The 240,352-nt window shown below is 40.2% G+C and overlaps 4 protein-coding genes across 9 annotated transcripts; 3 read left to right on the top strand and 1 right to left on the bottom strand.

Moving 5' to 3' along the window:
- Positions 1-7,477: 7,477 nt before the first annotated feature.
- Positions 7,478-15,486, bottom strand: hspa8 (heat shock protein 8). The gene is given in 10 exon segments (XM_057820734.1): positions 7,478-7,797; positions 7,799-7,897; positions 7,965-8,197; positions 8,274-8,472; positions 10,563-10,765; positions 11,303-11,858; positions 11,943-12,095; positions 12,161-12,366; positions 14,293-14,508; positions 15,320-15,486. Coding segments are annotated over 9 exon segments (1,971 nt in total). The 5' UTR covers positions 14,498-14,508; positions 15,320-15,486; the 3' UTR covers positions 7,478-7,680.
- Positions 15,487-27,603: 12,117 nt separating this feature from the next.
- On the top strand, positions 27,604-95,768 carry LOC130906381 (HMG box transcription factor BBX). Of its 5 annotated transcripts, none has more exons than XM_057820666.1 (15): positions 27,604-27,744; positions 34,340-34,419; positions 37,207-37,385; positions 37,502-37,738; positions 45,386-45,587; positions 45,696-45,763; positions 47,932-48,003; positions 49,989-50,054; positions 55,112-55,886; positions 60,309-60,441; positions 68,078-68,223; positions 70,089-70,163; positions 72,805-72,900; positions 81,427-81,613; positions 83,416-95,767. In XM_057820666.1, the coding sequence occupies exons 3-15, from the start codon at positions 37,224-37,226 to the stop codon at positions 83,492-83,494; spliced, it is 2,298 nt and encodes a 765-aa protein (XP_057676649.1). In that variant the 5' UTR covers positions 27,604-27,744; positions 34,340-34,419; positions 37,207-37,223; the 3' UTR covers positions 83,495-95,767. The 5 variants fall into 5 exon arrangements, with proteins under 5 accessions (XP_057676649.1, XP_057676648.1, XP_057676644.1 ...); XM_057820665.1 differs by having other exon boundaries at positions 72,766-72,900; XM_057820661.1 differs by having other exon boundaries at positions 72,748-72,900.
- Positions 95,769-97,537: 1,769 nt separating this feature from the next.
- Positions 97,538-134,103, top strand: vps11 (VPS11 core subunit of CORVET and HOPS complexes). Its single transcript, XM_057821066.1, has 16 exons — positions 97,538-98,055; positions 100,707-100,851; positions 100,942-101,077; positions 103,354-103,517; positions 104,736-104,971; positions 108,239-108,440; positions 108,596-108,747; positions 117,305-117,491; positions 117,583-117,726; positions 121,169-121,369; positions 122,019-122,180; positions 127,534-127,667; positions 130,859-131,061; positions 131,157-131,328; positions 131,429-131,651; positions 133,057-134,103. Exons 1-16 carry the CDS (start codon positions 97,910-97,912, stop codon positions 133,216-133,218), a joined length of 2,769 nt encoding a protein of 922 aa, XP_057677049.1. The 5' UTR covers positions 97,538-97,909; the 3' UTR covers positions 133,219-134,103.
- A 2,371-nt stretch (positions 134,104-136,474) lies between these two features.
- Positions 136,475-203,937, top strand: hyou1 (hypoxia up-regulated 1). 2 transcript variants are annotated; one of them, XM_057820927.1, is made up of 24 exons: positions 136,475-136,676; positions 137,130-137,205; positions 137,321-137,414; positions 140,325-140,403; positions 140,526-140,680; positions 150,865-150,941; positions 151,026-151,207; positions 154,666-154,781; positions 157,722-157,908; positions 165,226-165,360; positions 165,500-165,582; positions 165,667-165,799; positions 172,599-172,783; positions 173,579-173,717; positions 174,265-174,322; positions 177,966-178,042; positions 185,606-185,758; positions 189,001-189,158; positions 189,241-189,328; positions 191,317-191,573; positions 191,661-191,745; positions 197,931-198,186; positions 198,257-198,352; positions 203,499-203,937. In XM_057820927.1, the coding sequence occupies exons 2-24, from the start codon at positions 137,136-137,138 to the stop codon at positions 203,543-203,545; spliced, it is 2,910 nt and encodes a 969-aa protein (XP_057676910.1). In that variant the 5' UTR covers positions 136,475-136,676; positions 137,130-137,135; the 3' UTR covers positions 203,546-203,937. The 2 variants fall into 2 exon arrangements, with proteins under 2 accessions (XP_057676910.1, XP_057676911.1); XM_057820928.1 differs by lacking the exon at positions 185,606-185,758 and having other exon boundaries at positions 136,479-136,676.
- Positions 203,938-240,352: the final 36,415 nt, after the last annotated feature.

The following is a 240,352-nucleotide window of genomic DNA, read 5'->3' as shown; positions in this document are numbered from 1 at the left end:
TGATAATGATCCTGATTATTTTCATTCAGGTGTGTTGGAGGAGGGAGACATGGAAAACACGACAGCAAAAGTGGCACCAAGGTCCGGATTTAGTAAACCCTCGTGTAGTCTCAATTCTCCAATGTATTGATTCAACTTGTGAACTGTTTCCAAAGGAATTCGAATACCCTCTAACTCTGAGACAATCGCGGTTGAAATCGACGTCTTAACTGAATCTCTAAAACTGACCGTATATGCTTAATAATGTTGAGGTCTGGGGATTGTGCCAGAACTTCATTAGAATGTTCCTCATGCCATTCTTGAACAATTGTTCAATGATTTGATGCCGAAATGTTAGGTAGGTGTTTCTATTATTTTCTCCAAACCCTGTACATGCACACAATGCCCCTTTATGGTTTTTTTTATTTTTGCATATTTATTAAAAATGAAGAACCAAGATTTATGGAACAACACCTTTTTTTTAATCCACCTTTGGCAGCAATACCACCCTCAAGTGTATTAAATGATGGTTAGAAAGTTACACCCATTCCTCTTGGCAGCACTTTTCAAAGCTTCATCAGGTTGGATAGGAGATGCCTGTGTAAAGCCACTTCCAGATCATAGAGAAGTTTAATTGAAGTCTGGATTCTGGCCACGCCACTCCAGGACAACACTCAGTTGAGATCTTGGCTGTATGCTTCTGATCGTTGTCTGCTGAAAAATGAGCCCTCTCTCTGACTTGAGGTCAAGAGCATTCTGGAGCAGGTTTTTATCCAGTAGGTCTCTTTACACTGCTGCATTCATCTTACCCTCTATCCTGACTTGTCTGCCAGTTTTTGCAGCTGAATAACATCCCCACAGAAGCTGCCACCACCATGCTTCACTGTAGGAATGTTATTGACCTACTGTTGGCAGGAAACAAGTCTTCAAAAATACTCATACACGAGCTACCCCTCAGTCCTTGACTAATATAATCATTAGCCACGTTTACATGCTGACTTTTATTCATACCGATTCAAATAATTCCGAATGGAAATTTCAGATCAGCTGTTTACATGTCACTTCATCTATTCCGATCCAGCGTTTACATGTCTGCCTTTATTCCAAAAGGACGTTTGACAACTGCCGTCTGACATACGCAGATTAATCAAAACAAAGCGTCACGTTGCAAAACATGGAGATCGATCGTCAGATCAGCTGCTGTTTTAACTTTTCGAGTGGAAACAAAACTTCAGAATGACACGCCGTTCATTTAAAAAGTTGTGTGGGCTGGTGGAGGGATTCATGGATATAAACTTTCCGCCGGACTCCAATTAGGTGCGCTGTGCGTGTGCTTGGAAGCCATGTTGCAAGTGACGTTACTTACGTCACCAAGTGACGTCAGTACGGATCATGTGCAGAAAGAACGCAACCAGACACCATTCCGCTTCCCTGTTTACATTATATAATTTTACTTCTAATCGGTTTGGGAAAAGGAATATTCCACCCCTGTGAAACGGAATGAAATTCCATTCGGTTTGGGCCTGTTCATTCCGAATGAGGTGTTTATATGGAACACATTTATTCGGTTTGAACATCTAAACCGATTGCAATTGGAATATTTGGCTCCATGTAAACGTGGCTATTGACTCATCTGACTTCCAACCACAGCGGCCACATAGTCATTTAGATTAAAAGTACAAGAAATGCGCTAACAAAGATTACTTGAACAGTTTCATGCAAAATGAATGTATAAGGAACATCAAATCAGAAAACTAAAGAAAGCATGAGTTAACATGATGTACAATTTTCATAACACCTAGTGATGAGCAATGCCTGCTTTCAAACAAGATGCCTGGAGTTTACTGTTAAATCTTTGGCTCATCAGACCACAGGATATTGTTTCTCATAGTGGTGGGTCCAGTGACACTAACGCGCCGGTGCGCGCGCCGAACTCAAGGCTCAAACACACCAGCAACGTGAACGTCGCGTCAACGATCTCGCCGCGATTACGCTTCAAAACGCGGCCGTTAAAGTCAATCAGCCAATGCACACCAGTCGCAGTGTGTCCGAGTGTTAGACGCGTCCCAGAAGCGCTAAACGCGACGCACGCGAAAAGAACAGCAGAGTTTGTTTTTTGACGCGAGACGCGGCCCCCCTGCGTCAATACTACTAGGTAGGATCGGGCAGGCCGGAAGTCACTCGTGAAAAAATACGGTGAATCCAGTCGATTTTCAAAATAATATGCAATCGTAACTTTTATATAAATAAAATACAGTGGTACCTCTACATACGATCGCTTCGACACACGAACTTTTCGACATCCGACGTAAAATTTGACTCGTCATTTGTTTCTACATCCGACGACATGCTCGAAATACGACGACAATGGCAGCACCGCAGACGAATGCACGGCGGATTTTCTTGTGTGACAAATCAACACTGGTTTCAGAAAAGGTTGGTACAGGTGGTGAAACAAGGAAAAAGTTGACGCTTACCTTCTAAATGAAGATGCAAATGACAGAAAAATATGAGCGTAGGGTGGGCATCCGTGAAATGGCTCAACAATACATCTCCACGGTCCTCCTCCGACCATCGTTCGCCAGTCTTTATTAGTTAAGCTGACAATTCTTATTGTGGTAACATCTCCAGAGAAATCGCCAACTTCGCCACGTTTTTATCATTTATTTCACAACTTATTCAAAACAAAAACACCTTCTGTCTGCCGCAATTGACGGTGTTCTCAAGAAAACATTCAAAGTGAAAGTGAAACTCAAGCTCACCGGTCTGTCTCTGGCACGTCAGCCCCGCGGTGCGTTCAGGGTCAGCAAAAAACGTCCGCCACATTAGAACCCGATTCGTTACATTAATACAGGAATTATTATTATTATTATTATTATTCCGATTTTGATTTATAATTTATTTGTTTTGCTATGTGTAATTGCCATTTGTAATAGTACCAGCAGTATTTTTTTAAGGATTTAGTGAAGGTTTTTGGACTGTGGAACGAATTAATGGAATTATAATGTATTCCTATAGGAAAATCCTGCTCGACATACAACCATTTCGACTTACAAACAAGGTCCTGGAACGGATTAACTTCGTATGTAGAGGTACCACTGTAAACTGAAATGAGCTAAAACACCTGCAATTAATACGAATAATACACAAATCCTGCTACACAATTAAATTAATTCCTGCGTGGTGCTTTAACTTGAGAAAAAACATCAATAAAGCTTAGAAAAATGTTCATAAGAAAAAAAATGTTAAAATCTTTGTCAATGGGATTGCTTTTTGCTTTAGCACATGACTTCTTTTTTCTTTCTTTCTTTCAAAAAGAAAGCTGGCCAATACGCGGGGTCTGAAAGGCAAAGTGTTGGTTGTTTTATTACCTTTAAATACCCGCTATTCTCGCGCGATCTTGCAATCCTCGCGTGAACCGATCGAGCCGCTCCACAGACGCACTGCTCGTGAAACGCGTCCTATGGAAATTGACGCCGAGCGTCACTGGTGCGTTATCGCGGTGGGATCGTTGACGCGACGTTGACGTTTCTAGTGTGTTTGAGCCTTCATGGAGCAACCCCTGCGTTAGTGTGCGTATCGCTACAAGAAAATCACGTGACCCATGCATGAACTCATTGAACTGTATCGAACTCATTGAACTGTATTGACACAGTCATGACGCGGCCTACAGGTTCAAAAGGAAGGGCGACTGTCAATGCGATGGAGCTGCTGAGACAATCCACATCTCACGGTTATTTCCTCGTTGTCTACGTGCTATGGAAATGGACGTAACACAGGGAAAACGCACTTGTCATCTTCCATTCAAAATACAATTAATTTTAAGGTAACTCTTAGTTTATTAGTGTGACGGGTACATGCGAGTACGTCGTTTGCGGTGCGTGGAAATCTCCCATTTGATGCCTATAGAACCTACTCACATGACGTCACAACCACGCCTCCGCGCCATGTTGTCCGTCTACTCGTCGTGTTGACACATTACCGCTACGTAAATTCCTCCTATTATGGCGTGTTTTTCTGCTCGTTAACATTAATAATCATAATGGTGAAGGCGTGTGTGGCGGTTGGTTGCAGTAACAGAGACGATAGACGGAGACTTGAAGTTTTACCGTTATCTGAAAGACCCGGAGAGGAGAGCGAGATGGACTGCTGCAATTCCACGAGAAAACTGGGCACCAAACGAGCACTACAGATTATGTAGTAGTCATTTTATATCTGGTAAGATGCATTTAATATATATTTAGAGGGTTTTGGGCTGACAACCACAATTAAGATCATTGCGAGGCTAATCGCCGACAACATACAGTTTCAAATTCAAGATGAAAGAAGTTAAACAGGTGTGTCCAAACCTTTTGCAAAGGGGGCCAGATTTGGTGTGGTAAAAATGCGGGGTGCTACCTTGGCTGATTTACATAGAGCAATATATTTAAACAAATTTTAGCAAGCCCTTCTGTGTGTCACATTTGCTTTATTTTTTTTAATTCATAATTTCAACAGTCTCGTCTTTGTGGCGTTCTCTTTCGACACTCGGGCTCTTGCGAAATACTGCTGCTGTGAAATTAAACTAGCTTCAAGTTGCTATAATTTCTCGCTGCGTATCTTCCCTGTAATGTCGTACATGTCAGCGTGTCTTGTTTGGTAAAATAGCGTCACATCGAACTCCTTGAAAACAGCGACTGTCTCTTTGCAAATGAGGCAGACAGTTGTTGCGTGTTTTATTGAAGAAATAGTCCAATATCCACCTATCCTTGAAGTGTCGGCCATCGCAGCCAACTTTTTTTTTTTTGTCGCCATTTTAGAAAATTGGAAGTAAAGGGTCACTCGAGGTAATGTTGCTTAGAGTGCTCGTTAAAGTTTTTCAAACTTTCGTGAGAATAGGCTGATTTTGTGTGGACAAGATAGTTGTAGATATCAGGGTAGCAGATGTCAGGCAGAGAAGGCGAAGACAGCGGGTCGAAAAATATCGATTTAGGCATCAAATATGGATCTGGCGAATGGATAGACTGAAGCTTTTCCACATAACGCCTTTTATGCAACGCATCCAAGGAGTTTACAGCGTCTGAAAGCACCGGGGCTTCCATGAATTGCACTATGAATTGCACGACAAATTGAAACCATTGAGAAGTCGGATAAACACAGACTGACAATATGGCGGCCGGATACAGCGACACGTCATCCTGTGACGTTGGTGAGTAGGGTCTGTAAGAGGTGAAGAGGTTATTTGACTTGCTGGTCAGAGCTCGAACCTTTAAGCCACGACACATTGTACGCACAGGTACGAGTCCTGGTCTAGACGTGCTGAACGACTTGCATCACGCTGAATCGGAGATTTTACTGCAGGTGAAATGTCGCATTTGTACTTTCAACCTGTCATATACAAACAGTAGCCACCTCCTCAATGCTGAAGCATTATTGAGCCGAGAATGAAGTTTCTGATACAAACAGTAGCCACCTCCACAATGCTGAAGCATTATTGGGCCGAGAATGAAGTTTCTGATAATCCCAAAATAAACACATAGAGCCATTCCTTTACTTACCCGGTAATTAAACTATAATTTATTGTCCACTTCAATTTTATTCTGATGGGCTATGGTACCACTTAGATGACGAAGTGGGGAGTCAAGGAGGCAATGCAACTGTAGATGAAATTGCACAAGTCCAACGCTGCATGGCTGAGCCGAACATGGCACACAATGCAATTTTTCTTTAATACTGGAGGAGCCAATGGACATCTTATCCAAACCTCTGCAAGACATTCTTGTGCATGCTGGCATCGTTGGTTCCATGCAAGTGTATGTTGTCCACAGCAGGTGAAATTGTTTAAAAAAAATAGAAAGGAACCAACTAAATTTTAAACATTAATAAACTGTTTTTGAATAAAATTTTATCAGAACAAAAAGTCCACAAGCATCCTCATTCACCCATTCATTACTATATTTTCACATTATAATACATGTTCAAATAATTTAAAGATATGGAATAATGCAATATGAATGCAGACTTGATTTTACTTGCTATGTCATCAACTCAGTGTCAGTCTGTCAAGTCGGTTGCATGTAGGTTTTATGTCCAGCAGGTGTCAGTATTCAATCACACAGTATCCACACTGTGTCAACAGTGTGTTACTGTGTCGACACGCTTCATGAGGTCTCACAGACCCATCACTAGTTTCTCATGGTCTGAGAATCCTTCAGATGCCTTTTGGCAAACTCCAAACAGTTGCTTTACCATTTAAAGCAGGGGTGCTCAAGTCCAGTCCTTGAGAGCCCCTATCCAGCTTGTTTTCCATGTCTCCCTCCTTGAACACACCTGAATCAAATGATCAGCTCATCAGCAAGCTCTGGAGGAGCCTTATCATGATCCTGATTATTTGAGTCTGGTGTGTTGGAGGGAGAAATTAAAAAACTGGCTAGGGGCTCTCAAGGACCGGACTTGGGCACCCCTGATTTAAAGTGATAACACCCCCTAGGGCCGTGACAGAGGTATCATTTAACTATGTGCAAGTATATCATAAAAGTTGGGAATGTTAAAAGTTTGATGTTATCAAAGTCAATGTGTCGAGTAACTTTCAGAAAATGAAAACAAGCCACAACTTTCACTGGCAACATACAACATGACTCCAAAAAACTGCCCTCCATTGCACGCAGCACACAGGCATTTAACAGCTCTCACTAAAAATTTACCCGCCAAGCTTTGCGGGTGGAACAGACCAATAAGTCACTACAAAGTCACAAATATAAAAATTGAACAACAGGCTATATATACATTAAATTGGCAACAATCAATCAGTATATGGTATTGGAAGATTTTAAAACATTTGTCCTAAAAATGTCAAAAATATAAAACACCGTGGTTGCAATGTTTTTGGGTGGGCAGTACTTTTGAGTCGTTGGCGTAGATCAGGGGTGCTTATTGTTTTTTGCTCCAAGATCTACTTTTCAGGGGAGACAACCTCCCACGAGCTACCTTAACAGCCGCAAGTTAACCAGATTAGCGGTCAACTGGTCAATCACAATCGATGTAATGGGCACCCCTGGCGTTGATTGCTCTCCCTTGTCAAATTCATCTGATGCCACTCAGTGCAGCAGTGGACATTTACACAGACACCATTGAATGTAACCAACTGAGGATTCCCCACACGTTTTGTTCATTTTCAGTTTCGATTTTCACTTTGATCTTAGTTACTGTTCATTATTTTTGTTTGGCAGTGGCTTGAACTCGAAAGGCTGAACACGAGCACATTGCTACGAACAATACCTAGCCTAGGCTATATGAATGATCATTATAATTCATAACCTGCTTTATTTGGGAAAGTAAATGCATGCCTGCTCTTCTGGTAACAAAATTCAAGTAAAATTGTTCCTCACTGTCCGAGTGCGACAGTGTAGAACATGCCATTTTATATGCGTTGTTCCTTTAATAATTTCATTTTAACCACCCCCACTGTTTGTACACACCTATGGAAACCCCTTTCTTTCAAGACAAAGACAAGTTCTGATGCAAAGAAAGGGTTACATGTTTTATTTTCAGGCAAAAGAAAACATTCTTAATACACATGAGCCTTCGGCAGAAATGTGCACCATTCAAACCATTCAATCCAGTTAACTTAAAACCTGAAACCCATTTTTTAACAATAGAATTACACTCTTAAGCATGGTGAAAGTGCTACAAGAGGGCTACCTTCTTAAATGTAGGAGTACACTAGGTTGTGATGGAATACTTAGTCAACTTCCTCGATGGTAGGGCCAGAGGATCCCCCACCAGGAGCGGCCCCACCAGCACCAGGGAATCCACCAGGCATACCTTCTGGCATCCCCCCTGGCATGCCTCCAGCACTTTGGTACAGCTTTGTGATGATTGGGTTGCATACCTTTTCCAGCTCCTTCTGCTGGTGTTCATATTCGTCTTTCTCGGCAGTCTAAGCATAAGTACAAGAAAAACATTCAGTGAACGAGTAATTAGGAATCAATTAACTTCTCACGTACCTGGTTCTTGTCAAGCCAGCTGATGACCTCATTGCATTTGTCCAAGATATTCTTTTTGTCTTCATCACTGATTTTGCCAGAAAGCTTTTCATCCTCCACTGTTGATTTCATGTTGAAAGCATAGGATTCCAAACCATTCTTAGCAGACACCTTGTCACGTTGGACATCGTCCTCTTCTTTGTACTTCTCAGCCTCCCGGACCATGCGTTCAATATCATCCTTGCTCAGGCGTCCTGAAATTATATTGTTAAAGAATTCAACACTTTGGTTTTGCTGTTCACATCAAGTAGTATGAAATCAAAGCTATACCCTTGTCATTGGTGATCGTGATCTTATTCTCCTTTCCAGTGCTCTTGTCAACTGCTGAGACATTCATGATGCCGTTTGCATCGATGTCAAATGTAACTTCAATCTGAGGAACTCCACGGGGTGCTGGAGGAATGCCTGTCAGCTCAAACTTGCCCAGCAAGTTATTGTCCTTGGTCATTGCACGCTCACCTTCATATACCTGTTGATGGGCAGTCATAGCATTCAATGTATTAAATTCATGTAGCTGCACACACTTGGCAGCAAGTGGAAAGTATTCTTAGATCAGGAAAACTAAATAGTCTGTACTCGCGCTGCAACGATTGACTTAAGTAGTTCGGTTAGAAAAAAGCCTCGAATCAATATGCTGCTTTAAGGATTTGTTTAGAGTGGCGTTGTAAAGGTTTGTTTTCAAAGTTTTTGCATTTAGTTGTAATAATTTGGCTGCTCTCTAGTGGCAACAGTGAATATGGCATAACTCATTTAACATGGCTGAATCCAGCATCTCCGTATTAAGCCCATCAGAAGGTTTTTCATTTGAGAATTTTTTTATGCATTCTAACAATTTAGCTTAGAGGTCTATTTAGCAGTTTTTCCCCAGGAATATGTGTGAACGATTTGTTAAGAGCATTTAAACGTCAGCATTTTATTGCATTTAAGATGGTGGCATTTTGCTTTGCAAGTTCTGCAATTGTTCATTTGCTGTACTTCGATCCTTATTTTTCCTTTATACCGTTTGTGGCTAAGCCAGGTATTGTAACGTTTTAAAATCAAAGTGCAATTCTGCAGGGTTTGCAGACTCATGAATCTTATTTTGAATTTGCATTTAACACTTTTCAAAGTGCATCTTAGCACACCTTTGTTTTACATCTACAATTTATTCTGCAACACAAATGTTCCTAATCAGATTATTAAAATTAGTTGAAAGATTAACCAATTACTAAAATAATCAATAGCTGCAGCCCTAGTCTGTACATTTACAGTTTGATTATGTATGTTATCTTTATGCAACTTTTGGATTTGCTCATACGGCTGCATATGCTCATTGAGTGCGTTGATATGTACACTGGTAGAAGTACAGTAGTACTCGACATACGATCGCTTCGACAGATTGTCTTTTCAACGTCCGACCTAAAATTTGACTTTTTTTTCCTAGATCCGACGACATGATCGAAATACTATTTATGACAGCGCCGCAGTTCCTTCGTCTTGCCGGAAGACAGATACATGGCTAGTTTTCTTGTGAGAGAAAACAGTGGTTCCAAGGTTAGTACAGGTGGTGAAAAGGGAGACTTCCCATTGAAATCAAAACAAACGATAGAAAAATATGAGCGTAGTGTGCTCATCCATGAAATGGCTCGACAATACGGCTGTAGAATGTCTACAATCGACGGTCCTCCTTAGACCTCTGTTCGCCAGTCTTTATAAGGTTGCAATTATCGTGCCAACATCGCAAACTTCGTCAGGTTTCCTAATCATTTACTCCATCAACTTATGCAACACAACACACCTACTGTCTGACTCCAGCAACAAAACATTAAGAGCAAAATCTACCGCACTCCATCTCACAGTGACGTCAGCCACGCGGTGCGTTCAGGTACAGCACGCAGAAAACGTCCACATTAGAACCAGTTTCATTGCATTATAGGAATTAATATTATAATATTCCTATTTGTAATAGTACCAGCAGTATTTAGTGTAGGTTTTTGGCTGTGGAACAAATTAATGGAAATATAATGTATTCTTATTGGAAAATCCTGCAGGACATATGACCATTTCAACTTACAAGGTCCTGGAATGAATTAACTTCGTATGTAGAGGAACCATTGTATGCATTTAAGGTTAACTTGGGGCACAGCTTGATTTCCAAGTAAATAAGGAAGTAATTGAGGAAGCCACATTCGGCAGAAGGCCACTGACAGCGTGCATTTTTCTTATATAGCGACAGGTCAGGAAGCAAGAGTTCTAGACAACACCCATCACCAAAACAGATTTGAACTCAGTTTCAGCATTTGATCGTTTTCCAGCACTAATCTTCCAACATTCCATCTATTTAGACACAAATCAAACCCTGATTGGACCTTTAATATGTTTGTTTTACATTACCTCTGTTAAGTTTAATGCAACAAATATTTAGTCAAATTCAATATGGACAGAAAAAAAGTTTTGTACATTTTTTTAATCAACGTGATATCGGCATCAGCTGAGTGCAGGGTATTAGAATCGGGTGGGTTATTTTTTTTTTTTTTTTTTAAATGCATCGGAACAACACTTTCAAAAATATTTACTGACCTGAATGAGCACTCCTGGCTGGTTATCAGAGTATGTGGTGAAGGTCTGGGTCTGCTTTGTAGGAATGGTTGTGTTTCGTTTGATCAAGACAGTCATGACACCACCTGCCGTTTCAATACCCAGCGATAAAGGAGTAACATCAAGAAGGAGCAGGTCCTGGACATTCTCAGACTTGTCACCAGACAGAATGGCGGCCTGGACAGCTGTGAACATTAAAGTAGAAATAAGATTACCGACTAATAGGTCTTAAAATACTGGCCAGGTTAACATGTGAATACAACGCACTAAGGATTTTCAATGCAAGATGATTGGTTTAGTTTGGGGGTGCCATTACTCTAATGTGGTATCATTTTTGCTGTAGACCTGATCAAAACAAACCCCTCTGAAATGGTGAACATTAAAAAAAAAAAAAAAATTTAAGACATGTCATTTTAAACAGAAAAATTTGGCACTCAAAAGGTGGCCATTTTTGCCAGTTATTCCACATTGAATACATTTCATCAGGGATTGCCCACTTTCAGCAATTCGAGTTTTGACATCACAATCAGAATTGATAATCATGTCTAGCTTGAATTGATTGCAACTGGACAAGTCCAGTTGTGATCCACTCCATTTATTATGTAGGAAGTTCTTGTATTAGAATGGCTGCCACCTTTTACGCAGCTATTATGTGGTAGTTATTTTAAATGATTAAAACTGGCCCATTATCTTTTGGGCTTCATGTGGATGAAGACACCTACCAGCACCATAGGCAACTGCTTCATCTGGATTGATGCTCTTGTTCAGCTCTTTGCCATTGAAGAAGTCCTGAAGCAGTTTTTGGATCTTGGGGATGCGAGTGGAGCCCCCAACCAAGACAATGTCATGAATCAGCCCTTTGTCCATCTTGGCATCACGCAGCGATTTCTCCACTGGGTCCAAGGTGCCGCGGAAGAGGTCTGCATTGAGCTCTTCGAAGCGAGCTCTCGTGATTGAGGTGTAGAAATCGACTCCCTCGTACAGGGAGTCGATTTCGATGCTTGCCTGAGTGCTGGAAGACAATGTGCGCTTTGCACGCTCGCATGCTGTGCGAAGACGCCGGACGGCTCTTTTGTTGTCGCTGATGTCTTTCTTGTACTTGCGCTTAAACTCTGCAATGAAGTGGTTGACCATGCGGTTGTCGAAATCTTCTCCACCCAGATGGGTGTCGCCAGCAGTGGACTTGACCTCAAAGATCCCGTCTTCGATGGTCAAAATGGACACATCAAAGGTACCGCCACCCAGATCAAATATAAGCACGTTCCTCTCTGCGCCAACCTGAAATATTTTTGCATTTTACAATATAATTTGTTACAACACCAAGACACTAAAGGTCAGGAGAGGGGGGGGGGGGGGACGTACTTTTTTGTCCAATCCATATGCTATAGCAGCTGCTGTTGGCTCATTGATAATCCGCAATACATTAAGACCAGAGATTGTTCCCGCATCCTTTGTGGCCTGGCGCTGGGAATCATTAAAGTACGCGGGCACCGTAATTACAGCATTGTTGACGGTCTGTAAACAAAGAAAATGAAAAATTCACAAAAAAGTTCCCTGTAAACCGATCATTTAAAACTTACTTTGCCAAGATAAGCCTCGGCGATCTCCTTCATCTTTGTCAGCACCATTGAGGAGATCTCCTCGGGGTAGAAGGACTTTGTCTCACCCTTGTATTCAACCTGAACCTTTGGGCGAGTGTTGTCATCAACTACAATAAATGGCCAGTGTTTCATGTCTGACTGTACAACGGAATCATCAAACCTCCGGCCAATCAATCGCTTGGCATCTGTAGAAACATGAATGGTTATCAGTATTAATTCATGTTCAAGATCCCCCTCCAAAGTAGAGAAATCTGCATCATTTCAGCAGCAACAGTGGATGTAGGGGGAGAGAGCAGGGAAAAAGACCAACATGCAGCAAGTACAGAGTAAATGTGACCACTGCATTTCTCAAGCACATTTACAAATAAATTACAGTGAAGAGGAATAAGCCGTGGCAAAGACAACAACTGGAGACTACTTCTTGACAGTCTAACTCTCTCAAATAGCCAGAAGATGATGACACACAATCCCGGAGCAATAAAGAAAATGATAAACATCTAAGCTTAACACATTAAGAAATGAACCATTAAAATGCAGTATCTTGATGCTTTCAAGAAGGTTCTGCCCCAGCCTCCCACAATCACACTTTTATTATGCAAATAGGCAAGCTGATGCCAGCCCACAAGTTAACCCCTTGGGGTACTCATGTGACTCACACCAAAGTGGAAATTCTGTGTATCAGGACCATAATTTATCAGGAATGATGCCTTGCTACAGGAAAATTCATGTCTTATAAATAAAAAGATGTTATAATAAGTCAAAAATAAGATTTAAACGTATTTTAAAACAGCACAATTCCCCTCTACAACGAGTCACTGTTAATTTTTTTTCTCTCCGGGTTTTAATATCAAAATATAGCTTGAGGTGTATGAGGAAATCTCATCTTCAATTGGAGGTGGTTATTTGGGCTCGTTTTTATTGAAATGGGAGAGTTTTGCAGTGTAACTGTGCTTGAACATTTTCTTTCTAATCTGGCAAGATTCTGGTCGAAGGTTACAGCCACCTAGTAAATATGCAAGCAATATGAAAATGAATGAACTAGGTGAAACGAATATATGTATGATATTAAGGGTGAATAAATGGAAATATACTTACAACTTGTTCGTAGTTCAGTAATATTGTTTTTGTCATTTTAAAAAGGTAACAATGTTGGCTGTTTCCAAAACTAAGAAACCCCAACAATAACTTTTTGTATTTTGTTCTTTGCAAAGTCATTACATAAGCTTTTAAAGGGCCTGTGTAATACAAGAAATATTAGCCCTTTTTTATAGTGTTGATTTAGCGTTTCAACAGAAAAAAATCCCTCCAAAAGATTTTTTATATTTGTACTAAGCTTTGTGTATTTTGGACAGTTCCGAATTTCACACATCCACTAAATGGCATTGAACCTACAGAAAGGGAGCCACTTTGCACCAACCATTAATATTGTCCTTTTGTCGTTTTTACGCAACATTGATAAAAACTACGTACTTCTCCCGCGCCCCACCCAACTTTTTTTTTTTAATGCCGCACTAGCGTTGCAATCTGGTAGTGATCGACGTAATGAGCACCTGTGGTCTTCAATGTTTTACCATGAGACTGGTGATCGAACACATTGATGTGTTTGCACGCCCCCCCCCCCAGGTAGAGCTAACCAACTTTGAGGCCGCACGGTGATTAAGTGATTAGCACATCCGCCTCACAGTTCTGAGATCAAGGGTTCAATCTTGGGCTTCGCCCTTCCTGCATGTTCTCCCTGTGCCTGCGAGAGTACTCCTTTATGCTCCAAGAATAGCTCACCAGTGATACACAATGGCAATTTAATACATTTTATATTCAGTTAATTTAACTGCACCAAGAAGAAAACATTTTTTAAAAATTAGATTTTTTTTTTTTTTTTTAAACTTTAATAACATGAACCACAAGTTTTATTCAACATACTGTGATAAACCTTTGTGACTTTTCACTGCTACACATAAAATTTCATCTTTCAACTATATCTGCTTCAAGCAAGAGTGCATTGCTGTGAAATTTATTTTTCAACCTTTAAGCAGTTTTGTCATCAACACCAATCAAACCACACACTTATTTTGATAAATGGTAAAGCGCAATTAAAGGTATACCTTACTCACCAAAAACAGTATTTGTAGGGTTCATTGCAACCTGATTCTTGGCTGCGTCACCTATCAGCCTCTCTGTGTCTGTAAAGGCCACATAGCTAGGTGTTGTCCTGTTGCCTTGGTCATTGGCAATAATTTCAACTTTCCCATGCTGGAAGACACCAACACAGGAATAGGTGGTCCCCAGATCAATACCAACTGCTGGTCCTTTAGACATGTTTGCTGTTCCTTTGGAGAACAAATGCAAGCACATTTAAGTATAGTCAAGATATTGAAATTTCACGAACAGATTGAGTGGCAGTCAAACAACGCGGTAAACAAGTTTTATTTGTCACATTACTCTCATGAGCAATGCGGGTCTTCACAATGGCAGTTCAATAAAAAGGAGGCAGGTATCCATTTTATCGAATCAGCGGTAGCGGTTCAAGTTTATTCTAAATACAGTACTGCACAATTTAGATTTGTAATTAATCCGACCCTAATCCACCACTAATCATTTACAGTGAGAACAATTAAATAGCTTCAAGCTTTGCTAGCACACGCACAATGAAAAGGATGGCACAAAATGGTGCTCGGTTGACGTACAAGTAATGCTTGCGGAAGACTGCTCGAATGTTGTCTCTTAAAAGAAATGCATTTAAATAACACACACGGTTGGATTGAAAACATTTCAAAATGTTGATTACATTGTACTATCGACGAGAATTAAAGGTTCCATCCTTCATCTTGACCCAACAGCCAAATTCTTAAGTAGACCGTTAGCTTAGGATAACGGATTCGAGAACGTTCCTCGGACCCCCGCCCCCACCCACATATCAAACAATTTACCGGTATTTACAAACGCTAATTCCGATTGAATTCTTTATGAATTCTAAAATTAAACATACTAAAACGCCATGTAACGTTAATATACAAGCGCCATTGAATCAAAATTACATAAAATATATATCCGATAATGTGAAGGTTGACTTTAATCAATAGTTCAAGCAAATATTTGGGGGGGGGAATAGAGAACAAATGAATCGAGTGTGAAACTAACCAAGTTACCGAAGCTTCTTAAAATGGTACAAGGCTGAAGGTCGCTGCGGAGGTCTGGAGATGACTTGCCCTTGGTGGGGAAGCAGGAAAGGAAATTATCAGCGAGCTGACCGTTTTTTATCACAGTCACTTCACCCAATCACACACAACGTTTTCTTCGCGTAATCAACGTACAGCCAATGACCAATCTTGTAACGTGACGACGACACTTGACCGTATGTGACGTATGCGTGTCGCAAATGAATGTGCACCGCGTGGCTTTAGACAATGGTCGTCAATTTCCAGAACATTCTTGCGCGAAGTATGCGACGAAACGATTAAAAAGTCATTATAAGCTTTTACGTTTTAATAAAGCCGACTGTATCATAGCAAGTGATTAGTGGGGTCAACCCGAACCCTTACTCGAGGCTTTCTTTCATTTAGTACAACAACAACAAAAAAATGATTCTAAGCTTCGGTGCTACATTGACAGAGGAAATGGTAACATCTGGTGGTACACTGCATTTACTGCAGATTAGAGCTGGGCGGTAAACCGAAAATTTACCGTCACCGAAATTCTTCACGATGACCGACGTAATTTTGACCATGTCGGTAAATTCGGTAAATTAATAAAACAAGAAAATAGTCTTTTCATCCCGCTTTGACTCTGTGTTGTTCGTCTATGCTCATTCCCCCTTAAGAAAGCAGTGAATGTACTTACGTAGGGAGTCACGTGATCATCAGGAAGCCAATCAAACAGAAGCCCGGTAAGCTAACGCTAGCAGCTAATGCTACAAGCAAAACGTGATGGAGTGTGGCTTAAGGGAGGTTCGCCAAACTTTCACCCGACATTTAATAGACTCTTGGTGGCATCCAGACGGGCTTTCACCAGCTGTCCTCCCTTGTTCTCACAATTTCCGGAGATGGTGCTTTCAGTGCTTTCTACCGGTAGCCAGGCCACAGGCTAACGCTAGCCGCTAACGCTAGCGGCCGCTAGCGGCTAACGCAACAAATGAACGTGATGGAACCGGATAGCGGCTCAAACCTTGTCGAAACGGCTGAATTTAATGAGTGGATTGGCATGGACTGCCTCTAGCAATTACTATGGCGCGTTATTTTGTAACTGACTGTGTGTGATTTCTCTGATAGCTTTTGTGATGGTAAAGCATTCAGCATAAAGCACAAATGGCCCCAGCTATTTTTCTGTATGTGTTTAATTCTGTGTCATTATTGCTATCATAAAATCTTAAGTGTTTCATTTGCAGAAGATCAATATAGCTTTAATGTGTGTCTGTCTGTCTGTTTGGGGGTTCATGTATGTGTGCATTTATTAAAAAATGCACTGGGGGGGGGACCCTGAAACCATAAAGTAAACACTTGTATTGAATAATTATGTCACAGCAGCCATTAACAATAAATTGTCTTTTTGAAGTGTACTGTTCGAGCTGCAAGTCATTTGTGTTACAATGACATGTTTGCACAGGCATATCGATTTTGACAATGTACATTGTTCAAGCCATACACTCTGTTATAAATGCTCATACTTGAATTCTTATTGTTTACAATTCATTTGTATAAACCTAATGTCTAGACTGCATGTACATTTGTTAAATATATCAAATTGAATGCTGGTAACTAAATCAACAAGAAACTGTTAATCTGTATTTCATGCATTGATTCAGATTTTCAAATTATATAACAGTCCGCTTGGACGACTTTATCGTCATTTATCGTTATCGAGATAAATCTGCTCCATTTATCGTGATACATGTTTAAGGCCATATCGCCCACCCCTACTGCAGATGCTTCATAATTTTGAAGCTCATTTGAAAATGCAATTATATAAATAGATTTGGATATACAGAAGAAACAGTGAGGTGACTTCTCTCTTTCTGGGTCAACCTGCGTGATGTTGCCCCTATCAAACGTAAATGTATCTAAAATGATGTCAATAGTTTGTGCTGCTATCGTTTTTAAGATATTTACAATTATTTTATATGTCAATTTGAGGTCAAAAAGCCCCCCATTTTGACTAAAAATGGTGTCTATCGTTTATGCTTCGTTTGTGCTGTAAAACGTTTTGTTTGTGCTGCTATCGTTTTTGAAATATTGAGATATCAATGTCGAGGGATGACGTCAAGAAGACCCCCCCCCCTCCAATTTATTGCATAATGGACCCGAAATGGAGCCATTCGTGAAATACTACAGTCTCAAATGAAGATAGTCTAGCACTGTTTTCATTATTTAAATCTTCCCCATCAGATGCCATATTTCAATCCTCCAGTGTTTCATTTATGGCAAAACGAAAGTAAAATCTTCATCTTGAACTTCTCTTTTGCCCAAATCCTACCACCAGTACTTTATTCAGCCGAGAGATGCCAATAACTAGAGGTGTGCATCGGCACTGCCCTCACGATTCGATTACAATTCGGAGGGCCATGATTCGATTTGATTCAGAGGGTCACGATTCGGTTCGATTCGGCAATGCAGCGTGATGCCTTAAAGCCTGGGATGCATTAAAATTCTAAAGCAAAGCATTGAGGCAACACAAGCGGTCAGACATTAAACAACTTTTTATTGGCTCTTGTGTCACTCCTGAAGTCAAATGAAAATACTTTCAGATATATATATTTAAAAAAAAAACAAAAAAAAAACAGATCACAGCATTTTATTGGTGCTTTGAATGAGACCAGGGCTTTCTCTTTTTTTTTTTACACACAGTAGCAGCCTTTCACACAGTGCAACATCTGAACTCCTGTGCAAAATCAGTAATAACAGTTACTGAATTTTAGTCACAACGACCCATCAATAAAAATATTCAAGTAAATATTAAAGAAAACAACAAAGAAAGTATTGTAGTGCAGCAGCATCTTTATCGCAATATCAATCCAGGGATCAGTTCAGTTGCAAACAAAACATCAACTAAATTGCAATGTAGAACAAAAGTAAAGTGTAGGCCTAGCCCACTGTATATGTGCAATCAACTTAGAAATGCAATCAGTAACTACCACATAACAATAAAAAATAATGAGTTAAAATGAAGTGCAGCAGCATTTTAGCAGCCATAACAATCTGTTTCAACATGAGGAAATATCAGTTTTTTGCAATCGAGAGAGCAGAGAAGATAGTAGAGGTTAGATCGGGCCTAAAAAATCCAGCCCGACCTGACACGGCCCGCTGGTATTGAAGCCCGACCCTGCTTGGAGTGATGCGAGAGAGAGAAAAAACGCAGCAGCAGCAATTTATTTTCATTTCTTCGAGTTGGCAGAAAAAAACGCAATAAAAAACGCATGATCATTATAAAAGCATTTACACAATGAAATAACGCTTGGAAAGTTTAATATAAAAAAACATGCAATTTTGCAGACACACAGAGGAGAAGATTCAAAAGGATCACATTTGTGTTGCCTTTGTGTGCATAAAAAAGTGTCTTTCGTAACGAATTCTCAGTTGGCAGAAAAAAACGCAAGTTTTCTTAATGTTTAAATAGTCTACATATTTTTATGATCATTATAAAAGCATTTACACAACAAATAACGCTGGGAAAGTTTAATATTATTAAAAAATGCGATTTTGCAGACGCACAGAGGAGAAGATTCAAAAGGATCACATTTGTGTTGCCTTTGTGTGCATAAATAAAAGTGTCTTTCGTAACAAATCGCAAGCGCACAGCGGAGGAGAAGAAGAAAAAGCGGGCGGCGCCACTGCGTGCATGTGCGTGCACAAGCAAATGCACAATACAGAGAGCCTGCTCTTGGTTTCATCCCTTTTTTTTTTTTTTTTTTTTTAAAATAATTTATTAGTCCGGCGCGGCGGTCCGACCCGACCTGAACGTGAATGCTTAACATTTTAGGCCCGACCCGTTCGGGTTCGGGCACAAGATCTAACCTCTAAGAGATAGGACATAACATAACAATGGCTGAAGCAGAGAAAGAGGGAGCGAGAAAGATTATTGATACACCTAAGACATTGAAAGCAGACATCTGGAGACATTTTGGCTTCTACGAGGTTGGTGGGAAACTTGACCAGAGTTATGCAGTGTGTAAAAATTGAAGCATGAGAATAATAATACAAATGGGGAAACCAAATCCGTTGCATCACCGGAATTGCGCAGGGAAGATTTTTGAACGTACGAATATATTTTAAAATGCGCTGAATCGATTGTTGCCCGCATCGAATCGACTCGTCCATGCCCTGCATCGGGATGCATCGCCACATCGATGCTTGTTGACACCACTACCAATAACCTGATAAAATGTCGAGATGTATACAATATACAGTACAGTAGTAGTAGGTCTGTCAACAGACTTGCAGTGGCCCGGAGACAAGAGACCATTATAGGGCCTCCCACCCCACCCCTGCCACCAGCCTGTCACGACAACATACGCAGTACTTTTAACGCTTTGCAAGCATTGACTGTAAATTTTCAAATTATTTAATTTGTGATGGACAGTTACATTTAACAGACTGCAATTTTATGTGACACAATATAAAAAAACAATTTCCATCTATTGTCCCATGTAGACTACATTACAATACAACTGAGAGTGCTATGCCTGCCTGCTACGCAACAAAACAGTATAACTAAACATCCTGTGCCTGCACCCTCCACATCCCTGGGGTTATCAAGCCCTCAAACAGTGATGTACCTAGACAGACTTGAATCAGGCTTTGGTCACGGTGATCGCGAATGTAAACGTTCAGTGTTAGCGGCTGTTGTTCATTTACCGACATCACCGTCCACAGCCAACTCTAGCCCTAATTCTCTGGCTTCTTGTCCCCCTTTTAAAACAGTTATACTCGTTCACCTCTATGATCTTCATCTCTTTCTTTTTTCTTTTCTTTTCTTTTGTGCGCACCCGAATCATGACGACTCGCCATGTTTAGAGTTTATAACGATGACAGATTTTAATTTCCCACTTCAGGGCACGTACGTAGTGTAGCCTTGAGTGTGCCAGAGCGGGGTCAAACCATTCTCTGCTAAGACAGAGGGGGGGGGGGCGTTTTGCAAAAAAAGGTAAAAATATATATTTGAAATATTTAATAATATTTAATATGTTAAAGTTATGTTAAAGTACAACATAATATTTAATCAGACAAGGATTTAAACCAAAAAAGAAATATGTGAAGGTAAAGTAAAATAAATTCAGGGTCATAATATTTAATCAGACAAGGATTTAAATAAAAAAGAAATATGTGAAGGTAAAGTAAAATAAATTCAGGGTCATAGCCAAAATTTGTACTCAATTAAGAGTAGTGTTACTTCAAAATAATATTACAAAAGTAAAAGTAGTCATCCAAAAATGTACTCAAGTACAAGTAAAAATGTATTTGGTGAAAAGAATACTCAAGTAATTAGTAACATTAGTAACTGTTTACAAATTAGATTTTTTCTTCTCAGCACATTTATCTATATGAACTGTTTTTACAATGATACTGTACCATAACCCATTACATAACCAAAAATAAGCCAAAGGGGGAAAAAAAATCATTGAATTCTGGCGAGAGAAAAAAAAATGACAGAAATGAAGCATTATTCGTCCAAAGAGCATGAGTCCCTTCTAGTGGAGAAAATAGTTCCTAGTTTGAATAGTGCCTTCATAGTTATTATTATGAATTAAAAGGATCATATGTCCGGTTTTCCGTGGTCAATCAGTGCCAAATAAAGACTGGTGCTGTAAAGACGCCACATGATTGAACAGCCTGACGTTATCATAGAACACCAAGCTTGGTCTGATTGGTGTAATGGAGTCATGTGATTATTGTTGCGAATTCTCATTGGTGACATTGGTAGAGCTACTCTTGGCATCGTGGCAAAAAAAAAAAAAAAATCTAATATGAAGAATAAAGAGGGAAAATGTAATGACTCTTGTGTAACCCAAAGTAGTGGAGTAAGAGTAGCGTTTTTTTCTTCACAAATCTACTCAAGTAAAAGTAAAAAGTATGGCTTAGTAAAACTACTCTTAGAAGTACATTTTTCTCAAAAAGTTACTCGAGTAAATGTAACGGAGTACATTTAACGAGTTACTACCCACCTCTGGTTCCCTCACTGCACTTCAATGGAAATCATAAAATAATACTTGTGAAGAAAAAAAATCGAAGTATTGAATCGACACCTGTATTCAAGCAATAATTGATAATACAGACCGACAACTACAGTGGGGCAAATAAGTATTTAGTCAACCACTAATTGTGCAAGTTCTCCCACTTGAAAATATTAGGCCTGTAATTGTCAATATGGGTAAACCTCAACCATGACAGACAGAATGTGGGGAAAAAAACCTGAAAATGACATTGTTTGATTTTTGAAGAATTTATTTGCAAATCATGGTGGAAAATAAGTATTAGGTTAACACCAAAAGTTCATCTCAATACTTTGTTATGTACCTTTTGTTGGCATTAATGGAGGCCAAATGTTTTCTGTAACTCTTCACAAGCTTTTCACACAGTGTTGCTGGTATTTTGGCCCATTCCTCCATGCAGATCTCCTCTAGAGCTGTGATGTTTTGGGGCTGTCATTGGGCAACACGGAAATAATCCGCAAAATCAACTGAATCCGCAGTCGTTCTGCATACTGTAGTATTGGCTGTATACTGAAGATGTTTATCCCACTGACGTCACATTTGCATTCTTCGTAAATCCAGGAAGTCACTCATTTTCATGGCGCAGGATTAAAAAAATTGAATAAATATATCAATCGCTTCCACACACATCTAAGCGGTCCAATTCATCCAGAGCATAAAATACCGCGTGAAATATTAAATAAACATGCTTTTTGCTGTCTTAGGCACTTTAAGTCGCCACTCAGCTAGTGGTGTGGTCGCTTCCTCCCAACTCTATGCCGAGCAAACTGGAGTGTATAAAAAAATGCATGGGGGAAAATTAAACCACGTGCCGTGTGGTATCCCAAGTCACTTTCGTGACTTTTTAGACTGATCAAATTGATCACAGACAGTCAAAATACATATCGGGTATAAAACCACCTCCCGTATGTGGTTTCAATCTAGCTCGCAAATATCAGATTTCTGTGCTTTGTGACTGTTCAAACGACAAAAGAGCCATCCATTTTCAATCTGGATGGGATTAGTGCTGCCAGTTTGAGCAATGCCTAAAACTGGTCTTGGGAAGATCAAAACCTTTCCTGCTAATTTGTCAACATTATAGTTGCACCTCAAACGTCCAGACCACCAAACCTAGAGGAAAAAAATGAGCAGTGTTGCTCAAGTTACTTTTAAAATGTAAATATTAAAGTTATAGTTACCTCTCTGAAAAAGTAACTACTATTCAATTACGAAAGCAACTAGTTTTTTACTTTCTTTTGAAAATGTATTTTTTTTTAAAAGTTATACAGTATATATAAACCAATAAAAAAATGTTTTTCATAATGTATTTTCACCCAGAAAACCTTCCACTCTCAGTATCATGCACACTAGACCAGATTCGCATCCCATCATACCGTCTTCCAGGTTTGCCAATAGGAGCATATCACTCTGTGAAACTCCATTGAGTTTATATAGAACACCAGGATTTACAAGGAAATAACATTCAATTTTGAAAATATTATTTACAACAAGGCCATTTCAATTATTAATTATCTTGCAAATGTATTGTGGTGAATGACATGGAGAAGAAAGAGACAGATTTTATATTTCAAATTGGCTGCTCTTGTGCCCCACTCTTTATTACACACAACATAATGGCAACCACCACTGCCAGTCATGGTTGCCACTATCCTACCTTTGCGAGTGGAACATAATACGTCACTACAGTAAACATTTGTCAAATTTAACTATAATGAACATTTCGAGATAAAGTGGGAATGGAAGCAAGTAATGCTAATAATGTTAACAACCTACCTGTATGTTAGCCTCACTTCATTACGTATTTCCTTTTAATATCAATGTATAATTGATCACCATGCATCTAATCTAATGTCAAATAAATAATGGGTCTTAGAATGAAAAAGTTTCAAATCCACCGACAAAAATTTATACAGCATGACATGCATTTAAGCTAAAATGATTACACAAGAAATCCTTTGTTACGGTTACTTTGGATGATTCTATCACTATTCTACTATTCCATCATTCTAGAATAATAACAACAACAAAATAGGACTGTGATACACACAGGCAGACAACAAAATCACTAGTATTGGTTTATATAATAAATTCTCAGGCAAATTTAAGATAATTTCCAAATAGTAAAGCATAAAAGACAGATAACATTATCAAGACAAACGGAATAAAAGTACTAACGTTAACTTGTACCATTCGAATTTAAATGACTTCTGTTGGATTGCACAAAATCACCATTGAAGAAATACCGATGATACATTCCTATCGCAAACACGGAAATCATCCGAAAGTTGAGTGACATCACTGTGAATAGGGCTTCTTGCCATTGCAGTGTGTGTGTTAGTGTTCGTTCAACCGGAGTTTTTGTGTATGTGTGTGCGTAAACTGGGTTTTTGTGTCTGTGTTTAGTACAGCGATACTAGTAAGGCTCGCCCTACTCTGTCAGACTGTGTCCTAGCACCAACACTCTTCAGCATGGTGTTCTCTGCCAAGCTACACAAATCATGCCAGATCAAAATCACTGGCATAAAGCTCATCTATCATTTTGATGAAGGTTTATTCAATCTGCGTTGCCTACAAGCCAAAACCAAAGTGGAGGAAGTCACAGTTTGTGAAATGCTGTTTATTGATGAGAAACTACAAGCCAGTATGGACTTTTTCTCATCACCATACAACAACTTTGCCCTAAACATCAGTACAAAGAAGATTGAAGTCCAATACCACCCTGCCCCTGGAAAACAGTACCCCGAGCCCTCATCCATGTGAAAACACAAAACCTCTAAGTAGTTGACAAGATTGCCTACCTTGGAAGTACTCTGTCTAGTGCTGTGCACGTATATGACAAAATTAACACCAGGATCTGTAAGGCCGGTGTGGCATTTGGCTTTCTATGTGACTCAGGGTGGTCAAGGACTGGCATCAGGCAGGAGACAGAAGTTAAGTCTATCAGGCTGTCGTACTACCAACTCTTTGTATCGGTGTGAAACCTTGACAGTATACCAGTGTCATGGAGAAAATTTAACCATCTCCATCTTGACTGTCGAAGAAAATTGTTGAGGATCAAATGGCAGGAGAGAGTTTCTAACACTGAAGTCCTTTAGCAAGGTCAATGTGCCCAGCCTCTACACCTTGCTTGCTGAGGCCCAACTGATATGGACTGGCCATGTGACCAGAATGCCCTGTACTAGATTGCCAAAACAAGTCTTCTTTGGCGAACTGAAAAGTTGCACACGAGTACAAGGTGGCCCCAAAAAGCGCCATAAGGACACTCTGAAATCCTCCTTGAAGAGCTTTAAGTTTGACTTGAACCACTGGGAACACTTGGCAAAGGACTGACCAGGTTGGAGAACAAAGATCCAGGAGGGTGCAGTACTCTATGAGAACAACAGAAGAAGTCATGTCATTCAGAAGAGACAGCAGCACAAGGCCAAGAGAGAAACTGTGGCCACTCCTCAGGGTTTTGCATCCGCTCTGACCTAAATTCTGTGCTCAGATTGTTCCCGAGTAGACACAAGCATGAGGTTGGGATGAGCAAAATTACTTATTTCCATTTAGACCGGGAAAAGAGCATGAGCCGACTGATGCCAGAGCCAAAGCAGAGGGCGAGTAGACCGCTGCAAGACGAAGGGGGATGTGAAGCTTTCCGCTTGGGCAGTCGAGCCGGCGTGAGGTGATGAGACTTGGTAAGGTAGCAGGCGTAGTAATCGACAAGAGGCGCGCAAAAGCAGGTCCAGGGGTGAGGGCAAAAAGGTCATGAACTAGTGATCAGAGAGCATCAACAAAGGTTTTATTTTAACTGGAAATGTCTATGGCATTAAGCGCTCCATGTTCATTAGTACACATCTTCTAATATAGTGTGTTCGGTTCTTCCAAATGAAGTCAAAGATTATTATCCTTGCACTTTCTAAAATCTACATGAAGAGAGTAGCCCGCATAAATAAGCCTGGATAATACTTCTGCTTTAGATAGAAAGATACAGCTTGTTATGTACTTACATTTATGTGTTCACTTGTACAGTAGTATGAAAAAGTATCTAAACCATTTGGAATTTCTCACATTGCTGCACAAAATCACCATCAAATGTGATCTGATCTTTGTCAAAATCACACAAATGTAAAAATAGTGTCTGCTTTAACTGAAACCACCCTAACATTTATAGGTTTTCATATTTTAATGAGGATAGTATGCAAACAATGATAGAAAGGGCGAAAATAAGTAGGTGAACCATCACATTTAATATTTCATGGGCCCCCCCTTTGGCAGCAATAACTTCAACCAGACGCTTCCTGTAGCTGCAGATCAGTCTGGCACATTGATCAGGACTAAACTTTGCCCATTCTTCTCTACAAAACTTCTATAGTTCAGTCAGATTCCTTGGATGTCTGGCATGAAACGCTGTCTTTAGGTCATGCCACAGCATCTCAATGGGGTTCAAGTCTGGACTTTCACTTGGCCACTCCAGAACGCGTATTTTGTTCTTCTGAAACCATTCTGAAGTTTATTTACTTCTGTGTTTTGGATCATTGTCTTGTCGCAGGATCCATCCTCTTTTTAGCTTCAACTGTCTGACGGATGGCCTCTGGTTTTCCTGCAAAACATCTTGATAAACTTTTGAATTCATTCTTCCATTAATGATTGCAAGTTGTCCAGGCCCTGATGTAGCAAAACAGTCCCAAATCATGATGCTCCCTCCACCATGCTTCACGGTGGGGATGAGGTGTTGATGTTGGTGAGCTGTTCCATTGTCCCTCCACGCATTACTTTGTGTGTTACTCCTAAACAATTCATCTTTGGTTTCATCAGTCCACAAAATATTTTGTCAAAACTTCTGTGGAGTGTCCAAGTGCCCTTTTACGAACATTAAACCAGCATTTTATTAGACAGCAGTGGCTTCCTCAGTGGAGTCCTCCAATGAACACCATTCTTGGCCATTGTTTTACATATAGTTGATGTGCAGAGAGATATTGGACTGTGCCAGTGATTTCTGTAAGTCTTTAGCAGACACTCTAGGGTTCTTTTTTACCTCTCTGAGTATTCTGAGCTGAACTCTTGGCGTCATCTTTGGTGGACGGCCACTCCTTGGGAGAGAAGCAATAGTGCCAAACTCTCTCCATATGTAGACAACTTCTCTGACTGTCGATTGATGAACATCACACTTTTAGAGATGGTTTTGTATGCTTTCCCAGCTTTATACATATCAACAATCCTTGATCGCAGGTCTCCAGACAGCTTTTTTGACCGAGCCATGATGCACATCAGACAATGCTTCTCATCAAGACAATTCTTACCCAGTGTGTGTGCTATAGTGGGCAGGGCAGTGTTAAACCACTCATCAGTGATTGGGCACACACCTGACTTAAAATGTTTAGTAAAAATTGGTTTCAATTGCTCTATGGTCTCCTTAGGCAGATGGTTAACTTACTTATGTTCCCCCTTCTGTCATTGTTTGCTATCCTCATTAAAATATTAAAACCTATAAGTGTTTGGGTGGTTTTAGTTAAAGCAGACACTGTATTTTCATCTGTGTGATTTTGACAAAGATCAGATCACATTTGATGTTGATTTTATGCAGAATTCTGGGAAATCCCAAAAGGTTCAGATACGTTTTCATACCACAGTATACAGTATGTAACTTTTTATTCTCAGTCAAATCAATCATGTATTCACATTCTAGTAAGTTTAACATATACCATTTGGTGTCATTGAAGTAAGCACAGTTATCTAAATCCTTTGATTAACACAAAGTCAAGTCTTTGATTTGATAATTAAATTAGGGGAAGTCACAGACATTCCCAGAAACGGAAGTCCCAGTCCGTCATCTAGTTGAGGTTAGCCTCCCATCATAGTGGCCACTAGCCCGTGAAAAATATTACTTCCAGTCTGCTTTATTTAAAAAACAAAAGACAAAAAAACAACAACATATATTTCAATGGTATTATGTAACCCATCGCTCATTATAGGTGTGTACTACCATCATGTCCATTTTGTCAAATTAGGTACGGAAATAATACAACTATAAATACTGCAAGCAAGTTTGATAATTTGCATGCGAGCCGTTTATGCCCATTACCTGTACATTAAACTTGATTCAAATAATATATTGTATCCAGAGAGACAACCATAAAGTGTTAAATAATTTAACTTTCACCCAGCAAGCCATCCATTGACTATTTTATTATTTGTTTTAATTTGGTAACAAATTACTTGACTTCCGGGTGTTAATCTTGATCAGTGGAACTTGCCGTTGTGTCCAGTACAGCTCGTGCTGAACTGTTATGATGTGTCAATGAGTTAAAAAGAAAAAGAAAAAAAAAAAAGGTGGACGACACATACAATGAGAGGCCCCCACGGTGCGTGAACAGGAAAAGCGGTAAGTTAAAGCATTAAAGAAATAATCACTGCCAGTAACGTGGGATTTTATTGTTTTTTCCGGGCAAACTCGACCTTAACTCATCCGCTTCAGCGTTTATCACCGCGAAAACTGTAACAGTCGATTCCTTTGGAGATGATGTCCAACTACTGACCTTGCGCATTGAAAATACCACTGGATTTGTGTTGTGATTTGTCATGCATTCGTTCATTTTGGGAAAAACTACGATGTCAAATAATTGCTGCGCTCACAACTGCAATCGGTGATGTGGTGTATCCCCCCACCCTCCGCCTATGGTCCCCGTTCGCATCATATATCTCGCTTAACCCGTGATGTATGTTTATCAACGAAGCGTCGTATTTCGATCACAGTCCGCCAATGAGTTTTGTTTCCTGCTTTTGAACAAGGTCGTACTGTTCTAAGCATTTGGTCTTGGAATAGTGACACATTCAGTTAGCAGAGTATAGCGTTAGCAAGCTAACTAGCTACTTTAATTCCTAGTTAGACGGCTGGAATATGGAGCTAATGTAGAGTAAAATGCTGCACATAAATGCAGGTGAATACACAAAATAACAACAGTTTAATTAATAATTACGTGTGTAATTGCTTAGTAGAATACATTTGTACAATACAATTATTCACTACTACTTCTACTACTGTATTTTAGTGTACATAAGACTTCGGATTTTCAGAGTAGGGTTGTGACAATATATCGAAATGGTGATATATCATGATACATTGTATCCCAAAAGGTTGATATGCTCCTGCCAAGAATTGATTTATTGTTTTAAAACATTTAACTGGAACCGACAGGTTGCTACCAAAATTTTCCACTACAAGAATGTCTGTTACATTCATTTTGACTGGGAGAGCGTGAATGGTGTGGGTCACTTCCTGTTCATTTTCGGAACATTGACGGGTCCCATTCTGTTCATTTTTAGTCTCTCCCAAGGGCTTTGTTTTGGCCTCAACCTTGGTAGGGACCGTCCCCGCATGTACAGTGTATCACAAAAGTGAGTACACCCCGCGCATTTCTGCAGATTTTCAAGTACAGGTATGTCTTTTCATGGGACAACACTGACAAATTTACATTTTGACACAATGAAAAGTAGTCTGTGTGCAGTTTATATAATTTTAGTTAATTTATTTTCCCCTCAAAATAACTCAAAATATAGCCATTAATATCTAAACCCCAAGCAACAAAAGTGAGTACACCCCTTAGAAACTACATTCCTAAATGTCCAAATTGAGTACTGCTTGTCATTTTCCCTCCAAAATGTCATGTGACTCATTAGTGTTACTAGGTCCAGGTGTTCATAGAGAGCAGGCGTGTTCAAATTTGTTATGCAGCTCTCACACTCTCTCATACTGGTCACTGAAAGTTTCAACATGGCACCACATGGCAAAGAACTCTCTGAGGATCTTAAAAGACGTATTTTTGCGCTACATGAAGATGGCCAAGGCTACAAGAAGATTCCCAACACCCTGAAACTGTGCTGCAACTCAGTGGCTAATGTCATCCAGCGTTTTAAAAGAGCAGGGTCCACCTAGAACAGGCCTAGGGTTGGTAGTCCAAAGAAGCTGAGCAAACATGCTGAGCGTCACATCCAAATGCTTTCTTTGAAAGATTGTCGTAGATGTGCTGTCTGCATTGCTGCAGAGATTCAAGAGGTGGGCGGTCAGCCTTTTAGTGCTCAGACCATACGCCAAACTCTACATCAAATTGGTGTGCATGGCTGTAGAGCATGATCCCCTCCCTCCAGAAACTGGGTCGCAGGGCGGTGTTCCAGCATGACAATAACCCCAAACCAGGGGTCGCGTTAACCGAATATTTTCCGTCGTTGACCGGTTTTTTAAAACGGTGACGGAAAAAACTGAAGTCCATCCGTCATTTTGACAGGTTGCAATTCACACCCCAGACCACAGGATGGCGAGTGAGCATATTAATAAGCTATTGTCTCTCTTGATGCATGACGTCGCTGGCCTTACTCGGAAAAATGTCCGAACTAGCATTCAGGTGTAGCAAACATGGAAACGTTAGGAAGCTAAAGAGAGCATTGTCTAAGGCTACGTTCATTCTACAGGTCTTAATGCACGAATCCAATTTTTTCGTGTTTTTCCGACTCGAGTCAGGCATTAACTTGACGGTCTGAACGGGACAAGTGGCATAGAAGTGGACCATTTCAAATCCGATCTGGGTCATTTTTTTATGTGGTTCAAATCCGATCTGGGCCACATTTTTCCAGACTGTTGCGGCGGTCTGTACCGTCCAGTGTCCCAAATCCGATTTCAGTTGTGCGTTATTAGCGCCTAGCTTGCAGTGAACACGGCTTTTGGGGAAGTGCCGGGCTTGACAACAGTCATAAAAAAATAAAAATGGGTTGAGGATAAGCATGTGAATGATCGGTTTTCTCTCTGCTCTATGTGAGCTATATTTCAACATTTCCTACACGGCCGAGAGTCGGGAGAGGGGTCTGGCTGCAGCCCGTCTTGGAGAGTCAGGGCAAACTGCCCGTATGTGTGTGTGACATGCACGGACAGCGCGTGCATGCTATCGATCCATATAAACTGTGAATATAAGCCTAAACGGGGATTATTTATGTCTGTTATTTGTGTCCTCCTTTTGAAAAGCAAAATATGATAGCCCTGGAATGACGGCTGATTTGTCATTTGTTTTGATGCTTCTGCGCACCGGCGCGTGTCGGACTGCGAATTAGAGCGCATGCGTAATACTTGAATGGTCTCAATGGACAAATGCAGTCTGAACGGGCACGCCAAAAAAACGGATATGACAAAAAAATCGGATTTGTGCATTAAGACTTGTAGTATGAACGTAGCCTAATTGAATGAGCAGGGACAAACAGCTTGGAGTCAGAAGTACGTGCGCTATTCTCAAACCTGAACGCACCCCGAATCTTGGATGACAAATCAACAGAGCAGAGAGTAGACACAACATGGCTGGTAGTTTCTTCAATTTATTCAGAGTTGAGTAAGTAACACACCACTTTTGACCAACACTGCTATTGAATATGTCATTATTATCATTTTAAAGATTTAAGTGACGGGTAAAAATAAATTATGACCGGATTATTATGACCCTGTCAGTCAAAGTGACAGACAACGAAAAAGTCTAGCGCAACCTCTGCCCCAAACACACCTCCAAGATGACCACTGCTTTACTGAAGAGGCTGAGGGTAAAGGCAATGGACTGGCCAAGCATGTCTCCAGACTTGAACCCAATAGAATATCTTTGGAGGATCCTCAAGCGGAAGGTGGTGGTGCGCAAAGTCTCAAATATCCGGCAGCTCCACAACGTCGTCATGGAGGAGTGGAAAAGCATTCTAGTTGCAACCTGTGAAGCTCTGGTCATCTCCATGCCCAGGAGAGTAAAGGCAGTTCTGGATAATAGTAGTGGCCACACAAAATGTTGACAGTTGACATGTTGTACGCATTTTAATAATGACAACTTTCACTAAGGGGTTTACTCACTTTTGTTGCCTGGGGTGTATATATAAATGGCTATTTTTTGAGTTATTTTGAAAATGAATTAACTTTATTATGAATAAACATGAATTAACTTTATTATATAAGCTGCACACAGACTACTTTTCATTGTGTCAAAGTGTCATTTTGTCAGTGTTGTCCCACAAAAAGATGTACTTAAATATCTGCAGAAATGCAAGGGGTGTACTCACTTTTGTGATACACTTTACACTTTTTGCTCGGGATGGGACATTAATAAGACTTTACAGATTGGGTGAACGGGGGTTTTGTGCATGTTGTGTTGTGTGAGCAACATATGGGATTATAACCAGTCCTTCTCTAAGCAGCTGCTTGCTGATGTTTTTCTGGTTCTACAGTGCCCAGCAGAGTTCACTACATTTCTCACAGTTTAATTAACAGTAGAAAACATAAACAGAAGGACAATTCTCTCTAAGCAGCTTCCTACTCGAGCAGGGCCGGCCCAGCCTTTACGCAGACTATGCAGCTGCTTAGGGCCCCTGACCACTAGGGGGCCCCCCAATCTGGCAATTGTTTAATTTATATATATTTTTTTGTTTACTACAGTTTGCTTTAGTTGACTTTTGTGAGTTTTGATACTTAATTTCAAGCTTAAAAAAAATAAAAGTTCTTCCTTAACTTTTTTCTTTTCCTCTTTTAGAAAAAGGTTTGGCACTATCTACTTTAAGTACTGACAATCATTTGGGGTCAGAAGTTTGAAGTATGCAGTGCAACAAAATCTGATTAATATACAAAATATGGACGTATGGGTTGGATTGCATGTATGGGTTTCACAGGACATTGTGACGAAATGGTCGGCCAAAAATATGGGCCCCTTGGCATTATTTTGCTTAGGGCCCACAAATGGCCTGGGCCAGCCCTGTACTCGAGTTTTGCTGGTTAGCAAATTCCCACAGTTTAATGTTATGCAGGTCGGACTTTCAGTAGCAAAATTTGTGGTGTGTTCCCCACCTCCACTACATTGACGTCTTTTTACATAAAGTGGCTGCTGCTGCTGCTGCTGCTGGCTGGCTGGAAAAAAACCCAACTCCTAATATCCCTCCTCTTCAAGGGGGGCGGAGGAGGCGGCATGTTGTCGACGTATTTCTGTCGGGGCTGTGTGAGCGTGCGTGTGTGTGTGGGTCAGGGGTGTCTCAAGTCATCAGCTAATCAAATGTGCGTTTGAGGGGGGAAAAATGAAACGGCGCATTCAACAAGTGAAAATGGGTAAATTTAACTTTGAATACAATTAAAATAATTCACTTAATAATGGTAGGGTCAATTCTATCCTTACAACATATGGGAAGACAATTTAAATTATCTGTATAGCTGAACTCATTATATAATGCATATAAGGTTGGTGGGGACAATTTGAGCATCCTGAAAAGTTGGTAGTGTTATGTCCCTACCGTCCCTATGCAAACCAAGCCCTTGGTCTCTCCCTATTCATTTTGGGACATTACTGCGGTACTTCTTGTTCAGTAAAACAGTAAAGTAGAAGAAAAAAAGTATTCGATAAAAAGAATACTGAAGTAATGAGAAGCATTGGGAGTAGATGCTTACATTGTTTGATTTTTTTTTTTTTTTTCCCCCAAATTTTAAACAATGGTATATTTTTATTTATAAACATCTTAGCGAACTGTTATTATACTGTACTATAACTATTACATGACCATATTAGACCAATTAAATACACAAAAATAATTAAATTCCGACTAGAAAAATAGGAACACAGCATCACTTGTCTTGCTTAAAGAGCAGGAGTGCCCTCTAGTGCAGTGTTTTTCAACCTTCTCTGATTCACGGCACGTTTTTACATTTGGAAAAATCTCGCAGCACACCACAAGCCAAAAATGTTCCAAAATGACTTTCTGTACAGTATAGTTAATTATAAATTCATCCCTCAGTATTTATACTTACTTAGTGTACAAAGCCGATATCCCAGCAGGAATCTTCTTCAACAGCTTTCAGTCTCTGTTTTTATTTTTGATAGCAGCTAGGCTTGAAAAGCTCAGAACTATCAGACAGGAGGACTTTAGCAATGTCTTTAACCACATTAGGGCCGAGCATCTCGCTGACAATGACTTTGCAGACAGGTGGTATTAATGTCCCTGCCATAGTGTGGGACTTTTTGGATTTAGCAACAAGTTCAGCAACAAGCTAACTGGCTTTGAGGGCTTTCTCATTTACCTTTGTAGTTCTTCTAAAAAAAGTTGCCTGTTTCACAAAGGCGAACAAAATAGTCCATAGTTTGACGCGACGGGTGTTTCGTTTGGAGATGATGTTTAAGCTTGCTTGGCACCATGGAGCTGTTGGCTCGTGTTGCGTTCAAGAACTGCTCGGATTTCAAGCCATCAGCCACCTTGCTGTCCTTGACACGGCTGGCATCGAATGAACGAATGCTCATTCGCTGCCAACCTCCCAGTTCAAATGAATTGGATGTCTCCGGCGGTCAATAGCAACCAATGTGCATTAGTTTTGAGGCATTTCAGGTCATTTACTGTTGATTTTCAGTCACTCCCTGTTGATTTTGTGACATTTCTGAGGCACTTCCTGTTGATTTTGGGGTACAGATCAAGATAAGCAGTGACTCAAACTCAACAGGAAGTGACCTGTAAATGCCCTAAAATGAACAGAAAGACACTGACACAGTTTTAATACGAGAGATGGGTTCTTGTTAGGAGCATTAGCAACATTTTAGATGTTTTGTCATATATTGTCTCATGGAGAAAATAATGTATCAACAAAAAAATTACACAGTGCAGGCATTTCGTGATGTCACTTATATACACATACATACTCACTGATAGACCTGAATGTAGGTGAATGGGAGTTTGGGTATTATTGAGATAACAAGGAAGTCCTGGAACTTTTGGATGGTCACATTTGATTGGCTAAAATAGTACCGGCATTGATAAATGATCTGCCCCCATGTCAGGTGGCCACATACAGGAAAACTGGCTTGTATGGGATCGACATGATAAAGGTCTTGTCTTTCCTTTAAATTTGAAACCATAGTGGAGCAAAAAAAATGTTGCACACTCGAGTCATTTATAACAGAGAACTGGTTTTTATTTCCTATTTTATCTTATAGGACATCATCATTGCAATCAAAAGTCTCTGGTAGATCCATCGTCATCACTCATAATTGTCCATTCTTCCATCATTTCCTCAGTAAGTATCCAATTTCCACTTAAAGCGTACCTCTGGTGGTCAGCTAAAAAGGTATACAGTACTGTATAGGGCTTCTGGGACAATATTGTACTGTTGACAAACCAGTGGTTGAATGTAACAAAGTAAAAGAGCTTTGTTACTGTACTGAAGTACATTTTTGTGTGTCTGTCCTTTACTTCAGTACAAATATGAGGTGGTACTTTTTACTTTCTACATTTTACAGCAGGTATCTGTACTTTTTACTCCACTACTTTCAAATTGTCGCCTGCGTTACACGTTACTTTTTTTTCTTTCTCATTGTGAATTGATATGATTTCGTTTTCCTGCCTCCGGCGCCATCGATGAGCTCCATGCAACTGTACTTTAATTTAGCACTCGAGGGAGCAACACGAGTACAAGCAAGATTGGCACTTGAGCAAGAAAAAACGCCACATTCTTGTACAGTAGGTGGCGGTATGCATCTGATTATTGCTTGCAGTCCGCCATTAAACTACGTTTTGGAGTTTTTGAGTTTGTTAAGCTTCTGTTTGCACTTTGCAGTGCAGTCAATTTCATTGCTTGTTTTTTCCATTATGCAGAGTTTTAAATCAAACTGAGCAGTCAATTAATTTTCCGGTTCTATTTTTTTTTTAATATTGACTCACATCTCTGTATGTATGTATAGATACACTGCTGGCCAAAAGTATTGGCACCCCTGCAATTCTGTCAGATAATGCTCAATTTCTACCAGAAAATGATTGCAATTACAAATGCTTTGGTAGTAATATCTTCATTTGTTTTGCTTGCAATGAAAAAACACAAAAGACAATGAAAACAAAAATTAAATCATTATCATTTTACACAAAACTCCAATTTTTTTACAGAAAACTCCAAAATTGGGCCGGACAAAAGTATTGGCACCCTCAGCCTAATACTTGGTAGCACAACCTTTAGACAAAATAGTTGCGAACAACCGCTTCCGGTATCCATCAATGAGTTTCTTACAATACTCTGCTGGAATTTTAGACCATTCTTCTTTGGCCAACTGCTTCAGCTCTCTGAGATTTGAAGGGTGCCTTATCCAAACTGCCATTTTCAGATCTCACCACAGGTGTTCTATGGGATTCAGGTCTGGACCCATTGCTGGCCACGTTAGAAGTCTCCAGTGCTTTCTCTCAAACAATTTTCTTGTGCTTTTTGAAGTATGTTGAAGTATTGTCCTGCTGGAAGACCCATGATCTCTGAGGGAGACCCAGCTTTCTCACACTGGGCCCTACATTTTGCAGCAAAATTTGTTGCTAGTCTTCAGACTTCATAATGCCATGCACACGGTCAAGCAGTCCAGTGCCAGAGATAGCAAAGCAACCCCAAAACATCAGGGAACCTCCACCATGTTTGAGTGTGGGGACCGTGTTCTTTTCTTTGAAGGCCTCGTTTCTTTTCCTGTAAACTATGTTGATGCCTTTTCCCAAAAAGCTCTACTTTTGCCTTATCTGACCAGAGAACATTGTTCCAAAACGTTTTTGGCTTTCTCAGGTAAGTTTTGGCAAACTACAGCCTGACTTTATGTCTCTGAGTCAGAAATGGGGTCTTCCTGGGTATCGTACCATAGACTCCCTTTTCATTCAGACGCCTACGAATAGTACGGGTTGCAACTGTTGTACCCTCGGACTGCAGGACAGCTTGAAGTTGTTTGGACGTTAGTCGAGGTTCTTTATCCACCATTCGCACTATCTTTCGTTGAAATCTCTCGTCAATTTTTTTTCCGTCCACATCTCGGGAGGTTAGCCACAGTGCCATTGGCTTTACACTTATTGATGACACTGCGCACGGTAGACACAGGAACATTCAGGTCTTTCGAGATAGACTTGTTGCCTTGAGATTGCCCATGCTTTCTCACAATTTTGCTTCTGAAGTCGTCAGACAGTTCTTTGGTCTTTCTTTTCTCCATGCTCAATGTGGTACACACAAGGACAGAGGTTGAGTCAACTTTAATCCATTTTAACTGGCTGCAAGTGTGATTTCGTTATTGCCATCACCTGTTATGTGCCACAGGTAAGTAACGGGTGCTGTTAATCAAACAAATTAGAGAAGCATCACATGACTTTTCAAAGGGTGCCAATACTTTTTTCTGCCCATTTTTGGAGTTTTGCGTAAAATGATAAGGATCTAAGATCGAAGATGGACATAAATTGAGTTGGTGACAAATTTAACATAAAAAAACAAATCTTATGATACCGCTGTCAAATAAAGTGTTACCTATTAACCCAAATAAATCAACAAATAAGCCGCACTGGATTATAAACCGCAGGATTCAGTAATAGTATTAATAGTAATAGTAGTAATAGTTAAAGTAAGTGGAATAATCTGACTCATTAATCTGTTAACTAGTCTTTAACACTCAAAACAAGATGGAGAAAATTATTTGACTAGATTTAAGAAAAATAATCTGATTAGGACGTTATAAATTTGCGGTGTGGTCTGTTTAATTTAGTCGCAATTAAAGTTTAATGGGTTGCATTGACTCGTGCAAAAAAAAGATCGGGTTTTCAGTCGTAAATCGAAGGGGGGAGTGAGTTGATGGCTAAAGGAGCTCTGGTATTGATTTCTCCGCTAACCCATTAAATAATAAGTAAGGATGGACAGACTCAAAAAAAAAAAAAAAAAATGTATTGATTCATTGACTTGTTTTTTTTTCTTATTCCAACACGACGATGTTATCGACTGACACTTCAATATCTACCAGTCTATGTATTTGGCAGCTCTGATGTAGCATGGAAAGTAACTTTACAAATCTTTTACCATTAGGTGTACTAAAACGTACCATGAAGGGTGAAGATGTGTGTAAAAAGCCAGATGATTTAGGAGATGCCCCGGGAAAACGGCCCAAACGTAAATGCCTGCAATGGCACCCACTGCTCTCTAAAAGGGCACCCGATCTTTCTGAAGAGGAGGAAGAACAAGATGATGAAGAGGAGCTGGCAAAGGTGATTTTATTTTCATTATTTATTATTATATTTTCACATTTGTACAGTAGGTGCCATCGGGAAAATCATCTTGGGATGCAGTAAATTATTTTCATCAACCCCTGCAATGTGACCAGGACCAAATATCCCAAGATCAGAGCGGCAGTACATCAGAGGAAGGTCAAGAGGAGGCAATTGAGAAGCGAGCCCGTCGGCCGATGAATGCCTTTCTTCTCTTTTGCAAGCGCCATCGTTCCTTGGTGCGACATGAACACCCTCGCTTGGATAACCGAGGAGCCACTAAAATCCTGGCTGACTGGTGGGCTGTATTGGAGCCTGCAGAAAAGCTCAAATACACTGACATGGCCAAGGAGGTGATAAATTATTTTTATTTTATAGGGACAGTGCACATTAATAAACATCTATTTAGACATATATAAAAGATGTAAATATGCTGGATTATAGTAAAAATGCTCTTTTATGTCCGCAATCCCTTGGCAGGTAATGGTGTTACACTTATATAGCGCTTTTCCACCTTTCAAGGCGCTCAAAGCGCTTTACACTATCTCACCATCCACCTACTGGTGACGCAGCACCAGGAGCAACGTGGGGTTCAGTATCTTGCTCAAGGACACTTAGGCGTGTTCATCAGGGCGGAGAATTGAACCCACAACCTCTGGGTTTGGGGGACAACTACTCTACCACTGAGCCACGCCACCCCGTAATGGTAATGGAACAGAAAGACATAACGACATAATTGGAAGAACAAGGGGTTACAATAAAACACAGAACAGTGCAGTAAATTATTAAAAAGTTAGTGATTACAGGACTAGTTTACTAAGTTTCAACTACTGATGCACCGATACCGTTACCAGGATGGGCCGGGCGGGGGGCTGATCCGGCCCGAAAAGGTGGTATTGGTATCGCGAGTACCAACAAACAGGGCGCCAATACCATTTACCGGTAAACACTGAACTCTGCTTTTTTTCTCCTGAAAGTCACTGCACTCTGTGTTGTGTGATGACACGTGATCACTTTGCATGCCAAGCAGCTATCGCTATTGGCCTGCTCCAGACCAATGAGAGCAGGCCTATCGCCGCTCTCAACCAATGGCAGGGCAGCTTTTGTACATGTGGGAAAAACAAACTACAACAGTAACATTTCGGCGGTCTGGACATATTTCAGTTTATAATCTTCATCGAGTACAATAACTTCATGCAAGATTTGCGGCCTGAGAGTTTCGAGAGGTGGAGTTAAATCGACCAGTTTCAATGCCTAGAACCTCATAAAACATTTGAAGACGAAACATGTGAACGAACACAAAGACTTTGAGCCTGCAACAGCAGGACTGCTATCAAGCGGAAGGGGCTGGACCAGAGCAACAATCTCTGGTCAGTTCACTACGTCTACTTTACTTTTATTGTCTTTTACTGAAAGAAATGCCACAGTAGTTTGAGACCTGTTTCCAAAGTAGGGTTGCCACCTTTCAGAAATAGAAATAAGTGTCCTCCTGCCCAAAGCCGTACAGGCGACGAAAAAAATGGACATCCTCAAACTCCTAAAATGCATAGAAATGTATGTATTTATATATATATATTCCGTATTGGTTCAATACGGAACACAAATTTTAATTCCCAATTCAGAACGATTCCTTATTTGGAACGACTGGTGGCAAGCCTATTCAAAAGTGCTGTAGAATAAAAGCTAAGCTAAGTGGCTAAGTGTATGTTACTGCTGGTGCACAGAGAGGGAGGCTAATAGAGAGGATGCTGTGGTCAATTATTATTACTTATAATTTCATGAAAGTTGCACTGTTTGGCCATTGAGAGCCAATACTCAGGGTTTAAAAAAGTTGATTTAGTTCATTCATTGTATTTTTACTTTCTCATTGTTGGGCTGTTATTATACATGCTTTAATTTCATGAATTTTACACTATTTTGGCGTTTGAGAGCCAAATGTTTATTTAACTGTTGTCACCCATACCAGGTATACAATGAAAAGCTTTATTGGATTCACTTTGTATATGGCGGAAAACACAGACAAGACTGAAAAAGCAGTTTTTGCTCTTGCACCCCTCTTTAAAATAAACTGCTCTATTTTAAACCAAAAGAACTGTTGTGTTTGATAGAACAATATGTCTATATGCTGCCATAGCAGATTCATGGCGCATTAAGCCCCCGAACAATTGTTAATTTGTCCGTCTTACCCTGAAAACCCAAGTTTACAGACGTTGCGCAACCGCTTTTGTTTCAACCCAGCCATAAAAACAAGGGAAGTAATTATATTTATTATTCAAATGACTGTCATTTTTAGCTTACAATCATTAATCAATGTCTAATATTTCGTTTAAAAAAAAAAAAGACTTTGAAAAATTATTCACTCGCATATTTTAAACTTTTAAACAAATTACGTCACAATGAAAAAAATTGGTGTCTGTAAAAAAGTCACGGATATCTACCTCATAACTATCGATTAATTGTATTTTTTTGTTACTGTCGCATTTTCCCCAGTATGTTAGATGATAAATAATCGATCCAAACAAAGAAAAATTGGAAAGAAAAAAAAAAGTTTAAACGAGTAGATATATGAAAAAACATCTCGACCACTCCTTGATGTCTGCGATTTCTGCATCACGACACTTGTTATATTACTATGTTTCACCCATAAAATCCCCCAAAAATCCGGCTGTGGCCATTCACATCTGTTTCTTGACACTCGATGATACATTCTACATGGAGTTTTTGGATCGAAACAAGGTATGTACGTGATAATATCTCGTCTATAATTCTGCTCTCGCGTGCTCTCGCCTCCAGTTAGGGTTTTTCTGTTTAATTTTTTTTTTGTAAATGCCCTCCTGTTCAAAATTTTTCTTCCCCCAGAAAACTGAGATTTTAAGCTTTCCAATGATGTATCACACATGCATATCGGCCAATTTTGAAAGTTTGCCAAATTGGGGGTCTCAGAGCAGAACTTCAAGTCACCTGAGTGTTGTCCGCCATATACATATTTATGTATATGGCGGATATTCCTGAGTGTTTTCCGCCATATACAGTGGGGCAAATAAGTATTTAGTCAACCACCAATTGTGCAAGTTCTCCTACTTGAAAAGATTACAGAAGCCTGTAATTGTCAAAATGGGTAAACCTCAACCATGAGAGACAGAATGTGGAAAAAAAAAAGAAAATCACATAGTTTGATTTTTAAAGAATTTATTTTCAAATTAGAGTGGAAAATAAGTATTTGGTCACCTACAAACAAACAAGATTTCTGGCTGTCAAATAGGTTCAACTTCTTCTAACGAGGTCTAACGAGGCTCCACTCATTACCTGTATTAATGGCACCTGTATTAACTCATTATCGGTATAAAAGACACCTGTTCACAACCTCAGTCAGTCACACTCCAAACTCCATCATGGCCAAGACCAAAGAGCTGACGAAGGACACCAGAGACAAAATTGTAGACATGCACCAGGCTGGGAAGACTGAATCTGCAATAGGTAAAACGCTTGGTGTAAAGAAATCAACTGGGAGCAATTACTAGAAAATGGAAGATAAACAAGACCACTGATAATCTCCCTCGATCTGGGGCTGCATGCAAGATCTCAACCTGTGCCGTCAAAATGATAACAAGAACGGTGAGCAAAAATCCCAGAACCACACAGGGGGACCTAGTGAATGACCTACAGAGAGCTGGGACCACAGTAACAAAGGCGACTATCACTAACACAATGCGCCGCCAGGGACTCAAATCCTGCACTGCCAGACGTATCCCCCTGCTGTAGAAAGTACACGAACAGGCCCGTCTGCGGTTCGCTAGAGAGCATTTGAATGATCCAGAAGAGGACTGGGAGAATGTGTTATGGTCAGATGAAACCAAAATAGAACTTTTTGTTAGAAACACAGGTTCTCGTGTTTGGAGGAGAAAGAATACTGAATTGCATCCGAAGAACACCATACCCACTGTGAAGCATGGGGGTGGAAACATCATGCTTTGGGGCTGTTTTTCTGCAAAGGGACCAGGACGACTGCTCTGTGTAAAGGAAAGAATAAATGGGGCCATGTATCGAGAGAATTTTTGAGTGAAAATCTCCTTCCATCAGCAAGGGCATTGAAGATGAGACGTGGCTGTGTCTTTCAGCATGACAATGATCCCAAACACACAGCCAGGGCAACAAAGGAGTGGCTCCGTAAGAAGCATTTCAAGGTCCTGGCGTGGCCTAGCCAGTCTCCAGATCTCAACCCCATAGAAAATCTGTGGAGGGAGTTGAAAGTCCGTGTTGCCCAACGACAGCCCCAAAACATCACTGCTCTAGAGGAGATCTGCATGGAGGAACCAAAATACCAGCAACAGTGTGTGAAAGCTAATGAAGAGTTACAGAAAACGTTTGGCCTCCGTTATTGCCAACAAAGAGTACATACCAAAGTATTGAGATGAACTTTTGGTATTGACCAAATACTTATTTTCCACCATGATTTGCAAATAAATTCTTTAAAAATCAAACAATGTGATTTTATGTTTTTTTTTTTCCACATTCTGTCTCTCATGGTTGAGGTTTACCCATGTTGACAATTACAGGCCTTTCTAATATTTTCAAGTGGGAGAACTTGCACAATTAGTGGTTGACTAAATACTTATTTGCCCCACTGTACATACAGTATACACTCACCGGCCACTTTATTAGGAACACCATGCTAGTTATGGGTTGGACAACCTCTTTTGCCTTCAGAACTGCCTCAATTATTCGTGGCATAGATTCAACAAGGTGCTGGAAGCATTCCTCAGAGAGTTTGGTCCACATTGACATGATGGCATCACACAGTTGGTGCAGATTTGTCGGCTGCACATCCATGATGTGAATCTTTCGTTCCACCACATCCCAAAGATGCTCTATTGGATTGAGATCTGGTGACTGTGGAGGCCATTTGAGTACAGTGACCTCATTGTCATGTTCAAGAAACCAGTCTGAGATGATTCGAGCTTTATGACTTGGCGCATTATCCTGCTAAAAGTAGCCATCAGAAGTTGGGTACATTGTGGTCATAAAGGGATGGACTTAGTCAGCAACAATACTCAGGTAGGCTGTGGCGTTCCAACAATGCTCAATTGGTACCAAGGGGCCCAAAGAGTGCCAAGAAAATATTCCCCACACCATTACACCACCACCAGCCTGAACCGTTGATACAAGGCAGGATGGATCCATGGTTTCATGTTTTTGACGCCAAATTCTGACCCTACCATCCAAATGTCGCAACAGAAATCGAGACTCATCAGACCAGGCAACGTTTTTCCAATCTTCTATTGTCCAATTTCGATGAGCTTGTGCAAATTGTAGCCTCAGTTTCCTGTTCTTAGCTGAAAGGAGTGGCACCCGGTGTGGTCTTCTGCTGCTGTAGCTCATCTGCCTCTAAGTTCAACGTACTGTGCGTTCAGAGATGCTCTTCTGCCTACCTTGGTTGTAACAAGTGGTTATTTGAGTCACTGTTGCCTTTCTATCAGCTCGAACCAGTCTGGCCATTCTCCTCTCACCTCTGGCATCAACAAGGCATTTCCGCCCACAGAACTGCCGCTCACTGGATATTTTTTCTTTTTCGGACCATTCTCTGTAAACCCTAGAGATGGTTGTGCGTGAAAATCCCGGTAGATCAGCAGTTTCTGAAATACTTAGACCACACCTTCTGGCACCAACAACCAAGCCACGTTCAAAGTCACTCAAATCACCTTTCTTCCCCATACTGATGCTCGGTTTGAATTGCAGGAGATTGTCTCCATGTCTACATGCCTAAATGCATTGAGTTGCCGCCATGTGATTGGCTGATTAGAAATTAAGTGTTAACGAGCAGTTGGACAGGTGTACCTAATAAAATGGCCGGTGAGTGTATATTAAGGCTGTAATGTTACATGTATTTGTATTGAACCATTTCGGTACGTGGTGTTCAGTTCGGAACGGAGGCGTACCGAATGAGTTTCTGACATAATGTAACCCTTACATTTCGAGGCTCCGAGTCGATCGGGTTACAATTTCTTGTGTAGATATTTACTCCGTCTTCTCTACTATAATGAGGACCAACACGGTAGGATAGTATTAACCCAGAAATGTCAACGGCGCAACAACGTGGCCGCCGCGAGAATGCAGTGAACACGGGCGTTAAAGTCAATCAGCCAATGCACACCAGTCGCAGTGCGGCTGCGTGTTAGACGCGTCCCAGAAGCGGCTCAACAAAATGCACGCGAAAACAACGGCAGAGTTTATTATTTGACGTGAGACGCAACCCTCCTGCGTCAATACTACTACCGGTAGCTTGGTTCGGGCAGACCGGAAGTCACTGGTGTAAAAATACGGTGGATCCGGTTGATTTTCAAACTAATATGCAATCGTTACCCACTTTTTGAGTCCATCAGATCTCTTGAGTGGTAGATCGGGGCACAGTTGACTTGTCCTTGTTGATTTACTGCTGTCTCTGCTATAATAATAACCAACACGGCCCCGTGTTCAATACAAAACCCTCCTACCACAACAAAACAAGTAGGAATTAATGTTCACTTAGGAACTAAAGTTATACAACATAAAATATACAATATAAATGAATACTACATCACATTTGTAAAATATAAACACATAATAAAATAATAGCCAATTTAAATAAAATAAATTGAAATTAGCTAAAACACCTGTAATTAAATAATAAGAATAAGACATCCTGCTTACACAATTAAATTGACTAATTTCTGTGTGGCGCTATAACTTGAGAAAATTCACCAATAAAGCTTTTTAAAACTGTTCATAAGAAAGAAAATGATTCATTGAGGCATTTCATTTGTAAAATACATGTTAAAATCTTTGTCATTGGGATTGCTTTTCTCTTTAGCACAGGACTTTTTTTTTCTTCTTTCTTTCAGAAAGAAAGCTGACCAATACGCGGGGTCTGAAAGGCAAATTGTAGTTGGATTATCTTTAAATACCCGCTACTTTTTGAGCAGAATTCTAGCTTTGTATAGGCTAATGTTCCTATTGTTGAAAGCACAAAGGTGTGTAATAAATAACTAGCACATTTATAGTTTGCATTTTGTTTTCTTACTGTACCGAAAATGAACTGAACCGTGACCTCAAAACCGAGGTACGTACCGAACCGAGACTTTTGTGTACCGTTACACCCCTAATATATATGTATATGGCGGAAAACACTCAGGTGATTTGAAGTTCCGCTCTGAGACCCCCAATTTGACCAAATTTCAAAATTGTCCGATATGCATGCATCATTGGGAAGCTTAAAATCTCAATTTTCTGGGAGAAGAAAAATTTGGAACAGGAGGGCGTTTAAAAAAATAAATAAATAAACAGCAAAACCCCATCTGCAGGTGAGAGCACGCAAGAGCAGAATTACAGACGCCATGACTTTTACGAGATATTATCGCGTACTTACCTTATTTCGATCCAAAAACTCCCTGTAGTATGTCCAGGGTAAAACGGACAACTCAAAAATGGTTCTGGGGCTTAATGCACCATGAATCTGCTATGGCAGCATATAGACATATTATTCTATCAAACACAACAGTTCTTTTAGCTTTAAATACAGCTGTTTATTTTAAAGAGGAGTGCAAGAGCAGAAACTGCCTTTTCAGCCTTGTCTGTTTTTTCAACCATATATATATATGTGTGTGTGTGTGAACACACACTTCCCATGATCACCCATAAATAATGACTTCAGGCATAATTTTAAGTCTCAATATGTGGAAAAAGAAATACAATGATAAAAACAATGTTATATGTGCACAAGCGGTTGCAAGATTGTACCACCAGCTGGCGAGATGCCAAAGTACTTGGACACACCTAGTGAAAGAGACGCTTTTCTGGTGCTTGCATAGTAAAAAATTGCTCGCATAATGAGACTCATTTTCTCTCATGACAATGATCGTATCATGAAAAACTCATAAGGTGTTATGCTCTAGTCATGAGGGTCCACTGTATGCTTGATGGTTCACAAAATGACTTTGGGTTTCTATTGGTTGTTGTCATTTCAGTATAAGGAAGCTTTTATGAAGGCAAACCCAGGCTATAAATGGTGTCCTACCACCAGCAAACCAGTAAAGAGACCTTCATGCCAGACCGTTTTTAGCCCTCGCAAAAAAGTGTGGTCCCTTGTTTCAAATGCATCCAAGGACTTGCCCACTGCCAAAAAATTGCCAAAAACTGATGTCCCACAACTGAACTTTGCCATGGCCGGTATGTATAAACAACATTCATCTTTATCGACCAAGGCACTGCTCTAAGTGTCTGTCATTTTCAGATCATGTTTATCGACCAAGGCACTGCTCTAACTGTCATTATCAGATCCAACAAAGATGGGTGGCCTCAGTATGCTGCTGTTAGCTGGAGAGCATGCCCTCGCAAGCCGAGAGGTATTGATAAAAATCTTGTGTGAGGCATCATTTTGGTCAACTCAACTTTTTTTAATGCTTCTAATGTGTTCCCTAAAATTCTTAAGTCATAATATTACAACTTTGATCTCATATTATTACGACTTTTCTCTCGTTATACAACCCCGAGCAAAAAGTATGGAATCACCAGTCTCGGACGAGCACTCACTCAGACATTTTATTATTTGTATTATTATTATTATTATTAATATTATTATTATTATGTAGAACAAACTCCGATAAAAAGCTTGTAAAAATAATTAATTAGTTCAAAAGTCCTCGGCATTCACAAACACTTTTATAGAGCAAGTGCAGGGAAATATAGAATCACTCCATTCTGTGGAAAAATATATGGAATCACTCCATTTTGAGTAGAAAATACAGACACACCCAATTTCCTTTCCTATTGGGCCCCTGCCTCAGATTAGATCTGCTCATTAGTCAGCAGTTAAAACAGTGCAGTTATCACACCTTGGAGGGCTGCTGGACCAAGTAGATTCACAAGAATCATGACTCCAACAAGAGAGGTGTCTATTGAGAACAAGGAGAGGATTATCAAACTTCTAGAAGAAGGCAACGCTACACATATAGTTGCCAAAGATATGTGCTGTTCAAAGTCAGCTGTATCAAAAATCTAGACCAAGTACAAAGAGCATGGAAAGGTTGTTAAAGTTAAGCGTACTGGTAGACATCCAAACGTCATGACAAACAACCAAAGGCCATTTGTCTTGAAAACAGAAAACAAATGGAAAAGAAATGGGAGGAAGCTGGAGTCAAGGTATGTGACAGAACTGTGCAAAATCGCCTAAAGTAAATGGGATTTTCATACAGGAAAGCTAAAAGGAAACCATCGAAGACTGCAATGGGCTAAGGAGAGGCAATCATGGGCTGTGAATGACTGGATGAAGGTTATTTTCAGTGATGAGTCAAGAATCTGCATTGGACAAGGTGATGATGCAGGAACTTTTGTTTGGTGCCGTTCCAGTGAGATTTACAAAGATGACTGCCTGAAGAAAACCTCAAATTCCTCACTCCTTGATCATATGGGGCTGCATGTTAGGCAAAGGTACTGGGGAGATGGCTGTGATTAAATCTTCAAAAAATGCAGTTTACATTTAAATTTTAGACAGCTTTCTTATCCCTTCAATTGAAAATATGTTTGTGGATAATAACATATTTTTCCAAGATGACAATGCATCATGCCACAAAACTAAAACTGTTAAAGCATTCTTTGGAGAAAGACTCATCCAGTCAATGTTATGGCCTGCAAATAGCCCAGATCTCAACCCTATTGAAAACCTGTGGTGGAAATTGAAAAAAATGGTCCAAAGTAAGGCTCCGATCTGCAAGGATGATTTGGCAACTGCAATCAAAGAGAGTTGGCACCAAATTGATAAAGAATACTGTTTGTCTCTCATCAAGTCCATGCCTTAGAGACTGCAAACTGTCACAAAAGCCAGAGGTGTTGCAACTAAATACTAGAGATGTGTTTGTTTGTTTCTCGTGATTCCATAACTTTTTCCTCAGAATGGAGTGATTCTATATTTATTTCCCTGCACTTGCTCTATAAAAGTAACATTTACTGACCACCACAATGTTTTTTATTCATTTATTTTAGTGTTTCTGAATGCTAAAGAGTTGCACTTTTAAACTAATTTCATTGTTTTTTCAAGCTTTTTATCTGAGCTTGTTCTACAAAATAAAATGTCTGAGTGAGTGTTCGTCCGAGACTGGTGATTCCATACTTTTTCGTTTTCTTTTTTTGGACTTTTGTTGACTGGATATTGAGGAAGACACCTGCAATTGAAGACACACGAATGAGAAAACATTCAATTGGCCGTTTCCTAGTCTCTGTTGAAATCTGTCGTGGAAAGACCAACCGAAATTCATTGCGCGACATTGCGAGGCGTGGCCTATCTGGTCAAACAGTCACAAGGTTGCCTGTCGCTTTTAATGCGAGATGACATTTACTCTAGTAAAAATCTCATTTACATCGCATAATCTACCACCAATAGTCCTTCCAGAGAATAGACAAAAACAGCAGCTCCACTGGCTAGTCACTATACGTTGATTATAAATGAAGAATGGTGAAATAGCTATTTGTTTTTTAAATAGCCGCTCCATTTTAACCCCAGTATCTTTATCTTCAGGGCTCTTTGACCACAAAACCAAGTTTACCTGATACAGCCGGGGAAGGGAGATCCTTTCCAGAAGAAAACCAGGTGTGTAGGGTTGAGTATTGATTAGGTTTTATTTGATTCCAGGTACAATTCTGTACTTTTTAATTGGTTTGGTTAAGGATGTCCCCAATCCAATCATGTGATCAGAAATTAGGATAGGATAGGATAGGATAGTTTTATTAGTCATTGCTACCAGCTCTCACAGATCACAACGAAATTTCGTTCGATGAGTGAGCATCGGGCCGCTGCAGACGTTCCACTCCGCCAACTTCTCTCTCTTCTTCGGAAGTTACAGAGCAAGTTACAAGCAAGATACAATGTACATAGCATATATCATACAACATAGCAGGGATATGAAACGACGCACATGTCTCTTGCAGGAATTTTTGTACGACAAAAAGGAAGACTATCCAGTCATGGGTAGGAAGGTGGGGGGGGGCAGAGATGGCAACAGTCGCGGTCTGTCTCAACAGTTCCGTCATTTGGCGCCAGATGACATCCACCTTTCTCCATCCTTACTCGGACTGAAACGTGTGTCCACGGAGCAAGTTCTCAATCCGAGCATCGACTCAATCTTGCAAAGCCTTGAGTTGCACCGCTTGATCCATGGTCAATTTGTCGTTTTCCTTGAAACCTGCCGTCTTGGAAACTTTCCAGTAGAGCAGGGCGCCTCCCAAGCCAAGCAGAAGAAACCCCACGATCGCCACGCCAAACAGCCAAATATCCTCGTTGTCTTCCACGGATAGGACAGTGAGACAGGTGGGCTTCCAGTGATCCCATGAATCTCTTACGTATCCCGCCGCAAAGGTCTCATCCGGGCAAGACGGCTCTCCTGGGACACCGTTACTTGTTGAGAAAATCTTGTCGACTGCGCTGACAAACCAACTAATCAAATCCATTTTCGTATGAGAGTCCAGCAAACAGTTAATCCACAGAGGAAAAAAAACACAAAAAAAGCAGACAGACAAGGACTGACGGAGATAGCAGATAGCAGCAGGAGCAGGGAGGAAACATGTCCGCCCCCGTCAAAGGCAGGAAGAGGATACGAAGAAATTGGTTGGAACGTGTCATTTTTCATAGGATTAAATCAGGTGAAAAATATCAGTTGGCAACAATTATTTATTTTTATTCAAATATTTCAAGGGATAGGAGGCAACAAAATTATCCAGAAAAACAATGGTACTGCCAAAAGAAACAAAAATATATGCGTTTTACAATACCCAACATAGCATTGGGAGAAAAAAGTTTTGGTCGCTAATGTGGGAAGCTCAATGAAAAATGACTTCTTCCTAGCGTGAAAGGTTAATCACACGACGGTGATCATGTCTATTACTTCTTCTTTCGCCTACTTGAATTAGGGCTGTTAGAGTTTGCCTAACAAGAAAATCCAGATTATTTTCTCCAACACATGATTTTCCAATATCAATTGATTTCTTGGCAAAATAAAAATAATGACTAATCATTGGAAATGTCTTCTATTTAAACGTATTTTTTCTATATCAGAACTGAAAGTGCCAGTGAATGTAACTCTGACAAAACGTATCTTGAAAAAATCAGATTGGAACATCCCCAGTTAATATTTCTGTTGAATGTATAATTTTATTTAATGGATTATAATCAAATATATTAGGAGTATATGTTATAAAAACTATTATATATTTAAGCATAAAATTATTATTTTTAAAATAATTATAAATGTGTTTAAATTTATTTGTGCTCCCACTGATGAAAAAAAAATCCTAGAAGAAACTCTGTACGCACACGCAGTCTCACAATTTTCAATAGTTGAGAACCCTGAAAGCTGGGGGGGGGATCTAGTGACTTATAATCCGAAAATGACAATATAAATAAACAAGTACGTTATACTGGGAAAATTTACATCCTCTCTTGAGGTTGTATCAAACTGAGGGTAATTCACAAATTTAAAAGTGCCTTTTATCTTCACCATAATACAAAATTTAGACAATTGCATCTACAAGACAATTGTCATAAGAGCGAAAGCTAAAACGTGTTCTTATTTTATGCAGTCATCCCCATCTGTAGCACCTGACAGAAAATCCTGCAGACGGTCTGCTCTCTTTCAGCTTGCAGAGGTAAGTGTTTTCATGCAATCTATAATGTTCAACATGTTGACAACAGTTTAAAATGGACAAAAGTCACAAAGCGCTTCAAATTAGGACTGTCCCAAACTGTGTGCTCCCCTCTTTCTCATCCTCGGTGTCTCCGGTGATGGAATTTTAACCAAAGTACATTCAAATCATTTGTGCTTACAAGTGAACATTAACCATGTCCACTAGGAAAAGGCTGACCAAAGACAGAGGTGAAAAAAAAATAGAATGCTTGGAATTGAAGTGCGTATGACACCAAAAAGCATGTTTATTTCATATTTCACGCAGTGTTTTGTACTCCTGAATGAAATAGACCGCTTGGATGTGTGTGGAAGCGATCGTTTATATGTTCAATTTTTAAATCCCGCGCCATGAAAATGAGAGACTTCCGGCTTCAGTCTCAGGTTTAGGACGGATGCAAATGTGACGTCACCCTGGTCAGCATCTCATAATACAGCATTCCTTTATAGCGTGCAGATGGACTGCGGATTCAGCTGATTATTTCGTTTATTTTTCGCATCAAGCCAGCCAAACGGATGCAAAAAATTGTTTCTGCACCAGGGAGAGTCGTGTGAGCCTTTTTGGGTTTCAAAAGGTTCCAATTCACCGCGTATTATGGTCAAAACAAGCCCTACTACTGTGGGACCATTGGACTTTCGAGGAAGTGAGTAAACATCGTATTTTGTATTATGTCAAATATTGGGATCATAGCACACGTTTTAATACGGAGATCGCTTGCATTTTGTAGTCCACCGAAAATGCCACTCGGCCGACAACCGCACCCCCTACCCCCGCCAGGAGAGCGCTATACTCTCCTTATTACTCTCATTGTGTGCCCGGTGTTCTGTCAAATTTTCAACCCCATCAGAAATTGCAACTTTGTGTTAAAAATGGCTGCAAATACAGCGATTACAATGTAAACACTACAAACTTTCTTTAAATAAAGGACTATTTACTGACGTTTGATCATGGACGAACACGTAAAAAAGTTCTCAGACACATCCTGCCATGTTAGCTGCACAACAACTGCAAGCCGGTCTCTGTTTACGTCTTCACCATGTAGTAAAGCATTATTTTATTCCATATTCGTGTTGACCATATGGCAGCTACGCGCTCCTCCGACGTCGGCCGGTTTGTCCGGCGGTACTCTCCAGCTGCTTCCCTGGCGAGCTCTCTTTTTTTGTGGCAGGGGAACAAGCTGTAACTTGCTCGCAGCCGGGCGTGTTGCCGATCGGCGAAGACAATTGACAAACCCGCCGCCATGTGACATGATCCGGGGTAGTTTTGTGTGATTTTTCGCTTTGAAAAGCGAAAATAAGACTTTGAGACGTCATTCGGTTCGGGTTAGCATGTCTGCTAGCTGTCACGCCTCCTGGTTTGTTTACATTCTCCGAAGCCGGGGCAGAAAAATGACAAAAGCCTGACTAACCACGGTGGCATAAAATATCATTCGGGTGGTGCGACAGTAAAGGTGAAGTGACAATTTTGACCATTATGGAATAATTTTGCCATGTCGTACTAAATAAATCCCTTTCTATTATTTTATATTCCATTTAGCACAAGACTGTTATTTGTCATGACCATACCATTAATTTAGCAATAGGGGGAAAATACTAAAAAAGTAAAAATAAAAATATTGGAGTAGAGAGACTGAAACAAATACATTGAGCGGCTCTCTTCGTCGCATTTTCCTCGTTCTGAATAATTCCCCCTCAATGGGTTAAATTGTAAATCAGATGAAACCATCACCCTGCCGACGTCATCCTCCTGTTGGGGACGCTAGAGCCCTATAATCGTAGGCACGGCTAAACAGCTGATTAAAAGACTAATTTCTTGTCATCTGTGCTTTGCCAAATTGTTGTATATATTTGAATCGTCTCAAAATATGGTTCTAATTCACATAATAATGCTATTTAAGAATTTTTCTTTATCCTGTTGTATGCACTTTAAAACAAAGCAAAAAATTATTAGAAAGCATGAAAAGTCTGTTGGTGATCTTAGTCAAGAGTACAATGATCTCTCGTGACTTTGTGGTTCACATTTCGTGGATTCAGTGCATCACAGGGTTTGAAAAGTATTGTTAAAAAAACAAAACAAAAAAAAAACGTTATTTCATTTTGAGACGCAGGACACATTATTTTGCGGCAAGATAGACATGACTCAGGGAGCTTTGTACATACCCACGGGCACTCATACAAGGCGTGTGATTGTGAGATTGACACTGGAGCACCAATGAGCAGCATTGCAGCCTCTCCAACTGATGAGACCATCATTAAGCGTCACTTCATCCCGTGAACTGAATAGCTTTGCACCCTCCCCAATTAAGATCGACGGACGAGTCTGCCAATAAAATGGCCTTATCCATCTTTGTAACGAATGGGGAAAGGGGGAAGTGACATATGCCGTAAAGATGTCAGCACATTTGTAGTTTTTTTGAGTGGCAGGGTTCATGCCACCTTCCTCAAAGTTAATCAATGCCGGTGAAAGCGATACAGACCCACTCAAGATATGAAAGAGGTGTCTTTCAACGTGTTGTCAGTCGACATATCATCACAAATGTTATGAAAATATTTCCTGAAGGTTGAAAAGTTACCTAGTGTTGCTTTAAATTCTTTAATAAAGTACAATTGAACTCAGTGAGCTCCCACTGCCTTTTTAAAAAAAGAAATACGCTAATGCGCATGCTAACGTGCATGTTGTGAAGTAGGAAAGTAGATAATAAACACAACATTACAACTATGAATATTATATGAAAAAAAGACCAAACAATCTTACCTTGTAACCATCTTTTGTCTTGCCACCTTTGTGGTACTTTATAGGTCAGAAAAAAAACTGATTATTTTTTTTTTTCAAATTTGTTTTTTATTGTTTTCCAGTCACATGTTACATTGAGCATTCATTTCTAAGCAGTGGAATCAAACTAGCAAACTATGTGACAATGTATAAGGAACAATACCCCCCCCCAAAACAGAAAATACAAATCAAACCATACTTGCTAACACAAAAAAAAAAACATACTTAAACACACAAACAGTACCTCGTCAGTCCTAAGATATACTGTATGTTAGAATTCTGTCTCCGCAGTTCAGCAGCAGCAATTAGTCCCACACAGTGCTCCCAAAAATCAGAATCCAATGCTATATACATGGGAATATATGAACCTTTGAAAAAAACTGATTATGACGGGACCATTAAGACAGTGCAACAGTAATGAAAGCTTGGAGACTACATATTTTACAATACAAAGTAACAAACTGTTAGTGCTTATTATAATCTGCTAAATTATATATTTATAACCCTTTAATGCCAGCAATATGAAGCAATTATCAAAGAATCCCAAAATTTGAAAAATAAAGTCCTAATGATTTGAAATTTTTTTCAAATTTGTGAAAAGAAAAGTCAAAATGAATATGTGTAATAACCGCGCAGATATTTATAACCCGTGCTAAATCCTGTGTGTTCTTCTCATGGAACCTGCAGATGCATGTGTTGACTGGCATCCATCATTTTTATTTCAAAAAGAAATGTCAAAATTCTGAATTAGTCTCAAAATCATGAAATTTTAGGTGTATCAAATGTGATACATTTGGCAATATAGGGTTAAACAAATTTACACATATATTATGAATATGCGTGGTTAACGAAATTGAGTATGATGCTGGATTGAGGTGAAAACCTCAAGCTTTTCATGGACACATTACAGCAGACATGTCCAATATCCGGCCCGGGGGCCAAATGCGGCTCGTGGTCAAATTTCATCCGGCCCCCAGCCTCTGTCATAAAATCAATAACGTCTGATCCGCACACAGACTTGATAAATTGGTCAGCAGTACTGCTACCAGCATATGAAGTAGCTTACACACTAAATGCTGCACCTCATTTACCCACTAAAAGGCAGCAGCAGCACTCTAAGTAACATTACCCTTTACTTCCAATTTTCTAAAATATGGACAATCAACAACAAAAAAAAGAATGTTGACTGCAACGGCCGACAATTCAAGGATAGGTGGAAATTGGACTATTTCTTCACTAAAATACGTAACAACTGTGTCTGCCTCATTTGCAACGAGACAGTCGCTGTTTTTAAAGAGTTCCATGTGAGGTTATATTACCAAACAAGACAGGCTGACATGTACGACAAGATTACAGGGAAGATACGCAGCGAGAAATTGAAGCAACTTGAAGCTAGTTTATTTTCACAGCAGCAGTATTTCGCAAGAGGCCGAGAGTCAAAAGAGAACGCCACAAAGGTTAGTTGCAAGATTGTTGTAATTATTAATTAAAAATAATAAAGCAAATGTGACACACAAAAAGGCTTGCTAAAATTTGCTTAAATATATCGATCTACGTAAAGGACGTCAGCCAAGGTTGGCTCCCCACATTTTTACCACACCAAATCTGGCCCCGTTTGCAAAACGTTTGGACACCCCTGCATTACAGTAATGAATTACAACTCTAAAACCAGTTTAAAAAACATACAAAATACTATTATTGTTAAAAAAAAAAAAAGTATGCAGTGATCCCTGGTTTTTCGCGGTTAGGGTTTCCGCGAAGTAGAGGTGTAGCTGATTTACATTTAAAAGAAAAAAATATATATATTTTTTTAGTGTGTTCAATGTGTGTTCAATTCAGCATTGGAAAAGATACATATAAGACATTTTCCCCCCCAAAGTATAATTCTTTATTAACTGCTTCATTTCGTGAGTCCTCCCAAATCAACTCATGCTGCTTAGAACAGAACACAACACAATGGCTAGCCATAGTACACTACAGGTAATGTTTAACAAGTTCAACAAGTCAGCGCCTTTGAAAGGTAGTATGTGGCAAGTTCAAAGTAGCTCCCTTGTCACTCATCGTTAACTTTAACAAGCTGCAGCTGCCTGGTGAGAAAGAAAAGCTTAAGGGGGGAGAGTGAGAGGCTGTACGTGATCGGATGGGACATCTCTCTAAAATCCTGCATTTTTTTTTTAAATTTAAAAAGAAAAACCGCAATGGAGTTTTGAACTGACTTTAAAAAAAAAAATGTCTTTGTTTCTGCTTAGATGTGCTTAGCATCTGAAGATGGGAAGGTTGACACAGACGTATCTCAGCAAGGAACCAGCTCATCTTCACCCCCTTTTCAAAAGTCTACAGCAAAAAGTCTTCAGGTTCAAGAGGAGAACTTGAAGAATCTTGGTTGCCCTCTCGACTCTAAAAAACCTTTACCTTCCTCCTCAGTCACCTTAACTCAGACATTTCCCCTGGAACCTGACATCCAAAATCGGTGTCTCAAAAAGGAAAACGATAAGAAAGAGGGATTTATTTTAAATGACAAAGATAAAACAAATTCTTCGAAGCAGTTCCTAAATAAATGTACAGGTACAGAATCAAATACTGAAATTGTATTTGGAATGGACACTCTGGCTGAAAGTGTCTGGAACAATTCAGCGAAGCCCAAGATGAACATTCAACATGTGTTAGGTGGTGATAATTCTGGTTACCCAAAAAAGAAGAGTAAGCCCAAAGTTAAGACTTCTGTTAAAGACAAAGAACTCAAGTATGAACAGCACAGTGCTTCTAAGGTAAAAATAAAAGAAGGGATGGGCTCTATGACAGAAACAGAACAGGACAGCATGGAGGGATGCCAAAAATTTCCCTACAGGTCTTCACTCATGATGTTCAAAGAATATGACAATAGACAGGAAAGGACAAGAGAAGTAGAGTCCAACATGGAAATCCATGGCTCAAGGAAATCGGAGAGGAGATGTAAAGGCGCCTTGTACAAAACCCTTGTTTCTGAAGGAATGCTGACCTCGCTGAGAGCCAATATTGACAGAGGTACTTGTTGTTTGACCAATACATATCCAATGTGTTCAGAATGTCAAGTAAACAATGTTATTACTAACATCCGTGAAGTTGGCCCCCCTACCAGACACAAATTTATAGAAAAAGTATTTCATTATTTTGTGTTCATTTGTGCTGACATTTTTTTAGTTTGTGCTGCTATAATTTTATTTATTTTAAAGGTCAATCTGAGGTAAACCAGTTCCCCATTTTGATTAAAAAACGGCTAAAAAATGTTTTTAATTATTTGTGCTGCTATCGTTTTTGAGATACCGAGATACAGGTAGCCCCCAGGTTTCTACGTACTCAACTCACATTATTTCGACTTTACGACGCAATAGTCTCATCCGTCCTTTTGTCTCCAGCCATTTTTTTTTTTTTTTAGTCGCATGAACATTACCTTCTTGTACCTCAACGTACCTAATTTTTTACTTTACTGTATTAATATGACGTATTCTGTCCCTACTAAATGCAAAGTTGTTCAGCTTTACAGACAGCAAGCAAGGCAATTGTGCTTTTTAAAGCTTTTTAGTTCCTTCCCTTTTGACAATTTGTAAAGCTGTAACACACATATGTACACTTATGTTCAAAACGACACACATTTTAAAGGGTACCACAGATAGAAAGATGTACTGCTTTGAAGATAAATGTTAGTATGAGTTAAAACAATTTTGATATTAAAAGCCCTCTTAATCTTTACATTTTAATAAAAATTGTCAAATTTAACTAGTAGGTCCCCATTGTTGGTGAAGACGCAATGCACTCTGGGCGGTGACGTCACCAGGCCACGCTGTCAGACTTCCACAGTGCCACTCTTTAACTACATAAACATGTCTTCGGTTCTGCCCTTCCAATTAGAACCCGAGCGGAACATTAATGAGTAGGACAGCCCTGTCGATATTTCGCAAAACAAGCATCAAAAGCAAAATGAACAGGGAAAGATGGGATGAAACGAGAGTAGCACAAAATCGGTAGTGTTCATGTGTCAAGTTCGCCAGTGACATCACTCTCCGGGTCTAGTGACGGAGCAGGAGAGTGATGTCAAATATAGTGTTTACAGATCTTCACGGTAAACATATTCCATCATTATTGTGGAGATAGTTAGCATCCAGAGCTGCCGTGTGCTTTATACGTATATGATTAGGGTAGCAGTTTGATTATTTTTGCAGATAGCCCGTGCATCACAGCACGGGAAAACTTTAATGCAATTTGAGTCTACCGAGAGAACGCTGCCCTACTTTATTTTTGTCAACGTAAAAGTGCTGTCCAGATTGATGATCATCCTGCCAGCGTTCTCAGATTTATCAGTCTCAACAGTTGTTGCTCCTGAAGCTTGCGTGGCGGTCAATAAGCGACACGGAAAACAAATGAATAAATGTATTAAACTTAGTTTGATTGCTGGCTATTCGTATCATTTTCCACTCAACAGATTATAATGACGCCTTGTTTTGCACATTGAGATATAAGAGGACTGTTGTGTACTTTATTTGTGCTTAAAGTATAGTTAACACGTTGTGAGCAAACGTGATTCTCCTTTTATTCCACTCCGCACTGGCGCTGCATTAAGGGAGCGTTCAAGAACATGCTAGAAAAGCTAGACATCGTTGTCCATCTCAGTATGGATTCAGAAAGAAAAATACTACATACAGTGGGGCAATTAAGTATTTAGTCAACCACTAATTGTGCAAGTTCTCCCACTTGAAAATATTAGAGAGGCCTGTAATTGTCAACATGGGTAAACCTCAACCATGAGAGACAGAATGTGGGAAAAAAAAAAAAAAAACAGAAAATCACATTGTTTGAATTTTAAAGAATTTATTTGCAAATCATGGTGGAAAATAAGTATTTAGTCAATACCAAAAGTTCATCTCAATACTTTGTTATGTACCCGTTGTTGGCAATAACGGAGGCCAAACGTTTTCTGTAACTCTTCATAAGCTTTTCACACACTGTTGCTGGTATTTTGGCCCATTCCTCCATGCAGATCTCCTCTAGAGCAGTGATGTTTTGGGGCTGTCGTTAGGCAACACTGACTTTCAACTCCCTCCACAGATTTTCTATGGGGTTGAGATCTGATGACTGGCTAGGCCACTTCAGGACCTTGAAATGCTCCTTACGAAGCCACTCCTTTTTTGCCCTCGCTGTGTGTTTGGGATCATTGTCATGCTGAAAGACCCATCCACGTCTCTACTTCAATGCTATTGCTGATGGAAGGAAATTTTCACTCAAAGTCTCTTGACACATGGCCCCATTCATTCTTTCCTTTACACAGATCAGTCGTCCTGGTCCTTTTACAGAAAAACAGCCCCAAAGCATGATGTTTCCACCCCCATGCTTCACAGTGGGTATGGTGCAATTCAGTATTCTTTTTCCTCTAAACACGAGAACCTGTGTTTCTACCAATAAGTTCTATTTTGGTTTTATCTGACCATAAGACATTCACCCAGTCCTCTTGTGGATCATCCAAATGCTCTCTAGCGAACCGCAGACAGGCCTGGACGTGTACTTTCTTCAGCAGGGAGACACATCTGGCAGTGCAGGATTTGAGTCTCTGGCGGCGCATTGTGTTACTGATAGTAGCCTTTGTTACTGTGGTCCCAGCTCTCTGTAGGTCATTCACTAGGTCCCCCCGAGTGGTTCTGGGATTTTTGCTCACTGTTCTTGTTATCATTTTGACGCCACGGGGTGAGGAGGGAATTGAAAGTCCGTATTGCCCAACGACAGCCCCAAAACATCACTGCTCTGGAGGAGATCGGCATAGAGGAAAGGGCCAAAATACCAGCAACAGTGTGTGAAAAGCTTATGAAGAGTTACAGAAAACGTTTGGCCTCCGTTATTGCCAACAAAGGGTACATAACAAAGTATTGAGATGAACTTTTGGTATTGACCAAATACTTATTTTCCACCATGATTTGCAAATAAATTCTTTAAAAATCAAACAATGCGATTTTCTGGGTTATTTTCCACATTCTGTCTCTCATGGCAGTGCAGGATTTGAGTCTCTGGTTTACCCATGTTGACAATTACGGGCCTCTCTAATATTTTCAAGTGGGAGACCTTGCACAGTTAGTGGTTGACTAAATACTTATTTGCCCCACTGTATATGGCAGTTCAGTACATTACTTCACGGACAAATCTATGATGCAATTGATGAAGGTGACTAAAGAGTTGGCTTTTTTTAACCTGTCCAAAGCATTTGACACCATTAAGACTGATATACTAATTTAAAAAAAAAAACTGCAGCATAATGGGATTAGAGGCCTAGCGCTAGACTGGTTCCTTAGCTATCTGGAAGAAATCAGTATGTCAACATTAATAATTCAGAGTCATCATACAAACTCATCAACCATGGAGTCCCCCAGGGCTCTATTTTAGGGCCGCTCCACTTCACATGTACATTAATGACTTTGTTAATTCCTCATCCGTTTTACATAAAGTAATATTTGCTGACGATACAAATGTATTCTTTTCCCATAAAAATCCAACTGCACGTGAGCAAATCATAAATAGTGAATTAGAGAATATAGACACATGTTTCAAATGTAATGAACTCTCTCTAAATATCAATAAAACAAATTACATTGTGTTTCACTCCCATAAAAAACAAGCCTTTCAACAAATCTGCCTAATAAATAAATAGAGAAAACATTGAAAGTTTAAAATTCCTGGTGGTCCATATTGATGAGTACCTTAATTTTAAAAAACATGAGCTCGTATAAACTGTCGAAATATGCTGCTCTATTCATTAAACTGCGACACTATATCCCACTCTCTGCACTTCTCATTCTGTATAAATCTTTATTTGAACCACATTTTCAATACTGTAATATCATATGATGCAACACATTTCCAACGTATCTAAAAAAGGTTGAAATACTACATAAATAAGTTATACGTGCCCTATCATTGTCTGAGTTTAATGCTCCAACTTCACCGCCACGACCTCCTGAGGCTAAAAGAACACCATTACTTTCAAAATGCTTTTGTAATGTACCAGATCATCCATAAACTCAACCATAAAATTAGATGATCTCATCCCAATCTGTACTCCTCAGCACACATTTACTACAAGAAGAAAAAATCAAAACACTGGGGGGAAAAAAGACTGCTAAATGGTACAAGCTTTGGCATTGTGTGCAGAGGACCACAGATCTGGAATGAAATTGACGAAATACTTAAAATGTCGCAGTCTATCTCCATTTTTAAGAAAAAAAACCCCCCTCAAAACTCATCTCTGAGCAATGTATGTTTAATATGCTGATTCTTTGAATAACATTACTAACCATAAAGCAATTGTTAATATCTCAAGAACGATAGCACAAATTATGTAATTTTTCTATAAATTTGTGTCTGATGGGGGGGGGGGGGCAACTTCACAGTGGTTTATTACGATGTTGATTTGATCTATATCTACAGGTAAAAGAGGCGTCTTTCGGGCTGCTGAACATGAAGTGAATTGTGGTGGAGATAGCTGGACACTTTCCCAAATGCCATGTAATAACCCTAAAAGGCTAAAAAGGTTCAAGTCCAAAGATGATTCTTCACAAGGGTGAGTCATACCCTGTTATACTTTTTGGGGCTGAAATGAATGCAAACATTAACCAAATTTGATACTAGTATTAGAAAACCAAGCAAATTCTATTCTATTCTGTTCTATTTTGGAGAAACAAACTGCTGTTTTCCAGCTTAACATTGACTAGTCCAGGGCTGGCCTTCAGCATAGGCGACCTTGGCGGTTGCCTTGGTGTGAAGGGTGTGCTAAATTGGTTTAGGGGAAAAAAATACTCTCGGGTGGGGGTTAGAGGAATACTCATGCTACGCTTCCTGACAAGTAGATTCCAATATTTTACATGTAAAAAATATATTGAGTATTACTGTTCTGAATTTGTGACCGTGAGTCAGATCATGACCTGGCACCCTGAACCTTTTATTGCTCTTGTTTTGTTCCTCTTTCGCTCTTATTGACAGTGAAAGTAGGGCTGCAACTAACGATTATTTTTATAATCGATTAATCGGACGATGAATTAAACGATTAATCGGATAAATATCTGTTCACATTTTATTTGATCTTTAAGACATGTTGTAAGAAACAATGAAGACACAATGGATGACTTTTTCCTTCAAAAAAAATGTTATTGTAGCTTCCTCACTTAGCTGTAAAACTGCACTGTAAAACTGTACTGTTTTGAGTACAAAAAAACTTATTAAAGTTTTTAATAAAGGAGTATAAAACATAAAAAAAAATCTCAGGCCACAAATCAGACAGACGTCCTGTTCATTCAAATAAAAACAAGTGCTGCTGATTGACATTTTTTGTTTCTTGTGGGTTTTGGGCATATGATATTTCTCAGTCAGTTGAGTAAATGAAACAAAATGTCCATCCTCAAACATGTCGGCAAATGATTTGATATCCTTATCATGCCATATCCAAACGTTATAATCAGAGGAAGATGGAATGAAAAGGTGGTTAGAGCCAATCTGAATCAATAGAGTTTGTAGTTTAGAATCTCCTAAACTGGACCCATATCGTAAGGGTATGACGTATGACTGAATTAAGTGAGTTTGGTATATGACAGTCGAGTGGTGCAGGAAGAGAGATGTTTTCACAGGAGTCCAGCTCCCAAGATGCCCAGCCTGGACCATCCATTTGAAGAAAAAAGTGAGTCCAGAACACGATAAAACTAATATTAGCAGCCCAGTAGTAATGACGAAAGTTCGGGAGCCCCAGACCTCCGTCCTTCTTTTCTGTAGTATGGCTTTACTGATCCGAGGCCTCTTGCTATATGAATGAGGAAACAATGGAATTTAAAGAAACGAAAAAGGCTTTTGAAATAAGTCGGCATACAGAGACACCCTATGCTCTGTACCCCCTCTCCCAATACCAGAAATATCCCGGTTATTCCGAAGTGCAATTGCGAGCAGTTCAATTCCCAACTCAAAAAGAATAGGGCTTAGTGGACAGCCCTGGCGGCTTCCGCCACCCAATGCAAAGGGCTGAGAACTTATACTATTTGTTTGAACTCTTGCAATGGGAGAAGGGTGTAGCAATTTTATCGATGCTACAAGCATTGGACGGAGTACAAACTTTTCCTGGACTTTTAACAGGTACTTTCACTCAACACGAATAAACGCCTTTTCGGCATCAAGTGAGACTATACATTCAGGCGTATTACTCGTAAGGGCGCTGCCAGGGTTTTTGGGCCCCATGAAAAGATATCACTTTGGGCCCCACCACCAGTGCCGGGACACACACACATTTAGAGTATCAACCACGTAATTTCCTGCATTGTGGTGAATCTTCACACACTAATTTGTGCATTTTCTGCATTAATTTAAGATGAAAATATATTTATGTAAACATACTGCATATTGAGAAATAATGAATAGACTGATATCATCTATAAGAAATGTACTGAAGGCCATCTTTTAAATATATCTAAATATATTTTTATTAGAAATATTCTCAAAACAAATACCATAATGAATGACTTAGAATAAATGTTTTGTTTTGACTATACAAAAGTATACATTAACCACAATAAAATAACATCATCTTTAGAATGATATAACAAACAAAGCGAGCAGCAGATTTTTTTACCTTGTATACATACTGTAGGTCGAGTAACCATTGGACGGACCTAAGGTTAACGACCCGCGCAAACGAACTGACGACGAGTATGGCATGTATCTGCGGCAAGCTGTGTAAAAACCAACGTGGCCTAAAGATCCATCAGGCCAGAATGAAATGTTTGGAGCGGGAGAGCGAGGTGCAACGCACAGGTCCTCGACCTGGTGAGACGCAGGAGGAGCCCGGACAGGAGACACTCCACAGATCCCAGTCCCTCCACGTACCAGAGTCTCCCAACCCCAGCAGAGTAGTTCCACAGCAGCGGATTAAGTGGCCCCCAGCAAGCAGACGGAGCGAGTGGCTGCAGTTTGATGAGGACGTATCCACCATCATCCAAGCCACAGCCAAAGGAGACGTCGACTGCAGACTCCAAGCAATGAGCACCATCATCGTCAGCTATGGCTCCGAAAGATTTGGACGGATGGAGAAGGGCAACACTGAGGCCACCCCCTACACCATGAACCGCAGGGCCACCAAGATCCACCAACTGCGCCAGGAGCTTCGAACCCTGAAGAAACAGTTCAAGATAGCTGCTGAGAAGGACAAGCCACCACTAGAAGAGCTGCGTAACATCCTGCGGAAGAAGCTGACAACCCTCCGCAGAGCAGAATGGCACAGGAGGCGCGGAAGAGAGAGGGCTAGGAAGCGAGCAGCCTTCATCGCCAACCCCTTCCGTTTTGCGAAACAGCTGCTCGGGGACAAGCGCAGTGGCCGGCTTGAGTGCACTAAAGAGGAAGTGAATCGTTTTCTCGAGAACACCATAAGCGATCCACTGAGGGGACAAGAGCTAGGCCCCAACAGAGCACTCATCAGCCCTGCCCCACCAACGGCAGAGTTCCAGTTGACAGAGCCGAGTCTGAAGGAGGTTGAAGAGGTCATCAAGGCAGCCCGCTCGGCATCTTCCCCGGGCCCCAGTGGTGTACCTTACCGTGTCTACAAGCGCTGTCCCAAGCTCCTTCGGCTGCTGTGGAGGGCCTTGAAGGTGATCTGGCGAAGGGGGAGAGTGGCTGACCAGTGGAGGTGTGCAGAGGGAGTTTGGATTCCCAAGGAGGAGGGCTCGAAAAACATCAACCAGTTTCGGGTCATCTCACTACTGAGTGTGGAAGGGAAGGTGTTTTTCAGCATCATCTCCCGAAGACTGACCGAGTTTCTCCTCAAGAACAACTACATCAACACTTCAGTGCAGAAGGGTGGGATCCCCGGAGTCCCTGGCTGTCTAGAGCACAACGGTGTAGTGACACAGCTCATCAGAGAAGCCCACGAGAACAGAGGCGACCTTTCTGTGCTATGGTTGGACCTGACCAACGCCTACGGGTCCATCCCACACAAGCTAGTTGAGCTGGCGCTGCACCTCCACCATGTTCCCAGCAAGATCAAGGACTTGATCCTGGATTATTACGGTAATTTCAGGATCAGGGTCACTTCTGGGTCAGTAACATCAGACTGGCATCGCCTTGAGAAAGGAATAATAACAGGATGTACCATCTCCGTTGTTCTTTTTGCACTGGCGATGAATATGGTGGTAAAGGCTGCTGAAGTGGAATGCAGAGGGCCTCTGTCCAGATCAGGTGTTCGACAGCCCCCCATAAGAGCCTACATGGACGATCTGACCATTACAACAACGTCAGTCCCAGGTAGCAGGTGGATCTTGCAGGGATTGGAGAGACTCATCGGATGGGCCAGGATGAGCTTCAAACCTGCAAAGTCAAGGTCCATGGTTCTGAAAAGGGGGAAGGTGGTCGATAAATTCCGGTTCTCAATCTCAGGAACCGTGATTCCATCGATAACGGAGCAACCAGTCAAGAGCCTGGGAAAGCTCTTTGACTCCAGCCTGAAGGACTCTGCTGCTATCCGGAGGTCTACTGAAGAGCTTGGTGGTTGGCTCGGCAAGGTGGACAAGTCTGGCCTGCCTGGCAGATTCAAAGCCTGGATCTACCAGCACTCCATCCTTCCCAGAATCCTGTGGCCTCTCCTCGTCTATGCAGTCCCAGTAACGACGGTGGAATCCTTTGAAAGGAAGATCAGCAGCTTTCTGCGGAAATGGCTGGGTCTTCCTCGCAGCCTCAACAGCGCTGCCCTGTACGGGACTAGCAACAACCTGCAGCTGCCCTTCAGTGGGCTCACTGAAGAATTCAAGGTGGCACGCACAAGAGAAGCCCTACAGTACAGAGAATCCAGGGACGGCAAGGTGTCATCAGCCGGCATTGAAGTGAGGACAGGAAGGAAGTGGAAGGCAGAAAAGGCAGTGGAGGTGGCTGAGTCACGCCTTAGGCAAAAGGCACTGGTTGGGACTGTGGCAACAGGGAGAGCTGGATTGGGCTACATCCCAAAGACCCAGGTTAGCCAGGCTCGGGGCAAGGAAAGACAACATCTACTCCAGGAGGAGGTCCGTGCAGGCCTGGAGGAAGAGCGAGTGGGCAGGGCATTGGGACTCCGGCAACAGGGAGCATGGACAAGATGGGAGGGCACTTTGCAGCGCAAAGTCACCTGGTCGAACATCATGCAGGCAGACCTCCACCGTGTCCGGTTCCTCGTAGCGGCAGTCTACGATTCCCTCCCCAGCCCAGCAAACCTCCATGTGTGGGGGAAGAGCGAGACACCCTCCTGCTCCCTTTGCTCCGGGAGAGGCTCCCTGGAACATCTCCTCAGCAGCTGCCCAAAGTCCCTGGCTGATGGTCGCTACCGCTGGCGCCACGACCAGGTACTGAAAGCAGTTGCCGAGAGTATAGCCACCGCCATCAGCTCTAGCAAACACCATCATGCTCCAAAGAAGGCCATCTCCTTCATAAAAGCTGGAGAGAGACCCCATGCACGTCCAAAGATAACAACAGGACTCCTCCACACAGCCCCTGACTGGAAGCTCCACGTTGACCTGGGAAAACAGCTGAGGTTCCCCCAGCAGATAGCAAAAACATCGCTTCGGCCAGACATGATCATCCTCTCAGAGGCTTCAAAACACCTGATCATGCTGGAACTTACCGTGCCCTGGGAGGAGCGGATTGAGGAGGCCAACGAGAGGAAACGGGCCAAGTATCAGGAACTAGTGGAGGAGTGCAGGGGAAGGGGCTGGAGGACTTTCTATGAGCCCATAGAAGTCGGCTGTCGAGGCTTCGCAGGACGCTCCCTCTGTAAAGTCCTTGACCGGCTGGGAATCACAGGGGTGGCCAAGAAAAGGGCCATTCAGTCTGCAAGTGAAGCTGCAGAGAAAGCCACAAGGTGGTTGTGGTTGAAGAGGGCAGATCCGTGGGTTGCTACTGGGACACAAGCCGGGACTTGATCCACCCCGGCTGGGTCACTAGGACGAGGGTGTCTGATGTTGCGAGACCCGAAACACTCAATGAATCCTAGATACATCACTGATGATGTGTCCCAGTGCATCCAGGAGATGTATCTTTCAAGTAGCAAGTGTATTGATCTAATGTAGCCATCCATTTAACAGCTGTCACTGCATGATCCATGATCCCTTGCTCAGCCTTACTCACCAAGAGCCCAGCGCCGAGCCTTCTTGCTAGCAAAGTCACTGATCAAATAATAAAAGTCTAGCTTCCTAGCCAACTGACTTTCAATGGACAGCATGTTAGGACTAGAAAGCCTGTCCTGACACATAGTGGACCTCAGCTCTTTATGAGTTTTAGCTTACTGAAAGCTCTCTTGCCACCTGCAACAGTTACAGGGAGTGTGCAAAATATACGTAAAGCAATGCACACTTCTCCAAAAATGCTTTGCAGCTGCATCTTACAAGTTGCATTCAGGAGACAAGGAGAGGACAAGTTAGGGGGGGGAAGTACTAGCATATACAGTGTTCAGTGTCTTACTTCATTTACAAACGGTGGTGTAAGACGCAGCAAGAGAAGTTGTGCCTGTTACAACAGGCAAGGGCAGAGACAACTGTTCTAGTATGAAGAGCTTGCTAAGGGTTTGCCTGCTGTACTGATTAAACGTAAGCTAAAAGTGGAGCAAACACTAGCTAGCAAACAATTACAGTATTTCATTATGGAGTAGGCTTAGCCCCATCTGGAAACTCGCGATCTCCACTATACGCTACAGCTCCGAAGCGAGGTCCCTGCTTAACAAACTAAATTCAATAAATTCTTGACAAACTGGATTCAAGCCGATTTTAAAAAAGAAAATTTCCACACCAACTTTCAACATCTGTAGCATACCAAGAAATGCTGTCATTATTTGGAATTCTTGTTTTTGAATAGGTTAATGTCGCTCATTGAGGCCAGGAAAATCCCGTATTTCTTACGGAGTGAGCTGGGACCTCTCGTTGGAGCTCTGTAATAGACATTGCGAGGTTCCAGATGGGGCTGGAGTGGGCTAAGATAACAGGTTAATTTTCAGCACTACAAAAGACACCAACCTTCATTTGTGAAGTACTTTGTCACATCCTGTTGGCCTTTTCTACCCCTTTCCTGTTTTGCTTTCTTTTCTTTCCTCTTTTGATAACCCGATTTGTGTCCTGAAAACATTTCTGCAGTACCGCGCACTCAGTCATTGACTGGTGTAAATGCGCACCGCTGCTCCCGGTCTGATCCAAGGAAGGCAATACATATGCTCTCTGGGTGTTTACTTTTTGCCAAAAACAAAACAAGAAAAAGAAACCCTTCATTTTATTCATTCATTCGCTTTCCATGCCGCTTTTTTCCTCACGAGGGTCGCGGAGGTGCTGGAGCCTATCCCACCTAACTACGGGCAGTAGGCAGGGGACACCCTGAACTGGTTGCCAGCGAATCGCAGGGCACAAGGAGACATACAACCATTCACGCCCACACTCATACCTACAGACAATTTAGAGTGTTCAATCAGCCTACCATGCATGTTTTTGGGATGTGGGAGGAAACCGGAGTTCCCGGAGGAAACCCACGCCGGCACGGGGAGAACATGCAAACTCCACACTGGAAGGCCGAAGCCCGGGATTGAACCCTTGATCTCAGAACTGTGAGGCGGATGTGCTAACCACTCAGCCACCGTGCTGCCCCCCTCCGTTTATTCCTATTCAAATTATAACGATTAATATTTAAATCTGCAAACGATTACCTGATGTTCTAATTTTCTTTGTCGGGCCCCATCTGGTATGGGCTCTTAGAATTAGTATTTTTCACCCCTACCCCCTAAATTGGTCTGTACGTAAACTAAGGTTTTTTAATTAAAAAATAATTATTTATTGCTCTTGTGAAAATAATGTGCAATTTGAAGGTGCAATCTGAGCGAGGCTTTGTTCTACTCTACATCTCCCAAAATTTATTTTGCAATGCATAAAATGTTCTTAATCTGATTACTTCATTATTCGAACTAACTAGTTGATGGATTAATCGATTGCTTAGATGATCGATTGCTGCAGCCCTACTTAATATTACTGAAATCACTATGTAGCTTGAGCATTTCTATATGATAGAAGCAGGGGGAAAAATGAATTTGTTTTATATTTTTAACTGTTGAAAATGCGCTTCAATGCGCAGCATGTGCAATCACTGTATAGAAAGTGTAAGTTGCCTTTTACTCTGTTTCCTTTTGGTTATAGTCATTCATGCTAACACTATTTTCCACTCATCAGAAAACTTGAAGAAGAATTTGAAAAGAAGTTTAACAGTCTGCCACAGTATAATCCAGTGACATTTGATAAGAAGGGGCCTTCTGTCATTAAGAAAAAGAAGACTGATTGGTCCTGTGGACATGAGGAGACTTCAAAAGCAGGAAAAGGTGAGGACAAAATGTAATAAATATGAATATTTTATCTTATGCAGTACATGTAGTTTCTAACCCTTTATTATTGGGAGCTCAGTGCCACCCAACATGTAATTCAGAATGATTAAGAAGAAAGTTTAGGGGATCACACTAATCGAGGGCGGTATTTATTGCCTTAAAATGTTATTGTAAACCTTGCTTTATTCATTTTTTTCCATTCATCTTCTGTACCGCTTACACTTGTGCGGGTAGAGCCTATCGCAGCTAACTATGGGCAGCAAATTGCAGGGCACATATACAGTAGACAGTGTTGTCACAGATTACTTGAAAAAGGAATTCAATGACTGATTAATGATTACGCCTCAAAAAGGTAATATACCGTATTGGCCCGAATGTAAGACGGTGTTTTTTGCATTGAAATAAGAATGAAAAAAAGGGGGTCGTCTTATATTCACGGTGTAGACATTATACCAATTGACGACGCTAGATGGCGCCAGATATCATTGAAGCGATGTTCTGTCATGACAGATCTCAGCGACTCTCCCCATTCACGACGCTAGATAGCGCCAGATATCATTGAAGCGATTTTCTGTGATGACAGATCTCAGCTACTCTCAAGTTTAACCAGTTTGCATTGTTTTATTGCAATGTTTTTCCTTATTCAGATTTGTTTCAAGACTAGTTACAGTTAGACTTTAGTTAGATGGTTAATGCAGTTATTGCAATTTTGTTGTTTTATCACAACAGATTGGTTTATTTACATTTCAAAAACCAGAAGCCATTCATTTACGAATGTGATTGCACGTTAATTTACATATTTAAATGTTCAGCTATTAGGATTTGAATGAGGCAAAATAACATGCTTTTTCTCTCAAATATATTGTTATAATCATTTGTTTCGGATATTCTGTCATTATTTTCTGTATAAAAATTAATTAGGTGTTCAAAATTCTTTTTTCAAACTTGAGTCTTGAAAAAGAGGGGTTCATCTTATAATCAGGGCCATCTTATATTCGGGCCAATATGGTAGTTACTTTACTGATTACTTTATTATCAAAGTAAGTAGTTACTTTAAAAGTAATTTATCAGTTACTTTTTACCAATTTTTCTCCCTTTGCTGCCTCAACATAGGAATGACAACAAAATATGTCATCCCATGTAATTGAATTTTTCACATAAGGTTTATTATTCGAGTTAATCTTCGGGGGTTTAATCAGTCGATGGAGTTGATTTCAACCACCATTGACTCGCGCTAGCTTAGCCACTCGGGAGCCCTGAAACCTACAAATAACCTGAAAACTGCACAGAATCTGTTGAAATCAACTGCAACGACCAATGGAACCCCTGCTAATTTGAAGATTAAACCTAATGTGAACAATTCTGAACTTTTCCTTTAAAATAAAGACCTAGCTGTTAAAATGTTGTCTTAAATGTTGTAAAGCAATACAACAAAAATGAATGAAATGAACAAGAATCCTTGAAAATATTTCATAATTGGTCCAAATTATTTTTGGGGTGGAGACAAGACACATTTTTTACAATTGAAATTAATTTGCCATTGGGAAATGTTGGCCTCAGTTTTTTAGTTGTTTTCAGACACATACTACGTCAAGTATTTTAAACTGTATTGCTTTTCGCGTAATCAGTTGATTTTAAGGTCTCAGAAAAAGCAGCACCTGTCTGCCTATGCAGGTCACTGGCGTACGTATGCTACAGTGTATGTTTTTGTAATTAATTTATTACTTTTTATAACACATTGACACTAACTATTGAGACACAAAGGTAAAGGAGTCAAAATCCCACGAAGCTTTTTTTTAAAATTGAGGGTTGTGAAATGTAGCATATCTATGCTCATTTTTGCTTCTACTTTTCTGTGTTAGGATCATTTTCATCAACGAAAAAGACTTCATTCCACAAGATTGTTAAGAAGCACAAACACTTAAAGGACAAACCAGGTGCAGTATAAAACTGTGATCTAGAATCTGTGTTATAGCATGGCAATAAACATGGAGTGGGGCTCAAATTTTTAAAAAATCTAATGAATGAAAGGCTTTGTGACAAATTCATTTTGATAAATCAGATTTAGTTGATGATTGAATTAAATAATTTTCACAGAGGTAAATATTCATAATAGTAGGGATGTCCCGATCGTGTAGTTTTGCTTCCGGGTCCCCTGATTTTGAGAATCTGCTGATATTAAACCCTTGACCTCAGAACTGTAGTTGGTTGCAAAAATAATTTGAAGATTACTGACAACAATCATATATATGAGCTATCTCATTAACAATATTAAAACACAGTGTGGCACATTGGATGAATGGTTAGCAGTGCTAGAGATGTCCCGATCCGATATTTGGATCGGATCGGACGCCGATATGGGCAAAAAAATGCGCATCAGTATCTGATCGGAACATGGGAAATGTTCCGATCCTGACTTCCAATCCAGTTTTTTTTTTTTTAAAAAAAGTCCGGTCCGGGTTTTCCAGCGCACCGATTTACATAATCCATTCCAGTTTTTGCTTCGGTTGTCCTAAAATCCGGTCCGCATTTTACGGCACACCTTCAACACACTACATTTACATTACCATCTCCCAATTTACCGAGAGACTTTTATCGGTAAAAATGTCAGCTGTGTGGGATTATTTCACCTTAAAGGACGACAAAGACGAAGAGGCAGAGAGCAACATATGCCACAATAAAGTCAAGCGTAGTGGTAAAGCTGTAAGAAGTTTTAATACAACCAACCTAATCAAGCATTTAGCGAAATACCACCACAAACAATATGAGGAGTATGTTAAGAAAACCAAAGACAAAAAGAAAGGTCCTATGCAACTAACACTGGCAGAAACTTTTGCTATGCGTGACAAACTGGCACTCGACAGTCCCAAAGCCCAGGGAATAACAAGAGTCATTGCCGAAGAATTCATTCCGGATGACGAGCCATTATCTCACGTGAGTAAAGACGCACCATCCAGCACGCGATTCGGCCGTGGAAGATTTGAGAACGATTCACAAACATCCAAATTCCGATTATTGAAATATGTCAAGTAAAGCGGAACTAATACACAGTGCGGTCTTCGGGACGCAATGAGAAACTGACCGCATTGCGTCCCGAAAGTAAACATAACTTGTCTTAGACCCGGGTAATGCCAATGCTCAACTCACGGCTTTAGCTCAACTCATGCCGCTGGATAAAAAACACAAGAATACCTGACTGCTGCTGACAGCCGCTACAAACTACGTCAACGTCGTTTTACTGGAGATAATAGATATTATATGTATATAGAACCAGATGCTACACGACAGACTCGACTGCGTTAGCAACATTGAAGTATTGAAAACCAGATGTGTTAGTAAACAGCCGCCATCTTAAAGCAGAAGACTTCCCTAGTAGGCTGTTGTGAACCTTCCAAGCGAACCTAATTAACTTTTTATCTAAAATACTCCTAAATCGGCAAAATCTTGACTTGAATCTATCTTCAAAACAGTTTTAAAACTTTCACATGTCGAAAGTAGACAGAAGGGAAATTATGGAATAACGGGAGCAATTTTAACAACTTTAACAGTTGATTCGCAAAATTAAATGAATTGAATGTAGTTTAAAGCTGCTGATACAGAATGGGGACTTGAGTATTTTATTTACTGTTTTAAAATGTTAACTAGATACTGAAATAGTCGTTTATTTAAACCTGAGAGGCTTTATATACAATTTTTGTAACTAATGCACGAAACATTAAAAGCATCTAATAGCTCGGGGGATTTGGAGGATTTTCCACTGAGGTTGTTGGTGTGTTTTGCTTTTTTAAGACAGTTTACAATATTATTTGCACGTTGTACTGACTGACTATGCTATGCTATGCAAAACACTTTGGTACCAATATTGGTACTGCCTACTTTGTTTGTATTGGTGTGTATTAACTAAAATACAGGGTGGGGCAGAGCAACTTGCTTATTTAAATATGCGGACCTGGCCCCCCAAAGTGCCTCACATGTATTTCCTGCACGATAGGTAATTTGTAGGGATGAAATTTCAATTCTTCATGGACAATTAGTCTCACAGAACGAGCAGACAACCCAAGAGCAGATGCGTGTTGCGGGCAGACCGTCAGGGAGATCTCAAAACAGATTGTCTCACCGCATCAATGTTTTGGGGTGTCCTTGCTGTTCGTGGGAGGCCAGGTTCCTTTTTCTTTGCAACCACCCGTTTCCCTGAAGTTGTTTACCCATGTAAAAATAGACTGCCAGCCAGGAACACGACCACGGGGGGCAATATAGAAATGTCTTGGGAATGCACATTGCGTTGCTACGATTCCTGAAAATCCTGAACCAAAATAAATAACGCACATTTAGAACCAAACATTAAGCCCCACTCTCTCAAATAAATTCGTCCCTACCATCCTCAGACCAACCATCGCTTCAGGGCGCGAAATTTAAATAAGCAAGTTGCTGTGCCCCACCCTGTAGTTTAATGTTCAGATGGCAACTTTTTCAACCGCAGTGGGACAGACTGATTCCACCAGGTTTCTTTTTGTATTAAAGGCAAATCATGTTCCACAGATGCCACAATATGCCCAGATGTGCAATGTGTCACTTCAGGGGATATACTCGTCGGTAGCCAGAAGAGGAAGGCTAGGAAGACAAAGATTACACACTTGGTACGCACAGCTGATGGCCGAACATCTCTGCATGAGGGTAAGTGTTTTGGTTGTTCCTCTAAGCAATAATGCACATCATTTTACTGTACTGTACTGACTTTATCATCTGCCATACAGAATGCTGTTTCATAATATCTAGCACATTTTTAACTGTAATTACGTAGGCTCTGTGCACACGTTCCATCCATCCATCCATCCATCCATCCATCCATCCATCCATCCATCCATCCATCCATCCATCCATCCATCCATCCATCCATCCATCCATCCATCCATCCATCCATCCATCCATCCATCCATCCATCCATCCATCCACCCACCCACCGTTTAACTGAAGTTGGGTCGTGGGGGCAACAGTTTCAGCAGGGGGCCCCAAACTTCCCTTTCCCCAGCCACATTAACTAGCTCTGACTAGGGGATCCCCAAGCGCTCCCAAGCCAGAGTTGAGATATCATCCATCCACCTAGTCCTAGGCCTGCACCGAGGTGTCCTCCGAGCTGGATGTGTCAGAAATACCTCCCTAGGGAGGCATCCTGGTGGCATCTGCATCAGATGCCCGAACCACCTCAACTGACTCTTTTCTACGCGTAAAAGCAGCGATTCGACTCTAAGCCTCTAATGAATAGCAGCGTTTCTCAACCTGTGTCTAAGGTAGAAGCCAGCTATCCGCCTGAGAAAACCCATTTCAGGCTGCTTGTACCCGCGATCTTGTTCTTTCGGTCATGACCCATCGCTCATGACCATCAGTGAGGGTAGGAACAAAGATCAAACAGTAGATGGAGAGCTTTGCCTCTCGGTACAGCTCCCTCTTTGTTGCAACAGTGCGACAAAGTGACTGCTGACCCGATTCTCCATCCAATCTCGTGCTCCATTGTTCCCTCACTCGTGAACAAGACCCCAAGATACCTTCACTTGAAGCAGGACCTCATTCCCTGCACAGAGAAGGCAATCTACTGGATCCCTGCAGAGAACCACGACCTCTTATTTGGAGGTGCTGATTCTCATCCCTGCCGCTTCACACTTGGCTGCAAACCAGTCCAGTCCGTGCTGCAGGTTACTGAAGGAATTCGGCCCCCCGGCCAAGCTGCGGAAACAGCAACAGCCGAACCAAACGGTGTTCCGCTGGCACCGCTCCCGCAAGTCTGCCGGGAGGTCCAATCCCGCGGGTTCACTCCGGTGTTAACACTTTGTACTGACTCCATTTTGAATGATTCAAAGAAGGCTCACCGAATACAGGATGACAATTTATTTGTCGACAACGGTCAAAAACAGGGCAAAAACAGACGACGGAGAGACAATGCTGAATCCAGGGTCGGCAAAACAACAGATACACCGGAATGTTCCCGATAAGCGACAGTTGTTATCTAAATGTTCAGTGTTTTGAAAACTCTCACGGGGGCGGGCCTTGGGCAGGAAGAAGGGTGTGAAGAAGGAAGAAAAAGGGTGTGTGTGTGGGATTATTGTCTTTTGTTTATTGGACAGGAGGATTTGGGAGTTACTGTTGTCCGGGCAACGAAGATGTGAATTCTGCCCCCTCAGCGTCAAAGGGGGCTCTTGGAGTCTTGTCAGTTGTGTTATCAGTTGGATATCGGGCGTTCTCCTATGCTACTTGTTTTAGGACAGTATGCCCTGCTGTTTGTACTGGAGTGCCTGGGAGAACTGATTGCGAGAGTTGGTGCGTCAATCTTGCTCATGACGCACATTGGGCTTCTGTGATAAGATGGCGTTGTGTATCTTTTGTGCCCTCTATTCTGTTCTTTTTATTAAACTATTGTATAAGTGCTATTTATATTATAGTAGGTGTGTTAGAGTAATACAAACAGTCCTACAGTAAATATGAGAAACGATAGTATTCCCTGATTGATTATATTAAGTGTGTTAGAGTAATGCAAACAGTTATATGGTGCATGCGAGAAAGGTAACTATTCCCTTCATTACGGACTGATGATGCAAACAGGACCACATCATATGCAGAAAGCAGCGATGCAATCCTCAGCCCACCTAACTGTAAACCCTCTCCGCCACGACTACGCCTCGATATTCTGTCCATGAAAATTACGAACAGAATTGGTGACAAGTGCAACCCACTTGGAACAAGTCTGACTTCCTGCTGAGGACACACAATTTTCACTTTGGGTTTACAGGGATTGGACTGCCCTAAGGCGTGCCTACTGTGGGAGGAACACGTAGCAGGGCTTTTAAAAAGTTAATAGCAGTATGGCCCGGCGTTGTCGGGCACACTATTTGTGCTGGGTTGCTAAGACCAAGGTTTGTTAATTGACACATAAGAAACCTCAAAATTAGGGCTTCCACATGATTTGATTTAAAAAAAAAAAAAAAAAAAAAAAAAAATTATAATGTATGCTGGATGGATTTATCGAGCAGTATGGCCTAGCGATGCTTGGGTGAAAAAGTGAAAATTGGCATTTTTTGTTTCTGATTAATTTTCCGCACTAAATGGAGGCCTTCAGAGATCAAATCCATCTAAGAAAACTCCCACACAGTACAAAGTACAACTGTGTAAAATTTCGTCAAAATCCGTCAAGCCGTTTCGGCGTCCATAAAACACGAATACACAGACAGCCGTACAGATTTAAGATATCCTGCTGAAATGATTCCCCTATAAATATCCGGAAAATTGTTATCATTTTGAAGTCCAGTGTCTTGTTGTGGAGTACACAAAGCCAACTACGACAAATCTACAGTGTTCCTCACTTAAAATCGAAGGTTTGGAAATCATTTGGGTTTTTCAAGAAGCATGGAAATCTAGACAAAAGTAGGGATGGCCAAATACAGCTTCACAGCCAATTGGTTCAGAGCTTCATGGGGGTTCATTTACTCAATGGTGCCATCAAGTGTTCCTGAAGCCAAATAGGTCAACAGTGTTGAGAATCCTATAGCACTTTGTTCAAGAAAATGAAATAATTGTGCTAGTGTTACTATATGAAAAAAATTCAAGTGCTATAAGAAAAAAAATGTCATTGTTATTGTTGTCATTTTTATTTGGAAATAATAGCTTTCCCAAACATTCTAGCGGTAAACGGTTTCTTTTTTTTTTTTTTTTTTGGGTAGGGGTAATATTTCGGTAGCTCTCGATAATACTTAAACAGCCCAAAATTCAAACAATGTAAAATGACTGGCGATAGCCATTGCATTTGAAGAAGTATTTTATGTTAAATAGTCTATATATATTTTTTTTTAAAGGGCTCCACAGATAGAAAGACATATAGTTCTTAAAATATAAATGTTAGAACGAGTTATACTAATTTGATATAAAACCCCTCTTAATGTTTTCGTTTTCATAAAATTTGTAAAATTATTTTAACTAGTAGGTCGCCATTGTTGTTGACGTCGCAGGGCGGTGACGTCACATGGACACGGTGCCGGACTTCCACAGTGTCACTCTTTAACTACATAAACATGTCGTCGGTTCTGCCCTTCCAATTTGAACCCGGGCGAAATATTTATGAGAAGGACAGCCCTGTCAATATTTCACAAAAAGAGCAGCAAAAGCTTAAATGAACACGAAAGACGGGATGAGAGGAGAAGCATACATGTTTCAAGTTCGCTAGTGACAGCTAGCACTCTCCTGCTCTATTGACGGAGTAAATGTTTGCAGATTGCCACGGTAAACTATTGTGTGATCCAACTTATTCCAATATTATTATGGAGACAGTTAACATCTAGAGCTGTCGTGTGCTTTACATATCATTCGGGTATACAGTGATACACAGCAGTTTGATTATTTTTTTGCATCACACGAAAACATTAGTTTGCCTCTACTGTGACGTCTAATGATGGCTTACCTTATTTTTGTCACGTAAAAGTGCTCGCCACGTCGATGATCATCCTGCCGGTGTTCATATTCATGAGAAATGTAGACCTGACCCCTGTACACCCAATCTGTTTGGTCTTTTTAATGTCCCGTCACCAGCAAAAGTGTACATGCAGGTTACGCGGTTATATCGTCCCTACCAATGTTGAGACCAAACCTACGCCCTAGATCACATGGGATTTCATGTTAAATTGTCACTTTGTATTGAACCAAATCTTGCTTTGAACTGAATCGGACAGTAAACTGTAAATCGAGATATGAATCGTTTTTGGAAGAAAAGATTCACACCCCTAATCAGCAGTGATATGGATTCTGTGTAGCTGTCTTACATTGTTAAAAGAAAAGGTCAGCTGAAAGATGAAGTTCTCAGTTTGCCAGTCTATCTACATTGCCACTTTCAGCTAAAAAAACTAAAAAAAATTAAATATAAATTAAATAAATAAAATTGTGGTTGTAAGTGGCCAAATTGAGTTCCACCACATGATGTTCAGGTACTCTCTCTCTAAGGGCGCTTTCACACTAGCACTGTTTGGTCCGTTTTTAACGGACTGGAGTCCTTAATCTCAGATAGTCCGCTAATGTGAAACGCACCCGAACTGTAGTTTGGACCAAACAACCGAACTATGTTCCGCTCAAAAATCGGGGTCTCTTTAAGTGTACCCTGCTTTGCTAGTCATTGTAACTGGAGCAGGGTGCACTTTTGCTACATTATGTGCAGCGTTACAGCGTGGAGCTGTGATGCTCAGGGCTGTGACGGTACACGCAGGGCATCCTTGGAAGCGGAAGTACAGCTCGCACGGTATTCAAAATCAACAATGCCAAGATGATACCAAGATGACCCATGGCCAAATCTTGTTGTGCTGCGCAAAGCAGTTGCATTTCATCTACAGAATCAGGTTCTAATGTGGTGGATGTCGTGTACATGCTGTTTCTGAACGAACGAATGTGAGAGTGACAGGAGCCAAGACATGCGCAGCCTCTCGGGGCGGCTGCATCTTGCTCTCGGTCTTCCTCAAGTGGCGACAGTTTGACAGTCCGAAAAATAACAAAAGTGAGAGCGAACGTGCCTGTGTGACTTTGGGTACTGCCGCGCAGTTCCCTTTTCCTTTTTTTAAAATTTTTAAAAATTTTTTTATTTTAAATAAACATGTCCTGTTCAGCTGTATGACAAGGAGAATGGAAGTCTAAGTGTCCGGTTGGTCTGAACAGTTTTAATGTTTCATATTGTGAGTATGACTTACTCCCATTGTGATCATTCAACATATCTCGTTTATTATGACAAAGCAGCGAATAGGAAGGGGCTATGGGGGGACAGAAGAAAAGAAACACAAGAAAAGAAAGAAAAAAAAATAGGGCTGTCAAACGATTAAAATTTAATTAATCGTAATTAATCCCAATTCAAACATCTATAAAATATGCCATATTTTTCTGTAAATTATTGTCAGAAGGGAAAGATAAGACAATACGGATGTATACATTCAACACACGGTACATAAGTACTGTATTTGTTTATTATAACAATACATCAACAAGATGGCATTAACACTATTAACATTCTCATAAAGCAATCCTTGGATAGAAAGACTTGTAATTCTTGAAAGATAAATGTTAGTACAAGTTATAGAAATTTTATATTAAAACCCCTCTTAATGTTTTCGTTTTATTAAAATTTATAAAATTTTCAATCAAAAAATAAACTAGTAGCTCGCCATTGTTGATGTCAATAATTACACAATGCTCTAGGGTTGTTCTGATCATGTTTTTTTGCTCCCGATCCGATCCCAATCGTTTTAGTTTGAGTATCTGCCTATCCCCATATTTCCCGATCCGATTGCTTTTTTTTTTTCTCCCGATTCAATTCCAATCATTCCCGATAATTTTTCCGGATCATATACATTTTGGCAATGCAGTAAGAAAAAAATGAATAAAACTCGGACGAATATATACATTCAACATACAGTACATAAGTACTGTATTTGTTTATTATGACAATAAATCCTCAAGATGGCGTTTACATTATTAACATTCTTTCTGTGAGAGGGATCCACGGATAGAAAGACTTGTGACTTTGTATATTGTGACTAAATATTGCCATCAAGTGTATTTGTTGAGCTTTCAGTAAATGATACTGCAGCCATGCCCCAATGCATGATGGGAAGTGGAACCATGATGGGAAGTGGAACCATGACTGTGCGTTGTGCTACCAGTGGATATATCTTCTCTGCTTTGGGAAATAACTTAAGGTGTTAAGACAAAGATCAATTGCCACCTTGATTCCCCACATTGCTTCCAATGATATTTCTAATCATAGGGAGCGGGATTGCAAGGCTTTAGCCAATTGAAGAAAGGCTCCAAAGGCTGCAAAAATTCACTCTACTCATTTAGCGCTGCCTTTTATCTCTCTATATAGGTAAGACGGCGTCATTACATATTGAGCGTGACAATGAGTGAGACGGTCGTGCAGCGCATACATTAATTGCGTTAATTATTTTAACGTGACACATTTTTTAATAAATTAATTGCCGCCGTTATCGGGATAATTATGATAACCCTACCTTAAGCCTAAACTAAAGACTCTGGATGAGTGTAACATATTATGTCTGTAACATTAAATACAATTAGAAAACGATTTAATTAAAATTTATATATATATATATATATATATATATATATATATTTTAATATAAATTTATGTAAATATATATATATATACATATATATATTTACATAAATTTATATTAAAATATATATATATTTTGTGACATCAGGCGGGGACAGGTAGTGGAGGGCCGTTACATTCCTTTTGCAGAGCTGAAGAATCAAGTCAAAATGGCCGCCAGCCCAAAGACTACACTTCCCAGCATGCCGCACAACGCATCCAGGTGTGGCTGCTTAAGCCACTTAATTGCAGCTAGCCTGGAGGACAAGATAAAAGACGACCAGAAGAAGCGAAGGGGAGGGTGGAAGGAGACTGACAGAGAGATTTGGAAGAAAGTATTTTGAGAACAGACCTAAGTTGCCATTTTAAAACATTTGAGAATTTTGATGAGAACAGACCTAAGTTGCCATTTTTGAGACATTTTAGTTGATTGTTTACTGTGTTACTGTTTGTGCCACATTTCGGCCTTTTTCTTTTGGGGAAAACCCGCTGTTTTTCTGATTAAAGAACTGTTTGGTTGGACACGTTGGCGTCTCAAGCTCCTTCCTGGCCAGGCCTACCTTGTGTGCGGTCACTATATATATATATATATATATATATATATATATATAATATTAGAAAAAGGCATGGCCGATATTTTTTTGCCGATTCCGATAGTTTGAAAATGACATGATCGGACCCGAGACATCTCTACCATGCTCCCATATGATACTAACCCCCAAAATCAGTTGGGCCCAAGCGCCAGCAGAGGGCGCCAAACACCACAAAACAAGTAACAAGCTGACATTACACTACTGTCATTTTATTCTGTTTGAGTGGGGCATGTGCGTTAATTGCGTCAAATATTTTAACGTGATTAATTTAAAAAATGTATTGCCGCCCGTTAACGTGATATTTTTGACAGCCTTAAAAAAACACAACAACAAGAAATACATTGAACGCCTACACTAACTATTAATATGTTAGTGCTATCGTCAGCTAGATGTATTTCCGGTTGACACCATGTGGGGGGCCTGTTGACCAGGGAAAGAAGGGGAGGGGGGTGGGGAAGTCTATAAGGTAAGTGATTGTGAGGGGTAGAGTGTACACAAATCAGCTCTGTGATCTAGAACCCAGTAATTGTGTGAATTCCTTGTGAGTGTAAGCCCGTTGGCAACCGACCCAACGCCGCCCCACCGTCAGTCCCGGCCCCGGGACACCCCACCCGAGCGCACCCAATCACATCCAGCCGCACGCGAGCCCCACCAAACACACAACAGCCACGCAGACGAGTGGAGACACCACTCAGGCGCCAACCCACGGCCACGGCCCCCACCCAGCCAGTCGGGGGAGCCAGCCCGCTCTCCAACAGGACCCTGGTCCTCTTGGTCTAGCCCAGTGGTTCTTAACCTTGCTAAAGGTACCGAACCCCAAAGTTTAACATGTTGATTCACCAAACCCTTCGGAATTACTGTAGATAATTTTCCAAATTCAAAACCGATATGTCTAAGCTAGCAAGCTAATAATTTAGCATATTCCCGTTCAAAATTCTTCTAATTTTGACAACATGTTCAAAATTTGACACCACACTGCCTATTGGTCTGTTGTATTCCCTCATACCAAGTGCGAGTCAACCTTCCACTGAGCAAACCACTTCCTCCTCCCATCAGACCGAGGAATAGCAGTAAAAAGAAATGGATTAAGCCTGTAAATTGGGAGCTAACCAGTCTGAGACCTGGTCTTAAAAAGCCACTTTGCCTAGATTTAATCAGCGTACAAAAATAGGGCTCTGCGTTTCTTTACCTTTGCCGAACCCCTTAGACTTACTCACCGAAATCCTGGGGTTCGATCGACCCTAGGTTAAGAACCACTGGTCTAGCGTGAAAGTGCCCTAAAAAGCTTGATGATATTTGCGGGGCTAAGAGCAGAACTTCTGCTCCTCCACATTGAGAGCAGGCAGATGAGGTGGCGCAGACATCTCTGGTTAAAAAAAAAAATACTACCATTACAACTAATATTAGCGTGTAGTAAATTATGAATATCGGAGATCTCTATGTATTGGTTTGGGGTTTTTTGTTTTTGTGTTGCAGAGGAAAAAATTGGGAATCTGACCCAGGTGCAGGAGATAACGCCATTACCCAAGCTCAATTTATGCAATGACAAAGTGTGCTACAGTACTTCCAGACCAGTGGAGGGGGACACTGGAACGCAGGAGCTACCTGGTTTCTTCAGTTTAGCTGCTCTTGCTGAAGTGGCGACCATGGAAAACATTCTCAGGTAGGGAGGATCAATGCAATTTCAGTCACCATGTTATTCATATACAATGAGGAGCAGATGTATTTGCACCCCTTGTGATTTTGCAAGTTCTCCCACTTAGAAAATATGTAGAGGTCTGAAATTTCAATATAAAACAATATCCGTAACTCACATTTTATGATTTTTCAATAATTTATTTGTAATTTACTGGGGTTCATAAGTATTTGTACCCCTGAGAAAACCAGTGCCAACATTTAGTGCAGACGAATTTGTTTACAATTACAGAGATCAGACGCTTTCTGTAGTTCTTCACCAGGATTTCACATTCGAAAACACGGATTTTGGCCCATTCTTCCACACAAATCTTCTCTAGATTTGTCAGGTTTCGTGGCTGCCGTTGAGAAACATGAAGTTTCAGCTCAATCCAAAGATTTTCGGGAAACGAATCAAGAAAACATCCTTCATACGTATGTCGTAATGTCCAGAGTCGTTTCTACAAGTTCCATAGCAGCAGTGTTTGATCGGCATGTTCTTTTTTGAAAGATTACTGGAGAAAACAAACAGAAATAACATGGATTGTCTAAAGTGTCTAAAATGACCCACTTCCGCGTTACGATGGCGACATCACGGTCTAAAAATAGCATTTGTGCGGTACGCTATTCCATAATCACATTCATAATCACTCTAGTATAGCCAACATTTTTTCGTGGGCGCTCCAGGGGGACACGGGCCTGCGGTAGAGCCCTGTGCCTGGGCGAAGCTTTTCTGTCTTCCCCCTACTGCCCTCTAGAAGTCTCTTCTGGCTCGTCAAAGTCAAAGAGATGGCAATTATGCTGAACAATTTTTGAGCTAGACCCTCATTACGACGATATTATTTTCTCCGTAGCCATGCGGATGAATTATCACTTTATGTTCACATTACAGGTTTCATACTTGTCAACTTTTCTGTACTTGGTTGTCTGCATATGTGGGCATTGATATGCACACCTCACAGTAAACCTCGTTTTTTTCCCTCATCGTAGCCAAGCCAATTGGAGAGTTCTCGCTACTGGGGCTAAAACTTTCTCTCCCTTTTTTTTTCGTGTTAGATTTCGCTTTCCATTAACTCCTCCAGTGACTTTCTCTTTCTTGAGTGTTTTTTTTCCTCCTAGTGCTTGGCCGGGTGCTGGAGGTTTTAGAAACATGTCGTCCTGTAGTATAACATTAGGTGGGTACTGAGATACTGACAGTCCATAGTAGTAATCAGATTACGTGCGTTCAGGTGTGTGTTTACGCCCCACGGAGAGCAACGGCTTTAGCATAGACTCAAAGGTTGACTTTGATCGAAATATCGTAACTAGAGGCGTGTGAAATTTCCGATTCTGAGATCAAAAATTTCAAATTCCGATTATCATCAATAATTGATTTATAATCGAATCGGAGCCTCTGAATCGTAATAGAATCGTTAGGTGCCAAAAGATTCCCACCTCTAATCGTAACACTTTCAAAACATGGAACCATTTGGAATCAGTGTAAAATAAGATTTTTTATTTTCTTTTTTAATCGACACATTATTTTTACTGGCCTCACCGGGCCAGTGGTTGAAGCATTCTGGTGGCTCTGACGGTTTTAATAGTACGTCTGGGCTACTTATATTGTCGACCCCTTTTACAGAAAAAAAACTAATTCCAGATTTGGATTCAGCATCCCAAAATTACAAGTATTTACATTTAAATTAACAAGTGTTTGCATCTAGCGTAAGCAGAAATAATGCTAAAGAAAATATATGATAGTATTTCAGTGTCTCTTTGTTTTGTTTATTCATTTAATCTTTTTCATTTCAGAGGCCAGAAAAGCTTGGCTGAAAGTTTAAAGAGAGAACTCGCCCAGACTCCAGTCCTCATCTCTTGTGCTGATCAGTAAAACTATTCTATTTCTTTTTTTTTTTTTTCCATCAAGCCCTGTTTTCGAAGGAAAACTCTCATTTTCCCTACTCTCCACTATTTTACTGAAATGTCTTTTCGAACATCTCCCCTTGAAAGACTCTGTCACTTATGTCTTTAAGAGGTTGTCAGGGTCTTATTGTATAGTGGCCTTTATGAGGGTCAAACCTTGCAATTTAAACAAAACACCACGTTAAATATGAACAAAAATGAAATCTAAACAGAGTTCATAGTTAACATTTTAACTCACACCACACCAATGAATAGCCTCTTTTTTGATCAAAAGGATGCTCTCCTCACTTCCACTTCTAGTAGCTTTAAGCTCACATCCTCGTAACCAGGATAAATGGTTACGAATGATGTTTTGCAAACTCCGCCTCCTTAACGGCCATCGACCAATCATACATCCTAGAGGCGGTTGTTAAGTGAGCATGATCCGGCAAACCCTCGGATGCCTCATTGTTTAATTGATTGATTTGGTGGTTTTGAGATCGCAAACTGCCATCAAACTTTATAGAAGAAGGCAAAAAGGCTCAACAAAATCTGGAGGTCCAAAATGGTGAAGCGATGCGCCGAAAGAATATCTAAATCAGACTCGAGGTACCCCAGGAGTATATCAGTATGAATGCAGTTACAATAGTACCTTGACATACGATCGCTTTGACAAACGATCCTTTCGACATTCGACGTAAAATTTGACTTGCCATTTGTTTCTTCATCCGACGACATGCTCTAAATACGACGATCAATGACAGCATTGTAGTTGCTTTGTTTTCTCGCAAAACGGACGCACGGCATATTTTCTTGTGAGAGAAATGAACATGCGATCCAACAATGTTAGTGCAGGTGGTGGAAAAAGGTGATGCTTACCATTGACGTGAAGATGGATATGATAGAAAAATATGAGCGTGGGGCGCGCATGCGTTATACGGCTCAACAATACGGCCATAGACGGTCTATGATCTCGGCGGTCCTCCTCCATTCGCCAGTCTTTATAAGTTGGTAACATCGCCAAAGAAATTGCCAGCTTTGTCAGATTTCTAATCATGCATTCCATCAACTTGTGCAACACAACACGCCTAGTGTCCCCCGCAGCAAGTAAACAAAGTGAAAGTAAAAAGGCTCACTCTGTCAAGTCAGCCACGCGATACGTTCAGGTACACCCCGCAAATACATTCGCCACATTAGAACCTGGTTTGTTACATTATTACAGGTATTATTATTATTATTGCAATTTTTAGTCATAATTTATTTGTTTTGCTCTGTGTATCTGCTATTTGCAATAATACCAGCAGTATTTATTAAAGATTTAGTATAGGTTTTCGGGCTGTGGAACGAATTAATGGAATTATAATGTATTCTTATGGGAAAATCCTGCTCGACATACGACCATTTCGACTTACAAACAAGGTCCTGGAACGAATGAATTTCGTATGTAGAGGTACCACTGTATTTCTTTTCAAATTCCGAAAAAACAACTGTATTCCAATGGATTAAACAGTCGAGACGTACAGCTAAATGTTTCCAAATAAACAAGCATACATATGTATGCGTGCGCTAACGTTAAAGCGATGCTTCCTCTGTTTAAGCAAACGTAGCGTCCTAATAAGCGCCTTGAATTTATTTTGTTTTTAATTTTCACGTAACATTTTTTGAACATTAGCATCCCACCTACCTTAGGTGTAAGTGGTAAACCCGCCTTGATAGCTTGGTACAATTTTTTTGTATTTTCAATATTACCTAAAGCTGCTTAGTGTAAAGCCTTTTACTTCAATCTGAAGGATGTTGCAGTGGTGCTGCTCGAAAATAAGGAGGACGGAGCTTTTGCAAAAGATCAATTGATTAAAATTCTTTAGTTTTGGCCTATCATATACTGTATGTCAATATATGCTCTGTATTAGGCATGACAAAATAAGTGTTTTAAATTTAAATTTTACGTTTGTCCGGGTATACTACACATACGAAGACGGTCTGTTGTCACTAGAAAGAGACTGAATGTTTCAAAGTGTAAAACTGCTCATACTCTCGCGCATTTGAACTAGAATTAACTACTAGTATAGTTGAATATGTTTTCCCCTCTTTGATCTATGCTTCATTGTTCCTGTCAGTGAGGCAGCAGGCCAGTATTAAAATGAACACAATATAGCCTAAAATCTCCTTTTCATACCTGATATGTCACTGCAAATTCATTTATCAATGGCCTGCTCAGTGCATTGCGTTAGGTCTTAGAATACTTGAATTATGCAATGTAAATGTACATGCAATATAATCAAGACTTAATAATATTATTACTCATCTCGTAGCTCCTCGAAAGACACTTGTCCTTTAATTATACTGAACAAAAATATAAATGCACCACTTTTTTTGCGAGCTGGACTTGGATCTTAAACTTCTACATACCTGTACATAAGCCAGTCTTCATATGCAATAAGTCAATTAATCGCACGGTAAATTAAAATGACTTGGGCAGTTTTACCGACCAACCAATAACCACCCGCTTCAATATCCGCTGCTTGACAACGCTGAAGTTAGCGACACCATCGCGCTCCCGTCTATTCAACTCGCAGTTCCACCTTCAAAGCTTGCATTTGGGCCAAATTGCTGGTCGGCGGCAATGTTTTGCATGTAAAAAGACATTGGCTGCGTTCACATCCCAGTACCTACTGATTAAAATAGGGTAATATAGTTTTATTAGTTCCTTTTTATCGCATTTACGGCCTGTTACACACTCTGTATTGTCTTTGTCTGTAAATCTTTATCGGCGATACGTGTAAAATTTTGGTTCAAGGCGTGCAACGTTGTCACTTCACGTGTTTAGATGACAATCACTTTTGACCAAAATCTGAGTTTAATGGCCTATAATTAGAAGGAAAAAAATCATATCCTGCACTTTGCTAGCGTTCAAATCACACCCACTATGAAAAATCGGGCAAAAAATGGAATAATATGGCTTTATAGTTGCTAACATATGCACTTTTCAGGTATTTTTTAGACGACAGTCACTTTGGACCAAAATCAACCATTTTGATTGGCTCTAATTCGCACAAAACAAAAATGGTGTGGAGGTTCTCACTAATTTCAGACTCTACACTAAGCTAGCCTAAAAGTGACACGCTAGGCGTAGTGATTATTAAAATGTTGATTCATTAATTTTATAAATGTAGTTTGTTTTATTTTTAGAAAAAAAACAATATGTTTGAATGGGTGTACTTGATATATTAAGACATATTGTCAAAATATTAGTGGTCAAATTGGTTCTTTTTTTTTTTTTTGACAAATCGCATATCACCAATCATTTATGAGACCATATATCTTGCAATTTGTTATTACGACCGACCTTACTTGTACATGCCGGGGTATTTCCCTCAAATGTTGTTGACAAATCTGTCAAAATCTGTGTTCATGAGCATTTCTCCTCTTTTGAGGTAATGTCCCGGGTAGGGCATATAAAAACGCTGATTAGACAGTAGGATTACTGCACAAGTGTGCCTTAGGCTGGCCATGATAAAAGGCCTCTCTGAAATATGCAGTTTTATGACACAGCACAATGCCACCATTTTTGAGGGAGCATGCAACTGGCGTGCTGACTGTAGGAATGTCAGTGTTCATTTGTCAACCATTAGCTGTCTCCAAAGAGGTTTCGGATAATTTGGCAGTACGTTGCGTTTCTATATTTTTGTTCAGTATAGAATAAGCAAACTTGTCAGCTTCTCATGTTAATCCCCAGTTTTCAGTCATTAATTGGGTCAATGACTTCATTAGCTGTCTTCATAAAAGTTAATTCTTTATATTATAGTCATTTGACAACGACACATGGAACAGTCAGATGAAAATTTAGAAAAACAAGAAATGCCATACTTGTATACTTCAACAAATCTAACTGAAAAATGTTTAATATGTCTGCAATATCTGTCTGGTTATAGACTTAAGTACCGTCATTTCAAGCTACTTTTTACCCCAGTTTTGAACCTAGTGTTTTATAGTCCAATACGGCTCATATAGGGTGACACACACATACACATAGCTTTTTTACAATCTGATAAAGCCAAGAAGGATGAAAGAAAAAAAAAGTGTCTTCATAGTTATTGAAACCTAAAAACATGCCATTTAAAGGAGCAATATGTAAGATTGGTGGCCAAAAATGGTACCGCACCCTTAATGAAAATATTGAGGCGCATAACATCACTTTCCCCTTTGAGCTGCCAGATAACTGCTTTGCAGTAGAGAATCAAGCTGCGTTGTCATACCAATGTTGTATTTTAATTGGAAACTAAAAAATGCAATTTCTGGAGAAACTGCATGGGAAGCTTTGCTATGTTGGTCAGTATAGCTGTAGTACAAGTACACGTACTTCTAGTGCAAGTACATGTAGTAAAAGACCACACAAGTAAACGTACTTGTAGTACAAGCCCGTGTATGTACACGTACTTTTAGTACAAGACCACACAAGTACAAGCACACATGCTTGTAGTACAGGTACATTCAAAAGCATGTACTTGCAGTACAAGTAACCAATAGTGTTGCACCGATATCAATTTTTTGACCTCGATACCAATACCTGGCTGTGCAGTATCGGCTGATACCGATACCACTCCGATTGAATGAAGAGCTACATGCTTGAGTGTGAAATCATTGCTATCATGGCTTTGTCCGGCTGCTGCTTACCTTTGTGAAACAGGAAAAAGATATATACAGTGTATATAGTGTATATGAAGAGCTACATGCTTGGATGTGAAATCATTGCTATCATGGCTTTGTCAGGTTGCTGCTTACCTTTGTGAAACAGGAAAAAGTCTAATACAAAGTGAATCCAGGAGAACTTTTTATTGCATACCTTGTATGTGTGACAATAAACCTTTGGCTCTCAAAGGCCAAAATAGTGCTAAATTTGTGAAATTAAAACACGTATTATACTAGTCCAGTGCTTCTCAATTATTTTCTGTTACGCCCCCCCAAGCAAGACGTAAATGTTTCGCGCCCCCCCAAACTCTCCGCCGCCACTGTAAATAGTATTATTCGTCTATAAAATTACTCTTATAAATACGCATCTGCCTAACATTGTGTCCTTTTTTTCTAATAAAGAAAACAAGGAACAGATCAACTTATAATAAAGTATAACTTTATTAACATTGTTTTGTTTGTAACAGAGAAGACTTGACGTGCATCAATTTGCCTGAATTAAAAAAAAAAAAAAAGTCACATTCAAACTGTAAAAAATACACTCAAGGTATTTTTGACCATTTGATACAGAAAAATAAAATGTAATAAAATACGTAAATAATAACAAATTCAAATTGATTAGAAACATTTACTCATGAGGACAATATGCCAAAAAATTTGACCGAAAAAACAAAAATGAATAAAGGAAAAAAAGAGTGTCCTTGGACAGAAGGACAGTTTTTATTTTTGCTGCTCACACTCAGTATTACCTCCTTTGCAATGGTGTGGAGTCATTATGCAATGAGCATGCTAACAATGCTCACTGGTTTACAGATATAACACTGACAAAACAGGACTATTGTTGGCAATATTCGGCACGTTTTCGCTGCAAAACAGTCAAGCGGCTTATCAATGAGATTGGGGTCGAATGTCTTTAAGTGGCGTCTTAATTGATTTGGCTTCTGGCAGTCCGCTATAATTATTTTCAGACACAGTAAACAGTAGTCTTTCCTCATCACCCCACTGTATTAAAAGTCAAAGCTAAAAGGCAAACGGCCCGAAAAAAGCGCATTCTCGGCGGCCGAGGTAGAACCGTAGGTGAGGGCGGTCGTCGTGACGATCCCAAGCCGAAAATGGCACTTCTCGGGCGGCAACGTGAGAACCGGACAAGACAGTGGGTCGCTGCGTGAGTCAGTCCGGTCGGAAAACGGCTTTCGAAAATGGCGGCGGCGCACTGCTCTTCATATCTGTTTTCTGTGTGCTGAGTGCTCTTCCTTAGTTCAAAAATACTGCACGCACTCTGAAAATGAGAGCGCCACTGCCACCCACTGAGTGGATGTGCAAGTACACTTTATTCCAGTCCGGCAAAAAAAAAAAAAAAAAAAAAAAAGAAAAAAGCATGTTCCCCGAGGACACATGCGCCCCCCCTGGCATCGCTCTGCCCCAGGGGGGCGCGCCCCACTATTTGAGAAGTACTGTACTAGTCCAACAGTAAGAAAGTAAAAATACATTAATAATAATAATAAACTCTGAATGAACCAAATATACTCTTTGAAACCCTGAGTTTTGGCTCTCAAAGGCCAAACAGTGCAGCTTTCATGAAATTATAAGTACCGGTAATAAAAATTGACCACAGAATCCTGTCTCTCTATCAGCTTCCCTCTCTGATACTGTTATCGGTATCGGGGCATTATTAGTAACCATAGATGAGTACAATTAAGTACACCTTCTAGGTAAATGTACTTGTAGCACGACAAATGCATATCCTTGTCTTATTTCTGCAACCTTAGTTTACAAAGGCTAAAAACTCTGGCAACCTGGAAGAAGAGAAAAAAACTTATCTTGTAATTGGCTGATTGGTGGAGGGTGGGACATCTGTTGCAAACACAGAATCAAAACTTATCTTGTAATTGACTGATTGGTGGAGGGCAGGACATCTGTTGCAAACACAGAACCAAAACAATAACATTTACAGACTGATTTTGAAATGGGGAAAATATCAGCTTAACCATCGAGAACCGTTAGAAGTATTTCCATAAATCAAGTTACTTTATTGTTAATTGAAATAGTAGGGCCATTGAATGAATAAGTGAAGTGCAAATCTTACATATTGCTCCTCTAAGAAACAATGATAGAATTTTCATTTTTTCAAAATGACATCCTTGAGATGGCAGCCTCCTGTGCAAATGCATTTTTGAGATTCGTCATTGACCACTGCAACATCTCAGCTCGGATACTGTGAATTTCATTCTGAATTCACCAAAATGGCAAAGCGTTTACTTGCTCAAGGCCACTCTTTAACAGTGGTGCCACTTGCTCATGTCTGCCAATATGCATTTAAAAGAAATTCCTTTTTTTTTTTTTTTTCACCCTTTTACAGGATATCCAGGCCCTTGTTCTTTTGTGCAAATATCCCACTATACAATGTGGACATCTAGGGCTTATAAATGATGAATGAAGTACCTTGAAGACAAAGTTGGATTTATATTCCTTATTGTTTTTTTTTTGACTTCTTGTTTTCTGTTTGTTCCATGATTTAACATTACATACTGTCCTTGCACACTGGCCATATTCATTACATCATCTATTACGGAGACAAATCAAGGAGAATAACTCAGAATTATTCAACTGTTGTCTAAGAGATTTGACTTGCTAACGTATGTCATTGCTTTCTTTGTTTAGAATAATATTTAATTTTTACCGTAAATTTCATTTCTAACAAAGACCCTGTAAAGCAACAAAAAAATACTGTATATTAATAGTAATACAAATTATGGCAGATTTAAGTGAATTTTTAAAAACGGAATTTATACCTAAAATTTACAGTTCATCATTTTAGTATCACACTTTTTGTGAAAATTTTAGTTTTTCAGGCTTGAACAAAAAGGCTTTTATGCACGAATGAATACTGCCAGCCCTCCCAAGTTCAAACGGATTGGACATCTATCTCCCTCAAAGGCAGCCAGTGAGTTAAGTAAATTTTTAGCACTTGTTTCCAGGCAGATTTAATGTAATTAAGGGGAAATAGTCTTTCAATTATTAAAAATCAATCTAAAATATTTTACAGGGTCTTTAAAAAGAATACAGTATAGTAGTTTTTTTTTTTTTTTTTTTTTTTTTTTTTTAAGGAACTTATTTTTTCCAAAGGTAATATACTAGCTTAGCATACAAAAGGTCAAGCTACAAAAATGTATTCTATTCTTCCTTGCTTTGTTGTTAGGCAGAATTCTTTTGGCCAATGTGTTTTGAGGAATAGAAAATGTCTCGACGACATGAAGATTTTTGGGGTTTTGACCCCTTTTCATTCAGGTATTCTTACATAGTAGTACATCACAGTGGTATCTCAAGATGCAAAATCTTCCCTACAGGTAAAATTCATTTTACGAAAAGGTTTTCGAAGCTTTTCCCCTTCATATTACGAAAAATGATTCCACATACAAAAGATAATGCGTACTGTAATAGATCATTCCCGCTCACAGAAATGGAATAATGTTTGACTATAAATGTAAACAAATGAATTACACACACCACAATGTGCTCATGTATATGAAACGAAAGAATAAAACTTACAAGCGATGCATCTTCAAGGCATTAAGAGCAAGATGAAACGGCAAAAACTACAATGATGTAGTGGCCACTGAATTTAGCTTGTCTTTTAGTGTTTGCTATTTGCTCAAGTAGCCATGTGATAACGTCTGTAGACTGAACTGGAACCGAACAAACTAGTCACACTTGAGCGCCACTAGGGGGCGACAAAGCATTACAAATAAAGACAGGCAATCAAAGGAGCCAACAGCGCCATAAGATCCTATTGGTTAGACTCTTAGTCATGCGCTCGTATTGGCCTATTGTTGGTATCACTTTCGCATTTTTGTATTCTTTCTTTGCATTACGTTCTATTATCCACGTCATTACAGTTTGGTGAGGTAGATATCTTGAATGATTCAGATGTGTTTGGCTCTTGTTCTGGTTTTAACCTGATGATTTAATGTAGCATTTAAGTAGCACTAGGAATTAAATTGGCGATTGTTCATGTAAAACGTGGTTCATTATACGAAAAAATCATGATACGAAAGACTCTCTGGACTGAATTAATTTTGTATCTTGAGGTACCACTATATTCAAGGGCGTAGGTTTGCATAGGGACGGTAGGGACATCACACTACCAACTTTTCAGGATGCTCAAATTGCATCAACTTTTAAGCAACCGTATTTGCATTATATAAGGAGTACAGTTATAGAGGTGATTTAGATTGTCTTCCCGTATGTTGTAAGGATAGAATAGACCCTACCATTATTAAGTGAATTATTTTCATTTTGTTCAGACTTACATTTATCCCTTTTCACTTGCTAAATGTGCCGGTCGATCCCCCCCAAACGCACGTTTGATCAGCTGATGACTTAACCCCAATGCCACACACCCCCGCCACACAGACACACACACACACTCCCGGCAGATTTATGTCGACAACATGCCACCTCCACCACCTCCTTCGAAGCGGAGGGATGTTAAGAATTTATTTTTTTTCGGCCAGCAGCAATCACTGTAAGTATTGTGATAATATGTGGTGGAGGTGGGGGAAACACCACTAATTTTGCTACTTAAAGTCCGACCTGCATCAGAGTAAGCATAACATTAAATTTTGTGAACATGCTAACCCGTAAAACTACTGTGGTCAGGCCAGCCTAGACGAGGAACAATGAAGTCAAGCTATAGCAGTCTCTCATTTGGATAATTGTTTGCATGATTTACATTCAATAATGCAACGCAGTAGCTTCAGAGTGCGAGTTCCTTTGTTTAAAAAAAAACAAAACAAAACGGGGGGCTATCCGAGAATGGGCCAGGGTGACACTGACATTAAAAAAAATCCTGTGAAATGAAATCACACATCAGAATTTCATGAAAGTACTTCGGGTTGAGTCTTGGGATAGTTTAGTATCCCTCGGTCCTTGGATATCTCAGATTTTTTTTCACAAATCACTTCTACATGACAATAGTTTAATTCCAGTGGGTTCCCCCAGAAGTGGACCCATTCTTAGATAGCTCCGTTTTTTTTTTAATAAAGGGACTTGCACTTCAAAATGTTTCTTTAGTAGTTTTTGAAAACAAAGGGTTGAATCGAATGTTGTATCACCTGAACCAATCCACATGAAAGTTTGTATAAGTCAATACCGATTTATTTTGCATTGATTATTTAGCCTGTTAATGAATTGGGTTCATATTTGTGGGAAATGTAGCCCTGACCCCCATTCAAAAATCTGTTTGTTCTTGTTAATGTCCTGTCCCCAACAAAAAGTCTACATGCAGGTTATGCTGTTATAGCTTTCCTGCCAATGTTGAGACCAAACCTACGCCCTTGACTATATTACTCCTATCAGCTCAGGGCATTCATGAGCAAGGACCATATTTGCAGTTAAAAACGTCTCACCTTGTAATCCTAAAAGGAGACTGGAGTCATCCTAATTTATCAGACATTGTTTGAACAATAAAGCCAATTGAGTTTGGTATATATTTCTATCGTTCATTTGCCTATTTCTCCTCGGTGAAGTTCTTTGCAAAAATAAACCAAACTTCTGCAAAAATAGACTATATTTACATAAAGCAAGTGCATTTACTGACAAATTGCCAAAGAAAAAGTAAGGGTATGTTCCATTTTTATTTTTTTTCCTTTAATAAGCCTGACTCTTACTACCACCACTACAAAAAAGGCACAGAGAAATGCTTCTTCTAATGAAATATTTGCACATAATGATAGTGTTCCAAACGAATCGTTATTTTTGTAGCAGATTGAATTTGCCTACTCGTGCAGGATAAATTGAGCTTCTTCCAGAAAATAGCCATAAACTGAACTTAACTACCTAAAACGGTTCTCTAAAGTCTGTTTTCCTTAATGAATGACGTGAATTCCCCTTTTGTGCTATTACTGTCCTTTTTGAATGTAATGATTTTATAACTGTATTTTTCTAATTCAGTATTGATTGTAAACTATGAAGGCGTAAAAGAAAAAAAAAAATGAAAGTCTACCAAAAGCATTGTATCATTTTAAATGAATACGTGCTTTTCCCATTTTGATGTGTTCCTTTGCAGTTCAGCTGAATTTGGTATGGCATGGACACACCTGCAATTAGATGAGTTTCAACATAGTTGTTTTTGTAAGGTTTAGGAAAGTAAAAACATTGGATAGGTGATGGAGTATGCATCACGATTTATGGTCTTATATTAGAGTAGAAACACTTTAATGGAATGTAGATTGTGGATTTGTTTCCTTTGCCTTTCTTTTTATGTGTAGGTTATATCAGAATTTGACCTCTTGGCTTAACATATGTAATCTGCTGTACTTTATTAACTCTCATTTTAAGATCAGTAGAAAAATGCAGTCTTGTTTTACGTCAAACTGCTTGCATCCTCTTTACATTGTGCGCCATCTTACAGCTGACGTCATAACACTGTTGATGAAATTGTCTTTTTTTCCGCTGAAAAATTATTTGCTTGAACACTTAATAAAATGGCATCTATTACAATTGTGTAAAAGTTTCATTGGCTTTTCTCAATATGAATCCATATACTGAATAGTACGGGTGTGACAATATATCGAAATGGTGATCTATATGCATTGTATACCAAAAGGTTATTGATATGCTCCTGCCAGTGTTAGCTCATTGGCAGCCATTGACGGCGCTAGATGTCCAATCAATTTTTTTGGGGAGGGAACCATTTGCCCTTCTCAGTCAAAAAAGACTGGACGTCTCGTGCTGTCAATGGCACTGAAACCAGAGCATTCACAGCCAGTCATCCTTGTCATCACCTTTTTTTCCCTTTTTTTTTTCTTTTTTTAAAAACTGTCCCGTTCAGCTGTTTGACACGGAGAATGGAAGTCTAAGTGTCCGGTTTGTCTGAACAGTTTTAATGTTTCACATTGACAGCATGACATACTCCCATTGTAATCATTCAACATACCTTGTTTATTATGGCAAAGCAGCGAACATGAAGGGGTTAGGGGGGAACAGAAGAAAAGAAACACAAGAAAAGAAACACAACAACAAGAAATACATTGAACGCCAACACGAACTATGAATATGTTGGTGCTATTGTCAGCTAGATGTATTCCCCGTTTACACCATGTGAGGGGCCTGTTGACCAGTGTAAGAAGGGGACGGGGGGTGAAGGAGTCTATAAGCTAAGTGATTGGGAGGGGTGGAGTGTACACAAATCAGCTCTGTGATCCAGAAACCAGTAATCGTGTGAATCCCTTGTGAGTGTAAGCCCGTCGGCAACCTACCCTATGGTGCCCCACCGCCAATCCAGGCCCCGGGCCCCCCCCCCTTCCAAGCACGACCAATCACATCCAGCTGCTTTTGAGCCCTACCAAACACCGCCACGCAGACGAGCGGGGGCGCCACACCAGGGCCCAGGACCTTCACCCAGCCAGCCCGGGGACGGAGGGCGGTCGGGGGGGTGGGCAGCGCTGCCCATCCCTCACCCTGCAGCCCAGCAAAGGGGTCATCGTCACCCCCCCGGGACCATCCGCGCCCACATCGACCAGCCTTCAGGCATGGAAAGATGGGACGCACCACCAACCCCACGTCCATCCCCACCCCTGTCCGCCCACCCGGCCCACGAACCGCAGCCGCAGCCCCCCCGCCCTACTGGCACAGCACGCCATGAAACCCCAACGGCCCACCAAGCCCAGGGCAGGGCAGGGTCCCCCCCCCAGGGGCAGGTGACACCCAGCTGATACACCGGCGTTCAGCCAGCGATCCGCAACGGAGCACAGGGGGGATACCCAGGCAGAGAGGAGAGGGGAAGGCGGAAGCAGGAGAACGCCGAGAAACCACCGCGGGAGTGGGGGTAGGCTGGGGCTCTGATCTCGTGTTCAGATTATTATGTTGCCTTCCACCCTGCAGATCTCTCGCACACCCCCCATACTGGATGTAACACCAGACCATGATTTTGCCACCACCAAACTTCACTGTTTTCTGAGTGACTCTTGGATCCATGCGGTCTCCTGCAATATTTTCGGCGTCTGTGGTGTAATTTAATGGAAGACTCGTCTGAAAAATCCACCTTTTGCCACTTTTCCAGCGTCCATCCTTTTGACAGGCTGTGGGCCTTGGCAAATTCCACACGTTTCTTTAATTGTTTGCACCCTAAGAGATCTGCAGGTTGAAAGGCAACATAAATAGTCTGAAATAGCAACAAATCTTAGCTGCCTCTTACATTCCTAATTTTCTAACCATAAAAAGGGACAAATTCTGCAGCGAGATGGTGCTCCATCGCATACTTCAATCTCTACCTCAAAGCTCCTCAAAGCAAAGAAGATCAAGTTCCTCCAGGACTGGCCAACCCAGTCACCAGACATGAACATCATTAAGCATGTCTGGGGTCGGATGAAAGAGGAAGCATGGAAGACAAAACCCAAGAATGTTGATGAACTCTGGGAGGCATGCAAGATTGCTTTCTTTGATGATTAAGTTGTCTTTCCTTGCCTAACAGCATTTTCCACCTGTAAACAAACGAACAGAAAAACTTGTAACACTTGCATTTATGCGTTGACATAATTGTGCCATCCTACACGTGCTGATTAGCAACAAGCTCACAGCAGATTGCATGTATTGTAGCCACAGAAGTGCAGTAGTTGTAGTAAATAATTTTAAACGTAATTACGATCATCATCATAATAACATTTCATTTCGTTTCATTTCATAACGTTTCATGCGCAAGATTTTAGAGCTAGTATTTTTGGAGCACCGGACACATGAAAATGCAGGGATAGGAGGAACATCCCTTCCATAACAAAGTGGCAACATGGCTTCATAAACACCCGTTCTTTGTGGTGTCACAGGTTTGGTTCCACATCTGACTTCATGAACATGTTGTCCACCCATGTTGTGATGATTGCAGATGGATGCGGTATTTCCAAATTGTCTTTTTTGAGGGATTTTGATGAGTGATGCCACTCCAGCTCCATTGTTGTTTTGGATGGAGAAAGTGTAAAACGGAAGTTGCGAACAGAAATGCGGAAGTAAAGCGGGTGTCCCTCGGAAACTTGTGTATAGTCTTCATAACATTATGTTTAATGTTCTCTTGTGATTTTTTTTATTCGGCCATTGGTCCACTGTAAAAGTATTGGCACCCCTGCAATCCTGTCAGATAATGCTCAATTTCTCCCAGAAAATGATTGCAATTACAAATGTTTTGGTAGTAATATCTTCATTTGTTTTGCTTGCAAAGAAAAAACACAAAGGAGAATGGAAAAAAATAATTAAATCATTATCATTAATGCTTGGCTGCACGAAGGCTGAGTGGTTAGCACATCTGCCTCACAGTTCTGAGATCAAGGGTTCAATCCCGGGCTTCGGCCTTCCTGTGTGGAGTCTGTATGTTCCCATTCCTTTTGATATTTGAATTTATTTTAAGTTGATGACTTTATTTGCCCTACAAAAAATATTTCATTACATAGTATACCCCTTGCCCTGGCATTTTTATTGCTACAGATTTAGAATTTACATTGCATTGTTATTGTGACCAGTGTTTGTTTTCAACTAAAGAGGAGGAAAACGAATAAAAGCTTACTGCTTTAAGATGGCCGCCGATCACAAACCCCGCCGACTTCAACTTTTTGCATCTTGCTATGTATATGACATCTTTGTCCAAGGATCAACACTTCCGGTTTACTGTCGGTGCATGAGCTGTCACATGATATTCTGAAAAACAGTGTCGTGAACGTCAAACACAATGGCAGCCTTCCTACAATGGAGGAAATTTGTATTTTTTGATAAGGAGACTGTAAAGGATCCTTCGGATAACGGAAAACCATTCAATCTTCCAAATGGAATATCGGCTTGCGACTCCGGACGAGGCTATATTGTTCTTGGAGATATCCTTCACTTGTTAGCCATAGCGGCTAAAGTTAAATTGTCTGGTTTAATCTTAAAACAGCAGCAAAAAAACAAAAACAAAAAAACAATCATATTGTGCCTCGTACGTTCCGCGGTGCATAAGTATCGTTACAACAAAGTAAAGCGATAAGCCACAGTATAATTTACCAACATAGTTCAATTACGTCAATCTGAATTTTTCAATCTAAAGGGTTTACACTTGTGTGTCAAAAATTATTACGTGCAACAATACTTTGGCTTTGCATTAGTTGTATTTAATGCTGTGACACAATTTGACTATCATTTGTAGGGGTGGGAACCTCTGGGTACCTCACGATACGATACACGATACAAGGCTTAATTTCGTAACGATTATCTCACGATGTGTCGATATAAGAATTATCAGTATATGGGTCAGGAAATCATTCTACAACATACAAGTGATAAACAGAAAAACAAGGTATTTTCATCGATCTTCTGTGAATTATGTTTATCACTTGTAGACGTCCATTTTATTTGACGTGGGGGGTGATGTGAGAGACAGCAGAATGCAATCCCTCCCACTTCAAACGGATTGGACGTCTATGATGTTCAATGGTAACCAACGAGTTTAATTTTGGGGCATTACAGGCCGTTCGCTGTTGATTTTCAGTCACTTCCTGTTGATTTTGAGTTACTGAACAGGAAGTGACCTGTGAAATCACCCCCAAATGAATCGGCAGTGGCTCAGACTGAACAGGAAGTAACCCAGAAGTGCCCTGCAATCAACAGGACTTGAGCTGTAAATGCGCTGAAAATCAGAAAGACTAGCTGCGAATCCTACGGTTTCAAATGAACAAGCGTTCATTCGCCCCTCCCAGTCTAAATGAATTTGACGTGTAGCACCGTCAATGGCAGTCAATAAGCTAACATACGTTATTATAGTTTTATTATAGAGTTTGGTAGCAAGTGCAACCTTCTGGTTGATTCTATTTTAAAAGGACACCTTTTTAAAACTTTTTTTCGATTCTTGCAGAAGCGTATCGATAACCTTTTCAGATAAAAACTATCACGATATACAGTATATCACCATTTCGATATTTTGTCAAACCTCTAATTACTTGGCAATACCGTGATTCTGTATGTTCCTGCATAGATTAGTGTTTGTTCTGCGTACTCCAGGGGTCCTCAAATACAAATCTTGGAAGGTCCACAATTATTTTTTTTTTCATTCAAGCATGGGTCCATTTATTAATGTCGTTCAAGTACCATGCAGGTCGACAAACCAAAAATGCAGCGCACATTGTGATTAACTAAAAATAAATTAACAAAACATTTTCTTGACTTAAAAATACACACACAAAAAACATGCAAGTACAATGTTTACACATGTACACTAAATAATTGACAAGATCTGTCATTAAGGTGCAAACAATAACTTGACAGTGCATTTTGTATCTAAAACACTGCTGGACAAAAAAAAAAAAAACGTGCAAATAGTAGCACAGTACATGTTAACATGTACAGAATAAAATGACAAGCTCTGTCATTAAGGTGCAAAAATAATATCAATTGACAGAAACTTTAACTGTAAAACACTGCTCAATGAGAGAAATGGCATTTGGGGGTCACAAAGTTGTTTACTCACATCATCCGCCAGTACTACAGTGCGTCTTGTGGTTGATGAATGAGAGTGAGTTTTGATTTTTGTTGTCATTTCCTCCTTTTTCATTCGAACATTGGTGCCATCACTTCAGTCATACACTCTTTTATTATTTCTCCATCAGAGAAGGGCTTATGTTTGGCCAACACTCACGGCACTCTGAGTGAGCACTCCATTGCAATTTGTTGTTGTGTCATAGATTTAACAATAACCTTCCCTGACTCTTGATATGACTGCTTCAACCTGTTAATTTCTTGCCTTCTCCATTCTGATATTGGAGGAAACTTATCTTCAAAAGAGCTGTGCTCTTTAACATAATGCCGTTTCACATTTTCACTTTTTATCACAGCAACTGTCTTCAAGCATATTAAGCACATAGGTTTGATACTTGCAGTTGGTAAAATGGACGCAGATTTGTCAGTCCATTCGTCATTGAAACGGCGATTTCCGTTTTCCACTTTTCTTCTGTTGGTCAATTTTGAGCATGACATTTTGTTTGATTCGGTCTTCCACTGGTGGCATGTAAACAAACAAGATTGCAAAGTGCCGGGTGCGACTCATGTTTAACACTGCTGCGGTCCATCAACTCCAGCTAGCAGCGTGCAGGCTCTCTCAGCCAATCAGCGCATCCGTGCACGCTCTCTCAGCCAATCAGTGCATCCTAGCAGGCTCTCTCAGCCAATCAGCGCACCGTTGCCTTAGAGATGACAACAGAAGTGGGAACATGGGAGAGATTTGACTAAAAATGAAACAGAATTTAGCGATAGAATAGTAGCGCATAGTGATGGAGCAGCGATTCATAGAAATAGTATATGTTTTAAAAAGTTTGTCTTATTTTTTTTAAAAGTGCCGTTTGCTCTGGGTCCGCAGAGAGGTGTGCCGTGGTCGGGTCGTGGACCGCGGTCTGCTAATTAAGGACCACGGGTGTATTCTGTCTTTCTATTGGCATTTCATTAACAACCTAACTTATTCGAATGGATGTTTATATATTTTCCTTAATTATATTACATATGAGTGGCAATATCTGGCTTTTGATGCGACTTTTGCAGCAAACAACCTTCCAGGCTTACAAATTACGAGTTACACATATTTACCAACTGAAACAACACAGCATTCTTGTAACGGTGGGGCAGGACGAACATGGAATAAACCCTCTCGTAAGTACTGCCAATGCCACCAATTGAGGTTTTTTTATGATAAGTATCAGAACCAGTGATGGACAACCACTAAATCAAATGGTTTCTCAGGTGAAGGTCTGGAATTTGGACAAAAGAGACAGTGGAAGTCCGCTTTGCACAAGAATTTTCCCTGCGATCCCAGGCAGCAAACCAACAGAAGTTTCTTGCCTCAGTGTACATGAGAACCTCAACTTCATGGCAATTGGTAAGGAGCTTAGAAATATTTTCTTTTTTGTGTTTCACTGTATGACTCTGAGTGGCTACCTTTCATGGACAAAATTTCCTTAAAGGGAACCACAGATAGAAAGAGTTTTAGTTCTTAAAATGTAAACCTTAGTATGAGTTTTAATAATTTTGATATTAATACCCCTCTTGATATTTTCGTTTTTATAAAATTTGTCAAATTAATTTAACTAGTAGGTCGCCATTGTTGTTGACGCCACAATGCACTGTGGGCGGTGATGAGATTCTGACAGTATGATAACCTTAAGCCAAAATATCTCGGTTTCACGGTATTGCAATTACAGCTCTAAAATGTGTGACTTTGAGATATCAGTGTTTGTAAAAAAAAAAAAAAAACAACAAAAAAAACTTACTTATATTGAATAGGATTTTTTTCCCCAAAAATGATAGCAAATTGGAACGCAAGTATAATGTTAAGTTTAAATATATATAGGCTATACCGTATAATTAAAATAAAATTAAAATGCAGTCCTTTAGGTGAGCCTAAACCTAAAGCCAGAGCTAAGCAGTATTACCATCAGAACAAAATAATTGAATTATTTTGTATAAAAAGCATGTGCGTATGACTCGTATCATGTCTACATTATACACATACTCTCTTTCTCAACACAGACAGTTGCCAGAGAGAAAAAAAACACCATGTTTTACAACCGCTAGACACACTAGACACTCATGAGTTGTCTCTCGTAGCTGGTCAGAAACATTCATGACAGCGTTTACTAAACTTTAATTTTGTATAGATGCAAAATCATATTAAAGGTATTGCCTCCTTGGCAGCCACCTTCTGCAAACATGTTTTACATGTCAGTTGGCCCTCCGCCTCTAAGCTGTGGCCGTCTAACTTTTTAGTAGCTGAAGTATTCCCATACTAGGTTGCACAAATGACTCAATGACACTGAGTAACAACCGGTGGGGAACCTTGCAGCTGCAAGCGAGATATTTCTCCCTGCATTTTTGGGACATAAAAAATAACCTTTACCGCAGGGACGGTATGACGGAAAATTTTTGCGGTTTTTAAACCGTGACATATTCATACCACGGTATACCTTGAAACAAGTAATCGGCTCATGTCTAGCGGTGATGTCAACTGGCAGCGCTGCTGGGCTCTCTAGCGACTAAGATATGATATCTGTTCAGCCCTTTCAATTTGAACCCGAGAGGAACATTAATGAGCAGGACAGCACTGTCGATATTTCACAAAACGACAAAACTGGTGTTCTCCCAAAATAAGCTACACCGGTGAAACGTCATAGAAGAGGCGAATTTGACACCCAAAGTACTACCATGCGCTTTCAGCTTGTTTTGTTTGGATGCATAAAGGCAGAATGCACTAAAATTGCCTTAAGAAAATAATTAAACGTAGAAATATCAAATAAGGGGGTTTAAATACCCTACGTGACTAATGTAGTCAACAGATCTGCTTTCAAGATACCACAAGAAAACACAATGCCTAAAAGTATGAGAGGGAAACACATGCAACAAGTATTTTGAGCTAATGAAAAGCTAATAAAAGACTCAATAATAACACAAATAGTAAGTACTCGCCACTTCTAACTGATGTGCGCATGTGTAGGACGTAGAAGGAATTGCAGCATACCGGTAGTGTTCATGTGCCAAGTTGGTCTGTGACAGTAACAACTCCTCACTGACGCTGCATGCAGATAGCGTTCAAGACCACACTGTTTAGTAACATTAACACCACAAGGACCATGTTATTTTTTTCTACATTGATAGTATGTGTATTGTTTATCAATTTATGAGCTGTAATCAGTAACAAGTCCTCAGATGAAAACCAACAAACGGTCCACGGAAGCAAGCAGACAACAATAACAGAGGGATTGCGTAAAAGAGTTTATTGAACATACAAAAAACATGCGATCGCAAAAAGGGAGACAACAAAAGGGTCCGTGACAGTAGGTCGGAATCAATTAAAAAATAAAATAAAAAAGGGGGAAAAAACACAGTGAGAGGCAGACTGGGATGCAAGGATGCAACCACAAACTGTTAAATGGCGAAAAGTCAATTTCTCGGCAACCCGCCTAGGATCGGTTTAAAGACACTGCTGATGAGTTGGATTTAGATGCAGGTACGACGTCGAGAACTCATCCCACAGCTCTGTGAGGCGTGTACATGAAGCATTTATATTTCGATCAGGTTTTGGATCCGAATGAAAGTGTCCATGTAAACGTAGCCGATGTTTCCTTGATGCAGGCTAAAACAAATGGAGTCTTTTCATAGGTTTCACAGATGGCAGCGTGGTTTTGACTAAAGGTGACATAACTCGTGATCGACACAGTAAAACTCTCACTCTGCACGAGGGAACCATCCCGGTCACAGGCCTCGCCTTCCGTCAAGTTGCTAAAGTCACGCATCTGTATGTTGCGACGCTTGAGAAAGTCCATGTAAGTTGGATAGCTATGAAATTAATGTGTTTGGTAGGGATGTCTCCGATTCGATCCCCTGCTCAAATATCAGGCACGATTCGACCATTTTCACTGGCTCGGAATCGTCTGCGAAAGATGGGGTTTAAAAAAGTATTTTTATTTTTAATTATTAATTCAATGGCTGCCATGATGGATCGCTGCCAGTCAAATTGGATTGGATGGTGATCACCGCCATTGGCAGTAAAACATGTTCATTCAATGTCAGTCTTCCATTTGGAATGTATTTGAATAAAAAAATATTGAATGTGATGGTTCACTTAATTATTTTTCTCCCTTCTGCCATTGTCTGCATACTATCCTCATTAAAATATGAAAACCTATAAACATTTGGGTGATTTTAGCTAAAGTAGACAGTTTTTTTCATCTCTGTGATTTTTACAAAGATCAGATCACATTTAATGGTGATTTTATGCAGAAATGTGAGAAATTCCAAAAGGTTCAGGTACTTTTTCATACTACTGTATATTGGAACAAATATATACATTTATACACGTTCATATTTACACTACTAAACAGACTTTGCAGAACAAAGCAAAAATATCCAGCAACAGCAAAAAAGGTTAATTGTGGTAGCAAGATAGCTAAGTTTATCACATTTGATGACCAACCCTATTTTTCATATGGGTTTAGTGCTGCAACAGTTAATTGACTAAATCGAGTAATTCGATTAGAAAAAAGCTTTGAATTAAATTTTGTTGCGTCGAGGATTCGTTCAATTAGAGTGACGTTATAATGTTTTTTAAAGTGTTTGTATTTAGTTTTATTGATTTGGATGGATACACTACCCTCTAGTGGGAACAGTGTTCCTAGTCCAATTATTTGAACTAACTAATGGATAGAATATTCGATTATTTAAATAATTAATAGCTGCAGCCGTATACTGTATAGGTTTATTTATGTAATACAAAATGTGCAGAATACTACTAACCCTTTTATATGGCTATAACTTTGGGATAGCTTTGCTCAAATTGGGGAAAAAGAAGATATTTGGATTTTTTTCCCCCCTTAATATATTTTCGAATCGGTATCAAAATCAGGCGGCTGGTGCTCTGACTCGCATGCAAAAATATATGAGATCGGGACATCCCTAGTGTTCAGTTGCGGTATCATCAACTTTAAAATGCTTTTAACTTCCTAGATTAATGTGACACCAATTTTCTTCTCTCCTTTGTTTAGTGCTACTGTCTTTCTGTCAAAGAGTATCCAAAGGTAGAGCTGGATACACATGGCTGTGCACTTCGCTGCTCATCCCTCACAGATCCTTCACAGGATTCTCAATTTATTGTGGCTGGTGACGAATGCGTGTATCTGTACCAGCCTGACGAACGAGGTCCCTGCTTCGCTTTCGACGGAACCAAGATTTTGGCTCGCTGGCATCGTGGATATCTTTTCTTAGTTATCCGGAATACAAAGTAAGAACACTAACCATGTATTCACAGTTACAAAAATTTAAGACAAATAGTGTAAATGAAGGACTAGTGCTGTGATTACAAAAACGCTTCCTTAAGAGGTTGGGTTTGGCCTCATATGGCTCTTTAAATGCTATTTGATATTCATTAAAAACTTCTATGTCAATATGTATTATCATTAGAGCTGGGAATCTTTGGGCACCTAACGATTCGATTACGATTACGATTCAGAGGCTCCGATTCGATTCTAAAACGATTATTGATGCACCCCCCTCCCTTTTTTTTTTTTTTTTAATGTTTTGTACATTAGTTCCAAAATTGTTCAAAAATACTCTCAGGCTAAACCAAACTACTATTTCAGTATCAAGTTAACATATAGCAGTAAACAAATATACAAAAATAACAGTAAATAAAAAAACTCCAGTCCCCATTCTGTATCAGCAGCTTTAAACTACATTCAATTAATTTAATGTTGTGAATCAACCGTTAAAGTTGTTAAAATTGCTCCCGTTAATCCATAATTTCCCTTTTGTCTACTTTCGACATGTGAAAGTTTTAAAACTATTTTAAAGATAGATTCAAGTCAATATTTTACCGATTTAGGAGTATTTTAGATAAAAAGTTAATTAGGTTTGCTTGGAAGGTTCACTACAACAGCCTTGCAGGGAAGTGTACTGCTTTAAAATGGCGGCCGTTTACTACGTCCGCATCTAGTTTTTTGTAGATGTGCTGCTAACGCTACCATAGTGCATCTAGTTCTATATAAATGATATCTACCGTAACATTTTGTGGATGACGTACTTTGTAGCAGCTTTTCAGCAGCACTCAGGTATGTTGTTGTGTTTTTTTATCTCGTGGCATGAGTTGAGCTAGCGCCGTGAGTTGAGCATTGGCATTACCCGAGGGGCCAGGTAATGAGAAGCATGATGTTTTTGCTACTCTCGCTCCGTTGCTCATTGACCGCGCGGCGCGCTGAGTGTGTTGTACTTCCGCTTTACTTGGCATATTTCAATAATCGGAATTTGGATGTTTGTGAATCGTTCTCGAATCTTCCACGGCCGAATCGCGAATAATCTAAGAATCGGAAATTTTGCACACCTCTAATTATCATGTGACTGTATTCTCGTTTTGTCAGAATTGCAGGTAGTCCCTGGACGAGTTACGAATGAGTTCCTTTCCTACGCTTGCGACGTAACTCCGAATTTCCACATGAATCGTAATTAACCCTTTAAGTACCCCCTAAATCTCAAAATAACTACTCAAAGACATGTTACATACATCATTGTACTAGGGGTGTGCCATCGAATGTGCCCCACGATTCGATTAGATTACTATTCAGTGTGCTACGATTCGATCATTGAACGATGATCGAGGTATTGACGATGATCACGATTATCAATGCATCATACATTATTAATTAATAAGTTAGCCATAGTCATAGCCAGTAGTATCCTATTGATTCAACAGGAACAATGGAAACATGCCCATACAACAAAAATCTGCCCTTAAGCTGCTTTTTTTTTTTTAATACAAGAAAGTAAAAAAAATTTACCCTTTCAAAGGCAGTACTTATTTCTTTCAACAATACAATAACATTTACACTGGTGAAATAAATTCTACATTTTCTGGAAACAAACAAAGTGCCCTTAGAAATAAGACTTCTTTCAACTAATATACTTTTGTTTTCACAGATTTTTGTACAATTTTGCATGTTTGTAGTGTTATCGCTGTACTTAATCCTGGTTTTACACGTTCTGCATCTAGAGCAATAGTTTCTAACCTTGTTGGTGCTACCGAACCCCACCAGTTTCATATGCGCATTCACCGAACCCTACTTTAGTGTTAAAAAACAATATGATTTTTTTTTTTCAAATTTAAGACAGATAGTTTTTCTTCTGGTGCACAAAATGAACAGTGCAGAGCAAAACCAACATAGCGCATAACTCGCAACAAATTACATACCTGCTTGCAATCAGGTACGCAACTTCATATGATGTTGTGAGGATCGGTTTGTTAATGGGTACAAATCAAAGAGCAGGCAGAGTGGCCTTATCTTCGAATTTGACTCTGTTCACCATGAATTCAGCAAACGTTGTGTTCTTATATTCCCCGTCGCCATGCAGTGTCCCTTTAGCTTTGCCGGTGCAAGGCTAGAGTTGCTCAACTTAGCATTGCAAATCATGCAGCTAGAATGCTGACTCCCATCCTGTTCAGTGTTACATGAGAATCCATATTGTATATATTCGTCCGACCATTTTCTTTTTGCTCGACATAGTTAGTATGGATTAAAATATGAAGAAAGTAATTATACAACGTACTATGATGACTTTCAGACGTTGTATCACACCAGAGTGCAATAAATTCTTTGCAGCACTGACTGGCCAAACAATGTCACATGATCATCTGCAGCCAGTGATGGCCAAGCGGGCATCCCATCGCGTATAGACAGGATGAGTCGGTGTGTCTTGGCAGAGGCTCCACCGAACCCCTGAGACCGACTCACCGAACCCCTAGGGTTCGATCGAACCCAGGTTAAGAACCAATGATCTAGAGTAACTTTTGTACACCACCAAACAATGCACAAATCGACACGTTACCATAGCGCTCGGCGCTAACTAGTAACATCTCAAAAACAACAACAATAAAGGCTAAACAGTACAAGAGGGTTTGTGTACTCACCTCTTATAGACGCATCCGGGTGTTAGCAACACACTAGGGACATTTTCTAATTAACATGACTTGAACCTACTGCATGACAACTGAAAGGCAAGGAGCAATGAACTATCTCTCTTCCCCTCTTGGAAGAAAAACTTTGCATGTCAATTTGGAGTGTGCGCCCCAAATCGTCTGCTTGCGCCCCTAAAATTTTAAGTTGGGGCCGCTGTGCTCCTAGTAAAAAATGTTAGTCTGGAGCCCTGCTTATAGTGCAAGACCATGCAAGTACACTTGCTTGCAGTGCAAATACATAACGTATACGCATATCCTTATTTCTTCAACCAGGACATCTGCTGACAAACGACTTATAAAATGGGAAAATCTTGGCTTAACCATTACAAACCGTGTTGGAAGAAGAAAAAAAAACGTTTTCTTTAAAGTTTAATTTTAGGGCTTTTTAATGAATTACATGAAGTGCAAATCATACATATTTCTCCTTTGAAGGCTGCCTTTCATTTTTGGCATAAATAAAATATTTTTTTCAGTTTTAATGAATAACACTTTTCTTACTTCCATGAAAGAATAACTCATCTAAGTGTGTTCATGCTTACACAGGACAAGGTTTGGTAGCAGGGAAAGCTGTCCGTCAGACAAGCAGTTACTGACCATCTATGACTTGGACAATAAGTTCATCGCCTATAGTGCCTTATTTGACGATGTCATTGATGTGGTAGCAGAGTGGGGCTCTTTCTTTGTACTCACCAGAGACGGAAAAATGTCTATTCTCCAAGAGAAGGACACACAGACCAAACTGGAAGTAAGTGACGGACACTCTAAACTCCTCACGGTACTTTAGACAAGCTTCTTCGTGATTATAACCATTCTAGAAGGGTACAGATTGTTTTGAATATGTGTGTCAGAATTCTTGTTTATTATTTGCTTCACTGCTGATTGTTCGCTCTTTTGTTAAAGATGCTGTTTAAGAAGAATTTATTTGTGATGGCCATCAACCTGGCGAAAAGCCAGCATCTAGATAGTGACGGATTATCAGAGATCTTCAGACAATATGGAGATCACCTCTACCTTAAGGGAGACCATGATGGTGCCATTCAGCAATATATTCGGTAATTAGATCATGTGTCACTTGGAGTGCTTGGGAAAAAAAAAAGGTTGACTCTTAAATAGGGTTGGGCATTGTTTGAAATTGAATGATTCCGATTCCGAGTTTCGATTCCAGTTCCGAACAATTGTCGATTCTGATTCTTTTAGGAGGCAGGATCAAAAAAAAAAAAAAAAAAAAAAAAAAAACAGGGCAGGGCAGGGTAAAAAAAATTGCATAGTTTAACTTCTCGATTATTTTTCCAATTATATGAACTTACTCACAGAGCTATTTTTAACTTGTATATAAATATCTGATTTTGAACTTGAATGTGATGAAGTTTCTTTCCACAGAAGTGCACTTTCACAAAAACATTTACTCATATTCTTTTGCCATACATGTACCTTAGCTGACGAAGCATTATAAATTCTTCTATTGATTATAATTTGGTGCTTTCTTTAATACTGTTGATTTTGACGGATGCGGCAACGCGCTACGTAAAATACGTAGCTGCTCTTTATATATATTGGCTATATACAGGCATGAAAATCTCTCACCTTTCGGCGAAATTCGCCGTTTTGAAGTCAAAAAGGATGACCTACGTGAATCGTGTAGATCCGAGGAGAAAAATTTTTAGGGGGGTGGGGGGGGTCGTTTGTAGGCATGTGCCAGTTACCTTCACGGATTACCATGCTATGAAAACGTCGCGGTTACAAAACCACTACAATTTTCCGTCATACAGTAGTACGTATTCGTTATTTTTCATGTGTCGAAAATGCAGCCAGAATTTTCTTGGCGCGGCAGCGCTTACCCCTTCCCCTGTTTGATGCTGCGTGTCAGTGACGCTATTCCAGCAAACCCAAAAACAAGCACTCCAAACGCAAGGCGTAAATTCTTCAATTTATTGATCTCTCAAATCGTGGTAACTGAAATATACCAAATGAATACATTTAAAACGTTGTACACTCGTATTTTTCCACATGTGAGTAGCTTCAACAGTTTAGCTTCATGAAAAAGTTCGTCAAAAACAAAACACATTTTCCTTTCAAATTCAATACACAAAGTTACTAAAAACTTACAAAGACGAATGATAGGCAAGGCTTAGCTAGGACAGCAACTTCAATGAGGTTAATCACAGCCGCTGAGAGAGAAACAAGTTTGTATGCGGGGAGGGGGGAAAAAAAAAAAAAAGAGCGTCAAAGATCGCTAATTGCGACAGATGATCTTGTACTAAGCACAAATTCACATTCGCTGGAGGAGGTAAAGTATCACTCCCAATTGTTTTTAGATGAATGCATTTGCCAGCATATTGAATTTAGTGAGTAATGGTTTTCGTTTTCATATTTTGTGGTATGACAAAGTTACTGCCGTTCGTTGCAGCTTGCGTTGAACACTGCCGGAGTGTCCGGTGAAAAAATAGCTCCCGTTAAGGTAGCGTCAAGCTTGTGTATTTAACGGTAATATAAAAGCAGTGTTGTCAACAACGCGGTATCGTAATGCGTAACTAATCTGATTACTTTCTTTCAGTAAAGAACAATCTAACGCGTTCATTTTTCTAAATCAGTAATCTGAGTAAAATTACTTTCCTTGATGCCTGTGCGTTACTATTTTGTTATTGCCCCATAATGTGTGTAGAATGAAGAATACTGTAGTCATGGGAGTGACATCACATGTCACATTTTTTAATCGGGGATGGAACAAAAAGGGTCACGTGTATTACCATGATGCGTGAGCGCTGGGAGTTTGCGGCCAAAACAACATAGCCTTGCTACCTCGCCAGGATGCAATGAAATAGGCAGGAGATATACTACAAACGGCTGCATTTGCACACTGGAAACACAGCCATTACTTCACATTTTTGTCCAGTAAAGATAACAAAAATATCTCCGTGCGCTGCAAACTTTGCGCTGGCTCAAAAAGACTGTCCACTGCTATAAGCATCCAATTCAAGCACCACTTGGAATTACAGCACAACAGGTAACACGACAGCCAGGACTTTTTGATACTGCTCGTGCTCAATCCTCGGTTCAAGCTCAGTTGTTGTTGAGGGTTTTGAAAGCTTAGGTTTAAAGAAATTCTAAATATCCATCTTGCCTCCTCAGCTGTAGTTTTGGCTAAGCAATGCAAACGGCTGTCTCTAAGGTTCTATAGTCACATGATCTGTTCGAAAAATAATTTGGACCCATTATGAAATACTTTGAATGATTCCTGTTCATTTTATTCATTTGTGTTGTTTGTTTTATTGCTCTAAAACTTTTATAGACAACATTTTAAGGGCCATATTCAATGGTCTTTATTTTACAGGGGAAGTTCAGAATTTTTTACATTAGGCTTAATCTTTGAGTTAGCCGGGGTCTAATTAGTCGTTGGAAATGATTTGAACAAATTCTGTGCAGTTTGACAGTTATTTGTTAGTTTCAGGGCTCCGGAGTGGCTAAGCTAGCGCGAGTCAATGGTGGTTGAAATCAACTCCTTCAACTAATTAAACCCCCGTTAACTCGAATATTAAGCCATATGTGAAAAATTAAAATGGTCAAATTCGCCACATGTAGGACGTTTTGCCGACGGCGGACATTTTGGCAGAACGCCGGAACATATTTCCTCCACACCTTTCTCACCTTTTTAACCCCTGACCCATTTTCATGCCTGTATATAGACTGAGAGGTCTACTGCTTTAAGATGGCGGCTATTTACTAACGCCGGCGCGCACTTCAAAAAATGCCGCTTCTAAAACAAGTAAAAAATTATTTGAAACGAGATAAGATTTGCTTATAACAAGTAAGAACATTTTGCCAATGGAACACGCAATTTTTGTCTTGCTAAGAATTCTTAAAATAAGACATTATTCAGGATGAACTAGTAAAATATAACTAGTTTTAAGATCTCGTTGAACTAGCAAAATATAACTAGTTTCAAGTAGGGCTGTCCCAAACGACTAATTTCCTCCCGATTAGTCAGCCGACTATTTTTACGATTAGTCGACTAATCTAATAATAAAAAAATATATATATTTTTTTTCTAATTTAATAATGACATTTTTGTTCAAGCTTATTAATTCACAAAAAACATTTTGGAACACCTAAATTCTTTATTAACGTATAAATAAATAACATAAATATCAATAATAAATCACAAACAATGAGGTCAAATGCTGCTGGCATTAACTGGTTCAAAAAAAATGTAAACGGAAACACTGTGACTTCACCTTTTTAACAGGAGTCAAAACAATTCTTACTCTTTTTGCGATGTCATTGTCTATATTGTTCTAAATGTTCAAATGAATTGCAATGTCCCGGACAATCATTTTCAGAATACTTTGTGTGAGTTCAGATGCTCTTTCCGGTGTGCATTCTGTATTTTTTGGGGAGAGGAAAAACTGTTCAACTTTTGTTTTCACCTGAAGATAACGCAGAGGGCACACTGAAATATTACCACAATTATTTTGAATGAAAGGCACACATACCCACAGTAACAAAAATTAAGTATAAAGTATTAATTTTATAGTATACTACTATATGTAAAACTTTATAATATTAAATAACTAACATTAGTGCAGTCATGGATTACAGTAAGCAGGCCAGTGGTGTTTCCATATATATTTTTTATATTATGTATATACAGGATATTATATATTTTCCCTAAATGGGAGCTTCCATGATTCTAATAAATTTAATAATAATTTTAAAAAATATATAATTATATTAATTATTTTATTAAATAAAAATGCTCGTTGATACGACGCACATAAAGGCAACTTCCATTTAAAAAAATCGTTAGAGAGTTGTATGGACTTACAATCCGCTAGCTTGTTGTTTCTGGTTGTCTTCGAAAATTATACTTGGGTGACGGCGCTTCAAGTGTTCGTGATACCGTGGTATGTGAGCTCAGCTTAGCAAAGAGTACACACAGTGGCACCCTCCATATTTTCCTTGAAATAATTCCATGCTCTGGTTATTCTGGTCCGCTTTTTTGGCTTTAAGCCGCTTTCACGTGTAACCATCTCTGCCCTTTATAGAAATTGGCGATGTTTTCAACTCCTCACCGGCGATTCACTTGGCTCGTTGTCGTCGGTTCGTCTGGGTTCGTCCGATTTCCTCCTCGGGAAGGCGGCGGCGTGCATAAAAACACCGAGAGGCGTCGGATGGCTCTTTAAGGATACTTTTATTGACCAAAACAAAAACTTGGGGGATGAAGTCACTCAACTCGGCACTACCCGCGCACTTTTCCAACTCGCCGATCTCGCGCCCTCTCTCTCGCTCGCTCGCCCACTTTCTTCCTCTTTGCTCAATCTGACAACGCCGGTCACATTGAAATAACAGCGGCCCCCTTGGGGGTGCCAGTAACAACCGCTTGTATCGCGAGCGCCTGCCATTCTAAACTTTATCCGCATGAAATTTTTTTTAACCCGTCATTACCCGTCGACGGTATGTTTTGCCCGTCGACGCATTTACGTCATCGATGACGTCGACAACGTCGACTAGTCGGGACAGCTCTAGTTTCAAGATCTCATTCATCCTGAATGGATGTCTTATTTTAAGAACTCTTACCAAGACAAAAATTGCTTGTTCAATTGGCAAAATGTTCTTGTTATTAGCAAATCTTATATCATTTCACGTAATTTTTTACCGGTACTCATTTTAGAAGTGGCATTTTTTCCCAGTGCGAGTCTGTCATTTCCCATCTAGTTTTATAAACGTTATATCTACCGTAGCCCGACGTAATAATATGACTTATTAGTTGTATTGAGTTCATTTTGCCTTTGACGAATATGACTTATTCTCGTACTATTCCATCCATCCGTCCCTCCCTCTCTCCTACCTACCGCTTAATCCGTGTTTGGTTTGCGGGGACAGCAGAAGACAGACGTAATTTATTGTTTTACTTACCTGGTTCTGACGGCGCAACGTGTCAAATACGCTGCACTCAGCTATGCACCTGGTACTCTGCACTAGTATTCCATGAAGCTGTAGGTGTTCAATCATATTGGTTGTGCAGCCACCTTTGCGTGATATAGTTGTGTTGCAAATGTTGAACTGAGCTGACTGGTCATTTTTTTGTAACGTTAAGCCAAACTTTTGAGCGCCGCCGCACCGTACCCATGGTTGTAACCAAGGTGCAATGCACAAACATAGGCTTTTTGTGGCTTCTTCTTCGTGCTTTTTGGCAGCAATTTTTTTTCTGCTCAGCGATCAGGGCTTCGAAACATGGAATCGAAATTTTAAAATTCATATAGTTCCGGGAGCATAGGACTGTTAGAACTGGATCCCATCGACGCGTGATGCTCAACCCTACTCTTAAAGTTTTCACAATAAATTAGGTGAAAATACCTCATTTGTACAATAACTTTATCTGTTTTTTTTTAAGAAATTATGGTGAAAATTTTGAATTTGCTCGCCTACAAACAAGCTAGATTTCACAGACCTGTAACTTCTCCTTTATCCCTCACTTGTTACCTGTATTAAAGACACCTGTTTGAACTCGTTATCAGTGTAAAACGCTGTGTAGTGAAAATGAAAAATGATTTGCTGCAAAAACAACCAGAGCCGAATTCCTCTACTGCAGGTATCGTTTTTTGTATTGGGCAGAGGAAGGTGCACATTTTGTACCATGACAAAAAAAACAAATGATGATAAGAATAATAAATAAAACCAGAAAGAGTCAATTGAAAAACTCAAGCCTGGGCATTACTGCCCCTACGCCCCTTATGAAGTAGAAAAAAAGAGAAAAGGCTTTCTTTTCGGGGGTGGTGGCCCAGAGAACTGATTGGCTCCGAAAATATATTGTCCTTATGCAAATGAGCAAGCTAACACCTGCCCCGGAGACATTGGCAGGAAACGGTGGAAAAATACTTGCTGGTGTCAGAGAAAACAACTCATTCCAATAATATCTTACGCCTGTTTTGAGGAGGAGACATCGACTTCATAATGTATTGACATGACACGGGAAACGGCCGATTCGTAAGGGGCCTATTTTCAAAAACTTCAAATTCAGATATTTTCAAAACCAAAGCTGCTACCGACCTAAAATCAAAACAAGCACCAGTCTTAGCCATATATGAGTCTCCATGAGTAGCAGCATCAAAAAATTCAAAGTCGTTCCCTTATGTAATTCCGATTAATTATTTTTTATATAAGTATGACACAACTTAAAATGGCTATAAAAGTCTCAGATTTTACACTAGCTGCACAAAAATCACCAAATGCAGAGATAATCACCTATATTTTCAGGATCAATAGCAATATTTAACATGTATAATTTTTTGACCAAAATAGTAACTAAATTTTGTAAGTTTTCAAGCTAATAAATCACTCAATTTAACATCAGAAACTTAATACTTGAGGAAAACATGCAGAAACAATTATAAATAATATGTAAATAGATTCTTAATAAATTCTATATACAATCACAACTTATTATAGAATAGAATAGCCCTTTATATTCATTAAACACTATACTGTATACTGTTAGCGAATGAGGCTAGTGGCCGCCTGGCGTAAACAGAGCTTTTCTGGCGAAAGTTCTAGTGAATAAATGCCTAAATCCCTATATCTTCATAGATGTGGACGTAAAACAGGCTCGATTCTTGGTTATAAGTAAACTATTAGGCTGGTCAGTTACTAAAATTAGCCGCCTCCATGTGTAAACAAAGAAGAAAATTCCTGCGAATAAATGCTTCAAACATGCATGTATGGTACAAAAAATATAATATTTACCTTTAATCCTCGAACAAATCACTCCTGAGACAAGCCTTCCTGTTTGTATACAGAACAGTTTTCGTAGTTCTTCAAAAATCCAAGCGTAAATCTGACATGAGTCAGAGTTTAGCGCAGCAGCTGTGCTTAGAGTAACTTCTAGAGGTCTCCAAACTTGGGCTATATCTACACTAGGAGGGATAACTTACTCCCGGTTATTTTGCAGACTCTTTTTATACCTGCCTGCGTTTAAGGCGACCCACTTCTGCAGGGTACGCCTGCATTTGCGCATTTACCTCTGAACCGAAAACTCATCACTTGTCGGGGGGAAATTTCGAAATTACTACTCTTTAGCCCACGAGTCGGGAACTCAGTTTTGTGAGCAGATTTTTTTTTCCGTGAACAGATTTGAACGCATCATGCGGGAGCGAGAGTGAAGGGGTTGAGAGCACGCTCGGCTTTTATGAGTAGTTGCCAAGTTGTGATTGAAATAAATCTTTAGAAAACAACAATGAAAGCCTGACATAGTTACTTGGGATGTTCCAATCGTTGCGCACTCACCACTTGGAAAATAACAAATAGAAACTTGGTGTAGCGCTGCGTACAACCAGGAGAGCGTGTGCATAACATTGGCCAAGAGAGGTGGCGCCTCTCAGAGTCTCCGTTTCGCAAGTCTGGCTCTCCTGGAAGTGGAGGCAATTTTGACAGGCGAAAAATTCATGAAAGTGAAACTGATTGCATGCCTCTGTGACTTGGGTTACCACGCAGTTCACTTTTTGTGGTTTAATTTTCACCTACACATTTTTATATACTCCAGTTGGGTCTGCATTGAGTTGAGAGGGACCAGCCCCGCTGCTGGCTGATCGGAGACTTAAGGCGCGAGACGAGCTCTCTAATAACGCTCATCTCCGTGTAATCCGCAATGGGAGGACCACGAATGGGCACTGAATTGAAGCATATTAGTGTGATGTACGTTTGAAGGCAGTCGAAGGCACAGCATTTGGTTTCAGGAGAGGATACCGATGAAAATGCGCGCTGCAAATACTCCAAAGCAGTACTTTTTCCACCGGTGTGTGTGTATGTCATATCCAGCAGAGTAACCACATTTTACAGTTCCTCGTTCTTCACAGGCAGGCGGTGGAAACTTTCCTTTGTCCATTTCTTCTAAAAGCACATTTCACCATGACGTCCTTCCGCGAACACTCTGCATAGCAGACCGAGGTGAAGACGAGTGGCCATAGCACTCCCCTCTATTGTGGTGCCATTACGCATATGAAAAAATAGTCCCACAGAATTAAATGAATTACGGCAGTTTGGTGAGACATTGTTTTGGCTGCAGGGTCTTTTTGAACTTTAAGCTGCGTTTTGAATTTATTTGACTATGTTAGATCTGTGAATGTCGGTTTTTATTAGCATGCTAATTGGCCATATCGACTTGCATTAGTATAATCACTGAAAATAATAAGACTAACAAACGATACGTAATTTTTTTTCAATCAACTCCACTGACGAATTATCCCCCCCACACTCGAAGATTAGGCCTGATGTCAGAAATTCTGAACTTACGCTTTAAGCGGCGGGTAATATTTCCAAGCTTTTAAGTTTATAAACTCACCTTAAATGTAGTGCGGACAGTCATAAAATATTGTCTGAAAAACAAGGCAAAAAAAATGATCCGTGCTAGTGTAGAAGTGGCATCGGAAATGTTCACTGGAAAATAAAAATGAAAAAAAACAAAACTATCCCATCAGATATTAAATAAAGACACAATGGGTGAATTTTTTAACAGATAAACTTAAAAAAGACTCAAATGACATTGCCATCATCTTGAATTTTCATTGTTTCCGTTTGTTGAAATATAATATATATTTTTCATTGTGTTCCCTCCAGCACCATTGGAAAACTTGAACCATCTTACGTCATAAGAAAATTTTTGGATGCACAGAGGATCCATAACCTGACGGCTTATCTACAAGCATTGCATAGGCAGTCACTAGCCAACGCAGACCATACCACACTGCTGCTCAACTGTTATACAAAGCTTAAAGACAGTGTGAAGCTGGAAGAGTTTATTAAGGTTACTTGAAGAGATGTGATAAGATTTGCATCATGAGACAACTTGTACTCTACATTTGTCTTGATTTTTCCATCTACTGTATTTTTAATAGAGCAGTGAAAGTGAGGTTCACTTTGATGTTGAGATCGCCATTAAGGTTCTTCGACAGGCCGGGTACCACAGCCATGCTGTTTTCTTGGCAGAGAAGCACATGCACCATGATTGGTATTTAAAGATTCAGCTGGAAGATCTCAAGGTAAACAAAAAAGCACTTCCAAACGGGGAATGGCCTGGCAGAGGGCGATTGTGTTATTTTGGAGGAATGTACAGGTAGTACCCAGGTTACGTACGAGTACCGTTCCTAGGTTGGCGACGTAACCCGAATTTCCGCATATGTCGGGATTAACCCTTTAAATACCCAAAAATACACCCGAATCTCAAAATAACTATCCAAAAATTATACGTCATTGTAGTACCATCCTCGCCATTTATGAATTGTAATCAAATCGTCACGTGTCGAATCTCGATGAATCTAATAATCAATTTTTTGGCACATCCTAACTACCTATGCTGCGTCGTGGCTGACTATCACTCTGACGAGCTCTCACTGTGCGTTAGTATTACTGATATCTCATGGCAAGCTTGTCGACGGGGTGGGGGGCAACCTGGTATGCCTCGCGACCATAGGAGCCCCTGAATGACCCTTAATTTATTTTACTTTACATCCACATATTTCTTTTTTTATTGAAATCATTGTCTGATTTAATATTATGCTCGATATATACTTAAAAACTTTTAACATATTAAATATTCGAAATATACAGTGGGGAGAACAAGTATTTGATACACTGCCGATTTTGCTGGTTTTCCCACTTGCAAGCCATGTAGAGGTCTGTAATTTGTATCATAAGTTGTCTTCAACTGTGAGGGACGGAATCTAATACAAAAATCCAGAAAATCACATTGTATAATTTTTTAATAATAAATTTGTATTTAACTGCATGAAATAATTATTTGATACATTACCAACTAGTAAATATTTCGGGTCTTAGTTCTTTTTTAAGAACCCCTCCTGTTCTCCACTCATTACCGGAAGTAACTGCACCTGTTTGAACTTGTTACCTGTATAAAAGACACCTGTTCACATGCTCAAACAAACAAACTCGAACCTCTCCACAATGGCCAAGACCAAAGAGCTGTGTAAGGACATCAGGGATAAAATAATAGACCTGCACAAGGCTGGGATGGGCTACAGGAAAATAAGCAAGCAGCTTGGTGAGAAGGTAACAACTGTTGGAGCGATTATTAGAAAATAGAAGAAGTTCAAGTTGACGGTCAATCTGCCTCGTTCTGGGGCTCCATGCAAGATCTCACCTCGTGGGGCATCACTGATCATGAGGAAGGTGAGGGATCAGCCCAGAACTACACGCCAGGACCTGGTCAATGACCTGAAGAGAGCTGGAACCACAGTCTCGAAGAAAGCCATCGGAAATGCATAACGCCGTCATGGATTAAAATCCTACAGCGCACGCAAGGTCCCGCCGTTGAAGCCAGTGCATGTCCAGACACGTCTGAAGTTTGCCACTGACCATCTGGATGATCCAGAGGAGCAATGGGAGAAGGTCATGTGGTCGGATGAGACCAAAATTGAACTTTTTGGTCTGAACTCGGCTCGTCATGTTTGGAGGAAAAAGAAGGATGAGTACAACCCCAAGAACACCATCCCAACCGTGAAACATGGAGGAGGAAACATCATTTTTTTGGGGCTGCTTCTCTGCCAAGGGTACAGGACGACTGCACCGTATTGAGGGGAGGATGGATGCGGCTATGTATCGCCAGATCTTGGCTGACAACCTCCTTCCTTCAGTGAGAGCCCTGAAGATGGGTCGTGGCTGGGTCTTCCAGCATGACAACGACCCAAAGCATACAGCCAAGGCAACTAAAGAGTGGCTCAGTAAAGAAGCATCTTAAGGTCCTGGAGTGGCCTAGCCAGTCACCAGATCTGAACCCGATAGAAAATCTATGGAGGGAGCTGAAAGTCCGTGTTGCCCAGCAGCAGCCCCGAAACCTGAAGGCTCTGGAGAAGATCTGCATGGAGGAGTGGGCCAAAAATCCCTGCTGCAGTATGTGCAAACCTTGTCAAGGACTATAGGAAACGTTTGGTATCTGTAATAGCAAACAAAGGTTTCTGTACCAAATATTAAGTTCGATTTTTGTGATGTATCAAATACTCATTTCATGCAATTAAATGCAAATTTATTATTTAAAAATCATACACCGTGATTTTCTGTTTTTTGTATTAGATTCCGTCCCTCACAGTTGAAGAGAACTTATGATACAAATTACAGACCTCTACATGCTTTGCAAGTGGGAAAACCAGCAAAATCGGCAGTGTATCAAATACTTGTTCTTCCCACTGTATATGTTGTCCTTTTTTTGCACAATGCCCCCACCCCCTCTGTTTTAGCAGAGAATGATTTGGCCCCGCTCTGGCGCACTCAAGGCGTGCCCTGAAGCGGGAAATTAAAATCAGTCATTATTATAAACTCTAAAAATGGCGAATCGTCATAAATCAGGTGTGCAGAAAAGAAAAGAAAAGAAAAGAAATAAAAACAGAAAAAGAGATGAAGATCATAAAAGTGAATGAGAAAAAATGATGGTTTTAAAAGGAGGACAACAAGCCAGAGAATTAGAGCTAGAGTTGGCTGTGGATGGTAATGTTGGTAAGTGAACAATAGCCGCTAACACTGAACGTTTACGTTCGCGATGACCGTGACCAAAGCCCGATTCGAGTCTGTCACCCACCGGCCGCTTGTAGCCTATTGAGCTGCGGTATGACATGACATGCTGCTCGCGTTGAGCCGAGGAGAGGGAAGGTGATGGGAGATCAGGGATATATGTTAGTCTGTGAGGAGCAGGTGCGCGAGGCTGAACAGACTCTTGTCCGGTGTCTGGATTTACAACCCACTGTGTTGTTGTACAGTTTTGTTGCCTAGCAGGAAGGCATAGCACTCTCAGTTGTATTGTATTGTAGCCTACATGGGACAATAGATAGAAATTCGTTCATTCATTCAATTGTTTGTTTATATTGTGTAACATCACATTACGGTTTGTTAAATTCAACTCTCCATCTAAAATTAAATATTTTATATTATTTTTTATTTATTTATTTTATATAAATTTACACTGTCATTGCATGCAAAGCGTTAAAAGTACTGCGTATGTTGTCGTGACAAGCCGGTAGCAGGTTTGGGGTTGGGGGGCCCTATAATGGTCACTTGTCCCCGGGCCCCTGCAAGTCTGTTGACAGCCCTGTCTCATGGCATTCTGTAAACATTTCTGTGTACTATTTTTTTTATCGTTATCGTCAGTCGTTAAATTGTAAACAATGATATGATCAACTCTAAAAGCCTATGCACTTTGGAAAAACTGTATAAATGACTGAACAATTTAAAGGCATATAGTTGAGGATGTTTCTGTCCAGTTGAACTGTAAAAACATTCTCCAGTGAGAAAAGATTCGTCAAAACCATCTTATTCATATGATTACATTTATTAAATATTGATATTTTGTACGTGTGTCACTAGACTACGCATCCTTATTGTGACCAAAACATTTAATGAGGTGATTATGATACATCCCATTTTTCAGTCTGTCCTTGCATTAATACTAAAACTACTTTTTCGTCCAAAACCCAGAACTATGAGGAAGGGTTACGCTACATTGGACGCCTACCTTTTGAACAAGCCGAAAGCAACATGAAGCGTTATGGCAAGACATTAATGCATCACATTCCTGAAGGTACAACACTGCTTTTGAAGGGATTATGCACCAACTATCACCCAAGTGGGGATACTTCTGGAACAGACAGCCACTTTGAGAAGAACCTGCTTAACAAGGTAGGTGGCCAGTCGCCAGCATCCATGTTCTTTAGAAAACTTTGTAATGAATGGCACAAAAAATAACGGCTTGATAAAAAATGCTTCATAGGGAAGATACACTATCATTAAATTGAACGCTACAAGTCAAATGGAACATTCTTTAATGATAGCAACGTGTGTATCTCTCTAACCTTATCAATATCCTGACTATATTTTCTATTCATTTTTCAACTCATTTGAGGAAATAGATGTATTGAGTTTTCATTGAAAACACAAAATTGTCTTGGTGACCCCAAACTTTTCAATGGTAGCGTTTGGCATAGAAAATTTAACCCTGCATCTTCTCATTCTGTTAAAAGTTTGTGTCTCTACATCAGGGGTTCCCAACCTATTCCACTAAGGCACACTGTGGGTGCAGGATTTCATTCTTACCAAACAAGATGACAACACTTTTTCCCCAATCTGGTGTTTTACAAGTGCAATCAGTTGATTGCAGTCAGGTGTGGCTTGTTTTAGCAGAAGCCTCATTGGTTCAACTGTCTCTGCTGGATCGGCTGGAACAAAAACCAGGACCCACAGTGTGCCTTGAGGACTGGGTTGAAAACCCCTGCTCTACATTATATTATCTGTTTTCATCCAAAACTGTCCGTACGTATTTTCGTTTTAGGCCAACTCTGAGGAGTTCATTCCAATCTTTGCCAACAATCCCCGGGAGCTCAAAGCCTATTTGGAGCACATGATTGAGGTGGATCCCAACTCTCCACAGGGTGTTTATGATACACTGCTGGAGCTCCGACTTCAAGACTGGGCACATGAACAGGACCCTGAGGTCTGAGCAAGATAAATGTTATGAACTGTTTTTTGATTTACAATAGAGGGACTACTCTGCTTACGATGTCTTCGAGCTATGACATTTCGACTTTGACGCCCGTGGCTGGTCCGCCATTTACTCCCCAGCATCATATCTTGTGCTTAGGTAGTGCTTGTCTGTGTTTTGGCAAAGGCGTTCATTGAAAAGCAATTACCATAGAAATGATGCATAACATCAGAAAAAGAACGGAGAAAAAGGAGAGGCAACGACGACCAAATTTCATCAATCCCTAGCGCAAAAACACCTTGCTCGTCGCCAAATGCAGTTTTGTGTTCACATAGATAGACCTGGCGTCTCCAACAGTCAAAGTCCACAAAAACAACTTCCCATTCACGTCACGTAAATATATGGACAGTAATACAGTGGTACCTCTACATACGAAGTTAATTCGTTCCAGGACTGTCTTTGTAAGTCGAAATGGTCGTATGTCGACCAGGATTTTCCCACAAGAATACATTATAATTCCATTAATTCGTTCCACAGCCCAAAAACCTACACTAAATCCTTAATAAATGCTGCTGTTACTATTGCAAATAGCAAGTACAAAGAGCAAAACAAATAAATTATGAATAAAAATCAGAATCATAATTATAGTAATAATAATTAGTGATGCACGATAATACATTTTTCAACCGATAGGGCTGTCAAAATTATCGCGTTAACGCGCGGTAATTAATTTTTTTAATTAATCACGTTAAAATATTTGACGCAATTAACGCACATGTCCCGCTCAGACAGTATTCTGCCTTTTGGTTTTACAGCAAGGCTTTTTGTGCTGTCTAACAGCGAACTCTTGTGGTCGCTTTGCGACATGGTTTATTGTTTTCTTGCCAGTTCAATATGGCTGCACGACGTCTCGGGCTGACGCCTACGTTGTAATGTTGTGCTTATATGATCCTTGGACAAGATTTGTCCGTAAGTATGGTTTGTTGTAAAGAATGTACATATTATGTTAGTAAGCGAAATGTTTTGTATGAGACGCTTTTTGTTTATGTTTAGTGAACCTGTATAGCGTGCTAATCTAACGTTGTTGCTAATGCATTGCTTGTGTACTTTTTTTTTGTAGTTTTACGACGGTCTAAAGAGGACAATGGTTTGAGGCCATTTTATTAATAAATCAGATGAAAAAGGAAGAAGTCTGATTATTAAGGCGTCGTTCACAAGCTGTCTAGCTTTGGAAAAAGTAGACGCTTCGGAGTGAGGACAGCATAGACAGATTTAAATGACAGTAGAGTGAAATGCCCACTACACTCCTTATTTACCGTATGTTGAATGTATATATCCATCTTGTGTCTTATCTTTCCATTCCAACAATTTATTTAACAGAATATATATATAATTTACAGAAAAATATGGCATATTTTATAGATGGTTGGAATTGCGATTAATTACAATTAATTAATTTTTAAGCTGTAATTAACTCGATTAAAAATTTTAATCGTTTGACAGCCCTATCAACCAATACTGATAACCGATAATTTCCTCCTCGTTCCAACCAATAACCGATAATGTCAAGCTGATAGTTCTATTAAAAGATTTATGTAAAATTTATACACAACAGAAAATATTGTTATGCAAAAATATAATTTATTGCTCTTTTTTTTTTCAACATCAAATGTGAACAAGTAGTAAATTCCAACATCTAAATCAGTGCTTCTCAATTATTTTCTGTTACGCCCCCCCAAGGAAGACGTAAATGTTTCGCGCCCCCCCAACTCTCTGCCGCCACTGTAAATAGTATCATTCGTCTATATTACTATTATAAGTACGCCTCGGCCTAACATTGTGTCCTTTTTTTTCTATTAAAGAAAAAAAGTAACATAGATCAACTTATAATAAAGTATAACTTTTTTAACATTGTGTTGCTTGTAACAGAAAAGACTTAACGCGCATCAATTTGCCTGAAGTTAAAAAAAATAAAAAATAAAAAAAAAGTCACATCCAAACTGTAAAAATACACTCAAAGTACATTTTTGACCATTTGATACTGAAAAATAAAATGTAATAAAATCAGTAAATAATAACAAATTCAAATTGATTAGAAACATTTACTCTTCAGGACAACATGCCAAAAAATTTGACCGAAAAAAAACAAAACTGAATAGAAGGGGGGAAAAAGGTCTTTGGACAGAAGGAAAGTTTTTATTTTCGCTGATTCACCACAGTGCTCACTGGTTTACTGATATAACACTGACAAAGCAGGACGATTGTGACAATTGGCAATATTCGGCACGTTTTCGCTGAAAAACAATCAAGCGGCTTATCAATGAGATTGAGGTCTAATGTCTTTAAGTGGCATCTTAACTGATTTGGCTTCTCCGCTATAATCATTTTTAGACTCAGTAAACAGTGGTCTTTCCTCATTTCCCACTATATTAAAAGTCAAAGGCAAACGGCCCGAAAAAAGCGCATTCTCGGCGGCCGAGGGAGAACCGTAGGTGAGGGCGGTGGTCGTGACGATCCTAAGCCGAAAACGGCACTTCTCGGCCGGACACGTGAGAACCGAAGAAGACAGCGGGTCGCTGCGTGAGTCCAGCTCTGCATGAGTCTCTTCCGTGTGCTCTTGCTTACTTCAAAAATACTGCACGCACTTTGAAAATGAGAGCGCCACTGCCACCCACGGAGTGGATGTGCAAGTACACTTTATTCTAGTACGGCAAAAAAAAAAAAAAAAAAAAGCATGTTCCCCGAGGTCACTCGCGCCCACCCTGGCATCGCTCTGCGCCCCCCTGGGGGGGCGCGCCCCACCATTTGAGAAGTACTGATCTAAATAAAGACAGATTGTCTGACATTGTGTAATGGTAATAAACTTTTGGCAACAATTACTTACAGAGTAAATACCTAAGTTGCATAAAAGTGCCTTTAAAAGTAAGCCATTCCTAACATATAACATTACTACACTGCAAAAACACACCTCCTTAAAACTGGTTAAATTCCCTTGTTTTCAGTATAAATCTATTGGAAATAAGTGAAATTACCAGCCACCGCTTCAAGTATATTTCACTCAGATTTCTTCAAGAAAAATAGCTAGCTGAAAATAAGATTAACAGCCTTATTTTAAGCAATGAATTATTATACTTAATCCTAAAAAAAACTTGTCAGAAATGTTCTTTATTCAAGAATAGGTATGGTTCAAAACATTATTTGAAAGCAATTTTTTCTTGATTTAGATGAAAAATGACCTTCTTATTTTTTTTAGATGTATGGGCTTAATAAGAACAAATGGCAATATTTACGTACTTCAAGTGGACAAATCTGATGCATTCATCTGTTAACTAGTGTTTAACACTCAAAACAAGATGGGGAAAATTATTTGACTAGATTTAAGAAGAATGATCTGATTAAGACGTCATAAAATTACAGCGTACTGAATGCATTACTGACTGGCTGACTTCTCTGTGAGTGTGGTTTGGTGCATGTTGAAATTATCATCTAACCACTGTGCCGTCATGATAAGCATGCTTACTTGACATCACTTGTCGAAATGTCCATGGTGAAACTGATGTGATCGGCATGTTTTTCACGTAGAAAAGTGGTCGTATGAACTGCATTATTTTTTTTATCGGGGCTTGGGCTCTCCGGTCACTTCGGTTAAAAAAAAGTCTCCCGTCCGGCATCCCCTCCCACCTGTGCCCTTCAGTCTGTCCGGCCGCCGTAGTGCTCGATGAGTTGAACCGGAGATGAGTGGCAGCGGGGGCAGCTACGTTCGTACCGGATATCCGCCCGCCCCAGCCGGTTCGCCGCGGCGTATTTGGGGCATGGCTTGACTCCGCCCGCCCCAGCCGGCTCGCCGCGGCGTATTTGGGGCATGGCTTGACTCCGGACGGAGGCGCGTGCCTCGAAACGGGGGTGTTCACCGGAGGTCCTGCCGCCTGGGAACCGGGCTCGGCCCGCCTGCCAGAGTGGGTTGCTCCGTCAGAAGACGACTACTTGTCGACAATCTGTCTTGTGCCGGTGTTTAGCCTTAGATGGAGTTTACCACCCGCTTTGGGCTGCATTCCCAAACAACCCAACTCCAGGAAGGCCGCAGCATCTCTCTATTGTCACAAGCCCCGTAATTTAGCTTAGTTTATGTGTGTTTAGCATTAGCATTCGCGCTAGCAACAGCCTCTTATTTGTTCCAAAAAATCTTTGTGATGCAGTTTTTAATGGCTGCTGGGTTAGTAGTGTTGAATGAGGACGCTTTCTTTCCGCTTCAAGGAACTTCTGCAGTGCATGTTTTGCAGATGGCGAGAGCGTCATTTGTTTCACTCACGGAAAAATCAACCCACGCTAGTGAGAGCTGCCATGGTATCGCCTCAACCCTGTTGTGTAACGCCGCCTCCTCTATGACGCCATACTCAACCCCTCCTCCTTCAGGGGCTTCAGAGAGAGGAAGGGGACATTTGGAGGCTAAATCAAGTATATAATGATTGGATTGCATTATTGGTTTAAATTTTTTTTATCTGCATTATCTGTGTGACGTCATAATTGCAATTATCGGCCGATAATCATCGGTAACCGATATTATCATGCATCTTTAATAATAATACAAGTAATAATGTAACGAATTGGGTTCCATTGTGGCAGACTTTTTTTTGCTGTACCTGAACGCACCGCGGGGCTGACGTGACGGTGAGCAAGTTTGCTTTCTGTTTTGATGCTGGTGTCAAAACATCATAAGTTGATGGAATAAATGATTAGAAACCTGACGAAGCTGGCGATTTCTCAGGCGATGTGACCACAATAACAATTGTCACCCTAACTTATAAAGACTGGCGAACGGAGGAGGACCGCCGGCCGAGATCGACATTTCATGGCCCTATTGTCGACCTAGTTCATGGATGCACACACCATGCTTATATTTTGCTATCATTTACATCTTCATTTCAATTGCAAGCGTCACCTTTCTTTCTCCACCTGAACTAACCTTTTTGTGTTGATTTCTCTCACAAGAAAATCAGCCGTGCGTCCGTCTTCCGGCAAAACAAAGAAACTGCGGCGCTGTCAAAAATAGTCGTATTTCGAGCATGTCGTCGGATGTAGAAACAAATGGCACGTCAAATTTTACGTCGGATGTCGAAAAGATCGTTTGTCGAAGCGATCGTATGTCGAGGTACCACTGTATAATGAACCGGGTTGCATTTATGCTTCAGGGCGCAATGTTGAGTATTGTGTTTTCTGGGCTGTCCCTAAACGTACCACGTGTTTGACTGGAGAGAGGGAGGTAGAGGTGCTTTCTTTTTTGTGTCTTTTTGATTGTTTTCTTGCATGTTGCAAGGAATAAAAAAAAATGCTGCTTGGAAATAAACATTTACATTTTGTTTTGCAGAGGAAAAAGATCCTCCAGGGTGAAGCGTTGTCGCTCCTTCGCAGTGACAATACTGTGTTTGATAAAGCCCTGGTCCTCTGTCAGATGCACAATTTTAAGGAGGGTGTCCTTTACCTGTATGAGAAGGGCAAATTGTAAGTAAAAGTCTGCACATACAATACATGCATGAGAGTGAAGGTTCACGTGACACTCCACCCATAAACAAAAGAAACACTTGAGTACCATTTTTGCATAGTAGAGCGAATGGTGAGAGCGCAATCGCACCTCTGCATTGTGACTATATATATTGACCAAAACAAAATTTTAGGCACAAGGCCATGATGATTTTGAGGGTCTTTTATTACCGCAATTCGCGGTATTTTGGTTCCTGTGACATTCGTAATGGAAGTTCCACCTGTTATTATTATGTACATCGTGTAATGTTACATAATATATTCAAATAGAGTGGACTGTCATGATACGAGCACAATGCGTTCCATGACCAAGCTTGTAACCTGAAAATGAGTTTCAGTTAATGTTTGCAACAAATCACATTTTACCCCTGAATAAAGCATCATTTTTAAGGCTAAATACCGTATTGGCCCGAATATAAGACGGCCCTGATTATAAGACGACCCCCTCTTTTTCAAGACTCAAGTTTGATAAAAGACTTTTTGAACACCAAATTAATTTTTATACAGAAAATAATGACAGTACATCCTAAACAAATAATTATAAAAATATCTTTGAGCGAAATAGCATGTTATTTTGCCTCATTCAAATCTTACTATCTGAACATTTAAATATGTAAACTAAAATGCAATCACATTCGTAAAGGAAAGTCTTCTGGTTTTTTAAATGTAAAAAAACAATCTATTGTGATAAAAAAAAAAAACAATATTGCAATAACTGCATTAACCATCAAAGTGAAGTCTAACTGTAACTGTAATCTTGAAACAAATCTGAATAAGGAAAAACATTGCAAAAAAATAATGCAAACTTGTTCCACTTGAGAGTAGCTGAGATCTGTCATGACAGAACATTGCTTCAGTGATATCTGGCGCCATCTAGTGTCGTGAATGGGTATAGCGTCTAGACCGCGAATATAAGACGACCCCCTCTCTTTCAGTCTAATTTCAATGCAAAAAACACCGTCTTATATTCGGGCCAATACGGTACTCTGAAAAGTATGAAAACGTTTATATACAAGCACTTAACACTGATTTACTGAAGTCTTCTAGCAACGTAACCATAGTCCAAGACAGCCAAAGAAACAATGGCATAATATGAACAAAGCAACATTATGGTTAATGTTCACTTGTAAGCACAAATGATTCAGATGTACTTGGATACAAAATTCTATCACTGGAGACAACAAGGATGAGCGGCAGGTGTTGATGATGATGGCGGGATGCCGCGACAGTTGGGCACGCCAAGCGGGAGAAAGACTTTTCTGGGTTTCGCCCGTCGCTCATATTCTGTAAATTTGCTCACGTAATGACACTCTTTTTCACTCGTGATAGTGTTTTTGGCAGCCCTTTCAATTTTCGTCTTACTTTTGGACGATAATACTTATTTGTCTTAGTCATATTTTTGTCATCTCAAAATGTCTTCGTCTAGTTTTTGTTGACGAAAACGCTAGTTTTAGTCGACATTGACTAAAAATGTTTTCGTCTGTAAAATTGGAAAAAAAAAAAAAAAATTTACTCCAAAAATAAATGAGTAAATAAAAGTTTCCAACTATTCAAAATGATCATTGACAGACAAGCACATGTCTACAAGGACAACACCGACTTGGTGATAACTCAGCAGGAAAACAGTACATTATTATCAATTATAGACAAGTTTCCTGAGCGAAACATGGGCGGCGCCATCTTTGACATTTTCTGCTACTGACTTGTGCGTTTGAAGTAAGCAGTGTGTAGACAATGTTAAAACTGCAAACTCAAACCAGACGAACACACAGAATCTCCAAAAATGGATTCAGCAAGACGTAGATGAAGCTCGGGGACTTTCTATGTTGTGCGTTTCTTCTTATCACTTCATTGATCGTTCGTGGACAAAATTCTCACAATCTGTGCAGCCTGTGTTAACATGAGGTGATTGATACGCTGGCCACTTGAGTGATCAAAATGAGGCAAAATTCGAAATAATATTACTGTTGCCAAATGCAGAAAGGCTGACAGCTAGAGAGCTAGCGAGCTTCACACTTCTTAAAGGGCCAGCATCGCAACAATTAAACTAAAGCACACACCCACAAACAGGTTTTCCTACAAGATTCTTGGTTACAGGTAAAAAAAAGCCCAGTTACCATTCATGTTACGTAAAAATTTCAAGTTATAACGCTAGCGAGAAATCTAATATGGCGGTCGTAGTAGCTAGTTTTTCCCTTTGTATTCACGTTTCAAAATGCATGCATGGTACAAAAACTATAATGATTACAATACCTTGAATCCTCGAACAAATCACTCCAGAGAAAAACCTTCCTGTTTGTATGCGGTACAGTTTCCGTACTTTTGCAAAAAATCCAAGTTTATATCCGGGCTGCAGCGTGTGCAGTCTTCAGCTGACTATTACAAAATGAAGCTCGGCCCCCTATGGTGAGGCGTGACGCAGAGAATGACAAAGTTTCAGGTCAATAGTTTTTAAGTCTATGCTTGTGGGTAAAGGTCACTCCTTAAACATGAAAACTCACTGATTTACAGCATTTGCAGACAATGCGGGGGGGGGGGGGGGGGGGGGGGGGGGTTTGGAACTAAGTGTAAAGCTTACAGTTAGCGACTTAACAAACATACTTTGGGTGAGTATTTCAAAATAAAAGCATGTCATATTCAACATATATATAAAGATTTCTGGAGTGAATATCACATACTTGAGATTCTAAACTAAGATTAGCTTTAAAGTGACACCCATTATGAAAAATCTGATTGGGAATGAATAATTTGCTAACATGCACACTTTGTAGGACAAGATGACAGTCATTTTGGATTAAATACACACTTTTGATGGGCTCTATAATTGGCAGAGAACAAAAATGGTGTTGGATTTCTCACCTATTTCATTTTCTGCACTTAGCTGGCTTTCAAATGACTCATGCATTTTGTGTGGGTTTTTTTCTCAAATAGTTAATATTTTTAATATAGTTTGTGTTTTATTTAAGAATAAAAATGTATTGCATTTGTACGGGTTATTTCTTGTGATGCATTGTCAATACATTAGTGGTTGAATTGATTAAAAACAATTGACAATCATATCGCATATCTTCAATAATTTATGAGACAATAATTCGCCTACTAAAATTTATTATCGCGACAGGTCTAACGATAACCCCCCCCCCCTTTTACAGGTACCAACAGATTATGCACTACCACATGCAGAATGAGGTGTATGACAAAGTGGTTGAAGCCTGTAAACGTTATGGTGACCAGGAAGGTTGCCTGTGGGAACAAGCTTTGGGGTACTTTGCCAGAAAAGAAGAAGACTGCAAGGCCTACATCAGTGAGGTTTTGGGTCACATTGACCAAAACAACTTGATGCCTCCTTTACTTGGTATTTTTTTTCCAATTGTAAAAAATAAAAGAACATCTTTTTTTTTTTTTAAACTTTTGAACAAAATGTAGAGCTATACATCTGTTTCTCTGCAGTGGTGCAGACACTGGCCCACAACTCAACAGCAACACTATCTGTTATTAAAGACTACCTGATCAACAAGTTACAAAGGGAGAGCCTACAGATAGAGGGCGATGAATGTAAGATACGACAATATCGCGAAGAAACTGCTCACCTCCGCTCGGAGATCCAAGAGCTTAAAACAAGGTGGGTTAACAGGAGTTTCAGTTTGAAGTTTCCCTGCAATTTTTAAACTGCCCAATACTTATTTGCCCCACTGTAACTCAAAATCAATCTGTTCCCAAAGTGCCAAAATATTCCAGAAGACCAAGTGCAATATGTGCAACAGTCCCCTGGAACTTCCATCAGTTCATTTCCTGTGCAGCCACTCTTTCCACCAACACTGCTTCGAAAGTTATGCCGACAACGAGGCCGAATGTCCAACGTGTGCTCCGGAAAACCGCAAAGTCATTGACATGCTCCGGGCCCAGGACCAGAAACGTGACCTGCATGACCATTTCAACAGACAGGTATAGTACAACCTCTTGCAAAAAGTATGGAATCACCAGTCTCACTCAGACATTTTATCACATACAACAAACTCAAGATAAAAAGCTTGAAAAAATAATGAATTAGTTCAAGAGTGCAACTCTTTAGCATTCAGAAACACTGAAGGAAAAAAAACATTTGGTGGTCAGTAAATGTTAACTTTATAGAGCAAGTGCAGGGAAATATATATGGAATCACTCCGTTCTGAGGAAAAAAATAGGGAATCCTGAGAAACAAACAAAGAAATAACAATCAAAACACTTCTGTAGTATTTAGTAGCATCACCTCTGGCTTTTATACAGCTTGCAGTCTCTAAGGCATGGACTTGATGAGTATCCTTCATCAATTTTTTGCCAACTCTCTTTGATTGCAGTTGCCAGATCATCCTTGCAAGTCGGAGCCTTGCTGTGGACCATTTTTTTCAATTTCCACCATAGGTTATCAATAGGGTTGAGATCTGGGCTATTTGCAGGCCATGACATTGACTGAATGAATGTTTCTCCAAGGAACATGATGCATTGTCATCTTGGAAAATGACAAAAATATTTTCAATCGAAGGGATAAGAAAGCTGTCTAAAATTTCAATGTAAACTTGTGCATTTATTGAAGATTTAATCACAGCCATCTCCCCAGTGCCTTTGCCTGACATGCAGCCCCATATTATCAAGGACTGGGGGATTTTGATGTTTTCTTCAGGCAGTCTTCTTTGTAAATCTCACTGGAACAGCACCAAACAAAAGTTCCAGCATCATCACCTTGTCAAGAGTCAATAATCTGCATTGGACAAGGTGATGATGCTGGAACTTTGTTAACTTTTGCATTTATTGAAGATTTAACCACAGACGTCTCCCCAGTGCCTTTGCCTGACATGCAGCCCTATATCATCAAAGACTGAGGGAATTTTGATGTTTTCATCAGGCAGTCATCTTTGTAAATCTCACTGGAAGAGCACCAAACAAACGTTCCAGCATCATTACCTTGTCAAGAGTCAAGAATCTGCATTGGACAAGGTGATGATGCTGGAACTTTTGTAAACGTGTGCATTTATTGAAGATTTAACCACAGCTGTCTCCCCAGTGCCTTTACCTGACATGCAGCCCCATGTCATCAAGGACCGAGGGAATTTTGATGTTTTCTTCAGGCAGTCATCTATGTAAATCTCACTGGAACAGCACCAAACTAAAGTTCCAGCATCATCACCTTGTCTAATGCAGATTCTTGACTCTTACTCCTGTATTTTTTCCTGGTTATAATACAAAAATATACATAGAATTGTAAAAGGTGAAACATCTTGAACAGGAGGTTGTTATTTGGGCGGGGTTTTATTGATTTTATGGTATGATTTCCCATCCGGTAACCCTGAATTCAGCTGTTTTTGTATTTCAGCTGCAGAGCTCCCATGATGGATTCTCTGTTGTGGCTGACTACTTTGGCAGAGGTGTTTTTAACAAACTCACTCTTCTTACGGACCCGCCTGGTAGCAAACCCGTCGGGAACGTCGAAGTGAATTTGCAGAGAGACCTCATCCGCACCAAAAGGAACTGCTAAAAGAAAATATCATTGTCATTTGAAGCTGTCTGTAGTTACCTGTAATTATACCGAGGTCACATCTTTTGCATTTTGCATCTATGCTTCTATGTGTTTCCATACATTAAAGGCACTTTTATCTTGCCCGGTATGTGATTCGATAAAAACATTATTAAAGGCACTTTTATCTTGCCTGGTATGTGATTCATTCTAAAACCTATATATAGTCCTTCAGAATTGTAGTTGTGTACTTGTGTACTGATGCCGAAATGAAATGGACTCCTTTCCATACTCATAACACCTGGAACAAAGATCTCATCAGTGGAATAAAAGAAGACTTGTTAGCACCAGCCTAAGCATGGTAACCAGAGGCCCTCAGATTTAGAATGAGCTCGACGAAAATCCAAACGTGTTGAAATCCATCTCCACCTTTAAAACGATGCTAAAAAGCACTATGATCAGTAAATATAACAATACCAACATACCTAGGTTATAAATTCTCTTCTTGGGAAGTTTTTTGGTGTGTGTGTATTCAGTTTTATTGTTTGTTGGTATGTTATTGTATGAGGATACTATAATATGCTATAACTCACCCTTTCTGCTCTTCTGTAATTTTTCTTATGACTGTCTTGATGTACGCAGGATCCTGACTAAAAGCTTTTAGTAGCTTCTTAGGGAGACCTGACTCACACATAATCTTGGCTCGGCGCTATGATATGATGTACACTTTGTAAATATGAATGTGTGAATAAATTGAATTGAAAGAGTACACGATTGTTGATAATGTGGAGGCTTTATTTGTGCAGAAATATCACGTCTCCTAATATACCGGAGGTGGGTTGGGTAGCCAAAAATTTTAGTCATGCGTAGCGTTACTTCAAAATGTAAAAAGTAGTAATCCAAAAAATGACCAAGTCCAAGTAAAAAAAAAAAAAAAAAGAGTAACTGCTTGCGATATCTGTTTTTGTTTTTGTTGTTGTTGTTTTTTACATGGTCATTTAAATGAACTGTTCTTAATGTACTTTAAACTATTACATGACCATTTAAAGCAAAAATCGATTTTTTTGTGTGTGTGAAAAACACTGTACTTGTGTATATCGATACATTCAAAAGACAAAAGCCATAGACACTACCGTTCAAACGTTTGGGGTCACCCAGACAATTTTGTGTTTTCCTTCAAAAGTCCCACTTTTATTTTTCAAATGAGTTGCAAAATGAATAGAAAATATAATCAAGACATTGGCATGGTTAGAAAAAAGTATTTTTATTTAAAATAATCATTTTCTCCTTCAAACTTTTTTTCAAAGAATGCTCATTTTGCAATAATTACAGCTTTGCAGACCTATGGTGTCCTCGCTGTTAATTTGTTGAGAAGAAGAAAACTTCACTCCACGCTTCCAGAGACACCTCCCACAAGTTGGATTGGCTTGATGGGCACTTCTTGCGTACCATACAGTCAAGCTACTCCAACAACAGCTCAATGGGTTTGAAATCTGTTAACCGTGTTGGCTACTCCATTACAGATAGAATACCAGCTGCATGCTTCTTTCCTAACTAGTTCTTGCATAATTTGGAGGTGTGCTTCGGGTTATTGTCATGTTGTAGGATGAAATTGAATCCAATCGAGCGTTGTCCACAGGGTATGACATGGCGTTGCAAAATGGAGTGATAGCCTTCCTTGTTTAAAGTCCTGTTGACCTTGTACAAATCTCCCACTTTAGCAGCACTAAAGCAACCCCAGACCATCACATTACCTTCACCATTGTTGACAGATGACATCAGGCACAGTTCCGGCATCTTTTCAGTTGCTCTGCATCCCACAAATTTTCTCTTTGATCCAAAGTCCAAACACCTCTAACTATGATTTGTCTGTCCATGACATTTTTTTCCAATTTTCCTCTGTCCAATGTCTGTGTTCTTTTGTGCATATTAATAATTTCCTTTTATTAGTCAACATTGACACTGGCGTTTTACGAGTACTATTTAATGAAGCTGCTAGATGAGGACCTGTGAGGCATCTATTTCTCAAACTAGAGACCCTTTTATGTACTTGTCTTCTTGCTCGGTTGTGCAGCGGAGCCTCCCGCTTCTCTTTCTACTCTGGTTAGATCTTGTTTGTGCTGCTCTCTGAAGGGAGTGGTACACAGCGTTATAGGAAATCTTCAATTTCTTGGCAATTTCTCTTATGGAATAGCCTTCATTTCTAAAAACAGATTGTCGAGTTTCACGTAAAAGTTGTCTTTTTCTGGCCATTTCGAGAGTTTAATCAAACCATCAAAGGAGATGCTCCAGATACCCAACTATCTCAAAGGAAGATCAGTTTTATTGCTTCTCTAACCACCTAAACTGTTTTGAGCTGTGCCAACATAATTTCACAAGGTTTTCAAATCATCTATTATACTTCTAAGGCAACGAGCAAGCACAATGTAACATTATAACTAGAGTGATGTTTGCTGCAAATGGGCCTCTTTACATAACTACGTAGATATTGCATTAAAACCGGACTTTTCCAGCTAGAATTGTCATTTACCACATTAATAATGTTTACAGTGGTTTTTCTGATTAGTTTAATGTTATTTCTATTGAAAAAAAAAGTGCTTTTCTTTCAAAAAGGAGGAAATTTCTAAGTGCCCCCAAACTTTTAAACGGTAGTGTAAGAAAACAAATAATTTGAGAAAAATATGCCAGAGGTTTAAAAATTTAAAGTTAAATAAACAGCTTAAATCTGGGGCATGAACACAATGTTTTTAAAGCCTTTGGATTTCTTGACCTTCTATATAGATTTAATAAATGGAGCCATTTCTTTTTTTAAAGGCAAGAAAATATTTTGGAAGGTTGCAATGAAATGATTTGAGATGAATCTAATATCTACCCTCGGTTACCGCCTTAGTTCTGGACGTGGACCAACTGCCGGTGTTTACGTTATTGGTCACAGCACGTGGACCAATCACCGGATTGTGCGTGGAGCTTGAAGGGGAGGGTCTTAAATGCAGGAGCGTTGCGCACGCGTCATTTGTGTCAAACTGCTTGCCCAATGCAAGGAAATATTTTTCAAAGTAAAAGCTCAAAATATATTCCTCTTTTTATTATTAAATATTGTGTGAATTTATAATTTACTATGAATAGTTTCAATTCGCTAATCAAACGTATTTTGAGGCTACAATCCAGCAGTTTGTTTACTTTATAGTTTGTATCTTTTACTCGTGCAGAATATTATTTGTATTGCGTAACCGGATGTAGTACCAACCAAATTTTGTTTACTTACTGTTTCCGACAAGCAGCGGTTTCAGTGGATCCAATGAGGTGACGCCGCGTTCAGGGCCCGGTTGATGAAGACAAGCCGGTGATAAGCTATCATCAAACTATCCGCTGGTTAAACATAGCTGCTTTATATACTGTATAAAGTCAGCAGCCGCCGTCTAATATCAGGAGAAACACGAAGGAACCATTCTGTTAGCATTTGTATAAACTGAAGATAGGTAAGTTCATGTCTGTCATGCGGTTTTGTCCATGCACTCCTGCTAGCTAAAAATTTCATGTTCATTTCTTACACTAGATGCGTGCAGTACTAGTTTACCTGATTACATGATGTTCAAAATGTCCCTTACCGCTTCTGTTTAACCTGATTTTGAGTGAATAGGAAGAAATACACAACAAATGGTATTGAGAAGAAATACATAACGACAAGTGTTTTCTGGTATTCAGCCTTAAAGCATTCGTGGACACTAAAACTAAAGCCATCATAAAGGGTTGATAACACGGAGAGTGACGTACTGTATTTTCTTTTACTCTTTTTGTTACATCGCCATTTACTATGTTCATTACTCAAGTAGAGAAATTTTGTTCGAGGATGATTGAACATGAACTACATAAAGAACGAGGTTCGAGAAATAAAAGTATTTTCTAATTTTGTATGTCCATCGTCCTTTCAGCTCATCATGATTAGGAGAAAGCTGTCGTTGGCTGCTTCCTTCTGCCTTGTTCTAGCGATGGTGATTTCTCGCACAGGTATGAACACGTTTTCAAACTTTTTTACTTTTTCAATCTTATGGTCTGCATTTTCAGCAGTGATCTTTGAGTATAGGATTATACAGTAAATGTAATTCAAATGATTTGTTTCCAGATGCTGTGGCTGTCATGTCAATAGATGTAGGGAGTGAATGGATGAAGATGGCAATCGTTAAACCCGGTGTACCGATGGAGATTGTACTCAACAAGTGGGTAACAATAAGTTAAACACAGGGCACAAAACATGCATTTGCTACAGTGTATCACAAAAGTGAATACACCCCTCGCATATCTGCAAATATTTAAGTATATCTTTTCATGGGACAGCGCTGACATGACACTTTGACACAATGAAAAGTAGTCTGTGTTTAGCTTATATAATCGAGTTAATTTATTTACCCCTCAATAACTCATAATATAGCCATTAATATGTAAACCCCTAGCAACAAAAGTGAGTACACCCCTTTGAAAAAAAACATCCCTAAATGTCCAAATTGAGTACTGCTTGTCATTTTCCCTCCAAAATGTCATGTGACACGTTACAGGAGTGCTGTCAGCATTGCTGCAGAGATTGAAGAGGTGGGGGGGGTGGGGGTCAGGCTGTTAGTGTTTAGACCATACGCCGCACTCTACATCAAATTTTCAAATTGGTGTGCATGGCTCTCACCCCTTCTGAAGACGGAACACAGGAAAGCCCGCCTGTCTCATCAGACCATAGGACATGGTTCCAGTAATCCATGTGCTTTGTTGACATGTCTTCAGCAAACTGTTTGCAGGCTTTCTAGTGCAGTCTTCAGAAGAGGCTACCTCCTGAAGTGACAGCCATGCACACCAATTTGATATAGAGTGTGGCATATTGTCTGCACACTATCGGGCTGACCCCCCACCTCTTCAATCTCTGCAACAATGCTGACAGCACTCCCGCGACAATCTTTAAAAGAAAGCATTTGGATGTGATGCTCAGCACGTGCACTCAGCTTCTTTGGACGACCAACCTGAGTTCTGTTCTGAGCGGACCCTGCTCTTTTAAAACGCTGGATGATCTTAGCCACTGTGCTGCAGCTCAGTTTCAGGGTGTTGGCAATCTTCTTGCAGCCTTGGCCATCTTCATGTAGCGCAACAATACGTCTTTTAAGATCCTCAGAGAGTTCTTTGCCATGTGATGCCATGTTGGAACTTTCAGTGACCAGTATGAGAGAGTCTGAGAGCTGCACTACAAATTTGGACACACCTGCTCACACCTGATGCACACCTGGACCTAGTAACACAAACGAGTCACATGACATTTTGGAGGGAAAATGACAAGCAGTACTCAATTGGACATTTAGGGATGTAGTTTCTAAGGGGTGTACTCACTTTTGTTGCCAGGTGTTTAGATATTATAAGTTAAATTTTGTTATTTTGAGGGGAAAATAAATTAGCTTATATTAATTACAGTGCCCTCCATAATTATTGGCTTTATAATAATTGTGTTTTTTAGCTTCTAATATTTTTTTTTTCTAAATTAGCTGGGACCCTAATGGAAAAGAGAAAAATCCAACCTTCAATACAAGTGCATTTATTCAGTGGGGAAAAAATCCCACATAAAGAAATAATTATTTGACATCAAATAATATGTGTCACAATTATTAGCACCCTTGGTGTTAATACTTTGTACAACCCCCTTTTGCCAGCAAAGTAGCACCTAATCTTCTATAATGTTTCACAAGATGGGAAAAGACAGAAAGAGGGATCTTCAGCCATTCCTCTTTGCATAATCTCTCTAACTCATCCAGAGACATGGGTTCTCTACTCTCCTTTTCAGCTCACTCCACAGGTTTTCAATTAGGTTGAGGTCTGGGGACTGAGATGGCCATGGGAGGAGCTTGATTTTGTGTCTGGTGAACCATTTCTGTGTAGATTTGGCCATCTGTTTAGGGTCATTGTCTTGCATTTTGATCTAAAATGTCCTGGTATTTCAAAGCATTCATGATGCCATGCACCCTAACAAGGTTCCCAGGGCGTTTGGAAGCGAAACAGCCCCGCAGCATCACTGACCCACCCCCATACTTCACAGTGGGTATGAGGTTCTTTTCAGCATGCGCATCTTTCGTGGCACGCCAGACCCACTTAGAGTGTTTGATGCCAAAAAGCTCAATCTTGGTCTCATCTGACCAAAGCACACGGTCCCAGTTGAAGCCACAATACCGCTTGGCGAACTCCAGACGTTTGCGTTTATGATTGTGAGTGAGGAAAGGTTTTCTTCGTGCATGCCTCCCAAACAGCTTGTTGACGTGTAGACAGCAGCTCATACCCACTGTGAAGTATGGTGGTGGGTCAGTGATGATGTGGGGCTTTCGCTTCCAAAGGACCTGGGAACCTTGTTAGGGTGCATGGCATCATGAATGCTTTGAAATACCAGGACATTTTAAATCAAAATATGTTGCCCTCTGCCCGAAAGCTGAAGATGGGTCGTCACTGGGTCTTTCAGCAAGACAACAACCCTAAACATATGGCCAAATCTACACAGAAATGGCTCACCAGACACAAAATCAAGCTCCTCCCATGGCTATCTCAGTCCCCAGACCTCAACCTCATTGAAAACCTGTGGGGTGAGCTGAAGAGGAGAGGACCTTGGTCTCGGGATGATTTAGAGAGATTCTGCAAAGAGGAATGGCTGAAGATCCCTCTTTCTGTCTTTTCCCATCTTGTGAAACATTATAGAAGATTAGGTGCTGTTTTGTTGGCAAAAGGGGGTTGTACAAAGTATTAACACCAGGGGTGCTAATAATTGTGACACACATTATTTGATGTCAAATAATTATTTCTTTATGTGGGATTTCTTCCCCACTGAATAAATGCACTTGTTTTGAAGGTTGGATTTTTTTTCTTCTGTTAAGGTCCCATATTATTTAGAAAAAAAAATATTAGAAGCTAAAAAACACAATTATTATAAATCCAATAATTATGGAGGGCACTGTACTTTTCATTGTGTCAAACTGTCATTTTGTCAGTGTTGTCCCATGAAAAGATGTACTTAAATATCTCCAGAAATGCGAGGGGTGTACTCACATTTGTGATACACTGTATGTCCAATTATGAGGTGGCAGTTATTGCATTATCACTTGTTTTATTTTTAGAGAGTCAAGGAGGAAAACACCTGCAGTTGTATGTCTCAAGGAAAATGAAAGACTTTTTGGTGACAATGCTCTAGGAGTGGTATGATAAACTCAATTGTCGTCTTTTTTTCTGGGGGAGGGAGCTCTGTCATACATGAATGTGTTCTGTTGAATGTTTAGCATCCTATCTCTGCTAATCCTAGTTTCTTCTTTCATTTTCAGTCTGTGAAAAACCCTAAAACGGTTTATCGACACCTTCAAAATCTCATGGGCAAGAAGCACGACAACCCACAGGTAGCGGTTTACGGGAAACGGTTTCCTGAGCACCAATTGCAAGTTGACCCCGTTCGAGACACGGTTTACTTCAAACAATCTGAGTGAGTGTCTGACTTTGTCGCCAATGGTATCATGTTGACATACACTACCGTTCAAAAGTTTGGGGTCATCCAGACAATTTTGTGTTTTCCTTGAAAAGTCCCACTTTTATCTTTCAAATGAGTTGCAAAATGAATAGAAAATATAGTCCAGACATTGACAAAGTTAGAAATAAGGATTTTTATTTGAAATAATAATTTTCAAAAATCATTTTTTGCCACGCTGCCCTGAAAGCCAGCATCCCGGAGTCGTCTCTTCACTGTCGACATTGACAATGGCATTTATTGAAGCTGCTAGATGAGGACCTGCGAGGCATCTATTTCTCAAACTAGAGACCCTTTTATGTACTTGTCTTCTTGCTCGGTTGTGCAGCGGGGCCTCACGCTTCCCTTTCTACTCTGGTTAGATCTTGTTTGTGCTGCTTTCTGAAGGGAGAAGTACACAGCGTTATAGGAAATGTTCAATGTCTTGGCAATTTCTCTTATGGAATAGCCTACATTTGTCGAGTTACACGTGAAAGTTGTCTTTTTCTGGCCATTTTGAGAGTTTAATCAAAACCACAAAGATGATGCTCCAGATACCCAACTAGCTCAAAGGAAGATCAGTTTTATAGCTGCTCTAATAGGGCTGGGGGATATGGCCTTAAGTACGTAGCACGGTAAATTGAGCAGATTTACCTCGATAACTATAAATGACGATAAATTGTAAAATGTTTCTCATTGATTTATTTACCAGCTTTCAATTTAACACATTAAACAATTGTACATGCACTCTAAATATTTACATGCACTCTAAACATTAAATATCTAAAAAATTATTGTAAACAATTAGGGGTGCACGATATCCATTTTTTGAAACCGATATCGATAACTTCCTGCTCCTCAAGGCCGATACCGATACGATAACCGATGATATATAATTTTTAAATGTCTATTCACCCGAGTTTTTGAACACATGTAAGTAAAAAATACTAGGGGTGGATTCAGCATAGATTTGCCTTTGACCTAACCAGAATTTTCTTGATGACATGAAGATTATTATGATAAACTAAAACAAAGACATGAACAGTTTTGACTTCTAATAAAAAGCCCATATTTATTTTTTCAAATATAATTTGAGTCAATCACAATCAGTCAATATCATTGACTATGTGTTCCCCTGAACAATAAGCACTGAACTAAAATACAAACCAAACAGGTATTGTGCTTTGTCAGCAGATAAAACTTTTGGTGCAACAGGAGAGGAGACTTTTGTGGTCTTGGCCCATGAAACTATTTATTTTAATTAATGCAATTAGTTTAATTAGTGCAATTATAGGACAGCAAGCCTATCAATCACCAAAAGGCCTCTCAAGAACTTACTAACTTATAACTAACACTGTAAAATGCAAACATTTGCTAATTACTATAGTAAGGTTTATCACTCAGTGATGGAAAAATACGGCCTCTAGAACGGTAAAAAAACTTGCATAGTGGCAAAACAGGAGTGGAAACAAACGCACACATTCCAATCCACCGACACCGTGGCAAAAACATTATATAGTATGTTATCGGGCCGATAAATAATGTTATTGGGATGACGTCATAATTCCTATTATATCCTATCCTACCTCTATAAACAATAAGAATTCAAGTATGAACATTGATAACAGCTTGCATGACTTGAACTATGTACAACATTATAAAAATGAATACGATGACTGTGGAAACATGTCATTATAACAATGATTTGCAGTTTGAACAGTACACTTCAAACAGACAACTTATTGTTAACGGCTGCTGTGACATAATTACCGTACTCAACATAAGTGTTTACGTCAAGGTTTCAGTTTTTTCTTTCCCCAGAGCATTTTTTAATACATGCACGTACATATGCACCCCCCACACAGACACACACATGAAAGCTATATTGCTCTTTTGCCAATGAAACATTTAAGATTTTGCACAGAATAAAGCAAGCATATACAAAAGAATAGCTGTGGCCATTAAATGGTCATATTATAGGCTTCACTGTTGGATTATAATTTATGATGAATGCTTTACCATCATAAAAGGGATATCAAAGAAATCACACACATACACACAGATACAAAATAACGCATAACACTAATTGCTTAATGCAGTCCGTGTCCAATCCACTCATTAAGTTCAGCCGTTTTGACAAGGTTAGAGCCGCTATCTGACTCCCATCACGTTCATTTGTAGCTAGCGTTAGCCTATGGCCTGGCTTCCAATAGAGAGCAGTGACACCACCCTCTCCTGAAATCGTGAGAACCAGGGAGGAAAGTGGTTGAAAGCCTGTTTGGAGGCTGCCAAGAGTCGACTTAATGTCGGGTGAAAGTTTGGCGAAGCTCCCTTAAGCCCGACTCCATCACATTTGCTTGTAGTGATAGCCGCTAGTGTACCGTATTTCTGTTTGTTTGAATTCCTGATAACCATGTGACCATATACGTAAGCACACTGACTGCTTTCTTAAACGGGAATGAACATAGGCAAACAACAGAGTCAGAGCGGGATAAAAAGACTATATTTTCTTGTTTTATCAAAATTATCGAATTTACCGATATGGTCAAAATTACGTTGGTTATTGTGAAGAATTTCGGTAACGATAAATTTTCGGTATATCGCCTTCTCTATTCTCTAACCACCTAAACTGTTTTGAGCTGTGCCAATATAATTGCACAAGGTTTTCTAATCATCTATTATACTTCTAAGGCAACTGGCAAGCACGATGTACCATTAGAACACTTGAGTGATGTTTGCTGTAAATGGGCCTTTTTACAAAACTACGTAAATATTGCATTAAAACCGGACGTTTCCAGCTAGAATAGTCATTTACCATGTTAATAATGTATAGTGTTTTTCTGATTAGTTTATTGTTATTTCCATTGGGAAAAAAACTGCTTTTCTTTCAAAAGGGAAGAAATTTCTAAGTGACCCCAAACTTTTGAACGGTAGTGTACTGTATGCCATTGACCAGTTGATTATTTTCCAACACTTTGATGTGTGCCACCTAAGTGATATTGGTCATGCTTTGTTTAATAGACGTGAAAATATCAAAGCCTCAATAAATACCGATTAAATGCCTCTAGAGTCGATGCTAATGCTGGGTTCACGCCTTGAGTGGTCATGAGAATATGAAGCTTCATGAAACAATGAAGCTTTCCATTCAGTTGACATTTCGCAAAAGCTCCCCCCCCCTAATTACGGCTGTTAAGCCTACAAGTTTCGTGACTCCAAGCCATTAAAGGCAGACACATACCAGAGTCTTTTAAGTGATTTATTTTGGAGCAGTACCAGTGCAACCTCCTCCAGATAGAGGCAAAAAGGTTTACAATATGCAGAGGGTTATATAGAAAACATGTATAAATTGTAGCTAGCTACTGAGGCAAAAGCATACAAAGTCCAACACTTACTGCAAAGCAAAGGGTTGGCATACTCAGGTGTCCGTTCCCAAAATATTACGTGAAAAATAATTCGTTCAAGGCGCTTATTAGGACACTATTTTTTTGTAAAAATAGGACGTATCACTTTACTGTTAGCGCACTAGTAGTAAAGACAGTGAATGATAACATGAAGTTTGCTAATGAAACTGCTATACAGTGGACCCTCATGATACGAGCACCATCCGTTCTACGACCAAGCTCATAATGTATGTGAATGTGTGCGTATAATTAATGTATTTTGTTGAATTCCAGTTAATGCGTGCAATATTCCCCATGACCCCTCCAAGATTACCCTTAAATAATTCGGGGCATCATTTTTAAGGCTGAATGATCTGGAAAAAAAAACGTTATTTTTACATACAGTACTTACCAGATTGTAGAATTTGGGGGAGCAGGTGGGGGTTTAATTGATACGAGATGGTCGTATGCCCCGAATCGGGACGCGAGACACTTGGGGAGACGAAACAAGACAGAGCATGCATGCTACCATCCGGGACACGCCAATTTTTTTGCATAATATTTAACTCATTTGCTGCCATTGACAGCGCTAGAGCAGGTGTCCCCAACCTTTTTTTTGCACCACGGACCGGTGTTATTTTGGTCTTTTTTTTTTCACGGACCGGTGTTCTGACAAATTTTGCAACCCATCAAAAATTGCAACGATGCGGTTCTGCGCATGCGCCTAACGTTAAACATAGCCGCAAAATGCGCAAATGCAGCGATTCCAAAGTAAACACTACAAACCTTCTTGAAGGAAAGGAATATTAACTTACGTTTGATCATGGAAGGACATGTAGAAAAGTTCTCCTCAGATAAATCCTGCCATGTTAGCTGCACACAACAACTACACACCGCTCTCACCATTAACGACTTAGCCTTGTCGTTAAGCATTAAGAAGCCTGCTTCACAAAGATGCGATGTTGGAAATTGTAGCAAGGTTTTCAATGCTCTCGTAGCGATGTCAGGATATTCCAGAATTAGTTTTATCCAGAACCTCGGTAGAGTTGTTGTCTCAAATGTACGTTTAATAAGGTCGCCGTCATTTGCGATCTCTACAAGCTGATCCTCCTGTTGCACAAACATGCTCGAATCACTCGGCTTATTCACAAACTGGTCACGAATCCACTACTTCGCAGTTCATGGGTCTTGGAGGTTGTAGGCTCATCAGGTGCCCTTTTCGCCGCAAAAATATCTCCAAAGACGTCTGTTTTCCAGTCATTGTCGCTCGTGTGGGGGCTAATTATTTCCGGGAACAAATGTGCTGCGCCCGCGGCCTAGTAATACGTTATTATCGAGGACAAGCGCACATAGATATATTATATACACAAACCAGATGTACTGCTAGCAGTCCAATCAGTGGATTTCTATGACATTCTAATCTATCATGTAGTATTATATCTAGAGTAGACAGGGATATTGGTGTGTTAAGCAGGGGCACAGGGTTAATTCGGCCTGAATGCGGTGGTTAATTATTATTTCTGTGCAGCCCGGTAGCAAATGCGCCGCGGACCGGTACCCGGCAGATAAGGACCCCTGCGCTAGAGGTCCAATCCATTTTGACTGTGAGGGGCCAATGAACATTTATTCTTTAATTCAACCAATGCGTTAACAAGAAACAGACCCGAAAATGCCGCAAAATTTCTAGGAACCATGGAAGAGCAAAGCATTTCTAGTTATTGAGATCTATTTTAACAGAAAACTCAAAGGCGTATCGGAGTATAAGACACACCTTCAATGAATGACTATTTTAAAACTGTTTTCATATATAGGTAGTCCCGGGTTATGGGCGAGTTACGTTCCGACGCTGGCGACATAACCCGAACTTCAGCATGAGTCAGAACGAACCCTTTAAGTACCCCTAAATTCCCCCCAAATCTCAAAATAACTATTAAAAAATATGATTGTACGATCTTGGCCTAGCTAGACAGTGAGCTAAGCTCCGAAATGACTATGTCAGACGTCCGCTTGCTTTGCTGACTTCATTCAGCTGCTCATGACATCAACACTTGCAGAATGAACCTAAAATAAAAATGAAATCGGTTTCATCTTCAATAACATCAATTCAAATTTGCCTTTATAACCAGCTGCTAATACAGTAATAACAATCCACACAAACGATAAGCATGTATCAGTTAGCGAACGCACATCATCAAAAACAATCGAATAAACTCGCCCCAAGTATTTGACCACAATTGAAAACGAAACGCACAATAAACAGTACGAAAGGTTTTTTATACAGGTGTTTCCTCTGTGAATGCTTCACAAGCAACAAATGTGCGCACAGGCTTGCAGCTGTCATCTCTCCCCCCTCTCTCTCTCGGCTGCGCGACTTCTTCAATGGAGCAAACGCGCTCTTCTTTGTGTGCGCAAATACGTTTGTCATCGTGTGTACATGCACTCTTACTCTCATGCGGAAGTACTACCTGCTCTACGCTTCTTGCGGCAAAATGGTGCAAAAGGTACATGCATCACAAAACAATAGTCAACATTAAAAAAAAAATTGACTGGGGACAAAATAGCAGCCGAGACTCCGTAAGTCGGGCACGTCGTAACCTTGTGACTACCTGTATAGGGTGCACCTTATTATAAGGTGCAGTAGTAGTAGTAGTAGTGCTTGTGTTAATGTATCCACTAGATGGAGCTGTGCTAAAGGGAATGTCATGCCATGAGTAACCAATATTTATCCATAGACAGGGTGACCCCAAGCCCCCCAAAAAGGGAACTTTTTTACAATCAATTAGTAGTGATGAAAGAAAGTTTTATTTTTAGAAATTGAAACCTTAAAATATGCCAATTAGGAAACCGTGAAGGAATTTTCACTTTTTAACAAATGACATCCTTTAAATGGCGCTCTCCTGTACTAAAGCCATAGACTTCATAACCTATTGACATGACACGGGTAACGGGGCTGATTTGTAGGGGGCCTATTTAAAAAAAAAAATTCAAATTTAAATATTTTCAAAACCAAAGCTGCTACCAACCTAAAACCAAAACAGGCATCTACCTGAGCCATATATGAGTCTCTATGAGCAGCAGCGTCAAAAAATTCAAAGTTGTTCCCTTATAAAATACATATTCATTATTTTTTAAATAACACAACTTAAAATGGCTATAAAAGTCTCAGATTTTACACTATAAATGCACAAAAATCACCAAATGCAGAGATAATCCCCTATATTTTCAGGATCAATGGCAATATTTAACATAGTTAAAAATTTTGGTCAAGTTTTTGACTAAAATAGCAACTTAATTTTTTTTTAATTTACCGCAAGTTTTCAACAGCTAATAAATCACTCAATTTAACACCAGAAACTTAATACTTGAGGAAAACATGCAGAATCGATTATAAATAATAATTAAATAGATTATTAACAAGTTCTATATACAATCGCAACTTATTAAAGAATAGAATAGCCCTTTATAATCATTATACACTATTTACTGTCAGTGAATGAGGCTAGCGGCCGCCTGGCGTAAACAGAGCTTTTCTGGTGAAAATTCTTGTGAATAAATGCTAAAATCCCTGAATTTTTATAGATATGGACGTAAAACAGTCTTGATTCTTTGTTAAAAGCAAAGAAACTGCAGTTAGCGTTTATTTTACGTATATTGTCGAAGTACAATGCTACTCTGTCAGCGAATGAGGCTCGCGGCCGCCTGACGTGAATTAAGCTTTTTCTGGCGAAAATTCTTGTGAATAAATGCTTAAATCCCTGAATTCTTTATAGATATGGACGTAAAATTGTCTCGATTCTTGGTTAAAAGCAAAAGAAACTTACGTAAATATGGCGAATGTGCGGCTCGTCTTTAAGCCGCCACCATGTGTAAACAAAGAAGAAAATTCTTGCGAATAAATGCTTCAATCACTGAATTCTTTATAGATATGGACGTGAAACTGTCTCAATTCTTTGTTGAGCTAAAAACCGGGCAGTTACACATCTATTTTACGTATTAATGTCGTAGAATGACTCCAATGCAGTAGCGGTTCCCATTCTCCCATTGATTATTTTTTTTCACAGCGTTTCAAAATGCATTCGTGGTACAAAAAATATAATATTTGCCTTGAATCCTCGAACAAATCACTCCTGAGACAATCCTTCCTGTTTGTATGCGGTAAAGCTATCGTAGTTCTTCCAAAATCCAAGCTTAAACCCGGCTTGGACATGGCCGTGTGCCGCCTTCGACTGATTATTACTGAATGATTCAAGCTCGGCCCCCTATGGTAAGGCGTCGCACAAAGAATGACGAAGTGTCACGTCAACAGGTAATGAAGTCTATGCTAAAGCATTCTTGAAATCTACTGTTAAGATTCTTCACTGATTCCTCATCTAAGCTGGAATACTGTGAATTTCATCCTGAATTCACCATGGTTACTGAAATGGGACATTGTTTACTTGCTTAAGGTTCCTGTCTCATAGTGCTGCCACGTGCTCATGTCTGTAAATAGGCAAAAATTTCCGGTTTTTTAAGTGGTGAACAGCAGATTTCACGAATGCACCCACGCAGCAGGACGCCATTCAAAGGACATAATTTTTCAATGAAAATTCCATAATTGTTTCTTGAAGTGCATGTTTTAAAGAGCATACGACACCAGAAAAAAAGTCTTAAATGGCATTATTATGTGAATTAGAATCATATTTTGAGACGATTCGACCATATACAACAATTTAGCAAAGCGCAGATGACGAGAAATTAGTCTTTTAATCTGCCGGTTAGCCACGCCTACAATTATAGGGCTTTAGCGTCCCCAACAGGTGGATGACGTCAGCGGTAGACTAGGCTCATCGGTTTTACTATTCAGCCCATTGAGGGGGAAGTGTTCAGAACGAGGAAAACGAGACGAAGAGAGCTGCAAAATGTCATTGTTTCAGTCTCTCTACTCCCAATATTTTTACAGGATATTCTTTTTATCCAAGTATTTTCCCCAATAGCTATATAAATGGCTTGAGAAGGACCAGTCAGCCCGTCGAGGGGGAACTATTCACAATGAGGAAAACGCGACGAAGAGAGCGGCAAAATGTCATTGTTTCTGTCTCTTTACTTCAATATTTTTACAGGATATTCTTTTTATCCAAGTACTTTTCCCCAATAGCTATATAAATGGCTTGAGAAGGACCAGTCAGCCCGTCGAGGGGGAACTATTCACAATGAGGAAAACGCGACGAAGAGAGCGGCAAAATGTCATTGTTTCTGTCTCTTTACTTCAATATTTTTACAGGATATTCTTTTTACCCAAGTACTTTCCCCAATTGCTAAATAAATGGCATGGTCATGACAAATAACTTGTGCTAAATGGAATATAAAATAATAAAAATCCATTTATTCAAGACGACATGGCAAAATTACTCCATAATGGTCAAAACAGTCGACTTTACCTTTACTGTCACACCTGCCAAACGATATTTTATGACACCTAAATCGGACATATGTCATTTCCCCTCCCCGGCTTCGGAGAATGTAAACAGACCAGAAGGAGTGACAGCTAGCCGACATGCTAACCCGAACCGAGGGATGTTTCAAAGTCTTCGAAGTGGAAAATCACACATAACTAGCCTGGATTATTTGACATGACGACCCGGTTGTCGAGTTTCTTTACGGATCGGCAAACCGCCCGGCGGAGAGCAATTTACAGTTCGTTCCCTGGAGGAGGGTGGCTGGAATTGTTGTGTAGCTAACGTGCTAACAGCTAACTGCTAATGAGCGTGAGGATAGCTTTTTACATGCCTATCAATGATCAAACGTAAGTAGTCCTTTATTTAAAGGAATTTTATAGTGTTTACTTTGTAATCACTGTATTCGTATTTGACATAATACAAAACAAGATGTTTACTCACTTCCTTGTAAGTCCAATGGTCCCACAGTAAATATCCAAGGTGAATGGGAACCTTTTGAAACTCCAAAAAGGCGCATACGCCTCTCCCGCATACAGAATGATTTTTCTGCAGCCGTTTGGCTGGCGTGATGCAAAAAATAAAAGTATTAATCCGCAAAATCAGCTGAATCCTTCGTCCTCATACACAACAGTACACTGTAGCGTGAAGAGGACGTCTTCTACCGTACACGTCACAGCGCCCTCCTCCTCAATGCGAGACCGAAGCCGGAAGTCACTCATTTTCCTGGCGCGGGATTCAAAAAACTAAATAAATATAGCGATCGCTTCCACACACATCCAAGCGGTCCATATCATTCAGGAGCATAAAATACCGCGTGTATTATGAAATAAACATGCTTTTTCGTGTCACAAGCACTTTAAGGTTCCAATTACTATGAGTATAATATTTTTCTTCCTTCACTCTTGATTTTATTAAATTGTTAAAAAGTTGTTGTTGGGTCACCCTGTGGTTGTTGTTGTTGGAGAGGCTTTATGTATCCACTAGATGAAGCTACGCTCGTGTCACGTCTTAACCAATATTAATCCATATGTAAGGCACATCTGATTAAAGGGTGCACTGTTGGCTTTTGAGAAAATGGAAGGCTTTTGGGTACGCCATATAGTGCGGAAAATAGGGAAATTTTATGTATATGTCCGATTAATGAAAGTAGAGTGATTTGCCTTAACTCAGCAACTCAACTTCCACCTCAGCAACACCCCTCCAACACCCCTGCTCAGTCTCTGCAATGTCAAAAAATAAAATAAAAAAACATGCTTACCCAAAAAAATAAATAGATATCAAGGATTTAAGGCAAATTATTTTTTTTTCCACTTTCATCCATGAGAATAACACCATGTCCGTTTATCAGGAAACTGCAGTATACGCCAGAAGAGCTTCTAGGAATGATGCTCAATTATTCTCGTGGACTGGCTCAAGACTTTGCAGGTTAGTTTTATACTCCGGAAGAAAATGAATATCAATGTCAGCATTAACTCGAATGTCATTTTCCTCTCTTCCCATGACTTGTAGAACAGCCAATCAAAGACGCCGTTATCACTGTTCCAGCATTTTATAATCAGGCGGAGCGAAGGTCAGTTCTCCAGGCTGCACATATGGCAGGTCTGAAGGTCCTTCAGCTCATCAATGACAACACAGCCGTGGCCTTGAATTATGGGGTGTTCAGAAGGAAAGATATTGACAGCACAGGCAAGGTAAAACTTCAAAAAGATTTCTCCAGTTCTTACCTAGATGTCACTACTACAAGAATTGTAGTAGCACTAAAGTCTTTATTTTGTTTGTTCTAACCGTGAATACATTTTTACCAGATTTTCAAAACAATTTGCGTCGAAAGCCTTTCCGCAACAACCCGATCTAATGAAATCCCCACGGCCACCATTTCTTCCCATACTAATTTAATGATTGAACGTTGTCAAAAGTAGAAGCGTGCAAAATTTCCGATTCTTAGATTATTTGCGATTCGGCCGTGGAAGATTCGAGAACAATTCACCAACATCCAAATTCCGATTATTGAATTATACCAGGTAAAGCGGAACTAAAACAAAGCGCGGTCTTCGGGACACAATGAGGAACGGACCGAGAGTAAATGTCATGTTCATCTCATGCTGCTAGATAAGAAAACAATAATACCTGACTGCGACCTACAGACGCTACAAACAATGCCCAGTTGCTAGTTGCTACAAACATAGGGCCACATATGGCTACTGTAGATATCACATATATGTAGAACTGGATGCGAAATGATAGACTTGCCGGCGTTAGTAAACAGCCGCCATCTTAAAGCAGACTTCTCTAAAAGGCACTGTTGTAGCGAACCTAATTAGCTTTTTATCTAAAATACTCCTAAATCGGGAAAACCTTGACATGAATCTACAGTGGATCACTAAAGTGAATACACCCCTTGCTTTTCTGCAGATATTTTAGTACATCTTTTCATGGGACAAAACTGACAAAATGACACTTTGACACAATGAAAAGTAGTCTGTGTGCAGCTTATATAATTAATATAAGTTGATTTATTTTCCCCTCAAAATAAAGCCATTAATATCTAAACCCCTGGCAACAAAAGTGAGTACACCCCTTAGAAACTACATCCCTAAATGTCAGAATTGAGTACTGCTTGTCATTTTCCCTCCAAAATGTCATGTGACTCGTTAGTGTTACTAGGTCCAGGTGTGCATAGGGAGCAGGTGTGTTCAAATTTGTAGTGCAGCTCTCACACTCTCTCATACTGGTCACTGAAAGTTCCAACATTGCACCACATGGCAAAGAACTCTCTGAGCATCTTAAAAGACCTATTGTTGCCTTGCATGAAGATGGCCAAGACTACAAGAACATTGCCAACACCCTGAAATAGAGCTGCAGCACAGTGGCTTAGATCATCCAGCATTTTAAAAGAGCAGGGTCCACTCAGAACAGACACGTGCCGAGCGTCACATCCAAATGCTTTCTTTGAAAGATCGTCGCAGCAGTGCTGTCGGCATTGCTGCAGAGATTGAAAATGTGGGGGGTCAGCCTGTTAGTGCTCAGACCATACGCCACACTCTACATCAAATTGGTGTGCATGGCTGTCACCCCAGGAGGAAGCCTCTTCTGAAGATACAGATACAGCTTGTGTACCTGCTTGAAGGCGTTGCGCAGTGGCTGGCTGAATTCACCCGTCAATAGAATTATGAAGTGAATATTTTTTGTGCTGCTATCGTTTTATAGATTGTGGCGTGACTCGTAGCCCCCCATTAACTGTAAAATGGAACCTAAGGGGTGTCATTCGTTTATGCTACGTGTAGGCTAGTTGTTGGGACTCCACTCTGTTATTGAGAGAGTTGGTACGCTCCATCAGTCGCGATGGAGGAGTTATTGAGAGAGTTGGTACGCTCCATCAGTCGCGATGGAGGAGCTGCGATTGACGTCATTACTCGAAATTAATATCTCAATATCTGTAAAATGATTGCAGCACAAACTTTTTTTTTTTTTTCAGCACAAACATAGCATGAACAAATGGCCCCATTTCTGGTCGATTTTGCAATAAATGGTAGGGCTGGGCGATATGGCCTAAAGTACGTATCACGGTAAATTGAATAGATTTGCCTCAATGACGATAAATTCGCCCAAGCAAACTGTTATATAATTTGAAAATCTGAATTAATGCGTGAAAGACAAATGAACTGGTTTTCATTGATTTATTTACCAGATTTCCATTTAACATATTTAAACAATTGTACATGCAGTGCAAACATTAAGTATATAAAAATTTTTTGTAAACCATTAGAATTTCTAAAAGCACGTGTCATTGTAACACAAATGACTTACAGTTTGAGCAAAACACTTCAGACTACTAATTGTTAATGGCTGCTGGGACATAATTACCGTACTTACAACAAGTGTTTACTTCAAGGTTTCAGGTTTTTTTGCTCAGAGCATTTTTTAATACATGCACGCACACATGCACCCCCCACACAGACACACACATTAAAGCTATATTGCTCTTTTGCCAATGAAACATTTAAGATTTTGCACAGAATAAAGCAAGCATATACAAAAGAATAGCTGTGGCCATTAAATGGTCATATTATAGGCTTCACTGTTGGATTATAATTTATGCTGAATACTTTACCCTCGTAAAAGATATCAAAGAAATCACACACACACACACACACACACACACACACACACACACACAGATACAAAATAATGCGACAGACTAATTGCTAAATGCAGTCCGTGCCCAGTCCACTCATTAAGTTCAGCCGTTTTGACAAGGTTAGAGCTGCTATTCTACTCCATCACGTTCAACTAATAGCATTAGCCGCTTGTGTTAGCCTGTGGCCTGACTACCCGTAGAAACCACCTGAAATAGTGAGAACCTGGGAGGAAAGCGGTTGAAAGCCCGTTTGGAGGCCGCCAAGAGACTACTTAATGTCAGGTGAAAGTTTGCCGAAGCTCCCTTAAACCCGACTCCCATCACGTTTGCTTGTAGCAATAGCTGCTAGCGTTAGCCACTAGCATTAGCCTACCGGGCTTCTGTGAGTTCCTGATAACCATGTGAATTCATACGTAAGCACACTGACTGCTTTCTTAAAGGGGAATGAACATAACCGGACAACACAGAGTCAAAGCGGGATGAAAAGATGATATTTTCTTGTTTTATTAAATTACCAAATTTACCGACATGGTCAAAATTACGTTGGTCATCGAGAAGAATTTCGGTAATTGTAAATATTCGGTATACCGTCCGGCTATAGCTGCGAGTCACTTCATCACTCGAAATTAATATCTATCTCAAAAACGATAGCAGCACAAACGAAACTTTTTACAGCACAAACAAAGCATAAACGATTGACAACCTTTTTTATATGAATTTGCGTCTGATGGGGGGGGGGCAACTTCACGGACGTGAACTGGTATATTGACTGGCTGATAATTAATACGGAAGCAAAACGGGTGCAACTTTGTGACGCGTAAATAGTCTTTTAAAATGGGAAAATCTCCGCTTTACCATTAAGATCCGTTTTAAAAGTGTTTCTTTAGTGTCTATTGAAATATTATGGCCATTTTGTGAATAATTGATGTGCAAATCTTACATTGTATTTGTGTTATTTTGAAGGCGAAAAGTTCCATGTTTTTAAACTATTTTAATCCTGTTTCTTGTCAGAGTGTGATGTTTTATGATATGGGCTCAGGCAGTACAACAGCTACCATTGTCACATATCAGACTGTGAAAACAAAGGAATCTGGAACCCAACCCCAGCTGCAGATTCGAGGTGTCGGGTAAGTCCGCAAAAACGTTTTTGATTAAGGCTGATCGTCCTGTGAGGACAGTTGTTTTAGACTAAAACAAAAAGCAAACATTCTTAAAGGTGCTATGAAATGCTGCAACATCTGACTTCAAAATTAATAGCAAACACAAATCATACAAGGTGACAGAAAAGGCTGAAAGCAACACTAGGTAGGACCAGCGCACACCCGCACAGTGTCGTAAAATCATGATCTCCCGATCACCTGCAGATGGATTAAATGACATTTCTGTTTCCAGCGGCTGTGTGAATGATGAATAGTAATAAGGTAATGAATCCAGTTGTGGCTGAGCAATAGCATATGACGATTAGCAACCGTGAGTATCCTTTTATCCCTGGTAGCCTCCCTTTTTTTCCCCCCTCCTTGGACAAAACTTTTTGTCTCTTTTGTTCTGTCATCTTAGCAGGATTCGCGCAAAAGCGTTCTCATCGACTTCCGTCTTTATAATGAAAGGGGGTAGTGACGTATGCCGTAAAGCAGTCAGCACATTTGTAGTTTTTTTTTTTTGTGTGTGGCAGGTTTCCTGCCACCCTCCTCAAAGTTAATTAGTGCCAGTGAAAGCGATACAGACCCCCTGAAGATATAAAAGAGATGTCATTCAATTAGTGCTCAGTCAACATATCGTCACAAATGTTAGGAAAATATAAGGTTGAAAAATTACCTAGTGTTGCTTAAATAATAAAATTGTATTGTAATTAGTCCTCCTTTTTCAGCTGCCTTGGCCCCACCCAGTAAAAATCACCCAACTTAAATGTCACAGCCAGAATGAGCTAAAGGTCTTTGCAATTTGCTAGCATGCTATCCGTAGGCTCTCTTGTTGCCATGTGACTGTCAACAACCTGTTGTATTGTTTTGGGTGGAACAATTATGAAATTACGTCAACCGCAGACCCTCCATTGTTGCTGACGGAGCGTACCAACTCTCTCAATAACAGAGGGGAGTCCAAATAACTAGCGTAAACGTAGCATAAACAAATGATGGGTGAAGCCTATTACCCCCGCCGCCGTGCGTGACATGAGTCGGGTTAAAAAAATGCAGCCATATTTGAGTGCCAGATTTGTTTTCTAGGGGGCCATTTAGCTGGTGACGCTGCGACACCAAGACACAACGATTGTGTTGCGGAATGGCCTCGCCTTTACACGGTGACTGCGAAAACAGAAGGGCGGAACAATTTGATTGTGTGGATTGGTCAGTGGAGTCGATTTGGATTTATTCTAGGGCTGTGAAATTTATCGCATTAACGGGCGGTAATTTTTACACGTTAAAATATTTGATGCAATTAACGCATGCACGGACCCATTAATGCATTGCCTCAAACAGTTTACAATGGTGCCGTTTTGGCACATTGAGAGCGAAAAGGCAGAGAAATGCGAGAGTCGTTCATTGGACCGCGTCTTTTATTGGGTTAAGCTTTGACAGCCACTACTAACAGTCATGGTTGCCCAACTTCCCATCATGTATTTGGGCGGAGCAAGAGACGATCTTTTTCTTAACACGCTCAATTGAACACAACGCAGAACATATTGTATACCATTTGCAGCCACTACTGACAGTCATGGTTGCCCAACTTCCCATCATTCATTTGGGCCAAACAGGAGACGTTCTTTTTCTAATGTAAAATTATTATAACTTGTACTCAAATTTATCTTTTAAGAACTCCAAGTCTTTCTATCCGTGGATCCCTTTAACAGAAAGAATGTTAATAATGTTAATTCCATCTTGTGGATTAGTTATAATAAACAAATACAGTCCTTATGTACAGTATGTTGAATCAGTCTTGTCTTATCTTTCCATTCCAACAATAATTTAAAGAAAAATATGGCATATTTTGGAGATGCTTTGAATTGTGATTAATTACGATTAATTAATTTTTAAGCTGTGATTAACTCGATTAAAAATTTTAATCGTTTGACAGGCCTAGTTTATTCATATTTCTGGTTTGGTTATTCGTGTTGGTGCATCCCGTAAAGTTGAAAACTTGTTAATGCTGACGTCATTACACGCCATCATTACAAAAAAAATAGATGCCCTGGATACACTACCTGGGCATCAGCCAACTGAGGAGGAAGAACTGGTTACACTGGAGTGATTATGGATGTGATTACGGAATTGGACTATGATTATTTGCACTAGATTCAGGTTTTTGCACTGTTTTGCTGCAGTTTGCATTAAATCTACTTTAAAAAAAATCAATTTTATTCATGTTCGTCAAGCAAATTGTTGTTTTTCGTGATTATTGGGGATCTGTGTCGCGACTTGAAACCTGAGTGAAATTTTGTAACTGCCGTGACTATGGGTATGTGATTGAGGCTGGGAAAAGACATGTTTCCAACAGTTTAGACAAAAATGGCATTTGAGCTATAGGAAGGAGGTTGGACAAAATGGAAGGGATCTTGTTCTTTCAGTCACGACCCACCCAACATGCGACTTTGCGAAAATTTCGATAATTTGGCAACGTTGTGAAAAAAATGTCACAAACCGGCCCAGTGGCGCCCCCCTGGAATTTTTAAAAAAGGCCTCTCCATTTAGGTTTTTTCATGAATATCGTATTTTTATGAAAAATGTCTCTTTTGTGAATTACTTGGTTATATTATATGATAGTCCTCCGCCATTTCTTTTTGACAATTGTTACTTAAAAAACGAAATAATTTCTAAGGTGGTAAGTCTTTGCAATAGGTTTGAGATGCATTTGTCTTTAGCAAAAAGTTGGTTAACATAATCACTGGCTCTGAGACAAATCAGTCCAAAAAATAATGGATGCCACAACAGGAAAAATAATTTTTCCACATGCCTACCTGCAATCATCTGCTCAAGACCTTTTAAGCTATTGTACAATTTGAAGATGTCATTTTTGTTCCATTTGTTATAACAATGTGAATTACCCAACCACCAAGCTATAACCATATTTTCCAGGTTTGATCGCGGGTTGGGTGGGTTTGAGATGGATTTGCGTCTCCGTGATCACTTGGCCAGACTTTTCAACGAGCAGAAAAAGTCCACGAAAGATGTCCGTGAGAACCACCGCGCCATGGCCAAGCTACTAAAGGAGGCCCAGAGGCTAAAGACAGTGCTTAGTGCCAATGTAGAATTCATGGCCCAGGTGAGTCCATCTACTTGAGATCTAATTCAATCCGAAAATGTCATCTTTAGAAATACATGTTGAAATAGGAAATACAGTGGAGCAAATAAGTATTTAATCAACCACCAATTGTGCAAGTTCTCCAACTTGAAAATATTAGAGAAGGCCTGTAATTGTCAGCATGGGTAAACCTCAACCATGAGAGACAGAATGTGGGGGGGGGGAAAACAGAAAATCACATTGTTTAATTTTTAAAGAATTTATTTCCAAATTAGAGTGGAAAATAAGTATTTGGTCACCTACAAATAAGCAAGATTTCTGGCTGTCAGAGGTCTAACTTCTAACGAGGCTCCACTCGTTACCTGCATTGATGGCACCTGAATTAACTCATTATCGGTATAAAAGACACCTGTCCACAATCCCATTCAGTCACACTCCAAATCCACTATGGCCAAGACCAAACAGCTGTCGAAGGACACCAGAGACAAAATTGTAGACCTGCACCAGGCTGGGAAGACTGAATCTGCAATAGGTAAAACGCTTGGTGTAAAGAAATCAACTGTGGGAGCAATTATTAGGAAATGGAAGACATATAACACCACTTAAATCTCCCCCGATCTTGGGCTCCATGCAAGATCTCACCCCGTGACGTCAAAATGGTAAAAAGAACAGTGAGCAGCTATCCCAGAACCACACGGGGTGACGTAGAGAATGACCTACAGAGATCTGGGACCACAGTAACAAAGGCTACTATCAGTAACACAATGCGCCGCCAGGGACTCAAATCCTGCACTGCCAGACGTGTCACCCTGCTGAAGCCAGTACACGTCCAGGGCCGTCTGCGGTTCGCTAGAGAGCATTTGGATGATTCAGAAGAGGACTGGGAGAATGTGTTATGGTCAGATGAATCCAAAATAGAACATTTTGGTAGAAACACAGGTTCTCGTGTTTGGAGGAGAAATAATATTGAATTGCATCCGAAGAACACCATACCCACTGTGAAGCATGGGGGTGGAAACATCATGCTTTGGGGCCGTTTTTCTCCAAAGGGGCCAGGACGACTGATCTGTGTAAAGGAAAGAATGAATGGGGCCATGTATCGAGAGACTTTGAGTGAAAATCTTTCATCAGCAAGGGCATTGAAGATGAGACGTGGCTGGGTCTTTCAGCATGACAATGATCCCAAACACACAGCCAGGGTAACAAAGGAGTGGCATCGTAAGAAGCATTTTAAGGTCCTTGAGTGGCCTAGCCAGTCTCCAGATCTCAACCCCGTAGAAAATCTGTGGAGGGATTTGAAAGTCCGTGTTGCCCAACGACAGCCCCAAAACATCACTGCTCTAGAGGAGATCTGCATGGAGGAATGGGCCAAAATACCAGCAACAGTGTGTGAAAAACTTGTGAAGAGTTACAGAAAACGTTTGGCCTCCGTTACTAAGAGTGTGACAATATCTCGATACAGCGATATATCGCGATATTTTGCAACCCGATGGGTTATCGATATGCTCCCGCCAAGAATCGATACTTTTATTTAACATATTGGCCATACAATGGAGTATGGATGCTGTAAACTGCTCAATGTTTGTTGAGCAATTCCTTGGCGGTCCACTAGGGGCGCTCGGGAGTGGCGGTGAGGGTAAAGTGCGCACAAGTTGTCTAGAGAAGAAGAGGAAGCTCAAGTGGGTTGAAAAAATAAAAAAGCTCCGAGAGAACGGTGGAGGAAAAAGTGAGAAAAATATTGCTACAAATCACACATGGGGACACGCTTTAGATTTTACACCAACAAGAAAGGAAGTAAGGTGAACAAGGACTTTGCTGTATGCAAGAATTGTCTAAGAAAAATAAGTTTCACTGGGAGCTGGTGACGTAGTGGACACTGGAGTTTGTGAGCTTTGCTTTCATCACTTCAGGTAAGAAAGTTTTGCAATGTAATTGACTTTTTAATTTACATGTATTATTTTGATGACATTTGGTGTTGAATGATATAAAATAAACCAGGACCCTAAACTGGATGAAAATGAATATCGAACAAGCCCACATGAATTTACCGATTTATTTGAGAACCAATTTCCATCTAGTTTACTACACAAACTGGTATTACTGTCATTTTGATACAATAAGCTATAAAAATGGTTTGAATAGGTTCCAAGATATATAAAGTGATGTGCATGATAATTAATGTAGCCTACATATTAAAAATAGGTAATTATTGAATTTTTAATTTCTATACATTCAATTCATATTTTTTTAAATTCAATACTTCCAACACAAAAAAATCAGGATTTCATCTCGAACGCTATGAAGTAGCTAATATTTTTTGTTTTATTTTGTTGTTTTTAAGGTGAGGAAGACTGTGACTGAGCAAGTCTGACATCTTAAATGCTGAAGCAGATAGCGGAAGTGCTCAAACCAAGCAACAAAGGTCATATACGAAGAAAAGACCCACCAATTTTATCATTGCCCCACTCCAAGCTCAACTGCTGACACCCACGGCACTTTTTATTTATGTATTTTTTTTAAGATTTAAAACTTTAAAGAAATTAAGGGTGCCATTCATCATGATCTCTCCAAGCGATATCAGTGGTCGTGGTTGGTTTCCTCTATATGTGCAGGGGCACAATTTGCAGTAGATTTATATTTTACAGCAATGTTGCACAGAAAAGGTGTCACTGTTTAATAAATGACTTAAACAGTATTTTTTCTATTTTTAAATATCTTTTTTTTTTCCGTTTCAACAGTTGTAGAATGTCATGTATCCAATTTCTGACCAATATATCGATAATCGCTGTATCGTGATATAATCGTTATCGTGAACCTTGTATCGCGAATCGTATCGTATCGTGAGGTGCCCTGAGGTTCCCACTCCTATCCGTTACTGCCAACAAAGGGTACATAACAAAGTATTGAGATGAACTTTCATATTGACCAAATACTTATTTTCCACCATGATTTGCTAATCTTTGAAAATCAAACAATATGATTTTCTGTTTTTCTTTTTCCTTTTTTTCCCCACATTCTCTCCCTCATGGTTGAGGTTTACCCATGTTGACAATTACAGGCCTTTCTTTCATATTTTCAAGTGGGAGAACTTGCACAATTAGTGGTTGACTAAATACTTATTTGCCCCACTGTATGACAGTTGATCATTGTGTTCACAGATGATCATTGACACAAAAAGAATAAAAATGTAATCCCGAGAATAAGCATTTCATCATACTGTGGAACGGACTTTGTTCGTGAACCATAGTCATTTTTTCCCCATTAAAATGAAACATAATCAACTAACTACTGTAATTTTTGAGCTATATATGGCATTATCCACTCTCAGACTCTCCCACCACATGTTTCAAGAAAAGCTTGTTCTTTTATAAGTCTCACTGAGCTACAGCAGGATGAAAAAGTATGGGCACCCCTAATAATTTCCATGAATTTAAGTAATAAATCAATGGGTGTTTGGATCAGCAACTTATTTTCGTTTATCAAAAAACCGACATTTCTGAATTGCTACTAGACTAATGGGAAAACATGGGCAATAAGCATCAAAACAAATATTTGGACACCCTTGTCATTTTGTTTATTTCAATACCTGTAACTTACAAGCACTAGTTCATTAGCAGTGTTGTTTTTGGCAGCCCCTTGAATTTTGTTTCTTAGTCTTGTGGACAAAAGTACTTTTTAGCTTTAGTCATATTTTAGTCATTTCAAAGTGTTTTGGTCTTTGTCTAGTTTTAGGCGACGTAATCTCATACAAATTTCGTCTAGTTTTAGTCGCCAGTTACTCAAAATGTTTTCGTCTGTACAATACAGTTTAAGTTCAAAAATAAATCAAGGTTTCCAAAAAATTTGGAATGAACATAGACAGACGAACGCATATTTTAGCGTTCGTCTCATTATGTTCTAAAAGTCTCCCAAGTCACGTTATTAGCTCGTCATCTTCATGAAAAAATAGTTCGTTGACGAAAGTTTCATTAACGGCATTGGTGTTAGAAACTAAAATTGGCATGTGAGCTTGTCAAGCCTTCAACCTCATAGAAAGACTCATGCCATCATGAGAAAATGTTTTGAAGGTGCACAATTGAAAGTTTTCGCTTTTAATCTCCGGGTTCAAAACAAATTAGGCCTGCAAGCAGGACTGAACAGGCCCTTGCATTTGGGCACAACTAGGACGTCGCGCAGCTCAGAGTGGTGGCGGCAGATCATTCCCCTCGAAACTCCTCTTTTTGTGTGTGTGGAACCTCTTTTATGTTGTGTGTATGGCTGACAGTGATGTTTTTGTATATCCTGAGATGACACATTCATTCACAGACACCTAGGTGAAAAAACCCCTATTGAAGAGTGTTCAAATAAAAAGCAGGTGCTGAGCATCCACACTCTTATTCAAAACCAAAATGAATCTTTAAATTCGGCCGATTCGACCAGGAGTGCCAAATTTCATGGCTCCATAAGCTGCCTTAGTCCCTGAAGAAATCAACTTCCTTTTAAAGGTGAACAAAGGGTCATAATAGCTAGAGGCGTGTAAAATGTCGGATTCTTAGATTATTCGCGATTCGGCCGTGGAAGATTCGAGAACGATTCACAAACATCCAAATTCCGATTATTGAATTATACCAGGTAAAGCTGAAATAAAACGCAGTCAGCGCGGTCTTCGGGACGCAAATGAGGACGGACCAAGAGCAAATATCATGTGCAGCTAATGCCGCTAGGCAAAAAAAATACAATAAAACCTGACTTCGACCGTCAGGCGCTACAAACAGCGCCCAGTTGCTAGTTGCTACAAACATACGGCAACGGTAGATATCACATATATCTAGACTAGATGTAAAATGACACTTTCCCGCGCAAGTAAACAGGCGCCATCTTAAAGCAGTAGACTTCTCTAGAAGGCTCTGTTGTAACGAACCTAATTACTTTTGCTCTAAAATACCCCTAAATCGGCAAAATGACTTGAATCTATCTTTAAATGATGAGACAGTTTTAAAACTTTCACATGTCGGAAGTAGACATGAGGGAAATTGTGGAATAACGGGCGCAATTTTAACAACTTTAACGGTTGATTCACAACATTAAATGACCTCCTAACATAGCAAAGGTTACTATGTTTTTGTTTTGTTTTTTGAAAAAATGGGGAAAAAAACATGAAAGGTAACACCAGTTACTTCCTCAATACTCAAGTTACTTACATCATTAAATTAATTGAATGTAGTTTAAAGCTGCTGATACAGAATGGGGACTTGAGTATTTTATTTACTGTTTTTAACCGGTAACTTGATACTAAAATAGTAGTTTGGTTTATTTAGCCTGTGAGGATTTTTGAACAATTTTGGAACAAATGGGGGGAGGGGGGCATCAATAATCGATTTATAATCGAATCGGAGTCTCTGAATCGTAATCGAATCGTTAGGTGCCCAAAGATTCCCACCTCTAATAATAGCAAGACAGAGACATGTGGACATGGACCTTAAAATGTAGCATTACAAAAGTTCCTACACTCGCTAACCTGAAAGGAACTGGATATGTATGAGTAAAATAAGTGACTTTCTGTTTATTAAACCAACCAAGAAGCCACAAATTGAATGTCAGAGTGTTTAACATCCTTTAGTCTTAATGACCAGAAAAGCCAAATGGCTCTGCTTTAGACTGGCCAGTGTGTTAAGAGGACGCTTGCCATTCTGATGCCAACGCGAATACAACACTAATGCTAGGATTACATTTAGCGTCTGATGATGACTCATCACAGACCTTTAAAGGCTAAAGCAACTTTGCATATTCTCTCTTGCCAAGATAGAAAACAAATCTTTCCGTGTTTCCAAACAAGTAAGATAGAGCGCAGCCTAGCTTGAAACACATCCTAAACTCCGGAGAGGAGGGAGAAGTTTTAGACCTGACTGTTTAAGTCCAGAACTAAATATTTAATTTAAATTAGGGGTGTCAAATGATTAAAATTTTTAATCGAGTTAATTACAGCTTAAAAATTAATTAATCGTAATTAATCGCAATTCAAACCATCTATAAAATATGCCATATTTTTCTGTAAATTATTGTTGGAATGGAAAGATAAGATACATGATGGATATATACGTTCAGCATACGGTACATAAGTACTGTATTTCTTTATTATAACAATAAATCAACAAGATGGCATTACCATTATTAACATTCTGTGAAAGCGATCCATGGATAGAAAGACTTGTAGTTATTAAAAGACAAGCTATAGAAATTTTATATTAAAACCCCTCTTGATTTTTTCGTTTTAATAAAATTTTTAAAATTTTCAGTCAAAAAATAAACTAGTTGCCCGCCATTGTTGATGTCAATAATTACTTACACAATGCTCATGGGTGCTGAAGCCTATACAGTCAGTCGCACCCAAGCGCCAGCAGAGGGCGGCAAAACTCCGAAAAACAACAAGTACACCTTTCACTGTGCTCTCATTTTAATCTGTTTGAGCGGGGCATTTGTGCGTTAATTGCGTCAAATATTTTAACGGGATTAATTTAAAAAATTACCACTCGTTAACGCGATAATTTTGACAGCCCTAATTTAAATCATAAATTTATATCCTATATCCTAAATGTTAAATCTGGAAACGGTTGGAACTAAATATTTAGCTTAATATGCAAATTCCCATGACTGGAGACCGGAAGTAACAAAATAAAAGCTGGCGCACACAAAATACTCTTTGAATAGTTTCTCCGAAATGTGAATTTTAACTATATATTGTTATAATCACAATGACTCATGTCCAAGAGCCGACTGACTGCCACCGTTGAGTAGGTTTTATTCATTTTTAATCAACGTAAACAGACAGTCTGACCTGCTCCAGCTTTTATTTTGTTACTTCCGGTCTCCAGGCACGTGAATTTGCATATTAAGCTAAATATTTAGTTCCAACTGTTTCCAGATTTAACATTTAGGATATAGGATATAAATTTATGATTTAAATAAATATTTAGTTCTGGATTTAAAAAGTCAGTTCTAAAACTACTTATTAAAAAAATAAATATTTAAGTTGCTAAACTGCGTTGTAAATGTGCAAAAAAAAAAAAGAGCGACTCTAAATATTTCAAACCATTTTAAACACTATGTGGCTCTAAATCTGAGAAAATGTTGTCGTAATTTTTAGCTTGTACTGCTTTACAAACGGCGCCCCATAACATGCAGTATTCCTTTATTGCTGTTTTCAAGTTATGAACTTTTGGATTAATGATATCACTAAAACATTTAATTGAAAAAAAAAAACAAAAGGTCTGGGGAAGGCTGTTGAAAACATCCCTGATATCATTGATTGTTTACTTAACCATCATACTGACTAACATACTGTCCTTGTGTTTCTTTCAGGTAGAAGGTTTAATAGATGAGATTGACTTCAAGGCGAAGGTCACCAGAGCAGAGTTTGAAGACCTGTGTGCTGATCTATTCGAAAGAGTGCCTCACCCAGTGCAAGATGCCCTCACTGCTGCAGAAATGAATCTGGTCTCTATTCTCTTTGTACTTTAGGCAATCATTAAAAAAAAATATTTTAATAGGATTCTTGCCAATAGACTATTTCAACATGTTGTGGAGTGTCAACTACAGAATGTAATGTAATGTGAGCTCATCTTTGTGACAATAGGATGAAATTGAACAGGTGATTCTAGTAGGTGGCTCTACCCGTGTCCCAAAGGTTCAGGAAGTGCTGCTCAAAGCAGTGGCGAAGTAAGTGTCACCTTGAACTAAAACCTGTCTCACTGGCATGGTGACCTCCTAATTGTATGTACTAACACTTTTATTTTCCCTCAGGGAAGAGTTGGGAAAAAACATCAACGCGGATGAGGCAGCTGCCATGGGAGCGGTGTATCAAGCTGCTGTTCTCAGTAAAGCTTTCAAGGTGACACCTTTCCTAGTCCGAGACGCAACAGTCTTCCCCATTCAGGTTGGTTGACTTCATTAACATGCGTATGACACCAAAAAGCATGTTTATTTCATATTTCACACGGTGTTTTATGCTCCTAAATGAAATGGACTGCTTGGATGTGTGTGCAAGCGATCGTTTTATACATTTAATTTTTTAATTCCGCGCCATGAAAATGAGTGACTTCCGGCTCCGGTCTCGAGTTTAGGACGAATGTGAAATCACTCGGGTCAGCGTCTCACAATAAAGCATTGCTTTATAGCAAGCAGATGGACTGTGGATTCATCTGATTTTGTGGATTAATTCATTTATTTTTCGCATCATGCCAGCCAAGCGGCTGCAGAAAATTGTTGCTGCACCAGGGAGAGGCGTGTGGGCCTTTTTGGGTTTCAAAAGGTTCCCGTTCACTGTGGATATTGGCCAAAACAAGCCCTACTACTGTGGGACCGTTAGACTTACGAGGAAGTGAGTAAACATCGTGTTTTGTAATGTGTCAAATACTAGGATCATGGCAAACGTTTTAACACAGAGGTGGCTTGCATTTTGTGGCTGATTGTCCAGAATGCCACTCGGCCGACGACTGGCAGCTTGTTTGTACACCCCCCTCTATACTAGGCTTATTGCCCTATTCGTGTGCCCAGTGTTCTGTCAAATTTTAAACCCCATCAGAAATTGCAACATTGTGTTAAAAATGGCCGCGAATACAGCGATTACAAAGTAATCACTACAGAGTTGCTTTAAATAAAGGACTATTTACTTATGTTTGATCACAGACTGACATGTAGAGAAGTTCTCCTCAGACATATCCTGCCATGTTAGCTGCAAAGCAACTGCATGCCGCTCTCTTTTTATGTCTTCGCCGTGTAGTAAAGCATAATTTTACGCCATATTATTGGTGACCATGGGGCAGCTACGCGCTCCTCTGACGTCCAGCGGTACTCTCCAGCTGCTTCCCCGGCGAGCTCTCGTGTCCATAGCAGGGCAACGAGCTGTAACTTGCTCGCCGCCGGGCGGTTTGCCGATTGGCAAAGATAATCAACAACCCCGCCGCCGTGTGATTTTTCGCTTCAAAAAGCGACAAGACAAGAGAGAAAAGACTTGAGACATCACTCGGTTCGGGTTAGCATGTTGGCTAGCTGTCACACCTCCAAGTTTCTTTACATTCTCCGAAACCAGGGCAGGGAAATGACAAAAGCCTGGGAGGTGCGACAGTAAAGGTGAAGTGGACAGTTTTGACCATTATGGAGTAACTTTGCCATGTCGTACTGAATAAATGCATTTTTATTATTTCATATTCCATTTAGCACAAGACTATTACTTTTCATGACCATACCATTTATTTTGCAAATGAGGAAAAATACTTCGATAAAAAGAATATCCTGTAAAAATATTAGAGTAGAGAGGCTGAAACAATGACATTTTGCGGCTCTCTTCGTCCCATTTTCCTCGTTCTGAATAATTCCCCCTCAATGGGCTGAATTGTAAATCAGATGAAACCATGACCCTGCCGACGTCATCCACCTGTCGGGGACGCTATAGCCCTATAATGGTAGGCGTGGCTAAACGGCGGATTAAAAAACTAATTTCTCGTCATCTGCGCTTTGCCAAATTGTTGTATATAGTCGAATCGTCTCAAAATATGATTCTAATTCACGTAATAATACTATTTAAGACTTTTTTTATCCTGCCGTACGCACTTTAAAGCAACATTAAGGAACTTTTCAATGTTGATCAAATATTTTTAGAAAATTTGTGAGATGTGGACTGACAACTAGTTGAATGACACCTCTGACATGGCCTGAATGCATCTGTATCGCTTTCACCGGTACTAATTCACTTTGAGGAGGGTGGCAGGAAACAAACTACAAATGTGCTGACTGTTTTACGGCATATGTCACTTCCCCTTGTCCTTGTAGCTGCTTTTATACCCTTCTGCAAGTTCAACCCTAAGACATGACCTTATATGGCTAGTATCGTCTTGTATTTGCCGCTATTGGTTTAACAAAAATGGTATTGCTCAGTCAAATGTGTGAAATGTGATCTTCAAATAGAGCCACGGATAGAAAGACTTTTAGTTCTTAAAAGATGAATGTTAGTACAAGTTGTTATAATTTAATATTGAAACCCCTCTTGATGTTTTCGTTTTTATACAATTTGTAAAATTATTTCAACTACCATGATTTTCTCACTGTAAGGCGCACCTGACTATAAGCCGCCACCCACCAAATTTGGCACGAAAACGGCATTTGTTCATAGATGAGCTGCGCTGGACTATAAGCCGCAGCTCTCCTTACTGTGTAATGGGGATATTTTCACCAAAAGATATTAACCGGAAACACTTTATTTGACAGCGGCATCATATGACTGTCATAAAACCAAATTAAATGCCATGAAGCTTAGACCCAATTGGCTGCAAAGCTTCATTGCTTCAGGAAGTTTCATTTGCCCATCACTGCTCCCTTGGGCGAGACAGTCAACCTCTGCTGCCACCTACTGTCAACACTGTTGTGGTCCAACATGCCTCCTAGCATGCATTGCAGCGCTACAGATGTAAATAACAATGAAAATTCCTGGTCTGTGCTAATTATTTCATCAGTTATTTCATTAATTGCTAGTTATGGTGTTTGGTAACGCTTTGACAGTAGCGCCATAAGACTGTCATTAGACAATCATAATTGTGACATAACACTGTCATGAGCATTAACCCTTTATTGCCAAATGTATCACATTTGATACACATAAAATTTCATGATTTTGAGAGTGAGTACATGTACTTCAGAATGTTGATGGCTGCAAGTCAACACATGCATCTACAGGTTCCATGAGTAGAAAAAACAGGATTTAGCTAGGGTTATAGGTTCTTAGAGCGCTTATTACACATTCATTTTGACATTTTTTTTTTTTTTTTTTACAAATTTGAAGAAAAGGTTTAATTAGGACCGTATTTTTCAAATTTAGGGATTCTCTGATAATTGCTTCCTTTTGCAGGTCTTTAAGAGTTAATGAATGCTTGTAACAGATGTCATTTAGTGTTGTCCGGCAAATTATCTAACTTTTGAATGGATGTTAAAGATCCAAACTGGACATAAATGGAGTTAGTAACATAATTTGCTGGATGACACTTAATGACATCCGTTATAAGCATTCAGTAATGCCCATTACAGTGTCATGTCACAATTATGACGGTCATATGACAGTCTTATGATGCCGCTGTCAAATAAACTGTTACCTATTAACCCAAATGAATCAACAAATAGGCCACACTGGACTATATGCCGCAGGATTCAAAATGAAGGAAAAAAGTTGCTGCTTATAGTCCGAAATTTACAGTAGTAGGTCGCCATTGTTGTTGACGTCGCAGGGCGGTGATGTCACAGGGCCACGCTGCCAGAATTCCACTTGTCACATTTAAAAAAAAAAAAAAAAAAGTGTCACTCTTTACTTATGCAAGGTAGTGATTTAGATACGCCACAAGGTGTCAATGGCGAGTTTTACATTAATTCGGGATCAAGCCAATGAGTGCGTTTTTTTTCCCTTGACTAACGCTGTAGTTTATTTAATCCACAGTGGGAGAGAGAAAGGAGAGTGGACGCAGGCATCCAGATTCGTCGTTCAGGCCGCGCTGTTTATTGGCATAAGCTTTGGAAACTCTTTCACAACACACATAAGTATCATATAGGGAAAATACTACAAAACTAATACTCCTATCTCTCAAAAAATGTCACCAAGAAGAAAAGTGCTTCAATCTGTATTACTGAGGCCATATTCTCACACGGGTAACACAACAATGCAAAGAGAACTGGCATTCACAATCAAAATAGGTGCGCAAAATACACATAAAACTTACTCAGACTATATAGCAACTCCTTTAGCTCAACAAATACACTGGATGGCAATATTTAGTCACAATACACAAACTATGACGCTGGGAGCCATTTTCAGGAGTCTTGTGAAGACCACAGTCAAATGAAATTGAATCGCAACAGACCCAGTCTAAAAAACAAAACAAAACAGGGAGATATGGCGTCAGTCGAGGGACACAACGCACTTATTGGCTTGATCTCTTATTAATGTAAAACTTGCCATTGACACCTTGTGGTGTATTTAAATCACTACCTTGCATAGTTAGAGGGACTTTTTTTTATTTTTTTTATTTTATTTAGTTAGGTTCTGTGACTGAAGTTCTGCAGCGGGCCCTGTGACGTCACCGCCCTGAGACGTCAACAACAATGGCGAGCTACTAGTTCCTTTTTTTAATTTCAAATTTTACATTTATTAAAACGAAAACATAAAGAGGGGTCTTTTTTTCTGTGGTTCCCTTGAACGTGCGTCATTAGCACAAGGTCAGGCACGTTTTGTTTTAACTTTCGATAGTTCATCTTAAGGACAAGAAGTGCACAAGTTGTCATGGTAACATTAGCAGATGTGGCTAAACAGTTTAGACTCAGATTTCTATCACACCCCTTTACCCTTTCATATATTTTTTAGCCACAACTGGATTCATTACCTCATCATTATTAATCCTTTACACAGCTGCTGGAAACAAATGTTGTTCTATCAAACCGCAGGCGACCGGGAGATCTGGATTTTTACGACACTGTTCGCTGGTCCTCATGGGGACTGCAGTCTTCCTTAAGGCAAAACACTACCGAGTCTTTTAATCTGCCGTTTAGCCCCGCGTGCCAATATCGCGCTCTAACGCCTCCAGCTGTTGTGTTGACGTCGGCAGAGTAATGATTTCAGCTGATTTAGAATTTAGCCCATTGAGGGGGGAGATTCAGAACAAGGAAACTGCAACAGAGAGCAGCAAAATGTCATCTTTTTAATCTCTCCAATATTTTTACAGGATATTGTTTTTACCTAAGTATTTTTCCCCAATTGCTAAATAAATGGTATGGTAATGGCAAATAAGTCTTGTGCTAACTGGAATGTGAAATATTAAAAATGCATTTATTCAATACGACAAGGAAAAAGAACTGCATAATGGTAAAAACTGCCGACCTCCCGAACTGTATTTTATGCCACTAGAGTTAGTCCAGCTTTTGTCATTTCCCTGCCCCGGCTTCAGAGACGGACCAAGGAGCGTAAACAAAACGGGAGGTGTGACTGCTAGGCAACATGCTAACCCGAACCGAGCAGCTTTTCCAAGTCTTTTCCTCGCATTTCGAAAACGAAAAATCACACAAAACTACCCCAACTCACACACACACGACGGCGGGGTTGATGGTCTTCACCGATCGGCCAGCCCCCAGCGTGGAGCAGGTTTCGACTCGTCGTTCTCCTGCGGCCCCAGCAGGCAGACAGTACTCATTGCCGGGATGCAGAGGGGAATGAACGCCGAAAATAGCGCATTCTCGATGGACAAACCGGCTGGCGTCGGAGCGCGTGGTTACCCGAGCCCAAGCAGAGTACTGTATAGCAAGTAGGTGAAGCGGACCGAGGGGGCCGGAAGTCTCCACACAATCGAGAACCGGAGACGAGAGCGGGGGCTCCCCGAACCCAAGCCAAGGAATGCCTTTATCGACAGGCGACCATGGTGTGCGACAAGTGTGCAGATTGTTGACTCTTGACACATTGTCCAATGCAGATTTCTGCTGGAATTTTTGTTTGGTGCTGTTCCAGTGAGATTTGCAAAGATGACTGCCTGAAGAAGACATCAAAATTCCCTCATTCGTTGACATAGGGCTGCATGTCAGGCAAAGGCACTGGGTAGATGGCTGTGGTTAAATCTTCAATAAATGCACAAGTTTACATTAAATTTTTAGACAGCTGTCTTATCCCTTCAACTGAAAATATGTTTGTCATTTTCCAAGATGACAATGCATCATGCCACAGAGCTAAAACTGTTAAAGCATTCCTTGGAGAAAGACTCATCCAGTAAATGTCATGGCCTGCAAATAGCCCAGATCTGATAGCCTGTGGTGGAAATTGGAAAAAAATGGTCCACAGCAAGGCTCTGACCTGCAAGGATGATCTGGCAACTGCAATCAATCAAAGAGAGTTGGCACCAAATTGATGAAGAATACACATCAAGTCCATGCCTCAGAGACTGCAAGCGGTCATAAAAGCCAGAGGTGGTGCTACTAAATACTGGAAATGTGTTTTGATTAATATTTCTTTGTTTGTCTCTCATTATTCCATATTTTTTTCCTCAGAATGGACTGATTCCATATATATTTCCCTGCACTTGCTCTATAAAAGTAACATTTACTGACCACAACAATGTTTTTTATTCACTTCTTTGAGTGTTTGAGTGCTAAAGAGTTGCACTTTTTAACTATATCATTATTATTTTCAAGCTTTTTATCTGTTTGTTCTACATAATAAAATGTCTGAGTTTGCTCGTCCGAGACTGGTGAGTTCATACTTTTTGCTATGGGTTGTAGAAACAAACGGCGAGTCAAATTTTACGTCGGACGTCGAAAAGATGGCATGTCGAAGCGATCTTAATTCAAGGTACAACTGTATTAGGCGCATCATATTATAAGGCGCACTGACGCTTTTGAGAAAATTGAAGGCTTTTAGGTCGCCCCATAGTGTGGGAAATTCGGTATTTGTTCGCTATTTATGTGACCTTCATATCTGCAAGCAAAGATTTACCTTCAGTAATGTTTCATTTCTTGATTTGTCATATTTTTCCTTGACTGAAAATCATGACCATAGAACCAACAAATAGCTCACCTGGGAAACTATTCCTCGTTGTCCAGTGTTTGAACTATCGAAAGTCTCTGGAAGGAAATGAGTTATCAGTAATTGGAGTTTTTAATATAAAGTGATTTTGTTTTGTGTGTGTGTGTGTGTGTGATTCCATTTTTGTTAGGTGGATTTCACTCGTGAGGTTGAGGAGGACGGTGCCAAAACTTCAAAGCACAGCAAACGCATCCTCTTTCAGAGGATGGCACCCTACCCCCAGCGAAAGGTCATCACATTCAACCGCTACAATGATGACTTTGATTTCAACATCAACTATGGGGACCTCAACTTCCTGTCTCAGGAAGACCTCAGGTACCGTCAAGTATTAAGCTGGTGCTGATAATTGCATATTGAGCCAGAATTATTGACAAGCAAATTCCTGCTCAATTTTCTTCACATTTTGACAGCACGTTTTTTAATGGGTCAAAATTTGATTCCGTGCTGCCCATAGGTCTGTTAAACTTCATCATATTAAATACGAGTCAACCTTCCACAGAGCAAACCAGTTTCTCCTCCCATCAGATGGAGGACTAGCAATTGAAAGAAATGGAATAAAGCCTTTAAATTGGGGGCTAACTAGTCCAAAACCTAATCGAGTACATCACTTTACCTAGATTTGGTCAGTGTATGAAAATGGGGCACTGTGTGTCTTAGCCTTAACCACTTATCTACATGCTGAATCTCAGGAATGGGTACCGACATGTTCTTGGTACTAGAATAATCGCAATGCCCGACTTTGTATTCAACCAAATTACATTAATGGGGCTAAAGCTCAATGCATTTGATTTAAAAAATAGACTTTTGCGCCAACATTTTGGATTTTTCTGTCGCCATCTTGGAATTTTGCATTGCCAGTGTTATTTTTTAATGGTATTTAGGATTACATATATAAGATTTCATCTTTGTATCACAAAATTACTAGTTCTTTAAATATCTGCAGCACTGCTGGTATAGTTTGAAGTTCCTTTAAGTATTAATCAGCATCTAAATGGTATTGTTTAACTGAATATTCTTTCGACTGATGCTAATCACACTGACGTTTAAGTGTATGCACATCATCATCTTTTAAAACTCATAAGAACTTTTCATTTTTCTTGTAAATTGCAGCATGTTAGGCTCTATGAACCTGACAACAGTCAAGCTGTCTGGAGTGGGGCGGAGCTTTCAGAAACACACACATGCAGATTCTAAGGGCATTAAGGCTCACTTTAACATGGATGAAAGTGGAGTTCTTCTCCTGGATCGGGTTCGTGGTACATTTTTATTATTTCAACTTTTATTACAATCAGGCTTTGGCTGCGTTCAGACAACAAGCATGTTCGATTCCAGAATGATTCCTCTTCAAATCTGATTTTTAGGGATGACTGTTCACACTATTTTTAGCAAGTGTCCAAATTAGACCTGTTCAGACTGGGCCACATTATTGACACACCTGACAGGTTGGTGTGGCAACGAAGGCGTCATAGGACGTCACGGACAGTCAAAAACATCTGAGCTGTTCAGACTGAGAAGCATCTTCAGACTACCACCCGTATGTGGTTTCAATGGCCTAGTTAAGAGTGGCAGGCTGGCAGCCAAAATCAAATTTTTAGCCCATCCAGTTAGAAAAAGCGATGGCTCTTTTATAGTCTGATCAGTCACTTAGTGTGATCAAAGGTGAAAGGTTGTGTTGTCTCAGAAAATTAGTTCAAAATTATAAAATCCTTTACAAAAACATTAAATCGATATGACTTTTTAAAACCGGTTTTATAGGGAAGGAATTAATGGACAATTGTTTTTTTCTCTCTCAACAGGTAGAGTCTGTTTTTGAAACAGTTGTGGTGGAGAAGGAGGAAGATTCCACATTAACTAGTATGTGTTTGAATTAATACATAAGTCTCTGGATGTAGATTCCAATCAAATTAAAGCAACACTAGAAAACTTTTCAACCTTTATAAAAAAATGTTCATAACATTTGTGGTGATATGTTGACCGACAACAATAACACATCTTTTATATCTTGAGGGGGTCTTTATCGCTTTCACCGGCACTAATTACCTGTGAGGAGGGTGGCAGGAACCCTGCCTCATAAAAAAAAAAAAAAAAAAAAACCTACCGTAATTTTCGGACTATAAGCCGCTTTTTTTCCTTCATTTTGAATACTGGGGCTTATTTGTTGATTTAGTTGGGTTAATTGGCAACACATGCCTCCTAGTATGCATTGACGTGCTACAGATGTTACAGATGCATACAGATGTTCTTTGCTAATTATTTATTCACTTACTTTTCCAGTTGTTTCATTAATTGATTGTTATGGTATTTGGTAACACTCTATTTGACAGCGGTGTCATAAGACAGACATAATTATGACACGACACTATCATGGGCATTCCTGAATGCTTATGACGGATGTCAGTGTCATCCAGGAAATTGTTACTAACTCTATGTCCAGCTTGGATCTTTTACATACATTCAAAAGTGAGAGAACGCTAAATGACATCTGTTACAAGCATTTATTAATGCTCATGACAGTGTCATGTCATAATTATGATTGTCTAATGACAGTCTTAAGGCGCCACTGTCAAATAAAGTGTTACTAAATTCCATAACTATCAATTAATGAAGCAACGGGAACAGTAAGGAAATAATTAGCACAGAACATGAATTTTGATTTTTGTTTACATCTGTAGCGCTGCAATGCATGCTAGGAGGCATGTTGGACAACAACAGTGTTGACAGCAGGTGGCAGAAGAGGTTGACTGTCTCCTCCAAGGGAGCAGTGATCACCCAATGAAGCTTCTTGAAGCAATGAAGCTTTGCAGCTAATTTGTTCAAATTTTCATGGTGGTTCATTTGGACTTATGATAGTCGTATGATGCCGCTGTGAAATAAAGTGATACCGGTTAATATCTTTTGCTGGAAATATCCTATAATACAGTGAGGACAGCGGCGGCTTATAGTCCGGTGCGGCTTATCTATGGACAAATGCCATCTTCGTGTCATATTTGGTGGGTGGCGGCTTATAGACGGGAGTCTTACAGTGCGAAAATTACGGTACAAATTTGCTGACTGCTGTACAGCATACGTCACGTTCACCATTCATTATGAAGACGAAAGACGATGTGAATGCGTTAGCGTGAATTCTTTAAAGATTGCAGAGCATCAAAAGGAGACAAAAAGTTTTGTCCGAGGAGACAAAAAAAGGGAAGCTACCAGGATGAAAGGACACTCAAGAATAAACATTGGCCCGGCTTTCACTAGCTGGCGTGACACCCACCAACCCCCCCAACCGAACTCGTCTGACGAGTACGGGAGGGGTCGGAAGACCAGTGGGGGAATACAGTACAAACTCAAACATTTCTCATTGTCAACATCATCATATGCTATTGTTTAGCCACAAATGGGTTTATTACCGAATTACTATTCATCCTTCCCACAGCTGCTGGAAACAAAAATGTCGGTTAATCCATCTGCAAGTTCCGGTAGATCAGGATTTTCCGACCGGTACTCATGGGAAACGCAGTCTGACGTAAGGCAAAACACTACCGCTTTTGTCCACTTACGTCGCTAAAAATCAACCCAAACTAAAAAGTTACCTCGTGTTGCTTTATGACACAAAGTTTGAGATACATTCAAGTTGTAAATTTATAGGGGTTAGGTCTTCCCAAGGCATTTTTTAGAAGACCATATTTTTACCATTTTGTGAACCATTTCTGGTCTTGCCTGACTGCTGCACTTGTGCAAAAGCAAGGTCCATCAAGGTCTCTTAAAAGGATGCTCGATCTTAAAGACATGTAGGCGCTAATAAACCACAATTGTTCTCTTGTACTAAAATATGTTGTTAGAAACACATAAAATGTTAATGGCAATATTTTATAATATTTAGTACATATTTTGACCGATAGTTGGCACCATGTTTTGCGGGTTCAGAGTGATGACGTAATTGGGACGTTTCCAATTGTGTACAACAATTGTGTATTGCTGCCTAAACTGTGCTGCTTTTGGATGCAATTGCCAGTCAAATGGAAACAAGGAGAGTGATTGAGTCGCCACAGATTTCCTATTGACAAGAAGAGGTGAAAGGTTTGGGAAAATGCCTGTAGACTTGACTTGACCAAAGACCCAAGGCTATGTTCTCGACATTTTTCTCCTACCGTGTTCGAGGCTTTTAGTCGACGACAACTTATGACAGCGCTCACCGGAGCGGCTGGATATAAGCGGAGACAAATCAAATGCTGTTCCAACTATTTTCCCTCACAAGAAGCCTCAACGCGCTTAGATAGTGAGTGAAATGCATTCAATAAAGCGCCAAAGACAAGAAACTCTGGCCGCTCTCTTAAGCAGGCAAGCCGCTCCAGTCGCTACAGCGGTAGGCGAACCTTCGGGCGTACCGCTTATCACAGAGGAAGCTTATAATTCACCTCTACTGTCAGTTCATCAGGCAGTAAGTGTGTCTGTTCAGTATTCACCTAATATAAGTGATGCTGCCACTCGAAACTGATCCAGACACGTCCGATGCAGCGGTACAGTGGCCAGCTGATGCACGCTGAGCCCTTAATATGGACCACCCTTACATAGCTAAACGTGAGTTGGATGTACAAGACATGGAGGACACTCAATTCCAGGATTTGTTCCCGTCAGATAACAACACGACTCCAATCCTGACAATCACACGTGTGCATTTATAGTTTTATTATCTTCAGTGAGAGTTTACAATGTCAATAGCGATGAAAGTAAAAATGCATGAATGATGAGATGTGTTTAAACTTTTGGCCTGTACTGTATGTAAAGCACACGACAGCTCTGGATGCTAACAATCTACATAATTATAGTGAAAGAAGTTTGATCACGCAATAGATCACCTTGAAGATCTGCGAACAAAAACCAGCGTTCTCGACAGCATACACTGTCACACGCCGTTGTCATTGAGACGCACCACCAGTTATGCCCAACTCTTGTCTCATCAGGTATTTCCTGCTCTGCATTTACCAATTTGTCTGCTCGTCTTGTGAACGACCCACAGTGCTGTCCTGCTGTTCACTTTTCCGCTCTGGTTCAAATTGGAAGGGCAGAACCAATGACATGTTGGGGTAGCTAACGAGTGACACGCTGGAAGTTCGGCAGCGGGCCATGTGACGTCACCGCACTGCGACGTCAACAAGAATGGCGACCTGTTAAAATAATTTTACAAATTTTATTAAAACGAAAATATTAAGAGTTTTAATATCAAATTATTATAACTCATACTATTTTAAGAATTACATGTCTTTAAGATCGAGGATCTCTTTAAAGAAATCTGATTTAGGTATGGCAATTAAAAATGCACTCTGCTTTGTGGTTGGTAATATATTTTGAGATTTAACAAGAGTGGGGGCGCAATTATTTCTTCGCATAGGGCCATATGAGTGTAATTTTTTCCACTCTTGGTAACCATCCCCAAGCCTCAATTACATGACACAACAAGCAGCCCTGCGGTACTGCATTAGTTTTGAATCCACACTTTTCTGTCTTTCAGAACTAGGTAACACAATTTCCACTTTGTTTGGAGGTGGATCACCTGAAATTGCCCTCAATCTGACTGAGCCTACACAGGTAATTATCTGTTAACATCAACTATGCTAAAAAGAATGTTACACTATAATAAATTGGGGAACATCAACTATGCTAAAAAGAATGTTACACTATAATAAATTGGGGGGGGGGGGGGGGGGGGGCGCAATACTGTGGTACCGCAACTTCTGGAAGGAGTGTCGTAACTTAAATTCTGTAAGTAGACACATGTTTTCCATGTAAATGGCCTAATCCGTTCCAAGCCCGTCCCCCAAAATGCACAAATACACAAATCTTTCATGATGCAAAAAAGGCATCAAAACATGTAACAAATACACGTTACAATTATATTATTGCACAATAAACATAAAATTACTTGTGCTTCATTTAAAAAACCAAGGATAGAGTAAATAATAAAAGTTGATACTCATGTAAAGCTGTCGGAACAAGAGGATGCTGCGATACACACATACACTTACAGTAGAAGTCCCTCTTGGGCCATTGGATGCCAGGAATGCTAGGCATTAGCCAATGGCAGAGCAGCTATAAGTTTGTTACGTTCAGTCATAGACTTCATAACCTATTGATATGACAACGGGAAACAAGGCAGATCCGTAGGGGGCCTATTTTCAAAAACTTCAAATTCAAATATTTTCAAAACCAAAGTTGCTACCGACCTAAAACCAAAACAGGCGCCTACCTTAGCCATATATGAGTCTCCATAACAGCGGCATAAAAAAATTCTAATCCTAATTATTTTTTATATAAGTATAACAAAACTTAAAATGGCTATAAAATCAACAGATTTTACACTCGATGCACAAAAATCACCAGATGCAGAGATAATCAGCTATATGTTCAGGATCAATAGCATTATTTAACATATATAAGTTTTTGCCCAAAATACCAACTTATTTTTCTTTTATTTCATGTTTTCAACAGCTATTAAATCACTCAATTTTCACATCAGAAACTTAATACTTGAGGAAAGCATGCAGAATTAATCATTATATATAAATAGATGACTAATAAAATTCTACATACAATCAAGACTTTTTATAGAATAGCCCTTTAATGTCATTTTACTGTACAGTTGTACAATGAAATTGTGGAGCATTGTGGAGCATTTCCCTTTGAAGTGCATGATAAGTTAAAATCTTGAAAGTGACTTGCAAGTAAAATGTGTATGAGGTAGCCCTATGTTCAGGCAGTGCAAATCATCGGAGTGAAGTAGCAGCAGTTTGACAGTCAAGGCCTTGAATATTGCTGGTGAGTAAGTATTGCACATAGAATATTGCTTATAAACTAGAAACTGCAATTTCTGGAGAAATTACACCTGGTCTTTCCTGTGTGGCTATACAGATCGTAGCCCCGCCCAAGGCTATCAATAGAATGGACAAACATGCCTATCAATGGCATTAAACAAATTAAATCCCATTAGAAATGAATGGGAAATTTGGACGTCCATGGCCGCCACTGGCGGCACCCTTAATAAGCGTCAATGGAATTGGGGAAGTTTGGGGGACATGTCCTATTGATATCTGGTCATTATCTATTGATTTTCGGGGGGGGGGGGGGGGGAATTCCCATTGAATATGAATGGGAAAAATTTGGACGTCCATGGACGTCAATGGCATCACCCTCCATAAGCGTCAATGCAATCGTGGACATCTGGGGGACGCGTGCTATTGATATCTAGTCATTTTCTGTTGATTTGGGGGGGGGGGGAAATTCCCATTGAAAATGAATGGGAAACAATTTGGGCGTCCATGGACGTCAATGGTATCAACTTACATAAGCGTCAATGGAATCCAAGTACAATGGCATCAATAGAATGAACAAACATGAAGAAATGCCGTTGGAAATGAATGGGAAGTTTGGAAGTCCATGGACGTCAATGGCATCACCCTCCATAAGCGGCAATGCAATCGGGGACATTTGGGGGACACGTCCTATTGATATCTAGTCATTTTCTGTTGATTTGGGGGGGAAAAAATGTTCCCATTGAAAATGAATGGGAAAAAATTTGGACGTCCATGGACGTCAGTGGTATCAACTTACATAGGCTTCAATGGAATCCAAGTACATTGGCATCAATAAAATGTAAAAACATGCTGAAATGCCATTAGAAAATGAATGGGAAATTTGGACGTCCATGGCCGTCAATGGCGGCACCCTTCATAAGCGTCAATGGAATTGGAGAAGTTTGGGGGACACGTCCTATTGATATCTGGTCATTTTCTGTTGATTGTGGAAAAAAAAAAATTCCCATTGAAAATGAATGGGGAAAAATTTGGACGTCCATGGACGTCAATGGCAGCACCCCCTATAAGCGTCAATGGAGTTAGGGATGTTTGGGGACAGGTCCTATTGATATCTGGTCATTATCTGTTGATTTGGGGAAATTTCGTTTTTTCCCCATTGAAAATGAATGGGAAACATTTTGGACGTCCATGGCCGTCAATGGCATCGACATCCATAAAGTCAATTGAATCCAAGTACATTGGCATCAATAGATTCGACATGCATAGCCGTCAATGGCATCAATGCAATGTAAAAAATTCAATTGGAAATCCCGTTGTAAGTGAATGGGAAATGTTCTCATTAGAAATGAATGGGACAGTTTTTGGCAAATTTCCGGGGGACCGTAATTTTTATCAAAATTCTGTATACTGCTTTTATGCCCCTCACCGTCACGGAATTTTTGATGCCCAAATTGTGTGATTTAGTCAAAAATTCAAGGACTAGATACATTTTGAAACTTTTCTTTGTTTCCCATTAAAAATGATTGGGCCAGTTTTTGGCAAATTGCCGGGAAACCGTACATTTTATCAAAAAATTTTCCTGGGTCTTTTTTATTCCCCTCGCCGTCCCGGAATTTTTTATGCCCACATTGTGTGATTTGGTCAAAAATTGAAGGAGTAGATACACTTTGAAAATTGTCTTTTTTTTCCCCATTAAAAATGAATGGGCAGGTTTTTGGCAAATTTCCGGGGAACCGTATATTTTTTCCAAATTGTGTTAATAACCTTTATTCTCCTCCCCGTCCTGGAATTTTTGATGCCCAAATTGTGTGATTTGGTGAAAAATTGTAGGACTAGATACATTTTGAAACTTTTTTTTTTTCTCATTAAAAATGAATGGGCAAGTTTTTGTCAAATTTCTGGGGAACCGTAAATTTTTTCCAAATTCTGTATACAACTTTTATGACCCTCACCGTCCCGGAATTTTTGATACCTAAATTATGTAATTTGGTAAAAAAAAAACTGTAGGACTAGATACATTTTGAAAATTGCTTTTTTTTTCCGGAAAATTGCCGTTTACGGGCAAACGGAAAATTTTTCGGGGACTTTTAAGTCCCCTGCGTCGCGCAAAAATTCCGGACATGTCGCTACTTGAATGGTGCCGATCAGTCAAGCGGTTCGGGCTGCGCAGCGCGCCGAAGGATTCCCATTCAAAAAAAAAAAAACCAGAATAACATATAGGGAGGCTAAGTTGTAGAATCTCACTACCTGATCTTTCCAAAGGAAAGACCAGGTAATAAATGACTATTCGACTATGCCTTGTGTTTGCCGGTCAGCTTCCTCAACATGTACTGTATTTTACGTAAATATGGCGAATGTGCGGCTTGTCTTTAAGTTCACTGTGGCGCCGCCTTATCACAAGTCCACAGCAAAGAGCTTTTTACGTTGAAATTCTTGTGAATAAATGCTTAAATCCCTGAATTTTTTATAGATATGGACGTAAAACAGTCTCGATTCTTGGTTAAAAGAAAAAAAAAAAGGGGCAGTTTGAATTTACTTAAATCTGTCAAAGAATGATGCTAGTCTGTTCGCTCTTTGTTATCATAAGGGGGCTGCCACAATGGCTTTTTCCCTTCAAAACTCCTGTGATTAGATGCTTAAATCACTGAATTCTTTATAGATATGGGCGTAAAACTATCTGGATTCTTTGTTAAAAGAGCAAAAAAAAACGGGCGCTTACGGATCTATAATATCCATCCATCCATCCATTATCTTCCGCTTGTTCCGGGGTCGGGTCGCGGGGGCAGCAGCTTTAACAGGGAAGCCCAGACTTCCCTCTCCCCAGCCACTTCAACCAGCTCCTCCGGCGGGATCCCAAGGCGTTCCCAGGCCAGCCGAGAGACATAGTCTCTCCAGCGTGTCCTGGGTCGTCCCCGGGGCCTCCCGCCGGTGGGACATGCCCGGAACACCTCTCCAGGGAGGCGTCCGGGAGGCATCCGAACCAGGTGCCCGAGCCACCTCAGCTGGCTCCTCTCTACGCGGAGGAGTAGCGGCTCGACGCCGAGTCCCTCCCGGATGACCGAGCTTCTCACCCTATCTCTAAGGGAGAGCCCGGACACCCTGCGGAGGAAACTCATTTCGGCCGCTTGTATCCGGGATCTTGTTCTTTCGGTCACGACCCAAAGCTCGTGACCATAGGTGAGGGTAGGAACGTAGATCGACTGGTAAATCGAGAGCTTTGCCTTTCGGCTCAGCTCCTTCTTCACCACTACGGACCGGTGCAGCGTCCGCATTACTGCAGACGCCACACCGATTCGCCTGTCGATCTCCCGCTCCCTCCTACCGTCACTCGTGAACAAGACCCCAAGATACTTGAACTCCTCCACTTGGGGCAGGATCTCATCCCCGACCCGGAGAGGGCACTCCACCCTTTTCCGACTGAGGACCATGGTCTCGGATTTGGAGGTGCTGATCTTCATCCCAACCGCTTCACACTCAGCTGCGAACCGCTCCAGTGAGAGTTGGAGGTCACGGCTTGATGAAGCCAACAGCACTAAATCATCTGCAAAAAGCAGAGATTCAATGCTGAGGTCACCAAACCGGACTCCCTCAACGCTTCGGCTGCGCCTAGAAATTCTGTCCATAAAAGTTATGAACAAAATCGGTGACAAAGGGCAGCCTTGGCGGAGTCCAACCCTCACTGGGAACGAATTCGACTTACTGCCGGCAATGCGGACCAGACTCTGACACCGGTCGTACAGGGACCGAACAGCCCTTACCAAGGGGCTCGGTACCCCGTACTCCCGGAGCACCCTCCACAGGATTCCCCTAGGCACACGGTCGAACGCCTTCTCCAAATCCACAAAACACATGTAGACTGGTTGGGCGAACTCCCATGCACCCTCGAGGACCCTGCTGAGGGTGTAGAGCTGGTCCACTGTTCCACGGCCGGGACGAAAACCACACTGCTCCTCCTGAATCCGAGATTCGACTTCCCGACGGACCCTCCTCTCCAGCACCCCTGAATAGACTTTACCGGGGAGGCTGAGGAGTGCGATTCCTCTATAATTGGAACACACCCTCCGGTCCCCCTTTTTGAAAAGGGGGACCACCACCCCGGTCTGCCAATCCAGAGGCACTGTCCCCGATGTCCACGCGATGTTGTAGAGGCGTGTCAGCCATGACAGCCCTACAACATCCAGAGCCTTTAGGAACTCCGGGCGGATCTCATCCACCCCCGGGGCCTTGCCACCGAGGAGCTTACCAACCGCCTCAGTGACTTCAACCCCAGAGATCGAAGAGCCCACCTCAGAGTCCCCAGACTCTGCTTCCTCAAAGGAAGGCGTGTCGGTGGAATTGAGGAGGGCTTCGAAGTATTCTCCCCACCGACTCACGACGTCCCGAGTCGAGGTCAGCAGTACACCATCTTCACTATACACAGTGTTAATAGTGCACTGCTTTCCTCTCCTCAGACGCCGGATGGTGGACCAGAATTTCCTCGAAGCCATCCGGAAGTCGTTTTCCATGGCCTCACCGAACTCCTCCCATGTCCGAGTTTTTGCCTCGGCGACCGCCGAGGCCGCAGTCCGCTTGGCCAGCCGGTACCTGTCAGCTGCCTCCGGAGTCCCACAGGCCAAAAAGGCCCGATAGGCCTCCTTCTTCAGCTTGACGGCATCCCTTACCGCTGGTGTCCACCAGCGGGTTCGGGGATTGCCGCCACGACAGGCACCAACCACCTTACGGCCACAGCTCTGATCGGCCGCCTCAACAATGGAGGTGCGGAACATGGCCCACTCGGACTCAATGTCCCCCACCTCCCCCGGGACAAGGGAGAAGTTCTGCCGGAGGTGGGTGTTGAAACTCTTTCTGACAGGGGATTCTGCCAGACGTTCCCAGCAGACCCTCACAATACGTTTGGGCCTGCCAGGTCTGGCCAGCATCTTCCCCCGCCATCGGAGCCAACACACCACCAGGTGGTGATCAGTTGACAGCTCCGCCCCTCTCTTCACCCGAGTGTCCAAAACATGCGGCCGCAAGTCCGATGACACGATTACGAAGTCGATCATCGAACTGCGGCCTAGGGTGTCCTGGTGCCAAGTGCACATATGGACACCCCTATGTTTGAACATGGTGTTCGTTATAGACAAACCGTGACGAGCACAGAAGTCCAATAACAGAACACCACTCGGGTTCTGATCGGGGGGGCCGTTCCTCCCAATCACGCCCCTCCAGGTCTCACTGTCATTGCCCACGTGAGCGTTGAAGTCCCCCAGTAGAACGAGGGAGTCCCCAGAGGGGGCGCTCTCTAGCACACCCTCCAAGGACTCCAAAAAGGGTGGGTATTCTGAACTGCTGTTCGGTGCATAAGCACAAACAACAGTTAGAACCCGTCCCCCCACCCGAAGGCGGAGGGAGGCTACCCTCTCATCTACCGGGGTAAACCCCAACGTACAGGCGCCAAGCCGGGGGGCAATAAGTATGCCCACACCTGCCCGGCGCCTCTCACCATGGGCAACTCCAGAGTGGAAGAGAGTCCAACCCCTCTCGAGAGGATTGGTACCAGAACCCAAGCTGTGTGTGGAGGAGAGTCCGACTATATCTAGTCGGAACTTCTCTGCCTCACACACCAGCTCAGGCTCCTTCCCTGCCAGAGAGGTGACATTCCATGTCCCAAGAGTTAGCTTCAGCAGCTGGGGGTCGGACCGCCAAGGCCCCCGCCTTTGGCTGCCGCCCAACTCCCTACGCACCCGACCCCTTTGGCCCCTCCCACAGGTGGTGAGCCCATGGGAAGGGGAACCCACGTTGCCTTTTCGGGCTGAGCCCGGCCGGGCCCCATGGGGACAGGCCCGGCCACCAGACGCTTGCCTTCGAGCCCCACCTCCAGGCCTGGCTCCAGAGGGGGGCCCCGGTAACCCGCGTCCGGGCAAGGGAAACTGGGGTTCAATAATCTTGCTCGTCATAAGGGGTCTTTTTGAGCCATACTTTGTCTGGCCTCTCACCTAGGACCTGTTTGCCATGGTTGACCCTACCAGGGGCTTAAAGCCCCAGACAACATAGCTCCTAGGATCATTGAGACACGCAAACCCCTCCACCACGATAAGGTGATGACTCATGGGGGGGAATCTATAATATCTATAAGAAAACCCTTGATGTTTATTTCCTGAAATTCTGCTAAACCCTCCAAATTTAGCTGGCAAGGGCAGTTCTGCCTTCTTGTTTCCATCGGAGCCTTCAAGCATCTTAACTGGTTTGCATCCCAAAAGAATGAGGCAAAAGATATAAATTCAATGCCCTGAAAATAAAATGCCTCGTTCACTGCAATCCAAATGTATAAATCTGAAATATACTGATGTGTATGTAGGATGAGGATAATACATCTGAAAAGGAAGCAAAGGATGAGAACAAAAAGGATGACAGCCAGAAGGTGGAGAGTACTAAGGACGAATCGGAAAAAAGCACCTCAGACGGGAAAAAAACGGAAGAAAAAGATGCCAGCCACCTCACTGATGACAAGGTAATTATTAAAATCGCTCCCCTCATTTATAGTCTCTTACTGGGAGAACATTTCAAGCCGTGAGACTTGCAAGCAATGTTCCTTCGAATTTTTCATGTGTCTGAGCAGACACACAAGCTTCCTGAGCACCACTGTGAGCAACATCAATTGTGTACGCTGTGGCCACTAAGGATGCAACAATACTCTGTTTTTTAATTGAACCGTTCGATACGCCCTCTTCGATTCAATACGCAAAAAACATTCGATCCAAATGAAAATCTCCCAAAATGTATTTTCGGAATTTCGTTAAAATGCAGCTTTCACTTGAAAAAACAAAACTCTGTCGGTAGCAGCCCCCCTCAAACTGCATGCGGGCTTTCTTGTGTACCGTCTTCAGAAGAGGCTTCCTCCTGGGGTGACAGCCATGCACACCAATTTGATGTTGAGTGCAGCGTATGGTCTGAGCACTAACAGGATTACCCCCCCCCCCCCACCTCTTCAATATCTGCAGTAATGGTGACAGCACTCCTGTCATTAGCCATGTTTAGTCATCTCTGCTAAATTGTTGCCATGACATCCGAGCTGCGGTAGACTTCCATAGAGCTCTCCCGCCACCCGCCTTCCCCTGGAGCTCCCAAGAATGTGTGTGTTTGTTTCCGGAAAACAGTAAAATATGTCTAAATGGTCAGTGAAGTCAATTTGGATTTATTCATATTTCTAGTTGTGTTATTCATGTTTTACGTTGGTGCACCTCATAAAGTTGAAAACGGGTAAATGCTGACGCCACACATGGCAGTTTGTTACGCGCCGACGTTACACAAAAATAATCAATTAAAAACCTCATTTTAGCACAAAAACTCTTGAGGAGGAGATGGAGGAAGAACTAGCTATACTGGAGTGCTCATGGAATGATTATGGATGTGATTATGGAATGGGAATAGGATTGTTTACTAGATTTAGCTTTTTGCACCATTTTGCAGTACTTTTCATTAAATCTACCTAAAAAAATGTTGTCCATGTTATTCAAGCGAATTTTTCTGTTCCGTGATTATTGGGATCAATAACTGACGCGTTGACTTGGGCCAGTGGTTTCGATAGTGGGGCCAGTGAACTTCAGAAGCTAATTTCCCTTATTGTCTACCCCTCAGAAGCTACTTTCTAGAGGTGCACGATAATATTCGGTCCAATAATAGGAATTATGACGTCATCACAATAAATCCAATAACATTATTAATAGGCCGTATAATATATAAAAAAACATTTGGCACGGTGTCGGTGGATTGGGATGGGTGCGTTTGAGTTATTTCATGGACCAAGACCACAAAAGTCTCCTCTCCTCTTGCACCAAATATTTTATCTGCTGACAAAGCACAATACTTGTTTGGTGTATGTTTGTTTTAGTTCAGTGGTCATTGTTCAGGGGAACACATTGTCAATGAGATTGACTAATTGATTGTGATTGAGTCAAATTTTATTTATTTGAAAAAATAAATATGGGCACTTTATATGAAGTCAAAACTGTTCTTGTCTTTGGTTTGTTCATTATAATAATGTTCATGTCATCATGAAAATTCTGGTTACATCAAAGGCAAGTCTATGCTGAATCCACCATTGGTATTTTTGGCTTACTCGTGTTCAAAAACCCATGTGAATATGCATTTAAAAATTATATATATATTATCGGTTATCGTATCGGCATCGGCCTTGAGGAGCAGGAAGTTATCGATATATGTATCTGTTTCAAAAAATGGATATCGTGCACCCCTATTTACAGTGGGACAAATAAGTATTTAGTCAACCACCAATTGTGCAAGTTCTCCTACTTGAAAAGATTACAGAGGCCTGTAATTGTCAACATGGGTAAACCTTAATCATGAGAGACAGAATGTGGAAAAAAAAACAGAAAATCATATTGTTTGATTTTTAAAGAATTTATTTGCAAATCATTGTGGAAAATAAGTATTTGGTCAATACCAAAAGTTCATCTTAATACTTTGTTATGTACCCTTTGTTGGCAATAACTGAGGCCAAACGTTGTCTGTAATTCTTCACTCTTTGCTTGGTGTAAAGAAATCAACTGTGGGAGCAATTATTAGAAAATGGAAGACATACAAGACCACTGATAATCTCCCTTGATTTGGGGCTCCATGCAAGATCTCACCCCGTGGCGTCAAAATGATAACTAGAACGGTGAGCAAAAATCCCAGAACCACACGGGGGGACCTAGTGAATGACCTACAGAGAGCTGGGACCACAGTAACAAAGGCTACTCTCAGTAACACAATGCGCCACCAGGAACTCAAATCCTGCACTGCCAGACGTGTCCCCCGCTGAAGCCAGTACACGTCTGCGGTTCGCTAGAGAGCCCATTTGGATGATCCAGAAGAGGACTGGGAGAATGTGTCATGGTCAGATGAAACTAAAATAGAACTTTTTGGTAGAAACACAGGTTCTTGTGTTTGGAGGAGAATACTGAATTGCACCCGAAGAACACCATACACACTGTGAAGCATAGGGGTGGAAACATCATGCTTTGGGGCTGTTTTTCTGCAAAGGGACCAGGACGACTGATCTGTGTAAAGGAAAGAATGAATGGGGCCATGTATCGAGAGATATTGAGTGAAAATCTCCTTCCGTCAGCTAGAGCATTGAAGATGAAACATGGCTGGGTCTTTCAGCATGACAATGATTCCAAACACACAGCCAGGGCAACAAAGAAGTGGCTTCGTAAGAAGCATTTCAAGGTCCTGGAGTGGCCAAGCCAGTCTCCAGATCTCAACCCCATAGAAAATCTGTGGAGAGAGTTGAAAGTCCATGTTGCCCAACGACAGCCCCAAAACATCACTGCTCTACAGGAGATCTGCTGGAGGAATGGGCCAAAATACCAGCAACAGTGTGTGAAGAGTTAGAGAAAACGTTTGGCCTCCGTTATCACCAACAAAGGGTACATCACAAAGTATTGAGATGAACTTTTGGTATTGACCAAATACTTATATTCCACCATGATTTGCAAATAAATTCTTTAAAAATCAAACAATATGATTTTCTGGTTTTTTTTCCCCCCACATTCTGTCTCTCATGGTTGAGGGTTACCCATGTTGACAATTACAGGCCTCTCTAATATTTTCAAGTGGGAGAACTTGCACAATTAGTGGTTGACTAAATACTTATTTGCCCCACTGTATTTCTTATTGTCTACCCCTGGTATGAATGATACAATTTACCATTCCAAAAAGTAAGATCCCAAAATGATTCTCTTGCAGGAGGAAAAGGACAGTGAAAAGAAAATCAAGGCAGAGGATGATGAAAACGTGACCAAACCTTTGAAAAAGACAAAGATCTCAGAAGACATTACTATTGAGCTGATCATCAACGATGTCCTGAATCCCACCACAGATGACCTCAACGCTTCCAAAAAGAAGTAAAGAATCAGTTTTCATTCATGTTTTTTTCTTTGCAACTTCTTTCCTGACAACCATTTGATATTTCGTTGTTTTTTTCAGGCTGCTTGATTTGACGGATCGTGACTTGGCTAAACAAGAAAGAGAAAAAATGCTAAACACCTTGGAAGCTTTTATCTTTGAAACTCAGGTAAGCACTTGTTTGTTAGTTTTTTGGAATATGGAATACAAGTTACTGGGGTGGGGGTCCAGTGTTACCTCGACATGTGTTTTGATTGTTTGTTTGATTCTCATGATTCCATATTTTTTACATCAGAATGGAGTGATTCCACATACAGTGGGGCAAATAAGTATTCAGTCAACCACCAGTTGTGCAAGTTCTCCCACTTGAAAAGAGAGGCCTGTAATTGTCAACATGGGTAAACCTCAACCATGACAGAATGTGGAAAAAAAAAAAACAGAAAATCACATTGTTTGATCTTTAAAGACCTAAATGAATATTTGGTCACCTACAAACAAGCAAGATTTCTGGCTGTCAAATAGGTCTAACTTCTTCTGAAGAGGTCTCACGAGGTCTGAGGCTCCACTTGTTACCTGTATTAATGGCACCTGTTTTAACTCATTATCAGTATAAAAGACACCTGTCCACAACCTCAGTCAGTCACACTCCAAACTCGCCTATGGCCAAGACCAAAGAGCTGTCGAAGGACACCAGAGACAAAATTGTAGACCTGCACCAGGCAGGCTGGAAGGACTGACTCTGCAATAGGTAAAACACTTGGTGTAAAGAAATCAACTATGGGAGCAATTATTAGAAAATGGAAGACATACAAGACCACTGATAATCTCCCTCGGTCTGGGGCTCCATGCAAGATCTCACCCCGTGGCGTCAAAATGATAACAAGAACGGTGAGCAAAAATCCCAGAACCACATGTGGGGACCTAGTGAATGACCTACAGAGAGCTGGGAGGCTACTATCAGCAACACAATGCACCGCCAGGGACTCAAATCCTGCACTGCCAGACATGTCCACCTGCTGAAGCCAGTATACGTCCAGGCCCGTCTGCGGTTCGCTAGAGAGCACTTGGATGATCCAGAAAAGGACTGGGAGAACGTGTTCTGGTTAGATGAAACCAAAATAGAACTTTTTGGTAGAAACACAGGTTCTCGTGTCTGAAAGAAAAAGAATACTGAACTGCAGCCAAAGAACACCATACCCACTGTGAAGCATGGGGGTGGAACAATCATGCTTTGGGGCTGTTTTTCTGCAAAGCGACCAGGACGACTGATCTGTGTAAAGGAAAGAATAAATGGGGCCATGTATTGAGAGATTTTGAGTGAAAATCTCCTTCCATCAGCAAGGTCTTTCAACAAAGGAGTGGCTTTGTAAGAAGCATTTCAAGGTCCTGGAGTGGCCTAGCCAGTCTTCAGATCTCAAACCCATAGAAAATCTGTGGAGGGAGTTGAAAGTCCGTGTTCCCCAACGACAGCCCCAATACATCACTGCTCTACAGGAGATCTGTATGGAGGAATGGGTCAGAATACCAGCAACAGTGTATGAAAAGCTTGTAAAGAGTTACAGAAAACGTTTGGCCTCAGTTATTGCCAACAAAGGGTACGTAACAAAGTATTGAGATGAACTTTTGGTATTGACCAAATACTTATTTACCACCATGGTTTGCAAATAAATTCTTTAAAAATCAAACAATGTGATTTTTCTGGGTTTTTTTCCCACATTCTGTGTCTCATGGTTGAGGTTTACCCATGTTGACAATTACAGGCCTCTCTAATATTTTCAAGTGGGAGAACTTGCACAATTCGTGGTTGACTAAATACTTATTTGCCCCACTGTATATTTCCCTGCACTTGCTCCATAAAAGTAACATTTGCTGACCACCACAATGTTTTTTTATTCATTTTTTTAGTGTTTCTAAATGCTAATGATTTGCCCTTTTGAACTAATTCATTATTCTTTTAAGCTTTTTGTCTGAGTTCGTTCTACATGATAAAATGTCTGAGTGAGTGCTCGTCCGAGCCTGGTGATTCCGAACATTTTGCCAGGGGTTTTAGTCTGGAAAACACGGTGTGAAATGATGACAGTGGAAATACCAGATACTATTAGAGCATTTGCAGAAAATCCTCTTTGAAAAATGTGCACATTTCCCTGTTTGTTCCAGGACAAATTATACCAGGACGATTACCAGTTGGTGGTGACGGAAGAGGAGCGGGAACAGATTTCCTCAAAACTGAGCGAAGCATCGACGTGGATGGACGATGAGGGTTACTCTGCTACCACCGGTCAACTAAAGGAAAAGCTTGTTCAACTTAAACATGTTTGTAAGGACATGTTTTTCAAGGTGGAAGAGCGACGGAAGTGGCCGGATAGGCTTGCCACCCTGGACAGTATGCTCAACACGTCCAGCTTCTTCCTGCGGTGAGGACTGAGGACAAGTCTGATGATAGTGTGTTTAGATGATCTTTGTGCTGACTTTTTTTCCCTTCTCATTCTCCCCATTTATAGGAGTGCAAGGCTCATTCCAGAAGATGATCAAATTTTTTCACAAGTTGAACTTAATGTGTTAGAAAAAGTCATCAGTGAGACAATAGTAGGTGAATTTTATTTATTCAAAAAATGGGTTTTTAAAGGGAACCACAGATTGAAAGACTGTAGTTCTTAAACGATAAATGCTAGTATGAGCAATATTAATTTGATATTCAAACCCTTCTTGTTAACCACTAGTCGCCATTGTTGTTGACATCGCAATGCAATGTGGGCGGTGACGTCAACGGGTGGTGCTGCTAGGCTTCCAGAGTATGACATAAAAATGTCATTTGTACTGCCCTTCGAATTTGAACCCGAAAGGAACTTGAATGGGCTGGACAGCACTGTCGATATTTCACAGAATGAGCAGCAAAAGCAAAAATAACAGGAAAGACAAGACGAGAGTAGGACAAAACCGGTAGTGTTCATTTGGCAAGTTAGGCTAGTGAAAGTGACAGCACTCTCCTACTCTAGTGACGTAGCAAGACAGTGACAGCTGTCGAGAACTCTTACTATTGTGAAACTATTGTGTGATCAAACTTATTCCAATATGTTTATGGAGATTGTTAGCATCCAGAGCTGTCGTGTGCTTTACATGCAGTGCCTTGCAAAAGTATTCGGCCCCCTTGAACCTTGCAACCTTTCGCCACATTTCAGGCTTCAAACATAAAGATATAAAATTTTAATTTTTTTGTCAAGAATCAACAACAAGTGGGACACAATCGTGAAGTGGAACAAAATTTATTGGATAATTTAAACTTTTTTAACAAATAAAAAACTGAAAAGTGGGGCGTGCAATATTATTCGGCCCCCTTGCGTTAATACTTTGTAGCGCCACCTTTTGCTCCAATTACAGCTGCAAGTCGCTTGGGGTATGTTTCTATCAGTTTTGCACATTGAGAGACTGACATTCTTGCCCATTCTTCCTTGCAAAACAGCTCGAGCTCAGTGAGGTTGGATGGAGAGTATTTGTGAACAGCAGTCTTCAGCTCTTTCCACAGATTCTCGATTGGATTCAGGTCTGGACTTTGACTTGGCCATTCTAACACCTGGATACGTTTATTTTTTAACCATTCCATTGTAGATTTGGCTTTATGTATTGGATCATTGTCCTGTTGGAAGATAAATCTCCGTCCCAGTCTCAGGTCTTGTGCAGATACCAACAGGTTTTCTTCCAGAATGTTCCTGTATTTGGCTGCATCCATCTTCCCGTCAATTTTAACCATCTTCCCTGTCCCTGCTGAAGAAAAGCAGGCCCAAACCATGATGCTGCCACCACCATGTTTGACAGTGGGGATGGTGTGTTCAGGGTGATGAGCTGTGTTGCTTTTAAGCCAAACATATCGTTTTGCATTGTGGCCAAAAATTTCAATTTTGGTTTCATCTGACCAGAGCACCTTCTTCCACATGTTTGGTGTGTCTCCCAGTTGGCTTGTGGCAAACTTTAAACGAGACTTTTTATGGATATCTTTGAGAAATGGCTTTCTTCTTGCCACTCTTCCATAAAGGCCAGATTTGTGCAGTGTACGACTGATTGTTGTCCTATGGACAGACTCTCCCACCTCAGCTGTAGATCTCTGCAGTTCATCCAGAGTGATCATGGGCCTTTTGGCTGCATCTCTGATCAGTTTTCTCCTTGTTTGAGAAGAAAGTTTGGAAGGACGGCCGGGTCTTGGTAGATTTGCAGTGGTCTGATGCTCCTTCCATTTCAATATGATGGCTTGCACAGTGCTCCTTGAGATGTTTAAAGCTTGGGAAATCTTTTTGTATCCAAATCCGGCTTTAAACTTCGCCACAACAGTATCTCGGACCTGCCTGGTGTGTTCCTTGGTTTTCATAATGCTCTCTGCATTTTAAACAGAACCCTGAGACTATCACAGAGCAGGTGCATTTATACGGAGACTTAATTACACACAGGTGGATTCTATTTATCATCATCGGTCATTTAGGACAACATTGGATCATGCAGAGATCCTCACTGAACTTCTGGAGTAAGTTTGCTGCACTGAAAGTAAAGGGGCCGAATAATATTGCACGCCCCACTTTTCAGTTTTTTATTTGTTAAAAAAGTTTAAATTATCCAATAAATGTTGTTCCACTTCACGATTGTGTCCCACTTGTTGTTGATTCTTGACAAAAAAATTAAATTTCATATCTTTATGTTTGAAGCCTGAAAAATGTGGCGAAAGGTTGCAAGATTCAAGGGGGCCGAATACTTTTGCAAGGCACTGTATGATTAGGATATACCGGTACTGTGAAACACAGAAGTTTGAAAAATTTTGCAGATTGCCTGTGCATTACAGAACACGAAAACTTTGATGCCGTTTGCCTTAACAGAGACTGTCGTCGGACCGAGAGTGCTGCCTTACCCGATCGGAACCGGGTCACCGCCCATAATATTTTTGTCACGTAAAAGCTCTGTCCAGATTGATGATCTTCCTGCAGGTGTTCTCAGATTTTGCGCCATTATCAGAGGTCTTGTGTTGGTGAATAAGCACTCTTTTACATTGTTGGACGCCTGTAATTGTCAACATGGGTAACCCTCAAATAAACAAGTTACATCATAAACATACATATGCAACTCGAATATGGCGTAAATAAATGCTTAATAGATGGAAAACGAACGAACAAATGAATGAATATGGCGGAAAACACTCAGGTGACTTGAAGTTCCGCTCTGGAACCCCCAATTTGGCCAAATTTCCAAAATTGTCCACTTTGCATGTGTGATACATCATTGGAAAGCTTAGTCTCAATTTTCTAGGGGAAGAAAATTTTTGAACAGGATGGCATTTCTAAAAATAAAACATTTAAATAGCAAAACCCTAACTGGAGGTGAGAGCATAATTAAAGATACCATGATTTTAACGAGATATTATCGCGTACTTATCTCTTTTTGAAAATGCGACAGTAACGAAAAAAAATACAATTAAGCGATAGTTATGAGGTAGATATCCATGACTTACGTACACACACAAATTTTTTCATTGTGTCATAATTTGTTTAAAAAATTATTCACTCGCATATTTTAAACATTTTAAACAAGTCTTTTTTTTTTTTTTAAACGAAATATTAGACATCAATTAATGATTCTAAGCTAAAAATGAAATTTCAAATAATATATACGATTACTTCCTTTTATGGCTAGGTTAAAACAAAAGCGGTTGTGCGACGTCTGTAAACAGGGATTTCCAGGGTAAAACGGAAAATTAAAATTAGTTCGCGGGCTTATTGCACCATGACTGCTACGGCAGCATATGGACATATTGTTCTATCAAACACAACAGTTGTTTTGGCTTAAAATACTGCAGTTTATTTTAAAGAGGGGTGCAAGAGCAGAAACTGCTTTTTCAACTGCTTGTCTGTGTTTTGCGCCATATATTAATTTCAGTTTGAATGCTAGCTGGCTATTCTATTTTCTGGCCAACAGATTATAATGCCGCTTTACTGTATTTTGTACATTGACATAAAAGGACTGTCATGTCCTTAAAACACATTTGCTGCATGCAGGTAGCGTTCAAAACCACACTGTTTAATAACATTAAAACCACAAGGACCATGTTTAGTAACATTAAAACCACAAGGACCATGTTATTTTTTTTCAACATCGATAGTATGTGTATTGTTCATCAATCTATTAGCTGCAATCAGTAACAAGTCCTCAGATGAAAACCAAAAAACGGTCCGCCAATGCAGAATCAAGGTTGGACCCCAAAGCAGACAATAACAGGGGGATTGCGTACAAGCGTTTATTGAACACACTCAAAAAACAGGTGATCGAACAAAGGGAGACACATACAGTGGGGCAAATAAGTATTTACTGTAGTCAACCACTAATTGTGCAAGTTCTCCCACTTGAAAATATTAGAGAGGCCTGTAATTGTCAACATGGGTAAACTTCAACCATGAGAGAATGTGGAAAAACCCAGAAAATCACATTGTTTGATTTTTAAAGAATTTCCAAATCATGGTGGAAAATGAGTATTTGGTCTATACCAAAAGTTAATCTCAATACTTTGTTATGTACCCTTTGTTGCCAATAACGGAGGCCAAACGTTTTCTGTAACTCTTCACACACTGTTGCTGGTATTTTGGCCCATTCCTCCATGCAGATCTCCTCTAGAACAATGATGTTTTGGGGCTGTCGTTGGGCAACACGGACTTTCAACTCCCTCCACAGATTTTCTATGGGGTTGAGATCTGGAGACTGGCTAGGCCACTCCAGGACCTTGAAATGCTTCTTACGAAGCCACTCCTTTGTTGCCCTGGCTTTGTGTTTGGGATCATTGTCATGCTGAAAGACCCAGCCACGTCTCATCTTCAATGCCCTTGCCAATGGAAGGAGATATTCACACAAAATCTCTCGATACATGGCCCCATTCATTCTTTCCTTTACACAGATCAGTCGTCCTGGTCCCTTTGCAGAAAAACAGCCCCCAAAGCATGATGTTTCCACCCCCATGCTTCACAGTGGGTATGGTGTTCTTCGGATGCAATTCAGTATTCTTTCTCCTCCAAACATGAGAACCTTTGTTTCTACCAAAAAGTTCTATTTTGGTTTCATCTGACCATAACACATTCTCCCAGTCCTCTTCTGGATCATCCAAATGCTCTCTAGCGAACCGCAGACGGGCCTGGACGTGTACTTTCTTCAGCAGGGGGACACGTCTGGCAGTGCAGGATTTGAGTCCCTGGCGGCGCATTGCGTTACTGATAGTAGCCTTTGTTACAGTGGTCCCAGCTTTCTTTAGGTCATTCACTGGGTCCCCCCGTGTGGTTCTGGGATTTTTGCTCACCGTTCTTGTTATCATTTTGACGCCACGGGGTGAGATCTTGCATGGAGCCCCAGATCGAGGGAGATTATCAGTGGTCTTGTATGTCTTCCATTTTCTAATAATTGCTCCCACAGTTGATTTCTTAACACCAAGCATTTTACCTATTGCAGAGTCAGTCTTCCCGGCCTGGTGCAGGTCTACAATTTCATCTCTGGTGTCCTTTGACAACTCTTTGGTCTTGGCCATAGTGGAGTTTGGAGTGTGACTGACTGAGATTGTGGACAGGTGTCTTTTATACCGATAATGAGTTAAAACAGGTGCCATTAATACAGGTAACGAGTGGAGCCTCATTAGAAGTTAGACCTCTTTGACAGCCAGAAATCTTGCTTGTTTGTAGGTGACCAAATACTTATTTTCCACCATGATTTGGAAATAAATTCTTTAAAAATCAAACAATGTGATTTTCTGTTTTTTTTCCCACAATCTGTCTCTCATGGTTGAGGTTTACCCATGTTGGCAATTACAGGCCTCTCTAATCTTTTCAAGTAGGAGAACGTGCACAATTGGTGGTTGACTAAATACTTATTTGCCCCACTGTAAAAGGATCCCTGACAGCAGGTAGGAATCATTTTTTAAAAAACGGGGAAAACGGCGGTGAGAGGCAGATTAACGAAAAAAATGGGACAAGGAATGCAAGTAGCAACGAAGGGATCGAGAGTACAAACTGTCAAATGGCAGCAAGTCAGTATCTCAGCAACCTGCCTCGGATCGGTTTAGACACTGCTGATGAGCTGGAATTGGATCCAGATACGATGTCGAGAACTCATCCCTCTAGCTTTATCACAAAACCATCTTACCAGGAGCAAAATGTGACAAAATCATGCCAGTCGTCATACTAGCTTTGCTATTATTATAGAGCAGAGCTATTCTCTCAGTACAACCCAACCGTGACCAGCGTGTGTTGACCATGTAAAATATGGCGCCCCCCCGTCAGTCAAAACTTGGACTAAATATTAGATGTTTAAATCAATGGTAATATTTTATGTTTCTAATAACATTTTTTGCAAAAGAGAACAATTGTGGATTATTAGAGCCTACAAGTCTTTAAGTCCGTGGTTCCCTTTAAAGTAAGTCTGCTATTCTGGAAAAAGAAATGGAATTGTTTGCTATAGCAAAGTTGGTGTGTATTCTACAGGGCGTGTGGGATTCAGCTACGGTATTTTGGCATTTTAAGGGGCACTTTTTACCTACTGGGAGGCGTGCCTTAAGTGTCTTTGTGTGTTCACGTGCACACTTCTCCCTTTCACGTCCGCCTTTCCTCTATATCAGTGCTACTCAATTATTTTCTGTTACGTGGTTGATTGAACTTAGTTTGTCGAGTGTGGAAACTGAATCTGGAGTTATAACATCTGTCAGTAAATGTCCTGTTGTTTTTACAAAATCGGTCGTTACATCTCTTTTTGAATCTGTCTAGACATGGAGGAACGAGACTGCCGCTGAGCAGGAGAAACGTTCTCCAACGGAGCATCCGGTCATGCTTTCAAAAGACATTGAAGCAAAGCTTTCCCTGCTGGAGAGAGAACTCAACTATCTGCTGAATAAAGCAAAGTTTGCCAAACCCAAGTCTAAAGACAAGGTCAAGAATACCACAAGCTCTAATAAAAGCAGCAACAGTGAAGATGAAGAGAAAATCACACCCTCCACAGAGGAGGGCACTGACAAAACAGGCGGTGAGTATTCCCTTGTCCAATTAAACGATCATGAAGTGCTGCTAAAATAACCTTGTCTATTGAACTGTAGAAGACAAGCTTCCGGATGACTCCGCGCCCACCGAGGAAAGCGCAGCTCAAATAGAAAATGATAGCCAATCACAGCTGAAAGAGGAAACACAAACAGGTAGGTCTAATGTATATGGCAGTTCCAAGGTGTAAAAGCAATAAAGGAAACCTCTTTCACTAAAGTAAGCAAGCAGTGTTGTTTTCGGCAGCCCTTGTAGTATTTGTCTTCGTCTTTTGCTACCGGGCCGCACAGAAATAATAATTTAATTTAATTTAATAACGACCGCATTCTGGCTGAATTAACCCTGTGCCCCTGCTTAACACACCAATATCCCTGTCTACTCTAGATATAATACTACGGGATAGATTAGAATGTCGTCATAGAAATCCATCGATTAGACTGCTAGCAGTACATCTTGTTTGTGTATATAATATATCTATTAGCGCTTGTCCTCGATAATAACGTATTGCTAGGCCGGGGGTGCAGCACATTTGTTCCCAGAAATAATTAGCCCCCACACGAGCGAAGAAGACTGGAAAACAGACGTCTTTGGAGATATTTTTACGGCGAAAAAGGCACCTGACGAGCCTACAACCTCGAAGACCCACGAACTGCGAAGGAGTGGATTTGTGACCCGTTTGTGAATAAACCGAGTGATTCGAGCATGTCTGTGCAACAGGAAGATCAACTTGTAGAGATCGCAAATGACGGCGACCTTATAAATCGTACATTTGAGACAACTCTACCGAGGTTCTGGATTAAAGTCATTCTGGAATATCCTGACATCGCTACAACAGCATTGAAAACCTTGCTACAATTTCCAACATCGTATTTTGTGATGCAGGCTTCTTAATTAATGTTTAACGACAAGGCGAAGTCGTTAATGGTGAGAGCGGTGTGAAGTTGTTGTGTCCAGCTTACATGGCAGGATGTGTCTGAGGAGAACCTTTCTACAAGTCCTTTCATGATCAAATGTAAGGTAATATTCCTTTCTTTCAAGAAAGTTTGTAGTGTTTACTTTTGAATCGCTGCATTTGCGCATTTTGCGGCTATGTTTAACGTTACGCGCATGCGCAGAACCGCATCGTTGCAATTTTTGATGGGTTGCAAAATTTGTCAGAACACCGGTCCGTGAAAAAAAGACCCAAATAACACCGGTCCGTGGTGCAAAAAAGGTTGGGGACCCCTGGAGTAGAGAGACTGAAACAATGACATTTTGTGGCTCTGTCGCATTTTCCTCGTTCTGAATAATTCCCCCTCAATGGGCTGAATAGTAAAACAGATGAAACCATTCTCCTACTGACGTCATCCATCTGTTGGGGACGCTAGAGCCCTATAATGGTAGGCGTGGATAACTGGGAGATTAAAAGACTAATTTCTTGTCATCTGCGCGTTGCCAAATTGTTGTTTATAGTCGAACTGTCTCAAAATATGATTGTAATTCACATAATAATTAGGGCTGTCAAACGTTTAAAATTTTTAATCGAGTTAATTACAGCTTAAAAATTAATTAATCGTAATTAATCGCAATTCAAACCATCTATAAAATATGCCATATTTTTCTGTAAATTATATATATATTCTGTAAAATAAATTGTTGGAATGGAAAGATAAGACACAAGATGGATATATACATTCAACATACGGTACATAAGGACTGTAGTGGGCATTTCACTCTACTGTCATTTAAATCTGTCTATGCTGTCCTCACTCCGAAGCGTCTACTTTTTCCAAAGCTAGACAGCTAGTGAACGACGCCTTAATTATCAGACTTCTTCCTTTTTCATCTGATTTATTAATAAAATGGCCTCAAACCATTGTCTCTTTACACCGTCGTAAAACTACCAAAAAAAAGTACACAAGCATTGCATTAGCAACAACGTTAGCTTAGCACGCTATACAGGTTCACTAAACATAAACAAAAAGCGTCTCATACAAAAAATATAACATTTCGCTTACTAACATAATATGTACATTCTTTACAACAACCATACATACTTACGGACAAATCTTGTCCAAGGACCATATAAGCACAACATTACAATGTAGGCGTCAGCCCGAGACGTCGTGCAGCCATATTGAACTGGCAAGAAAACAATAAACCATGTCGCAAAGCGACCACAAGAGTTCGCTGTTAGACAGCACAAAAAGCCTTGCTGTAAAACTTACCAAAAGGCAGAATACTGTCTGAGCGGGACATGTGCGTTAATTGCGTCAAATATTTTAACGTGATTAATTTAAAAAATGAATTACCACCCGTTAACGCGGTAATTTTGACAGCCCTAATAATAATGCTATTTAAGACTTTTTTTATCCTGTCGTACGCACTTTAATACTAAAATCTTTGACCAAACATTTGCGTATTCGTCAACTAAAACTCGTAACATTTTCAAATGACCAAATTCCGACTATCGTGTATTGGGGGGCAGATGGGGACCCCTGCTCTACTCAATATTTTTACAGGATATTCTTTTTATCCACGTACTTTTCCCCAATAGCTAAATAAATAGTATGGTCATGACAAATAACTCTTGTGCTAAATGGAATATGAAATAATAAAAATGCATTTATTCAGTACGACATGGCCAAATTACTCCATAATGGTCAAAACTGTCGACTTCACCTTTACTGTCGCACCTCCCAAATGATATTTTATGCCACCGTAGTTAGTCAGGCTTTGTCATTTCCCTGCCGACTTTGGAGAATGTAAACAAACCAAGAGGCTAGCCGACATGCTAACCCAACCCGAGTGATGTTTCAGTCTTCGAAGCTGAAAATCACACATAACTAGCATGGAAATTTCACACGACAGCAAGGTTGTCGATTGTCTTCACCAATCGGCTACCCGCCCGGCGGCGAACAAGTTAGAGCTTCTCGCTCCCCTGCTGAGGGCAGAGGGCTTGTTTGCGGGTAAGCAGCTGGACAATGACCGCCGGACAAACCAGCAGACGTCGGAGGAGCGCGTAGCTGCCAAATTGTCAACACGAATATAGCAAAATGCTTTACTACACAGCGGTAGACTTAAACAGCGAGAGAGTCATAGGAGAGTGGCTGCAGTTGTTGTGCAGCTAACATGACAATGTATCTAAGTAGAGCTTTTCTACATGCCCATCCATGATCAAACGTAAGTAAATAGTCCTTTATTTAAAGATAGTTTATAGTGTTTACTTTGTAATCGCTGTATTCTCGGCTAATTTCTGATCGGGTGGAAAATATGACAACACCGGGCTTGAAGAGGGCAATAAGCAGAGTATAGTGCTCTCCCGGCGGGGGGATTTGCGACAAGCCGCCGGTCGCCTGCCGAGGGGACAAGGAGCATGTCAGCCACAAAATGCAAGCCACCTACATATTAAAATGATCCCAGTATTTGACATAATACAAAACACGATGTTTACTCACTTTCTCGTAAGTCCCATGGTCCCACAGTAGTAGGGCTTGTTTTGGCCAATATCCACCGGTGAATGGGAACCTTTTGAAACTCCAAAAAGGCTCACATGCCTCTCCCTGGTGCAGCAACATTTTTATGCAGCCGTTTGACTGGCGTGATGCTAAAATAAACGAATTAATCCCCAAAATCAGATGAATCCTTAGTCCTTCCCATACAACAAGACTCCTCCTACTGTACACGTCACAGCGCCCTCTTTCTCAACTCGAGACTCGAGCCAAAAGTCACTCATTTTCATGGCGCAGGATTAAAAAAATTAATATTTAAAACAATGGCTTCCACACACATCCAAGCGGTCCATTTCATTCAGGAGCATAAAAAACCGCGTGAAATATGAAATAAACATGCTTTTTGGTGTCATACACACTAAAAAAAGTTTGTAACGTCGACAAGGACAATGGCAACTTCCAATGTTTTTATTTGCAACCGGAAGTGCAGAACACTCCTGTAAGCTGTAGCAGACGCCAACAAAATGAAAACGCTGCTTTGCACTCCCAGCGAGTCGTCCACGCTCTCTCCAGTCCGTTCTGTGGTGCGCTTAGGGACAGCATTTAAAATACAACATTCAAAACACTACAACCTAAAGAACACATTTAAACCCGATTCATTACAATGTCTTCGACGGTCCAGATACAGGTTGAAGCATGTGCTGCGTGATCCAAATATACCCAAATGTTTTGTTAGTACATCCCCTAGCAAAAAGCATGGAATCACCAGTCTCGGACAAGCACTCGCTCAGACATTTTAATATGTAGAACAAACTCTGATAAAAAGCTTGAAAAAATAATGAATTAGTTCAAAAGTGCAACTTTTTAGCATTCAGAAACACACGAAATGAATAAAAAACATTGTGGTGGTCAGTAAATGTTACTTTTATAGACCAAGTTCAGGGAAATATATATGGAATCACTCCATTCCGAGGAAAAAAATATGGAATCATGAGAAACAATCAAGGAAATAACGATCAAAACACATCTCTAGTATTTAATAGCACCACCTCTGGCTTTTATGACAGCTTGCAGTCTCTGAGGCAGGGACTTGATGAGTATTCTTCATCAATTTGGTGCCAACTCTTTGGTTGCAGTTGCCAGATCGTCCTTGCAGGTCGGAGCCTTGCTGTGAACCATTTTTTTCCAATAGGGTCTGGGCTATTTACAGGCCATGACATTGACTGGATGAGTCTTTCTCCAAGTAATGCTTTTTTAACAGTTTTAGCTCTGGCATAATGCACTGTCATCTTGGAAAATGACATATTTTCAATTGAAGGCATAAGAAAGCTGTCTAAAATTTCAATGTAAACGTGTGCATTTATTGAAGATTTAACCACAGCCATCTCCCCAGTGCCTTTGCCTGACATGCAGCCCATATCAAGGACTGAGGGAATTTTGATGTCAGGCAGTCCTCTTTGTAAATCTGACTGGAACAGCACCAAACAAAAGTTCCAGCATCATCACCTTGTCCAATGCAGATTCTTGACTCTTGACACCTTGTCCAATGCAGATTTTTGACTCTTGACAAGGTGATGATGCTGGAACTTTTGCAATAAATGGGGGGGCTGCGTGATGTCATCACTCTAAATATCTCAAAAACGATAGCTGCATGAACAAAAAAAATTGAAAATCCCATATCGATCGACCTCTAATAGTTATCCAAGACATGTTTTTAGCTTGTCACGAAAAAAAAAAGTTAGTCAACAAAATATTCTCGTCATCGTTAACGAAAACAACACTGCAAGCAAGTTTATTTTTCTTACATGGTAAACATGGCTTCAAGGTTCCTCAAGTGTTTTTTCTCCCCGACCCCCTTTGTCATTTTCAGGACCAGAGAAAGTCAAATCTGAAAACCACATCGGTGATGAATTATAACAGCTGGACCTGGGGAAATAATCACAATATTTATTGTTAGTGTAAATGTTGGCAATTTTCATTTTTGATCTGATGCTCATTTGTCGAGCATGTGTATATGCCGTTTTGGTTTAAGACTGGAAATGAGTTGTCCCTCATTTGACTCGCTCGAATCGGTCTCGGCAGCATACATTTCACACCGTGATGGAGAAATGTCATTAACTGCTAACTTTGTTTTAGTTATTTTTGGTCTCTGTTGCACTGTATTTTTATCCTTAACTTGGTTGTATGCCGATACTGATGAGCCCCGCGACCTTGGAAGTGAAATTGTAAATTGTAATTATCAGTAAAACTCTGCTTTATTGGCAATACAACACATCGGTTTAATAAAGTACAATAATATTGACCATGAATTGATTCATTTTCTATTTCATCCCTACTAATCCAAAAACGGAAAAGTCAAATGAAGGTGGTCTTAACGGGCCTCACGCCCGTAGAGCTTTTTGACATTGGTTTGGAGTCGTCCGGGTCAAAATTGAAACTGTAAGGCCAGTTAGTTTAGATTTTGTTGGGTTTAACACAATTACGACTGGGGCTGGGTCAAGTGAGCCAACACCCAGAACAAACCTCACTCTACTTTTTAAATTTTGAAATCAAGAAAATGTCAATTGAACATTGTTTCATCCTTACCCTTTTCAAAAAGCACCCAGCCATTTTTTGGGGAAGGATGCTGTTCCAGTACGACAATCAGACGTCTTCCTTCCCTCTCCGGTTCTCCTACTCTTCTTTTCTCCCTCCTCCCACAGGGAATGATGACCCATCATTCAATCAAAGCCATCCGTCTTGACAAGCGAGGCCAATGGCGTACCGCAAGCAACACGTAACTTCCGCTCATTAATATTCATGACATTAGCGACTGTTGCTCAGGGGGGGATACGCAACCGTTTGTCACTAATAGGACATGAATGGAAATCGTGTACGAAGGAGATGTTTACAGAGCTAAACCTACCAATTCTCTCTGAAAGTGATGTCCCTGGTGCCAAATACACTGGCAAAGATGTGGAATAACATAAAAATGCTCAGTTAAAGAGATGGCTTGAGTGTGTCAAAGGCTGAAAAAGATGAAAAAAAAATGAGTTGACCTAAGCATAGCCTTAGCTTTTTTATCGACGCGACTGACAATGACATTCTCCTGTTTCAACAAGCTATCCTTTACCATCAGCCCTGTCTTTCTTTATATCTTCTGGTTGTCCTACGTCTCTTACCGTTCTTGTGGGTAATTTAGTTAGTTTTGTGTAGCGATCGCAAATGCTCCTCAGTGACAGCCAACAAACACTTAGAATTTTTTCATTGATAACAAATCTTATATAGTTACGCTTCCCCCTTACTAAAGTTTGTTTTTTTTATTTGCAACAGAAAACCATTTTAATTCTTTTCAGGTCAGTAATTGACAGACAAGCAGCACGGCACGTCGTCACGCCAAAATACAAGTTAAAAATATCAAAACGGCTTGCCTCTTTGTCCTCTGAAGGAGCATGCCAACCCAACAAAATGTTTACTGCATATGAAATGTGGATGGCTTCACCGAACTGGCGTTAAAACGTCCGCGCAAGTTGATTTATTCGTCACATTTTTTCTTTCCGAGTTTTTGGTTTATGGAAATGTATGAAGAAAACATCCTTAATGTCTAGAGTCGTTTCTACAAGTTCCAAAAAAAGCAATGCGTGTGCGGCATGTTCGTTTTTGAAAGATTACCGGAGAAAAGTAGCAAAATTAACATAGCTTCTATGCGAGGGCGGGTCTATAATGTCCCACTTCTACTTTACTTCCACCTTACGATGTGACGTCATGGTCTAAAAACAGCATGCGTGCGGTACGCCATTCAAAAGCTCATATTGCTCCAGACTATTCCATCTCTAATTTTGCTGATATTCCAAAACTTTGAGGGACTATTTCTTCAATGACTTATCTCATTTTGTTCAAACATCATCAATCACGTGTTGATTTGTTTGATAGCGATAGCACCGCAAGCCTGCTAATGATGGGCGGTGTTGAAAATAAATGATGAACTAATGTATTTTTCATCTTCCAACCCAAATGTAAATAGAGCTATCTACAAAAAAAAACTCTAAATATGCACACAAAATGATGAAGCAAGAAATGACATTCTAGATGGCAGAATTTTGGTTGTAAAGCTGTTTTCATGGTGCATTGAACCAAGGGCTTAGGTTTGGTCTCAACATTGGTAGGGACGATATAACAGCATAATCTGCATGTGCACTTTTTGCTGGGGACTGGACATTAATGAGACCAAACAGACTGGGTGAACGGTGGCCAAGGCCACATTTCTCATGAATATGAACCTAATTAATTGATAGGCTAAATGATCAATGCAAAATAAATCCGTATCGACTGATAATAACGTTTACGTGCATTGGTTCAGGTGATACTGTTCGATTCAAGCTTTGTTTTCAAAAACTACGAAAGAAACGTTTTGAAAACTTCCAGAATGTGTTTTTTATTGGCAAACATAATGAAAATAATTCACTTAATAATGGAAGGCTCAATTCTATCCTAAATTCCCTATATAACTGAACTCATTATATAATGCAAATAAGGTTGCTTGAAAGTTGGTGGTGACAATTTTAGCATCCTGAAAAATTGGTAGTGTTATGTCCTGACCGTCCCTATGCAAATTTACGCCCTTGCATTGAACTACATTTTACAAAATGATAACAAGAATGGTGAGCAAAAATCCCAGAACCACAAGGGGGAACAAGTGAATGACCTACAGAGAGCTGGGACTACAGTAACAAAGACTACTATCAGCAAGAACTTTTTGGTAGAAACGCAGGTTCTCGTGTTTGGAGGAGAAAGAATACTGAATTGCATCCGAAGAACACCATACCCACTGTGAAGCATGGGGGTGAAAACAACATGCTTTGGGGATGTTTTTCTGCAAAGGGACCAGGACGACTGATATGTGTAAAGCACAGGTGTCAAACCGATTCCTGAAAGGGCCAGGTGGGTGCTGGATTTTGTTCCAACCGATACGACGCAGAGAGTTTAACCAATGAACTTCCTGCTGAAACAAGCAGCACCTGACAAAGTTTAACTGATTACACATGTAAAAGATCTAATTGGTGAAAAGGTGTCCTCTTCATTGGTTGGAAAGCAAACCTGCACCCACTTGGCCCTTTCCGGGAAGCGGTTTGTCACCTGTGGTGTAAAAGAATGAATGGGGCCATGTATCAAGAGATTTTGAGTGAAAATCTCCTTCCATCAGCAAGGTCATTGAAGATGAGATGTGGCTGGGTCTTTCAGCATGACAATGATCCCAAACACACAGCCAGGGCAATAAAGGAGTGGCTTCGCAAGAAGCATTTCAAGTCCTAGCCAGTCTCCAGATCTCAACCCCATAGAAAATCTGTGGAGGGAGTTGAAAGTCCGTGTTGCCCAACGACAGCCCCAAAACATCACTGCTCTAGAGGAGATCTGCATGGAGGAATGGGCCAAAATACCAGCAACAATGTGTGAAAAGCTTGTGAGTTACAGAAAACGTTTGGCTTCCGTTATCCGTTAACAAAGGTCACATAATAAAGTATTGTGATGAACTTTTGGTATTGACCAAATACCTATTTTCAGTTATGATTTGCAAATAAATTCTTCAAAAGTCAAACAATGTGACTGTTTTTTTTTTCCACCTTCTGTCTTTCATGATTTAGGTTCACCCATGATGACAATTACATGCCTCTCTAAGATTTTCAAGTGGGAGAACTTGCACTATTAGTGGTTGACGAAATACCTATTTGCCCCACTGCATATGCTCAATCACTTTGCTAAAGAATAAACTATTGTATGTCCCTAGAACTACGTATGTCAATAACAAACATCTAAATATAAACACAAAATGATTGGAGAAAAAGCCTTTCAATAAAACATTCTAGATGGCAGTTTTTTTTTCTCAAGGTTTAAATTCTGTTTTCATGGTGTTTTGAACTACATAAAAAGACACTACAGTGCTGGCCAAAAGCATTGGCACCGCTGCAATTCTGTCAGATAATGCTCAATTTCTCCCAGAAAATGATTGCAATTGCAAACGCTTTGGTAGAAATATCTTCATTTATTTTGCTTCAAAATAAATGAAATGAAAAAACTTTCAAAATTGTGCATGTGTCAAAATATGCATGTGCAATACATCATTGGAACTTAAAATCTCCATTTTAAGGGGGAAGAAATTTTTTGAACAGGAGGACATTTAAAAAAAAAAAAAATTTTTTTTTAAAGAGCAAAACCCTAACTGGAGGCGAGAGCACGCGTGAGCATAATTAAAGATGCCATGATTTTAATGAGATATTATCGCGTACTTACCTCTTTTCGAAAACTTCATGTAGCATGTATCACCGAGTGTCAAGACACAGCTGTGAATGGCCACAGGCAAATTTGGGGGGGATTTTATGGGTGAAACATGGTAATATAACAAGGATCGCGATTCAGAAATTACAGACATCAAGGAGCGGTCGAGATTTTCATTTTCATATTTTTACCCTTTTAAACGTTTTTCAATTTTTTCTTTGTTTGGATCGATTATTTATCATCTAACATATGGGGGAAAATGTGACAGCAACGAAAAAAATACAATTAAGCGATAGTTAAGAGGTAGATATTTATGACTTCTTTACAGACGCCAAATTTTTTCATTGTGATGTAATTTGTCTAAAATATGTGAGTGAATGCTTTTTTTAAAGTCATTTTTTTGTGTTAAACGAAATATTAGACATCAATTAATGATTCTAAGCTAAAAATGACAGACAATTGTATTAATAAATAGCTTTTTACGGCTGGGTTGAAACAAAGGTGGTTGCGCAACGTCTGTAAACGGGTTTCCAGGGTAAAACGGACAAATTAAAAATAGTTTGGGGGTTTAATGCGCCATGAATCTGCTATGGCAGCATATAGACATATTGTTCGCTCAAACACAACAGTTCTTTTGGCTTAAAACAGCAGTTTATTTGAAAGAGGGGTGCAAGAGCAGAAACTGCTTTTTCAGCCTTGTCTGTGTTTTCCGCCATATATATAGACGTGTGTATATATATATATATATATTTTTTTTTTTATTATACTTTGGGGGAAAAGTGTCTTATATGTATCTATTACCAATGCTAAATCTGAATACCATAATTTTTGGACTATAAGGCGCACCTGACTATAAGCAGCACCCACCAAATTTGACACAAAAACAGCATTTGTTCACAGATAAGCCGCACTGGACTATAAAGCCGCAGCACTCCTCACTGTATTATGGAATATTTAAACCAAAAGATAGTAACCGGTAACACTTTATTTGACAGCAGCACCGTAATACTGTCAATAAGACCAAATGAACCACCATGAGGCTTTGAACCAATGGGCTGAAAAGCTTCATTGCTTCGAGAAGCTTAATTTGTCCATTACTGCTCCACCTGCTGTCAACACTGTTGTCGTCCAACATGCCTCCTAGCATGCATTGCAGCACTACAGATGTAAATAAAAATTTAAAATTCATGTTCTCAACAATTATTTCTTCAGTTTCAGTTTCATTTATTCATTTATTTAACTGTCATTAGACAATCATAATTATCACACGACACTGTTATGACAATTAATGAATGCTTATACCAGATGTCATTTAGCCTTATCTGGCAAATTATCTCACTTTTGAATGGATGTAAAAGATCCGAGCTGAACATGAATGGAGATAGTGACATTGTTTGCCGGATGACACTTAATGACATCTGTCATAAGCATTCAGTAATGCCCATGATGTCAAAATTATGACGGTCATAAGACCAAATGAACCACCATTGCTTCGAGAAGCTTCATTTGGACATTACTGCTCCCTTGGAGAGACAGTCAACCTCTGCTGCCACCTGCCGTCAACACTGTTGTCCAACATGCCTCCTAGCATGCTCAGCAGCGCTACAGATGTAAATAACAATCAAAATTCATGTTATGTGCCAATTATTTCTTCAGTTGCTGTTCCAGTTGTTTCATTAATTGCTAGTTATGGTATTTGGTAACATTTTATTTGACAGTCGTGGCATAAGACTATCATAATTATGACATGACACTGCCATGAGCATTAATGAATCCTTATGACAGATGTCATTTTGTGTCATTGGCAAATTATCTCACTTTTGAATAGATTTAAAAGATCCGAGCTGGACATAAATGGAGTTAGTGACATAGTTTGCCATATGACAATGACATCTGTTATAAGCATTCATTAATGCCCTTGGTAGTGTTATAATTATGACGGTCTTATGACGCCGCTCTCAAATAAAGTGTTGCCTATTAACCCAAACTAGAAACTGCAATTTCGGGAGAAATTACACACCTTGGTCTTTCCTCTGTGGAGATACAGATCTTAGCCCCACTCAGGTCTATCAATAGAATGGATCATAATGCCAGTCATTGGCAAAAAACAAAGTAAAAGCCGTTAGAAATGAATGGGAGAATTGGATGTCCATGGACGTCAATGGCGGCACCTTTCATAATTGTTAATGGAATCGGGGAAGTTTGGGGGACACGTCCTAATGATATCTAGTCATTTTCTGTTGATTTGGGGAAAAAAAAAAAATTCCCATTGAAAATGAATGGGAAAAATTTTGGACGTCCATGGACGTCAATGGTATCAACTTACATAAGCGTCAATGGAATCCAAGTACATTGGCATCAATAAAATGAACAAACATGAAGAAATGCCATTGGAAATGAATGGGAAGTTTGGACGTCCATGAACGTCAATGGCATCACCCTCCATAAGCGGCAATGCAATCGGGGACATTTGGGGGAAACGTCCTAATGATATCTAGTCATTTTCTGTTGATTTGGGAAAAAAAAAAAAAATCCCATTGAAAATGAATGGGAAAAATTTTGGACGTCCATGGACGTCAATGGTATCAACTTACATAAGCGTCAATGGAATCCAAGTACATTGGCATCAATAGAATGAAAAAACATAATTAAATGCCATTAGAAATGAATGGGAAGTTTGGACGTCCATGGACGTCAATGGCATCACCCCCCATAAGCGGTAATGCAATCGGGGACATTTGGGGGACACGTCCTAATGATATCTAGTCATTTTCTGTTGATTTGGGGGAAAAAAAAAAATTCCCATTGAAAATGAATGGGAAAAATTTTGGACGTCCATGGACGTCAATGGTATCAACTTACATAAGGGTCAATGGAATCCAAGTACATTGGCATCAATAGAATGAACAAACATGAAGAAATGCCATTGGAAATTAATGGGAAGTTTGGACGTCCGTGGACCTCAATGGCATCACCCTCCATAAGCGGTAATGCAATCGGGGACATTTGGGGGACACGTCCTAATGATATCTAGTCATTTTCTGTTGATTTGGGGAAAAAAAAAATTTCCCATTGAAAATGAATGGGAAAAATTTTGGACGTCCATGGACGTCAATGGTATCAACTTACATAAGCGTCAATGGAATCCAAGTACATTGGCATCAATAGAATGAAAAAACATAATTAAATGCCATTAGAAATGAATGGGAAGTTTGGACGTCCGTGGATGTCAATGGCAGCACCCCCTATAAGCGTCAATGGAGTTGGGGACGTTTGGGGGACACGTCCTATTGATATCTGGTCATTTTCTGTTGATTTGGGGAAATGTAGTTTTTTCCCCATTGAAAATGAATGGGAAAAATTTTGGACGTCCATGGCCGTCAATGGCATCGATATCCATATAGTCAATTGAATCCAAGAACATTGGCATCAATAGATTCGACATGCATGGCCGTCAATGGCAATGCAATGTAAAGTCCATTGGAAATCCTATTGAAAGTGAATGGGAACTTTTCCCATTAGAAATGAATGGGATAGTTTTTGGCAAATATCCGGGGAACCGTAAATTTTTTCCAAATTCTGTATACAACTTTTATGCCCCTCACCGTCCCGGAATTTTTGATGCCCAAATTATGTGATTTGGTCAAAAATTGTAGGACTAGATACATTTTGAAACTTTTTTTTTTTTCACGGAAAATTTCCGTTTACGGACGAACGGAAAAATTTTCGGGGCCATTTGTAAAGTTTCCTGTGTCACGCGAAAATTCCGGTCGTGCCGATACTTGAACGGTGCCGATCGGTCTAACGGTTCGGGCTGTGAAGCGCGCGTTTTTTTTCCATTCAAAATGAATTGGAAAGTTTTTGGCAAATTTCCGGGGAACCGTAAATTTTTGCCAAATTCTGTATACAACTTTTATGCCCCTCACCGTCCCGGAATTTTTGATGCCCAAATTATGTGATTTGGTCAAAAATTGTAGGACTAGATACATTTTGAAACTTTTTTTATTTTTCGGAAAATTGCCGTTTACGGGCGAACGGAAAATTTTTCGTGGCGGTTTGAAAAATTCCCATCGTCACGCGAAAAATCCGGTCGTGCCGATACTTCAACGGTGCCGATCGGTGCTACGGTTTGGGCTGTGCGTTGGCTCAAAAAAACGCGGAGAATTATTGAATAATAACTAGAAACTGCAATTTCGGGAGAAATTACACACCTTGGTCTTTCCTCTGTGGAGATACAAATCTTAGCCCCACTCAGGTCTATCAATAGAATGGACCATAATGCCAGTCATTGGCACTAAACAAAGTTAAAGCCATTAGAAAAGATTGGGAGAATTGGACGTCCATGTCCGTCAATGGCAGCACCCTCCATAATTGTTAATGGAATCGGGGAAGTTTGGGGGACACGTCCTATTGATATCTAGTCATTTTCTGTTGATTTGGGGAAAAAAAAAAAAATCCCATTGAAAATGAATGGGAAAAATTTTGGACGTCCATGGACGTCAATGGTATCAACTTACATAAGCGTCAATGGAATCCAAGTACATTGGCATCAATAGAATGAACAAACATGAAGAAATGCCTTTGGAAATGAATGGGAAGTTTGGACGTCCATGGACGTCAATGGCATCACCCCCCGTAAGCGGCAATGCAATCGGGGAAGTTTGGGGGACACGTCCTAATGATATCTAGTCATTTTCTGTTGATTTGGGGAAAAAAAAAAAATTCCCATTGAAAATGAATGGGAAAAATTTTGGACGTCCATGGACGTCAATGGTATCAACTTACATAAGCGTCAATGGAATCCATGTACATTGGCATCAATAAAATGAACAAACATGAAGAAATGCCATTGGAAATGAATGGGAAGTTTGGACGTCCATGAACGTCAATGGCATCACCCTCCATAAGCGGCAATGCAATCGGGGACATTTGGGGGACACGTCCTAATGATATCTAGTCATTTTCTGTTGATTTGGGGAAAAAAAAAAAATTCCCATTGAAAATGAATGGGAAAAATTTTGGACGTCCATGGACGTCAATGGTATCAACTTACATAAGCGTCAATGGAATCCAAGTACATTGGCATCAATAGAATGAACAAACATGAAGAAATGCCATTGGAAATTAATGGGAAGTTTGGACGTCCGTGGACGTCAATGGCATCACCCTCCATAAGCAGCAATGCAATCGGGCACATTTGGGGGAAACGTCCTATTGATATCTAGTCATTTTCTGTTGATTTGGGGAAAAAAAAAAAAATTCCCATTGAAAATGAATGGGAAAAATTTTGGACGTCCATGGACGTCAATGGTATCAATTTACATAAGCGTCAATGGAATCCAAGTACATTGGCATCAATAGAATGAACAAACATGAAGAAATGCCATTGGAAATTAATGGGAAGTTTGGACGTCCGTGGACGTCAATGGCATCACCCTCCATAAGCAGCAATGCAATCGGGGACATTTGGGGGACAGGTCCTATTGATATCTAGTCATTTTCTGTTGATTTGAGGAAAAAAAAAAAATTCCCATTGAAAATGAATGGGTAAAATTTTGGACGTCCATGGATGTCAATGGCAGCACCCCCCATAAGCGTCAATGGAATTGGGGACGTTTGGGATATACGTCCTATTGATATCTGGTCATTTTCTGTTGATTTGGAGAAATTTAGTTTTTTCCCCATTGAAAATGAATGGGAAAAATTTTGGACGTCCATGTAAGTCAATGGCGGCACCCTTCATAAGCGTCAATGGAATTGGGGAAGTTTGGGGGACACGTCCTATTGATATCTGGTCAATTTCTGTTGATTTGGGGTAATTTTGTTTTTTCCCCCATTGAAAATGAATGGGAAAAATTTTGGACGTCCATGGCAGTCAATGGCATCGACATCCATATAGTCAATTGAATCCAAGTACATTGGCATCAGTAGATTCGACATGCATGGCCGTCAATGGCATCAATGCAATGTAAATTCCATTGGAAATCCCATTGGAAGTGAATGGGACTTTTCCCATTCGAAATGAATGGGATAGTTTTTGGCAAATTTCCGAGGAAGCGTAATTTTTTTCCAAATTCTGTATACAACTTTTATGCCCCTCACCGTCCCGGAATTTTTGATGCCCAAATTGTGTGATTTGGTCAAAAATTGTAGGACTAGATACATTTTGAAACTTTTTTTTTTTCCCGGAAAATTGCCGTTTACGGGCGAAGGGAAACATTTTCGGGTCCGTTTGAAAAATTCCCATCGTTGCGCGAAAATTCCGTTCGTGCCGATATTTGAACGGTGCCGATCGGTCAAACGGTTCGGGCTGTGCAGCGTGCGTTTTTTTTTCATTCAAAATGAATAGGAAAGTTTTTGGCAAATTTCCGGGGAACCGTAAATTTTTGCCAAATTCTGTATACAACTTTTATGCCCCTCATCGTCCCGGAATTTTTGATACCCAAATTATGTGATTTGGTCAAAAATTGTAGGACTAGATACATTTTTTAACTTTTTATTTTTTTCGGAAAATTGCCATTTACGGGCGAACGGAAAATTTTTCGGGGGATTTTGAAAAAGTCCCTGCGTCGCGCGAAAAATCCGGTCGTGTCAATACTTGAATGGTGCCGATCGGTGGTACGGTTCGGGCTGCGCGGCGCGCCGAAAAAACGCGGAGAATAATTTGATGATATAATAATAATAACTAGAAACTGCAATTTCGGGAGAAATTACACACCTTGGTCTTTCCTCTGTGGAGATACAAATCTTAGCCCCACTCAGGTCTATCAATAGAATGGACCATAATGCCAGTCAATGGCACTAAACAAAGTAAAAGCCATTAGAAAAGATTGGGAGAATTGGACGTCCATGGCCGTCAATGGCATCACCCTCCATAAGCGGCAATCCAATCAGGGACATTTGGGGGACACGTCCTAATGATATCTAGTCATTTTCTGTTGATTTGGGGGAAAAAAAAAATTCCCATTGAAAATGAATGGGAAAAATTTTGGACGTCCATGGACGTCAATGGTATCAATTTACATAAGCGTCAATGGAATCCAAGTACATTGGCATCAATAGAATGAACAAACATGAAGAAATGCCATTGGAAATGAATGGGAAGTTTGGACGTCCGTGGACGTCAATGGCATCACCCTCCATAAGAGGCAATGCAATCGGGGACATTTGGGGGACACGTCCTATTGATATCTAGTCATTTTCTGTTGATTTGGGGAAAAAAAAAAATTCCCATTGAAAATGAATGGGAAAATTTTTGGACGTCCATGGACGTCAATGGTATCAACTTACATAGGCGTCAATGGAATCCAAGTACATTGGCATCAATAGAATGAACAAACATGAAGAAATGCCATTGGAAATAAATGGGACGTTTGGACGTCCATGGACGTCAATGGCATCACCCTCCATAAGCGGCAATCCAATCGGGGACATTTGGGGGACACGTCCTAATGATATCTAGTCATTTTCTGTTGATTTGGGGAAAAAAAAAAATTCCCATTGAAAATGAATGGGAAAAATTTTGGACGTCCATGGACGTCAATGGTATCAATTTACATAAGCGTCAATGGAATCCAAGTACATTGGCATCAATAGAATGAACAAACATGAAGAAATGCCATTGGAAATGAATGGGAAGTTTGGACGTCCATGAACGTCAATGGCATCACCTTCCATAAGAGGCAATGCAATCGGGGACATTTGGGCGACACGTCCTATTGATATCTAGTCATTTTCTGTTGATTTGGGGAAAAAAAAAAAATTCCCATTGAAAATGAATGGGAAAAATTTTGGACGTCCATGGACGTCAATGGTATCAATTTACATAAGCGTCAATGGAATCCAAGTACATTGGCATCAATAGAATGAACAAACATGAAGAAATGCCATTGGAAATGAATGGGAAGTTTGGACGTCCATGAACGTCAATGGCATCACCCTCCATAAGCGGCAATGCAATCGGGGACATTTGGGGGACACGTCATAATGATATCTAGTCATTTTCTGTTGATTTGGGGAAAAAAAAAAATTCCCATTGAAAATGAATGGGAAAAATTTTGGACGTCCATGGACGTCAATGGTATCAACTTACATAAGCGTCAATGAAATCCAAGTACATTGGCATCAATAGAATGAACAAACATGAAGAAATGCCATTGGAAATAAATGGGACGTTTGGACGTCCATGGACGTCAATGGCATCACCCTCCATAAGCGGCAATCCAATCGGGGACATTTGGGGGACACGTCCTAATGATATCTAGTCATTTTCTGTTGATTTGGGGAAAAAAAAAAATTCCCATTGAAAATGAATGGGAAAAATTTTGGACGTCCATGGACGTCAATGGTATCAATTTACATAAGCGTCAATGGAATCCAAGTACATTGGCATCAATAGAATGAACAAACATGAAGAAATGCCATTGGAAATGAATGGGAAGTTTGGACGTCCATGAACGTCAATGGCATCACCTTCCATAAGAGGCAATGCAATCGGGGACATTTGGGCGACATGTCCTATTGATATCTAGTCATTTTCTGTTGATTTGGGGAAAAAAAAAAAATTCCCATTGAAAATGAATGGGAAAAATTTTGGACGTCCATGGACGTCAATGGTATCAATTTACATAAGCGTCAATGGAATCCAAGTACATTGGCATCAATAGAATGAACAAACATGAAGAAATGCCATTGGAAATGAATGGGAAGTTTGGACGTCCATGAACGTCAATGGCATCACCTTCCATAAGAGGCAATGCAATCGGGGACATTTGGGCGACACGTCCTATTGATATCTAGTCATTTTCTGTTGATTTGGGGAAAAAAAAAAAATTCCCATTGAAAATGAATGGGAAAAATTTTGGACGTCCATGGACGTCAATGGTATCAACTTACATAAGCGTCAATGGAATCCAAGTACATTGGCATCAATAGAATGAACAAACATGAAGAAATGCCATTGGAAATGAATGGGAAGTTTGGACGTCCATGGACGTCAATGGAATCACCCTCCATAAGCGGCAATGCAATCGGGGACATTTGGGGGACACGTCCTAATGATATCTAGTCATTTTCTGTTGATTTGGGGAAAAAAAAAAATTTCCCATTGAAAATGAATGGGAAAATTTTTGGACGTCCATGGACGTCAATGGCAGCACCCCCCATAAGCGTCAATGGAGTTGGGGACGTTTGGGGTATACGTCCTATTAATATCTGGTCATTTTCTGTTGATTTGGGGAAATTTAGTTTTTTCCCCATTGAAAATGAATGGGAAAAATTTTGGACGTCCATGGACGACAATGGCAGCACCCCCTATAAGCCTCAATGGAGTTGGGGACGTTTGGGGGACACGTCCTATTGATATCTGGTCATTTTCTGTTGATTTGGGGAAATGTAGTTTTTTCCCCATTGAAAATGAATGGGAAAAATTTTGGACGTCCATGGCCGTCAATGGCATCGACATCCATATAGTCAATTGAATCCAAGTACATTGGCATCAGTAGATTCGACATGCATGGCCGTCAATGGCATCAATGCAATGTAAATTCCATAGAAATCCCATTGAAATGAATGGGAAATTTTCCCATTAGAAATGAATGGGATAGTTTTTGGCAAATTACCGGGGAACCGTAAATTTTTACCAAATTCTGTATACAACTTTTATGCCCCTCACCGTCCCGGAATTTTTGATACCCAAATTATGTGATTTGGTCAAAAATTGTAGGACTAGATACATTTTGAAAAAAAAAAAAAAATCTGGAAAATTGCCGTTTGCGGGAAAACGGAAAATTTTTCGGGGCCCTTTTTAAAAAAGCCATCGTCGCGCAAAAATTCCGGACGTTTCGATATCCGAACGGTGCCGATCGGTGCAGCGGTTCGGGCTGTGCGGCGCGCCGAAAAAACGCGGAGAATAAGATGAATAATAATAATAATAAAAATAAGTACGATAAAGTTGCAGAACAGCATTACCTTGTTCTTTCCCTTGGAAAGACCAAGGTAATAATAATAATAATAAAAAGTACAATAAAGTTGTACAACAACATAACCTTGTTCTTTCCCTTGGAAAGACCAAGGTAATAAAGTTGTAGAATAACATAACCTTGTTCTTTCTTTCAGAAAGACCAAGGTAACTAGAAACTGCAATTTCGGGAGAAATTACACACCTTGGTCTTTCCTCTGTGGAGATACAGATCTTAGCCCCACTCAGGTCTATCAATAGAATGGATCATAATGCCAGTCATTGGCAAAAAACAAAGTAAAAGCCGTTAGAAATGAATGGGAGAATTGGACGTCCATGGACGTCAATGGCGGCACCTTTCATAATTGTTAATGGAATCGGGGAAGGTTGGGGGACACGTCCTAATGATATCTAGTCATTTTCTGTTGATTTGGGAAAAAAAAAAAAAATTCCCATTGAAAATGAATGGGAAAAATTTTGGACGTCCATGGACGTCAATGGTATCAACTTACATAAGCGTCAATGGAATCCAAGTACATTGGCATCAATAGAATGAAAAAACATGAAGAAATGCCATTGGAAATTAATGGGAAGTTTGGACGTCCGTGGACGTCAATGGCATCACCCTCCATAAGCAGCAATGCAATCGGGGACATTTGGGGGACACGTCCTAATGATATCTACTCATTTTCTGTTGATTTGGGGAAAAAAAAAAAATTTCCATTGAAAATGAATGGGAAAAATTTTAGACGTCCATGGACGTCAATGGTATCAACTGACATAAGCGTCAATGGAATCCAAGTACATTGGCATCAATAAAATGAACAAACATGAAGAAATGCCATTGGAAATGAATGGGAAGTTTGGACGTCCATGAACGTCAATGGCATCACCCTCCATAAGCGGCAATGCAATCGGGGACATTTGGGGGACACGTCCTAATGATATCTAGTCATTTTCTGTTGATTTGGGAAAAAAAAAAAAAATCCCATTGAAAATGAATGGGAAAAATTTTGGACGTCCATGGACGTCAATGGTATCAACTTACATAAGCGTCAATGGAATCCAAGTACATTGGCATCAATAGAATGAACAAACATGAAGAAATGCCATTGGAAATGAATGGGAAGTTTGAACGTCCCAGGACGTCAATGGCATCACCCTCCATAAGCAGCAATGCAATTGGGGAAATTTGGGGGACACGTCCTATTGATATCTAGTCATTTTCTGTTGATTTGGGGAAAAAAAAAAATTTCCCATTGAAAATGAATGGGTAAAATTTTGGACGTCCATGGACGTCAATGGCAGCACCCCCCATAAGCGTCAATGGAGTTGGGGACGTTTGGGGTATACGTCCTATTGATATCTGGTCATTTTTTGTTGATTTGGGGAAAAAAAAAAATTCCCATTGAAAATGAATGGGAAAAATTTTGGACGTCCATGGACGTCAATGGTATCAACTTACATAAGCGTCAATGGATACCAAGTACATTGGCATCAATAGAATGAACAAACATGAAGAAATGCCATTGGGAATGAATGGGAAGTTTGGACGTCCGTGGACGTCAATGGCATCACCCTCCATAAGAGGCAATGCAATCGGGGAAATTTGGGGGACACGTCCTATTGATATCTAGTCATTTTCTGTTGATTTGGGGAAAAAAAAAAAAAATTCCCATTGAAAATGAATGGGAAAATTTTTGGACGTCCATGGACGTCAATGGTATCAACTTACATAAGCGTCAATGGAATCCAAGTACATTGGCATCAATAGAATGAACAAACATGAAGAAATGCCATTGGGAATGAATGGGAAGTTTGGACGTCCATGGACGTCAATGGAATCACCCTCCATAAGCGGCAATGCAATCGGGGACATTTGGGGGACACGTCCTCATGATATCTAGTCATTTTCTGTTGATTTGGGGAAAAAAAAAAAATTTCCCATTGAAAATGAATGGGAAAATTTTTGGACGTCCATGGACGTCAATGGCAGCACCCCCCATAAGCGTCAATGGAGTTGGGGACATTTGGGGGAGACGTCCTATTGATAACTGGTCATTTTCTGATGATTTGGGGAAATTTAGTTTTTTCCCCATTGAAAATGAATGGGAAAAATTTTTGACGTCCATGAACGTCAATGGCATCACCCTCCATAAGCGTAAATGGAATTGGGGACGTTTGGGGTATACGTCCTATTAATATCTGGTCATTTTCTGTTGATTTGGGGAAATTTAGTTTTTTCCCCATTGAAAATGAGTGGGGAAATTTTTGGACGTCCATGGACGTCAATGGCAGCACCCCCTATAAGCGTCAATGGAGTTCGGAACGTTTGGGAGAGACGTACTATTGATAACTGGTCATTTTCTGATGATTTGGGGAAATTTAGTTTTTTCCCCATTGAAAATGAATGGGAAAAATTTTGGACGTCCATGGACGTCAATGGCAGCACCCCCCATAAGCGTCAATGGAGTTGGGGACGTTTGGGGTATACGTCCTATTAATATCTGGTCATTTTCTGTTGATTTGGGGAAATTTAGTTTTTTCCCCATTGAAAATGAATGGGAAAAATTTTGGACGTCCATGGCCGTCAATGGCATCGACATCCATACAATCAAATGAATCCAAGTACATTGGCATCAATAGATTCGACATGCATGGCCGTCAATGGCATCAATGCAATGTAAAGTCCATTGGAAATACTATTGAAAGTGAATGGGAACTTTTCCCATTGGAAATGAATGGGATAGTTTTTGGCAAATATCCGGAGAACCGTAAATTTTTTCCAAATTCTGTATACAATCTTTATGCCCCCCACCGTCCCGGAATTTTTGATGTCCAAATTATGTGATTTGGTTAAAAATTGTAGGACAAGTAGCGTTTTGAAAAAGTTGTAAAAAATCGGAAAATTGCCGTTTACGGGCGAACGAAAAATTTTTCGGGGTCGTTTGAAAAATTCCCATCGTCGCGCGAAAATTCCGGTCGTGTCGATACTTGAACGGTGCCGATCGGTGGGATGGTTCGGGCTGCGCGGCGCGCCGAAAAAACGCGGAGAAACCATTGCATAATAATAATAATAATAATAACTAGAAACTGCAATTTCGGGAGAAATTACACACCTTGGTCTTTCCTCTGTGGAGATACAAATCTTAGCCCCACTCAGGTCTATCAATAGAATGGACCATAATGCCAGTCATTGGCACTAAACAAAGTTAAAGGCATTAGAAAAGATTGGGAGAATTGGACGTCCATGTCCGTCAATGGCAGCACCCTCCATAATTGTTAATGGAATCGGGGAAGTTTGGGGGACACGTCCTATTGATATCTAGTCATTTTCTGTTGATTTGGGGAAAAAAAAAAAATTTCCCATTGAAAATGAATGGGAAAAATTTTGGACGTCCATGGACGTCAATGGTATCAACTTACATAAGCGTCAATGGAATCCAAGTACATTGGCATCAATAAAATGAACAAACATGAAGAAATGCCATTGGAAATGAATGGGAAGTTTGGACGTCCATGAACGTCAATGGCATCACCCTCCATAAGCGGCAATGCAATCGGGGACATTTGGGGGACACGTCCTAATGATATCTAGTCATTTTCTGTTGATTTGGGAAAAAAAAAAAAATCCCATTGAAAATGAATGGGAAAAATTTTGGACGTCCATGGACGTCAATGGTATCAACTTACATAAGCGTCAATGGAATCCAAGTACATTGGCATCAATAGAATGAACAAACATGAAGAAATGCCTTTGGAAATGAATGGGAAGTTTGGACGTCCATGGACGTCAATGGCATCACCCCCCATAAGCGGCAATGCAATCGGGGACATTTGGGGGACACGTCCTAATGATATCTAGTCATTTTCTGTTGATTTGGGGAAAAAAAAAAATTTCCCATTGAAAATGAATGGGAAAAATTTTGGACGTCCATGGACGTCAATGGTATCAACTTACATAAGCGTCAATGGAATCCAAGTACATAGGCATCAATAGAATGAACAAACATAAAGAAATGCCATTGGAAATTAATGGGAAGTTTGGACGTCCGTGGACGTCAATGGCATCACCCTCCATAAGCAGCAATGCAATCGGGCACATTTGGGGGAAACGTCCTATTGATATCTAGTCATTTTCTGTTGATTTGGGGAAAAAAAAAAAATTCCCATTGAAAATGAATGGGAAAAATTTTGGACGTCCATGGACGTCAATGGTATCAACTTACATAAGCGTCAATGGAATCCAAGTACATTGGCATCAATAGAATGAACAAACATGAAGAAATGCCATTGGAAATGAATGGGAAGTTTGGACGTCCCTGGATGTCAATGGCATCACCCTCCATAAGCAGCAATGCAATTGGGGACATTTGCGGGACACGTCCTATTGATATCTAGTCATTTTCTGTTGATTTGGGGGAAAAAAAAAAAATTCCCATTGAAAATGAATGGGAAAAATTTTGGACGTCCATGGACGTCAATGGCAGCACCCCCCATAAGCGTCAATGGAGTTGGGGACGTTTGGGATATACGTCCTATTGATATCTGGTCATTTTCTGTTGATTTGGAGAAATTTAGTTTTTTCCCCATTGAAAATGAATGGGAAAAATTTTTGACGTCCATGGAAGTCAATGGCGGCGCCCTTCATAATCGTCAATGGAATTGGGGAAGTTTGGGGGACACGTCCTATTGATATCTGGTCATTTTCTGTTGATTTGGGGAAATTTTTTTTTTTCCCCATTGAAAATGAATGGGAAAAATTTTGGACGTCCATGGCCGTCAATGGCATCGACATCCATATAGTCAATTGAATCCAAGTACATTGGCATCAGTAGATTCGACATGCATGGCCGTCAATGGCATCAATGCAATGTAAATTCCATTGGAAATCCCATTGGAAGTGAATGGGAACTTTTCCCATTCGAAATGAATGGGATAGTTTTTGGCAAATTTCCGAGGAAGCGTAATTTTTTTCCAAATTCTGTATACAACTTTTATGCCCCTCACCGTCCCGGAATTTTTGATGCCCAAATTATGTGATTTGGTCAAAAATTGTAGGACTAGATACATTTTGAAACTTTTTTTTTTTTCCGGAAAATTGCCGTTTACGGGCGAACGGAAAATTTTTCGTGGCCGTTTGAAAAATTCCCATCGTCGCGCGAAAATTCCGGACGTGCCGATACTTGAACGGTACCGATCGGAGGTACGGTTCGGGCTGCGCGGCGCGCCGAAAAAAACGTCGACAATTATTGAATAATAATAATAACTAGAAACTGCAATTTCGGGAGAAATTACACCTGGGTCTTTCTTCAGTGGAGATACAGATCTTAGCCCCACTCAGGTGTAGCAATAGAATGGACAATAATACCAGTCATTTGCATTAAACAAATTAATGCCATTAGAAATGATTGGGAGAATTGGACGTCCATGGCCGTCAATAGCGGCACCCTTCATAAGCGTCAATGGAATTGGGGACGTTTGGGGGAGACGTCCTATTGATATCAGGTCATTTTTTGTAGATTTGGGAAAAAAAAAAAAATTCCCATTGAAAATGAATGGGAAAAATTTTGGACGTCCATGGACGTCAATGGTATCAACTTACATAGGCGTCAATGGAATCCAAGTACATTGGCATCAATAGAATGAAAAAACATAATTAAATGCCATTAGAAATGAATGGGAAATTTGGACGTCCATGGCCGTCAATGGCGGCGCCCTTCATAAGCGTCAATGGAATTGGAGAAGTTTGGGGGACACGTCCTATTGATATCTGGTCTTTTTTTGTTGATTTGGGGAAAAAAAAAAAAATTCCCATTGAAAATGAATGGGAAAAATTTTGGACGTCCATGGACGTCAATGGTATCAACTTACATAGGCGTCAATGGAATCCAAGTACATTGGCATCAATAGAATGAAAAAACATAATTAGATGCCATTAGAAATGAATGGGAAATTTGGACGTCCATGGCCGTCAATGGCGGAGCCCTCAATAAGCGTCAATGCAGTTGGGGACATTTGGGGTAAAGGTCCTATTGATATCTGGTGATTTCCTACTGATTTGGAGACATTTTGTTTTTTCCCCATTGAAAATGAATGGGAAAAATTTGGACGTCCATGGACGTCAATGGCATCACCCTCCATAAGCATCAATGCTATCGGGGACATTTGAGGTAAAGGTCCTATTGATATCTGTTGATTTCCTACTGATTTGGGGACATTTTGTCTTTTCCCCATAGAAAATGAATGGGAAAAATTTTGGACGTCCATGGCCGTCAATGGCATCGACATCCATATAGTCAATAGAATCCAAGTACATTGGCATCAGTAAATTCGACATGCATGGCCGTCAATGGCATCAATGCAATGTAAAGTCCATAGGAAATCCCATTGGAAGTGAATGGGAACTTTTCCCATTACAAATGAATGGGAGAGTTTTTGGCCAATTTCCGGGGAACCGTAATTTTTTGCCAAATTCTGTATACAACTTTTATGCCCCTCAACGTCCCGGAATTTTTGATGCCCAAATTATGTGATTTGGTCAAAAACTGTAGGACTAGATACATTTTTAAACTTTTTTTTTTTTCCGGAAAATTGCCGTTTACGGGCGAACGGAAAATTTTTCGGGGGATTTTGAAAAATTCCCATCGTCGCGCGAAAAATCCGGTCGTGTCAATACTTGAACGGTGCCGATCGGTGCTATGGTTCGGGCTGCGCGGCGCGCCGAAAAAACGCGGAGAATAAGATGATGATATAATAAATAATAATAATAATAACTAGAAACTGCAATTTCGGGAGAAATTACACACCTTGGTCTTTCCTCTGTGGAGACACAGATCTTAGCCCCACTCAGGTCTATCAATAGAATGGATCATAATGCCAGTCATTGGCAAAAAACAAAGTAAAAGCCGTTAGAAATGAATGGGAGAATTGGACGTCCATGGACGTCAATGGCGGCACCTTTCATAATTGTTAATGGAATCGGGGAAGTTTGGGGGACACGTCCTAATGATATCTAGTCATTTTCTGTTGATTTGGGGGAAAAAAAAAAATTCCCATTGAAAATGAATGGGAAAAATTTTGGACGTCCATGGAAGTCAATGGTATCAACTTACATAAGCGTCAATGGAATCCAAGTACATTGGCATCAATAAAATGAACAAACATGAAGAAATGCCATTGGAAATGAATGGGAAGTTTAGACGTCCATGAACGTCAATGGCATCACCCTCCATAAGCGGCAATGCAATCGGGGACATTTGGGGGAAACGTCCTAATGATATCTAGTCATTTTCTGTTGATTTGGGAAAAAAAAAAAAAAATCCCATTGAAAATGAATGGGAAAAATTTTGGACGTCCATGGACGTCAATGGTATCAACTTACATAAGCGTCAATGGAATCCAAGTACATTGGCATCAATAAAATGAACAAACATGAAGAAATGGCTTTGGAAATGATTGGGAAGTTTGGACGTCCATGGACGTCAATGGCATCACCCCCCATAAGCGGTAATGCAATCGGGGACATTTGGGGGACACGTCCTAATGATATCTAGTCATTTTCTGTTGATTTGGGAAAAAAAAAAAAAAATCCCATTGAAAATGAATGGGAAAAATTTTGGACGTCCATGGACGTCAATGGTATCAACTTACATAAGCGTCAATGGAATCCAAGTACATTGGCATCAATAAAATGAACAAACATGAAGAAATGGCTTTGGAAATGATTGGGAAGTTTGGACGTCCATGGACGTCAATGGCATCACCCCCCATAAGCGGTAATGCAATCGGGGACATTTGGGGGACACGTCCTAATGATATCTAGTCATTTTCTGTTGATTTGGGGAAAAAAAAAAAATTCCCATTGAAAATGAATGGGAAAAATTTTGGACGTCCATGGACGTCAATGGTATCAACTTACATAACCGTCAATGGAATCCAAGTACATTGGCATCAAAAGAATGAACAAACATGAAGAAATGCCATTGGAAATGAATGGGAAGTTTGGACGTCCCTGGACGTCAATGGCATCACCCTCCATAAGTAGCAATGCAATCGGGGACATTTGGGGGACAGGTCCTATTGATATCTAGTCATTTTCTGTTGATTTGGGGAAAAAAAAAAATTTCCCATTGAAAATGAATGGGAAAAATTTTGGACGTCCATGGACGTCAATGGTATCAACTTACATAAGCGTCAATGGAATCCAAGTACATTGGCATCAATAAAATGAACAAACATGAAGAAATGCCATTGGAAATGAATGGGAAGTTTAGACGTCCATGAACGTCAATGGCATCACCCTCCATAAGCGGCAATGCAATCGGGGACATTTGGGGGAAACGTCCTAATGATATCTAGTCATTTTCTGTTGATTTGGGAAAAAAAAAAAAAAATCCCATTGAAAATGAATGGGAAAAATTTTGGACGTCCATGGACGTCAATGGTATCAACTTACATAAGCGTCAATGGAATCCAAGTACATTGGCATCAATAAAATGAACAAACATGAAGAAATGGCTTTGGAAATGATTGGGAAGTTTGGACGTCCATGGACGTCAATGGCATCACCCCCCATAAGCGGTAATGCAATCGGGGACATTTGGGGGACACGTCCTAATGATATCTAGTCATTTTCTGTTGATTTGGGGAAAAAAAAAAAATTCCCATTGAAAATGAATGGGAAAAATTTTGGACGTCCATGGACGTCAATGGTATCAACTTACATAACCGTCAATGGAATCCAAGTACATTGGCATCAAAAGAATGAACAAACATGAAGAAATGCCATTGGAAATGAATGGGAAGTTTGGACGTCCCTGGACGTCAATGGCATCACCCTCCATAAGTAGCAATGCAATCGGGGACATTTGGGGGACAGGTCCTATTGATATCTAGTCATTTTCTGTTGATTTGGGGAAAAAAAAAAATTTCCCATTGAAAATGAATGGGTAAAATTTTGGACGTCCATGGACGTCAATGGCAGCACCCCCCATAAGCGTCAATGGAATTGGGGACGTTTGGGATATACGTCCTATTGATATCTGGTCATTTTCTGTTGATTTGGAGAAATTTAGTTTTTTCCCCATTGAAAATGAATGGGAAAAATTTTGGACGTCCATGTAAGTCAATGGCGGCACCCTTCATAAGCGTCAATGGAATTGGGGAAGTTTGGGGGACACGTCCTATTGATATCTGGTCATTTTCTGTTGATTTGGGGTAATTTTGTTTTTTCCCCATTGAAAATGAATGGGAAAAATTTTGGACGTCCATGGCAGTCAATGGCATCGACATCTATATAGTCAGTTGAATCCAAGTACATTGGCATCAGTAGATTCGACATGCATGGCCGTCAATGGCATCAATGCAATGTAAATTCCATTGGAAATCCCATTGGAAGTGAATGGGACTTTTCCCATTCGAAATGAATGGGATAGTTTTTGGCAAATTTCCGAGGAAGCGTAATTTTTTTCCAAATTCTGTATACAACTTTTATGCCCCTCACCGTCCCGGAATTTTTGATGCCCAAATTATGTGATTTGGTCAAAAATTGTAGGACTAGATACATTTTGAAACTTTTTTTTTTTTCACGGAAAATTGCCGTTTACGGACGAACGGAAAAATTTTCGGGGCCATTTGTAAAGTTTCCTGTGTCACGCGAAAATTCCGGTCGTGCCGATACTTGAACGGTGCCGATCGGTCTAACGGTTCGGGCTGTGAAGCGCGCGTTTTTTTTCCATTCAAAATGAATAGGAAAGTTTTTGGCAAATTTCCGGGGAACCGTAAATTTTTGCCAAATTCTGTATACAACTTTTATGCCCCTCACCGTCCCGGAATTTTTGATGCCCAAATTATGTGATTTGGTCAAAAATTGTAGGACTAGATACATTTTTAAACTTTTTTTATTTTTCGGAAAATTGCCGTTTACGGGCGAACGGAAAATTTTTCGTGGCGGTTTGAAAAATTCCCATCGTCACGCGAAAATTCCGGTCGTGCCGATACTTGAACTGTGCCGATCGGTGCTACGGTTTGGGCTGTGCGTTGGCTCAAAAAAACGCGGAGAATAAGATGAATAAATAATAAGTACAATAAAGTTGCACAATAACAATACCTTGTTCTTTCTTTCAGAAAGACCAAGGTAATAAGACGAATAAAGTTGCAGAACAGCACTACCTGGACTTTCCATAGGAAAGACCCAGGTAACTAGAAACTGCAATTTCGGGAGAAATTACACCTGGGTCTTTCCTCAGTGGAGATACAGATCTTAGCCCCACTCAGGTGTAGCAATAGAATGGACAATAATACCAGTCATTTGCATTAAACAAATTAATGCCATTAGAAATGATTGGGAGAATTCGACGTCCATGGCCGTCAATAGCGGCACCCTTCATAAGCGTCAATGGAATTGGGGACGTTTGGGGGAGACGTCCTATTGATATCAGGTCATTTTTTGTAGATTTGGGAAAAAAAAAAAAATTCCCATTGAAAATGAATGGGAAAAATTTTGGACGTCCATGGACGTCAATGGTATCAACTTACATAGGCGTCAATGGAATCCAAGTACATTGGCATCAATAGAATGAAAAAACATAATTAAATGCCATTAGAAATGAATGGGAAATTTGGACGTCCATGGCCGTCAATGGCGGCGCCCTTCATAAGCGTCAATGGAATTGGAGAAGTTTGGGGGACACGTCCTATTGATATCTGGTCTTTTTTTGTTGATTTGGGGAAAAAAAAAAAATTCCCATTGAAAATGAATGGGAAAAATTTTGGACGTCCATGGACGTCAATGGTATCAACTTACATAGGCGTCAATGGAATCCAAGTACATTGGCATCAATAGAATGAAAAAACATAATTAGATGCCATTAGAAATGAATGGGAAATTTGGACGTCCATGGCCGTCAATGGCGGAGCCCTCAATAAGCGTCAATGCAGTTGGGGACATTTGGGGTAAAGGTCCTATTGATATCTGGTGATTTCCTACTGATTTGGAGACATTTTGTTTTTTCCCCATTGAAAATGAATGGGAAAAATTTGGACGTCCATGGACGTCAATGGCATCACCCTCCATAAGCATCAATGCTATCGGGGACATTTGAGGTAAAGGTCCTATTGATATCTGTTGATTTCCTACTGATTTGGGGACATTTTGTCTTTTCCCCATAGAAAATGAATGGGAAAAATTTTGGACGTCCATGGCCGTCAATGGCATCGACATCCATATAGTCAATAGAATCCAAGTACATTGGCATCAGTAAATTCGACATGCATGGCCGTCAATGGCATCAATGCAATGTAAAGTCCATAGGAAATCCCATTGGAAGTGAATGGGAACTTTTCCCATTACAAATGAATGGGAGAGTTTTTGGCCAATTTCCGGGGAACCGTAATTTTTTGCCAAATTCTGTATACAACTTTTATGCCCCTCAACGTCCCGGAATTTTTGATGCCCAAATTATGTGATTTGGTCAAAAACTGTAGGACTAGATACATTTTTAAACTTTTTTTTTTTTCCGGAAAATTGCCGTTTACGGGCGAACGGAAAATTTTTCGGGGGATTTTGAAAAATTCCCATCGTCGCGCGAAAAATCCGGTTGTGTCAATACTTGAACGGTGCCGATCGGTGCTATGGTTCGGGCTGCGCGGCGCGCCGAAAAAACGCGGAGAATAAGATGATGATATAATAAATAATAATAATAATAATAAGACGAATAAAGTTGCAGAACAGCACTACCTGGACTTTCCATAGGAAAGACCCAGGTAACTAGAAACTGCAATTTCGGGAGAAATTACACACCTTGGTCTTTCCTCTGTGGAGATACAGATCTTAGCCCCACTCAGGTCTATCAATAGAATGGACCATAATGCCAGTCAATGGCACTAAACAAAGTAAAAGCCATTAGAAAAGATTGGGAGAATTGGACGTCCATGAACGTCAATGGCATCACCCTCCATAAGCGTAAATGGAATTGGGGACGTTTGGGGTATACGTCCTATTAATATCTGTCATTTTCTGTTGATTTGGGGAAATTTAGTTTTTTCCCCATTGAAAATGAATGGGAAAATTTTTGGACGTCCATGGACGTCAATGGCAGCACCCCCTATAAGCATCAATGGAGTTCGGAACGTTTGGGGGAGACGTACTATTGATAACTGGTCATTTTCTGATGATTTGGGGAAATTTAGTTTTTTCCCCATTGAAAATGAATGGGAAAAATTTTGGACTTCCAGGGACGTCAATGGCAGCACCCCCCATAAGCGTCAAGGGAGTTGGGGACGTTTGGGGTATACGTCCTATTGATATCTGGTCATTTTCTGTTGATTTGGGGAAATTTAGTTTTTTCCCCATTGAAAATGAATGGGAAAATTTTTGGACGTCCATGGACGTCAATGGCAGCATCCCCTATAAGCGTCAATGGAGTTGGGGACGTTTGGGGGACACGCCCTATTGATATCTGGTCATTTTCTGTTGATTTGGGGAAATGTAGTTTTTTCCCCATTGAAAATGAATGGGAAAAATTTTGGACGTCCATGGCCGTCAATGGCATCGACATCCATATAGTCAATAGAATCCAAGTACATTGGCATCAGTAGATTCGACATGCATGGCCGTCAATGGCATCAATGCAATGTAAATTCCATAGAAATCCCATTGAAATGAATGGGAAATTTTCCCATTAGAAATGAATGGGATAGTTTTTGGCAAATTACCGGGGAACCGTAAATTTTTACCAAATTCTGTATACAACTTTTATGCCCCTCACCGTCCCGGAATTTTTGATACCCAAATTATGTGATTTGGTCAAAAATTGTAGGACTAGATACATTTTGAAAAAAAAAAAAAAATCTGGAAAATTGCCGTTTGCGGGAAAACGGAAAATTTTTCGGGGCCCTTTTTAAAAAAGCCATCGTCGCGCAAAAATTCCGGACGTTTCGATATCCGAACGGTGCCGATCGGTGCAGCGGTTCGGGCTGTGCGGCGCGCCGAAAAAACGCGGAGAATAAGATGAATAATAATAATAATAAAAATAAGTACGATAAAGTTGCAGAACAGCATTACCTTGTTCTTTCCCTTGGAAAGACCAAGGTAATAATAATAATAATAAAAAGTACAATAAAGTTGTACAACAACATAACCTTGTTCTTTCCCTTGGAAAGACCAAGGTAATAAAGTTGTAGAATAACATAACCTTGTTCTTTCTTTCAGAAAGACCAAGGTAACTAGAAACTGCAATTTCGGGAGAAATTACACACCTTGGTCTTTCCTCTGTGGAGATACAGATCTTAGCCCCACTCAGGTCTATCAATAGAATGGATCATAATGCCAGTCATTGGCAAAAAACAAAGTAAAAGCCGTTAGAAATGAATGGGAGAATTGGACGTCCATGGACGTCAATGGCGGCACCTTTCATAATTGTTAATGGAATCGGGGAAGGTTGGGGGACACGTCCTAATGATATCTAGTCATTTTCTGTTGATTTGGGAAAAAAAAAAAAAATTCCCATTGAAAATGAATGGGAAAAATTTTGGACGTCCATGGACGTCAATGGTATCAACTTACATAAGCGTCAATGGAATCCAAGTACATTGGCATCAATAGAATGAAAAAACATGAAGAAATGCCATTGGAAATTAATGGGAAGTTTGGACGTCCGTGGACGTCAATGGCATCACCCTCCATAAGCAGCAATGCAATCGGGGACATTTGGGGGACACGTCCTAATGATATCTACTCATTTTCTGTTGATTTGGGGAAAAAAAAAAAATTTCCATTGAAAATGAATGGGAAAAATTTTAGACGTCCATGGACGTCAATGGTATCAACTGACATAAGCGTCAATGGAATCCAAGTACATTGGCATCAATAAAATGAACAAACATGAAGAAATGCCATTGGAAATGAATGGGAAGTTTGGACGTCCATGAACGTCAATGGCATCACCCTCCATAAGCGGCAATGCAATCGGGGACATTTGGGGGACACGTCCTAATGATATCTAGTCATTTTCTGTTGATTTGGGAAAAAAAAAAAAAATCCCATTGAAAATGAATGGGAAAAATTTTGGACGTCCATGGACGTCAATGGTATCAACTTACATAAGCGTCAATGGAATCCAAGTACATTGGCATCAATAGAATGAACAAACATGAAGAAATGCCATTGGAAATGAATGGGAAGTTTGAACGTCCCAGGACGTCAATGGCATCACCCTCCATAAGCAGCAATGCAATTGGGGAAATTTGGGGGACACGTCCTATTGATATCTAGTCATTTTCTGTTGATTTGGGGAAAAAAAAAAATTTCCCATTGAAAATGAATGGGTAAAATTTTGGACGTCCATGGACGTCAATGGCAGCACCCCCCATAAGCGTCAATGGAGTTGGGGACGTTTGGGGTATACGTCCTATTGATATCTGGTCATTTTTTGTTGATTTGGGGAAAAAAAAAAATTCCCATTGAAAATGAATGGGAAAAATTTTGGACGTCCATGGACGTCAATGGTATCAACTTACATAAGCGTCAATGGATACCAAGTACATTGGCATCAATAGAATGAACAAACATGAAGAAATGCCATTGGGAATGAATGGGAAGTTTGGACGTCCGTGGACGTCAATGGCATCACCCTCCATAAGAGGCAATGCAATCGGGGAAATTTGGGGGACACGTCCTATTGATATCTAGTCATTTTCTGTTGATTTGGGGAAAAAAAAAAAAAATTCCCATTGAAAATGAATGGGAAAATTTTTGGACGTCCATGGACGTCAATGGTATCAACTTACATAAGCGTCAATGGAATCCAAGTACATTGGCATCAATAGAATGAACAAACATGAAGAAATGCCATTGGGAATGAATGGGAAGTTTGGACGTCCATGGACGTCAATGGAATCACCCTCCATAAGCGGCAATGCAATCGGGGACATTTGGGGGACACGTCCTCATGATATCTAGTCATTTTCTGTTGATTTGGGGAAAAAAAAAAAATTTCCCATTGAAAATGAATGGGAAAATTTTTGGACGTCCATGGACGTCAATGGCAGCACCCCCCATAAGCGTCAATGGAGTTGGGGACATTTGGGGGAGACGTCCTATTGATAACTGGTCATTTTCTGATGATTTGGGGAAATTTAGTTTTTTCCCCATTGAAAATGAATGGGAAAAATTTTTGACGTCCATGAACGTCAATGGCATCACCCTCCATAAGCGTAAATGGAATTGGGGACGTTTGGGGTATACGTCCTATTAATATCTGGTCATTTTCTGTTGATTTGGGGAAATTTAGTTTTTTCCCCATTGAAAATGAGTGGGGAAATTTTTGGACGTCCATGGACGTCAATGGCAGCACCCCCTATAAGCGTCAATGGAGTTCGGAACGTTTGGGAGAGACGTACTATTGATAACTGGTCATTTTCTGATGATTTGGGGAAATTTAGTTTTTTCCCCATTGAAAATGAATGGGAAAAATTTTGGACGTCCATGGACGTCAATGGCAGCACCCCCCATAAGCGTCAATGGAGTTGGGGACGTTTGGGGTATACGTCCTATTAATATCTGGTCATTTTCTGTTGATTTGGGGAAATTTAGTTTTTTCCCCATTGAAAATGAATGGGAAAAATTTTGGACGTCCATGGCCGTCAATGGCATCGACATCCATACAATCAAATGAATCCAAGTACATTGGCATCAATAGATTCGACATGCATGGCCGTCAATGGCATCAATGCAATGTAAAGTCCATTGGAAATACTATTGAAAGTGAATGGGAACTTTTCCCATTGGAAATGAATGGGATAGTTTTTGGCAAATATCCGGAGAACCGTAAATTTTTTCCAAATTCTGTATACAATCTTTATGCCCCCCACCGTCCCGGAATTTTTGATGTCCAAATTATGTGATTTGGTTAAAAATTGTAGGACAAGTAGCGTTTTGAAAAAGTTGTAAAAAATCGGAAAATTGCCGTTTACGGGCGAACGAAAAATTTTTCGTGGCCGTTTGAAAAATTCCCATCGTCGCGCGAAAATTCCGGACGTGCCGATACTTGAACGGTACCGATCGGAGGTACGGTTCGGGCTGCGCGGCGCGCCGAAAAAAACGTCGACAATTATTGAATAATAATAATAATAATAATAATAATAAAAAGTACAATAAAGTTGTACAACAACATAACCTTGTTCTTTCCCTTGGAAAGACCAAGGTAATAAAGTTGTAGAATAACATAACCTTGTTCTTTCTTTCAGAAAGACCAAGGTAACTAGAAACTGCAATTTCGGGAGAAATTACACACCTTGGTCTTTCCTCTGTGGAGATACAGATCTTAGCCCCACTCAGGTCTATCAATAGAATGGATCATAATGCCAGTCATTGGCAAAAAACAAAGTAAAAGCCGTTAGAAATGAATGGGAGAATTGGACGTCCATGGACGTCAATGGCGGCACCTTTCATAATTGTTAATGGAATCGGGGAAGGTTGGGGGACACGTCCTAATGATATCTAGTCATTTTCTGTTGATTTGGGAAAAAAAAAAAAAATTCCCATTGAAAATGAATGGGAAAAATTTTGGACGTCCATGGACGTCAATGGTATCAACTTACATAAGCGTCAATGGAATCCAAGTACATTGGCATCAATAGAATGAAAAAACATGAAGAAATGCCATTGGAAATTAATGGGAAGTTTGGACGTCCGTGGACGTCAATGGCATCACCCTCCATAAGCAGCAATGCAATCGGGGACATTTGGGGGACACGTCCTAATGATATCTACTCATTTTCTGTTGATTTGGGGAAAAAAAAAAAATTTCCATTGAAAATGAATGGGAAAAATTTTAGACGTCCATGGACGTCAATGGTATCAACTGACATAAGCGTCAATGGAATCCAAGTACATTGGCATCAATAAAATGAACAAACATGAAGAAATGCCATTGGAAATGAATGGGAAGTTTGGACGTCCATGAACGTCAATGGCATCACCCTCCATAAGCGGCAATGCAATCGGGGACATTTGGGGGACACGTCCTAATGATATCTAGTCATTTTCTGTTGATTTGGGAAAAAAAAAAAAAATCCCATTGAAAATGAATGGGAAAAATTTTGGACGTCCATGGACGTCAATGGTATCAACTTACATAAGCGTCAATGGAATCCAAGTACATTGGCATCAATAGAATGAACAAACATGAAGAAATGCCATTGGAAATGAATGGGAAGTTTGAACGTCCCAGGACGTCAATGGCATCACCCTCCATAAGCAGCAATGCAATTGGGGAAATTTGGGGGACACGTCCTATTGATATCTAGTCATTTTCTGTTGATTTGGGGAAAAAAAAAAATTTCCCATTGAAAATGAATGGGTAAAATTTTGGACGTCCATGGACGTCAATGGCAGCACCCCCCATAAGCGTCAATGGAGTTGGGGACGTTTGGGGTATACGTCCTATTGATATCTGGTCATTTTTTGTTGATTTGGGGAAAAAAAAAAATTCCCATTGAAAATGAATGGGAAAAATTTTGGACGTCCATGGACGTCAATGGTATCAACTTACATAAGCGTCAATGGATACCAAGTACATTGGCATCAATAGAATGAACAAACATGAAGAAATGCCATTGGGAATGAATGGGAAGTTTGGACGTCCGTGGACGTCAATGGCATCACCCTCCATAAGAGGCAATGCAATCGGGGAAATTTGGGGGACACGTCCTATTGATATCTAGTCATTTTCTGTTGATTTGGGGAAAAAAAAAAAAAATTCCCATTGAAAATGAATGGGAAAATTTTTGGACGTCCATGGACGTCAATGGTATCAACTTACATAAGCGTCAATGGAATCCAAGTACATTGGCATCAATAGAATGAACAAACATGAAGAAATGCCATTGGGAATGAATGGGAAGTTTGGACGTCCATGGACGTCAATGGAATCACCCTCCATAAGCGGCAATGCAATCGGGGACATTTGGGGGACACGTCCTCATGATATCTAGTCATTTTCTGTTGATTTGGGGAAAAAAAAAAAATTTCCCATTGAAAATGAATGGGAAAATTTTTGGACGTCCATGGACGTCAATGGCAGCACCCCCCATAAGCGTCAATGGAGTTGGGGACATTTGGGGGAGACGTCCTATTGATAACTGGTCATTTTCTGATGATTTGGGGAAATTTAGTTTTTTCCCCATTGAAAATGAATGGGAAAAATTTTTGACGTCCATGAACGTCAATGGCATCACCCTCCATAAGCGTAAATGGAATTGGGGACGTTTGGGGTATACGTCCTATTGATATCTGGTCATTTTCTGTTGATTTGGAGAAATGTAGTTTTTTCCCCATTGAAAATGAATGGGAAAAATTTTGGACGTCCATGTAAGTCAATGGCGGCACCCTTCATAAGCGTCAATGGAATTGGGTAAGTTTGGGGGACACGTCCTATTGATATCTGGTCATTTTCTGTTGATTTGGGGTAATTTTGTTTTTTCCCCATTGAAAATGAATGGGAAAAATTTTGGACGTCCATGGCCGTCAATGGCATCGACATCCATATAGTCGATTGAATCCAAGTACATTGGCATCAGTTGATTCGACATGCATGGCAGTCAATGGCATCAATGCAATGTAAATTCCATTGGAAATCCCATTGGAAGTGAATGGGAACTTTTCCCATTCGAAATGAATGGGATAGTTTTTGGCAAATTTCCGAGGAAGCGTAATTTTTTTCAAAATTCTGTATACAACTTTTATGCCCCTCACCGTCCCGGAATTTTTGATGCCCAAATTATGTGATTTGGTCAAAAATTGTAGGACTAGATACATTTTGAAACTGTTTTTTTTTTCACGGAAAATTGCCGTTTACGGACGAACGGAAAAATTTTCGGGGCCATTTGTAAAGTTTCCTGTGTCACATGAAAATTCCGGTCGTGCCGATACTTGAACGGTGCCGATCGGTCAAACGGTTCGGGCTGTGAAGCGCGCGTTTTTTTTCCATTCAAAATGAATAGGAAAGTTTTTGGCAAATTTCCGGGGAACCGTAAATTTTTGCCAAATTCTGTATACAACTTTTATGCCCCTCACCGTCCCGGAATTTTTGATACCCAAATTACGTGATTTGGTCAAAAATTGTAGGACTAGATACATTTTTAAACTTTTTTTTTTTTTCGGAAAGTTGCCGTTTACGGGCGAACGGAAAATTTTTCGGGGCCGTTTGAAAAATTCCCATCGTCGCGCGAAAATTCCGGTCGTGCCGATACTTGAACGGTACCGATCGGAGCTATGGTTTGGGCTGCGCGGCGCGCCGAAAAAAACGTCAACAATTATTGAATAATAATAAATAAAAACTAGAAACTGCAATTTCGGGAGAAATTACACACCTTGGTCTTTCCTCTGTGGAGATACAGATCTTAGCCCCACTCAGGTCTATCAATAGAATGGATCATAATGCCAGTCATTGGCACAAAACAAAAAGCCATTAGAAATGAATAGGAGAATTGGACGTCCATGGACGTCAATGGCGGCACCCTTCATAATTGTTAATGCAATCGGAGACATTTGGGGGACACGTCCTATTGATATCTAGTCATTTTCTGTTGATTTGGGGAGAAAAAAAAATTCCCATTGAAAATGAATGGGAAAAATTTTGGACGTCCATGGACGTCAGTGGTATCAACTTACATAAGCGTCAATGGAATCCAAGTACATTTGCATCAATAGAATGAACAAACATGAAGAAATGCCATTGGAAATAAAAGGGAAGTTTGGACGTCCGTGGCCGTCAATGGCATCACCCCCCATAAGCGGCAATGCAATCGGGGACATTTGGGGGACACGTCCTAATGATATCTAGTCATTTTCTGTTGATTTGGGGAAAAAAAAAAAATTCCCATTGAAAATGAATGGGAAAAATTTTGGACGTCCATGGACGTCAGTGGTATCAACTTACATAAGCGTCAATGGAATCCAAGTACATTTGCATCAATAGAATGAACAAACATGAAGAAATGCCATTGGAAATAAAAGGGAAGTTTGGACGTCCGTGGCCGTCAATGGCATCACCCTCCATAAGAGGCAATGCAATCGGGGACATTTGGGGGACACGTCCTATTGATATCTAGTCATTTTCTGTTGATTTGGGGAAAAAAAAAAAATTCCCATTGAAAATGAATGGGAAAAATTTTGGACGTCCATGGACGTCAATGGTATCAACTTACATAAGCGTCAATGGAATCCAAGTACATTGGCATCAATAGAATGAACAAACATGAAGAAATGCCATTGGAAATGAATGGGAAGTTTGGACGTCCATGGACGTCAATGGAATCACCCTCCATAAGCGGCAATGCAATCGGGGACATTTGGGGGACACGTCCTAATGATATCTAGTCATTTTCTGTTGATTTGGGGAAAAAAAAAAATTTCCCATTGAAAATGAATGGGAAAATTTTTGGACGTCCATGGACGTCAATGGCAGCACCCCCCATAAGCGTCAATGGAGTTGGGGACGTTTGGGGGACACGTCCTATTGATATCTGGTCATTTTCTGTTGATTTGGGGAAATTTAGTTTTTTCCCCATTGAAAATGAATGGGAAAAATTTTGGACGTCCATGGACGACAATGGCAGCACCCCCTATAAGCCTCAATGGAGTTGGGGACGTTTGGGGGACACGTCCTATTGATATCTGGTCATTTTCTGTTGATTTGGGGAAATGTAGTTTTTTCCCCATTGAAAATGAATGGGAAAAATTTTGGACGTCCATGGCCGTCAATGGCATCGACATCCATATAGTCAATTGAATCCAAGTACATTGGCATCAGTAGATTCGACATGCATGGCCGTCAATGGCATCAATGCAATGTAAATTCCGTTGGAAATCCCATTGGAAGTGAATGGGAACTTTTCCCATTCGAAATGAATGGGATAGTTTTTGGCAAATTTCCGAGGAAGCGTAATTTTTTTCCAAATTCTGTATACAACTTTTATGCCCCTCACCGTCCCGGAATTTTTGATGCCCAAATTATGTGATTTGGTCAAAAATTGTAGGACTAGATACATTTTGAAACTTTTTTTTTTTTCACGGAAAATTGCCGTTTACGGACGAACGGAAAAATTTTCGGGGCCATTTGTAAAGTTTCCTGTGTCACGCGAAAATTCCGGTCGTGCCGATACTTGAACGGTGCCGATCGGTCTCACGGTTCGGGCTGTGAAGCGCGCGTTTTTTTTCCATTCAAAATGAATAGGAAAGTTTTTGGCAAATTTCCGGGGAACCGTAAATTTTTGCCAAATTCTGTATACAACTTTTATGCCCCTCAATGTCCCGGAATTTTTGATGCCCAAATTATGCGATTTGGTCAAAAATTGTAGGACTAGATACATTTTTAAACTTTTTTTATTTTTCGGAAAATTGCCGTTTACGGGCGAACGGAAAATTTTTCGTGGCGGTTTGAAAAATTCCCATCGTCACGCGAAAAATCCGGTCGTGCCGATACTTCAACGGTGCCGATCGGTGCTACGGTTTGGGCTGTGCGTTGGCTCAAAAAAACGCGGAGAATTATTGAATAATAACTAGAAACTGCAATTTCGGGAGAAATTACACACCTTGGTCTTTCCTCTGTGGAGATACAGATCTTAGCCCCACTCAGGTCTATCAATAGAATGGACCATAATGCCAGTCAATGGCACTAAACAAAGTAAAAGCCATTAGAAAAGATTGGGAGAATTGGACGTCCATGGCCGTCAATGGCATCACCCTCCATAAGCGGCAATCCAATCAGGGACATTTGGGGGACACGTCCTAATGATATCTAGTCATTTTCTGTTGATTTGGTGAAAAAAAAAAAATTCCCATTGAAAATGAATGGGAAAAATTTTGGACGTCCATGGACGTCAATGGTATCAATTTACATAAGCGTCAATGGAATCCAAGTACATTGGCATCAATAGAGTGAACAAACATGAAGAAATGCCATTGGAAATGAATGGGAAGTTTGGACGTCCGTGGCCGTCAATGGCATCACCCTCCATAAGAGGCAATGCAATCGGGGACATTTGGGGGACACGTCCTATTGATATCTAGTCATTTTCTGTTGATTTGGGGGAAAAAAAAAAATTCCCATTGAAAATGAATGGGAAAATTTTTGGACGTCCATGGACGTCAATGGTATCAACTTACATAAGCGTCAATGGAATCCAAGTACATTGGCATCAATAGAATGAACAAACATGAAGAAATGCCATTGGGATTTAATGGGAAGTTTGGACGTCCATGAACGTCAATGGCATCACCCTCCATAAGCAGCAATGCAATCGGGGACATTTGGGGGACACGTCCTAATGATGTCTAGTCATTTTCTGTTGATTTGGGGAAAAAAAAAAAATTCCCATTGAAAATGAATGGGAAAAATTTTGGACGTCCATGGACGTCAATGGTATCAACTTACATAAGCGTCAATGGAATCCAAGTACATTGGCATCAATAGAATGAACAAACATGAAGAAATGCCATTGGGATTTAA

Source organism: Corythoichthys intestinalis, chromosome 18 (assembly GCF_030265065.1).
Source record: "Corythoichthys intestinalis isolate RoL2023-P3 chromosome 18, ASM3026506v1, whole genome shotgun sequence".
Lineage (NCBI taxonomy): Eukaryota > Metazoa > Chordata > Actinopteri > Syngnathiformes > Syngnathidae > Corythoichthys > Corythoichthys intestinalis.
The sequence above is the reverse complement of the archived record's forward strand: the minus strand, read 5'-3'. Positions and strand labels throughout refer to the sequence as shown.

Coding starts and splice junctions, on each gene's coding strand:
- LOC130906381 (XM_057820662.1), top strand. CDS start 37,224: ATGAAGGGTGAAGATGTGTGTAAAAAGCCAGATGATTTAGGAGATGCC. Junction 50,055..55,111: donor CTCTCTTTCAGCTTGCAGAG/GTAAGTGTTTTC, acceptor GTTTCTGCTTAG/ATGTGCTTAGCATCTGAAGA. Junction 68,224..70,088: donor GACTTCAAAAGCAGGAAAAG/GTGAGGACAAAA, acceptor TTTCTGTGTTAG/GATCATTTTCATCAACGAAA.
- vps11 (XM_057821066.1), top strand. CDS start 97,910: ATGGCAGCCTTCCTACAATGGAGGAAATTTGTATTTTTTGATAAGGAG. Junction 104,972..108,238: donor TTAGTTATCCGGAATACAAA/GTAAGAACACTA, acceptor ATGCTTACACAG/GACAAGGTTTGGTAGCAGGG. Junction 117,492..117,582: donor AGCTGGAAGAGTTTATTAAG/GTTACTTGAAGA, acceptor TATTTTTAATAG/AGCAGTGAAAGTGAGGTTCA.
- hyou1 (XM_057820927.1), top strand. CDS start 137,136: ATGATTAGGAGAAAGCTGTCGTTGGCTGCTTCCTTCTGCCTTGTTCTA. Junction 173,718..174,264: donor GAGTTCTTCTCCTGGATCGG/GTTCGTGGTACA, acceptor CTCTCTCAACAG/GTAGAGTCTGTTTTTGAAAC. Junction 189,329..191,316: donor CTTTTATCTTTGAAACTCAG/GTAAGCACTTGT, acceptor TGTTTGTTCCAG/GACAAATTATACCAGGACGA.